General features: G+C 41.4%; 1 protein-coding gene across 3 annotated transcripts; it reads left to right on the top strand.

The window, feature by feature from the left end:
- The first annotated feature begins 52,272 nt into the window (after positions 1 to 52,272).
- On the top strand, positions 52,273 to 271,819 carry LOC122555801 (SH2/SH3 adapter protein NCK1-like). Of its 3 annotated transcripts, XM_043701943.2 has the most exons (5): positions 52,273 to 52,426; positions 139,972 to 140,023; positions 200,745 to 200,988; positions 267,489 to 268,201; positions 269,680 to 271,819. In XM_043701943.2, the coding sequence occupies exons 3-5, from the start codon at positions 200,763 to 200,765 to the stop codon at positions 269,872 to 269,874; spliced, it is 1,134 nt and encodes a 377-aa protein (XP_043557878.1). In that variant the 5' UTR covers positions 52,273 to 52,426; positions 139,972 to 140,023; positions 200,745 to 200,762; the 3' UTR covers positions 269,875 to 271,819. The 3 variants fall into 3 exon arrangements, with proteins under 3 accessions (XP_043557878.1, XP_043557879.1, XP_043557880.1); XM_043701944.2 differs by lacking the exon at positions 139,972 to 140,023 and having other exon boundaries at positions 52,280 to 52,426; XM_043701945.2 differs by lacking the exons at positions 52,273 to 52,426; positions 139,972 to 140,023; positions 200,745 to 200,988 and adding an exon at positions 221,507 to 221,598.
- Positions 271,820 to 288,358: the final 16,539 nt, after the last annotated feature.

Below are 288,358 nucleotides of genomic sequence, written 5' to 3'. Positions count from 1 at the left end.
CCTATAATTACTTCCTCCAGAAATGCAATGCTATCCTCACAGCATTAAAATCACCTCTGTAACTTTCAATTTACTGGTCTCAGAAATATCTGTACATCCTAAAGCCTTGATGACTTTAAGTTTCTTGAGTGCAAGAATAAAGTTCCTATCAGACTTGAATAGCATATCCAGTTCAGCTTGTGTGTGACTGTTGTTTTTAAGTTTGCAATCATTCACAGTAGAGCTGAAAAATGTGTTGTTGGAAAAGCGCAGCAGGTCAGGCAACATCCAAGGAGCAGGAGAATCGCGTTTCAGGCATAAGCCCTTCTTCAGGAATGAGGAGGGTGTGCCAAGCAAGCTAAGATAAAAGGTAGGGTGGAGGGATTTGGGGGAGGGGTATTGGGAATGCGTTAGGTGGAAGGAGGTTAAGGTGAGGGTGATAGGCCGGAGAGGGGGTGGGGGCGGAAAGGTCGGGAAGAAGATTGCAGGTCAAGAAGGCAGTGCTGAGTCCGAGGGTTGGGGGAGGGGAAATGAGGAAGCTGGAGAAATCTGTATTCATCCCTTGTGGTTGGAGGGTTCCTAGGCAGAAGATGAGGCACTCTTCCTCCAGGCGTCGTGTTGCCATGGTCTGGCGATGGAGGAGGCCAAGGACCTGCATGTCCTTGGCGGAGTGGGAGGGGGAGTTAAAGTGTTCAGCATGGGGTGGTTGGGTTAGTTGGTGCAGGTGTCCCAGAGGTGTTCTCTGAAACGTTCTGCAAGTGGGGGCCTGTCTCCCCAATGTAGAGGAGGCCACATCGGGTACAGCGGATGCAGTAAATGATGTGTGTGGAGGTGCAGGTGAATTTGTGATGATATAGAAGGATCCCTTGAGGCCTTAGAGGGAAGTGAGGGGGTGGTGTGGGCGCAAGTTTTGCATTTCTTGTGGTTGTAGGGGAAGGTGCCGGGAATGGAGGTTGGGTTGGTGGGGGGTGTGGACCTGACGAGGGGGTTGCGGAGGGAGTGGTCTTTCCAGAACGCTGATATGGGAGGGGAGGGAAATATATCCTTAGTGGTGGGGTCTGTTTGGAGGTGGCAGAAATGACGAAGGATGATACGATGTATCTGGAGGTTGGTGCGGTGGTAGGTAAGGACCAATGAGGTTCTATCCTGGTGGCGATTGGAGGGGTGGGGTTCAAGGGTGGAGGAGCGGGAAGTGGAGGAGATGTGGTGGAGAGCATCGTCAACCACGTCTGAGGGGAAATTGCGGTCTTTGAAGAAGGAGGTCATCTGGGTTGTTCGGTATTGGAATTGATCCTCCTGGGAGCAGATGCGGCGGAGGCGAATACATCCCATATTCCCAATCCTTCGCCTCTGCCGCATCCCATATTCCCAATTCCTTTGCCTCCGCCGCATCTGCTCCCAGGAGGACCAATTCCAATACCGAACAACCCAGACGGCCTCCTTATTCAAAGACCGCAATTTCCCCTCAGACGTGGTTGACGATGCTCTCCACCGCATCTCCTCCACTTCCCGCTCCTCCGCCCTTGAACCCCGCCCCTCCAATCGCCACCAGGACAGAACCCCACTGGTCCTCACCTTCCACCCCACCAACCTCCGGATACATCGTATCATCCTTCGTCATTTCTGCCACCTCCAAACAGACCCCACCACCAAGGATATATTTCCCTCCTCTCCCCTATCAGCGTTCCAGAAAGACCACTCCCTCTGCGACTCCCTCGTCAGGTCCACACCCCCCACCAACCCAACCTCCACTCCCGGCACCTTCCCCTGCAGCCGCAAGAAATGCAAAATGTGCACCCACAACTCCCCCCTCACTTCCCTCCAAGGCCCCAAGGGATCCTTCATATCATCACAAATTCACCTGCACCTCCACACACATCATTTACTGCATCCGCTGCACCCGATGTGGCCTCCTCTACACTGGGGAGACAGGCCGCCTACTTGCGGAACGTTTCAGAGAACACCTCTGGGACACCTGCACCAACCAACCCAACCCAACCGTGGCTGAACACTTTAACTCCCCCTCCCACTCCGCCAAGGACATGCAGGTCCTTGGCCTCCTCCATCGCCAGACCATGGCAACACGACGCCTGGAGGAAGAGCGCCTCATCTTCCGCCTAGGAACCCTCCAACCACAAGGGATGAATACAGATTTCTCCAGCTTCCTCATTTCCCCTCCCCCCACCTTATCTCAGTCCCAACCCTCGGACTCAGCACTGCCTTCTTGACCTGCAATCTTCTTCCCGACCTCTCCGCCCCCACCCCCTCTCCGGCCTATCACCCTCACCTTAACCTCCTTCCACCTATCGTATTCCCAACACCCCTCCCCCAAGTCCCTCCTCCCTATCTTTTATCTTAGCCTTTTTGGCACACCCTCCTCATTCCTGAAGTAGGGCTTATGCCCGAAACGTCGATTCTCCTGGTCCTTGGATGCTGCCTGACATGCTGCGCTTTTCCAGCAACACATTTTTCAGCTCTGATCTCCAGCATCTGCAGTCCTCACTTTCTCCTAATCATTCACAGTACTATTGGCAGAGCAGAGAGCTCTCCAACAGTTCATTATCGTTGACCATTCCAATTTTTCTTGCTGTTTGTATTGTTTGGAGTTATGGGAAGAAGAGTTACACCCGAAACATTGACATCTTCACCTCCAGATGCTGCCGAGCTTGCTGTGTTCTTCCAGCCTCCTGCCTGTCTACTTTGGAGTTCTGGGAGGTAGTAACCAGTCCTTTAGGGTTGTTTTATCACTTTGTTAAGATCTCCCCTGTGTGTAACTACATTGAAACATGCACACATCAGGAAGTGACAGAGTACAGTAACATTCTTTCACACCCACCTTCTGGGTAGTCAGTTCAGTTGTGTTATCAGCTTATTATGCTATGTTTGTTCAGCTCACAGTTACAACATCTAAACAATTCTTTGCTTTCAAGTTCCGGTCTTTGTTTGGCACTCATTGATCCACAAAATATTTAACACAGTTGCTGTAGATACAGTGTATTAGAGGAAGATGTATTTGAATCACATACGCCTTGGCAAATGGAATAGCAATGAATGCATCAGAGCATGAGTCATGGGTCTGATTGATAAATATTGTATTAAGATGTGGCTTAATAGCAGGTTTGATATCAGGGTATAATTACCAGACCTTAAAATTGTATTGTAAGCGTGTAGCTCTCTCCAACCCAGTTTATTTTTCAGAAGTGAACACTAGTGAGGAGGTGGGATGGACTTTAACTGGGAGGTGCACACATGTTTTGCTGCAGTTTTGTAAAGGTGGGTGGGGTAGTGGTTTCGATCTGCCATCAGGAAGTGTGCTCTAACCCTAACCCCTTGACTTCCACATTGAACTGTATCGGCGCTACCTCGTGCTCCCACGAGGAGGTTGAACAGTTCATCCACTACACTAACACCTTCCACCCCGACCTCAAATTCACCTGGACAGTCTCGGACTCCTCCCTCCCCTTCCTAGACCTTTCTGTTTCTATCTCAGGCGACCGAATCAACACGGACATCTACTACAAACCAACCGACTCCCACAGCTACCTGGACTACACCTCCTCCCATCCTGCCCCCTGTAAAAACGCCATCCCATTCTCCCAATTCCTTCGTCTCCGCCGCATCTGCTCCCAGGAGGACCAGTTCAAAATACGTACAACACAGATGGCCTCCTTCTTCAAGGACCGCAATTTCCCCCCAGACGTGGTCGACGGTGCCCTCCACCGCATCTCTTCCACTTCCCGCTCCTCCGCCCTTGAGCCCCGCCCCTCCAACCGCCACCAGGACAGAACCCCACTGGTCCTCACCTACCACCCCACCAATCTCCATGTACAGCGCATCATCCGCCGTCACTTCCGCCACCTCCAAACAGACCCCAGCACCAAGGATATATTTCCCTCCCCTCCCCTATCAGCTTTCCGTAGAGACCACTCCCTCCGCGACTCCCTTGTCAGATCCACACCCCCCACCGACCCAATCTCCACTCCCGGCACCTTCCCTTGCAACCGCAGGAGGTGCAACACTTGCGCCCACACCTCCCCCCTCACTTCTCTCCAAGGCCCCAAAGGAAACTTCCATATCCGCCACAGATTCACCTGCACCTCCACCCACATCATCTACTGCATCCGCTGCAGCCGGTGTGGCCTCCTCTATATTGGGGAGACAGGCCGCCTACTTGCGGAGCGATTCAGAGAGCACCTCTGGGCCACCCGGACGAACCAACCCAACCACCCTGTAGCACAGCATTTCAACTCCCCCTCCCACTCCACCGAGGATATGCAGGTCATTGGACTCATCCACCGCCAAACCACAACAACGCGACGGTCGGAGGAGGAGCGTCTTATCTTCCGACTGGGAACCCTCCAACCGCAGGGGATGAACTTGGACTTCACCAGTTTCTTCATCCCTCCTCCCCCCACCTTGTCTCAGCCGAATCCCTCCAGCCCGGCACCGCCTTCCTGACCTGCAGTCTTCTTCTTGACCTCTCCGCCTCCATCCTACTCCGACCTATCACCCTCACCTTGACCTCTTTCCACCTATCACATTTCCAACGCCCCTCCTCCAAGTCCCTCCTCCCTACCTTTTATCTTCTCCTGCTGAACACTCTCTGCTCATTCCTGAAGAAGGGCCTGTGCCCGAAACGTCGAATCTCCTGTTCCCTGGATGCTGCCTGACCTGCTGTGCTGTTCCAGCAATAAAGTTTCAACATTGAACTCTAGCACAGGAGGTTGGTTAGGCACAACCAGCTAGGGAGAGTCAGCCTGTCTATTAACATATAGTAATTGTTTAATGGGAATGATATTTCAACAAAGTTTAAAGTTTAATTCCACATCTATGGAGTTCAGAGATTTTAACATAATGCTTCTGAAGGAATCAATGCTCATGTTATATTGAGCTCCACCCAACTGATGTTACACAAACTCTGTGGGTGGAGACAATGAAGTCTACACTAACCTGGCATAGAGACAGTTGGCTGTGCTTATTGGAGGTCAATCATCTCAGCTCCAGAATATCTCAGGGTAGATTAGATTCCCTACAGCATGGAAACAGGCCCTTCGGCCCAACAAGTCCACACCAACCCTCCAAAGAGCAACTCACCCAGACCTCTATATGATGATGACTGATCATCCAACTCAGTACTCTGTTCCCTCTTTCTCCCTGCTCCCTGACTAATGGACCTAACATTATGGGCAATTTAGCATGGCCAATTCACCTGACCTGCACATCTTTGGATTGTGGGAGGAAACCGGAGCACCCGGAGGAAACCCATGCAAACATAGGGAGAATGTGCAAACTCCCCACAGACAGTTGCCCGAGGTAGGCTTTGAACTCAGGTCCCTGGTGCTGTGAGGCAGCGGTGCTAACCACTGAGCCATTGTGCCACCCCAATTTTTTTTGTTTTTTTTAGAATCTACTTCACTTAGATTAGATTAAATTCCCTACAGTTTATAAACAGGCCCAACAAGTCCACACTGACCCTCCGAAGAGTAACCCACCCAGAACCATTTCCCTCTGACTAATGCACCTTACACTATGGGCAATTTAGCATGGCCAGTTCACCTGAGCTGCACATCTTTGGACTGTGGGAGGAAACCGGAGCACCTGGAGGAAACCCACGCAGACACGGGGAGAATGTGCAAACTCCACACAGTCAGTCGCCTAAGGCTGGAATCGAACCTGGGACCCTGGTGCAATGAGGCAGCAGTGCTAACCATTGCACCACCGTGCAGATATTCTTAATCAATCTGTTCAGAGAAATTATTGCACACTTCCAGAGCAAGTAGATTTGAATCAGTCTCATGGTCCAGAGATATGAACACTACCACTGTCAGAAGGCCTTGAATTCTTCAGCATAGTGTCCAACATCTTCAGCTGCTTCATCACCTTCTCTCCATCATAAAACCAGGAATTGGGTTAATGTTGGAAACACAGAAAATAGACCATTCCATCCTCAAGGCTGCTCTGCCATTCAAATGATGATAACTGATCATCCAACTCAGTACTCTGTTCCCTCTTTCTCCCTGCTCCCTTCATTCCCTATATCTAACTCCTTCTAGAAAATACTCAATGTTTTGGCCTCCTCTGCTTTCTGTAACACAGAATTCCATAGGCTCACCATTCTCGGAGTGTAGAAATTTCTCCTCATCTCAACCCCAAATGGGCCTACCCCATATCCGTCAACTGTGACCAGCATTCTCTCTAAAGTCTCTGTGACAGCATAGACCTCTGATGTCCATGCACAGTTGTAACTTCTGGAACTAGAAGCTTAGAGGGACCATTGACTGTGGCCCCTAGACCGAGACTTCTTGATTACCAGGAACTTCCTTCCTGTCTAGTCCTGTTAGGTTTCTATAAATTCACTCCCGTTGTTCTAAACTTCTGTGAATATAATCCTAACCAATCCAGACTCTCTTCATAAATCAATCCTGCCATCCCAGGAATGAGTCTGGTTCATATTTGTTGCAATGCTTCAAAAAGACAGCTCACCACCACCTTCAACTGCAACCCAAATTGGCAATTATACCTATATCCCATGAATGGATAAAAACAAGCTTTCACAGGGAACAGATGTTCTTGAAGAAGGGCTCATGCCCGAAACGTCGATTCTCCTGCTCCTTGGATGCTACCTGACCTGCTGCGCTTTTCCAGCAACACATTTTCAGCTCTGATCTTCAGCATCTGCAGTCGTCACTTTCTCCTAACAGATGTACCCTGTACAGCTCCCAAGAGTCCTATTAATTATAGCTGACTTGCAATGTAGTTGTATTTATTGCTATCATTCAACTATTGGAACATTGCTATCGTGCAATAAACAGTCTTGTTAAATGAGCACAGTTCTGTCAAGATTGTATAGTAGTGTATCATTTACTATTGACCATTAAACAATCTCTTGACAAAGTACAAGCAAAGGAAGATTATAGGCTGTGATCTACTTCAATCAACCCTAACTCTGAACCATGTTCAGGCACACGTAACAGACATCAAGAAGTTCCAGTGGAAGCAATATGGATACTACTACCACAAGATCAATAGTGATTGAAGGGTTTGTTAAAACAATGAAATACATAGTACTCAACTGTCTTCTTTCCTGCTTTTGGGAAAAGAGTATTTCATAGGAATTTTGTTAGAACTTGCTACACTTTAGAGGTTTTCTGAATTACATTAGGCTGGATGGTGTTTGGTTTGTTTAGGTTGGATTTCAGACAAGGAACAAGATGACAGAGGCAGCCTTCTCACCAGAGAGACATGTAGCTGGACAGCAGAAAGAAAGAGAAGCAGCAGAGAGGAGAGTAACATTGAGGATACACTACCCACATCACAGCTTATACAAACAAAGGCTACGTTTCCGGAAAGGTAGGATTTCAGTAATCTCAGGTTGCTGTACAAATGGTGGCAAATATATGCAGCCTCTAAGGTGAAACCATGTTCCTTGCTGGACTGAATGGTCATGTGTTACCAATAGTTGTCAAATTGACAACCTTTTGCCCTTATTCCCTCCAGAGCTTTGATGGGGATATATTCAGGATCTCGCAGTTGACAGGCCTTAAATGTTGAAGGAAGATGGTCAATAGATTCTTTGTCAGTGGCTGCACAAGTCAACATAAGCAGATTTATATCTCTAGTTGGCCATGCAGAGCATCAATGATTGTAAATAGATGTCAATCTGTGTATCCCTGTACTGGCCAGAACTATTCATCAACAACAAAGGATTTCACTCCCTCAGTCTGAAGCTGGGTGTTCAACCATGGAAAAGATATTCAAATATTTGTCTGCAAGATTCTTTGGAGCTGCCAGGCTGCTTTCATCCTGCAGCAGTCCAAGCTGTTTGACATTTTCAGACCTCAAAGTCCATAACTAACAGACTAGTGATACCCACTTCAAACTTGGCTGGTGACACACAATAAAACTCCAATTCATGAAACCAAACTTTACTACAGCGACTGTCATTTGAACACCAGCTACATCTTGGAAGAGGACAGCAACAAGATGAAAGAATGCTTCATGTCCTTGGATGGATCAAGAGATGCCTTTCAATAAAACCAGCTATAGTCTCCAAAATTAACATGTGTTCTGCACACATCAAAGTTTGGACTTGCAAGAGGTGCAAGGCGCAGAGTGCAGTTTGTCTGTGAATAATCCCAAGCATGAGGAAAATAAAAAAGATTTCTGCTCTATTCTTTTGTTCCTATTCTCACTATTGCTTATTGGACTTCAGTCCTTTTTCTTTCTCAGCCATTACTCCCAATAGGGATCATGACCTTTGACTGTTTGCCCTCCCCCTTCAGAATGCCCTGCAGCCAATCTGTGACATCCTTGACCCTAGCACTCAGGAGAAACAAACCATCTATCATACCTCAAACACATTTGTCTACTCCCCTTAATAATGAATCCCCCCCACCCCATCATGATTACCTTTGCACACTTATTCCTCTTCTCCCTCATACTGCTCCCACTCAGCTCCTGTCCCCTGGAACATTGGAGCAAGTCATGGACAGAAACATTAGCATGGGAGCAAGGTGAAGCATTAAAATGACATTAACTGGAACTTTGGGGTCATGCTTATGCTCAGAGCAGAGGTTTTCTGCAATGTGGTCACCAAGTCTGTGTTTGGTCTTCTCGGTGTAGACCAGAGCACATCATGAACAGCAAATACATTTGACTAGATTAAAAGAAGAAATCACAGTTACACCTGTTTGAGGTCTAGGATGGGAAGAATGGAGGAGGTGCTGCATCTTCTACATTTGCATAGAAAGGTGATGTAGGGAAGAGAGGGAGCTGTTTGGAGTGACTTAGAAGTAGACTAGGGAGTTTGAAGAGAACGGACACTATGGAATGCTGAAGAGCAGGGAGGATGTGTTTGAAGGTTGCATCGTACTGAAGCTGGCGGAAATAGCAATGGATGATCCGTTGAATATAGAGGTTGGTGATAAGCTGGGTGAGGTCAAGGGTTCAAGGTGAGGACATGATCATAGGTCTGGTGGAGGGTAAGTGGCAAAAGCAGAGGTGTGTGAAATTAATTGCGTATCTTTATATATGTTTATGATATATTGTACATATGTTAATTGTACATGTACACATCCATACATGTGTTATACAGTTTATATATTATAGGGATGACTTAGCTGGATGGCTGGTTTGTGATGCAGAGTGATGCCAACAGTATGGATTTAATTCCCAATCAGCTGAGATTATCATGAAGGACTCTTCTTCTCAAACTCTCCCTTTACCTGAAGTGTGGTTAAAACATCACCAGTCATTTCCCTCTGATGAGAGAGCAGCCCTATGGTCCAGTAGGACTATGGTGACTCTAGCGTACACAATATTTCTTTAATTTATGTCTTTTTTTCTGAAATATTTACTTCTAATTTTAAAACATGCATGTAACTGCTGTGGTTAAGTTTCTATATCTTCTGTGCACACTTCCTGTAGTATGCTCACTAACTGACATTACCAAATTTACATGTTAATTATAAGGAAGACAAATGCAATATTGAAGTACTAATTTGGTGTCTGTTGAATAATGTTGGTTATAATAAGAACAAAAGTTGATATTTTGGGAATGATCTACCAATCATACGATCGCTCACTTTCATTGCTGGACATTACACTTTGCAATGCACCCAAGAGCGGGCTGGGCTTCTAACTCTGAAACACAATTAGTGGCTTCCAATAGTTTCATAAACACTGAGAACAAAGCTACGGTTAGCAAACATTATCTCCCTGAGCCCTCTATAAGCCAATTAATTTCCTTTGTACATACGATACAGTTTTGCAATGTTAGGCACTAGTATCTCGTGAAAGCAAGTCAACATTCTACCATAGCAATCTAAGAATTTGCATTGAATTAAAGCTAACAGTAAAATGTTAATATCAGTCAAAACTGTCACATGGTTATGAAAAGCCAATTGATTTATTCATATAATTTAGATAAGGAAACATTTTCATTTTCTCCTATCTCGCCCAGCTTCAATGTGACTCCAACCTGACACCGAAGTGGTAGGGAGAGCTCTGTTTTGCATGTTTTTTTCAGTTGTGATGCAGTCTCCTAACGTTCAGAAGTGACATATAATTTGTATGTACCCACTTCCGACAAGAAGAGTTACCAGGGGTGTGAAACTGCAACAGTGCTAAGTGTGTAATGGTGAGATAAATCATGCAAATTTAGAGATGAGTACGGATTGATTGACAGAGATTAGCAGTGGATGGGGATGACGAGAATTGAACATTGGGCGGGGATAGAGGTGCAATTGATATAATGTATCATTTAAAGATGAATTCACTCACATTGACATCACTCGTGAGATTCTGAACCTTTTCCTGCACTTTGTCAATTTGCTTGGAGAACACTCCTGCCATTGACTTACCATGACTGACCCCCTTTGCTTTCAGAGGGTCTCCAGTGCTCTCCGTAGATAAAAGACCTCGCTCTTTCTTTTCACCCCTCTGCCAAGGTATCTAGCTTATTTTCCAAAAGCCTTGGTCTTCACTTTCTCACACATTCAGCCATTATTGAGAAATCAGAACACAAATTGTCTTCTGAGAAAGCTCCAGAGTTTTTTTGTGGCCATAATATTGCTCCCTTTTAATATGTGCAGGCTACATTCAAATAGCACGAGCCATTCACAATATTGAGCCCAATACTGATGAGTGTAGCCAATCAATAGCACAAGTGACACTGAATGCCACATTATTGATGCTTAGTAGTTTCAGATATGCCTTACTAAATATCATGGGCTAGACTTATTCTGTGAGAAGTCAGTTTCTCAAGTGGGTGGTGGCCTATAATAACAATATGTACTTATGTGCTCACATTGTATGTATGAAAATATCCCAAGGTCCTTCACAGGGCATTATAAAACAAGTGGAGATATTAATCTAAAATTTGCTGGGTTAGCCAAAATGAAGTTAAGTGAAATGAGAAATCATATAAAGCTTGGCAATGATTTAGTGATTAGAAAGGTCACTGGTTTTAATGTTTTTCTGCGTTTTGCTGAGGAATAAGGAATGTGTATGTTTTGATTAAATATTGTAACTCATCCGTAATAGATTGAACTGTCACAGTAACTCTGGAAAGGCTGAATTTTGTTTAAAACAAACACAGTGAATCAGATATGATAATGTGGACTATTCATCGGGTAACTTTGTGATTATCATGGAATTGTGCTGCATAAATATTGTACAGTTGATTGACCTCAGCTTTAGCTTGCTTCGCTTTATGTCCAAAGTTCATTTAAAACAAGAGTTAAGCCTCATTCCAAGGCAGGCCAGCCTTAATGATGTAATTCATCAAAAACCAATGTGGAAAACATGAGACGTTTGTGATATTTGCCAGTGGTCAAATCAATCATTTGCTGGAGACTGGACAGTGTAAAAACTTGAATATACAGCTTCTTAAATGGAAGGAATATATTAAAAAAAACTTGCATTGCAACAGTTACCCAGCTCAGGGAATCATCTAATCAAAAGCTAGAGGTTAACTATGGAGCAGGTTGATCTCCTGTTCTGGTCTGATCTTCAGATAAGTCAACATAAATGGGTTCACTTATGATTGTAAGCTTTGTATAGGTAACATTTTTGCATTAGCTTCTGCTCTAATTGGATATATTCTGTTGTGAACTGCCTTACATTATTGGTAGATATCTAGGTAAACCCAACAGACTAAAGGCTCCGCAAGATACAACACCAAATCAGCTAAGGATATTTTATAGCAAATGACCAAAACCATTGGGCTTAACTTGACCAGAAATGTGCAAAGTGTAAAATTTGGTGAGTTTCAGGGAATTTTTCTTTCTATGATGTCGAGTGAGATTTTTTGGGCTATCTTCCCAGCTGCACCTTATTGCCCAGGCAATTTATCCTTAGGGTGCCCCAATTATTGGACCTTTCCACTTGCCGTAAATGGAAATACTCACCACTTCTGGGACATTCTGGATTCCCAACACTAGCTCCAAGTTGAAAATGGAACTGTGCATCACATCCAGTGCTGACAGTTCAGAACTGCCTCAAAATTTGTGTCATTTGCTTCTGGTGTGTGAGCATCTGGTTACGCCCATGAACAGGTTCCTGATGTAGCATGATATGGCCAGGATTTGAACTGAGCACATTAGATCAATGCTTAAGTTCCACAGACAGCAGGTAGTGCTTACAGGTATCTTTCACTTGTACTGGGTGGATGTCTGGTTAATGCTGTTGTCCTTTATGGGCTTTCACTTATCTCAAAATGTGAAGCCCGCTCCCTCATAGAATGAAATCCTTTTCAGCTCCCTCACACACTTGTTACTTGCGTCACAATGGAAAGAAACAGCAGTCACTCCTGAACCAGTCAGTCTCAGGCTCAGCCTCTTGCTCTTGGTGAACGCCCAAATATTCACATTCAATTCTTCGTAGTCATCCCCATCAGTACTGAACTTTCCCAAGTTCCCATCCAACCCATCCATTTGACTATTGATTTTCTCATTTTACTCCCCCCACTACCCCCAGCCCGAGTCACATCAAATCAATATGCTGGATGTATGCATTGTATAAAGCCAGGGTGTTGCTGATTGTCAACAGTCCCCCTACACTCCATAATACTCCTTTTCATCCAGTGCTCTATTGCCTTCCCCATTAGATGTTGAGTTGCCACCCCCCACCCTTCACAATTAGCATCCCCTCTGAAAACCAGGATCCTGCCTGATACCTAAACAATTGAGATCCTCAGGTACCATCCCACACCCTGATAACTCCCTCTTTTTGTTTGGTGAGTGGACACCCAGATCTGACCATGGACCAGCCCAAGATTCATTTGGATGTGTAGCCCTGATTGATGAGTGACTAGATCCCCGACTGCTATCCATGCAGCTCCCTACTGACTTCCAGTGACTCTTCAGACTTTTGGCACTGGACTCACAGGGTTGTGTCGAGTTGTACCTCCACTAAAATGTAGTTCAAGATAAAAGTAGTCTGAGCCTTTAAGCTGTAGCTGGGGATGGAAGAGCAAACTCAAAAAGACAACATAAGAATGCTTTGAGTATCTAAGCTAATGCGAACTGAGTAAACAGTAAAATATAAGTCATTGAGTCATACAGCACGGAAACAGACCTTTCGGTCCAACTCGTCTGTGCCAACCAAACATCCCAGTCTGACCTAGTCCCATTTTCCAGCAGTTGGCCCATATCCCTCTAAACCCTTCCCATTCACATACCCATCCAGGTGCCTTTTAAATGTTGTAATTGTAACTTTTTGCATATGTGCACCAACCTCTGCATGAAAATGTTACCCCTCAGGTACTTTTTAAAATCTTTCCCCTCTCAACTTAAACCTATGTCCTCTAGGTTTGGACTCTCCCACCATAGGAAAAAGACCTTGGCTATTCACCCCATCTGTGCCCCTCATGATTTCATAAACGTCCATAAGGTTATCTCAGAGAAAAAACAACCCAGCCTGTTCATCGTCTTCCTATAACTCAAACCCTCTTGTTCCAGCAACATCCTTGCAAATTTTTTCTGCATCCTCTCAAGTTTAACAACATCCTTCCTATAAAAGGTTAGCCAGAATTGTACCCATCATTCTAAAAGTAGCCTCACCAATGTCACATACAAGTGATTGACAACCTGGTCCAATCTATAAGGTAGGTGCCTGTTGCTACGTGCAAAGTGACCCAGCAACAGCATTCCAATGAAAGGCGCCAATGCACTCCCAAGTGCAACACAGAAGCACAGAACCATATTGTAAGAGTTAACATTTCAGGTCCAATGGCTCCATTATAGACCAATTCTAAAAAAGGATCACTGGACCTGAAACGTTAATCCTGCTTTCTTCCCACAGATGCTGCCAGACTTGCTGGGTTTTTCCAACAATTTCTGGGGTTTTTTCCTGATTTCCAGCATCGAGAGGTCTTTGGGTTTTTCATTTTGTAACAGTATTGGAATATGGGGAGACTGGTAATGTCCATGCTAGTGTCTGTGGAAGGGGTCACAGGCATTCGCTGCCCATGGAGCAAACCCTGTGATGTTAATGGCTGGTGCTCAGAGGCCCAACAAGGTAACCATTCTGACTTCCTTACCAGGAATTGTTACCATGTTGTTTCTATCTGACAGGTGGGAGAATGGGAAACTGCAAATCAATAAGGTGAGACTAACTAATGCTTGAGAATAAATGAAAATAGACCTCTCACAACTCCCTAGTGAGAATCTCATCTCATCATTGAACACATGGTTGTAATATTGGGAAGTTTTGTTTTCAACATTGAGAAGCTCCTCACTGATCATCTGACACAATTTTCCCAACATTCTTGCCAATGCCCATTTATTTAGAGTCTGGGAGATGCCCATCTGTAATCAAAACGTTAGAGTTTAAGGCATTTCTTAAGAGAAGGAAGACAGATAGTGAGAAATAGTGGGGTTTACAGAGGGAATGATGGAGCTCAGCACCCAAGCAGCTGAAAACATGATCACCCATGGTGGAATAATTAAAATAGGATTCTCAAGAGGACAGAACAAGATGAGAGCTTGGAGTTTAGTATGGTTGGTGGAAAGTACAAAGACGCAAAAGGGCCAGGCTACGACATGGTTTGAAAACAAATGTGAGAACTTTAAAATCAAGACATTGCTTGTGAAGGAGTGAATCTTACCTGCCCTCTTAGATGGACATAAAAAAAGTCCTGTAGCACTATTCAAAGTGCGTTCCAACTAGAATTCTGGAAAACGTTAACCCTGAACAAAAAATAATGAAAACTGGTCATCTTGTTATTATCACTTGGTGTTTATAGACCTTGCTGAGCACAAATCGTCTGCTACTTGCCTTTCCATTGAAAGTGACCACACTTCAAAAGTACTTCATTGGCTTTTATTTTATTAATATACGCCCAATAGCCAATTACTGGCCCTTTTATTTCAACTTATACGGGGCAACTGAGGATGAGCAAGAAAGACCAGCCTTGTCAGCAAAGCCCACACTCCATAAGAGACTAAAATAAAGCAATTATAAGAGTCTGGGAACAGAATGTATGTTGTGCAGCAGTGTGCACCGGTAGTCACCATATCTGTTTCGTATTGAGGTAATTAGTGTTCCCTTGGTGTAAAGGGAAAACTGTTGATATCATTAGGTTCATTTTTTATGGGCTTTACATAATCCTTTACCTTAACAAGCTGCATGAACTGTAAAGGTCCCACAGAAATGATGTTGTCACTGTTGGGAAAATGGCCTAAGGTTTTTCTTAGAGTCATACAGTATTCAGAGAAAATCAGATTTTCCAACCAGTTGGTACAGTTGAGAACAGGGACATCAGTACTTTAAGTACACCAAAGTTATGTAGGCCAGAAGGTGGGCATTGCCCGGGGAATATTGTATAGTCAAGTTTGGAGGAGAAAAGGGCATAGATGAGGGATTCAAAAGCAGATGAAGTAAAATCAGGAGTGGGCAATATTACAGAGGTGAAAAGAGGTGGTATTTGTGATACACATAAAAAAAATTAATGTATCATTAAAAAAAAACCTAGGGACTGTAGTGATTATAACAACATCAGCCAGGTGGACCTCATAGAATGTGGGTTCCCTGACTGGGGCTGTTAATCTGGTCCATCAGTGAGCCCTGGCTGACAGATAAGAACAGGAGTGTCACCTTTTCTCCCTCATCCACCGCTTGGACACACCTTAGCATGCCCATTTGCCACCGGGCGGTGGAGATCCCCAGTGAAGGACTCTCTACGCGGGAGTCCTCCCCCTTTCTCTCAGGGAACTGGGGTGGAGGGTGCTGCACGCAGCGGTCCTCTGCAACCGCAGATTGCGGTGGTTCACGGACTCCCAGCCCAACTGCATGTTCAGTGGTGCTGTGGAGTCCGTGGACCATGTGTATATTGGGTGTGGGTGTTTGCACTCCCTTTCTGATTTTCTGAGAAACCTCCTCCTCTGCTTTTGATTGCACTTCAGTCCCATGCTCCTGATCTTCGGGCACCCGGTATGGAGGAGGGAGGGCAGGTCTGAAGACCTCCTCGTGGGTCTGCTCCTGGGCCTGGCCAAACTGGCCATAAACAGGTCCAAGCAGCGGGCCATGGAGGGGGTCGTTAGGGCCGACTGCCTGCCCCTCTTCCGCGGTTACGTTAGGGCCTGGGTGTCTCTGGAAAAGGAGCACGCGGTCTCCACCAACACCCTGGAGTTGTTCAGGGAGAGGTGGGCGCTGCAGGGAATGGAGTGCATTATTTCCCCTCCAACTCTATTTTGATTTGATCCCTGACCTCTCTTTCACTGTTTTGATCACACAGCATTGCCTTTTGATGTGAAGAGCAGTGTTTGTCACTGGCCACTCGGGTGTTTCTTTTCTTCCTGGTGGTGGAAATTGAGTAAAGATTCATGCACCTTGTGTCTTTCACTGTGTCTCACACCTGCACATACACAACATGGGTGCTGGGGAAAAAATATGCACTACCGCAGTTAGGTGGTAGCATGGGGGAAGAGAGAGAAAAAAAGAACAGGAGTGTCAGACATCTTGTTCACTCTGCGAGCTGCCTGTCAGGGAGCTGGATCAGTGTGTGAAGGACTCTCCATTCTGTGTTAAGGAGCGGGACGGACCTCTGAACTGCCTGGACCACACAGTCAGTGTATTCATTACGGCTGTTGGGTTTCCTACTGAGGAGGAGAGTTTTCTTTTTTGTCTCTCCCCCTTGTAAGAAAAGAAAAAATGAAAAAGAAAACAATAAAAACCAGGAATCTGCCAGCTCTGAGAGCTGCCTCTGAGGGAGCTGGATCAGTGTGTGAAGGACTCTCCATTTTGAAGGAGGGGGGACTGACCTCTGAACTGCCTGCACCACACAGTCAGTAAAAAAAAAGTGTCACCGGCACACATGTGACATGGGCTGGGGAAAAATAAGTAGTGTGGGGTAGAAAAAAAAAGGAAAAAGAATAAACAGGAGTAAAAGAATAAAAATGAAAAAGGAAAAAAAAACAGGAGTGTCAGACATCCTGTTCACTCCGAGAGCTGGTTTCTGAGGGAGCTGCATTGGATTAGATTCCCTACAGTCTGGAAACAGGCCCTGCGACCCAACAAGTCCATACCGACCCACTGAAGAGTAACCCACCCAGACCAATTCCCCTACCCCTGACTAATGCACCTTACATTATGGGTAATTGAGCATGGACAATTATCCAACCGCCACCAGGACAGAACCCCACTGGTCCTCACCTACCACCCCACCAATCTCCATGTACAGCGCATCATCCGCCGTCACTTCCGCCACCTCCAAACAGACCCCAGCACCAAGGATATATTTCCCTCCCCTCCCCTATCAGCTTTCCGTAGAGACCACTCCCTCCGCGACTCCCTTGTCAGATCCACACCCCCCACCGACCCAACCTCCACTCCCGGCACCTTCCCTTGCAACCGCAGGAGGTGCAACACTTGAGCCCACACCTCCCCCCTCACTTCTCTCCAAGGCCCCAAAGGAAACTTCCATATCCGCCACAGATTCACCTGCACCTTCACCCACATCATCTACTGCATCCGCTGCAGCCGGTGTGGCCTCCTCTATATTGGGGAGACAGGCCGCCTACTTGCGGAGCGATTCAGAGAGCACCTCTGGGCCACCCGGACGAACCAACCCAACCACCCTGTAGCACAGCATTTCAACTCCCCCTCCCACTCCACCGAGGATATGCAGGTCATTGGACTCATCCACCGCCAAACCACAACAACGCGACGGTCGGAGGAGGAGCGTCTTATCTTCCGACTGGGAACCCTCCAACCGCAGGGGATGAACTTGGACTTCGCCAGTTTCTTCATCCCCCCTCCCCCCACCTTGTCTCAGCCAGATCCCTCCAGCCCGGCACCGCCTTCCTGACCTGCAGTCTTCTTCTTGACCTCTCCGCCTCCATCCTACTCCGACCTATCACCCTCACCTTGACCTCTTTCCACCTATCACATTTCCAACGCCCCTCCTCCAAGTCCCTCCTCCCTACCTTTTATCTTCTCCTGCTGAACACTCTCTGCTCATTCCTGAAGAAGGGCCTGTGCCCGAAACGTCGAATCTCCTGTTCCCTGGATGCTGCCTGACCTGCTGTGCTGTTCCAGCAATAAAGTTTCAACTTTGATCTCCAGCATCTGCAGACCTCACTTTCTCCATGGACAATTCACCTAGCCTGCATATCTTTGGACTGTGGGAGGAAACTGGAGCACCCGGAGTGAATCCACGCAGACACAGGGAGAATGTGCAAACTCCACACAGACAGTCACCTGAGGCAGGAATTGAATCTGGGTCTCCGGTGTTATGAGGCAGCAGTGCTAACCACTGAGCCACCATGCCACCCCATTGTCACAGATTGGTGACAGGATGCTGGCCTCTGTGGAGCTATTTCAGGGATTCTATGGATATGAGAAATGCTCCAAATTCCAAGTTCATTCCATCTTTTATAAAGGGGAAAGTTCAGCTTCAGAAGTGAAATCCTTGTTAGGCAGTGAACTTATGCAACATGCAGAACAAGAGCAAAGTAATTCTGTCCATGGTGTGCTGTATTGGAAAAAGCTTTCAGATCTGTCCAGGCTCTGCTGCTTTGGGACTCCACTGACCGACTTGATAAAAGCTGAAACCGAAGCAAGGATCTGTTTGAATCAACATGTACGCAAATTTCAAAGAAGTATAATAAGGCAGATGTGCAGGAGGAGAAGGCACTTGCCTGTGAGGAACTAGTCCTTGAGTATATTATCCAAGGAATGGAGAGATGAATGCCACAGTTAAATAAAAACATGATGAAAGCTACCAGGCAAATGGGAAGAGGTCTGCGTGATGCACTATGGGTCATTTCTAAGCTTTGAGCATTTATTGAATGGTTCCTAATTCATGAAGGCAGCAATACTGTTTGTAGAGTGGCATTCTGTGGCGATCCTTCCATCTGCATGTGATCCAATTATATTTAGCTCATCCTTTCCCTTTATCCTACCAAAATGGGATGCCCGCAAGAATACACATGAAAATAAAAGCTTTAAATATTAAAACTGACAATTGTGAAAACTTCTTCATGATGTTGGTGCAAAGTCTAAAATAATTTCCAAATTTAGAAATGCAACATCTGAGGGCAAATTCCTAAATCCCATGGAATGCTGTTTGAAATTCCGAGATGAGACTGTGTGTAATCCTTGGTTCGTGGCCAGGAATAGAAGGTGGCATCACTAGGGGAGAAGGTCATCAGAATGCACCCTGCTCATTATTGTACTGTACAGGTCTGATTTAGATGCAGTCATGATGCATCTGTCTGTTTCAGAGTTGCATGTGCCAGAATGCTCCAGTGACCTACCACTATTTGCCACCATCAGTAAGTTGGAAAGGCCCATGTACTAGGGCTTTTTGAATTGGGCCAAATTTCTCAAATTTTCCAATTTCACATGTAATATTTTAGTATGGAGAGCAATATTAAACCCGTTACATGGGAAGCAAAAAAAAATCTACATTAGTTTTCTGAACATTTGGCCAGATTTCACCTCCAACCTTTCAAATTGTTTCAAAAACATATGAATATATACTGTTAAAGCTTTTATTGAATCCTACCGATGCTTCACGATAAGCTCTGTATTCTGCACACCTTCAGGCAGTACCATTTGCAGAATTACAGGTACATAAATAATTAGTAACTCCCTTCAGCTGACAGAGATCATGATGGAAAATACTAAGTCAAACTTTTAAGAAAGGTTGAGGCCTGGAGGTAAAAACATGAAAAAATCTGTTCCAAGACATGAAAGGCTATCCCATAGGTCAGTTTAGTTGTGTCATTCATCATGACATGTGTAATGTTTCAATTGATACAGAAAAGCATGCATTCATTCTTCTCAGAATGTTCTGAAGTGCCTTACAAAAAGCTGAGCACTTTCAGAGGTGTAGATGAGAAGTAGGAAATATGCAGGCAATTTATGCACAGCAAGTTGATGAAATAACAATGTCGTAATGACTGGATAATCAGCCTTCCAATATTAGTTGAAGGACAAAGGTTCATTTTCGGAATCATTCAGGAACATTCCTTCATTGTTTCTGAGAATGACCAGTTGATGAAGGTGAATTGGATCTCCTCTTTTTAACCTTTGCTATTTTTTGCATAGTTCATGGGACATTTACATTCACAAGGCAGGGTAGATGGGTTTCACTGTCATGTATTACATCCAAATTAAAGTATCTTTCACAGTGTAGTACTTCCTAAGTACTGCACTGCGTTGTTGGTCTGGTTTTTGTCTGGATTGAGAGTATAATATCAGCCAGGGTGTTTAAATTGAGCTGTGGTGCTCCTTCGGGGTATTTTTAAAACAGGCAATTTTATGTTACTGTAAACAATTAATATTTAAGGAATTTCAAACTAGTATCCAGCCATTCATGTTTTAACAAAGACGTGACAGAGACGGTAAACAATGAATCCACTCTGCAAGTGGTTTGATGTTGGTGTTGGAGATCTATGCAACCATTTGAACATATTTTAAAAATAATGTTGCCTGGTATCAGGAAATGTGATGTCTGAAAGGAAATGAAAATCGGATTTTGCCAAATAAATATGCTTCTTGCTGCATGCATAGAATTACTGTTACTGTGATATATGAGAGGAGGTTGAATTATTTACAGTACATTTGTACCTACTGTGAAAAGTAAACACTAGTTAGTTTGTTTTTGGAACCAGTCAGGAACACTCCTCCATGGTTAGAGTATGCACATGTAATGACCAGGTGAAGAAGGGTGAATTGGATTTCCTCTTTTCAATCTTTGTTGGCTGCAACCAAGATTTTTTTCAGGTCTTTTTAGCATGTGGCTGTACCTCACTCCAATTAAAATGTAGTTAACTCGATCATCAGAAATACATAGGAGACAATTACAAGTTTCTGTTTCAGTGAAAGAAAGGGGAATTTCAATATTTACTAACTCTGAGGATAACATCAACACACACACAAAAAAATAAGGTCCAAGTTAAAAAGGGGTAGTGTCCAGTGCTAAAGGGAGGATAAAATAATATACAATTACATGTCCTTAGTGTGTGCTGGAAGTGTGAGATATAAACTTGAGCTGTCAACTGGTTATTAGTGTACTGGATCAGCAGCAGTTGAGAATATCACAGACAGCATTAAGTTCTCAGTGTTCAAACCATGTCTGTGTGGGTTTCCTCTGGGTGCTCCGGTTTCCTCCCACAGTCCAAAAATGTGCAAGTTAGGTGAATTGGCCATGCTAAATTGCCTGTAGTGTTAGTTGAAGAGGTAAATGTAGGGGAATGGGTCTGGCTGGGTTGGTCTTCAAAGGGTCGGTGTGGACTTGCTGAGCCGATGGGCCTGTTTCCACACTGTAAGTAATCTAAATAATCTAAGTAAATGCTTTATCAATTTGTACTTCCAAAAGTTGCTTTGTCTGTACTGACTGAAAACAGAGGGATAGCTTCTTTCAGTTCTGCCATTACAAATTCATTTCAAATACTCTGCCAAAGCAGTTGCTTGAAATACAGCTCACCTATGTCCAGGATCATTGGTTCTAAGCGTTGTCACCTTCACGACATACTTTACTAACTACCTAGTATCACAGCAAATTTAGCTTTGATCCTTTGATCCCCTAATCGAAATCATTGATATAAATTGTAGAAAGTTGACAGCTCAGCACATTTCCCTGTGGGACAACCCTCATTACATCCTGCCACTGGAAGAGATTGATTTCAGCATATTGTATGTTTTTTGCCAACTAGCCAATCTTATATTTATGCTAATATGTTACCCCAATTCTATGAACTCCAACTTTGTGGAATAACATTTTCAGTGGAACCTTATAAAATGCCTTCTGGAAATCCAGTACTGTACCCCAACAGGCTCCCCTTTATCCACAGTACATATTATTCCTTCAAAGAATTCCAGTAGATTGGTGAAACATATTTTCCCTTCAACAAAAATATATTGACACTTCACAATTACCTTGAGTTTTTCCAAATGCCCAGTTACGTCCTCCTTAATGATCAATTCTAACATTTTCCTCACCAAGTTAACTCGCCTATAATATCCTGTATTTGGCTTCCTTCCTTCTTGAATAGAATCATAGAATCCCTACAGTGTGCAAACAAACCATTTGGCCCAACAAGTCTACACCGACCCTCCAAAGAGTAACCCACCCATACCTATTCCATCCTCTATTACTCTACATTTACCCTGAGGCAGCAGTGCTAACCACTGAGCCAACGTGCCAACACAACCAGGGAGCCACTGTGCTGCCATTTAAAAGGCATCTGGATAGGTATATGAATAAGAAGGGTTTAGGGTGATATGGGCCAGGTTCTGGCAAATGGGACTAGATTAATTTCAGAAATCTGGTTGGCATGAGTTGGACCGAAGGGTCAGTTTCTGTGCTATATATCTCTAAGACTCTATGTCAATCTTTAATGGATTTCCCCTCAGTTTTACACTGTGTCCCCTAGCTCTAGTCTCCCCCACAAGGGCAAACATCCTTTCAGCATCTAACCCGTCAAGTACCCTTAGAATCTTATATTTTCCATTTGTGATTTAAGTTCAGGGACTTGCAGGGTCCATTAGTTTGGCTGTTGTGTGGATCATTTGGAGGCTGGGGTAGACAGGAGCATAGGGGAAATATAAGAGTGGATTTATTTGTGGAGTAGGGACCTTGATGGGCATAGGGTGCACAAAAAGGAGACACCTCTCCAATGCCTGGCCATCAGTCCACCAGGTGAGCAAAAATGCCAAGACTCTAAATTTATGCCAGAGTGAACTTCTCTCTATTATGAATTGTATTCAGGGCAAGAGAGAAACCATCACAGGTGAATGGAACACTTTCCATTTTCCATTCCAAGTGTCAGCTGTAAGCACTGCTAGACTCTATAGATTCTGAAACAGTTCCAACACATTTGAGCATAGCTAATGTAACCTCACGAATTAAAAAAGGAGGCAGGGAGAAAGAAATGGGGAATTATTGTCTCGTGAGCTTGACACTGGTGGTGGGCAAATGCTAGAGTCCATTATAAAAGGTTTAAGAGCACAACACCTTGAAAACAGTGACAAGACAATGCGAAGTCAGCATGCATATATGAAAGGGATATCATGCCTGACAAATCTGCTAGTATTTTTTGAGGATGCAACTAGTAGAGTTGATAAGGGGGAACCAATGGATATGCTTTACTTGAACTTTTAGAAGGTTTTCAATGAGTTCCCACAGAAGAGGTTAGTATGTAAAGATGGCTTTAAAGGAAACAAGAGTCGAGAGTGTGGTACTGGAAAAGCACAGCAGGTCAGGTAGCATCCGAGGAGCAGGAGAATCAACGTTTCAGGCATAAGCCCTTCATCAGGAATTCTTCCTTTAAAGGAAACAAGCTAGGAAATTCAATTGGCCAATTGTAAAAAAATCAAGGGGTAGAGTTGAGGCAGGACAGCAAATCACTAAGGTGGAAAATGAAGGTCAGAGATGGCAGGAATGAATAGAGAAAACAAAGAAAAAACCTAAGCATAAACCAAAATGCATGATAAAGCACATTGAAGTGAATAAGTGTGATCTGACAGTCATTACAGAGATGTGGTTGCTGGATCAGATGGATTAGATTTTGAACACTGATGATTTTATAACATTCAAGAAAAACAGGATATTTGATAAAGGTGAAGGACAGCGTTCCTAATCAAATACATTATTGGTGTGATTGTTAAAGATCTTGGTTCAGGAGATCAGGATATTGAGATGTAGGTGTGAAGGTGAGGAGTGGTAGGGGAAGGAAATCATGAGTGGGAATGACCTACAGACGCTTAAACAGTAACTATGATGCAGGAAGGGGTATACAAGAAGATATATTGGATGTTGGTGATAAAGGGATGGCAATAATTTGGCTGACTTTTATCCACACACAAACTAGAAGATTAGTATTGGTAATAGTGGCCATGATGAAGAAAGCTTTTAGTTTCTTCGTGTAGCATATTCTGGAACAGACCAGAGAACAGGCTACACTATACTTGAGATAATCTAATGTGACAGAAGTAATTAATGACCTCAGAGAAAAGGCATCTCTTGGCAGTAATGATCATAATATGATTGAACTTTACATCTAGTTTGAAAGGGAGAAGAAACCAATATGTTAAACTTTAAAAAGGGGAACAATGTGAACATCAAGGTTGAACTAGCTGAAATGAACAGGGACATTAGGCTAGGAGATCAATTAGCTGAGAAGCAGTGACATATTCAGAGGGATATTTCAGAATGGACAGAATAATTACATTCCTACAATAAAAATAAATTCCAAGATGAGGACCCACTATCTGTTGTTAACTAAAGAAGTTCAGGAGAGCATCAAACTTAGGGAAAAAGCATACGTTTGTGCAAAGATGAGTGGCAGGTCAGGATACAAAGACAACTGGTCAGATTGCAAAGAACAGCAGAGAATGACTAAAGATTAATCAGCACAAATAAATTACAGCATGAGATGAAGCCAGCTAGAAATTTCAAAACATTAAGCAAGAGTTTAAATAGGCATTTAAAAATAAAAAGAGTAAGCAAAGTAAGTGCAGGTTTCCTAGCAAGTGGGAATGGGGAGTTAATAGTAGATAATAAAGAAACGGCGAATGTAATGAATTAATACTTTGCTTCTGTCTTCATTGTAGAGGGTATAGAAAACATCCCTATAATACCTCATGATCAGAAGGTTGAAAGAAAAGAGGAACTTGGTGAAATTAGAAGTCACTAAGAAAGTGGTACTCAGCAAACTGTTGGAGCTAAGGGTTGATAAATCTCCACATCCCATGTGAGATTCTCAAAACAAGTGGCTAATGAGATAATTGATGTGCTAATGTTAATTTTGCAAAATTTACTGGAATTGGAAAGTTCCAATAGATTGGAAAATGGGGCACAGTGGCTCAGTGGTTAGCACTGCTGCCTTACAGGGCCAGGGACCTGGGTTTGATTCCAGCTTCGGGCAACTGTCTGTGTGGAGTTTGTACATTCTCCCCATGTCTGCGTGGGTTCCCTCCAGGTGCTCCAGTTTTCTCCCACAAACCAAAGATGTGCAGGTTAGGTGAATTGGCCAGGCTAAATTGCCCACAGTGTTCAGCGATGTGTAGGTTAGGTGCATTAGTCAGGAGAAAGGTAGAGTAGCAGGGAAATGGGTCTGGGTGGGTTACTCTTTGGAGGGTTGTTGCGGACTTGTTGGGCCAAGTGGCCTGTTTCACACTCTAGGGATTCTATGAAACGTTGTAATTGTACCAGCCTCTATCACTTCCTCTGGCAGCTCATTCCATACATTCACTACCCTTTGTGGAGATGCAGCCCCTTTAACAAGGTTATTTTGTCCTTGGTTATTTTCTTGAGGGGTTGTGAAGGCAGAGGTTCCAATTTGCCTGGGGTTAGGCCATTTTGATTATGGCTAACAGACAAGGCAACAACCAGGGAAAAAGCTTTTTAGTTTTTTTTTAAAAGCCCTTGTACAATGAAAAGGGAATGGCCAGTTCTCCCAGCTAGATTAGATTTGATTCGATTCCCTACAGTGTGGAAACAAGCCCTTCAGCCCAACAAGTCCACACCAACCCTCTCAAGAGTAACCCACCCAGACGTATTTCCCTCTGACTAATGCACCGCAACTTTGGTGCTGTGCAGGTCAGATGAATTGGCCATGCTAAACTGCCCGTAGTGTTAGGTGCATCAGTCAGAGGGAAATGCATTTGGGTGGGTTACTCTTCAGAGGGTCAGTGTGGACCGAAGGGCCTGTTTCCAGGCTGTAGGGAATCTAATCTAATCTTTGGACTGTGGGAGGAAACCAGAGCACCCAGACACAGTGAGAATGTGCAACCTTCACACAGGCAACTGCCCGAGGCTGGAATTGAACCTGGGACCCTGGTGATGTGAGGCAGTAGTGCTAGCCACTGAGCCACCGTGCCACCCCAAGTTCAGAGGTTTTTTTCTCGTTTGGTTTACTTTTTTCTGGGGTCCTAGAGAAACAGCTGCTGGAGTGAAAAGAGGTTCCATGCTGATTCTCTCTCTGACATCTCCCTTGGAAGAGCCTGTGTTTGAATTTACCTTTTGCCAAGGGGACTGTTTATGGGATCTTGCAGGAAAACAGAACCACCCTTTGTAAAGTTAGATCACGCCAGTTGGGTTTTCAAATCGTTGTTCTTCTTAATTTTGTTTGTGTTTCCCTCAGTGGTGTGTAAATAAATCCTGTTTTACTTGAAGCCAAGTGGATTGACCAGCTGCACCACTCCTGGGATATCCACATTGACAACTGCCTAAAACAAATGAGAAAAGTGAGGGTCTGAGCTATCTTCTTAAAATGTTTTAAGGTGGTCTGGCCTGGTCCATAATACCTCTGCGTTAAAATGTTGCCCTTTAGGTCCCTTTTAAATTTTTCCCTTCCCACCTGAAACCTATGCCCTCCAGTTCTGGACTCCCCCACCCCAGCGAAAAGACCTTGTTTATTTATACTATCCATGCCCCTCGCAATTTTATACACCTCTATAAGGTCATCCCTCAGCCTCTGATGTTCCAGGGAAAGCAGCCCTAGCCTATTTAACCTCTCTCTGTAGTTCAAATCCTCCAACCCTTTGTAAATCTTCTCTGAACCCTTTCACAACATCTTTCTGATAGAAGGGTGATCAGAATTGCACATGATATTCCAAAAGTGGCTCAACCAATGTCCTGTACGGTGGCTACATGACCTCCCGACTCCTATACTCAATGTTCTGACCAATAAAGGAAAGCATACCAAATGCCTTCTTCACTATCCTATCTACCTGCGACTCATTTTCAAGGAACTATGAACCTGCACTCCAAGTTCTCTTTTATCAGCAACAGTTTGCAGGACCTGACCATTAAGTATAAGTCATACCCTGATTTTCTTTACTGAAATGCAGCGCCTCACATTTATCTAAATTAAACTCCATCTGCCACTCCTCGGCACATTGGCCCATCTGATCAAGAACCCATTGCACTCTGAGGTAACCTTCTTCGCTGTCCATTGCACCTCCAATTTTGGTGTCATCTGCAAACTTACTAACTATACCTCCTATGTTCACATCCAAATCATTTACATAAATGACAAAAAGCAGTGGACCCAGCACCAATCCTTGTTGCACACCACTGGCCTCCAGTCTGAAAAACAATCCTCCACTGCCACCCTCTGTCTTCTTCCAGAGGAGGATTATATTTTACTCTCAGAGGGCTGTAGATCATTGGAATACTCTTGTTTTGAGATTGATGACAATGAGGTCATTGAATACTTTTAAGGCAGAGGTAGACAGATTCTTGACTAACAAGGGATTTTGAGGTTATTGGGAGTAGACACAAATGTGGGTTTGAGGACACAAGCATATCAACCATGAGTTTATTGAATTTTTTTTTATTACAAAAATATACTTTATTCATATATATTTAATCTATACAATTGGACATGTCATCATTCTGTAAACATTCCATTTCTTTGCGTATCGAAACAGGGTAATCATTCCTATTCATAGGTTGGTGCGATTACATTGAGCTGAGACGCCAGCGGAGACCAAATGACTGCGTGGGCCCCCCGTTCTTCTTAGGCAGGCAGATGTTAGACGGTGGTCTTTCCCCACCGCGCCTTGGCGGCAGCTGCCCCAAGCTTCAGTGCGTCCCTCAACACGTAGTCCTGGACCTTGGAATGTGCCAGTCTGCAACATTCAGTCGGGGTCAACTCCTTCAGCTGGAAGATCAACAGGTTTCGGACCACCCAGAGAACGTCCTTCACCGAGCTGATGATCCTCCAGGCACAGTTGATGTTTGTCTCAGTGTGCGTCCCGGGGAACAGGCCATAGAGCACGGAGTCCCGCATCACGGCGCTGCTCGGGACAAACCTCGACAAACACCACTGCATTCCTCTCCAGACTTCCTCTGCATAGGCACATTCTAGAAGGAGGTGTGTGACAGTCTCGTCCCCCCCCGCAGCCACTTCGAGGGCAGAGTGCAGTGCGGCAGAGAGTCCGGGCGTGCATAAATGATCTCACAGGCAGAGCCCTTCTCACCACCAGCCAAGCCATGTCCTGGTGCTTGTTGGAAAGTTCTGGCGATGAGGCATTCTGCCAAATGGCTTTGACAGTCTGCTCAGGGAACCGCTCGACAGGATCTGCCCTCTCCTTTTCCCGAAGGGTCTCAAGGACACTATGTGCTGACCACTTCCTAATGGGCTTGTGGTCAAAGGTGTTTTTCTTGATAAATTTCTCCACGAAGGACAGGTGGTACGGAACGGTCCAACTACTCGGAGCGTTCCGCGGCAGCGAGGCCAGGCCCATCCTTCGCAACACCGGGGACAGGTAGAACCTCAGTACGTAGTGACACTTGGTGTTTGCGTACCGGGGATCCACGCACAGCTTGATGCAGCCACACACAAAGGTGGCCATCAGGGTGAGGGTTGCATTGGGTGTGTTTTTTCCCCCATTGCACCGGTCTTTGTACATTACATCTCTTCGGACCCGGTCCATCTTTGATCTCCACACGAAGTGGAAGATGGCTCGGGTGACTGCGGCGGCACAGGTTCTGGGGATAGGCCAGACCTGTGCCACGTATAACAATACTGAGAGTACCTCACACCTGATGACCAGGTTTTTACCCGCGATGGAGAGCAACCGTTGCTCCCATCTGCCCAGTTTCTGTCTCACCTTCCTGATCCGCTCCTCCCAGGTCTTGGCGCACGCCCCAGACCCCCCGAATCCAATACCCAGCACCTTCAGGTGGTCAGTCCTGACGGTGAAGGGGATAGAGGATTGGTCGGCCCAGTTCCCGAAGAGCATGGCTTCGCTCTTGCCTCGGTTTACCTTGGCCCCCGAGGCCCGTTCGAACTGGTCACAGATGCACATGATTCTGTGCACAGACAGCGGATCCGAGCAGAAAACGGCGACGTCATCCATGTACAGGGAGGCCTTAACCTGCAGACCCCCGCTGCCAGGAATAGTCACCCCTCTCAGGCTCGCATCCTTCCTGATGGACTCGGCAAATCACTCTATGCAACACACAAACAAGGCAGGAGAGAGAGGGCAGCCCTGCCTGACTCCAGATCTGACTGGGAAGCTATCTGATTCCCACCCATTGATTGAGACTGCACTGACAATGTTGGTGTAGAGCAGTCTGATCCAATTAGCCATTCCCTCCCCGAAGCCCATTTTGGAGAGGACATCCCTCATATATGTATGCGATATCCTGTCAAAGGCTTTCTCCTGGTCCAGGCTGATGAGGCAGGTGTCCACCCCCCTGTCCTGCATGTAGGCGATCGTATCTCTGAGGAGTGCGAGACTCTCAGCGATCTTCCTGCCCGGTACAGCACAGGTTTGGTCAGGGTGAATCACCGATCCCAGAGCAGACCTGACCCGGTTGGCGATGACCTTTGACAAGATTTTGTAGTCTGTGTTTAACAGTGAGATCGGTCTCCAATTTCTAATTTCTTCCCTCTCCCCCTTCTGCTTGTAGATGAGGGTGATGCAATCTTATTGAATGGTGAAGCAATCTATAGGAATGTCCTCCTTTTGCTCCTAATTCATATGTCCACATATTTGTATAATCCAGCTTCATTGCAGCACACTTCACTCTAAGACTTGCTGCAATTCCCTTTGGTAGCCATTGCTCCCATTGGCACTGTAAGGCCTAGTGAGCTGTTGGTCATTTGCTTTGCTCTGAGGCAGGCTCATCCTTGACTTTCGTGTTGAGTGAGGGACCTGCTTGATTCTGAAGTCCAAGTTCCTCATGTAAATAGTGAACACAATCTGTCCTGTTATTGGCCAATGTTCTCAAAAGTACACTTTCAAGGATATTTTATTGAACTGTGAACAGACGTGAAAACTCAGGCTAATTTACATCCTTATTTTATCCAGAAGAGTTTACCTAGTTGGTTTTAAAAACATCTGTCTGCCCTAACTTTTGTCCAATTAAAATGATGCTGACTAATTATAGGTCATAATTGGACTTGGCATTTCCTGGAATACATACCTTTTCATCACTCAGGAGAACAATATCTGTTCTTTTTAAATTTTGTATTTGTGTGTTGATCAGTATTTCCAACATTATCCCATTTGATGAATTTTGAATATAATAGAGTTGCCAACCATGAACAGTCAACCAAGTACGTTACTATAAATGTAGAAAAAACTTTATGAAGGACAAGCATATATATTCTGAGGAATCATTTCAAAATCTAAATACACCTAGAGCAATTTATCAGTTTACTGTTTCATGTCTATCCACGTGAGGAACATCTGGAGATATGACAGCCACTCATTTGTGGCAAAAACCATCTTGCTTAACATCTTAGGAATCTTTATGCTGCAAGTGTATGTGTTTTTCTTGGAGGCTCATGCGAATACATTTTAAATTGATTACTGAATATTTGGCTCCTCCATGTTGGGAGAGAGTAAAATCTATATTCACGTTCTTGACTCCAGCTTGGGAACAGCTTTAAATGTCTCTTGTTGAATCTGAGAAAACCGACTCATCCAAATGCACAAAATAAATAGATCTGGAAGGTTAGGTGTTAAGATATGCAAATATTTGCAGTTGGTATTTGTTTGCTGCTCTTTCAAGTCAGGCAATTGTCAGGTTTTGCAAAATTGCCAACAAGGCTGATCTGATTAGCCCACCATAGCTGTAATACCAGACACAAGCAACTGTACACAGACAAAACAAAACCATTACTGAGAAAAGTGAACATATACAGACACATCACAGAAGTTTATAGACACAGGACATATAGAAAAATGATAATTTATATACTGAGTTTAAACCAAAGCTTTAAAAAAGGTTAATTTATCCCCTCCCTTACTTCATATGAACAATGATGAAAAATGTTGAAAAATATGGAAAAATTTTAAAAATCAGAATCTCATCAATAAATGCTTTTGTGATATGCCCTTCAACCCTAAAATAATAACTTCAGAATTTCTACATTGAAGACTGACTACCTTATTTCCATGTATTTGCAAATCACGAATGCCTGTGCTCATTTTATTTATTGTACTGCACTTGCAATTCTCCTCTTGGTTTTCCTGCTCCACCCAGGGAACAGAGCTCACTCAGGCTACTATTTGGGTTCAGACTGATGAGGTATGGTGGCCTAGACCCCTGAGGCAGACTGCAGAAAAAAGGGACTAACTCCCCTCCACCACTCTGTCCATCAACAATACTAGGTTCCTACCCAGGAAGCGGGGAGTGAGCTTTCCTTTCCTCTCAGCCGTGTCTTCTGTGATAACAGTCCAGCACTGCAGTGTGAGGGTTGTTCCCTGGCTTTCAACATCTGAAATGGTGCCAAGCACATGAACACTGGAAAATTCAGCAGTACTGAATACTTCTGCTCTCCAGCTGCGCTATTTCCCAAAAAAGGCATAATTGCAATTGCATAATTAATGAAGTATAAAGCAGATGATTGTGTGAGAAACAACATTCCAAACCATGACAGACTATTCACCACTCCACCTTACTCAATAAAATTCTCAGTGAAAATGGGAGAATTCCACAATATTTTCATGCAAATAATCTGTCTTTACATTAAGAGGTACCATTTCTAAATTCCACTCTGGCTTATGGAATCAGTCTGACCTGTATAATAAAAATTAATTACATATTATGTTTTGCACAAATTATGTTCCTTCATTTATTTTTACAAGTCAAAAAATGGTATACTAAATAGCAAAGCCACGCCCTATGGATGAATTAAATACCATTAGGATTTTCCACAAATATATTTGGTTTGTACAGTTATAAACATGTTTTAAAAACTGAATGTAACTTTTAACTTAAAAAGAGACCGACTACTGTAGACCAATATAACTGGCAAATGGTTTTGCATGTTTGTAAAAGTAATTTGTGGTCATTTTAGATCAGTTTGCTCTTGTGTGGCCATTTGTGTCTCTATCAGCACTTCCACTGAAATTCAACCCCTCAATCTAAATTAGCTCCATTCATACTTCAAATATATATGGTGTGCAATCAAATCACAATTTTTTTGACAAATATCATATGTGTATACATAAAAACGATATTAACTTATTTGATCACTTTAATCATAACCTCTTCCTTTCATAAAACTGAAAGTGGGGAATGTCTACATCAATTCCATTTTCTGGTCCAAAGTTCTCCAGTACTAAGTATAGCTAAAAACATATCTGTTCTGTGAAATTCCATATTCCCAAGTGAAAAGCACATTGATGTAACTTAACCAATATGCACCCAATGTAGAATCTGCCTTGGAGATATTCCTGTTATTCACTTGCACCATTGGGTTCCCATTGAAGCCACAGCTCATCTTGACTTGCTCCTTCGCTGTCACTGGACTAAAGTCCTGTAACTCCCTTTCTAACAGCACTGTGATGATTTAAGAACCTGGCTCATCACCAACTTCTCAAGGGCAATTAGGGATAGGCAACAAATGCTAGCCTTGACATCCCCCAAGATAATAATGCCCACTTAAAGCCTTATCCTAATGTCACTGGTTGAATACCAGTAATTAGGAGAGTCATCATGCAGGAATCCTTGAAAGCAACCCTCCTGAGTTTGTTTGCTAGTTCCGAGGAGGGGTCTCTTGTTCTTAGGCAGCCTGCTTTATAGAGGAACCCAGAATCGGGAAGAGGGAACCTACAAAGAGCGACCTCCCTGCCTTTTATTCTGACACCTCTGCTCTGTATTGCCAGTTATACCATCCCTGCAACCCTTAGTCACTATATCCCATGTCACCTAATGATGGTGAGTCTCTGGTGAGTGCATTTCCAGCAGCTGTCACAACTCCCTATTGGCAGTAAAGAGAAATTGCTGAGGTCTGAATTTCCAGTGGCTCTTGGAGATGTGATTTCTGCATTCATGGCTCTTAATCTTGGGCAAGGCCTAACATTGGGTGGCTCTTCCTCAAAGGAAGAAACATGTATCTCTTGCCAGCTTGCCAGCTGAAATACCCGTTTACTGGGTTAAATTTTACCCTCAGCCTGGAAATGATGAAAAGCTCCTGTGAAGTGATCTACTTTACAAGCTGATGAGCACAGAAGCTGATAACTTTAGTCTTGCACATTGTGCATTAACAAGGAATATCACTTTGCCCATATCCAATTTTCACATTGTAAAGTAATTGAAAGATTTCTCTGAAAAGACTCACAGGTTAATGACTTGTGTGATTATTGTAGTCTTAAGAAGATATTTTAAACCATCTGAACTGATCCACCCATATTGATTCCCCAGTATTCTTATCATCAGAAATGATAGAGTTTTAGACAGGTCTTGATATTTCTACAGCAAGAATGTCAATATGACCTGCAATGCTTGTGTCCCGCTACTTCCATTCTAGCACTGGGAATATTTACAGTGCAAATTGGTTTGCTTTCTGAAGACTGGTTCTACTGGAATATAATCTCTGGTTACTCTTTTGGTGATATACTTAATCTTCCTGTAATGCGAATTAGTTATTTTGTAGCATAATCACATTGCCAGCACAGCTGATAAATAATAGTGTGTTCCATTCCTATTCGAGAGACTTGAACACATTAATTAGGCTGATACCTCAGTGCATACTGGAGGAATATTGTCAGAAGTATTGTCTTTTGCACCTAAAATAGATGTCAAAGATCTCAGGGCACTAGTTGAGGAAGATCAGGTTATTTTTCCATTTGTATTAGCAAATAATTGTCCTTCAAATAACATCATGAAAATAGGTTATCTGGTCATTGCTGTTTTTGGGACCCTGTTGTGAACAAAATTGGCTGCTTTTTTTCTTACACTACAAAGGTGCATGTGTTTCAAAAGCAACCCCTTGGTTATAAAGTGTCTTTGGGAATTCAGAAATGCTGTAGAAATGCAAATATTCCTCGTTTGTTTTATTTTATGCAGTAATAGCACAAAACTTAATGCTCAATAATGATAATCAAGTTGCTCTGGGAACCATTACCTGGGAAGGAGCAAACACTGTAACTGTGCCACCAGGTCTGATGCTATTAGTACTTCATAGGCCTTGGATCTTTTGAGAGATCAGGGAGGATATGCTAATGCGCAGAAGCACTTTGGGGTACCAACATGTAAGGGTAATCAGTGTGTTAGGTTTAAGCCTAGAGGTACTCAGCTAAAAGAGGGCATAACACTGGAATAGCAATCTGTGATAAATTGGGCCATGGGCATCTGCATATGCTCAACAAGAAAAAGAGAAAAGAATCAAAAAGTGTGGTACTGGAAAAGCACAGCATGTCAGGCAGCATCCGAGGAGCAGGAGAATTGACATTTTGGGCATGAACCCTTCATCAGGAATATGTATGTGTGTGTAAATATGTGTGTGTGTGTGCTGCTGGGAGTGGGGGTGGAGTGGGGGAGGAAGGGGGCTGAGAGATAAATAGGAAGGTGGGGGTGGGGCTGGGAAGATGATAGATAGATGAAGGTGGGGGTTGATTGGATAGGTCAGTGAGGAGGGTGGAGTGGATAGGTCGGAAGGAAGATGGACAGGTAGAACAGGTCAAGAGGGCAGTGCCGAGTTGGAGGGTTGTATCTGGGATGAGGTATGGGGAGGGGATATGAGGAAACTAGTGAAGTAGATGTTGATGCCATGTGGTTGGAGGGTCCCAAGGGCAGAAGATGAGGCATTCTTCCTCCAGTTGTCGGGTAACTTGGATTTGCCAGTGGAGGAGGCCCAGGACTTACATGTCCTTGACAGAATGGGAGGGGGAGTTGAAGTGGTCGGCCACAGGGTGGTGGGATTGTTTGGTGCATGTGTCCCAGAGATGTTCCCTGAAACATTCCATGAGTTGGCGTCCTGTCTCGTCAATGTAGAGGACACCACATCAAGAGCAACAGACACAATAGATGAGGTGAGTGGATGTGCGGGAAAGTTTCTGCTAGATGTGAAAAGATCCTTTGGGGCCTTGGATAGAGGTGAGGGGAGGAGGTATTGGCGCAGGTTTTACACCATTGCGATGGCAAGGGAAGGTGCTGGGTGTGGAGGGTGGGCTGGTGGGGGATGTGGACCTAACGAGAGAGTCATGGAGGGAATGGTCTCTGCGGAATGCAAATAGGTGTGGGTAGGGAAATATGTCTCTGGTGGTGGGGTCAGATTGTAGGTGGTGGAAATGGTGGAAGATGGTGCACTGTATCTGGAGATTAATGGGATGGAAGGGGAGACCAAGGGGTTTATATCCTTGTTGTGGTTGGAGGGTGGGTTTCAAGGGTGGAGGTGCGGGGAATGGAGGAGATGCACTGGAAGGCATTGTTGATCACATGGGAGGGGATATTGCGGTCCTCGAAATAGGAGGCCAATTGGGATGTCCTGGAGTGGAATTGCTCCTCCTGGGAGCAGATACAGCAGAGATGGAGGAAAGATAAAGAAAAATCCTATTGAGACGGGATGAGACCAGGAGAGAGAGAAAGAGCACATGAGAGAATTTGTTCACTAGAGATTGCAGATGGTGTGCCACATGTGAGTATTTGGCATGTTGAGGGTTCTTTCAGTAATTGGGGTTAGACTGAAATCTTGGAGAATTTAATAGAAAAGATTGAAGCCAAGACAAATCTAAGGGAGGATATGGACTTGATATAGTCATGTATCTGTGCTCTTGCTCCCAGTGAATTGTAGCATGTCTATGCACGTAATGTTTTAAAATGTGCATTGCCTAGGGTTGAACAGAACTTCACTGTCACTGTAATTTGCACAGTGAAATGACAAATCTATTTATGCCCTCCTCATGCAATAATAAACATACATAGAGATAACAACAATGAGAATGTGAAACTTGCTGCCCTGTGGGCTAGTTGAGATGAAAAACAGAGATGCATTTAAGGAATGTTACATAAAAACTCATGGAAGAAAGAAATAGATGAAGGAAAACTTCAGTGCTATGTTATATTTTCAAAGGTTCTATGTCTCAAGTGAGCTGAAAAATCAATGCCCTATATTTGGGGTGGCACAGTGGCTCAGTGGTTAGCAATGCTGCCTCACAGCACCAGGGATGCAGGTTCAATTCCAATATTGGGTGATAGGCTGTGTGGAGTTTGCATGTTCTCCCTGTGTCTGCATGAGAATGCTCTGGTTTCCTCTCACAGTCCAAAGATGCGCAGATTAGGTGAATAGACTATGCTAAATTGCCCATAGTGTCCACAGCTGTATAGGCTAGGTGGGTTAGCTGTGGTAAATGTGGAGTCTGGATGGGATGCTCTTCAGAGAGTTGTTATGGACTAAATGGCCTCTTTCCACACTGTAGGGATTCTACCTTGTCTTTTTGCTGAAGTAAGGTGGATGCTGGTTCATGTAAAACATAAATACCAGCATGAACCTGTTGGGCTGAATGGCTTATTTCTCTATTGTAAATTCTATACTTCTACTCTATGTAGCTCATCCTAATATCCATAAATCAGCTTTGCGTTATGTATGGTTTGAGCAGTAGCAAGAAAACCTTCACGACAAACTTAATTAAATTTCAACACTTAGTTTACTATTGCCTGATACACAAATTATTAAAGATTCATTCCTTCATGAGCCACTTGAACATTAAATGTATAATTATAAGTCCATGAGGCAAATCTTCAAGCATTCATTTTCATATCAGTAGAGCAGGAAGAACAGCTGAACTGATCAAAAGCTGCCATGTTCTCATTCTCCAAGAAGCTGTCAATCAGCATTATCAAAAGATTTGACTGACAGATCTACTATAACAACACAACTCTCTCCTTTCCCCAGCAGTTTGTCAATTAGCTCCTTTTCCCTTAAAGTGTCAATAACCAGCTTCCCAAATAATTATATTTTATGGCCCAAGAGAATATTTCGAACACATCAATATCATTTGATGATCCTTATATATTTCAACACCTAATCTTCCAATATCATCTGTTTCTGTGGATGTGTTCCCTTAACAGACAACAAAGCCAACTGAAGCTGGCTTTAACTTAAAAAACTTTTCATGCAGAGAAGTCTTCACACTAAAGTCTATCCCACGTACTTCTCGTGGAGGCGACTTCTACTGCCTTCCAAAGGTACATAAAGCCAACACACCGGCACGTCCTATCGTGTCGGGAAATGGGACCCTATGTGAGAATCTCTCTGGCTATGTGGAAGGCATCTTGAAACCTATTGTACAGGGGATCTCCAGCTTCTGTCGTGACACTCCGGATTTCTTACAGAAACTCAGCACCCACGGACCAGTCGAACCGGGAACATTCCTTGTCACAATGGACGTTTCCACTCTCTACACCAGCATCCCCCACAAGGATGGCATCGCAGCAACAGCCTCAGTACTCAACACCAACAACTGCCAGTCTCCAAACACCATCCTACAACTCATCCGCTTTATCCTCGAACATAACGTCTTCACCTTTGACAACCAGTTCTTCATCCAGACACATGGAACAGCCATGGGGACCAAATTTGCATCCCAATATGCCAATATTTTTATGCACAGGTTCGAACAAGATTTCTTCTCTATGCAGGATCTCCAACCGACATTGTACACCAGGTACATTGACGACATTTTCTTCCTCTGGACCCATGGCATGGCGAGCAGTCACTGATAAAACTACACAGTGACATAAACAGGTTTCATCCCACCATCAAACTCACCATGGACTACTCTCGACTGTCTGTCTCATTCTTGGACACGTGCGTCTCCATCAAGGACGGGCACCTCAGCACCACACTCTACCGCAAACCCACAGACAACCTCACAATGCTACACTTCTCCAGCTTCCACCCAAAACATATTAAAACAGCCATTCCCTATGTACAAGCCTTACGCATACACTGGATCTGCTCAGATGAGGAGGAACGTGACGGACACCTGGAAGTACTCAAGGATGCCCTCACAAGAACGGGGTACGATGCTCAACTCATCGACCGCCAGTTCCGACGTGCCATAGCAAGGAACCGTAATGACCTCCTCAGGAGACAGACACGGGCTGCAACTGACAGGGTACCCTTCGTTGTTCAGTACTTCCCAGGGGCTGAAAGCTTACGCCATGTTCTTCGTGACCTGCAACACATTATCAATGAGGATGAGCACCTCACCAAGACCTTCCCCACACCTCCACTACTTGCCTTTCAACAACCGCCAAATCTCAAACAGATCATTGTTCGTAGCAAACTGCCCGGCTCTCAGGACAACTCCATACAACCCTGTCACGGTGGACGCTGCAAGACGCGTCAGATTGTGGACATAGATACCACTATTACGCGTGGGAACACCTCCCACCTTGTACATGGCAGGTACCCATGTGACTCGGCCAACGTTGTCTATCTTATACGTTGCAAGCAAGGATGCCCGGAGGCATGGTACATTGGGAAACTGAGCAAAGGCTACGACAACGGATGAATGGGCACCACACAACAATCAACAGACAGGAGGGTTCCCTCCCAGTTGGGGAACATTTCAGTGGTCCAGGACATTCAGCCTCGGACCTTCGGGTGACCATCCTCCAAGGTGGACTTCGGGACAGGCAGCAGAGGAAAGTGGCCGAGCAGAGGCTGATAGCTAAGTTCGGTACCCATAGGGAGGGCCTCAACCGGGACCTTGGGTTCATGTCACATTACAGATGATCACCATTACACTACACACACACACATACAGATATTCCTACACACACGCACTCTCACATACACACGGACACAGGTACACACAGACGCGCACACAGACACCCATACACACCCTTATAGATACACACACTCCCACACATTCACCCCCTCACAGAATTAAGACACTCTGCACTCACTACACACACACACACACACACTTTCTCACACTCACAACCCCCACCCCAGACAGACACACACACAGACAGACAAAGACCCACATGCACACATATATTTTCTGTGGTGAATTTTTTTGGTACTTTCAGAGTTACATTGCACTTTGCTCAAAAACTGCATACATTCATGTAGACCTCTGAGCTCAAAAACTGCATGAATTTATGTAAAACTCTGTTATCTCACTTTTTAGATTAGAATCAATCTAAACATCAGGTCATAGACAGAGAACACAGGGGGCTAACACCTTCAACATATTGTGTAGCTATCACCATTGTTAACAGCTTACCCGAGAATGCAACTTAAAAAAAGGGTTTTGTGATTTACACATGAAAGAAGTGAAACTATCACTGTATTCTAACAGATGAAAGGCTTAACAGACAATCAATTCTTCAGTGTATAATTTCAGTTACATCACACTGCAAATTTTTGATATAAATTCTGTGTAATGATCGAGCCCTCCACAATCACCTGATGGAGCGTCGCTCCGAAAGCTAGTGTGCTTCTAATTAAACCTGTTGGACTATAACCTGGTGTTGTGTGATTTTTAACTTTGTACACCCCAGTCCAACACGTGCATCTCCGAATCATCTAAGAATGAATAAGAAACTATACATTAGCAAGATTCCTCTAACATTATAAGCACAGGTTTTGGACATATTAGGACCACAATTGAAGAATGCAAAGGTATAGCATTTGGTTAACTATTTTTATAACTCAGACTGTCAACTCAACCTTGATTCAACTCTGCAGCAGCTCCTGTTGTGCTGGGTTCCACTCTTTCAACAGCAAGAGTACTGACATGTGCTTTCATAATGAAGGAGGACATCAGAATTCAGACTGGTAGGAATTAAGAAATGGACGTAAGATCTAGCAAGGTCAAGGATATGGGACTGCAATTTTTGATTTCGAGTGCCGGTGTTGGAGTAGGGTGTACAAAGTTAAAAATCACACAACACCAGGTTATAGTCCAACAGGTTTATTTGGAAGCACTAGCTTTTGGGAGCACTGCTCCTTCATCAGGTGGTTGTGGAGTATAAAATCGTAAGACACAGAATTTACAGCAAAAGGTTACAGTGTGATGCAACTAAAATTATATATTGAAAAAAGACCTAGATTGTTTGTTAAGTGTTTCTTTTAGAATGACCATGTTGGTTTCAGTTCTTTCATATGTAAATCCCAGAACTTTGTTTTAAAGTTACATTCTCAAGTGAACTTTAACAATAGGTGCCATGTCAGCCCAGATAATGCATGGAAGGTGTGAGGTGCCATGTGTGTGAGGCTGTCTGTGCCCCAATGTTCAGACTGATTTTATTTCTAAAAAAGGGATTTACAGAACTTTACATGGAATCATGCAGTTTTTGAGCAAAATAAAATGCAATTCTGTAAGCACAAATTCACCCCATAAACTTATGTGTGTGTTCATGTGGGTGTGTGTGTGTGGGGTGCAGTATGAGTGTTTATGAGACAGTGTGTGTATGTGTACATGTGTGAGTGTAAAGGGGTATAAGTCTGTGAGAGGGTGTGTGTGTGGATTATGTGTGAGAGAGGGTCTGTGTAAGTGTATGGGTCTATTGGAGTGTGTGTGTGTGTATGCGTGTGTATGTGAGAGAGAGAGAGAGAGAGTGTAGTGCATTGGTTCACCCCTGCAGTGTGACATAAACCCAAGTTACCGATTGAGGCCATCCCCATGGGTACCGAACTTGGTACCAATCGGGACCTTGGGTTCATGTCACACTTCAGGTGACCCCACTGCACTACACACACACACAGACTCCTATCTGAACAGCTGCAATTCTGGCCTTTCATGTCTCCTCAGTTTTAATTGCACCACTTCTGTGTCTTCAGCTACCTAAAGTAAAAGCCCTGGAGCTCTCTCTTTAATTTTCACTGACATTCCATATCTCAATCCTCTGTTAAATGCTCCTTACATTCTACTTGCTTTGCAAGCTTTGATCATCTATCTGGTTTTTCTTTCTGCACTTTAGTCTCAATTCTAATTTGAGAATATTTCACGATATTAAAAGTACTCTATAAATACAAGATGTTGTTGTTGCAATCTAATTGTTTGAGACAGTCTTCATGACCGCTGATGGTTTTTTAAAAATGTTATTTGCATGGCAAGAAGGTTTAACCTGATGTAACAAGTCATTGGCCAAGGTTGGAATGAGGAGAAAGTGAGGTCTGCAGATGCTGGAGATCAAAGTTGAAACTTTATTGCTGGAACAGCACAGCAGGTCAGGCAGCATCCAGGGAACAGGAGATTCGACGTTTCGGGCACAGGCCCTTCTTCAGGAATGAGCAGAGAGTGTTCAGCAGGAGAAGATAAAAGGTAGGGAGGAGGGACTTGGAGGAGGGGCGTTGGAAATGTGATAGGTGGAAAGAGGTCAAGGTGAGGGTGATAGGTCGGAGTAGGATGGAGGCGGAGAGGTCAAGAAGAAGACTGCAGGTCAGGAAGGCGGTGCCGGGCTGGAGGGATTCGGCTGAGACAAGGTGGGGGGAGGGGGGATGAAGAAACTGGTGAAGTCCAAGTTCATCCCCTGTGGTTGGAGGGTTCCCAGTCGGAAGATAAGACGCTCCTCCTCCGACCGTCGCGTTGTTGTGGTTTGGCGGTGGATGAGTCCAATGACCTGCATATCCTCGGTGGAGTGGGAGGGGGAGTTGAAATGCTGTGCTACAGGGTGGTTGGGTTGGTTCGTCCGGGTGGCCCAGAGGTGCTCTCTGAATCGCCCCGCAAGTAGGCGGCCTGTCTCCCCAATATAGAGGAGGCCACACCGGCTGCAGCGGATGCAGTAGATGATGTGGGTGGAGGTGCAGGTGAATCTGTGGCGGATATGGAAGTTTCCTTTGGGGCCTTGGAGAGAAGTGAGGGGGAGGTGTGGGCACAAGTGTTGCACCTCCTGCGGTTGCAAGGGAAGGTGCCGGGAGTGGAGGTTGGGTCGGTGGGGGGTGTGGATCTGACAAGGGAGTCGCGGAGGGAGTGGTCTCTACGGAAAGCTGATAGGGGAGGGGAGGGAAATATATCCTTGGTGCTGGGGTCTGTTTGGAGGTGGCGGAAGTGACGGCGGATGATGCGCTGTACATGGAGATTGGTGGGGTGGTAGGTGAGGACCAGTGGGGTTCTGTCCTGGTGGCGGTTGGAGGGGCGGGGCTCAAGGGCGGAGGAGCGGGAAGTGGAGGAGATGCGGTGGAGGGCACCGTCGACCACGTCGGGGGGGAAATTGCGGTCCTTGAAGAAGGAGGCCATCTGTGTTGTACGTATTTTGAACTGGTCCTCCTGGGAGCAGATGCGGCGGAGACGAAGGAATTGGGAGAATGGGATGGCGTTTTTACAGGGTGCAGGATGGGAGGAGGTGTAGTCCAGGTAGCTGTGGGAGTCGGTTGGTTTGTAGTAGATGTCCGTGTTGATTCGGTCGCCTGAGATAGAAACAGAAAGGTCGAGGAAGGGGAGGGAGGAGTCCGAGACTGTCCAGGTGAATTTGAGGTCGGGGTGGAAGGTGTTAGTGTAGTGGATGAACTGTTCAACCTCCTCGTGGGAGCACGAGGTAGCGCCGATACAGTCATCAATGTAGCGAAGGAAAAGATGGGGGGTAGGGCCAGTGTAGTTGCGGAAGATGGATTGTTCCACATACCCTACGAAGAGGCAGGCATAGCTGGGGCCCATGCGGGTGCCCATGGCTACTCCTTTTGTTTGGAGAAAGTGGGAGGATTGGAAAGAAAAGTTGTTCAGGGTGAGGACCAGTTCGGTCAGTCGAAGGAGGGTGTCGGTGGAAGGGTACTGGGTGGTACGGCGGGAAAGGAAGAAGCGGAGTGCTTTGAGTCCTTCGTGATGGGGGATGGAGGTGTACAGGGACTGGATGTCCATGGTGAAGATGAGGCGTTGGGGACCGGGGAAGCGGAAATCCTGGAGGAGGTAGAGGGCGTGGGTGGTGTCACGAACGTAGGTGGGGAGTTCTTGGACTAATGGGGACAGGACCGTGTCGAGGTATGCCGAGATGAGTTCGGTTGGGCAGGAGCAGGCTGAGACGATGGGTCGTCCGGGGCAGTCAGGTTTGTGGATTTTGGGCAGGAGGTAGAAACGGGCGGTGCGGGGTTGTGGGACTATGAGGTTGGAGGCGGTGGATGGGAGGTCCCCTGAGGTGATGAGGTTTCACAGTAAACATCCAATCACCTGTAGTTGGAGTGATTGAAAAATTAAATCATAAACTAATGAGTTATTCCATAATTTGTAAAATTGTGCATTTTTAGCTTTTCATTTGTAGCATACTTTAGAGGACTTGATTATATGGTGAAACAAAATACAATCAGAAATGTGATTGGGTACTTGTTATTTTTTTGGTTTTACTAAATAAAATAATTTAACACAGATTCACAAAGTGTTTTTCACGACCAGTCATATTTGATTTGTAAAAATGTTCAATTTACTAAAAGAACTGACAGCAGAGAGGTTGATGAGTTTTTTTTGTGAATGGGATATTTAAGTTTATCAGCATGCATCATTGTTACATTTACCACTGCATTAAGAGGCAAGCAAGGAATACATGACACAACACAGAAAAAGGCATTTCAACTCATTGTGCTCAGATTGTCTTCGTAGAACTATCCAGTTAATCCCATTTACCAGTTAATCCCACTTTCCTGTCAATAATTTACGGAGGTCTCCTTTGAATGTTACTATTGAACCTGAATCTGCCTGTCTCAAAGCTGGTCCTTTTTTTTCTAAAAGCTGTTCCTTTTCTCAAGGATACTGTCCCCTTGGTTTTTGTCAGATGGGTCATAAAACAGTCTGGGCTCTGAATCGGCTGGATTGGTACAGAGATGAAAAGGGTATTGGGAGGCCTTTTTGTTTATACGTAAACAGATGAGACTTTAGGTCACAGCTTTCATGTTTTAGAAGTAACTTGTATCATGAAAGGGGAGTGGTCAGTCCTGAAAGCTGAATTCTTGTTGTTGAATCAGTGCAGCAGGAGCTGTGTGTGAAACATGCTACTGAACTCTCTCTCCTTCTGCCCTTCTAACTTCAACCTGTAAGCCTTTGTTTCAGTTTTATTCCATGTTTAGGGTGTTTGTTTATTGGGACTGTTGTGTATTTTCGGAACAGCATAATTAAATCTAGTTTGGATAGACTGAGTTCTGTGGGTACTCTATATGTTGTTCTTTGTGTTTCATTCCTTAATTTTGTGAATAAATTTTTGTCTGTTTTAAAACTTGGTACTCAACCTAGCTAACTTACTCTGGGTAATTTTCATTATACACTTACCGAAACAAATAGTACGATTACGGTCTGGGCTGCCTGCTTAAGAATGTTTTGAGTGGTCTGGTCTAGTCCATATCACACTGCTCAATCAGGCAGTGGGTTGCACAACATCCGTGCATCATAAAAAAAGGTTTCCTCATGTCACTTCTGGCGTTTTGTCAATTGTTATTTTCTGGTGAATTAATTCTTCTGCTAACTGGAAGCAGTTTTTCCTTATTTATTCTATCAAAACTGTTCCTGACTTTTAACACCTCTAATAATTCTCTTAAGCTTTCTATTCTAAGGAGAACAACCTCAGCTTCACAAAATTAACTGATGTCTTTCATCACTGGCATTGTGATAAATCCCATTCATATACTCTCAGAAGGTGTTGACAGTTTTCCTGAGTGTGCTTACCAGAATTGAAAACAATATTCCAGCTGAGACTTATTCAGTGTTTTTCGAAAGATTTAAGAATAACTGGCCTGCTTTTGCACATAATTCCTCAGTGAAAAATCAACCATGTATTTCATCCAATCTCCAGAAATGAGGCAAGAGTGACTGCCCTTCACATCAAAGCAGCATTCTACCGAATATCGCATGAAGGTATGCTAGCAAAACTGGAGTGAATGCGAATTGGTGAAAACATTCCACTGGTCAGAGTCACACTGTGCACAAAGGAAGATACTTGTGGTCATTGGTGCTCAATCATCTCAATCTCATGACATCACTGCAGGAGTTCCTCAGCAAAATGTCCAAGGCTCAACCCTCTAGCTGCTTCATCAATGACCTTCTCTCCATCAACAGGTCAGATGTGGGGATGCTTGCCAGTGAGTGCATAATGTTTGGTGCCATTCTCAACTCCACAGATCCTGAAAAAGTGAGTATCTTATGCAATAAGACCTGACAATATTGACCTTATAGCAGGCAAGTAATATTTACACTACACAAATGTCATTCCGTGATCACTTACAGGAAGGGAGATTCAAACCATTGGCCATCCATAGCATTACAATCACTGAACCCCCTCTATCAACATCCTGGGGCTTACCATTGACCAGAAACTGAATTGGACCAACTATATGCATATTATAAGTTGAACCTTACCAGAAAATGGCTATTTTACTTTTGGTAAGTTTCATGGAGGCTTTCTGTCCATAAGAACTGTTATGGACAGTTCTCAAGCTGTGGTCTCAAACTTGCCTCAATAACAATGTACCACTCCCCTGTGGAGCCCTGCTCATCCTATTTTCCCATTTGCTGTTGGCTGATGTTCTCATCAATGTTGGGATGTCCTAGGATTGCTGGTACCAAAGCAATATTTGATACCCAGATGTACACCTCATCAATTGTTGGCAGTCTGGAGTTGCCCTTCACATGTACATAGTGGATCAACACCCACAAACCAGTACTGTCAGGGGCATGTAGATGGCACGGCTGACATTTTATTGCACATGCAAGTAAACATTCTTACATCTACCACTGTTTAAACCTGAATCCACAGTTGTCTATCCATAACCATATTCTATATTACAATCCTGTCTAAGTTAGTTCTACTCTTTTCGCAATGCCCAGTGTAGCTCAGCATCTTATTATTATTTAATGTGTGACCACCACATACAGGAAAGCTTGAAATGCTTCAAACCATTCACTCATTTTCAATGACAGCAAAAGTGAATAAAAGCAAGCTGCATTTGCCTCTCAGAAGACAAATGGACTGCTGGCCTTTCGAGCACTGACAAATTTACAATCAATGAGTTATTGCTACACCCAGCTCTCATCTCCTGGAACGGGATATCAATTTAGTCTTTTGTGGCTTGTTGTAGCTGCAGCTACTGTACTCCATCATGCTGAAGGAGCTACTCACTCCCCTCACTCAATGTTCTCATCTTCTTCCTCTGAGGACTGCACCTAATCTGCAAGCTCAACAGCTTCCATCAGGTCCCCTCTTTGCCTGCTAGAGTTGTGGGCAACTAAGAATGTTAGGATGAGGTGCACTTTGTCTGGATTGCACAGCAAGGCCCCCCTTTAGCAGACTGATCGAAGCAGTGAAAACTCATTTTACAAAAGCATATAATCTGCTTGATGATGGCCCTGGCCCCTCTCCTCCATTGTCAGCATTCCACAGCAAATGTTCCCTCCATGACACCCTGGTTCACTCTTCCATCACTCCTGCATGTCCTCACTGCACCTCAGCTCCATGGCACCCTTCCATGGGATCACAGAAGATTTAAAATTTGCTCATTTGCCTCCTCCGTTTTTATTGTTCAAAGTGCAAAACAGACTTTTCATGTGAAGCAGTGTTTTACTTGTACTTCCTTCAACCTAGTCTGGTGTATTGATCATTACTGCCCATGAAGCTTGCCCTGAAATGTTGGTGACTGGTTTCCAAGATGGAGGGCTGTAGGTGCAAGTGATGAGACAGAGTCATCAGGTAAGTGCACTGGCTTTCATGTCAAGGATTGTCAATATCTAGTTTCAATTTGTCAGGTGGGAGAATGGGAATCTATATATCAACAACGTGAGATTAACAAATAATGAGATGATAATGCATGCAATTAAGATTTCCACCATTCACTAATGAGAATCTCATCTCACCATTAAACACTTAGTTGGAAAATAGGACTTTTACCTCTCAACATTGAGAATCTCTTCACTGCTCATCTCATGCAAATTGCTCAACTTTGTCTCCATGGCCCACATTATTCAGAGACTGGGAAGATTCTGTCCCATGGCTAAAAGAACAGCAACAAGCAACTCATTTCCTGTCTCCCCAGTGCCTGCATACCATCTAAAACACTCAGGTTAGGAGTATAATGGAATGTTCCTGCCTGGATAATGGAGCTTCAACAACACTCAAGAAACATAACATTATTCAGGATGAAACAGCTTACTTGATTGACACGCTATTCAGTGGCCTCAACATTCAGTCTCTTCACCATCGATACACAACGTGTACCCCATCTGCAAGATGCACTGCAGTAACTCATGAAAACTCCACCAACAATACCTTACAAACCCATTACCTCTACTAGCCAGAAGTGCAAGGCCAGAAGATGCATGGGAACACCATCATTTGCAGATTTCACTCAAACCACACACCATCCTGACCTGGAACTATATTGACCTTGTTTCATAATGGTTTAGTCAAAAATCCGAGAACTTCCTTCCTAACGGCACTAAGTGTCTTTCTGCCCCAAAGACTGCAATAGTTCAAGCAGGAAGCTCACCACAATCTTCAGAGCAATTCGGGATCAGCAAAAATGCTGGCCTGGCCAGCAGCTGTCAACAATTGTTGTTTATAGCTGAAGAAAGGCTGATAGATTTTCTTCCATCAAGGACGTTATTAAGCCATTTGAGAGGAGTTGTATGGGTATTTAATAGCAGGCAGTTTTCACTGTCATTTTTCAGTTCCAGATATATTAAAAAAAAACTCGTCATTTTACTTTCTCTTGTCAAGGTGGCATTTGAATTGAAAGGATATTGTCGTTAGAACGGTTCTGTAACCACAACATAACTGAGAGAGTGCACTAATAGACCTTGGATGTGGCAGAGCATGGGCTTTCGAAAAAAAAAGCAGATTTTTCTTCATACCTGTTGGTATTTCATGGGTTAAAATCTGCTCCACTCTATAACTGCTGCTTTTCATTCCTTGAGAGGTAATAGTTTTTGTCAGCTGTTGAGAAGGCTACATCAACAGCTTGTCATTATCTTGTGTGTCCACCGAATCTCGGAACCACGTGGGAGTTCACTGAGATGTTTATTGACTCGAGGGAAGTGTCACTTTTAGATACAATCCAGGCATTGCGCCTGGTGACACGGTATAGCTCCCAGTCGCCTAGACATGGAGATATTTTGCCTGGATTTCTATTCAACCATGTCCCACCTTCCGCGCTTCCACCACCCCCTCTCCCCAACCCCACCTCCTCCATGGTACTGGGTCTGAATGAGGGGCAGCACGACGGCTACTTAATACAGATGGTACCCCAAGCGGCTGAGCAAATTACAGGCAGTATGTTGCATATTCCCCACCTTCATTTTTAACTTTCGGGTCATAACATTCCCTACTTTATCCTTTTCTCCGGGATCAGATTCGAATCCTTAAAGTACGAGGATGTGGTGCTGTCATTGTGTTTTCAAAGCACGTTCAGTATACAGTATTTCTATACCCCGCGGGGGGCACCAGCTCAGCGCACGCTGTCGCAAGTATTGGCAACAGCAAACACATTGGCAGCTCAGGCGTGTGTGTTACAAATCCATACAACTGCAATGTACAAATACTGGGTCTGATCAATTTGACCCCAGCATGCAGAAAATGTTCTTGTTTTTACAGTGGATTGCAATCAAATGATGCTGTATTAATCCAATCCTTGTTGTATCTGCTTCCACACAAAGCAAAGTATCTTCCACTGGACGAGAACTCCTTGCCAGTGCCCTCCACATGATAAGGTATCATTTTGTATCATTGTTTGTGGTCAAAAGGTGTTTATGGTATCGCTTTCCATAGGTTTTCATACAGAAATACGTGTTATAAGATGGGGATTGTTGTTTCCTGAGTCAGGAGGAAGCTTGCTGAATTTAATTAATTGTCAGCTTTATCCTCCACTGCTTCACGCCTTTAAAACAAGGGTATCCTGTCGCAGCTTCCTCCCAGCGAGAAACTGGTCAAAGACTGGTTACGGGCAGGATCAGCAATTCCGCCTGTCAGAACTAATTCACCAGACGATTTTGAACATGATCCACAAGGGAATAAATGATAGGCGTTTCTTAATTATTTGTTGAATTCGTAATCACCTACATATCCTCATTATGCGTGGCATCTACCTTCCTTTCTGATCGTCCTGGCGAGTTCAAGGCTTCGGTCACTTATAGGGAAGGAATGAAAGTGGGCTCTTCTGGAGTACACGGGAAGGGGCATTCCTAACATCAGATTAATAATACAATAGGGAGAAACGTAATATTGATCAGCCTAGAATCGACATCAGCATTTGTCATTGATGTTGGGATGTAAAAAACGTCAATTATCACTTGGAAAGCATCTTTTTCGCGTTGTGACGCACATATTGTTATTCATATTGAGCCTGAATATGTTTACTATAACTATACCAAGGGTATGAGGAGTTAACTCGGTTTTGTGAGTAGGGGAGCCTGGAGGTGATCTGATCGAGATGCTTAAAATGATTAAGGATTACACAGAGTAGAAGCAATTTCCTTTCAGAGAGAATCAAGAACAAGCGGTCATAACCTTCGCATTAAAGCTGGGCCATGCGAGAGTGATTTGGAAAGAGGTTTTCTTTAAACACAAAGTGTAGTTGAAAGATTGAAGTCACTCCAAGAGGCTATGGGTGCTGTGACGATTGGGATTTTGAAGACAGGCATTGACCTTTTGTTTATAAGGTGATGGTGATAAATGGATGAAAGAGCTGAAGCACAGATTCGTTGTAATCTGACGGGCCTGCTCCTGTACTGATCTTCCTCAGTCTCTTATCAGGGCAAACAACACATCGAGTTAACATTAGGCGCCACAGAGAGACTAGAGGTAAAGTGAGCCATTCTCACAAAGGGACTTCTCAAGTTCACTTTCAGTAGATTTAAAGTGACACATGAAACAGTGGTTCAGAGGTGATCTGGGCCAACTGACTAGTTTGTGAGTGGGTGGGTGGGGGTGCAGGAGAGCTGGGTGGGTAATAGATGGTAATAAGAAATACTACACTTGTAATTTGTATTCAGAAAAAAACAGATCACGATTGAAACCAAGAGACTTGGATTTAAAAAAGAAACTGCAATTTTACATTTGATGTTTGGCTGAGCAGTAATTTTCTATGGACTGATTCTCTGCAGCGATTGGAACTGTAAATGTGATTGATGTCTGGGTGCCAATGGCACTGTGCTACTGTGAAATACTGCTCTCGTGGTTATGCTAAGGATTTTAACACTGTAAATTACAGGTCAACCGTAATGTTGCCTACGACACATCATGCAATAAATAGTTGCAATATTTCTTGAAATATTTTCCGTGACCTAAAGATTTTTTTGGAACTGTCTGAACCGGTTCTGGATCGCCGTGTTTCCAACAATATACGCTTTTGTTTTGGTTTCATTTCCTTAGCTGGGCATGCGATGGAGAGGAAATGAATACACAAAAGTGTTGATACACCTTTCTGCATCGTCTTCAGATTTTTGTACATCTGACCAGACAGTAACTCAGCAAACGTGACCCACAATTTGCCAACCCTACCTCATTTCGCCATTCCGATTCGTCTCTGTTGATGAGAATATTCCACCCTCACCAATACAGAGACAATTTGGATTCGGTCCTTCCGATGACCCAATGGCACTGGTACGAATCCCCCCTTAAGATGAGGCACCATTAATACTTCTGACCGGCAGATGGGGATGGGAGGGGAGGAGGAGGGAATGGGTTTTCGAGGTTTTATTTTTGGGGCGATGGAGAAATAATGGGGTTGGGACGCGGGAGATTTGCACACAACCCATCTCAAATGGCGCTCCATTGAACTTTATTCGATATGGGGTCGGTGTTTTTAAAGATAGAATTTACAAAATATCAATTAGACTTCATCAATTCCTGATCAGTAAGTTGTTTAAGCAATGCACTTAATCTTCCTGATTACAATCCTTTTCGAATATATCCTGTTACCATGTTCAACTGGACAAAACAATACATTTCAGAGCTTACAATGCCTTAATTGTTAATGATTCACAAAATCGGGAATGTGGAACATGATGATTAAATGTGCTGCCTACATGTGTTATCAAATCCCATTGAAATTTCTTCAACCGTACACAAAACATAGTCAATAAAAGATGCCTTGACGATGAAATTGGCTGAATTAGCGGAGAGTCGTTATTTTTAAGTCCAAAACAAAGACATATTTAGCAAACAACGCTTTTGAAGGTCGTTGCCATACATGTGATATAGGACATACAACCCCCTATCAATCCGAAATGAAATCTGAGCTGGAAACAGTGAGCGGTCGGGAAATTTTGGTTTGCAGGATAGAAATTCGTAAACCCAAAAGTCTTTAGCTATCACCTCAGGTAAGCATTTTTTTTATATAGGTGTTGCAGGATTGGAGAGAATGCGCCTGTCTCCAGTGTCTGAATAAAACGAGCAGTCTCTGTGCCATTTGCAAGGATCCCCTGGAGGCTGGCTAAAAATTGCCTTACACACGTGTGTGCAGCAGGACAGGAAACAGACAAGATACCGCAAGCGGTTACATTGATGGACTGATAACATAGAGAGATAAAAAAAACAACCGTGCCTTCTGCAATCCTCATTGATGTATTATATACATCGATTTCCAACTCAATGATTATTGTTTTCCACATTAATTCTTCAAGGAGTCCCGCGTTACTTTTGTTGTTACCCATAGCAACGATTTCGTTAATTGTTGACTTCAACATAACGTAAATCGTGTCAAACGTCAAACTTTACATTGCGGCAGCTGCATGATTAATGTCTTTTCCAGATCAAGTGATTATTTTGGTATTGTGAGCTTACATTGCTTAAAGAAGGAAAAAGACTACGAGTGTCTGTTAAAATGGGAAACGACTTCATATTGGGGGCGTGGGTAAACATCATGATAAAATTTTACCCAAACAATTAATTGCTACGCAGCCAATTCAGTCGTAAACTTGTAGACTCGTATTCTAGATTTTCTCGTTGCTTATTCATTGTCAGAGGGACCCATTCTCGAAACCAGCAGCTCTATCATTTTGCTAATGCGCTGAAGACCAGTTTCAAGGCAAAATCAACCGTGTTGAACTGTGTAGGAGACAGTTTAATTAGTGCATAAATTGTTTTGATAATTTGGGTGAAATGATTTTGCAATTAAAAGTAAATATATTTATTATCTCTAGTAAACTTACTTTCTAAACATTTAAGATAACTATTGTGTCAAAATGGGAAACAAAGGAAATGCTTATGTCCCCTTAATCGGGAAACGGAGCAGCAAGTGTACGGAACGTCTTAACAATCCATAGTGCGAAGATAGAGAATGATTTTCCTCTTTTTGTAACAATGTTACGGACCAATGTCACGCAATGCATTTTCTCCCTCCTTTTTGCCTTCCGCGATTGCGGATGACTATCACAATGACGTCACTGCAAAGTTACAACTTTGTCCGTCCAACCAAGAGGAAAAGGGAGAATCAACAAGAGGAGGGAGGATTTGCAAACCAGGGTGCTTTCGATCAGGAGCCGGGGAGAGGAACTGAGCGGAGCCAGCAGCTGATCCATTGTTGCAGGCGCTTTGTTACAAAGTGTAGCGAGCGAAACTGACGATTGACACCCCCGTCAGCCAATAGGGAAAGGGAATGGTGATGAAGTCAGCCAATCATAACGACTTAAGGGCGGGATTTCCTTCAGTCAAACACGGTGCCTGAGAAGCCCTCATGCGCAGTGGGACTTTTCACACGGTTCAAGACTGGCGAGCGCAGACTTCAACTGGACACAGAGAGGAAAAGCTGGCTTGAGAGTCTGTGGATGTAGTTGTGTTGGGGTTAGCACCAACTTCTTGGGATCGTAGTTTGTTGTTCAGGTAAGTCCTCGTTTTCTAGTCGAGCGTGTGTATGTGTGTGTGCGCGCTATACCATGAGTGGAGACCGATTGCTGTAGCTAGTCACCGCTATCAGCTTGTGGTCGCCTGTTAGAGGGAGGCAGAGGGACTGCAGCGAAAGCTTCTGATTAGCGGCAGCAGACAGGCGCTGGCGGGGGGGGGGGGGGGGGGGGGGGCGGGGGGGGGAGAGAAGGGACAGCGTCCCACTTTGTACATTCACCTATCCCTGGATTTTTTTTTAACCGTTTGGAGAGCGAGCAAGTTGACAGATGTAAGGACGATTAATGCTGGCAGCAGCAAACAACGAACAAAAAAAAACTTTCTCGATGGCTCATCGGAACAAAAGTGCGTCTCTCTGGGTTGCCTTTCTCGGCGTTCAAAGCAAGTTCAGTTGCGACCTCTCCCCTGGATTTTCTGTTGCATTCAACCAGAATCTTTTGTTCTCCCGACCTTAAAACTACCATTGTTTTCGAAAGCTTGATCATTTCCAAGAGAAATATAGATTTCCTTCTAAGAATCTAAATATTTTTGCTGAACTTGAGTCTTGTCTTTAGGGTGGAGTGATGAAATTGCAGTTAAAGCATTTAAAACATGAAACAAAAAAAGTTATGGAAGGAAATTTGATCTTGTCCAAAAGGGGATCAGGCAGCTTTACTGAACTTAATGCCCATCTCAATCGATCAGTCGAATATTTAAAGTTTGCCGAACTGTAGACTTTTTTTTCTTAGCTGGGCCTTTTGCTATATATTGCGTGAACTTACTATTTTTCGTTCTCTTGCCTTCAAAAGAAATTGATATTATTGGCCACTTTATTTTAAAGAATATTTAATTATACAGATATATTACATGTAAGACGTTTACTTTCCTAAATACCCTTTGGTGGCCTTCACCTCATTTCCAACAAAAAAAACACTACTAAGCTAATGGTAAGACACCTAAGGAGGTCAAACGACGTGTAAAGCGCTATAATAATAGTTTATTTTGCTTTTTTTTTCTTTCCCCTCACTTATACGTTGGAGAACTGTGAAATGACATTCTTCCTGTTGATTCTTGTGAGCTGCCCTAGTCTCTTCTAGGTTTCTCATCTATTAATAGCTCTGGAACTTAATGGAATCTTCATTCAAATCCATATGTTCACGCTGCTGCCAAATTTAGAAAGTTGAGCACAGCTTGGAATCAGGCCATCTGGCTGATGCAGGCATTTATCATTCCCATGAGCAAATAAGTCTAATTTTGATCCATTTGGTCTTTGGATGTGAACTTTGGTAAGGCCAGTGTTTCTTGTTTGTCACTCGTTGCCCTTGAGAAGGCGGTGGTGAGCTGCCTTCTTGAAACACTAAAGTCCATTTGGAATGGGTGCACTCGTAATGTTGTGATGAAGACACGTGATTTTTACACAGTAATGGAGAAAGAAACACAATTTATAGTTCAGGGTGAGGATGCTATGTGGCTTGTAGGCAGATTTGATGGTGATGTTTCCAAGTGCCTGCTACCCCAGTTCTTGTAGATGTTAGATTGTGGATTTGGAGGCCTTGTTGTAGGACCCTTCGCGAATTGCTGTAGTGCATCTTGATGATGATACATGCAGGTGCCATTCTACATTGGTGGTGTGGTGCCAGTTAAGTGGGCTGTTTGGTCGTGAATGATGTTGAGCTTTTTGAGTGTTTTTGAAGCTGCACTCATCCAGATAAGTGGAGAGTAATCCCATCAGACTCTGTATCACTCCAAAGCCTTTTGTTTCATTCACTTATCCAATTTAACCATGTTTACTCAGTTCTTGCCATAACTACTCACTCAAAGTCAATTCCACAGTCTTATAACTGGAGAAATGTGTCCCACTCTGTCCTTCATCTCTCATCTACTCTTGTAAGATAAGACCTATAATTCTTATCTCTACATCAATTAGATGAGAAGCTATTTCTTTTAATATATCATGAGCCTGTATCCCCACTTCTGCCCATCCACAGAACTGAACACACTGGATTCAGAGCATAAGTCTTCCTTTCATTTCTAACCAAACTGCACAATTTCGCTGACCTATTACATCTGATAAGTTTTTGCCCAACTCCCATCCCTTTCCATGTTTCTTCTGGTCTTCTGAGAAATTTACTGAAAATCTGCAGATAATACCAAAATGAGATATTGACATCTTCTCTCACTGGGTCCTTATCCAAATCAATGATGTAGGGCAGTTGACGTGGTATACATGAACTTCAGTAAAGACTTTGATAAGGTTCCACATGGTGGGCTGTTGGAGAAAATGCAGAAGCATGGAATTGAGGGCAATTTAGCAGTTTGGATTAGAGACTGGCTTTCTGAAAGAAGGCAGTGAGTGGTGGTTGATGGAAAATATTCAGCCTGGAGTCTGGTTACTAGTGGTGTGCCACAAGGATCTGTTTTGGGACTACTGCTGTTTGTCATTTTTATAAATGACTTAGACGCAGGCATAGGTGGATGGATTAGTAAATTTGCAGACAATACTAAAGTTGGTGGAGTAGTGGCCAGTGTGGAAAAATGTTACAGATTGCAGGGGGACTTGGATAAACTGCAGAATTGGGCTGAGGGGTGGCAAATGGAGTTCAATGCAGCTAAATATGAGGTGATGCACTTTGGGAAGAATAACAGGAAGGCAGAGTACTGGGTCGATGGAAAGATTCTTGGTAGTGTGGATGTGCAGAGGGATCTTGGAGTCCATGTACATAGATCCCTGAAAGTTGCCACCCAGGTGGATAGTGCTATTAAGAAGGCATACGGTGTGTTAGGTTTCATTCGTAGAGGGATTGAGTTCCGGATCTGCAATATCATGCTGCAACTATACAAAACACTAGTGTGGCCACACTTGGAGTATTGTGTACAGTTCTGGTCCCCATATTTCAGGAAGGATGTGGAAGCATTGAAAAAGGTGTAGAGGAGATTTACCAGGATGTTGCCTGGTTTAGAGCGAAGGTCTTATAAGGAAAGGCTGAGAGACTTGAACCTGTTATCATTGGCAAGAAGGCAGCGAAGAGGGGATTTGATAGAGACATACAAGATGATCAGAGGATTAGATCGGGTAGACAGTGAAAGTCTTTTTCCTAGGATGATGACGTCAGCTTGTACGAGAGAACATAACTACAAATTGAGGGTGATAGATTTAAGACAGATGTCAGAGGCAGGTTCTTTACGCAGAGAGTGGTAAGGGCGTGGAATGCCCGACCTGCTAATGTCAACTCAGCCACATTAGGGAGATTTAAACAATCCTTAGATAAGCACATGGATGATTTTGGGATAGTGTAGGGGGACGAGCTGAGAATAGTTTACAGGTTGGTGCAACCTCGAAGGCCGAAGGGCCTGTTTTGCACTGTATTGTTCTAAGTGGCCTGAGAACTAAGCTCTCCAGGGACATTTCCACCCACATCTAACCACTGAAGCAAAAACACACCTTACGTCTTTTTCACTTCTTTTTCTCCACGGCAATTTAAAATCCGATTTACTATCCTCCCAATAATTTCACATCCTTACAATGCTTTAGTAATCTCCCATGTGGTATCTTTTCAATGACTTTCCTATTGGGTCTTCTGTCATTTTCTTAACAAGCATCTTCCTTCCTTAATTAATTGTGAAGTTTGTTCATCTGTCATTGCCTCCCGAGATGTCTTTACATGATTTGTGCTCTTCTGGGATGTGGGCATTGCTGGCAAGGTTAACATTTGTCATAGAGTCATAGGGATGTGCAGCACGGAAACAGACCATTTGGTCCAACTCATCCAAGCAGACCAGATATCCCAAGCTAATCTCGTCCCACCTGCCAGCACTCAGCCCATATCCCTCCAAACCCTTCCTATTCAGATGCCTTTTAAATGTTGCAATTGTACCAGCCTCCATCACTTCCTCTGGCAGCTCATTCCATACACGTACCACCTTCTGCATGAAAAAGTTGCACCTTAGGTCTCTTTTACATTTTTCCCTCTTGCCCTAAATCTATGCCCTCTAGTTCTGGTCTCCCCCACCCCAGGGAAAAGACTGTCGATTTATCCTCTCCTCGCTCCTCATGATTTTAAAAACCTATCCTAGCTTAGAACTACACTACCATTCATTCCTGACGCTGAATCAAAATCTTTGAATTCTCCTCCCTGGCACCACTTTGAGTGTACCTACACTGGAGAGACAACAGGGGTTCAAGACAACAGCTCACTGGCATCTTCAGAAGGGCATAAATTGCTGTCTCTCCAGTGAAGGTACACTCAAAGTGGTGCCAGGGAGGAGAATTCAAAGACTTTGATTCGGTGACAGTAATGAATAGCAGTGTAATTCGAAGTTAGGATATCATGTTCCTTGGAAGGGAGCTTGCAGTTGGTTGTTCTCCTTTCGTTTTTTTCTTTGTCCTTCATGATGGTAGAAATCACAGATTTAAAAGGTGCTGGTGAAGGAGCCTTGGTTATTTGCTGCAGTGTGTCATATGTTTACATTGTTGTAGTTCTGTTCGCCGAGCTGGGAATTTGTGTTGCAGACGTTTCGTCCCCTGTCCAGGTGACATCCTCACTCCTTGGGAGCTTCCTGGGAAGCGCTTCTGTGATGTTTCCTCCGGCATTTATAGTGAGGCATTTATAAATGCCGGAGGAAACATCACAGAAGCGCTTCACAGGAGGCTCCCAAGCACTGAGGATGTCACCTAGACAGGGGACGAAACGTCTGCAACACAAATTCCCAGCTCGGCGAACAGAACCACAACAACGAGCACCCGAGCTACAAATCTTCTCACAAACTTTGAATATGTTTACATTGCTGCCATGTTGCATAATAAAGAAATGGGATGTTTAAGATTGTGAATAGGGTACTGGTCAAGCAGGCACTTTGTGTCTGGATAGTCTCAAGCATTTTGAGTGTTATTGGGACTGAACTCATTTGGGCAAGTGGAAAGTACTCAATCACATTTTTGACCTGTGCTATGTAGATGGTGCACAGGTATTGGTGAGACAGGAGGTTCAAGTATTCACAGAAATAATCCTGTAAAAATTCCCAGCTCCTGGCCTGTTCCTGCAGCTATTGTATATGGCTAGCTGATATAATTTCATTTCAGGTCAGTGGTGGCTCCCAGGATGTTGATAGTGGAGATTCAGAGATGGTAGTGCAATTGAATGTCAGGATAATGGTTGGATTCCCTCTTATCGGTCATTTTCTCACATTTACACTTGCTAGTTCTCAGCCTGGATATTGTTTGTGTCTTATGACATGATGATAGGGCTGCTTAAGTATATGAGGAGTTATAACTGGCTCTGAATACTGTGATCGCATTCATGAACATCACCTCAACTCTTACGATGGAGGGAAGGAAGCAACTGAAGATAATTGGAACAGCACATGACACTGAGAAACTCCTGTTGTGATGTCCTGGGACTGAGATAATTGACCTTCATCAACCACAGCCATCTTCCTTATTGCATGATTCCAACTGGTAGGGGGGGGGGGGGGGGGTGGTTTCTCCCTGATTCCCATTGAAAATAATTTTGTTAGAGCTTTTTGATGCCACACTTGGTCAAATGCTGCCTTTATATCAAGGGCCATTAGTTTTGCCTCCCTTAAGAGTTCAGTTTTCTCCAGGTTTAGAGCAAGGGTGTAATGAGGTCAGGAGATGGATAGCTCTAGCGGAATCCCAACGGAACCATCAGTGAGGCAGTTCCTGCTGTGTAATTTCTACTTGACTGCAATGCCACTAACCTCTTCCATCATGTTTCAGGTTGGCTGAATTGAAGTTATACTGCTTTTTGTGGCTGTACCTGAGAAATGTTTCCATATTGTTGATTAGATGCCAGAACTGTAGCTTCTTATTTGAAAACTTGACTATATTTTCCTTAATTGAAGACACTCAATTTATCCCTACTGGGTTACCAAATTAACTGGCCTATTGTTACCTGAGTTAACTGTCTCCCTTTTGCAAAAATGGGTGCTGCATTGGCCACTTTCCAATCCATTGGCACATATCCACACTGTATGAAGATCTGAAATATAATTTCCACATCTACTGCAAATTCCCTTTAGGGTCCGATGACATGTCCAGTCATTGTCTTTTCCTGGTGTGGCCTACCTAATTAATCTTATTGTATCCATCAAATGTTTGCTCAACTTGTACTCAGTTGGTCCAAATTCACCTGTCCAATATTCTGCTTAGTGGAAACTGGTGGAATGTATTTAGTAAATGTACCTGTAATATTTTGATTATCATAGAGATATACAGCATGAAAACAGACCATTCAATCCAATTTGTACATGCCCACCCTCTGAAAATTGACCCTCTTTCCTCTAAGTTCTAATTTTACTTTTAATCATTCTAATTTCTAAAAAATACATTGTTCTATTTGAGATTTTTTTGATTTTATCCCCTCTCACCTAAACAGTCGTCTTTGTTATTAAGGGAAAAACATAATCTGTACCTTGTGTGGTCTTTCTCTGAAAACAAAATATTTTGCTTCACAGTCCAATGTGCTAAATTTTGCTTCCACCTTACTTCAGCCAACTTGTTCGTTATCTTGCAAAACTCAGCCACAATTCAGTGTGGTTCCTTTAATAGTTTGTACTGATTTTGCATTTCTAAGCAGATCTTGTATTATACTGCATTCTGAATTCTACTCCCAAGATTTACCTGATATCTTTTGTTAACACTGTAATTGACTTTGTGAGATAGCAGGAAGAACTCTCTCCCCATTATTAATTTTCACCCCCTTCCAGTCGTTGTGAGATGTGGTGGATGACAACTGAAAGCAAAATGCTGTTTCTTCTTTCCTTATTGCACGCATGTAGATCATTTGCATAGTATTTTTCTTCCAAGGGCTTAGTTCAGCTGTATCCCGTAAAGCTACTAGCCAAAATGAATTAACTAATGACAGCATGGGGGCATTACCTGTTGCCTATTAATGTGATCAGTTTTTGAGTGAATAAGCACAGTTGCAAATCATAAAATTTGGAGGATGATTCAGGACAGAAAGAAGCCATTTTCCCCACCGTCCTGTTGTTGGTCTTTGTTTGCTTAGAATCATTAACCTTACTCTTCTGTTTTACATAGCCCTGTAATTGTTTCTCCTTCAATAATTTATCCAGTTCTCTTTTGAGTTCTTCTATTAGATCTGCTTCCACCATCCTTTCAACAATCACAAGCACTCTGTGTTTCTTCTTTCAAAGTTCCTCATGAAACCTTGGGTTGTTGTGAATGTTACTGATTACTGACCCCTCTGCTACTAGAAGGAACTGCTTCTTTTCATTAATACCATCACAGCCAATTATAATTTTGAAAGCCTCAATCAATGTTCACTTGCACATGCTCTGTGCTAAGGCAAACAATCGCATCTTCTTCCTTCACCTCAACTAAATTCTCTTGTTCCTGTTACCATTCTAGTAAACTTCATTTGCATCCTCCCCAAGGCTTTGACAGCGTCCCAAAATTTGGTGCTGAGATTCGAACACTCCAGTGCAAGCTCAAAAGATTTTTCATAAAAGATTCTGTATAACTTGCTTGCTTTTGTGTTCTATTGATAAACCCAAGGATTCTTGATGCCTTTTTAAACAACTGTCTCAACCTGTGTTACCACCTTCAAAATTGTGTCGATCTGCCTCAGTTGTCTCTGTTCTCGCACCACATCTCACATTGGACTTTTTAATTTGTGTTGGCTTTTACATTTTGTTAGGAAGATTATCACTTTACACTTCTCTGCATTGAATTTTGTCTGACATTTCATTTATTACACCAATTTACTAATCTGTGTGTCCTTTTCACGTCTGTTACTATCCTCTTCACAGTTGGTTAAATTTGAATGTTGTAACTTTAAAATTATGCCATGTGTGCTGAAGTCCATGCATATATAAAAAAAATCACAATACTGGCCAGAGGAGAATACCAGTTCCCTCAAGCCTAAAAACAGTGTTCTCCACAAGTGTCTGCTTGCTGTCTCAGTTGGTAGCATTCTCGCCACTGAGTCAGAAGGTTGTGGTTTCCAGTCCCACACTACGTTGGGGAAGACTAAAACTTGTAGTGCAGCTCAAGGAGTGTTCCATTCCTGAAAGCTCTTCCTTTTGGATAAGGCATTACATGAGGCTCCATCTGACCCACAAGAGGCCACAAAGTTATTTGAAAGAAGAGCAGGGGGAATTATTGAATGACTTGAACAATATTTATCCCACAATTATCATCAGTTGAATGCAGATTATCTGGTTAGTGTCGCAATATTTTTAGCTTGTGGGACTTTGCTGTGTTCAAATTAGCTGCTGTGGTTCCTGTCTCATAACAATGATAGCACTTCTAAAGTACTTAATTGTTATAAAGAAGTTTGGTATGTCCTTAGGTCATGAAAGGCTCTTTCAAAATACAAGGCTTTCTTTAACCAATGTTTATAGCTATGCTGCTAGTTCTAGACATTATTCATCAACCTGTTCAGATACGTTACAACGCACTGCAGAAACAGATGGGTTTTGAGCCCAGGGTCCTGTGGGTTATTACTAGTTCTCAGTATTTTTTAATCAGTTTGTTTAGGAATGTGGGGCAAGTGGGACATGAAGCTGGGCCTTCTGCCCCAGTGATAGGACAACCACCACTGCTGCACAAGAGCCCTGTGTTGCTAGCTCTATGCCATTCAGTTCTGTTGACAGATCTATTAAAAATTACTCTGTGAATTCACTTTCAAAGGTCCATATGCACAACATCCTCTGCATTGCCCTCCATCATTTCCTCTCCATTTCCTTGTCAAATGGTTTAGTCATGTTAGTCAAGCAGTGTTGTCAACAAATCCATTCTGTATTTTATCAATTAGCCCATAATGTCCTAGATTATAGTTTCAGAGCTTTCCCCATCCCTGATGTCCCACTATGTTATGGAATTGATCCCTGTCCCTTTTTTTTTTGAAGATCTATCATCACCAATCCTCTAGTCCTCTGGCGCTACTCCCTTAACCAAGGTGGGGCAGAACCTTGGAGCCTGAAGCTCTTTAATCTTCATCTTTTCTTCCCTCAACATAAGATGTGACTTGCCTGTACTGGGTGAAATGAAGTCAATTACACAAAATGGAACAAAGAAACTTTTTTGGCAAATATTAACGAATATTCATTATACCGATTGCTTACTATTGCAAGTTGAACTACCATTATGCTGTAAGTACTGCTCTCAGGCCAACAATGGAAATATCTTTCATTTGTGTGAGGTATTATGAAATGTTTTGCAGCCAATTGAAGCGTGGCCCAATGTTGTGACACATTTTAAAAAAATTAAACTTGTGCCTCTCATGACCTCAAAATCTTGTGGTTCTTTTTAAAATGAAGTAGTTTTAAAGTAAAGTCACTGTTGTAATGTAAGAAAGCAAGAGAAAATTCTTTTCACAGCCAGCTCCAATGGAGTAGCAAAAGCCATAAAAGCTGAAAATATAATGTGGGTCATGCAGCATCTGAAGAAACAGATGTTTCATGTCAAATTTTAGGAGTTGTTGGCTTAGGGAGGTCTGTTGACCTTGCCACTGTTAGAGCTTAAATACTTTTCTATGCCTATGGGCTGGTAGATGTTGACTCCGTTTACAGTCCTTGTTAATGCAGTACTCTGTGTTGTAGTGTTTTTTTCAGAATTGTTTTTTTTCTTATATCGTACTTTGGTTTTTGGTAGTTTATAGAGTAGACTAGTAGTTTGTTTCCTTTATTTATTGATGTTGCTATTATATTGTAACGTTACACTATTGTTACACTATTTTCTATTAGTTTTGTAATTTTGTTTAAAAAAACAATCTTTTATCTTTTCAATAAAAATATTTATAAGTGTAAAAAAGAAATTAATGCAGTGCTACCTCGGTAATGCGCTGAGTTTAGTTCAGATCATCTGCTTAATCCACAATCATCTTTTTTTGCTGGTAGTGCAATGAACTGAGTCAAACTGATGCTATAGGCAGTATTTAACGCAGCTAGTAGGATTTTGCCTGCTGGCTGCAAAACCAGTGAGAGCCTTCTTTGGGAATGGCCAACCAGAAATGGCCGCCTGTGGGTGTTTTCCAGGGTCTGGAAATCCTGGCCCTGAGGACTGCGACTTAACTTGGTCACAGCTATGCTGTTACTGGAAATGTCACCAGGGAGATGGCCGTTTTTGGTACTGAACAAAAGGTAACCATAAGATTTCCATTGATCTGGGCCACAGTTGAATGTGGACGGGGTGTGGGGCTGTTTGTTTCAAAAGAAAGGGGCAGGTGGGATGTGCAGCTGCCAGTCTGTGCAAACCTCCCCTCCACACCACCCCCCACCCCCCATCCCCCAACTGTAGCTTAATAATGCTGCACCACTTGTTGTCAACACTCAGTGCCAGATCAAGGAACTGACCCACACCTTACTAGGAGCACTGGGGGATTTGCTATTTGGATGTCTCTTCTAACCAGTGACTGCTGCCTGGCCACTGCCAATGCTGGTGGGATGAGGTTCACAAGTTTCACAGTTGGGGATCTCACTTTGTGGGAATGCCATCCATGAGCCTTTTCACCCCAGACCTGATATGGGCAGAGGTGTGTAGGCAGTGGATGTCTCCACTAGAACCCTCCTGTCTAAGTTAGCCCATCTCCTTCACCCTCCAAGTTGGCCTCATCAGAAAAACATTAATTCCCACTGTGAGTAGCTGTTGAATGCACTGTGATTCTGATGCATGTGGATTTTTTTTTAACATTAACATGGATTGAAGTTCTCACCTCTACTCTTCTATGCAATCCGAAACATAAATCTTTATGTCAACTTGCACAAATTGATTGCACCCTGTAGAGCCACCAATTGAAACTTTTACATGTACAATTATTCAGACTTTTCTGATTGATTTTGTGATCAGTATCCTGTCTATGATAAAATTGTGTGGCTGGCCTATATCAATGAGTTGACATGACAGCCTATGCATGGGACTGATGAAAAATGGGTTGCCCAATATTTTAGTTAAGATCCTTACTCACCGTTGGCTAGAGCAATTGTCCTCTCATCTAAAAGTGTTAACTGTCTCCATTGACAAGCATCTCTTTATGTTGCTGCTTGAGACATTCGAATAGCAAATTAGTTTCTGGGGACAACTTCAATCATAAGGAATTAAGGTTGATGGAGGAGGTGTGTCTGTTTGCATTTTAGTTTTGTAGCATTTTAAGATAAGACCTTTGTGGTTGTCACATGGTAGAAATTGCCAGTATGGATCTCTGGGTCTCGGCTTTGTCTTAGCCAGATTCTGTTCTCAGTGGGATTATGAATATTCAACTTTATGAATAACATGGAAGATTCAGCGAAACATTGTAAATTGTGTCCTCAATTGGAATCATAAAAGGAGCTTGAATGTCCATGCGTTTATCACAGAAGGTCAATGTGACATTTTGTTAAATGAGCATTAAGTGATTGACTCTAATTACGTATAACTTATTAACATATAAATTAATAGATGGTAAATGTAACCTGTTCTGACTGGTTTAAAAGCAAGAAAGAGAACCTCAGGTTGGGATTTCATGGCATCAGGAACATTCTTTGAATCTTTTAAAAATGCTAGGCAAGTTTTGGTCCACCTCCCATTTCCATCAATCTCATTTCTGCCAACGGGAGAGGGGGGGGGGGTGACAGGAGGGAAATGTATTCTGATGGGCCCGCTGTGCTTACTGCTGAGTTCAGATATCTCACTTTGGCTATTACAAAGGTTCTTATCCTGCAGAATGGAAATCACAAATTTATTGAGTAATTGTAAACACTGTTGAAAGATGGTTAGGGTCTGTTTGAGTAATACTCACAAATTTAGGGAGAACGTTTTAAGGGGTAAAGACCCTAGGCCTAAACAGCTTCTACAATAACCAGATGATGTCCCAGATGAACTGAGATCAGCCTTCTAACCAGTCTGTCTTGGCTCACATGTGCTCCAGTGGCCACCTCTGCTTTGCTTCTCTTGTTGGTGGGTTTAAATCTTATTTCACCGCCACACTCTTTAAATTTTCCATTACTCCATCCTTCATGGAAGGAATATATGTAATTCATTAATGGCTCTAATATTCGATCAAATACATCTTGTGTTGCTTGTTACGAGAAAGACAAAAAACTGCAGTTAAGGCATGTGATCAGCCATGATCTTATTGAATGACCGATTAGGCTTAAGTGATCTCATGCTCTTATTTCTTCTTCTATTGTATTCTGTCTTGCAATATAACTGCTCCGAGAAACACTCGAGTATATCTTTGAGCAAATAGATGTTATCACCTTGTCTTTGTGCACATATACACTGTGGTCAAATTTGAGGAAAGCAGCCGGATGCAGTCATGTAGATAATGTAAAAGCTGCTATTGTAATGCCATTAGGCCTGACTGTGCCACACGTCCTGTTAACAATTTGCATCTCTGCATACGACAACAGTCTTTGAAGGAGGTCTCAGACTCATTAAATAGTGCTGCAGCTTAATGGCTGCTTTAAATTTATTTTGCACTTATTAACATAAATGTCAACTGTGGGTTTTTGCTGTTTTTCAAGCCTAGTTTTCTCCCTCATCTGGTGTTGCTTGATTATGCTGGCAGCCTTCTGGTAGCTTGACTACTGGGTTTTCTTTGTGTGAATCTAGATGGTGTCTGAATTAAATGCTTGGTGGGATGTTGTTACGTAATGAAGGCCTAAAAGACATCACTGTTGACATACTATTCTCATCGAGCACAGTAACCGTGTTGCGTTTCCAGAGGAGCTAATCAAATAAAAGATGAATCCTAGCTGATTTATCTTGTTGCCCTATGACAAAGAATTGAGGTCATAGGAGCTCATCCACTTTAACAAGCGCTACATTTAGCATTTGGTATTGGCTAGCTGACCTCAGATGACCAAGAATTCAGTTATTTCTGTCTGCAACAGGGGAGGCTTTACATATAGCTGGCACTGATCTGCTCAGTCAACTTTCAGTTTTCTGTGTAGGTGGGGGGGAAATTGAAGTGACTCAAACCTGATTTCATTTTTATTCCCATAGGGATGTTTTGGCTTCACTTACTGCCAACTGAAACAGTAACTTCAACAATAGAAATGCTGAATAGATAGTTGCTACTTTGGCCCTCAATAGAGAAATCAGCAACATTCATAACTTCACCTTAAACAGAAAGGGAAGAATGTGAGATGAAGGGGATTTTAGTTTCCAACCACTGAAGCTATTAAGGGTGGTTAAGATGATGCATGTTCTTTACATTGACATTACATATTTCATAGTTAAAGCAAAGACTGAGCACATCCATTGACTATCTGGGGCTGTATCCACTGTAGGTGACTAACAATGAGTTTGTCATCCATTTGGCCAGCAATAATGTGCAGATTAATAAAACCACATGTCCTAACGTGATGTGTTTGCAGTCTGACCATGTAAGGAAGAAAATCTAACCAATTTGATTCCTCATTCAATATTATTTGGGAGAGATTGAAAGAGTTGTTTTCCTGTGGTACCCCACATAAATACTTTACCATGGCAATTACAAAATAAGCTAATACAGAGGAACCTTGATTATCTGAAGGACATGAGCAGGGAGTAATTTGTTCGGTTAATTGAATTCTGGATAATCGAATGCCAGATAACATTGTTTAGCCAAGCATCGGGACCTTGTGATCTTGCCGGATAACCTGATATTTGCATATTTGAATACCGGATAATCTAGGTTCCTCTGCACATCTTGTGGTAGTGATTAATATAAAACAAAGAACAATAGATGCTGGAGATATGAAACAAAAATGCCAAGTGCTGGAGAAATTCAACAGGTCTGACAGCTTCCGTAAACATGATGTAGAGGTGCCGATGTTGGAATGGATGGACAAAGTCAAAGATCACACGACACCAGGTTATAGTCCAACAGGTTTATTTCAAATCGCAAGCTCCTTCCTCAGGCCAGCTAGTCAGGTAGCTGCCTGAAGAAGGATTGGGGGCTCTGAAAGCTTGCGGTTTCAAATAAACCTGTTGAACTACAACCTGATGTCATGTGATTTTTGATTTTGACAGCATCTGTAGAGAGAGAGAGAAACAGAGTAAATGTTGCAATGCCAGTGATCCATTATCAGAACTAAAAGCTGGGAAATGGTGGTATTCATGCTGATAGCAGAGGTTGGAGGAAAGGAGTGAGGTCAGGTAGATGGAAATGATGCTCAGAGGGAGGGAGGGCAGGAGGGAAAAGAAGAGGAGACAGAGGAAGTGCTGATGAGAAGCAAATAGTTGAAAATGGGTTGGCAGTGCTAGCAGCACCCCATAATGGACAAAACCTTGTGTGTGGTCAAGGTAATGAACATGGAAGAGGGTATTCACGTTCTGAAATTGTTAAACTCAATGAAGGCTCTAAGGTACCTGGATAGAAAATGAGATGCTTTTCCTCTCGCTTGCATTGAGCTTCACTGGAGCACTGCAGCTGGCCTGAGACAGAAACATAGTGGCTGCTGCGTTGGTGGTATCATGTGGGTTGTTTTAATTTAGATTTTTCTCGAAAGGCTCTGTCAGACTTTGGCTTGTCCTATCCTAAGCGTTAATACACTGTCATCAGACAACAATGGAAAGTAAATTAGTTCGTAATCAAGCTCCAATCAGTTGTGAAGAAGGGTCACAGGCCATGAAGTGTTAATTGTGATTTCTTTGCACAGATGTTGACAAATCTGCTGGTTTTTTCCAGCAATTTCCATTTACGTTGTACATTATTCAAATTCTTCCAGCCCTGCCTTATCCCTGATATGAAAAACCTTGGACTGCTTAAAGGATTATGTGAAAATAATTGTTCTCTTTATATTGGATACTATGTATTTTTGTCTAGTCTCCTTGTCAATCTTATGAAAATTTTGGTATTTAAGTGTACTGTAAAGAGGATAACCACCAATCAGTAAAATGTGCTGAATAGTTAAAAGACTGTGGTCTACTTATTGTTTTGGGAAATTTTGCTAGTAATGAAAGTATTCTTTCATGAAGAGTTTGCTGCATTTTAAAGAAAACCCTTTTGTTACTTATGGGGAATCCTATAAATCTTGTTGTAAGGTAGGACCTTCCAAATGATTCAGAATCTGCTTTCTGAATCATAGAATCCCAGCAGTGTGACAACAGGCCATTTGGCCCAACAACTCCACACTGACCCTCCGAACAGAAACCCACCCAGACCCATTCCCCAACTCTATTACTCTGCATTTACCCCTGACTAATGACCTAACCTACATATCCCTGAAGACTATGGGCAATTTAGGATGGCCAGTTCACCTTACCTGCACATCTTTGGAGTGTGGGAGGAAAAGGAGTACTCAGAGGAAACCGACACAGACACTAGGAGAATGTGCAACCTACACACAAGCAGTCACCCAAGGCTAGACTCGAACCTGGGTTCCTGGCGCTGTGAGGCACCAGTGCTAACCACTGAGTTGCCATGCTAATGAACTTTAATTTGTGTCTGTTATATGATCCACTATCATGGTCACCATGAGTTACAGCTCTCAACCTGACTTGGGAGCACACTTGAGGATGAATTATAAGATCTTTGGGCAGCAACACATGTATGATAATTTAAAAATTATCTAATCTGCACGAACCAATACGACCATGTAGCATTTCACAGGATAGCTTAAAATAAATCTTGGTTGGGAATGGATGTCAGGTTAAAGAAAGTTTGAGTGGGGTTGCAGTAACAGTGAAAGAAAATGGTATGTCATTGAAGACTAAATGCATTGCAAGGACAGAATGCAAGCTAAACTAACTCAATTCTAATTGGATGAACAAAATTGTATAAAAGTGAAGTAAATAAATACACACTGTAAGAAACCTTTTGAAGGCAAAATGAGGAAGGATACTGGAGCTCTTAATTTTCTTTTGATGCTGTTGGAAGCTGGAACTAAAAATGAACCCCTGGTTTTCATTATTGTGAATTGTCTGTTATTAAATAAACATTGACACCCCTCAAAGTTGACAATTTGTTTAAACTGAAGAGAAACTGAAATGATTACCTCCTGGAAATATATATCAAAGAACACGTGAGTAACCTCTTACCCAATTTAGGATGTGTTATAAATACATTTCATGAATGAAACATTACTGAAATGGATGGGCTAGACATGGTAAAGCGGTAAATGACTAATAAAGCCCCAAGGATGGATAGTCTATCTTTCACTAATTAAGGGTGGAGATGAAATTATTAAAATTCTGATCATGATGAAGAAGTTTATTGCCATAGCTCATTTCCAATTCCTTCAAAATTCTTGTTGTGATTATACAACAAAAACATAAATCTGTTAGTAATTACTGGGAAAACAACGGGATTGCTCATGGACCAAGCTCGATTACTTGTACAATATACAATGATACAGCTAACATGGCCTCAGAAAACAGAATTCTCAGTTTACCAATTGTTTCAAGGTAGTGACATCTCAATTTGGCAGTGTTAACTACACTGTACTGTAGAAATTAGAATTCCAGAGAAAGTTTTGTGAAATGTTTTGCATGGACACCTGCTCAATATATTTAAGACAGTGAGTAGGTGTAATCTGAATGCAGTTGGTTGAATGAAATGAGACAGTAGGTACATTTTTAATGGACTGATTATCTAACTGGAGTGATGATTTATTGATGGGCACACATAGGAAATGGTACGTGGTAATCAGTAAGCAGAAAAGCTGTCTATTTCAGGGAATTTTGTATCTCTGTTCTGAAATTTGATTTTAACTTGACAGTTCACTGTAAAGCAGATAGAACTGATATTTATCTGGAATTTTAACACAGTAACACATCACAAGGTGACTTTTGCAGGTGTTAACAGACAAAATTTGATACCGAGCCACAGAAGGAGATATTAACTTGAATAGATCTTTATAGCATAGAAAGAGGCCAATTGGCCCATCACATTCACACAAAGATCTGACTACATTAATCCAATTTTCCACCTTTTAGCCTATAGCCCTGTTACCTGTGATAGACAATAGACAATAGGTGCAGGGGTAGGCCATTCAGCCCTTCGAGCCTGCACCGCCATTCAATATAATCATGGCTGATCATTCCTAATCAGTATCCTGTTCCTGCCTTATCTCCATAACCCTTGATTCCACTATCTTTGAGAGCTCTATCCAACTCTTTCTTAAATGAATCCAGAGAGTGGGCCTCCACTGCCCTCTGGGGCAGAGCATTCCACACAGCCACCACTCTCTGGGTGAAGAAGTTTCTCCTCATCTCTGTCCTAAATGGTCTACCCCGTATTTTTAAGCTGTGTCCTCTATTTCGGCACTCACCCATCAGTGGAAATATGTTTCCTACTGCCAGAGTGTCCAATCCTTTCATAATCTTATACGTCTCAATCAGATCCCCTCTCAGTCTTCGAAACTCAAGGGTATACAAGCCCAGCCGCTTCAGTCTTTCAGTGTAAGGTAATCCTGTCATTTCAGGAATTGACCTCGTGAATCTACGCTGCACTCCCTCAATAGCCAGAATGTCTTTTCTCAAATTTGGAGACCAGAACTGCACACAGTACTCCAGGTGTGGTCTCACCAGGGCCCTGTACAGCTGCAGAAGCACCTCTTTGCTTCTATACTCAATTCCTCTTGTTATGAAGGCCAGCATGCTATTAGCCTTCTTCACTACCTGCTGTACCTGCATGCTTGCCTTCATTGACTGATGTACAAGAACACCCAGATCTCTCTCTCTACTGCCCCTTTACATAAATTGATTCCATTTAGATAGTAGTCTGCCTTCCTGTTCTTGCCACCAAAGTGGATAACCATACATTTATCCGCATTAAACTGCATCTGCCATGCATCTGCCCACTCACTTAACTTGTCCAGGTCACCCTGTAATCTCCTAACATCCTCATCACATTTCACCCTGCCACCCAGCTTTGTATCATCAGCAAATTTGCTAACGTTATTGCTGATACCATCTTCTATATCATTAACATATATTGTAAAAAGCTGCGGTCCCAGCACGGATCCCTGCGGTACCCCACTGGTCACTGCCTGCCATTCTGAAATGGAGCCGTTTATCACTACTCTTTGTTTCCTATTAGCCAACCAATTTTCAATCCAATCTAGTACTTTGCCCCCAATACCATGCACCCTAATTTTACTCACTAACCTCCTGTGTGGAACTTTATCAAAAGCTTTCTGAAAGTCCAGGTACACTACATCTACTGGATCTCCCTCGTCTAACTTCAGAGTTACATCCTCATAAAATTCCAGAAGATTAGTCAAGCATGATTTCCCCTTCATAAATCCATGCTGACTCTGTCCTATCCTGTTACTACTATCCAGATGTGCAGTAATTTCATCCTTTATAATAGACTCCAGCATCTTTCCCACCACTGAGGTCAGACTAACTGGTCTACAATTTCCTGCTTTCTCTCGCCCACCTTTCTTAAAAAGTGGTATAACATTAGCTACCCTCCAATCCTCAGGAACTGACCCCGAATCTATTGAACTCTGGAAAATAATCACCAACCCATCCACGATTTCCCGAGCCACCTCCTTCAGTACCCTGGGATGCAGATCATCAGGCCCCGGAGACTTATCAACCTTCAGACCTAACAGTCTCTCCAACACCAATTCCTGGCAAATATAAATTCCCTTCAGTTCAGGTCCTTCAGCCACTGTAACCTCAGGGAGATTGCTTGTGTCTTCCCCAGTGAACACAGATCTGAAGTACCCATTTAATTCTTCTGCTATTTCTTTGTTCCCCATAATATATTCCCCTGTTTCTGTCTTCAAGGGCCCAATTTTTGTCCTAACCATTTTTTTTGCCTTGCACATACCTAAAAAAGCTTTTACTATCCTCCTTAATATTCTTGGCCAGTTTACCTTCGTACCTCATTTTTCCTCTGCGTATTTTCTTCTTCGTCATCCTCTGTTGCTCTTCAAAAGCTTCCCAGTCCTCAGTTTTCCCACTTAATTTAGCTATGTTATTCTTTTTCTCTTTTAACTTTATATGTTTCTTTACTTCCCTCGTCAGCCACGGCCACCCATGCCTCCTCCTGGGATCTTTCTTCCTTTTAGGAATGAACTGATCCTGCAACTTCTGCATTATACACAGAAATATCCGCCATTGTTCCTCCACGGTCATCCCTGCTAAGGTATTGCACCATTGAACTTTGGCTAGCTCCTCCCTCATAGCTCCATAGTTCCCTTTATTCAACAGAAGTACTGTCACTTCCGACTGTACCCTCTTCCTCTCAAATTGCAGATTGAAGCTTATTGTATTATGGTCACTACTTCGCAATGGCTCCTTCACTTCGAGGTCTCTGACCAATTCTGGTTCGTTACACAATACCAGATCCAGAATTGCCTTCTCCCTGGTCGGCTCCAGCACCAGCTGCTCTAAGAATCCATCTCTGAGGCACTCCACAGAGTCTCTTTCTTGAGGCCCAATACCATCCTGATTCTCCCAGTCTACCTGTATGTTAAAATCCCCCATAACAACTGTAGTGACATCTTTGCGACAGGCCAATTTCAGCTCCTGATTTAACTTACATCCGACATCCAGACTATTGTTTGGGGGCCTGTAGATGACTCCCAAGAGGGTCTTTTTACCCTTAGTATTTCGAAGCTCTATCCACACTGACTCTACATCCCCTGACTCTGGGTCCTCCTGCGCAAGGGACTGAATATCGTCCCTTACCAACAATGCCACCCCACCCCCTCTGCCCGTCAGTCTGTCCTTACGATAGCACATGTAGCCTTGAATATTCATTTCCCAGGCCCTGTCCACTTGAAACCACGTCTGTTATCCCCACAATATCGTATCTGCCAATTTCCAAAAGAGCCTCAAGCTCATCCATCTTGTGTCTAATGCTTCGTGCATTCATGTATAGTATTTTTAATTCGTTACTGCTCTCACCCTTCCCATCAACCCTTATTTCACTCAACCTTACAGCATGATGCCTTTCGAGTTTTCTGCCTCATTGATACAGTTGTCTTTCTTGACTTCTCTTGTTCTAACTTTCCCTTCAATTTCCTTTTTAAATGTCCAGCTTGTCCCCTCCCCCCTGCTACTTAGTTTAAATGTAGCGGTGTTGGAGTAGAAAACCTGCCTGCCAGAATGCTGGTCCCTAACCTATTAAGGTGCAAGCCGTCTCTCTTGTAGAATTTATGCTTACCACAAAATATACCCCAGTGATCCAAGAACTTAAATCCTTGCTTCCTGCACCAGTTCCCCAACCACACATTCAAGTCCATTATCTCCCTGTTTCTGGCCACACTAGCCCGAGGAATTGGAAGCAAACCGGAGATAACCACCTTGGACGTCCTGCTTTCCAGCCTTCTTCCTAGTTCTCCGAAGTCTCGCTGTAGTATGTTCCTCCTCTTCTTCCCGACATCATTTGTGCCGACATGTACCACCACCTCTGGCTCTTCACCCTCATCCTTGAGGATTTCCTGCACTCTGTCCGCGATGTCTTTCACTCTCGCACCAGGAAGGCAACACACCATCCTTAAATCCCGTCTGCTGCCACAAAAACCCCGGTCAGTTCCTCTCACGATGGAGTCCCCTATTACCACGGCTCTGTGCGATGTCCCGCTCTGCCTCTGCGGCAACTTTTGATTGACAAACTTGGCCGCCTTGCGAACTGACAGTGTCATCAGTCTCTGTTTCCAAAAGCTTCAAGTTGTTCGTGACAGGTACTTCTCCCAGGGTCTCTTGCACCTGTCTCCTCTCCGCCTTCCTCATCGTCTGCTCTCTTCTGGCATGATTGGTGTAATAACCTCGCTGAAGGTCTTGTCCAGAAAGATCTCGTTCTCTCGGATGAGCCTAAGGTCCTCGAGTTCTTTCTTCAGCGCTGCAATATGCTCGGTCAATTGCTGAATGTGCACACATTTTCCACACATATACGAGCCAGACATACCAGAGTCGTTGACCTCCCACATCAAGCACGTAGCACACTGAACCAGCTGGGCAGTCATGTCTTCACCCTCTTCAGCTGTGGTGTAATCACTTCACTCAACCTCCTTGTCAAAGATTCCTGAGCTGAAGCCTCACTCTTCGATCTAAACTTCCTTAGACCCTCTTTTTGTGGCACGTCTGTGGACTCTTAATTAAGGTTAGAGGAGGAGGGAGGGAGGTGATGATGCAAGTGTTTACTGTAAATATGGCTTAAGTGTTCTGAAAGTTTCTGACTCAGCCACCCTTTCAGACAGTGAGTTCTAGACTTCCACTGCCTTCTGGGTGAAAAGCCTTCTATCTCTTATTTTTAAATCTATGCTTCCTGGTTATTGACCCCTCTGATAATGGAAAAAGTGTTTTCATCCACATGCCCCTCAATCTTTTATATACATCGACTGGGTCCCCTCTCATCATTCAGTGCTCCAAGGAAAACAGTCTCAATCTATCCCATCTTTCCTCATAGTGTAGACCTTACAGCCCAGGCAATGATCTGGAAAATATTGTCCACATCCTCTGTAGTGCAGTCATATTCTTCCTATAATGTGGTGACCAGAACTGCATCCAGTTGTGGTCCAACTAGTGTTATTTACAGTTCCAGCAGAACCCCCTTGCTCTTGTATTCCAAGCTTTGGCTAACAAAGATAAGTCTTCCATATTCGGCCTTAACCACCTGATCTACCTACCCTGTTACCTTCATTGATCTGTGAATACGCACACCGTTTCTCTGATCTTCAGTACTTTCCAGGGTCAGACCACTTATACTGTAATCTCTTGTCTTGTTGGCCCTCCCTATGTGTTGTCTCACACTTTTTCAAGTACAATTCCATTTGAACTTCTTGATCGTACCCAGTGGAGGGGACTGAAAACCTTAACATAGTGGTGAGTTTTGAAGAGCATTGAAAGAGTTCAAAATTGAGAGAGAACTCTAGAGGTTCAGGCCTGAACTGCAGAAGATTGATGATAGGCGGTGTGATTAAAATTAGGGACCCATGTAAGTCTAAAGTTGGAAGACTGCAGAAAAGTACAGAAGTAGGAAAGATTTTGTGATTATTTGGGAGGTTTGAAACTAAGGATGAAATTTGTAAGTGGGCTGGTTGCTGAGCCAAAAGCCAATGTAGGTTAGCGGGCATAGGGGCATCAGGTAAATGAGAACTTTGTCTTTCCTTTCCACCTGGATGCTTTGTGTGGTCAGTTTTCCTGCCAAACCTTGCTGTTTTGAGAAGAAAAGACAATTGGACAAGCAGTTGAGCCCCTAATCCATGGCAGTGGAATACTATAACTGTCTCTGCTGCTGTCAGGAACACTATATCATTTCATATGTTGTCTTTAAAATCATCATGAAAATGTATAATTTTTTAAAGCTTTCTTCTTGAAAGAAAATCACCTGTGGAAGTCCATTCTCTTTTAAGCTTATGAAGTCGAACATTATGGTGACATTGATCAAGCAGTATTAATCTGACCAGTCCATCTATCAAATAATTGGTTCTTGGTTTAATCAACTTGAGAAAATTTGATACCAGTGCAACCTTTTTCATTATGTTTTATCAGGCAAGTTGCCTGATACAGAGCAGCTGCTGTTGTACATGGGCATTATCTTTCAATCAATAAAGTTTCACAAAGTTCAACTTTGAATTATATATCATTTAACCTTCAGCTTCATCTCCACTTAAAATATGTTGAGACCAGAGGTCAGTCCTGCCTCTTACCTTTCTTCTAATTTTCAATCCTTAATTATTGAAGATTTTTTTCCCATATTATGCCACTGACTTAAGAGACTCAATGATCCACAAAGATGGATGTTGCTGCAATAAGTTATAAATAAGATGTCAGCTTTATCTTCTACTTGTGTTGACATTTTCATGCTTTGGTTTTGAAATGGCTTTGAATTGCTTCATGAATCTCCTGTAATTTATTGGCCACTTTTATCTGCAGTCATGCAGTTACAAGACAATCTAAGGATGTGCAGTGAGGAACACCAGACTGTCTGTCTTAACTTTTTCTCTTGCCAATTCTCCCTCAAGTCACCACAGTTTTACCAGACCATAGGGCCGCTCTCATTAAAGAGAGGTGATCTGGTGGTGATTGAACCTGAGGGCCACCATATCTCAAGTCAGGTGAGAGGCTGAGAAGGAGAGTCCTTCATGCTAACCTCAGCTGGTGATGGGAATTGAACCCAGACTGTTGATGTCACACTACTTTGCAAACTAACTGTGCATCCAAATGAACTAACCTAACCCCCTGCTTCCAATTTGAGCACCTTTTCAAACAAAATAAAATATGCTGGATATGTGAAATGTAGATACAAAACTAAATGGACATGTGGATTCAGTAATGGTTTTTACCTGTGGTACATGTTTTCATATTTATTTCCTAAAAATGTTTTAAAAATATGATTTGATTGAAATGGAACAAAGTGACTTTTTCATCCTTTACATTATAGTCAACTTATCCAATACTTGTTAATCTAATAAATAATAATGAAATATTTGTTTGATGTATTCTTATTTAATGATGGAAATTGATGTTCAATCTATCCTTTAGTTTCAATTTAATAAAATCACAGCTATGATTGGCTTGTTTGGAATCTTTTCACTTCCAACATCCACATTTTTAAAATGTTCTCTATTCAGTGACTGGCAAAGCTAATTTGAAAATTTGATGTACTCAGGTATTAGCTTCTTGAACTTAATAATAGCAAATTGGTTCTCTTCAATTCAACTTCAGTGAAATTATAGAAAAATTTGATCTTACTAAAATGAATCCCAATGATGCAATTTAAACCTGGTTGTCAATGCTTAAATAATCAGAACATCAACCAATTTAAGGAGAGAAAGTGAGGCTGCAGATGCTGGAGATCAGAGTCGAGAATGTGGCACTGGAAAAGCGCAGCAGGTCAGGCAGCATCCCAGGAGCAGGAGAATCGATGTTTTGGGCATAAGCCCTACAATTCATGATGAAGGCCCGTTGCCTGAAATGTCGATTCTCCTGCTCCTGGGACGCTGCCTGACCTGCTGTGCTTTTCCAGCACCCCACTCTTGACAGCAATCAATTTAAGGCCAAGGGATTATGTTACTGAACTAATGTTCCAGAAGCCTGGTCTGTTTGACCTTGCAACACCAACTGGGGAAATTACATTTTGGGTTATTCCCCTCGAAGAAGAGAAGGCTAGAGGTAAATTGAGAGAAGTGCTCAAGATCATACAGAGGAGGTAAAAAGAGTGATTGACTAAAGAATCGGCAGTGGTATGAGGAGAAACCTCTTAGTACATTTTCTTTGAAAGGGTATTTTTTTCCTAAAATAAGTTCATAAAGCCATGCTATGGCCACCTCATTTACCAAATTTAAGGTGACTACTCTGCCATTTATTAGTGAGGAGTATCTCCCCAACTGACTATGTGGGTTGGAGAGAATGACTTAGGGAGATTCAATTGTAGTTTTCAACAGAGAATTGGATAAGCACCCGAAGAGAGAATGTGCAGGACCCCAAGGAGGGGGCAAGGACTTGATTGGCTGATTAGCTTACTTAAGTGCTATAGCCATCCCATAATCTGTGTTACATCACATCTGTGAAATTGGCTTTGCTGCCTTCATTATTTCTGTTGTCTTTTAAACCTAACAAACCTTATTTTTTCAGTTTGTTTGATTCCTTTGCAAAACCTCTTGGTTTATGCAGCTCAGTTCTCATGGTTCAATTTCTGAGAGACCATGATTTCATCTCTTTACAAAATCTGGATTTCTTTTCCTGTTAGCAGATGGGAGCACGTTTTTTGGCAATATGGATGATTAAATTTTTTTCAAGTAGTCTGTTAATACTTGCATCTGTGTCTTTTGGGCTAAGGATGTAAAATAGCATGCTTGCTGCTCATCTCTATCCTCTCTTACTGGAAGAAGTACTTTATTATTATATTGTAATTATAAAAATTAAAAACCTCATAAGATGGTTCCACTACACAACGGAATAGCCAGTGATGGTCTCCTCATGAACTGGTATTTCCTGTCTTTTAAATAGTAACAGTTAACCTTTGATTTCGATTCATTTCCTGAATAGGTTGTTTGTTACAGCTCTCACCTCAAAATCGGTCTATTTCTCGTGAAGAAGATAGTCTACGTATGTGAGCCTGATTTTATATATTTTTTGTTAACCTTCCTCCTTTTTAAATTTTCAAAAATAGTCTCAAATAACCAAATTTCCACAACTTTATGTATTAAATTTTATATAGATTCTTTATCCTCCTGTGTCATTCTATTGGCCTGAGATCTAGTGACATCAGAATCGGGAATCAATCTGGAATGTTCCTCCAGTAGCATCTCCAGTTTCTTCCATTTCCACAGGCCGCTCCAACACCCTGTGGAAGCTAATATTTTTCAGCCAGCCAGGCAGTTGTCCAGGATAAGATCCGAATGAAAGAACTGATTTTATTGCCCTCCCTCAATTACAATTTCTCTACTTAGAAAGTCACTCTTTTAAATTCGACACCATATAATGGAACCAGTTTATATTTTCCGTGTATACCTTCAAAAATAATTTTGTTTTTCCTTCATTAGCCTGCCTGGAAGACTAATAGTGTCAATAGCCGGCTTCAGTTACTGACTTGCTCCAATGCGTCTTGATATTTTTATTAGTCTCCTTTTATGAGAAGGGTAGAGGCCTGCATCTCCTCCCATAAACAAAATCTGGAAACTTTTGTGTAAGAAGTTTATTTAATGTTTTGGAAAAATAGGAGAATACTTATTTCTTAGAGAGAAAATGTCCAGAACCCCCACTCTTTGGCAATAGTCAAGGAAGAATGCTCTTGACTACTTTCAGTTCACTACCCCTTCCTAGTAGCTTCTGAAGAAACATGCTTTATCATATCCTTTGTTCCCATTTTAGTACACGTTTTCCTTTCTGGTACCTTTTTTCTCTGAGGGTATGTAGGCTTTTTTTCTACTGCAATAGATTTCCCCTTTAATTTCGAGCACTTAGTTTTGGTATGTCCAGTCTTATTACAATGAATGCACAGTATTTTTTTCACAGGTTTATAAATAATAAGGCCTTTCTCCTTCATTATTTTGGTTTTTTTTTCTATCCTGAAAAATATATTATTCTCTTTTCCTCTTAACTTTTTTCTTTGTTGATCGTAATATGGCATTTATATATGCAAGATATCGTAGGTATTTCTTGGATCTTCGATACTTGATACTTCTCATATAAATAAATCTTAAAGGCTTACTGGAAATTCTTCCATATCATGATTTCCCTCATGTTCTCAAATTTCAGCGATCATAACCACTGGCCCTACAGTACCTTGTTTTCTTTAGTAAATTCTGCAAGAATCTGATTTAGGTTTCTTTCTTATAGCCCAAAACTTTAATTGATAACCTAGAATGGAGAAACTCATAAGCATTGAGTAATGCCCTTTTTAACCACTTCATAGTCTGCAGATTTCTGTTCTGATGGTATGGAGCATACATTCATCATTGTACTTATTAAGGTACACCGTTATATTAAGGTCCAACCACATTTTGGTCACTTCAGCTATCTTCTGCTACTTACAACTGATTTTTCAAATATGTCCTCTGGAAAGTTTTAGTGCTAAACACAAATAATTTAATCATATTCCTCAGGATCTTTACTGACTCTTGTTTATTCCTTTACACTAAATTTCCCTTTAGTCAAGCTGTATTGTCTGTACTTTTTCTGTCTCACTGCAATTCAAGTTTTTGTATTTGCCTTTATTTTTCTTACTCTTGTCTTGCTAATTCAAGCTTTTTATTTCAATTTATCTTTCCTTTTGCTTCCAGTTCAAGCTTAAGAGGTACAGTTAGTAAGTTTGCAGATGACACCAAAATTGGAAGTGTAGTGGACAGCGAAGAAAGTTACCTCGGATTACAACAGAATCTTGACCAGATGGGCCAATGGGCTGAGAAGTAGCAGATGGAGTTTAATTCAGATAAATACAAGGTGCTGCATTTTGGAAAGCAAATCTTAGCAGGACTTATACAGTTAATGGTAAGGTCCGAGAGAGTGTTGCTGAACAAAGAGACCTTGGAGTGCAGGCTCATAGCTCCTTGAAAGTGGTAGATAGGATAGTGAAGAAGGCATTTGGTATGCTTTCTTTTATTGGTCAGAGTATTTAGTACAGGAGTTGGGAGGTCATGTTGCGGCTGTACAGGACATTAGTTAGGCCACTGTTGGACTATTGCGTGCAGTTCTGGTCTCCTTCCTATTGGAAAGATGTTGTGAAACTTGAAAGGGTTCAGAAAAGATTTACAAGGATGTTGCCAGAGTTGGAGGATTTGAGCTACAGGGAGAGGCTGAACAGGCTGGGGCTGTTTTTCCTGGAGCGTCAGAGCTGAGGGGTGACCTTATAGAGGTTTACAAAATTATGAGGGGCATGGATAGGGTAAATAGGCAAAGTCTTTTCCCTGGGGTGGGAGAGTCCAGAACTAGAGGCCATAGGTTTAGGGTGAGAGGGGAAAGATATAAAAGAGACCAAAGGGGCAACTTTTCACATAGAGGGTGGTACGTGTATGGAATGAGCTGCCAGACGAAGTGGTGGAGGCTGGTACAATTGCAACATTTAAGAGGCATTTGGATGGGTATATAAATAGGAAGGGTTTGGAGGGATATGGGACGGGTGCTGGCAGGTGGGACTAGATTGAGTTGGGATATCTGGTCGGCATGGACAGGTTGGACCGAAGAGTCTGTTTCCATGCTGTACATCTCTATGACTCTATCTGCAGCTGAGTCTTCGCTAATTCTCACTGTGTTACATCAATTTTTCTTTTACTTCTAGATAATCACTTGATTTTTGAAAGATCCTGCTGTCATCGTTACCTTCAGTTTATCCACTGCCTCTCCCTTTTTAGCCTTACTCAAAAGAATTTTGACTGCATGGTAGCCCTGTTTAGCACTGCTGCCTCACAGTGCCAGGGACCTGGGTTCAATCGGGCAACTGTCAGTGTGGAGTTTACGTGTTCTCCCCATGTCTGTGTGGGCTTCCTCCGGATGCTCCAGTTTCCTCCCACAATCCAAAGATGTGCATGGTAGGTGAATTGGCCATGCTAAATTGCCCATAGTGTTCAGGGATATGTAGGTTAGCTGCATTAGTCAGGGGTAAATGCAGAGTATTCGGGGAATGGGTCTGGGTGGGTTATCTTTGACTTGTTGCCAAAGGACCTGTTTCCACACTGTAGGGATTCTAATTTTAAATATTACATCTCCTACTCCCAGAGAAGTTTTAACAGTCCAAGCCATTTAAAATTCCATCCCATGTAATATAATTGAACACAATCCTGTTGCTCAAACCAGTACCTCCTCCCTTCTGTTAAGAATTCCAATATCCCCCTTAAATTCAAGGGCTTTCAATCCTGGATGGCGTCCCATTTTATTATGATACCAATTGCTGTTAACATGGGACACATCAGGGCCCAGAATGAAACTTGACTTGATAAAGCTACCTTTGATTTCAGGGTTGAAAATTTTAAAATATGAACACTTTCACAAGTGCACTTTCAGTGCAGAATAAAATGTTTGTTAGGAAATAAAGATCTAGATAATTTGGAAAGGTTTCAGTACATACACCAGCAAAAGGGTTCTAACTCAAATAATTGCTTTTATCTCGGCAGTGTCTCTCAAACACCAAACCTCAGTGAAGATTCACCACAATCTTTACACTAAGATGTCTTGCTTAGGCTGGCACAGCTGCAACCAGCTTGCTTGAGGCAAATGTCTTCCTTTTCTTCAGCTGATACTCCTATCAAACTGCAAAGTGAACTCAATATTACTTTAACTTAACAGCAAACACATGAATTCCAGAATTCTGTTTTCAATAGTATTGTAGGATTTCTTTCTCGAGAGATCTTTCTATTTCCACTCTTTGACATACCCACATACTCACTGACTTCTGGATTTTCCTGTCTCCGTGTCCCTAAACACCTGTTACAATGGAACAGCACAGTTTTATTTCTACTTTGTTTTAATGCACTAAACCAACAACCCTCCCATTCATTTTGTTGCACTTCAAGGATTATAAAACCTTGTTAAAGATGTATGTACAAAAACTGACTTCGAGACCTCTTGGCACCAAGATCACAAAGATAACTCTTTTATTTAAAAAAATGTGAAACTAAAACCAAGTCTCCCTCTTTAACATAAAAGAGCTCTACATTTTTCTTATCTTATTGTAGTGATTGTAATGAGGTCAGCCACGTGGGCCTCATAGAATATGGGTTACCTGATTGGGGCTGTTAATCTGGTCCAGTCAGGAAGCCCTGGCTGACATAAAAGGTTAGATGTCAGGGATATTGAAGCCCTGGAATGTCGGACTCGATGAGACTACATATTTGTAAATAAAATGTAATTGGCGATGCAATGCTGGCCACTGAAGAGTTATTTCACTTCCCAATGTGAAATCTGATTTAATTTGGCCTTCGTCTTTCCCTTGTGAATTAAGATGTATCTTTGGGAGCTGCACATAGGCAGAATTGACCCTTTCCACTTTTTTTTTTGTTTCTCTTACTGCTCCCTGACATCCCCTTTTCAAAAAAAACATGATGGGATATATTGAAGCATCCACTAATTGTCCTGTCATTGGTATTCAAAGGTACTTCTTGCCATTCCACAATTGTTTCATTTAATTGCCAGTTTTTGTATTATTTGTGTACACCTATTTCTGCGCTGTGGATTATTCCATCTATCTTTGCCTCTTGTGTAGGTGATCTCTCTCCTGTTATCTGAGAATAAGGTAGCTCAGATTTACCATCTATTTACCTGTTTGATAAATTAAACTAGACGTCTTGCACAAAAAGAGTTGATGGTAAAGATTATTGGAACGTAAGCAGAAAGGCATTCATGCAAAAAAAAAAGCACATGCAAATGACATGGTGCCATAACAGTCAATTCTGTTCATTACAAAGAACTTCCAAGAATACGATAGGAAGAACTGAAATCAGGATTTAACCCACACAATTTGAGATTGATCCAAGCCTTAATGAAGTAATGCATGCTTGAATGTGTGTTTTCTTTCCTGCCAAAAGTGCTCTTTAGCAGTGTGTCTGCTCCAGAACAGTAAATTCTATGTCAAAAACAGATGGTGTTTTATTAAGAGCAGTAAAGATTAATGGACTTCAACTTTTCCATTAATTTCTAACTTGTCTGGGTTTGCATGTTTATTAAAGTGATAAATGCAACTAAAATGACCTGAGTTCCAACTAGCGGGCAAGTGTTTCAAGATTTGCCATTAAATCAGAAGTATATTCATTGTGTTGATGTATTTTAATAAATACTGTAATAGTTTTATAAATGTACCCCTTCCCTGGCTTTTGGCAGTATTTTATTCTGCAGTTTGGCTTTTTTTTCTGTGAACTCATTGTAACTAAAGCTGCATCAAGATCGTTTGATGAATACTGGAGAAAGCTTTTGTTGCCTGTCTGTTTGAACATTAAATCTCAAAACTAATGGATGGGATTTCAATCAAAGTTGGTATACAAGGTATGGCCCAAGAAAGAGCTGATTTGGTTTTGGCAAAAAAGAGGAAGTGAATCCTGGAATTTTTAAAAGCGTTTATTAAATTTGCTTACTTTTTCTTATGAAAGTTGTGGGAGCTTTTCTTCGGTACGTTGTGAACTGTCTCAGCTGCTGTCATGCAATTTGCACAGTTCTCAACTGGGACCAGTTTTTAGATCAGGTTGAAATGCATGAAGACTCGTCAGTTAGATCGTAGCTCTTTTTGAAAATATGTATTTATTTCAGCTTTGAAATTACGGAGCATTCGTCAGATGGGAGGAAGCATCCAGGAAGAGCTGCCTGATTGTAATAACGTTCAGTTAATATAGTATGGCAGAGATATGCGCTCTATTTAACGGCCCCTCACTTCACTTGTTTCTACTTGTGTCCCATGGATATGTAGGTTGACCTGTTAAATAATACAATTACAAAAACAAAGTGTGGAATCTTCCCCAGAATGACCCAGATAATGGAGAGAATGTTGGGAGAACATTACTGGCCATTTCATTCTCCCAAAGAACCTCCTAATGTTGAGAGTGAAACATCCCGTTTTGCAACCAAGATTCTCGCTAGTGAGTGGCAAGAGTTATTTTTGTATATCTGAGCATCGTCATTGTGCTGTCATCTCAGCTCATCAATGCGGCTTTCCCATTCCCTCACCCATTGCTAGAAACTAGACAATAATTAGGCAAGTTTGTGACGATAGCATGAGAAACTCACAAGGCTCACTGAGAAACACTTTGCCAGATTTGATGCTTGGCAGATTGTTGGTAAAATTCAGTCCAGAATCTTTGTTTGCTTGTCTGAGTGCTGCCTCCAAGAGGAATGAAGTTGGAAATTTACTCCTTGATTATATTAGTTGGTTTTTCACAAATGTCAGAATTTACTGAAGTTGTCAGACCCATGAGTCACGTTGCTTTCGAAAGTGTCCAAAATTCTTTCCAGGTGTTTTAGAAGACCTTAAAAGCTCTGCTTTCTCAAATGTCTCATAAAAACTTATAATTCCTCATAGAACGTTCACGAAGATAATGCTGCAATGCATTTTTATGTCGCTTTTGTACCTTTTCTGCAATAGATGTCCAAAATTGTGCCAGAATCTTTCAGAAGGAAGAACAAAAGGAAAAGCCTGTTCTTTGGGTGAAGGGGCAAGAACACTTTGGTAACAAGAATTCATGGGTGCAAAAGATAACAGGAGTAATAATGGGTATTTATAGAGACCAAGTGTTGTGTCTAAGTGAAGCATGAATGGCTATTTTGCAGCTGTCTGAACACAAGATGAAGAGATAACGAAAGAAACCAGATAATTTTTAAAAAATCACACCAACAGGATGAAGGCAGACATTGTGATCTAACTTTGAACACATTATTGAGTCTAGACGGCTGTAGAGTTGAAAACTCCTTGACCTTGCTTTGAACTTCATTGGAATAACTTGGAAGGTCAAGGACAGAATAGTCAGAAGTGGATGCAAAGTGGAAAATTAATGTTGAACTACAGGAGTCTCCGGGTTGAACTTTCAGATTGAATGGAGAGATTCCATAAAAAGCATCACCCAATCTACACTTGTTGCCCCCAGTGTACAGGAAAGAGCATTGTGCACTGCAAATATAGTGTACTAAGCACTTGGGGCTTTGTACAGAGAGTTGGGAGAAGATGAAGGGACAGACTTTGCTGAGTTTGAGAGTTAGGAGGTTTGTACAGGATGTTTGAGGCCTCTTCTGCAATACTGTGTGCAGTTCTTGTCGCCTGTTATAGGAAGGATATTACTAATCTGGAGAGTTCAGAAAAGAGTTACCAGATGTTGATAGGAATGGAGGGCTTGACATATAAAAATAGACTGGAAAAGCTGGAACCTTTTTTCACGGGAGCATAGGAATTTGAGGGGTGACGTCATTGAGGTTTACAAAATCATGAGGGGTATAGATAAGGTGAATGACAAAAAGCCTTTTCCCTAAGGTGGGTGAGTTCAAAACTAGGGGGCATTTTTTAAGGTGAGAGGAAAATGATTTTAAAAAGGAAATGAAGGGCCACGTTTTTACATAGAGAATGATTAGTGTGTGGAATGTACTGCCAGAGAAAGTGTGGGATGCGGATACGGCTACAATGTTTAAAAGACATTTGGATGAAGTTCATGAATGAGAAAGGTTTAGATATATAATGGGCCAAGTGCAGGCAGGTGGGATTTGTTTAGTTTGGGAACATGGTCAGCGTGGACTGGTGGATTGAAGCTTCTGTTTCCACGCTCTCTGACCCTATGTATCTCCTGAACATGCACAGAAAGGCCTCATTAGGGATTGCTGGGGGCAACTGAGGTATGGACCAGGATGTCACAGAGAACAATCCATGTAGAAAGTGGAAAGGAGAAGGTAGGAGAAGGCATGTGGGGTCATGGCACTATCCTGGTGGAACTGATGGAAGTGGTAAAGAGTGATCCATTTAAATATAGAGGCTGGTGGGGAACAAGGTGAGGATAAGGCCTATCGGGGGTTTTGGAAGGGAGGTGGAGGGGTGAGAGTAGACATGTCTGAAATAGCTGTGAAGTGCTGGCCTGCCTGCCTTGACCAAGAAGGAAAAAGGAAGATGGATCACAAGCTGGTATGGAAGGCTGCCTTATCAGAACAGATAAAACATTGAGTTGGAAAGCCTGGAAAAAATGAATGGGATCATGACAGAAAGCAGAATGTGGGCAAGTGTATGGGGCGGTGGTGGTGGTGGTGGTTCAGTGGGCTTGTCGTAAATGTTAGTTTATAGCCTAACACCAGAAATGGAGACTAAGAAAGGAAAAGTCTGAATTGGGCCAGGAGATGATCAAGAAAGGATGAAATTCGGAAACAGTGCTCATGAAATTTCTAAATTGATGGTGAAAGCAGTCAGATCATTGAGAAGATCATGAATACACTGAAGAAAGAAAAGAGAGAGGAGTCTGTGAGTGGGTCTGGAATAATAAGTATTCTACACCTCTCACATGAAGGAAGACAAAAGTAAGATCCACCTTGGTTCCCAAATACACACCATTTCCACTTGGAAGAAATGAGTGGAGTTGAATGAGTTGTTGTTTAGAATGACAACAGGCTCCACCAATCAGAGAAGGGTTATGTTGAATGGACTGTTTGGGCCTTTGGCTCAAGTGAGGACTGCAGATGCTGGAGATTAGAATCGAGAGTGTGGTTTTGGAAAAGCGCAGCAGGTCAGGCAGCATCCGTGGAGCAGGAAAATCGACGTTTCATGTTTGGGCCTTTGTTCATTCAGAATTGGAAAGCTCGAGACTATCCTGATGTGGAATGAAAGTGCGAAACAAAGGCCTAATTTGAAAGTTCACAAGCAAGTACAATAGGGAGACTTTATCATTTTGGGTTGCTAGCCTCAATGACTTTGCTTTTGTTCCCTTCTTGCTTGTAAAATCTTTCCCTTTCTTAAAACTACATTTCCTTTGCCTGTTTTTACTCAAATTATATTCCACAATTTTTTCTGCATTGAACAGTATCTGCCACTTAGCATTCCGAAGTTCTTATAGCATTGTACATTGCAAACCAATTTTGGAATTGTTTAGCAATTGCTAAATTTGTATCATGTTCAGGATATGTAAACAACTGTAAATAGTAAATCAGTGGTCTAGCAATCTGTCGAATTGCCACCTTTTGACATGCTCCCTCCACTTCCGGTCATTTTGTTCACATGATTACATTCTTCTTGGTTTGGTGTGTCACCTTTGCCACAAGTCATAGTCTTTGAGTCAAATGCTTTTTTGAAAATCACACTTGCAGCATTTCTTACTTTATAAAGTTTGACAAATGCCTTTTCAAAATTGGTTCTGACTGATTAACTTGTGTTTCTTGAGTGCTTCCTAATTTCATTTATATATTAAAGACTCCAGTAGTTTATCAACAGCTGAGTTGAGATTAATTGACTGCCGTTTCTTAGGCTAATTATTTCTCTTTCTTCAAAGTGCATAGTCCCATTTATCACACTCCATTAAGTACAATTTTCTTTTTGAGTTTTGAAAAAGGATGGTCTCCTTGTGCTACTTTTTCCAAACCTCCCTTAAGAATTGTAAATATAAGCCATTAAATACAGGTGATTTGTTCACATTAAAATTGAGTAACTACTTTGGTACCATTCCTTTGAATTAATTTATTTTATTTTAATCATTCAGCAATTCCAATATTCACCTACATTCTTTTTTTCAAAGTTGACTTCACCTGTATACAGGTTTTTTTATTTCAAAAATATACTTTATTGATACAAAAAACACATACAAAGTTACTAAAGCAGTTTGGTTCTGGACAGTAAACCTTTCTCCAAACCCCTTACAATGTTAGGTTAAATGCTCCAGTCCTTGAATTTCCTTTTCCTAGAGAAAACCTATTTATATTATTTTCAATGCATCCCAAATATTCCTTGACATTTAGATCACCTACTTGCTCACCTTATCACCCAAAACTATTTAAAAAAGGGCTTCCTTCCTTGCTGGAAGTGAGTGAGATGGATAACCAATCCCCACACACATGTTTTTTGGGTAATTCAAAGTTCCTGTAAACAGCACTCTGTTAATGTACACCTCAACAATTTGTCAAACGTTTTTGAATATTCATGTTTGACAATTTGGAATGAAACACAGAAATGTGACTAATTCTTAATCAGACTGTATTCTTAATCTCTGGACCCGAAACATTAACCATGTTTTCTGTCCACAGAGGTTGCCAGACCTGCTGAGTTTTTCCTGCAATTTCTATTTCTGCTTCTGATTTCCAGCATCTTTGGTACTTTAGATTTTTTTTCTCCCCTTTCATTCTACTTTTTTCATTTCTTCATTGCCATGTTAACTTCAGACCTTCCTTGGAGTTCTCATTTAATCTTCCTGTGAAATTTGTAAAATGTAAATGATCTGTGTAGAGAGTGTTCTCTTCTGTTTTTCTTGGTATTTTATTTTAACTCTATATTTTACTGTGCCCCCATAAATCAAGTGTTTTTGAGGAAGGAAAGTATTTTTTTAATATGCATTTGTCTGTTTCAAAGCTGCCCTTCCCTTCAGAAAGCACCCAAGGTTTCTGTTCAGTGTATATCAGCATGTGAGTGTGAGCTTGTGATCAGTAATTAAGCATCGTGGGAATTGAATTTGTCCTACCACTTCCTAATGTATGCAAGTGCTGTTGACTGAAGCATGACTGTTTCGTTAGCGTATGTCTAATCCAATTAACTTGGACTAATAAAAGCAAGATACTGGGATCTTATGGCACAGTGGTGCTATCCCTACCTTTTTGACCCAGGAGGCCTGATTTCATGCTCCACTTACTTCTGAATTGTGTGATAAAATCACTGAAGTTGTCTGTAAAACTTCTAGAAGCATACAGTGTAGTACGGTCTTCAGCCCATGAAGTTGTACTGCCAAACACACACTGAAAGCAAAATACTAGGACTCTTCTGGCATGGTGGAAGGGTGTCACTACTTCTGAGCCAGAGACCTGAGTTCAAGTCCTCCCTGCTCCAGAGGTTTGTCATAAAGCAAAATACCTCAGATATTGGAAATCTGAAACAAACACACAAAAAGACTTGAGGAACTTGGCATCCGTGGTGAGAAAAGCAGAGTTAATTTTAAGTTTGATATGACTGTTCTTCAGACTGCTTTGACCGAAACCACTTCTTGAAGGATGCTGAATTCTGTTTCCAGCTAAATTCTGCTTAATTCCTTTCTTTCAAAAGTAAGACCGAGGAAGGAATTTTGAAGTGCTAGTTGCCAGGGAGATGGTGTCTATTCGTAAATGGTGATACTTAATGCTGACCAGACCCAGTTCAGTGTCTCGACCTGGGCTTGATATACCTCAATCTGGCAATTAAACAACCAGACAAAAACAAAGAAGCTACAACACATTTGGTGCATTAATACTGAAATGCTCAAGGAGAGGTGAGCAGTGAAAGTTACTGAGGTCTTTGTTACAGGGCAAAACTTTAAGATCTCAGAGGAGAGGTGAAAAAAGCTTACAGGCCCAAATTGCAGAAAGAGAGCATAGATTAAGGAAAGTGTTTGAATGGTAGCATCAAAAACTATTAAGAGACTTAAAAATATGGGTTAATATGGAATTAGAGGAGTTGCATGTTGACTGACGAGGCAATAAAGTGAGGATTGAGATTTAACTTCTGTGTTGGGGGTTGGGAAATAAGTGGAAGATGATGGCATTGAAGTGATCAGTGACCTGATAAAGATGAAGGGCAAGGAGAAGGCAGTTGCTCTGCTTGGTTGTTCATGGAGCACTTGAGCAGCTAAGAATAAAAAAAAACTCTTTCAATCCAAAGAATGTTGCAAGGTGCATTAGAACCAATGATTAGCAATAACGTGAAGGAAACGAACCTGAAAGTAACAACCTGGATATGGATTTTATTGATAGTGCAGTTGATGCAAACTGGTGGTAGATTATATAAATAGTCTTGCTGATGGATGGGGTGTGGCATCTCCACTCAGCTCAGCATGGAGCACTATCAAATTTAACTTGCCTGAGCAACTGGAGAGGAGGATTATGTCAGAGGCAAGGGTACGGTGATGTGTTTTAGTGGATAAATGTGCTAAATCTCATTGTTCAGTTATAACATGGGATGGCTTGCTGAAATAACTGTGGCAGAAGCAAGTCATGGAACTATTGTTACAAATGCTCATGGATATCATAAATCAAACAGGGGAATATGTAAATTAAGTTGTGTCAAAACATTTTATTTCTGAGATTCAAGGCTATGGTTAGAATATTCAGTCAATATGGTATAGGCAGTCCATAATCATTTTGGTATGAATACAGGAATCTTTTTTCCCTGTGTAATTGACAGCTGTAACTGGAGGTTATTGTCTAAAAGTAGAAATAGATGCCCATCTGTGATCAAGAAGTAATGGTGTAAATTATTTTTAATGTGAAGTAGGGAGCAGTGGTTTTGCCTAAAATCTTGTAATGTGACCTGGCTGCTGTATGTGCAAGTTCTTCTGAATTGAGCAAGTTCTTCAAAATTGAGCATGTAAACTAGCTGTGTCCGAATTTTCACTGACCACGTCTGTCTAGAATGTGAGAAAGAAAATACTTGTATTACCATCGCACCACATCACAACCCCAAGAACTTCCAAACTGCTTTCAAAACAACAGGTTACCTCCTGATTAATGCAGTATACTAAGTTAGACGTGAATCCAGAAAGTCCCATTACTAGTAATTGAACAAATTGACAGATTGTTTTGGTATTGAGGGGAACTATCAAGAGTACCTTCTGATCTTTTGCTTCCCCTTTAAATAACGCTACCTGGGTAGTGTTCGCCCAAGCAAGTGGAAGTTTATTATCGCTTTTGTGTGAGGGCATTTCCAACAATTTAACTGTTATTCAAAGGTAAAGTTTGAAGGAATTGAGGCAAAGTGTTTGAAATATTAGAGAATTATTACAAATTGTCTCTTTCAGTCTTGTGAGATGATCTCTTGTGGAAGCTGATCAGATGTGTCTATTTTCAATCATATGATTTGGATTAAGCAATGTCATTGGTTAAATTGCTGAGAGGGAAAACTATAAGTAGTATCACTTATTCTTTAGGAATTTTTTCAAACAAAATTTCATCAAATCTGCATATGGAGAGGTTGGACAAGCAAATCTGAGAAAGAAAGAAGTTTCTGGAAAGGTCAGAAAGGCATACTTGTGTGTCACTTAATTATACAATAATTCAGTTGGTTTTGAGCCAAATGATTTAATTTAAATAAGTGAATAGTAATTCCCATGATTTCAAAAACCATCTTTTGATGTCTGTTACAAATATGTTCTTGCCAAAAATCTAAATCTTAAATGTCTTATTCTTCCCGGACAAGCAAAGCAAATGTCATCACTTGTAAGAAATGGCTGCTGAGAGACATTAATTCTTTCACTTCTCTTATATATAGTGACTTCTTTTGGGGTCATTGAGGACACATTTTTTCTCTCTCTCTTTAATCTTCAAATGTCATGCAGTTTACATATAGCAATCTTTATTTAAAAATATCCAGACACCAATTACATATGACTGAAGAAGGTTCTCTGTAATGGAAATGGGGTTTAGGATTTAATTGCAGATGTCCTTACTTTACATGACTGTATGATCAAAAAACTTGGAAAAAATGTATCTTTTATAGTTTGTGGAGAAACCATCTGTTTTCATTCCTGAAGTTTCAGAAAGTTCAAGCGGGAAGTTTTTTAGAATTACCACGTTCTAGTTTGACATATTGAGATTCTTGTGCAAGAAGGTGAGTAACTCTATTCTTTTAACTGGTGCAAAACTTGCCTTCAAAAGATTGCAACTGTACAATTGAAAATCTACTTAAATGACTTGCAGCATGCACCTAAGTTGGTCAGTAGGCTTTGGGTCTGATGGTTTGTGGTAAGGTACTCTGCAGAAAGGTCAGCCAGTGACTGATGGGTGGTCACATATTGATTTGGATGTTAAGCTTGACGGTTCATTTTAAAATGCATAACCCAGCATCATTGCAATGTATTGAACAAGCATTTTGCTGTCAGAGGCCAAAGTATCCCTGGTTATTGAATTAAAAGGAAATTAAAAGCCATTAACGCATATTCATAGTTAAATACTTTTTTCATGGACGCCAACACAGCTTTTATTTGAAAAGTGACATTAACTATGATTAAAGTACATGTGTTTGGTCAAAAATAGACACGTTCTTGTCATCCAGAAGATAACTGGTTTAGTCAGCAGAACAACAAATTGGAATATATGAATTGAGATTGTCTTCACAATATGTTGTGTTAAGTGAATTTGATGAGCACTATTAACTTTTAACTTCAGTGACTCCTTCATGAAAAATATGTGGTTGATCAGTATAGACAGTAAATAAAGTACCCGGTGCAAAATAGAGATGTGTGTGACTCTGTGTGTGTCTGTGTCTGTGTGTGACCCTCATTTTGGAATTCTCATCTTTTGAAGGATAATCATTGGCTGTAACCCTAAACTCATAAGGCTGACATGTGGACATGTGCAGTCTCATCAAAGTATTTTTTTTGGAAACAAGAGATTTGTATTTTGGATATGATAAATCGGAGATTAAACTCCATTAAGCATGTACAGTGAAGAATGATGTGTACAGACAGATGGGCAAAGCTATTTGCACTCTGTCAAACAAGAAACCTTTTGCTAAAATAAAATCAGGTGAACTTATTGAAGAGTTCCAACTTGTAATTTGACCTTATTCTTTTTAAGCTGCCTAGCAATCTTCCCATCCCAACTCCTATGCTAATTGGCAGAGGAAGGGTTCTGTGGATGGGTCACTGGACCCAAAACATTAACTCTGATTTCTCTTCATAGATGCTGCCAGACCTGCTGAGCTTTTTCAGCAACTTCTGTTTTTGCCCCTTTCCACAGCAACTGTTTGGTAACTACTCAGAAAATAAATCACCTTATCCTCTTACAAAATTGCGACTTGGTCTTTAACTGCCATTGCCACTCTTGTACTTGATTTTCTTTTGTCTCCCAAATTGCTGTCCATGCTTCACATACCTGTTTTGACTATCTCCATTCTAGTTTCCAGCCCTGCTACGGCACGGAAACCGATCTAATCAAATTTAAAACAACACACCTTGTGAGCATGAGTGCATTTTCTCTCCTTAACTGTTGTGCTATCTTTGACATCAGCTTCACCATTCTGCTCCAGTATCTTTCTTCTGTTGTCCATCTTGGTGGAACGTCCTTGCCGGTTACCTTGAGTTCATCTGTAGAATCTACATTATCTTTGTTTTGAATCCCCTGAGGTTCTGTCATTAGACCCTACCTGTCATTCATGTCTATTGCCATTTAAATGCAATCATTTACACATTAAGGGACAGCATCCAGATGTCGATTTAAGAGACAGCTCTACTGCATAGATTGCTTTAGTGTTGTTGTTTGCTTATCTGACATGCTGCTTTGAATGAGAGAGAATCTCCACTAACTGAAGACCAGAATCATCATCAGCCTTTGCCCCAAATTCCATGCTTGTGTCATTGTTCCCATCCCCCTCCCAAACCACAATCTCTGGCTGAACCAGTCTTTTCAGAGCCTAGCATTTGATTCATCCTCAGTTTGAAACTCTGATTCCAAATTCCATCCAGCATTTGCAAAAGGTATTGGTGTGGTGGTAACATTAAGGGACTAGTAATCTGGAGACCCAGACTAATGCTCCATGGGCATGGGTTCAAATCCTGCTGCAGCAGCAATTGAAATTTTAACTCCATTATTGAAGCTGAAATCAAAAGCTACTATCAGTCCGGGGACATGAAAATATCATTGATTTGATGTAAATAAAAAACACCTGGTTCACAAATGTCCTTTTAGGAGTGGAATTTGCCATTCTCATTTGGCTTGACCTGCATGCAATTTCACACTCGCATCAATGTGGTTGACTCTCAACTGCACTCTGAAATGGCAAACCATTCAATTGAAAGACATTTAGGGTGGGACCAGAAATACTGGTCTTGACAGTGTCACCCAACTCCCATGAAAGGAAAATTAATAGCTACTTGCTTCCATCCATAAGGCTGCTTATCTCTGCATTTACCTCAACCTACCTGGCCATCGAATACACTTTCCCATTTCCACACTCAACTAATTCCAACTTTATCCTAAGAATTCTCTGTCATCCACCTTCTGTTAACAACTCAACTTCCCTTGCATGTTCAATACCATTGTCCTTGCTGAGTCCTTGCCCAGGGCCATGGATGTTTAAAATTAACAGAGGATACCAGATTGTTGAGTTGCTTGAGCACTTTGTGTTTTTATTTTAGATTTATGCTAATTTGCAAGTCTCTTATTTTAATAAAGAATGATGAAAATTGATAATTTCTGGAGAAATATATCTGTGCTTCATTTGACCAACTTTTGCATCCAGTGTAACTTGGGATTGTGTTACAGTACCTGGATAATGTATGTTATGATTTGAAGTAATACTTTTGTTTAAACTTATTTTTTTCAATGCTGAGGAGTTGAGAATTGTACAATCTTAATCAGCTATGTTTCTGCTGGTATGTTTATCGAAGTGTAACTTGCTATTTCCTTCAGCAGTGCAGTTAAATAATAGTAGGCAACAGAAGTGACATTGTCAAGTTGACTTTGAGGTTGGTTGCAATCTAGAACAAAGGCGTAAAGCTTCAGTTGACACCATATTCAAAAGAGTATTTTTTTCAATGAGACTTGATTTCACGCAATGCCAAAATGCAAATTCCCTGTGTATTTCCTCGTCCCCTCCCGCCTCCACATTTCCATTTTTATTTGATGCGTTAGCATACAATTTTCCAACTGAAGTTATCGAATTCAGTTGCATGTGAAGAATTGTAATTTTGTTGCTGCATTGAACAGAATCTCTGTAGCCACAGCACATAGATTTCACAGTTTAAAAGAATTGTTCCATGATCCATTTCCTGTTCTAAAGCGTAATTTTAAACCCATGGATTACCATTAAGTAGTGAGTTAGAATCAGCTTTATAATTTTACATTTCATAAGGATTGCCAGTTTCTATCTGCATTTTGAATGGGTGCAATTATAATGGAAAAGGTTTGCAGTTTTTGGGTAGCCGACAGGCTGAGACTAATTATGACGGGCAAAGGAAGACAAAAGCAGTTTTAATAAAGTTGATCTGGCTACAGTCTACTCTTAATTCAAGGTCGTTATTTAAAATTATTTTAATTAGCAGGCATAAACATGGCTGCTGTCATATCCTTTCTCCAGTGCAAGTCGTCAAATTTATTGGATGAATTTTACCCAAAGTTTCATGGAAGGATTCTAGCTGTCATGAGTTTTCTGATGCATTTCTCCACTGCTCACATCATTATGTGCACACCACACTTCTACAGCAGCGACCTCGCACTCTCTTGGGCATACCGCTGTCAGGGCGTTCTGAGATTTTTGCAGCCAGCACAATATTTAAAGCACAGCTGTGCAACTAGGATTAAACCCTGCCTGCCTGGAAGAGCCCTTCACAGTACATATAGTGGGAGGGAAACAAGGAAGGACCGCTTCAGAGGGCACATAGAGTGCACCCATGACACTTAACTACAAATACAAACTACAAATAAATGTACTGCTATTTTGCATCACCACATGTTTGATCAGCTGTTGCAGTAGCTGAAGCTACACTTCCAAATTACCCATCCACGTTCAAAACCTGAGGGAGTTCTACTATTTCCCTAACACCCACCCCAGTATAACAACTTGTGATGCTTCCACATTGAACAATGACAAGTTGGAAAACCTTCAAATGGTTGAAAAGCATCGATTTTCCTTCTGTTCAGTAAAAATTAAAAACAGCAAGTGAAAAGATCCACATATCCTTTTGGGGATAAACAAGGCCTGCTTACCTTTTGAGCAACAACAGATGTATAGTCACTTTACCAAACTTTGATCTGTTGGAATTAGGTGTCAAATAAGCCCTGTCTGGCTTGTTGCTCCAGTCTTGCATTGCTCTATCCTGGTGAAGGTGATATTTCTCCTAGAGAATGTTCTCATCCTCCTGCACTAAAGGCCGTGGCTACTCTCCCAGCTCTTCAGCCTCCTAACAGATTGCCTGTATCAGTTATGCAGAACACAGCATTCGAGGGTTATACCTCACATTCTGTTCAGATTGTACTGTAGTGCCCCCCCCCCCAGTCCAATCCAAATACTGAAACTTCATCTGCAGGCTTACCACCTGCTCCATGATGGCCCTCATTGAAGAATAGGCCACATCGTACCTGCACTCTGGCTCAGTCAGGGGTTGTGTCATACAGTCATCAGCCAAGGTTGCAGAGGGTAGCCCTTGTCTCACATGACCATCTATGTAAGGCATCTAGCCCTTTAGGTGATGCAGGAACATAGGAGTTCTCAAGGAGGTAGACATCATGCCTGCTCCCAGGGTACCTTGCACAGCCTTCTATGATGTGTTACCAAAGATCACAGATGATTGGATATTAATGAACTGGACTTCTTTCCTGTTGGTGCTTTGATAATGTGAGAATCACTATTATTCCTTTGGGCAATGCACTTAAAGCAGTATCCTTTTCCCATTTTTAAGCAAGGGACTTTGAAATAATATCTTGCAATTTTGAAAAGAAACAATTGTCCAGACTCATTGTGTGGTCTGTCGACAAAATTGCCTTATTTCAGCAGGGGGAGAGGATGCTAGACACCTCTGCTTGATGGGTGTGTATTTGGAGTAGTTTTGCCCATTGACAGAATTTGTTTCATTCAGCCATGACCATTTGTAGGTGTTCAGTTTTACTCGGCATACTAACAACTTGGTGATTGGTTCCTATATAAGTGGCTGCAGCTATTTATTTGGACAATGTAGCAGAAACGTCCTGCCAAAATAGCAGAAAACTCCCGTCCCTCTCACTCTGTAATGAGCAATTAGCTAGTCTGTGTCTCTCTCACTATCTCTCTCCTATGAACACACTCTCATGTGCATGCCCTGCTTGCACTGTCTCTGTCCGGAACAGCAAATCTTCAACCCGGTGGATAAAAGATGGAGAATTAGTACGTCCACACTTTGTGCCCTCATCAGAGTCAAAAGGATTGTGGAGTGTTGCTGAACAAAGAGAGACCTTGGAGTGCAGGTTCATTGTTCCTTGAAAGTAGAGTCCCAGGTGGACAGGATAGTGAAGAAGGCGTTTAGTATGCTTGCCTTTATTGGTCAGAACATTGAATATAGGAGTTGCGAGGTCATGTTGCGGCTGTACAGGGTATTGGTTAGGCCACTCTGGAACACTGTGTGTAATTCTACTACAGGAAGGATGTTGTGAAACTTAATAAGGTTCAGAAAAGATTTTACAAGGATGTTGCCAGGGTTGGAGGGTTTGAGCTATAGGGAGAGGCTGAATAGGCTGGGGCTGTTTTTCCTGGAGTGTCACAGTCATGAGGGGCATGGATAGGAAAATAGATAAGGTCTTTTCCCTGGGTTGGGGGAGTCCAGAACTAGAGGGCATAGGCTTAAGGTGAGAGGGAAAAGATATAAAAGGCTCATGAGGGGCAGCGTTTTCGCACAGAGAGTGGTGCGTGAAATGGAATGAGCTGCCAGAGGAAGTGGTGGATTCTGGTACATTTGCAGCATTTAAAAGGCATCTGGATGAGCATATGAATAGGAAGGGTTTAGAGGGATATGGGCCAAATGTTAGCAAATGGGACTAGATTAATTTAGGATATTTTGGTTGGCATGGATGAGTTGAACAACTGTACATCTCTCTGACTGATGCTAGAATTATGCTTCACTGACATATTTTGTTTCTTCCCCATCGGTAATATTAGTGCTTTGTCTTGTCTCTTTTTCCTGTTTGCATGTGTGTGGGAATTTTTAAGATGGTGTAGAGTTCATGGTATGCTGCCCTTGACAGATTGAGGCAGGTCCTGCTGAATTATGCCTGCCTCTCACAACTTGTTAGAATTTGAGACATGGCCATTTGGTTGAACCAGATTCTGTATGTTTGCAGTGTAAGCTGCTGGCATTTCATGTGATAGAATAGCGTGTCCAGCCCTGTGATGAATCACTACTGGCCACCACAAGAAGCTACTTGGCTTTGATTCTGTAGTAAAAGTCAAAGCATAGCAGAGATGTTGCGGGCATCCAGCTGGGCACAAAGTGAGTGAGCATTGGGAAAGCAAGTGAAGATCCTGAAGGTGCCGCCTGCTCTGGGCGCCCGTCGCTGTGTGGAAAGCATTGTGGCAGCAGCATTATAATGGAAGGTGTCAGTACAGTTAAAGTGCAGCATTGAATTGAATAACTGCATTCTAAGTGAGTCACAGATTTTTGTTTTTTTATATAATGAGGTGAAGAGACTCATGCAAGTCTTTTGTCGATGGGAGGGGAGGGTCAGGCAGATACTTGCCTTGGAGTGTGCCGTGAGGAATTGAGAACTATTGGCCAAGATACAATAGCACCAAGTGTCCACTCTGACTTTCATTTTGGGAGTTGTTGCATCTGGTTTTACTCTGCTGCTTGGGAGAATGGGCAAAGTGTACATAGAAGCAGTGAGATGGGTAACAATGAGATATTAATACATGCAAACAGGCCTCACCTCCGAGATTCTGGTTTCACTGCTAAACCCTTTAACGGGAAGTCAGACTTTCTTGTTACTGTTATGTCAGGGATTTATTTTTCCGACCTTTCCATATTTTCCCAACTGATGCATAATTGCCCATGTCATTTACAGGGCTGGGAAAATTAACCCCGTAATTTCCTTCCTTTGGCTGTCTTTTCCATTTTGTGTCTTTTACAATGTGGCTGCGCTGCTTGTGCATGAGCAAAAGTTCCATAGACTTAGAACATGGAAACCAATCCCTACAGTATGGAAACAGGCCATTTGGCCCAACAAGTCAACACCGACCCTCCGAAGAGTATCCCACCTAGACCCATTCCCCTATCCTATTACTCTATATTTCTCCTCACTAATACACTTAACCTACACATCCCTGAACACTACGGGCAAGTTAGCATGGCCAATTCACCTAACCTGCACATCTTTTGGACTGTGGGAGGAAACTGGAGCGCCTGGAGGAAACCCACGCAGACACAGGGAGATTGTACAAACTCCACACAGTCACCCGAGGCTGGAATTGAAACCATGTCCCTGGTGCGGTGAGGCAACAGTGCTAACCACTGAGCCACTGTGCCGCCCAGTTAGTGGTTGCTTCCAAATCTGGCTATGCTCTCCTTAGACAGGGATAAGGAAGATGATGAGTTTCAGTTCACACAGATTTGATTCTGAAAGATTCCATCTAATGATTAACAAAAGCGAGTGCTGGTAGTGGGGATAAATGATCACAGCTCCCTTTTGTTCCATTGAGTCTCATGTGGCAGAAGGGAAGGAGCAGAGTAAAGGGAATGAGCAATGAGGCCGATATGAATAGGGGAGCTTCTGGAGCACAACTCCGAATGAGAAAAAAACAAGAGTTGAAATCGCTGAGAAACTCAGCAGGTCTGGCAGCATCTGTTAAAGGTTTGGGTCCAGTGACCCTTGTTTGGAATGCTGAGTTCTGATGAAAGGTCACTAGGCCCCAAAACATTAACTCGCCTTTCTCTCCACAGATACTGCTTTATCTGCTGAATTTCAGCAGCCATTTCTATTTTTGTTCAGATTTTCAGCATCTGCGGATTTGTTTAATTTAATTAATAAAATTTGTTAGTTCACACACGGCTCTTCATTTCACTGTTTCCCACTCCTTTTGTATTGCACTGATGAATAGGGCCGAACAGTGTTCAAGACCAGTAAATAAAGCTTCACAGTGAAGAAACAGAGTCCTCCTGCCTGTACTAACCCATCCTTTGTTTCTTTTTGCAATGCACATGCAAAACCATTTGCCCTAAAGTATTATTGCCAATCCCTGTGATAAAGAATGGGGAAGGTGAGATTGGAAGTTATTGAAGCCAATGTTCTGATAATTGCAGTGTAGAGTGCCCAAGGAACAGGTTTCTGGTAGTGTTGTGCTTAATTTGAATCATGCTGAAGGTAAAGGCAAAAGACTGATCTGGGTGGGTTGGGGAATTCAAGTGATGGGGGCTTGGTGCTGTCGATTCACTGACTAAGCGGAGGCATTGACAGTGGTCTTCCTAGATTAGGAGTTGCAACATAGTGAGCACAAGAGCGAGTGCACATCATTCGCAATAATTGAAACAAATTAGTTTTATCTACACTTCCCTTTCATTCTTTTGCTCACCTTCTTTCTCTACTTTAAACCTCAATCCCTCATTAGTCCCCAAATCTCAAACCCCTCTTCCCATCCTATTATTGTACAGTCTATTCTTTATTACCTCTCATATTTTTAGGCCTATCAGAGGGTTGCAGACAAAATATTGATGTGCATTTTGTCTGCATGTGCTCATTTACCTGTTGTTTTTGAATTTTCTTCTTTTTGTTGGATTTTTAACATTTGCGGTTATACGCAGCCATTAGCATCCAGCGAGAAAGCTGGGTCCCTTGCAACTCTACAGCACTTTCTATTCACGCATCTAGAGTATTTAGGTAGTTGGTGTGATCAAGCACAGGAAATAGAAGCTATGTTTCTTCACATCTTCTTGTTACACCCATGCAAATCTGTACACTTGCATAGTTGGCACTTACATTGTGTCACAATCTCACAAGCCAATAATAAAAAGATTTTTTTAAAAAATGACCCTACATCAACCTGCTTTTCTTCGGTCATTCTAACTGTGTGCAATTACACTCCAGGGAGGTAACTTGTAATTTTCCAGTGGTTGTTCCATTTCCATCTCCGGCGATAGTCTCCAGACGGATGTCTACTACAGACCCACAGACTCCCATACATACCTGGACTACACCTCCTCCCACCCAGTATTCTGCAAGAATTCCATTCCATTCTCCCAATTCCGCTGCATCTGCTCAGACCAGGGAACGCATCCACTCGCAAGCATCTTGGAGGGTCACCTATTTCAAACAACATGCTTTTCCTCCTTCTGTCATCCAGACAGCCCTTCACCACACCATCTCCATTCCCTAGTCCACTACTTTAAATCCCGCCCCCATAAATGCAATAAAGGCAGGGTCCCCCTTGTCCTCACCTACAACCCCACCAATCTCCGCATCCAATGCATCACCCTTAAACACTTCCGCCAACTTCAATTAGACCCCACCACCAAAAAGATCTTCCCTTCCCCCTCCCCTCTCTGCCTTCTCAAGGACTGTTCCATCCGACAGTCCTTGGTTTGCTCCACTCTCCCCACTTACCCCTCCCCAAGTCCCCAGGTACTTTCCCCCTCCCCAAGTCCCGAGGTACCTTCCCCTGAAACCAGAAAAGATGCACCCTTTATCTGCAGCTCCCCTTACACCCACCACCAGTCCTGAAGAAGGATTACACCCAAAACGTCAACTTCACCTCCTGATGCTGCCTGGCCTGCTGTCTTCTCCCAGCCTCCCCCCTATCTACTTTGGATTCCAGCATCTACAGTTTTTTTGTCTGTTATAAATTCTGCGCATGTCTAAGTGTAGTTTCGTTCAGATTTAAGAATAGGATGTACTGTATAAAATTCCTAGGAAATACAATTGAAGCAGTATTTCAAATGTGGCTGGCTTTTTGCACTTCCAGAATCCTACTGATTTGTACGTTTTACGCAACTATTTCCTCCACATATCTTTATGACATCTCTCCACCCTTCAGGCTGTCTGCCTGTATTCCTGATGAAGGGCTTTTGCCCGAGACGTCGATTTTACTGCTCCTTGGATGCTGCCTGAACTGCTGTGCTTTTCCAGCACCACTCTAATCTGGACTCTGGTTTCCAGCATCTGCAGTCATTGTTTTTACCCAACTGATCAAGATCCCATTGTACTCTGAGGTAACCTTCTTCGCTGTCCACTGCACCTCCAATTTTGGAGTATTCTGCAAACTTACTAATTATACCTCCTATGTTCACATCCAGACCATTATGTGAACATAGGAGGTATAATTAGTAAGTTTGCAGAATACTCCAAAATTGGATGTATAGTGGACAGCAAAGAAGGTTACCTCAGATTACAATGGGATTTTCATCAGATGGGCTAAAGGGCTGAAGACAGGCAGATGGAGTTTAATTTAGATAAATGTGAAGTGCTGCATTTTAGAAAGGCAAATCATGGCAGGACTTATACACTTAATGGGAAGGTCCTGGGAAGTATTGCTGAACAATGAGTCCTTGAAACGCAAGTTCATAGTTCCTTGAAAGTGGAGTTGCAGGTCGATCGAATGGTGTAGAAGGTGTTTGGTATGCTTTCCTTTACCCTACGAGATAGATGTAGCAAATGGCCATGATTTCTTTAATCACTATGTTTCCTGGAATAGTTTGCCCCAGGCACACCGGTTGAGGGCATCACTTCATACCATGCAGGGCTCACCAAGAGGCACTTTTGCTCTTACTGCATACCACAGTTGTATTGGAAAGAGTCACACGTTGATAAATCAACCTGTGACCATCATGTCCTACATGGGACTCAAACCTGGAGCGTTCTGTCTTTGGAGGTAGAGGTGCAACAAACGGTGTCACCAGGCGGCACGGTGGCACAGTGGTTAGCACTGCTGCCTCACAGCGCCAGAGACCCGTGTTCAATTCCCGCCTCAGGCGACTGACTGTGTGGAGTTTGCACGTTCTCCCCGTGTCTGCGTGGGTTTCCTCCGGGTGCTCCGGTTTCCTCCCACAGTCCAAAGATGTGCAGGTAAGGTGAATTGGCCATGCTAAATTGCTCTTAGTGTTAGGTAAGGGGTAAATGTGGGGGTATGGGTGGGTTGCGCTTCGGCGGGTCGGTATGGACTTGTTGGGCCGAAGGGCCTGTTTCCACACTGTAATGTAATCTAATCTTAAAAAAGGCCTCCCATTATTCTTAGATTGTCTTTTAAAAATCTGATCTGTTTATTGATCTAGCATCTACTGCTTGTTGACACTTGGAGCCCAATTTATTGAGAAGTTTCAGAATGTTTCTCCTGAAAAGCCTGGCTCTGATTTCAAAATCGTGCTCCCTTTCCCTAGGCTGTTCCAACAGCAGGAAAAGTTTCTGTCTACCCTATTGATTCTTTTCAAAGCGATTAAATTAACTCACTAAAATTATCACTTCACTTTCTAGATTCAAGAGAATACAATGGAGTATATTTAATCTGTTTTCGTAATCTAAGCTTGGTGAGATTTCTAGTGAATCTGTGCACCACTCCTTCCAAGACCAATATATCCTTTTCTGAGGCAAGGCATCCAGGATTATAGACACCCGGCTTTGTGCAGCTGTTCAAGAGCTTCCCTTTTTATATTCTAGAGCTCCAGTTATAAAGGTTAGCACTTCTTAGTGTTCTTGATTATCTTTGGTACTTGACTGCTAGGGTCTCCAAATGTCTCTGGTCCTCTATTGCTCCTTGTTTTTGCTATTTTAATAAAAAAAATGATCTTGGATCTGTCCTTCTAATCTAAAATGGATGGCCTTGCATTTGCACTTCCTGTTGACAGTTGTCAGACATTAAATTCTGTGGCCATGCATGATAATTGAGTCACTATCTTACCAAGCATGCCCAGTAGCAACTGGGAACCTTGGCAACTTCACTCATTTCCTTCTGCCAGAGGACTTGACACAATATGTAAGGCCTCTGCAGAGATCCAGTATTGACACATATTGAGACTTCCTGTCTAATCTGTTCACTGACTTTACAAATTTAACTTTTGACAGAGCACGCTGCCTATGCTAATGAAAGAGCTTTTCAGATAATTAATGGCTATGCTATTTAATCTCAATGTTAAAGCATTAATAATTTCAACTATTTTTCAGTGTATATGCACTGCATCTGCTTTCCCCCAGCCTGTGTGCTCACTTATAGCTGACTGCATGTCTCTCTCAATGCTACGCTAAATCAGAGTCAGAAACGCATTGTCTCGCATGGTGCGAAAATCTGTTTTCCTGTTCCTCCCTCTCGAAACAATATAAAGAAGATCAAACCAGAGATCAGAGCACCAGTGTGCATCCCTTAAATGCTGCTTTCAGTTTGTAATCTGCAAACAACAATATGAAGTCTGTTTTTCCTCAGGCTGTCATTTTAAAATTGGCAGTTCTACATTCTTTGACAGAAAATAACTTGACTTTAACCAATGTTGACGCCATCATTTCCCAAGCAGGAATTAATGTTTTTTAAAGGCAGAATAAAGCAAATGGAGAGTGGGGATGAGAGCAGGAATGTTTTGATTCTGGATTGTGATTGATTACATTAGTTTGACATTGACAATGAGAAGTTGAAAGAAACAAAGTTGAGACAAAATATTTTATAAGATATCAAACTCTTGCATTGCTTCTCCTCAAGAACGTCTTTTTTTTTTTGCAACTTATCTCCAGGTTCCCTTTTGAATAATCACAGCACATAGAGAGGCATATTGTTTTAGTTGTTTTCAATGTTTACCTTTGCAGGTGTTTGTTTCTAGCCTGTGTAGATTGAAGAAAAGTAATTGGTTTCTGTCTTGTGTGGTCTGGAAAGATGAAGATATCTTTAATGTCTCCATGCCTGTGTGATTATGAAAATTTATATTTGTCCTTAAACCTGGTATAAATATATAAAGTAATTCCCTGCCAGATGCCAGTAACTGGATATTTTAATTCAGATTGGCAAAACAATTTTGATCATGGGATTTATAATTATTACCTATTAACATAGTCAATAATTTAAGCTGCCTCATATTATTCAGTCAAATCACAATGGAAATGTTTGTCGTTGTACTGTCAAGGACATGTGTTGCTTGTTAGTTATACAGGCCCTTCTATCTTATTGGTTATACTTGAAATGAGGGGAAAAATTGCAAAGCTTGGGAAAGCAGTAGGGGGGTGGACTTTTGATTGTTTCTCTTGGATATTTACAGCACAGAAGGAAGCCATTAGCTCATTATATCTGTACCAATCAACAAATTTCTGACTACAATAATCTTAATTTTCAGCTCTTGGTGCATTGTCCTGGAAATGATGGCAATGCAAGTGAATTTCTAAACATGGATTAAATGTTACAAGAGTTTCTGACTCAACTACCCCTTTGGAAAGTGAGTTTCAGATTCCACTCTCTCTCTTAAGCTCTCCTTTTAGCCTTCCACCTCTTACCTTAACTCTATGATCCCAGGTTATTGACCTCTCTAAAACTGTGAAAAATGCCTTTCTATCCACCTCACCTGTGCCTCTCATAATGTTGCACACCTCTTGTCTGGTCTCCTCTCAACCTTTGCTGTTCCAACGAAAACCACTCCAGTCCGTCCACTCTTTCCTCCAACCTAGGCAGACTACTAGAATGTCTCCTCTGCATCTTCTGTAGTGCTATCACATCCTTCTTAGTGTGGTGACCAGAACAGCATGCAGTTGTGGTCGAACCAGCGTTTTATAGTTCTACAATAACTGCCTTGTATTCTATGCTTTGGCTCATAAAGGCAATAATCTCCTATACCTTCTTAACCACATGCCCTGTTACCTTCAGAGATCTGATCTTTAGTACTTTCCATTTATAGTGTGAGACCTTGCCTTGATAGCCCTCTGCAAATGCATTACCAAGTGTAAGCTGGGAAAGTGATTTCTGGGCCCCTTGCAGAGATATTTGTATCATTGACACCCATACATAAGGTGCAGGAAGACTGGAGATTGGCTAAGGTGAAGCCATTGTTTAAGAAAAGCTGTAAGAAAAAGCCAGGGAACTATAGACCGATTAAAGCCTTACATCAGCAGTTTGTAAGTTGTTGGAGAGTACACTGAGGATTGGGATTTAAATGCATTTGGAAAGCCAAGGTCTGATTATGGATAGTCAGCATGACTTTGTGTGTGGGCTATCATGTCTCACTAGCTTGATTGAGATTTTTGAAAATGTGACAAAGAAGATAGATGAAGGTAGAGAGATAGACATTGTATATATGGACTTGAAAGCGTTTGACAAGGTTCCACATGGTAGACACGTTAGCGAGGTTTGATCACATGAGCTAGCCAATTGGATACGAAATTGGCTTGAAAGTAGGACACAGAGGGTGACGGTAGAGGGTTGCTTTTCGGGCTGGAAGCCTGTGACTAACGGTGTACTGGATTCACTGCTTTTCATAATTTATGTAAATTATTTGGATGTGAATATAGGAGACATGGTTAGTCAGTTTGCAGATGATACCGGAATTGGTGATGTCATGGACAGTGAAGAAGGTTATCTAAGAGTGCGGCGGGATCTTGATCAGATGGGCCAGTGGGCCGAGGACTGGCAGTTGGAGTTTAATTTAGATAAATGTGAGATGCTGCATTTTGGTAAGGCAAACCAGAGTAGGACTTATATACTTAATGGTACAGCCTTGAGGAGTGTTGTCGAACAAAGAGACCTAGGGGTTGCAGGTTCATAGTTCCTTGGAAGTGGATTCGCAGAAGACAAGATGGTGAAGAAACCATTTGGTACATCTGCCTTTATTGGTCAGAACATTGAATATTGGAGTTGTCATTTTGCAGCCGTGCAGGATGTTGGTTAGGTCACTTTTGGAATACTTTGTACAATTCTGGTTAACCTTCAATAGGAAGGATGTTGTTAAACTTTGAGGGTGCAGAAAAGATTAACAAGGATATTGCCAGGACTGGAGGGTTTGAGTTATAAAGAGAGGCTAAATAGGCTGGGGCTTTTTCCCTGGAACATTGGAGGCTGAGGGGTGACCGTATAGAGATTTATAAAATCATGCGGGGCATGGATAGGGTGAATAGCCAAAGACTTTATCCTAAGATGGGGGAGTCTAAAACTAGAGATTTAAGTTGAGTGGGGAAAGATGTAAAAGGACCTGAGGGGTAACTTTTTCACCCGGAGGGTAGTGTGTGTGTGGGATGAACTGCCAGAGGAAGAGATGGAGAGTGGTACATTACAGCACTTAAATTGTATCTTGATGGGATCATGAATAGGAAGTGTTTAGAGAGTATGAGCCAAATGCTGGCAAATGGGCCGAGGTCAGATTGGGTTTTCTGGTCAACGCAGGTGGGTTGGACTGAAGGGTCTGTTTCCATGCTGTATGACTCTATGATCCCTCTTTCCTAGATTGAATTCCATTCTGCATTGTTCTGTCCAACTGACTAATCCAATGATATCCTTCATTGATAGTCTACTGCTATTGTTTACCATCTCACCAATTTTTGTCATTACAACAAACTGTCATATGCAAGATGGGTGAACTGGGCCAGACATAGATTAGATCAGGCACCTAGATAACCATGAGTGTTATAACTTTCAAGTTACTAAAGTGCCCTAAGGTTGTTTCATCATTTCTTTCCCAGGTTGGCAATCACTTCTGTATTACACCTGTATTATGTGAGATATTCTTGGTGAGGTGAGTTCCTCATGTTGGTGCTTACAAAATGGCTACCAGATGACACTGATGTTATCTGGACAATCCTGGTGGACCACCTCACTGAAACTGCATCTCCTGTAGTGTCTTTCCTGGCTTTGCAGCAAGTATCTTGTTCCAGGATGAGAATGGTTTTCTATGGGGAGAACATTTCACGTAATTCATCACACACTAGGAGAAGATAATGATGTATTTGCTGAAATCGACAAAAATTAAGAGTTGCCAAGCTGCAATTTCTGCAATAGAATTTGAAAAATGTTCAATATATTTGTATACTCGGGTTGGGGTGTTTAACCATCTGGAGACCCTTGCTAAATAAGTCAATGAACACATTCACAGTATGTTCCTAAACCGGTGAGCTTTGAGCTCAGCCTGAAGGATTCTTTTGCTTGCATTCCCTAAATTTGATTAAAACTGGACTAGCTCGACAGATATGTGCACAATCCTTTCTCTTACCTGATCTTTTCTCAAGCATTTTATTTTCTTTCTGCAGTCAATAGCCTTGGTTTAATATCTGGCAGTCTGCGTGCGTCAGCATGTGTCTGACATTAATCTTGGGTTGTTGCCAAAAGAAACCAGAGAACAGCTGGTCCCAGTTGGATTACAACTGTTATATCTTATGTGATCTGTGATGTGGAACACACTGATCTTGGCTAGGTAACATACAATCTTGTTTCTGAGCAGTACTTCTTTGCACATAGAAATCAACTCTACTCTTAAAGTTCTCAATGACCTGTACCATTCAGCAAACAAAATGGATGATGGACTGAACTGTTTGTGTATGTTTGTTATTTAAATCCTGCACCATAGATGGTCTTTTTCCAGAATTAACTAGCACATTGCCCCAATCTTGTCCAAGACTGCCTTCTCTCCTTGATCTTTTTCATTGATCTATGAAATCATTGTTATCTTTAGAGACACTAACATTCTTGTACAATTCTGAATTTTATTCACCCTTTTTATATTGCTTGAGCTTGCTTTGTTATTTAATATACTGTGTATTCCCCCAAATGCTTTCACATTCTGACCCCATTTGAAACTTGAAAATTCTTGTGACTCCTCTGAGAGCTGGGGCTGGGAAGACATATGAGAGCAGGGAATAGAAGACCTGTTAAGGTGGGAGTGGGCTGTGTGTGTGTGGATACATGATAGCTGTTGTTGCCTCTGAACTCGCTAATTATATCAAGTCAGCAAGCATTCGGGCTTCATTGAGCTCATCATACTTGCCTGAAGCTTCATAGTTTTGTTGTTTCAGTTCAGTCAAACTCAAAGGGGACTAAGTACTTTTAAATTTAGCCCCTTTGTACTAGAAGGGATATTGAAACTGTGCCACATTTATAGATGTGCAAAATATGAGTAGAGTTATTACAGTAATCAGTTAAGCACAGCGCAATGAAATTTAATTTGTGAAATTACATTATGTCTGAATCAATTATCAGTTCTGAAATAAACATATTTCCCTTATTCCTTTCTTCATGCCTATTACTTTGTATATTTGGAATGCAAATGACAATGATTTGAATGCTTGGATATCATAGAACATTGGTGATCAGTAGTTTGCTGTTACAGCTCTATGAATGTGTTGAATTAAATATTAATGTTGGCAGCATGAAGCTATCATTGGTGAGCTGTATGTTCTGCCTCTGAGAACTATAGACAAACCGGTTTGGCTAAGAAGGCAAGGTCATTTTTAAATGGGACATTATGAATGTTGCATTGCCTTTGGCAACTTTGTTCAGCACCGATACATCCGCTTCGATGCTTCCAAGTCTGGGATGTACCTGGACAGATGGGAATTGGAGGAGTGGTAGACAGTGAGGTTGATTTTACGAAGCATTTGACAAATAGATACAAGGAGGAAACAACTGGTTAACAGTACTTGATGCTATAAATAATGATTTTAGTGGCAGAGAGAATTCATAGAAAAGCTGAATTGAAAGGACAAATCTCAAAACTGGAAGATGCTGCAACTGTGGAGAGTTTTTCGGGTCTTATTTAATATTTGATGTTCTGAAGGTAGGGTGTGCCAATGGGGATTAAGCTGGCAAATAAGGAAAATCCCTTGATGATCAAATGTGAGTATCTGTATTCTATATTAGCTGAAATTTGCGTAAGTTGGAACTTGAGCTGGTCAGTAGACAAGTTTTAAGTTTTGTGATGAAATGTGTGTGGTGGACAGTGCAGCAATAATTTCAAAATAGATAACTGCAAATGAAGATAAACTTGGGTTTCTTGGTGCATGTCAATCGGAGTAAACATAAATCAAAGTCGCAAGATGAAACCTAGGATTCAATATGGAATGACTGAAAAATGGGAGGAGATGTTTTGGCTAGATTTTGGAAGTAAATTTAAAACTGAGAATTATGCTAAGGTGTCCTAGTTGACTGCTGATGGCAAGTAGGGCAGCACGCTGGCTCATAGGACAGCACGGTGGCTCAGTGGTTAGCACTGCTGCCTCACAGTACCAGGGTCCCAGGTTCGATTCCAGCCTCGGATGACTGTCTGCGTGAGTTTCCTCCACAATCCAAAGATGAGCAGCTCGGGTGAATTGGTCATACTAAATTGCCCGTAGTGTTAGGTGCATTAGTCAGAGGGAAATAGGTCTGGGTGGGTTGCTCTTCGGAGGGTCGGTGTGGACTGGTTGGGCAGAAGGGTCTGTTTCAACACTGTAGGGAATCTAATCTAATCTAATGCAGATAAGTCCAGCAATGATAATGTGTTATATTCAGTCCTGCAAAATGACGCTCACTTTTAACAGTCTTGGTGCTGTAGATAGGATTGAAGCAAAATGAAAGAATCTGATACATTTGTGGGCTGTAATGTTCCAATAACTTAGTGTAAAGTTGCAATTGCAGGTACAACAATAATCCAGTAATGTACTTGTGGCCAGTTATGTAATAGAGTTTAAAGTAATGCAGTCTATGTCCTTTTGAATCTGTGTTTTCCACCTGTTTTAGATGTTTCCCAAGTTTGCTTCTAAAATGCATATACATTACAAACTTGTGGAGGGTGTGAAACCAATGCCATTTTGCACTGTTTAAACGTTTTTGCATAACAACTTCCAATAACTGTTGGAGTCAGACTCCCACTCTCGAACAAAGGGGAATTGCCCGTCGATTTTCCTGCTCCTCTGATGCTGCTGACCTGCTGTGCTTTTCCAGCACCACTCTAATCTAAACTCTGGTTTCCAGCATCTGCAGTCCTCACTTTCTTGCCTAGTTGATTTTAACCTTACTGTGAATCTCTTGCAAGGATGCCTACCTTGAAGAAGTTCTCCTCCTCTCTCCACAAGACCTTCTCCCCAGCTCTTCCCCCACACCCCCCACCTCCCCATTTATCTCTCTATTCTGGAGGCTCCCTGCCTCTATTCCTGATGAAGGGCTTTTGCCTGAAACGTCGATTTCCTGCTCCTTGGGTGTTGCCTGAACTGCTGTGCTTTTCCAGCACCACTCTAATCTATAACCCGGAGAAAGAAATCTGTGGTGGTTTGGTTTGCCACTTTGGTTTCTGACATGCATAGATCACTTTGCAAAACTCCCTGACTTTGATTTAAATGCTCACAAGCAGAGATGTTCCTCATATCAGTAAAAATTTCCAAATACTGTTTATCTTTTCTAAACATAAACTTAGCCATTGAAGAGTTTGTGTTGTGAAAACTTTTAAGTTCCAGCCAGACAGGAAGCGACTGTCATTAACTCAAGCTGCAGTTTATGGTCAAAGAATGATAGCTCCAGTGTTATATATCCATACATCCAAAAGTAGGTCTGCTCTGCCATTCAATGAGATTATGGCTGATTATCCTGCAAGCTCTCTCCAAAGGCAGGCCCCATTCCTTATTTTATGTAAGTTAGCTCACTGAGCTGGAAGTTTCGCCACCATGACTAGGTAACATCGTCAGAGAGTGTCTCCGATGAAGCGCTGGTGCTATGTCCCGCCTTCACCCAAGAACTACAACAGCAGCAGAAAAATATCTATACAACGTTTTCAAGATGAACAGGTACCCAATAAACACAATCCGCCATTTCCTCAAAAACAAACCCAAACAAGCAGATACAATGCAACCAAAAACTATTGCCACATTACCTTTCATCAAAGACTTATCAGAAATAACTTCTAGACTACTCTGACCTCTTGGCATCATTGTAGCCCACCAACCTACCAACACACTTAAACAACGACTAATGAACCTGAAGAATCCATTAGATATTACCAGCAAAGCTAATGTCATTTACAAAATACTATGCAAGAACAGTAAAAAAAATTACATTGGACAAACGAGCAGGAAACTTGCCACCAGGATACGTGAACACTAACTAGCCACCAAAAGACATGACCCTCTATCACTAGTTTCTATACACAGACAAACAAGGAGAGCACTTTGACTGGGACAACACACACAGCCTAGGACAGACGAAACAAAGACACGCACAAGAATTCTTAGAGGCATAGCATTCTAACCAGATCTCCATCAATAAACACATAGACGTTGATCCCATCTACCTTCCCTTGGGGGAAAAAAAGAACTGGAAATGACATCACCCACCTTAAGAAACCAAGACCTATAGATAGAGAGGTGGGGCATACCACCCACGCTTCACTCGAGACTCTCACGAATGATATTACCTAGTCATGGTGACAAACGTCTGAAAACAAACCTTCCAGCTCAGCGAGCTAACTTACATACTTATCATCAACCTGAGCTATAAACCTTCTCAAAATTGCTATTCCTTATTGTCTCATGCTTCCTTCTAGGTCAAGTTATTTTGTTCATTTGTTTTGACCATGGTGACTTGTCATTGCCTTTCATTCTCAGGGAGAGCAAAGAGGCAGTTCCTCACCTTACTTCAGCCAGAAAAGAACCGAGCCCCTGCTATTGGTCACCATTCACAACCACAAGGTCCCTACTTAGTCACTTGAGCTGCACTGCAACGGTAATGAAACAAGCTGATATGCACAGTGAAGCATTTGTTGCATTTTTGTTTCATACTGTATCAATTTAGCTGAGTTTTACATTTATATAAAGCATACAACATGGAAGGAATCCCGTTAGTTAACAGGCTAAGTAATGAACCAGTTTATTGTTCAGAGTGCTCCCATGGTCATCTTTAACCCTACCAGCACACCTATGTATTTCTTTGACTCTCATGTGTTTATTTAGCTTCCCTGTAAATGCATGATGCTGTCTACCTATTTACTGTAACTCAGTATTGACAGGTTTTCCCCAAATGTGGTAATATATCACACTGATGGTAAACATTTTTTTAACCTCCAACAGTTTTACAGTCAAGACCCAAGAGTACAAACACTTCTGTTATATAATCACAGTGTGCTGGTCTACCTATTTAAGTGTTTACCACAGATGTCTTGGTTCAATTATGTGAAATCTCGGTTTGTTCTAGAACAAGGGGACACTGTCTCTGGATAAGGTCAATCCATCGAGGACAGTGATGTGGAGAAATTTATTCATGCAGAGGGTAGTGAGTCTTTGGAATTCTGTCCTCCAGAGGACTGTGTGAGTTCAACCACTGAATATGTTCATTACAGAGATTGATTGATAGATTTTTTATTACTAATGCCATCAGCAACATGGCCATATTGTAAGAAGGTGGTTGGGAGAAAGTGAGGACTGCAAATGATAGAAATCAGAGTCCAAGAGTGTGGTGCTGGAAAAGCACAGCAGGTCAGGCAGCATCCGATGAACAGGTGAATCGACATTTCGAGCATAAGCTCCTCATCAGGAATGGGGGGTGGGGAGGTCAAGGGGGCTGAGAGATTAATGGGAGGAGTGTGGGGCATGGAGAAGATAGCTGAGAATGTGATATGTAGATGACGTTGGGGGTGAAGATGATAAGTCTGAGAGGAGGGTGGAGCGGATAGGTGGGAAGGAAGATGGGTAGGTTAAAAGAGCGGTGCAGAGTTGGAAGGTTGGATCTAGGATAAGGTGGGGGGGGTGGGCTGGAAGGGAAATGAGCAAACTGGTGAAATACACATTGATCCCTTGTGGTTGGAGCGGAAGATGATGTGTTCTTCCTCCAGGCATTGGGTGGTAAGGGTTTGGCAATGGAGGAAGCCCAGGACCTGCATGTCCATAATGGAGTGGGAGGGGAGTTAGTGTTCGGCCATGGAACAGTGGGGTTGTTTCATGCATATGTCCCAGCGATGTTCTCTGAAGCATTCCGCAAGTAGGCGTCCTATCTCCTCATTGTAGAGGAGACTACACAGGGAACAACGGATACGGTAGATGATATGTCTGGAAGTGCAGGTGCAGCCATGATCTAATGGAATGGTGGAGCCGGCTTATGGGTTAATGGCATATTTGAGTTCTATGTTCCTGTAGTTATTGACATACAGAGTGAACTAAACATAGTGTGTGTCTGGTTTTGCACCATGCCCTGGAATTGTAATGGTTGTCTTGTGATATGTGATGGGAGCCTATAACTCCCATTTGAGTTGATAGACCAAGTGTTCATTGATTTTTACAGAGCATTAAAGAGTTTTTTTAAGATAAATCAACTGTCCTGCTTTCTAGGTATTTGTTATTTCTGACAATGAACTGAAAAAGATTATTTTTCTTTTTGTGGCTGTGATCCTGGCCTTGCTCCCTTAACACAGTGCTACGTTTCTACAAAATTTCACGACACTCTAAATTAGTTACACATGGGACGATAAATATCCTGGCCAAATCCAATCAATTACTGGAAACTGCACCCTTCTGTTGTGAAGAAAGACCAAAACAAAGATGTGTTCCTCTTTTTTTTTTACAGTTTATCTTTGCTTGTCATTTTTAATTGAAAAAGGAAACAGAAGTATTAGGAACTTGAATATTGAAAACAACCAGTGCAAAACTACAGATTTATTCTGAGTTGCCAATGTTTTAACGGAAAGCAAAACTTGGAAACCTTTAAGTTCCAATGATTTTTCTTCTGTTCCATCCATCCACCTTTTCCAAATGTCACTTCAGAATTTCACTGGTGGAACAAAATTCAACTCCTGGGTGCTTGGTTTTTAGGACAGTAGGGACATAATCAGTTTACTGGGAGTTTCCAATCTTCATTAAAAAAAAAGTTCATCCTTCTTTTAGCCCTTTTGACAAATATTGGGCAGATTCTTATGCTATATTTATATTTAGTGGATTATATCAGGAATGTCAACCAGTGGCAGATGTGTTGTCATTCAAATTGACTTTAGGCAAATATCCTCTGGATTATACAGTAGTTAATTATTAGATGCTTTGATGATATGTTCAAGAATAGATTATCAAATTGATGTTAGTGTTTAGATTGAACATTTAGAGAGTGCTTAGTGTCCATTGTAAACTCTGCTTTATGCCACTAATCTCTTCGTTCTCACATTGGTCACATTTGGATTAAGTAGGCAAAAGTGAGGACTGCAGATGCTGGAAACCAGAGTTTAGATCAGAGTGGTGCTGGAAAGGCACAGCAGGTCAGGCAGTATCGGAGGAGCAGGAAAATTGACGTTTCGAGCAAAAGCCCTTCATCAGGAATAGAGGCAGGAAGCCTCCAGGGTGGAAAGATAAATTGGTGGGTGTGGGGGGGTGTGGGTGGTAGGGAGAAGGTAGCAAAGAGTACAATAGGTGAATGTGGGGTGGGGATGGAGGTGATAGGTCAGAGGGGAGGGTTGAATGGATAGGTGGGAAGAGAGATTGGCAGGTTGGACAGGTCATGAGAATAGTGCTGAGCTGGATAGTTGGAACTGAGGTAAGGTGGGGGGAGGGGAAATGAGGAAACGGTGAGGTCCACATTGATGCCCTGTGGTTGAAGTGTTCCGAGGAGAAAGATGAGGCGTTCTTCCTCCAGGCGTCGGGTGGTGAGGGAGCGGTGGTGGAGGAGGCCCAGGACCTGCATGTCCTCGGCAGAGTGGGAGGGGGAGTTGAAATATTGGACCATGGGGTAGTGGAGTTGATTGGTGCGGGTGTCCCGAAGATCTTCCCTGAAGCGCTCTGCGAGGAGGCTTTCAGTCTCCCCAAAGTAGAGGAGACCGCATAGGGAGCAACGGATACAATAAATGACATTGGTGGATGTGCAGGTGAAACTTTGATGGATGTGGGGCCTTGGATGGAGGTGAGGGAGGAGGTATGGGCACAGGTTTTGCAATTCCTGCGGTGGCAGGGGAGGGTGCCAGGAGGGGAGGGTGGCTTGTTGGGGGGCGTGGACCTGACCAGGTAGTCGCAGAGGGAACGGTCTTTGCAGAAAGTGGAAAGGGGCTTCCTGCCTCTATTCCTGATGAAGGGCTTTTGCCCGAAACATCGATTTTCCTGCTCGGATGCTGCCTGACCTGCTGTGCTTTTCCAGCACCACTCTGATCTAAACCCCACATTTGGATGAAGTCCAGTATTTTAATCTTAGTTTAGCAAAAGCAGAAATGGCTGGAGAAACTCAGCAGGTTTAGCAGCGTCTGTGGAGAGAAAACAGAGAAAGCATTTTGAGTCCACTGACCTTAAAGGTTTCAGATTTCCAGTATCCACAGTTATATTTTATTTTATTCTTAGTAGTTTGTTCAGGTTGGTGGCATTAAAATTTTGCATTTTTAAAATTCAACCTACTTTTCTAATCAACCTCTTCAGAGATGTTATTAAAAACATCTGAAGCAGGTGGGACTTGTACCTGGGCCTCCTGGAAATTACCATGATGCCACAAGATGGCCCAAAACTAATTGGGCCTGGTAGTCCCAGGCTGTGTCCCATCTAAGTACTAAACAGGCTGAGTCTGCATAGCTTCTGAGAACGGATGCTTTCAGACTAATACGTCTGGAGGCCACATTTTATCCATCACCAAAGCTGTTGGCTCCACTTCTGCACCGTTGCCTGACTGTTCCTATCTTCCCATACTGTTTTTGAAGTCCTTATGTAATCTTTTGTTATATAAGGCAAAGACCCTCTCCAAAGTGAGAGAGTCTAACCAATACCTCTTGACTACCACAAGCATTCCTATTGCTGATTTCCACATGATCAACACACTTGGGGGGGGAGCCATTGGCCAAACATTGAACTGGACAAGTTATATAACTAATGTGGTTATGAGAGGCTTGCCTCAACCCTGTGCACACATCCTGCATTTGTCCTTCCTCCACGTCACCCACCCACACTCTCTTTCTCACCTGATTCTACATTTTCGCTCTGTGTATGGCCATCTGACCATTTTTAAGCTCAACATGTGACATTTATTTGAAGTTATGTGAGAATATGAATTCAATGTTAAATTGTTCTGACCTCCATTTCTGGCTCTTCTTTTATTTTACCATGAGAAAATTGTTCAAGCATGTCACGTTCTGTTAAGATGACCTAATTAAACACCGGATAGTGGGCCTTTGCTAACAACTGGAGTTTATTCAAACAATTAACATTTCATTTTAGACACTTCTAATATACTGATGGTCAGGTCACTCTAAGTTATGCTTGGCTTTTTAAGAGCTACGTCATATTTGTTCATTCACATGTTGCGTGGTTACAGCAAGGTTGTGAGGTCAGTTTGAGGAAGTGAACCACTATAAGTTATTTTGGCTTCTCTATGCAGCCAGATGTTGATATTCCTCCATGCCACAGTCTCCCATGCTCTTAAGTTACAGGTCAAAGTAATAAAATTGTCCTGTCGTTATCTGTAATAAACGTGTTGATTTATCCCATTTTTTAATCTAGAAGTTGTATTCGATGTAAAGTTTGTGAAGATATTTAGGGTGTTAAGTAATCATCGGTGTCTTCAATATTTACTCTAATTCCTTATCAGGAATAACCATGATCCAACAAAATATCTAGCATTCATCAGAAAACATCCCACCTCTTGGAGATGTTGCAGACGTTTTAAACATTGCTAATGAGTAATTGCATACAATCTGACTTATATTACCTGATACTAGCTCATCTGGGCCTTTCAAGAGTCTTGAATTTTCTCTGGCTCTTTCTCCATTGATTGTTGTTTGTTTTAAAAGTCTATACAATTCAAATCTCATTTTCCAAATCTGTACACTTGCAAACCAGTCATTTAAGTTATCCTCTCTAAATATCTTTCATTATTAAACCATGCAGCACAGCAGGTATCCATTCAGCACACTTGCGAGTTTTGAAGGAGCCATCCAATTAATCCCAGCCTCCTGCTTTTGCCTCACAATTGTGCAAATTTTACCTTTTCTAAGTAGATGTCCAATTCCCTTTAACTTTGAAATTCTATATTGAATCTATATCGCCCTTCAAACAGTCCCTTCCAGACTATATCTCATTCCACGTTGCTGTAGATATGCATCTGTTATGTGATTCTGGTTTTCTTTCCATGCTGTGTATTCAGCAGTGACATGACGATGAGAGATTCTATTTTTTGACTTGCGAATGACGGGGTGTTATTTCCTCTTTCTGCTTTACAAATAGGGATTTAGCTGACTATTGGAGCGAGGAATCTTCAATTCTGCCTCTGCCATCTGAGAAGTGAGGCATCATCGTTTGTCAGATGACCAACAAAAATAAAATGAAGTTGGGACATTTAACACGAAAAGGGTCCTGATTTTCAATCCTCGACTAAAAATTGATTTCTGCAGTTAGATACCAAGAACGAGCAGCCTGAGCTCTGTCGCTTTGCCTTGATGAAGCTCACGTATTAATATTTGAAGCCTTTGGATCCAAATAGATTGGCAGAAAAGTGAGCTAAGGATATTTTTCATTTTTGTTTTTAAGTTTTAACCAGAAAACCTTCGCTGAATGCATGATTATTTTAGAAAAGCTGAGACATAGCAATATTGTGGATACACTTTAGTTGTTACCATGCATCAGAAGATTAAATTTGAATGCACAACAGTCAATTATACCTTGTATTGAATCCCAGGAGGCTGTAAGAGAAAGAAAACCCTGTTAGCCTCCTATAGTTCTTAATTGGAAAACCGGTCTGTCAATCTACTGCTAACCAGCCTCGTTTTTTTTTTGTGCTTTCAAAAGGATCCCTGCAAATGATGGAAAAAAATTTAAATGGGTTGGAGGGTTGGGGGTGAAACAAAGGAAGAAAGCAGCTTGTTTCTGTAATAGTAGTGGGTAATTATTGCATAATTTGGACAAATGGATGCATGCCTGTTCTTTTTTCAAAGGTCTTACCAACTTTCAGGAGATGAATGCACTCTCCATGATTATTGGAGATTTTATTTGATTTCTGCAAAAAGCATTAAAAAGCACCATGTGCTAGTTTTAAGTTGCAATTAACCTCTTAAATGTTTGCAAATTACGTTTTCAGAATTGTATTTAGCATCTTCCCTACCCTGTTGTCACCTCTCCACATACACCTCCCTTCGTCAGAAAGGCAAATTTTTAACATCTTGCTGTAAAATGATTTTTGTTGTTTGAACCGGGGTTGGGGGGAAGGAGAGATGTACTTTTGCATGTTATGAAGATATTTTACATTCATGTCTCCTTTTGAATAGTCATATATTATAGAATTGTTTAATGTGTCTGCAACTTGTGAACAAATTCTTTAAAAATAATATTTATTATTAAAATCTCTAAAACATTTTATCAAACTATTGTTCAATTAAAGAGGCATTCACACATGTATTTTCTGAAATCATTGTCAAAATGTAAGTGCCTTTTCAATGTGTGTGGTCACAATGACAATAAAGGAAAATGCGTGTTGCCAAGTTTGACAGCATGACCATCAATGGTGAATTGATTTAAACCAGGCAACTCAAAACAAAACATAATTAGATGAGAATTGATATCCTGGATGGCTGTCGGCTTGAAGATACAGGGAAGAACAGGATCTTGAAGGGATTTGAAAATGAGGATGAGAATATTAAAATCAAGGTGCTGCTTGATCGGAAACCAGTGTGCTTACTGACCTATATGGGGTGATAGGTGCATGAGACTTTAGTTAAGACGTAAGCAATAAAGTTTTAGTTTAGGGGAAAGTTGAGAGTGGGAGATAAATCAGTTGTGTGTTGGACAAGTCGAGTCTAGGGAAATAAAGGAATGAGAATATCAGCAGTAAATGAGCTGAGGCTGTGGTAAAATTGGGCAATGTTATTGAGCTGTATTTAAGTGGTATTAATGATTGTATGATAGTGTGTGTGTGTGTGTTTGGAAGCTTCCCTTGCATCAAACATAAACCCAGGAGAAAGTGAGGTCTGCAGATGCTGGAGATCAAAGTTGAAACTTTATTGCTGGAACAGCACAGCAGGTCAGGCAGCATCCAGGGAACAGGAGATTCGACGTTTCGGGCACAGGCCCTTCCTCAAACATAAACCCAGGCTAGTGCACAGTGTGATTCCGATGGTTGCCAGGGAAAGTGGTAGAATTGGTAGGTAGGGACTAGAAAATGAAAACCATGCCTTCCCAGTCTTTCCATCTACTACTAAATGATGGATTAGATGTCTGATAACAAAGCGAGTGGTGAAGTGATGAGAAATGGTTGTGAGGTGGAAGTGGCTGTTCTAAATGTAAAAATTAATGCTATGTCTAGAGTTTTGATAATGTTGCCAAGGGGACAATGTGTAAGTGAAAAATGATTCGGAGATGCCGGTGTTGGACTGGGGTGTACAAAGTTAAAAATCACACAACACCAGGTTATAGTCCAACAGGTTTAATTGGAAGCACACTAGCTTTCGGAGCGACGCTCCTTCATCAGGTGATTGTGGAGGGCTCGATCGTAACACAGAATTTATAGCAAAAATTTGCAGGGTGATGTAACTGAAATTATACATTGAAGAATTGATTGTCTGTTAAGCCTTTCATCTGTTAGAATACAGTGATAGTTTCACTTCTTTCATGTGTAAATCACAAAACCCTTTTTTTTAAAGTTGCAATCTTGGGTTAGCTGTTCACAATGGTGATAGCTAGACAATATGTTGAAGGTGTTAGCCCCCTGTGTTCTCTGTCCATGACCTGATGTTTAGAATGATTCTAATCTAAAAAGTGAGATAACACAGTTTTACATAAATTTATGTAGTTTTTGAGCTCAGAGTTCTACATGAATGTATGCAGTTTTTGAGCAAAGTACAATGTAACTCTGCAAGTACAAAAAAATTCACCCCACAAAATATATGTGCATGTGGGTCTTTGTGTGTGTGTGTGTGTGTGTGTGTGTGTGTGTGTGTGTGTGTGTGTGTGTGTGTGTGTGTGTGTGTGTGTGTGTGTGTGTGTGTGGTGAGTGCAGAGAGTCTTAAGTCTGTGAGGGGGTGCATGTGTGGGAGTGTGTGTGTCTATAAGGGTGTGTGTGGGTGTCTGTGTGCGCGTCTGTGTGTACCTATGTCCACGTGTATGTGAGAGTGTGTGTATGTAGGAATATGTGTGTGTGTGTGTGTGTGTGTAGTGCAATGGTGATCACCTGTATTGTGACATGAACCCAAGGTCCCGGTTGAGGCCCTCCCTATGGGTACCGAACTTAGCTATCAGCCTCTGCTTGGCCACTTTCCTCTGCTGCCTGTCCTGAAGTCCACCTTGGAGGATGGTCACCCGAAGGTCCGAGGGTGAATGTCCTGGACCACTGAAGTTGGCTGAGGCAACTTTGAGTTGTTTAATATCAGTTGGGTTCAGAGATGTAGAGATTGGTATAAGTATTGGCCATGCTGGTTGGGGATGATGCACCTCATGGCCAGTTTGTTGGCTATTGCGTAGGAAAATTGATTGTGCTGAGTGAGTCTCCATGAATTGACCTTGGACTTCCTGGTATTTCCCAAGTTCCAGATGAAGGTGAACAGTATTCACTTTATTTGGCATTTATCACAGATTTGCCTTGGCCATGTGTTTGTGGGAGGGCTTTACTTTGTCACAGAGTAGGGACATACGTTGCTACTCGGGTCAGGAAGCTGTATTGTTTCAGTGCTCAGCCCTAGCATGCATTGAGTTAGTCTCTTTTGGGATTTGAGATGAGATGTATTTATGGTGATCTCCTGACTGGCTGGTTATGTGGACATACCCAGATGTAAGGAGGGCAGAAGCAGTAGAGGCCTGGTGTGGATGGGTGAGATTTATGGAGTGATTTCAGAATTTATAAACATTCTTTTTCAGTGGTTTAATGATTTTTCTTTAAACTAAACTGTTGCTTCACACATCTCAAATGTGTACCTGTTTCTTTAAGCTGAAGGTCAACTCTCACTCTCCATGCAGCAATCGGCTTGCTGGATTTAACACTGTGCTAAACTTTCATGAAAATGGTGGAGATTGCTAATTGTCTCTGAGGCTAACAGATTAAAGCTGTTACTAATTCAACTTCTATTTTCATTAATTCTGATTTGGGTTTCATTTTTTCGAGCTGAAGTCACAAAATGGGCCGCAGTGCAATAGTTGGAAAATGCCCAAAATGCCATTCTCACATCTTTATGAACATCTTCCCCAAATCATGCTGCATGTTTATTTACAAGCTTTATATTTAAAAACTATGCAATTTTTCATCATATCTTCCACTGGAACCTGGGCTAGTTTCTTTACAGTATTTCCATTCATTGTTCATTGTTTTTGTTGCAATATTTGTATTTCAGTGTCCTTTTTGCTGCCTAACTTCAAATTCATTTCTGTCCATGTGTTTCATGTAAAAACTTGTAATGGTTCCAGATTGACAAAGGTTTTAAACACATGAGCTATGATTACAAAGCAGCTCTCACGTGGAAGGCAAGGGAAGAAATGTAATGTGGATTTGTGTGAGCATATTGTAACTTGTTGTCCTGGCGTATTTCTGAATAAAATGGCATGCTGTCCAAGCTGTTCATTTTGCACTCCAAGCAGATGTAAGAAGATTGGATTTTAAAGGGAATAATAACATATACTACATGAGAACGGGGTTCTAATTATTGGTTGAGGTGTTGCCATAAAGAATGCACTGGGGAGCGAGTATTGCCCAGGCTTTTGTTTAAGTTTTTTTTTCAAAACAGCTGGAAGCTACTTTTCTGGAAGAGGACAGTTCCCGAGAGACATTGCAAGCTGAATGATGATCTTCAACCTTTATAATATAATTCTTAACGAATTTGGGATTGTTCACCAAGTCCTGTCCAAACTCAGAATCACATATACAGTTATCCCGAAAGATATTTTATCTCCCTGTCTCCTGCATGAGTGAGTAATGTGTCAGTAATTTCAAGGCCAGCCACATAACCATTTGTTCTAACAGGGGATTGTTTCAAGCTGTTGTTCCCTTCCTCTTGTTCACAAAGGCAGAGTAAGTATAGCACTCAAACCAACCTGTACTTGCAAAACTCAGTGCATATATTCATGTTCAGGGCCATGAATTCTTTTTGCCAAAGGAGGGGAGGCAATAGCTCCCTATTCCTTTCATTTTCAGCAAAACTCACATTCAGTACTACCAACCGTGTGACTATTTGCATACTTGGTATTATTTATAAAAAAAAAGAAATTCTTCAAAGCTGGTATGCTAATAGTAGTTAAATTATCTGGAAAAGCTGACACAAAAGCATCTCTCTTGGCCAAGTTTTTCTCGACTATAATTGAGCTGACAGTTACACAAGTCTGAATTTTTCTATTAAGTTGTACAGTGAAGGTTGCAAGACTCTGTTGCCTTTTCTGGGATGTAACTTACTGCTGCTTGACTTGACATGGTGTTCCGCCATTGGTGACAAGGTGATAAAAAGCCATACAGCTTTTCTGTCTTAAGACACAAACTTGCACAGAAGAATTGATATCTTTGTGACCAAGCAAAGTGGTAATGCACACTTAACTTTGTCAATGGGGACACTTTGATAAGACTCTGAAAACATTCTGCCTATGTCAGATTTAGTGAGGGACATGCACAGTGAATGTAAAATTCACATTGAACTTTAGCTCATTGTTGTATGGGTTGTGGAAACTGAATGAGCTAATAATGTGTAACTGTGTCCTTGCTGCGAATTCTGCTGATGATCCTATTTAATAGATTTGTGTGTGCCATTCACATACTTCAGGTTATTGCTTTGATGATCCATTAGTCAATACTTGTTACTTTGACTTGTGAACTTGGTTGTTACAATAAAATTGCAGACCTCCGTTTGCTTTAACTGAATTCCTTTCAACTTGGATGCTTTATATTTGAAAAAAAAGATGTACTTGTTGATGTTGGAGGCCAACAGACTGGCAATTTTATTTTTGAAAACAATACAAGCAAACTTGAATTTCGAGCATTGAGGCTGTTATACGGATTGTGTTCAACTTTGAGTTTTTTTGTGAAATATAGGAAATGTTGTAAGCTAACATTGATCTGTATGTAGTTCTTGTGATTATGTTTAGATGGATGCATGGTATACAAACAGATATCATGCTTTCGGACTGAATGCTTCCACTTCCTGGACACAACGGAGATAGCAACTTTTACACAAGCCTTATTCTTGGGTTTTTATTCGTTAATATAGAAGCTACCAGAATAGTTTGTGTATCAAGCTGTTGTATCCTGTTACTGTAAATGTAAACACCAGGAAGAATGTATTTATAGAACATTCATTCCCATAAAATGAAAATCACATTAGCTGCTGAGAAGTTAACTTCGGTAAGATATGACATTTTCTGTCAAATCTTATTGTAGTGTTCCAATTGCTTTCTTTCTATTAAAAATAAAACATCCTTAGTGTCTAGTTTATCTTGATTTGGAATATACAAGGAAGGCTGGATCACTGATGCTGAGACTGAATCCAAAATAACAGAAGATCCAAATTTTTATTGTCATGTGTAGTTAAGGGTTCAGAAAAGATTCACAAGGATGTTGCCAGGGTTGGAGGATTTGAGCTACAGGGAGAGGTTGAATAGGCCAGGGTTTTTTTCCCTGGAGTGTCGGAGGCTGAGGGGTGACCTTATAGAGGTTTATAAAATTATGAGGGGCGTGGATAGGATAAATAGACAAGGTCTCTTCCCTGGGGTGGAGGAGTCCAGAACTAGAGCGTATAGGTTTAGAGTGAGAGGGAAAGATATAAAAGAGACCTAAGGGGCAACCTTTTCACAGAGGGTAGTACGTTTATGAAATGAGCTGCCAGAGAAAGTGATGGAGGCTGGTACAATTGCAACATTTAAAAAGCATCTGGATGGATATATCAATAGGAAGGGTTTGGTTGGATGTGGGCCGGGTGCTGGCAAGTGGGAGTAGATTGGGTTGGGATATCTGGTCCGCATGGATGAGTTGGACTGAAGGGTCTGTTTCCGTGCTGTACATCTCTGTGACAAAAGTACAGGAGTACAATGAAAAGTATATCATGTCACTACATGCTAAGTGATAAATTAAGATACAAGGGAAAATCTAAACTTTTTGAAATTGGCTGAGGGTATTTATGTTCACTGATCTCCACAGCAGATTGCCTGGTGTTTCTATTCTTAAGTTTTTCTTTTCTTATTAATTTTGATTTGATGCTACTTCTCAGTTGAAGTGCATTTCTTTTAAATATTATACTGAAATATAAGGAAGAAATACTGACCGTTCTAAGTGCCTCGTCCAATGATTTGAATACCAAATATGAATCCTTCAAGTAAAACACTATTATTATAACCAACTGGTACAGTCCTCTGAGAATTTCTCCATTGAAACACGCTACTTTAATTGCTTTCCGGTGTGTCATGTCATTTACATGGCCACTTGGGAATTATAAGGGTGAATCTTAATAACATTAAAGCTATTTTTAAGTTTCTTAATGAATGACTTCAGTTCTCTTTTGAAAACAGAAGATTTGTTAACATTGATGAGGTGAGGCCGGGGTGAAGGTTATATTCTTGGTGAATGAATTATTGATCGGTATCCTCTCCTAGCACTGCATATCATTGCATTTATCTAGTTCTTTTATAAATGTACAAAAACAAACCTAGGTACAGTATACAAAGTCTGAAAATGCTAATTAATAGTCAAAATAAAAATGATTTTAGCAACTTTTTAAAAGAAATCTAGTCAGAAGTTGACAGGAAGTTTATTATGGATTAATAGAATAGAATAATTCTATATCTTTTGATCCTCAAATTGTCTGTCATTGAAGCAAATATACTTTGATGTATTTGAATTGTAAATATTGATGGAGAATTTAAATATTCTTTATCGGTTAATATGAAATAATTTTAGTTGTTTTCACCTGTCCTGTTACTATATAGTGTTAGTTTTCTTATGCTAATGGAGCACTGAAGATTTTACAAAGTGAAAGCCTTGCAGAGTAAGCAGATCATTTACTTCTCTACAAACTTTCTTCTGCTCATCCCAGTGAACAACAAGGGGAGGAGTTAGTGTTTGGTGGGGAACGTAAATTAGTGCACATCAATTTTGGAGTTACCGGTCTATCCAATTCATCTAGTATCCTTGTGCAGTACTCAAATTGTGTCCCATCATATCCTGGATTAAAATATTTTGCAATCTGGCCTCTTCCTCCCTCATGAATATAAATGTATTAACGTTACCAATGCAACTCCTGATGTGTTGACCTTGAGCTTTGATTGTTACAATCTTCTTTCTTGACTTGATAATTGGTTTTCCACTGAGATTGCGGTATATGTGTTGAATCTTATGCACAGGATTGAGACAGTCATGCACTTCCAGAAACATTTTCTGGACCAGTGCCTCAGGTTTTATACAGTATGGCAGATGCTGATTGTTGAACATGATGGAATTTGAATTTGTGTCTGGATTATTGTTTGTTGTTGCAATCATTTGATAAGGTTATGGAGATTATGACCCCTAGCCATTGTCATATTTGCCAGTGATTTAATTCCCCATGTGGTCTTTGCTAAACCAGGCTGTTGGCACCTCAATTTATAACCCTTGAGTCTCCTAAGCTGTCCATCATTAAGAACCACCTCCTGCTACTGCTGTAACTTCATCGTTATTGCACAAACATGTCTCTTACATTGAGTATTTTTTTTCAGTATTTCTAATCTTTTCTGCTTCACCTTGTCTGCTTTTGCAATGATCTCTGTGAAACTCCTTGGTGTTTTTCTGTGTTAAATGCACTTTATAAAAAACAGTTTTTGTCTTTAAGGAAATGTTTAAAGTAAATGAGGTATTAACAGTGTGTTGTTGTAAATGAGTTTATGGATAAACAGAATACCATGTTCTCAGACCTGTTAATACAACATTGCCTGCAGCTGGAACAAAAGGCTGACTTTCCATGATATTCACATGAAGTTAGCTTTACATTCTGAAACCAGTTAACATCAGCCACAGACCCTTAGCACAGGGATCTCTAGATCTGCCTCAAAGTAAGCAATCTTAATGAGTAGGCAAAAGTATTGTTGTCTTCATCTGTTTCTTCTGTCCATGGCAGTATTGAGCAATGTTGACGTAGCACCCCCTTCCCACGGGCATATGATTGGGAGAGATGTGGTTACCATCTCTGTCCCAAAACAAAACAGGTGGATTGCTGGACCCAGTATTCTGAGGGTGACCCCTCAATCGGCTTGTCAGGCCGGTGCCTGTTGTCATGGGACAGCCCTTAGTGTACTTGGCAGTTGAGTCACACTGCATACAGCTGAAGCAGATACTGAATGTCAATATTGGACTCTCTTTGTGCACTGTTCTCTCAAACTATTGTGCCACTTGATTAATTTTCTTCCTACCAACCATACAGCAGTTAGGAATGGTGCATTGTACTATGAAGAAACAGTTGAATCAAAGTTAATGTTTTAGCATTGCATTTGGGAGATGGGAACCGGAAACAGCCTTTTCACTGGTTGTCAGAAGCTCTCCTTGAAGTAATGATAACTCCAAGCTGTAAAACATTTTCTAAAGTGTTGGAATAATTCTCATTGAGCCTTGCTATCTGGAGTTCAACTGAATTGATTTTTTCAAAAACATTGTTTGCAAATTCCTGGTAAAGTGAATTTTTACAAATTTAGGAAAGATAATGGAGTCTGATCTGAAAGCTTATCACTGAAAAGCTCCTGAAGACCCAAAAATGCATGCAGACTCCAGGTATTTATGAAAGACGTTCTTCATAGGAAACTGAATGTTTCACCAATCCCTGCCCTGTTGGCCATAGACATTTGTTACCTAGGGGACTCGTGCTCCCATCTTACATGCTGCATTTATGATGTCGAGGTGTCGGTGTTGGACTGGGGTGGACAAAATTAAAAATCAGACAACAACAGGTTGTAGTCCCAACAGCTTTATTTGGAAGTACAAGCTTTTGGTGTGCTGCTTCTTTGTCAAATAGTCAGCCCTAACTACTTGATGAAGGAGCAGCGCTCTGAAAGCTTGTACTTCCAAATACACCTGTTGGACTATGACCTGGTGTTATCTGATTTTTAACCATGTTGCATTTAGATAGTTAAATACTTTAACTTTTTGAATTAGTGTTCTTGCATTAAGGAAAAATGGGAATGCAAAAGCTTTCCACAGTTTCCCTGATAGTTCACTGAACAATATAAAGTAAATTTTTGGTCACGTGAAATGCGTTATTTGACAATTCAACTTTTTTAAAAAAAATCTTCTTCAGATATTCTGAGGAAATGGCTGCCAAACTGATCAGCTGCATATGCTGATGCGAATGAAAGCATTGTTTTCTTCATTTTGGGGAGGGGAGATAGTGTTCCTGAATTAGTATTCAAGAGGGCCAGGGGTCCAAAGGCATGGCAAATGGTGTAATGTGAATTAAGTAAAATCTGGAATTAAAAACTGGAACAATGACCATCATATCACCATCAAATCCATTTGGTTCATGAATACAATACATGAATTTAGTGGGGGAAATCTCTTTTTTTTTTAACTGGTCTGACCTACATGTGACTCCAGATGAACAGCAGTGTGGTTGCCGTTTAACTTCTCCATCTGGAACAATTTAACAATCCACTCACTTGAAGGAAAAACTAGGATTGGGTAACAAATGCTGGCATTGCCAGCAACATCCACATTTCAAGAAAGAGTGGGGAAAAAAAACATTTCATTTCTTTCCTCAGATTGAGATTGTTGTTTGCAGTATGAATGTGTTGCAGATTGATGGGGAAAAGCAATTGCAGGCAATACAGAATTCCTTTTCGAGAAAAGAATGAGTGAATGAACTGTGACTTGCTTTTCAATACTAGAAGCAATTTTCAAACAGTGACCACCTATCCTTGCAGATGTCCCTTCACAATGTGAGATAATAGTAGAATTTCATTGTTATTTTGTGATATTATGCTCAATTTGTGTGATTGCTGTGCAATAATAGTCAACCTGCATGTTGAAAGATGCTGGCATCGATAAATTATTAATACTCCATTTTGCATTGCATCTGATCCAAACAGCCATCATAAAATTTGGTGTTGGCAAATACATTTCCTTATCAGTCTGCGCTAGTCTTAGCTACATTATGCTACATGGCCATTTTCCCAGCATCATTTATAGTAGCTAGTTCTGTGTTAGTGTATGCATTTCAAGTTGTTTATAAGTTGTACATTTTTACAATCAGTTTGGGGGAAGGTTCTATACATGGCATTTTTTTAGTAGTCGTGGGAAGAGCAGAAAAGCATTTCTGGCCTTAACCTATGGACTAACTACACGTGTCAGCTATCATGACCAGAGCGAGAGCTGTTGGAGTAGGCGGTTTACAAGTGGCTGTAGTACAGAGATTTCTGGAAGAACCGTGAAAAAAATCTGCACCTTTTTTGGTTTGTGATGTGAAATAAATGTTCTCAGTAACACAAGAGTACAGTCTATGATCTGTTCAATTAAATTTGCTGAGCAAGTATAATTAATCCAAAATAGCGTCCATTTGATTTGGTTGTTATAAGTCTGTAAGACTTGAGGCACGTTAAAGGGGCTGTAGCCACAGTTCCATATTGAGGAAACAGTGCCTTATCAGGTGAACCTGAAATGATAGTTGTAAGCTTAATGGTACAAGATGACATAAAAAGCTGCCATGATGCTCTGAAGAGCAGGGGGTTATACTGTTTTTATTTATTCATGGGATATTTTGGAAACAATGGCTGCTGTATTTGGCAAAATAAGTTCACTGCCATTAAAACAATGCAATTCTTTCTGTACAATACTTGGAACATTAGCACTGAATGCCAGTATTATTGTTTTGCACACATTTTAAAGAATTATTTCTTGGATAAGTATAATGTTTACTTCATTCCCAGTGAAATCAATTCATATGTGACTTGAATCTGAGACTATCCTGTCTCTTTTATTTAGTTTTGTAGTAAATGCCATTTTTTGTAAAGCTACATTCTGGTTGTGAAGGATTTAAAAATGTTAAATAGCTTTCTAGCACCTTCACTGAATTTCTGTGTGTGCAAGTTATGCTCATTTCTTGAAATGTTTCCTTCAACATTTCCGTGAGATAAATGGGGGGAAAGCAGTTAGAGTCATAGAGATGTACAGCATTGAAACAGACCCTTCTGTCCAATTCGTCCATGCCACCCAAATATCACAACCTAATCTAGTCCCACCTGCCAGCACCCAGCCCATATCCCTTCAAACCCTTCCTATTCATATACCCATCCAGATGCCTTTTAAATGTTGCAATTATAGTAGCCTCTACTACTTCCTCTGGCAGCTCATTCCATACACGTGCCACCCTCTGCATGAAAATCTTGCCACTTAGGTCTCTTTTATATCTTTCCCCTCTCACCCTAAACATGAATGACATAGCGTTGGATGATGTGGAGTCTGTGTGGGTGGAATTGAGGAACCACAAAGGCAAAAAAACCATAGTGGGAGTTATATACAGACCTCCTAACAGTGGTCAGGACCAGGGGCGCAACATGTACCGGGAAATAGAGAAGGCATGTCAGAAAGGCAAGGTCACGGCGATCATGGGAGACTTCAATATGCAGGTGGACTGGGTAAATAATGTTGCCAGTGGATCCAAAGAAAGGGAATTCATGGAATGCTTACAGGATGGCTTTTTGGAACAGCTTGTCATGGAGCCCACAAGGGAGCAGGCTATTCTGGACCTAGTGCTATGTAATGAACCAGACTTTATAAAAAATCTTAAAGTAAGGGAACACTTAGGAAGCAGCGATCATAATATGGTAGAATTCAGTCCGCAGTTTGAAAGAGAGAAGGCAAAATCAGATGTAATGGTGTTACAGTTAAATAAAGGTAATTGTGAGGGCATGAGAGAGGAACTGATGAAAATAGGCTGGAAGCAGAGCCTAGCAGGGAAGACAGTAGAGCAAAAATGGCAGGAGTTTGTGGGTAAAATTGAGGACACTGTATAGAGGTTCATCCCCAAGAAGAGAAAGATTATCCGGGGAGGGATTAGACAGCCGTGGCTGACAAAGGAAGTCAGGAAATGTATTAAAGAAAAAGAGAGATCCTATAAAGTAGCCAAGAGCACTGGGAAATCAGAAGATTGGGAAGGCTACAAAAACAAACAGAGGATAACAAAGAGAGAAATAAGGAAGGAAACGATGAAATATGAAGGTAGGCTAGCCAGTAATATTAGAAATGATAGTAAAAGTTTCTTTCAATACATAAGAAACAAACGACAGGCAAGAGTAGACATTGGGCCACTTCAAACTGATGCTGGAAGCCTAGTGATGGCTTCTGCAGGAAATAGCAGGAGAACTTAATAATTATTTTGCATCAGTCTTCACAGTAGAAGACATGACTAATATCCCAACAATTAAAGGGAGTCAGAGGGCTGAGTTGAGTATGGTTGCCATTACAAAAGAGAAAGTGCTAGAAAAGCTAAAAGGTCTTAAAATTGATAAATATCCTGGCCCCGATGGGCTACATCCTAGAGTTCTGAGGGAGGTGGCTGAGGAAATAGCGGAGGCGTTGGCTGAGATCTTTCAAAAGTCACTGGAGTCAGGGAAAGTCCCGGATGATTGGAAGATCGCTGTTGTAACCCCCTTGTTCAAGAAAGGATCAAGGCAAAAAATGGAAAATTATAGGCCAATTAGCTTAACCTCGATTGTTGGTAAAATTCTAGAATCCATCATTAAGGATGAGGTTTCTAAATTCTTGGAAGAGCAAGGTCGGATTAGAACAAGCCAACATGGATTTAGTAAGGGGAGGTCGTGCCTGACAAACCTGTTGGAATTTTTTGAAGACGTAACAAGTAGGTTAGACCAGGGAAACCCAGTGGATGTTATCTACCTAGACTTCCAAAAGGCCTTTGATAAGGTGCCACACGGGAGGCTGCTGAGCCATGGTGTTCGAGGTGAGCTACTGGTATGGATTGAGGATTGGCTGTCTGACAGAAGGCAGAGAGTTGGGATAAAAGGTTCTTTTTCGGAATGGCAGCCGGTGACAAGCGGTGTCCCGCAGGGTTCAGTGTTGGGGCCGCAGCTGTTCGCATTATATATTAATGATCTGGATGAAGGGACTGGGGGCATTCTAGCGAAGTTTGCTGATGATACAAAGTTAGGTGGACAGGCAGGTAGTACTGAGGAAGTGGGGAGGCTGCAGAAGGATCGAGACAGTTTGGAAGAGTGGTCCAGGAAATGGCTGATGGAATTCAATGTGAGCAAATGCGACGTCTTGCACTTTGGAAAAAAGAATACAAGCATGGACTACTTTCTAAACGGCGAGAAAATTCGTAAAGCCAAAGTACAGAGGGATCTGGGAGTGCTAGTTGAGGATTCTCTAAAGGTAAACATGTAGGTTGAGTCTGTGATTAAGAAAGCGAATGCAATGTTGTCAATTATCTCAAGAGGGTTGGAATATAAAAGCACTGTTGTGCTACTGAGACTTTATAAAGCTCTGGTTAGGCCCCATTTGGAGTACTGTGTCCAGTTTTGGTCCCCACACCTCAGGAAGGACATAGTGGCACTGGAGCGTGTCCAGCGGAGATTCACACGGATGATCCCTGGAATGGTAGGTCTAACATATGAGGAACGGCTGAGGATCCTGGGATTGTATTCATTGGAGTTTAGAAGATTAAGGGGAGATCTAATAGAAACTTACAAGATAATACATGGCTTGGAGAGGGTGGACGCTAGGAAATTGTTTCTGTTAGACGAGGAGACTAGGACCCGTGGACACAGCCTTAGAACTAGAGGGGGTAAATTCAGAACAGAAATGTGGAGAAATTTCTTCAGCCAGAGAGTGGTGGGCCTGTGGAATTCATTGCCACAGAGTGCAGTGGAGGCTGGGACGCTAAATGTCTTCAAGGCAGAAATTGATAAATTCTTGATGTCACAAGGAATTAAGGGCTACGGGGAGAATGCGGGTAAGTGGAGTTGAAATGCCCATCAGCCATGATTGAATGGCGGACTGGATTAGATGGGCTGAATGGCCTTACTTCCGCTCCTATGTCTTATGGTCTTATGGTCTTAAACCTATGCCCTCTAGTTCTGGACTCCCCCAACCAGGGAAAAGACTTGGTCTATTTATCCTATCCATGCCCCTCATGATTTTATAAACCTCTATAAGGTCACCCCTCAGTGTTTGATGCTCCAGGGAAAACAGCCCCAGCCTATTCAACGTCTCCCTATAGCTCAAATCCTCCAACCCTAGCAACATCCTTGTAAACCTTTTCAAGTTTCAGAACCTCTTTCAAATAAGGAGACCAGAATTGCACGCGATGTTCCAAAAGTGGCCTAACCAATGTCCTGTACAGCCGCAACATGACCTCCCATCTCCTGTACTCAATATTCTGACCAATAAAGGAAAACATACCAAACACCACCTTCATTATCCTCTCTACCTGCGACTCTGTGTTCAAGGAGCTATGCACTCCAAGGCTCTTTGTTCAGCAACACTCCCCAGGAACTTACCATTAAGTGTATAAGTCCTGCTAAGATTTGCTTTCCCACAATGCAACTCCTCGCATTTATCTGAATTAAACTCCATTTGCCACTTCTCAGCCCACTGGCCCATCTGATCAAGATCCCGTTGTGATCTGAGATAGCCTTCTTCACTGTCCACTACGCCTCCAATTTTGATGTCATCTGCAAACTTACTAACTATACCTCCAATGTTCACATCCAAATCATTATGTAAATGACAAAAAAAAGAGGACCCAGCACCAATCCTTGTGGCACTCCACTGATCACAGGCCTCCAGTCTGAAAAGCAACCCTCCCCCAACATCCTCTGTCTTCTACCTGTGAGTCAGTTCTGTATCCAAGTGACTAGTTCTCCCCGTATTCAATGAGATCTAACCTTGCTAACCAGTCTCCCATGGGGAAACTTGTCAAACATCTTACTGAAGTCCATATAGATCATGCCCAATGCTCTGCCCTCATCAATCCTCTTTATTACTTCAAAAAAATTCAGGTTTGTGAGACATGATTTCCCACGCACAAAGCCGTGTTGATTATTCCTAAGTAGTTCTTGCCTCTACCAATATGTGTAAATCCTGTCCCTCAGGATTCCCTCCAACAACTTGCTTACCACTGACGTCAAGCTCACCGGTCTCTGGTTCCCTGGCTTGTCCTTACTGTGGACACCTCCTGACAAAATTCAGTGTTTTTGTGAAATAGTGATATTGAGGAACTGTGGAATATTACAGATGTGACAATGCAGGAGAGTGTTTTATATTCAGTCAGCTATAATATGATAAGCAGTGTGGGCAAGGTAGCCAGAAAAATGAGTGTTAGATTAGATTAGATTAGATTAGATTAGATTCCCTACAGTATGGAAACGGGCCCTTCGGCCCAACCAGTCCACACCGACCCTCCGAAGAGTAACCCGCCCAGACCCATTTCCCTCTGACTAATGTACCTAACACTACAGGCAATTTAACATGGCCAATTCACCTAACCTGCACATCTTTGGACTGTGGGAGGATACCAGAGCACCCGGAGGAAACCCACGCAGACACGGGGAGAATGTGCAGACTCCACACAGACAGTCACCCGAGGCTGGAATCGAACCTGGGACCCTGAGCCACCATGCTGCCCCAGAGTGTTCTTCTCACATCTTCTTTTCTTCTCACACACTGCCACTTGATGGCTGCCTAGCAGAAAGTTATCCAGTTAGTAATGTGAGTCGGTGCTCTGTAACCCCTAGTCTGGAGTCCAGGCTGAAATTTCATGCAATCTCGGTGTTCTGACATGATACGGTAGCAGCTGCAAATCTGAAGACTTCCTGCTCTCTTCCGTCATTTCATATGGAAGGCTGAAGAATTAAGTTTGATATCATTCGATGGTGTCACCCTCAGCAGAATCAGCTGCTACATGCAGTCATGATCTTGGTGGCAGGGCCTGACCTCTGCCCTCGTGTCACCTCCTTGTACCTGCTTCTCAGGCAGTTATTTCTCGATAGCGGGTGGGCTTCTGAATCTGGTTTCCACTTGCATTCTGTAATTTCTGAGACCGGAGTGGTGATAGTATTTTGCCAACCCCCATAGATGTTGGGTTGAATGAAATGTCTCTCACCTCTCAAAGAAGTCTGTGAGATCTTAGGCCTTGACAGAGGTAAAGGTGGAGTGAGCAGTGAGGGGTGGGGAGATGTAAAGAGGGAATAGTAATTTAGAAAAAAAGTCAGTGTACCAATGTTCTACAACATTGTGACTTGAAACTTGTGAGCATTCTTGGACAAGGAGAATGAGGCATATCAGAATTTGATGTAGGAGGCAGTTGAGAGTTTCAAGATGCACTTGGAAATGAACTTTGGAGTTCTTTTAGAACAGGGTTGGAAGCAGATAACTGAGGGGTCGTGGGTGATACACAAGACTTTGAAAGAGCCTTCATTCTGGAGTTCATAATGTGCTTGGTATTTGCTGTGGCTGAGAATCTTGATATTTGTGAATTAAAGTGCAGAGAAATGGAAATCTGTTTCACTGCTTTGTTAGAGGTCTGACATTGACCAATAAAGTAAAAAGGTGCTTTTGGCAAGGAACTCTAATGAGATGGTAAACAAACATAATGTGTTGGACAAACACTGCAGGCCTGTGGAGAGAGAAACAGAGCTAACCTTTGAATTGAGCATGACTCTTCCTTTATTTTGTATTTGTTTAAGATTTTCGGCAGCCACAGTATTTTGCTTTTATACTGATGAGATCGTGGCCTGTTTTGTAGATTTGAGTTGAACTGCAACCAGCGTGGCTCGGTGGTTAGTACTGCTGCTTCACCGTACCAACGACCCAGGTTCGATTCTAGTCTCGAGTGACTGTGTGGAGTTTGCATATTCTACCCATGTCTGCGCGGGTTTCCTCCGGGTGCTGTAGTTTCCTCCCATGTTCCTAAGATGTGCAGGTTAGGTGAATTGTCCGTGCTGAATTGTCGATAGTGTTCAGGGATGTCTAGGTTAGGTGCATTAGTCAGGGGAAATCTAGGGGATTCGGTCTGCTGGGTTACTCTCCGAAGAGAGAGAGTAACCCAACAGCAAATGGCCTGTTTCCACACTGTCTGAATTCTATGATTCAATCTGTGTCGTTACTTTAGGTTTGTTAGAGTTACATCAATCTACAGTTTTGCGAATAGTGTTTTAGAACTTCATCCCCTCTTGCAAATTGTTGAGTTAATGTCTGTTAAATTAGTGATGAAATACATTGCTCACAGCAACCCCTGTTAGTTGCGCAATGGCAGGGAAAGGGTAAAGAAGCTATATCAAGACAAGCCCCTGAATTGCACAACGCTACTGTTACAAGTCTTACTTTTGTCCTTGAGCACGGAAATCAAAGCTGTCTCTTCAGTGCGGTATTGAAGGTACATGCAAGGTAATATTGGAGGTGCAAATTTTGAAATGACCTGCTAAACCAAAGCCTGAACAGGCTGCTCAGTTGAATGTAAATTAAGAGCCTGTGGCACTATTTCAAAGAGGATCTGTGTCCAATCTGCTGACCAATATTTATCCCTCAATCAGTATCTCAAAAAACAAATTGACTGGTCATTCTCCCATTGTTGCTTTGTGGACCTTTGCTGAGTGCAAATTAGATTAAGTGTTTCTTATGTTACAGTAGTGACTAAACTTAAACAAAAACTTTATTGGCTGCAGAGCACTTGACATCATCAGTCTTGAAAAGCAAAGTATAAATGCCAGGATTTATTTTCATTAAAAACGTTGCAATTAGTTATTAAAACGTGAATCATATTTTTCAGAATTTTGAAACAAATGAAATAGCACTAGTTCTAGAAAATTTGAACATGGGAAAAGTAAATGGAAGAAAAATTGACTGTTAATTGGCAGGAATATTACTGAAACTTGGTTCTGGCATTGTGTGCGTGGTAGATAGTTTGATCTTGCCTGACAAGTGAATAATGATATCACCTTTATTCTATTTAGTGCTTCATACTATTGGAGACTGACCTACATTGCCTAGTATTAATTTTGATTTTATAACTTTTAGTGAATCCACATTTAAGGTATTCCAGTTTCATATCCCATCATCAAAAGGACATTATTAGTCATAGATTCATAGAGATTTACAGCACGTAAACAGACCCTTCGGTCCATCCCGTCTGTGCTGACCAGATATCCTAACCTAAACTAGTCCCGTTTGCCAGCACTTGGCCCATGTCCTAGTAAACCCTTTCTATTCATATACCCATCCAGATACCTAAATGCTACAATTGTACCAGCCTCCACCAGTTCCTCTGGCAGCTCATTCCATACACTCACCACCCTCTGTGAAAACGTTGCCCCTTAAGAGTCTTTTATATCTTTTCCCTCTCACTCTAAACCTATACCCTCTAGTTCCACACACCAGGGAAAAGACTTTGCTATTTATCCTATCCATGCCGTTCATGATTTTATAAACCTCTATAAGGTCACCTCTAGCCTCCGACACTCCAGGGAAAACAAACAGACCCAATTTAGCCTCTTCCTATAGCTTAAGCCTGCCAACCCTGGCAACATCCTTGTAAATCTTTTAATAACTCTTTCAAGTTTCACAACATCCTTCCGATAGGAAGGAGAGCAGAATTGTACATAATATTCCAAAAGTGGCCGAACCAATGTCCTGTACAGCTGCAACATGACCTTCCAACTCCCATAATCAGTACTCTGACCAATCTTATCTACCTGTGACTCTACTTTCAAGGAGCTATGAACCTGCACTCCAAGGTCTCTTGGTTCTATAATACTCCCTAGGGCCTTACTATTAAGTGTAAAGGTCCAGTTATGATTTGTTTTTCCAAAATGCAGCATCTTGCATTTATCTAAATTAAACTCCAACTGCCACTCCTCAACCCATTTGAACCTTGTCAAAAGTCTTACTGAAGTCCATACAGATCATGTCCACCGCTCTGCCCTTATCAATCCTCTTTTTTACTTCTTCAGAAAATCAATCAAGTTCGTGAGACATGATTTCCCAGGCACAAAACCATGTTGACTATCCCTAATCAGTTCTTGCCTTTCCAAATACGTGTAAATTCTGTCCCTCAGGATTCTCTCCAACAACTTGCCCACCACCAATGTCAGGCTCACCAGTCTGTAGTTTCCTGGCTTTTCCTTACCACCTTTCATAAATAGAGGTACCACATTTGCAACCTCCAGTCTTCTGGTAACTCACCTTGCATGAAAGATAAGCAAGGATGGTTTAGGATTGAAGGCGACAAATGAAGAGAGTTAAAAAGCAGAAACTACTTTCATTGAACTAAAGATAGATGCCACACATGCTGCACATTTTCTCAGAAGTTTTTTCAAAAAGTAATTACAAACTGCCCTTTTAACTTTGAAATGAGAGCATCAAAAGAGGAGAGAATATTGTTCAGCCTTGAGCAAACTTTAAGGTTAAAAGGATCTTCTTTTCCCTTATCTCATTTCTCTTTTCCTTCATGCACACAGTAAAGAAGAAATAAGATAACTCCCACCTTAAGAAGTTATTTATTTCATTCCTTTACATGTACTCTGTCCAAAGACAGGTGCTTGGCTGCAGATGCTTAATCCTGAGCGTTCTTTTTGGTGGCTGCTGTCACTGGCGGTTTGCTATTGCCTGGCACATTGAGGCAGGACAAGGAGATATCTCCCAATTCTATCTCAGCCAGAATGGGAATTGAACAGACACCATTGTCCTTATTCTGAACCACAAGTCGCCATGCCAACTGAGGTAACCAGTTCCCAAGAAGTGTCGCATGCAAAGCTCTTAAAACAAAAGTGCGAGAGGAAGGTCTTAAAATATCAGCTCCAACTTTAATATTTTTATTGCATTCCGGATCTAAAATAGTGTTTGTTTAGAAGGTGGATGCTGAGCTGCAGTAAGCCACGTAAGAGGTCAGGCTGAAGAGGATTGTCTTCTTTATAAGGAGCTAGTAGAATAGATTATTGAGTACAAATGATTGCAAAATGGTTCTGGAATGGCAGAAACCATTGAACTGGAAACAGTTTCTCTCCGATCCACATGCGTGCTGACTTGGAAATACACATTCGTTGTCACTGGGTCAAAAGTTGTTGTGGTTCTGTTCGCCGAGCTGGGAATTTGTGTTCAGACGTTTCGTCCCCTGTCTAGGTGACATCCTCAGTGCTTGGGAGCCTCCTGTGAACCGCTTCTGTGGTGTTTCCTCTGGCATTTGTAGTGTTTTGAATCTGCCGCTTCCGGTTGTCAGTTCCAGCTGTCCGCTGCAGTGGCCGGCATATTGGGTCCAGGTCTTATTGATTGAATCTGTGGATGAGTGCCATGCCTCTAGGAATTCCCTGGCAGTTCTCTGTTTGGCTTGTCCTATAATAGTAGTGTTGTCCCAGTCGAAATTACTATTAAATACACTACTATTATAGGACAAGCCAAACCGAGAACAGCCAGGGAATTGCTAGAGGCATGGCATTCATCCACAGATTCAATCAATAAGCACATCGACCTGGACCCAATATACCGGCCACTGCAGCGGACAGCTGGAACTGACAACCGGAAGCGGCAGATTCAAACCACTATAAATGCCGGAGGAAACATCACAGAAGCGCTTCACAGGAGGCTCCCAAGCACTGAGGATGTCACCTAGACAGGGGACGAAACGTCTGCAACACAAATTCCCAGCTCAGCAAACAGAACCACAACAACGAGCACACAAGCTACAAATCTTCTCACTGACTTTGAACTGGGTCAAAAGTCCTGGAAATCCTGACTTAAAGGCACTGGAGTGGCACTGGCTCCCCATCCTATTAATCACTCGGGTGATAAGGATCCTTGCTATGTAAAATAATCTACACTATGATCCTACTTAAGGAGACTTCTACAGTGGAGAGAACTGTTGTGCTGCAGCTTTCCCATGTAAAGTTCTCCCTCGATTGGGAGATTCCTATTCTTAATGCGTACCACAGACACATTTGTGGTTTTGTATTCCTCCAGTCTTGCCTCATTACCAACATATCCTTCATGGCCATGAGAGTCTGGAGTGACACTCGAACCCAGAGCTTCTGGCTCAGAAGTGAGGTTGCTTCCCACTGCACCACAAGGCCTCCCATCTGACATGACCTGAACAGCAATTGGGGAGAGAGGGCAGAAGTGTGCCTTGCAGGATATGCTCCCACCACATTAAGGAATGCAGTTGTTTCTGATATAATGTGATAGTTTTGTTCTTGTGCAATTTCGTGTTCTAAGAAATCACGTTATAGCCAATAGAAGTAAGGAAAGTTCACGCTCTACAGATAACGGTTCAAATTCTTCAATCACGTTAAAGCTGAAGAAACTTGAGCAGAACCGACCATTAAAAAATGCTAGGAAATTGATCTAGATGAATGATTTGAATATTTTGGACATTTTTTGCGTGATTCTTACCCAGATGGGAAGAGATATCAAGCAATGTATCATGAAGAAATTAGTGGTTGCTATAGAGATTGTGAGAAAACAAATGGTGCATTGTGAATTGGTTGTATTCATCCTAGGTATGTTCTTGGCAGAGTGTAAACTTTTTTTTAAAAAATTCATTCTTGCGGTGAGGATATTGCTGACTAAGCCAGCACTTTCTGGTCATCTTTAATTCCCCATAGGATAGCTATGCATCAAGAATGTTCTTGTGGGTCTGGGGTCACAAGTAGGCCAGACTAATTAAGCCAGGCAAATTTCCTTTACTAAAAGTCAAGTTTTGAAGACAATCAAAAACAGTGATATCTAATTCCTTAGTGAATTCAGAGTTCACCACCTGCCATAGTGGCATTCATGCCGATGTCCCTAGAACATTAGCATGGTGCTCTGGATTATCAGTCCACTGACATTACCACTACACCACCAGCTCCTCCATCTTACCTATCATTTTTGACAGTCAAAATTCAAGCATGTACATTTCATGCTAAAGATCTGAAGCAGAGATGCCGAATTTGAAACTTTAACTCTGTTTCTCTCTCCACAAATGCTGTCAGACCTAATGGGTTTTTCCAACGTTCTCTGTGTTTGTTTCAGATTTACCTTTGTGCAGTTGACCTGCTTTTCAGGAACTTCATCTTTTGCAATGCACCTCTCAAAATTCTGTTTAAAATTATTTTGTGAATGTTTCTTATGACTGATCTTTTCCCAGGACCTGTAGTCTTCAGCTGACCCTGTAATTATCGAATGCGGAAATGCTTATTATGAATGAGTAAATGGAAATAAAACACAGAAATCCACAGAAAATGCCAGTTTTGGAAAACTCAAGATTGTATTAGATTAGAAAACACATTTTCTGTTGTTCACTATTGTTTTTCAAGAAGTAATGTTGAAATGAAGAATAAACAGGTAATACATTTTTTTTAATTTCAGCTCACCAGTGGAGAGGATATTCTTTGAGGCTGGCAGTTTTGATGTGGCACAGGTAGAATTTTAATTTCTGCTTACTGAATGAAATAAGCAAACGTTTCACTTCACTGATGAACCATAATTGTTAGTTAATGTTGTTATATATTCTTATAGTGTGATAAAGGATTAAATATTCACACATAATTTGTTTAACTTCAATAACCATCATTCTTTTCTTTAATTTCAATGGCTAATTATCTTGATATCATGTATAACTGAACCTTTAATCCTCATGCTGAACTGCGAAAATGCAAAGTGAGATATAAAGGGATCTGATGTAAATTAATTGTTGAGCAATGTTAGTAACCACAGTGGCAGACCAACAGTGAGCAATTCAATTGCAAGTTAAATTCTTTTAGTAGTTATAACAAGGTCAGCCAGGTGGACCTCATAGAATGTGAGTTCCCTGATTGGGGCTGTTAATCTGGTCTAATCAGGGAGCCCTGGCTGACAGATACAAACATGAGTGTCAGAGAATCTGTTCGTTCTGAGCGTTGGCTCTAGGGGAGCTGGATCAGTGTAAAGGACTTTCCACATATAAATGAAGGGTGAATTGATAATGCTATGCCAGCCTCTCTGGAGTTATTTCAAATATCTAAACAGTACTCCTTCCCATTGTAACGTACTGGTATACTTTTGAAGCTCTGAACAAGTACATAGTAGTTGGGATATGTTTTAAATCAGGGTTTTGTATCAATGTGAAAAATATCCCTCTTTATATTTCCAGTCCTCTGAACTTGAGGGTGAACATTCACTGAACCTTTTTTGATTCTGTCTTTTGTCTCCAAGCTCCATAGTTTGGTGACATGTGAACATGGGTTGCAGCTCCTGTTTTGAACTTGCCAATGTACCTTGCTTTTCAATACTTGGCGAATGGATCTGTCCTACTCTTTCCCTTCGGACTGAACTGTTTGACCTCCCACTTGCTTCTATTGAAATTCGCCTGTCATAATTTTACCCATTCATTTCAACAATCAGTTTCTGTTTGTAATGATATGCTTTCATCTATTTACATCCTCTCAAGGATTTAGTTCTACAGTATGAAGATATGGTGATGATTTAAAATGGATTTTGCCTTTACAAATAACGGTGCAAGTAACAGTATAGATATATTAAAAGAAGAAGCAGAGTCATTGCTCGGAATACATGTTAATAAAGTTCTGGTTCTCAAAATATAGACCAGGTTGGCTAAGACATGAGGTCGTTCTGCAATTGCATACAAGCTAGTGAAGCATATCAGTGAGGATATAGAAAAGGTGCTGATGTATGATGGGAAATCATGAGGTGGCAGTCTGAAACCTCTGTTTGGACAAGAGAAAGAAAACCTTTGCTCAGCCTGACATCGGTTGCATGTATAAATACAAAATGTTGGAAGTATTGAGTAGATCTGGTAGCATCGGAGATCGGAGTTCTTCAGCTCCGAAGGAAATCTTATGGACTTTATGCTGAAGCAAAGGGGAGGAAGGACAAGAGGGAAGCTCTGGGATGGGATAGAAGTAGGAGACATTAAAAACAAAGATGTCATGGATCAAAGGGAGTGGTAATTAGACAAATTTTTACTTGAGTGAATTGTACATGGCAGAAGATTGAGCTGCTTGGTCTGAAAGCAAAGCAAGATTGAGGCAGGCGTATGGTAAAACAAAAAATTGAAACAGGAAAGAGGTCATTATCTGAAAGTATTGAACTCCTTGGCTTTCTAGACTTAACATAAAGTGTCTAACAGAAAGATGAGGTGTTGTTCCTTGAGCTTATATGGAATGTGACTGGAGCGCTGTGGCAAGCTGAGGATGGAAATGTACGTGACAACAATTACATTAACATGGGAAGCAACTAAAAGCTCAAAATTAAAAATCACACAACACCAGGTTATAGTCCAACAGTTTTGTTTGGAAGCACTAGCTTTTGAAGCGCTGCTTCTTCATCAGGTAGTTATTAAGCATTTAGAAAACTAATGCTTCCAAATAAACCTGTTGGTCTATAGCCTGGTGCTTTGTGATTTTTAACTTTGTCCTCCCCAATATACACCAGCATCTCCACATCAAAACTAGAAGCTCAGTGTCATACTTCTCGACTATCTGAAGCAGTTCCGTAAAGCATTCCCTCAATTCATGTTTGATCTCCCCAATGTAAAAGAATTGATTATTGCAAGAAGTAAGTATGTTAGTTCAAAGGAAGTACAATTAAATTGCCGCTTTGGATGGTCAGGAGAGGCGATTTTATTTTAATGGATGCAAATTGGTTCTAATGGATGAAGTAAAATTTAGTTTCTATAATCCCATAAGTCTCAGGGTCACATGTTCACTGTGACTTTTTCAGGCACTAGATGGACATGCTGTTAATATCCACTATTCTTTTCAGATGATAGGCCCTCAGACATGGGATAAAGTGGGTCAATAAGTTTGTGAAGGACAATCAGAAATGGATTTAGTAGCATAAATGCAGGAAGCGAGGTCATGGAAGAATGATTGAAAGTGTTGTGTTAAATCTTTACAAGTGCTGTGTTCACAGACAATATAAGATCATTCAACTGGTAAAGTAATGACTTAACTTTCTCTTTAAGTATATCTATACTGTTATTTCCACCGTTATTTGTGAAAGCAAAATCTATTTTATATCACCACCATGACTTCATACTCTAGAACTAAATCCTTGTGGATGCAAAGCTGGGCTTTGCATTGAAGTTTTCATTTTGGTAACGGCAATATGATAGCAATAGATTGGGAAAGGGGAAGGTACATTGAGACCTCTGTCCCTGTACACCAGCCGCTGAAAATAAGCATGCAGGTGCAGCAGGCAATGAAGAAGGCAATTGGTATGTTGGCCTTCATATTGACAGGATATGAATATTGGAGCAAGGGTGTCTTGCTATCATTGTACAGGACCTTGGTGAGGCCATGCCTGAAACGTTGTGTGCAGTTTTTGTCTCTGTATCTAAGGAAAGATGTTCTGAGATGTTCTGACTATTGCGGGAGTGCAATGAATGTTAAGCAGTCTGATTCCTGGGATGGCAAGACTAATGAAGAAAGAATGGACCAAGTAGGACCACATTCATTAGAGTCTAGAAGAATTGGTGGGGAGGGGGTGTGAGGTTTGCAAGTCTCATAGAAACCTATACATTTCTAACAGGACTGAAAAAGGTAAACACAGGAAGGGTGTTCCTGATGAACACAGGTCACAGTCAAAGGACACAGGGTCGGCCATTTAAGACTGAGATGAGGAGAAATTTCTTCACTCAGAGAGTGGTGAGCCTGTGGAATTATCTGCCACCAAAACCGTTGGGTTTCTGAGCTGTGAATGGGAAGGTTTTGAGAGGATATGTTATCAATGACAGTCCTTTGTTTGGAGATGACAACATGAATAGGTGAGATAAGAAACTTTATAATGATTGAGATGTATAAAATTATGAGAGGCTAGACAGTACTGACAGGAAGGAACTTTTCCCCTTGTTAGAGGGTTCAGTGACCCGGGAGCATAATTTTAAGAGGCAGAATGTTTAGTGGAAATGGGTGGAAATGTTTTTTCACCCAGAGTGCTATGGGAATCTGGTAGTGACTGCCTGTAAGGATGGGAGAAGTTTGATAGGTGTAAGACCCTTGTAATGGGCTCTAGACCTTGATTCCTCTGTTAGATTCTCATGCTTTGGCAAAACCATTTTATTTAGTCTGGAGGCCATGAGGATTTAAATTTTTGAGTAGAATCTCTCTTTCTGTGACATGAGATCTTTCATACCAATTGTATGCTGGACGAGTGCAAAGTGACCTACTTACATTCTGTGAGCTGCTCGTTTGTCCTGGGAATCTACTATGATTAAAATATCTATCTCCCATCATGAGTTTCCTACAGGGAACAAGAATACATATGCTCGGGTAGTTTGAACTCCATTCCTCTTTATTTGCAATGAATCTACTCCCTTTAATGGACATCATCTGTGCAAGTGAATCAAGGTCTCAATGTCACAGCAAGACTGACTCTTAAAACAAAATAACATTCATGGGAACCTTTTGGAGAACGTTTTTTCCACAAGCATTCCTCATGGATTTCTATCCCTGTTTTGTTGAATAAATTTGAGTAAACTGCATTATTGGACAATATTAATCCATTTAACTGAAATAATTAATCAAGTGATTTTTGCTTGCATGGTCTATTGCTGCATCTGTGGAAAAGGGCATCTCTGTGAAAATTGTATAGCAAAGATCATTGATTCTACTACAGTATTTTCCTCTCATAATCTCAGTTCACATATTTTAAGAAACCATTCATACTATACTCTACTTCAAACAAAGTTTTGGGCGGCGGGGGGGGAATACAATGTTGTGAGATTTCAGCTATCCTTTCCACTAATTCCTCAATTTATGCTGTGTTCTGGAACGTGCCAGTGGAAACAAAATGAGAAGACAGTGACATTTGAGAGGGCTGAAGACGTGACAAGAAAATGTTGGAATTCTAGCATCTCAGGAGGCTCAGTCTTATATTGCGTATTATCAAACATTCACAGCAGGCTGGGCCGAGGCTGAAGGGCTATACTATATCAAAGACAAAGTCACCACCACCCTCAAATTGTTTGTGTCTTGGTTCTTCCAGGGCTTTGCTGGAGACATGCACAGGTTCTTCCAACAAATGCATAAATAAATGACTGATAACCTCTTTGTCTCACCAGGAAATGATGTCAGTTTTGCAACTGGTGATGACTGGGTTTTCAATAGTGGCTTCCTATATATATTTGAGACTGTATGTGGCAATTTGAACATCCTAAGATTGCCTGGGAGTTTTTGTCTACTACAGAAATATCCACTCGTTAAAGGACACACGACATTTTATGCAGTTACATGATATATTCCCAGATAGCTACCCTGATACTTGTTAATCCAACTTCTCTCTTTTTTTAACCAAGAAATTGGTTTTGATCAGATTATTGCTATGCTGAAAATGAACTTCAGGTATTTGGACAAATTTAGATCACCCTTCAGAATGCATTGGCCAGTGTCACTAGAATGGTTTCCAGTTGTTTTGTGTTCTTTACAAGCAGCAAGATTTTGACCTGCAGGTCAATCAAAACACAGGGCACAGAGTCTCTTGAAACTATTCCATGAAAGAGGAAGTGGAAAGCAATACGGTTAGAATCTGCAATGGATGCGCACTGTTGCCTGGGATGACTTCTTGGTTATGTAATTCCCTTGATTTCAGTCAGGCCTGCCCACCTGACAACCATTGAACAGGCGCTTTCACACGTGGGTTGCTTGGCATACAGCAACCAAAAATGGGCCACAGGAATGTTGTGGAAATAAATATTTGTATGTCATAATTAATTTACTGCTCTGACCTTATTTCAAATGTGCAGTTGTAAATTTTTACACATCTGATATCTTTAAATGGTATAATCCCTGCTCCTGGCCAGTGTTATCTGGGGTTTACAGTTGGAGGGCCTTGCCAGTGATGACTCCACTTGCACCAGACTTGACTATCCTGGCAAGAGGCAGCATATAGGCCACTTTACATTTTACAAAAGCCTTAGAGGAAACTTGATGAGAGGCCTTTCAAAATAAGGATAGATTTGACATGGTAAATCTGGAGAGAATGTTTCCTTTTGTGGACCAGTACAAAACTGGAGCCCTTAAACACCAAATTGTTTTAAACCCAAAGGAAAATCCAGAATTTTGTTCACTCAGAGTCGATATAATGTGGGACAGTCCACTGCAGGAAGTTGATGAAATGAAGCTGTTGAAGTTTGCATGTTTTCAGAAGGAAATAAGGTGAATACGAGAGTAAAAGGAGCATAAAGATAAGTTGCTTTGAAATCGAAATGTACTTCTATCGAATGTAAATGCCGACACTTACTAATTGGGCCAATGGTGTATTTCATTGCTGTAAATTCTGTGTAATACTTTGATGTTGTGGTATGATTGTTTTATTTTCTTGTAGTGGAATTTCCAAACCAAATAAAAGTGCTGATTTAAACGGAAGTAATTCTAGTTGCTGAGATACTTTGACTTGAGCAGATAAATGTGAAAGTGCAACTTTAATTTTTTTATGTAATCCCAACTTTACTAATAAAAGAAGTCTACCTTATACAAGATTGCACAGAGAGTCTCCAAAAAAACGTGATGAGGTTTTGAAGATTCCGAGTTGTGAAAATCTTTTCTGTTTTCCCAGCAATAATTTATTGCTGGCTAAGTGTGTTTTATAGCATTGCATCAAGCTGTATGGAGCAAATATGTGTTGTAAAACCTGCGCAAAGAGAGTGGAAATATTTCAGGTATGATTATAATCACAGTAAAGGATTTAAGATTGATATTGCACGTGTTACAGGACTAGTAATTGGTAAGAATAGCATGCATTTAGAGTATATTTGTGTTATTTCTGCTAGAGTAACTTGCCTAGGTTTGTACCTTTGTAAGTAGGGCTACAGAAACCCAAGCATGTGGAGATTACAATGCTTGTGGTTATTCTGTCAGGTTAGTCATTTTCCTGTAAATATCTTTTGTTGACTCTGAAGAATTAGTGTAGAACAGAAATGTACAGCACAAAGCAAGGCTGACTTTGGCCTTGTTGAAGATTGATGTTTAATATATATTCCAAATGTTCTTGCAAATGAATTTTGAAATTAAATACCTTACTCTTGTGTGTATAAATTCTAAATATTCTTTTGATCAGAACTTTTATTTCACAGTGAATGCCACATGCCATCATTTTTCAACACTTCAGTGATTTTCTGTCAATATAGGTCATTTACTTGATAAGTGGGTACATGGATGTAATACAGTTTACTTTAAAAAGATCTTTTTAAACAGTAGGAAATAGAAACCTTGCTGCGTGGTGACCCAAGTCACTGGATTGTAGCCTTTTATACCGTACGTGGGGTTCACAGTTGTGGTTTATGCAATGCTTATGCATCCTGTGAGGCACTGCTGTTTCTGCTTTACAAGTATTTTGTAAGCACCTGGACAGCTTGTCCCATGACCATTTTTTTCTAACCCCCCCTCTCTCTCTCTCTCTCTGTCTCTGTCTCTGTCTCTGTCTCTGTCTCTGTCTCTGACTCTCTCTCTCTCTCTGTCTCGCTCGCTCGCTCACACACACACACACACACACACACACACACACACACACACACACACACACACATACTTTCTCTGACTTAAGGTGATTCTTCAAGTTTTCTACGTTGTTTGATCTGAATAAGGTGGTTGTTAGAAGCTTGGGATCAAGCTTGCAAACCAAGTTCTACACAAACTAATCACCTAATCTGCGTTTGACCTCTCCACTGCAGAGGTCACATTGTGAGCAGCGGCTACAGTAACACTTGCTCTCTTACCTGAGTATCGCTGGGTGGGTCTGCATTTATTGCAGCTCCCTTTCACTTCTTGAAAGGCTGCTGTATAAATATTATAGGTAGACCCATGATGGTGTTCAGAAGGGAGGATCCAATGACACTGAAGGGATGGCAAAATATTTCTGATTCAGAGTGGTGAGTGGCTTGAAGGGGAAATTGCAAGTGCTGGTGTTCCCATGATTCTGTTGTCCTTATAGATGGTAGTAATCAAGGGTTTGAAAGGTGTTATCCAAGGTGTTTTGGTGAATTTCTGCAGTGCGTTTTGTGGATGGTACATACTGCTGCTGCTACAGAGTCAGTGGTAAAGGGACTGAATGGCACCACATCCACAAAAGGTAAACAGGCTGCTTTGACTAGATGTTGTCAAACATCATGAGTATTGTTTGATGTGCACTGAATCGGGCAAGGGGAGAAAATGTTCCATACACTCCTGAACTGTGACTTGCAGATGGTGAGCAAGCTGTGAGGACTGAGGAGGTGAGTTATTCACCGCAATATTCCTAGCTTCTGACTTGCTCTTGTAGCCAGAGTATTTATTTGGCTGGTTCAGTTCATTGTCTGGCCAGTGGTACCCCCTTCAGGATGGTGACTTGGGAATGACTGAAGGCGGGTTCATCAAATTGTTGCTTGACACCACTTGTACACATCTCATCGCCTCATGAACCATTTTGATTTCTCAATTGTAGACTGTCACCTGTCACTTCTCCCTGTGCTAGATCCTCCACGATTCTGGGAGTTCTATTCTAGCATCAGTCTTGGCCTCTTGTGTGGCATTTCTGGTGTAAGAGCTGCCACCCTCTGGCCAGCACTCTTCACTGGGCCCATCTTCCACACTGGGGTTCTTTAATGCTGGAGAAGATCTCATCACAGCCTGATTGGCCTGTGGTTCAGGGGACCTCCCATGAGAGGCAGTGGAAGTCCCTCGCTGGTTCTCCATTTAGCAAGCGACATCCCAATGAAGAGATTCCTCCCTATATAGCAAACTTCGATTTAAACTACAAAGACTTTTATGCAATAAATAGTCAGAGTTTGTGTAAATCAGAATGAATTACACACAAATTGGATAATTATTGGCCTTTGTGCAAAACTTGACATGGAATGAGACCAAATTCTGAAACTCAGTATAAGTAATAATGGTATTTAATGCCTTTAACATGTTCGCGTATATTTACTTGAGTTTTTAATTAGTATAAGTCTTTTCATTTCAGAGTAGAATCTGAGGAATCCTCTACCATAATTATTAACATGTGAATTTAAATGAACCAGTTTGTGCTGGGTGGTATATTTTAATGTTGCTTTTCTTTTCTCTTTCACTATAGAGTACTGTTCTTTCACATCAAAATGTTCTGTTGCAAGAATTGTTAACAGACTTGTTAGCTATTACTATTGAATGTCAAACCTCATCAAATATGAACAAAAAACTGAAAGACCAGCTGGAAATCAGAAATAAAAATAGAAATTGCTGGAAAACCTCAGCAGATTGGACGGCATCCATGGAGAGAAAACAGAGTTAACGTTTCAGGACCAGAGACTCTTCTTCAGAAGTCCAATCTATCAAATAATAGACCTTTTGTGTTTGAAGGGGCTTTGTATCATATCTGGACCAAAATTGCTACCTGACTGGGTGCTTTAACCAGTATACTTAAGGAAGAAGAGGTATTGCTTATTACTGAGTAATGCACATAATTTCTGGCAGTAATTTGAGTGGACAGTGATGTTAGAATAGGATCTGCACGGTTACATGTTTCCCTATGATGATAGACAGGAGAGATTGAGTGAATCCTTACAGTATAAAGGCAGTAGGAGTACACTTAAGAGGGAAATGAGGAGGACAAAAAGTGGACATGAGAGAGCTTTGGCAAATATGGTTAAGGAGGATCCAAAGGGTTTTTTATAAATACATTTAAGGTCAATAAGTTACCCAGGGAGAGAATAGGGCCTCTCAAAGATCAGTAAGGCAGCCTATTTGTGAAGCTGCAGGAGAGGGAGGGAGATACTAAATGAGTATTTTGCATCAGTGTTAACTATGGAGTAGCAGATGGAAAATATAGAATTTGGGGAAATAGATGGTGACATCCTGAAAAATGTCCATATTACAGAAGAGGAGGTGCTGGATGTCTTGAAACACATAAAAGTGGATAAGTCCCCAGGACCTGATCAGAAATACCCTACAACTCTATGGGAAGCTAGGGATGTGATTGCTGGCCGTTGCTGAGATTTGTATCATCAATAGTCACAGGTGAGGTACCGGAAGAATGGAGGTTGGCAAACGTGGTGCCATTATTTAAGATAGGTGGTAAGGAAAAGCCAGGGAACTATAGACTGATGAGTCTGACATCTGTGGTGAGCAAGTTATTGGAGGGAATCCTGAGGGACAGGATTTCCATGTATTTGGAAAGGCAAGGACTGATTCGAGATACTCACTCAACATGGCTTTGTGCATGGGAAATCATGTCACACAAACTTGATTGAGTTTTTTGAAGAAGCAACAAAGAGGACTGATGAGGGCAGAGCAGTGGACATGATCTATATGGACTTCAGTAAGGCGTTCGACAAGGTTCCCCATGGGAGACTGATTAGCAAGGTTAGATCTCATGGAATACAGGGAGAACTAACCATTTGGATACAGAACTGGCTCAAAGATCGAAGACAGAGGGTGGTGGTAAAGGGTTGTTTTTCAGATTGGAGGCCTGTAACTAGTGGAGTGCCACAATGATCGGTGCTGGGTCCTCTACTTTATATAAATGATTTGGATGTGACATAGGAGGTATAGTTAGTAAGTTTGCAGATGACACCAAAATTGGAGGTGTAGTGGACAGTGAAGAAGGTTACCTCGGAGTACATTGGGATCTTGATCAGATGGCCCAATGGGCTGAGGAGTGGCCGATGGCATTTAATTTAGATAAATGTAAGGTGCTGCATTTTGGAAAGGCATATCAGAGCAGGACTACATACCTAATGGTAAGATCCTGAGGAGTGTTGCTGAACAAAGAGACCTTGGTGTGCAGGTTCATAGCTCCTTGAAAGTAGAGTTGCAGGTAGATAGGATAGTGAAGGCGGTGTTTGGTATGCATTCCTTTATTGGTCAGAGTATTGAGTACAGGAGTTGGGAGGTCATGCTGTGCTGTACAGGACATTGGTTAGGCTACTTTTGGAATATTGCATGCAATTCTGGTCTCCTTCCGATAGGAAGGATGTTGTGAAACTTGAAAGGGTTCAGAAAAGATTTACAAGGATGTTGCCAGGGATGGAGGATCTGAGCTACAGGGAAAGGCTGAATAGGCTGGGGCTGTTTTCCCTGGAGTATCAGAGGCTGAGGGGTGACCTTATAGAAGTTTACAAAATTATGAAGGGCATGGATAGGATAAACAGACACAGTCTTTTCCCTGGGCTGGGGAGTCCAGCATAGGTTTAGGGTGAGAGGGGAAAGATTTAAAAGGGACCTAAGGGGCAACGTTTTCATGCAGAGGGTGGTGGAATGAGCTGTCAGGGGAAGTGGCGGAGGCTGGTAGAAGTTCAGCATTTAAAAGGCATCTGGATGGGTAAATGAATAGGAAGTGTTTGGAGGGAAATGGGCCAAGTTCTGGCAAATGGGACTAGATTAGGTTAAGATATCTGGTCGGCATGGACAAGTTGGACCGAAGAGTCTGTTTCTATGTGGTACATCTCTGACTCTTTAAACCCACATAACAAACCAATGCACGTTAAAACTGCAATGGGAAAGGTTGCTGTGCAACACAGTGGTGCAAAATGAGAGTTTGATCTGGGTTTTAGAATTGCGCATGTATCATTCAGTTAAATTGTAGCATTTGTTTTCTCCAAAAACAAAAGCCAGAAGTATAAAGATTAGATCTGTGAGAAATAGATTTAGGTAAATGCAAATTCTAACCTGAAAATCTCCCTCCTGGGGCTGAGCAAAATATATAACAAAATCATTTTGTATCGATTCAGCTGGTTAATACTTGGACTATACTCCTTACACGATTTCATCTGAATATTCATGGGAGGCTTTTCCACATACTCTGATAAAATGAGTAAAGTGAGCATGCCCTGTCAAATTTGGCAAAACATTGTTGTGCAATACTCTTCAGATAAGATTTTCCCGATATTACAAATCTTTTTAATGAATTAATGAATAGGGTGCCTGAGAAGTTCAACCACAGTTCATTTTCAAAGAAAACTAATATTGAATTTATGCTGTATGCATACTACTTGATTCAACACAAAGCACTCTCTTGTGGGTTTTGATCAGCTGCCTATAAATAAGGGGATTTTGGGCTTAGAAGTTTCTTCTCCCTCAACCCAGAGGTCTCACATCTAACCTCAAAATTTTCCATCATTTAAAACTAATTCTGCAGTTCAACTTTAATGATGTATGCTCGGTTCTGAAATTTAAGTCACTGATTACTTCATTTTGCACATGTTAGTTAATCAGGTTCTTGAAGATCATCTTTGTGGTGGAGGAGGGGATTTCCACAAGCTTGTTAAATGCCCTCCTGTTATCAAACTCATGAATACTCTGTAAATGAATAATTGCTTCCTGGAGTAGTGAACCTGGTTTTACATTTACACTGCTAGCTGAAAGTGATATCCTATTTTTATTCAATCACAGCTCACTGTAAATTATTATATCTGTGTGGGTATCGACAAACATTTTAACAGCACTTAGAAAAGTAATTCTCTTCTTGGCAAATTTGAAGCATTTCTCTTCTGTACCATCTACAGAAAACAGTAAGGATGTTTAAGAGTGATTTTTCAGGATATCTCAAAACACTTAACAGCCATGGAAGTTCTATTGAAGTGTCAGTGCTTTTGCAGATGTATTTCCTTTTCAACCTGTTCAGAGACGGTGCTACACACCTCAGGAGCAGATGGAATTAGAATCCACGCTTCCTGCCTGAGATGCTGAGCCACTATGACTACAGCAAAAGGACACTCTTTAATTTTGGAAACAGAGCAATCTATTGTTATTGCTGAATTGATTTGTTTGCAAAGCATTAATTATGCACTCTGCATCTAATTTCACAAATCAAATATCAGGAAGAATTAGGAGTAGGTTTAGTACATAAAGTGCTTATGTGTAGGACATCACTGTACCCAAGTTGCCGATTGTGTGTCACTTACAGAACAGTGAAAAGTACCTTGTGAACAATGAAGCACTTTATGACTGATGCATAGCCACTGAGAGCTTCCGCGTATGCTGATCTGTAGGCAGATGCATTAGTTTCACTTGCAGACACCATGGATTCTGGGAATTTGTGCAGTGAACATCGTTTGGGACATTGTAATGAAGGTTCATAATATTATTGGGGAACATTTGGATTCTAACTTGGAGGAGGTATAGACACATAGAAACTAGAAGCAGGTTATTTGGCCCTACTATTCACACTCCATTCAGTATGATCATGGTTGATCTTCTGTCTCAATGCCATGTTCCCACTTTCTCTCCATATTTCTTGATGCAGCTACTGTCTAAAGATTTATTATTGTACTGACTAACCTGACCTCCACAGCCTTTGTAGTAGTGAATTCCACAGGTTTACCAAATATTAAGTGAAGAAATATTTCTTCATTGCAGTCCTAAATGGCCAATGCAATATCCTGAGTCTGTGACCCCTGATTCAAGAATCCCCAATCAGAGGAAGCATCCTGTCCCCACCTCATGTTACAACACTGGGTAAATCCGTCTGCTAATGTAAACCAAACACACAGAAAAGCTCACCTCGCCTCGTAATCTGTTAAAGTACTGTTAGAGAACCACCCAAATTCCACTATTTTAAGAAAAAAATTAACAATTTATTCTTTAACTCCAAAAGAAACCATTAAACAACAATTATCTACACTGTAAGCCTCCTTTGTCTTAACGATTAAGCTACGTCCCACTCTATATCAATATACTGATCTGATAAAATTTACAGAAAGTCAATTTCAAAACCAGCCAGTGCTGTCAATCCTCCTCTGTATCTTCCTGGGTCGTCTTCGGTCTTCTGCTGCACAGACTTTTCGTATGGAAGAGGTATCTTTTAGAGGGATGGTTAGCAGGTGGTTTGAATGGCAGTAAGTGCTCTTAGTCTCTCTGACTAACTGAACAAAATGCATGTTTTTTACATCCCAAAACATCGGATCGATCATTGGTTTGATGTTGTCAAAACAATAAAATTCAAATTTGATTGGGTTTTAGTAACTTGAGGCATAATGTAAACTGGTTGAACTCGAATTGTTGTCTAAACAATTCAGTACCTGATCTACATCTCAAATGGCACATCTTCAAATTATCCAGCATGCACTGTGCCTGCAGTCAGTCACATGACAGGCTTAGATCAGAGTGGTGCTGGAAAAGCACAGCAGGTCAGGCAGCATCCGCGGAGCAGGAAAATCGACGTTTCAGGCAAAAGCCCTTCATCAGGAATAATTCTGACCTGCTGTGCTTTTACAGCACCACTCTGATCTAAACTCTGGTTTCCAGAATCTGCAGTCCTCACTTTTGCCCACATGACAGGCTTGCCAGCTTTTCAACTTTCACTCCCTTAAAGCTACAGTGCACATTCAACTCCTAGTCTCGCTAGCTCAGTTAGAATTTCAAATGTTTCAATCAAATTCCCCTCTAATTCTTCCAAACTCCAGTGAATACAGGCCTAATTGAACTTATCTCTTCTCTGGCATCCCCAGTATCAACCTAGTGGGCCTTAACTGCTGTCCCTCAATGGCAACTATATCTTGTTATGGTAAGGAGAATAAAACTGCACACAATATCCTCTATGGTCTTATCAATGCCTAGTAGAACTGAAGTAGGGCATCTTTACTCCTGATCTCAAATCTTTTTACAATGAAGGCCAACATGCCACTTGCCTTCCTAATTGCTTGCTTCACCTGCCTATGTTCTTGCATTGACTGGTGTGCATGCATACCAAGTTGCTTTGTGCATCACACTTCTTGGTATATCACCATGTAAATAATACTGTCTCTCTCGGTTTTTTTCACACTGGAGTGTTTAACCTCACATTCATCCATGTTACATTGTATCTGCCGGGTGTTTGCTCGCACACTCAACTTGTCTACATTGCGCTGAAGTCGTCTTGCATCTTTCTCGCAGTTCTGAATCCCACCTAGATTTATCATCAGCAAATTTGAAAATTTGCATTTCGTTCCTTCACTCAATACATTATATATGCTGTGAATAGCTGGGGCCCAAGCACTGTGGTATACTACAAGTCTCTAGCCTGTTTTGTGAGCCTGATGAAGCCTTCTTAAAATCCAAATACACCCCATCTACTTGTTCTCCCTTTTCTGCTCTACTTGCTACATCCTCAGAAGACTTCAGAAGATTGGTTAGGCATGACTTTCCCTTCATCAATCCATGCTGACGTTGTCCAATTCTGTTAATGCTTTCAAAGTGTTCTATTATCTATCTTTTATGACAGACCGTACCATTTTCTAGACTACTGGTATCAGGCTAACTGGTCTGTAATTCTGTTTTTTTCCCACTCTACCTATTTTTAATAGTGGGCTTATATTTGCCAACATCCGATCCAGCCTTTTCCATAGCTTAAGTTTGAATTGTAATTCAGAATTGTTAAGAATGGTAAAATCTGTTTTTTAGATTCATTTTGCAAGTGGTTTTGGGAGGACTAAAGGACATCCCAGAGAGTTCAAAGACTGAATCAATTTAGCTAGAACTAAAAAACAAAAAGGATGCAAATACAGTGTGATCTATAAACCAACTAATGGGAAGGATACAGGGGAAGAGATCTGCAGAGAAATTACAGAGAGTCCACATTATAAGGTAGTTATAATTGGACTTCAATTACCCGAAGACAGGCTAGAATTCTGGTAGTACACAGGGCAGCAAGGGTTAAGCACTGCGATTGTCTTCAAGGATTTTCTGATAGCAGCATGTGTTCAGTTTAACCAGGATGGATGCACTGTTGCACCTAGTTCCTGGAAATGAAATAAGGTGGACTAAATAGATGGTGTCAATGCAAGAACATTTGAGGAGAAAGTGATGGTAAGTAGGATGAAAGTAGAGAATGGTGATGTCAATCCAGAGTGAGAAAAGTCAGGGTATACAGCTGACCTCAACAGGGCAAGGACAGAGCTGGGCTGTAAGGGCTGCAATTGCAGTTTGATGGGGGAAACTGTAACTGAGTCATAGGTTACTTTTAAACTGGAGATGGTTCAGGTACAATCAAGGTATAATCGCTCAAAAATGATAGGTAGACAAATCAATGCAAACATCTCTTTTTGATTCCCTTTTGCCTTTCATTCTGGAGAGAGGCACTTCCAACTACTTGTACAATTTATGAAGGAGCAGATTGAGTACAGGCTTCCTTTCTGCTTTCACTCCTCCGTGGTAGTTTCCATTTATTTTGTTCACCAAAACAGAGAGAGAGCCACTGGGTTATGGTTTCATCGGTGTAGTGGTGCCCTCCTTGTATCTTGCTCATTTCATCAATATGGCGACCTTTGGGGGTTACACATAATTGGATGAAGCCCAGCTTGATGTGGCAAGTGAATGCCATTCATACTACCACATTTCGAATAAATCTGAGTGACTTAGTGGTAAGAATTCCAGTGGATGCTTTTTCTCTTGCTAAAGAAGAACTGTGCCCAATGTTTAGCCCACTATCACCACTTCTCTGTTCCTAGTTGAAAGGAATTAGAGTTTGTTGCTTTGAATTTTCTGGGGTATATCTGCTTTCATCCAGTGGCTTGCATAATATACCTGTTACTTGACATACACTTACCTTGGTCACTCATTATGCGGCTTACCTAGTGAAATGTTCTCCAGCTCAATGCCAGCCATGAAGTATGGATGCACTGTGAGTAGGATGATTGTGCAAGCGGGCATGACATTGGGTGTTTGGCCGACAGTATGAGGAACATGTCCTGGGATTGAAAACCTGTCAACAGGATTAGGTGAATCTCAGCAGTGATTTCCTGCCAAAGCACTGATAGAAAGTGGGGAAAAAAAAGATGCAGAAAGATGCATGTGAAGTATGCATGTATTTGTCATGGAATGTTAGATTGCTAGATTTCTTTTATTTTTGAGCTGGGCAAACATTCTTTTTACCCCTCTTCTTTTCCATGTGCATCCTTTTCATTTAAGATGAATGGTAAGGTGAGTTGATGTCAAGCAATGTGTGGCTGTGAAAGGGAAGCTTCACTGCATTAAACACAAAGCAGTACTTTTAAGCAATGTATGGGGTTGGTGTGGAAGTGGATTTTGTGTGCGTTTGATGGCCATTAGTGGAACATGAATGAATCTGGCAGTAATGAGACCATCGCAGGTGGACTGCAGCTGGTGCATGGGTTGTTGTGCCCTATCTAGAGCCAGTCCTTGGTACTGAGCACATCATGGTCATTCTGGAAACCCTGGCTCTGTGCTGGGTTGTGCTGGATCACTCCAGGCGCCTGAGATACCCCCTGATCATGTCATTGACTCACTCGATGATATAGCTGGTTGTTGTATTATGACTTTACTCTTAGGCATCATTAGTTGAATTCCCCATGGTCTTCCATGTTTGTAAGTGGATACCCCTTATCACTAAGGAGCCAACTGGTACATGTGCTTTGAGGTGGGATGTGATTACAGAGGGTGGACTGCCATAGGCTGAAAGCAATTTCCTTGTGAATCTTGCAGCATCATCTTTTGTTTGGTTGGTTACCAGCTGTACATTGATGGTAGCCCTGATGGTTGAAATAGATCAACTTGTTTGGGGATGTTGTGCCACACCTTCTGGAGCAGGAGCAACTTGACCCCTGAGCCTTGTGGCCCAGAGGTAGGGGCTCTACCATGGAATCATACAGCACAGAAACAGACCCTTCGGTCCAACCAGCCCATGCCAACCATAATCCCAGACTAAACTAGTTCCACCTACCTGCTCCTGGCTCATATCCCTCCAAACCTTTCCTATTCATGTACTTATCCAAATGCCTTTTAAAGAATGTAATTTGTGTCCACATCTACCACACCTTCAGGAAGCTCATTCCACACACGAACCACCCCTGTACAAAATATTTGCCCCATGTCTTTTTTTTGTCTCCCTCACTCCTCTCATCTTAAAAATGTAACCCATAATCTTAAAATCCCCCACCGAGGGAAAAGACACCCACCATTAATCCTATCTATACCCCTCATGATTTTATAAATTTATAAACCTCCTGGGCTCCAGTGAAAAAGTTTCCAGCTTATCCAGCCTTTCTTTATAACTCAAGCCTTCTATACCCAGCAATATCCTGGTAAATGTCTTCCGAACACTCTCCAACTTGATAATGTCCTTCCTATAACTGGATGACCAGAACTGGGGACACAGCTCTCAGAAGAGGCCTCACCAATGCCCTGTGCAACTTCAACATGACTTCTTAACTCCTATACTCGCAGGTCTGAGCAATAAAAGCAACCGTGCCAAGGGTCTTTTTAACTATCCTGTCAAAATAGGACACAAATTTGATCCAGATGTGTTTTACCTGGCTGTTGATGTATGCTCTTTGGTGATTTGGAAGTGCACTAATAGCCATGTGTGCATGATGCTTTACAGCTGTGGGAAGCCAGACGGATCTGCAAGGCCACACGCTCACTAAATTATTATTGGAGGCAAATTGACGTCAACCAGCTGACGTGAGATATTTGTGCACTGTTAGTCTGGTGTACAGACCATGAAGGTGTGCAGTTCATCTCATTGCTCAAATGCTGTGAATATAGCGATTCATAGAATCATGCAAAAAAGCACTGGTGATATTTCAGTCTCTATTGGCAATTTCAGTCTCATGTATTCAATCCCCTTCAGTGTTTGCAAGAAAGCGCTGGTGATATTTCCATATCTATTGGCAGTTTAAGTCTCATCTGTTCAATTCCCTTCAGTGTTTGCAGTGTTCTCACCTTCATTTCGCGACCTGTTTTTGGTCAGCCGTGCATCTTCTGTTAAACTAACAATCACATTAATGTCACTGCAATGCAGCATTCAAATTGACAACCTGCCACTCTCAAGATGTTTGCTCACATGCAGCCAGTTGAATGCAGAAGTTAGCAGGTTGCAGCCCCCCTCCCTTTTCCAATGTCAATTCCATCATCTTGCTCCATCCTACCCCTGCACACTAAGGTTACATGCAAGTAAGATAGGGCCACCTGGCCCATCGAGTCTGGGAGAAAGTGAGGGCTGCAGATGCTGGAAATCAGTCAAAAAATGTGCCGCTGGAAAAGCACAGCTGGTCAGGCAGCATCTGAGGAGCAGGAGGATCGACATTTCCCAACGAAGAGCTTATGCTCGAAACGTCAACACTTCTGCTCCTCGGATGCTGCCTGACTGGCTGTGCTTTTCCAGCACCATACCTTTTGGCCCTTTGAGTCTGCTGTGGCGTTCAAAAAGATCATAAAACTGATTTTACCTCAACTCTACATTCCCATATATCCCTGACGATCTTTCATTCATTTGGTAATCAAGAATCAATCCACCACTGCTTTAAAAATATTTAAAGACTCTGCATCCACTGCTCTTTGTCGGAGAGAATTTCAAAGACACTCAACCCTCTAAAAGAAAAAAAGGTTTCCTCATTCCTATTTTAAATGGGCAATCCCAAGTTCTAAATTTTGCCACAAGAGGACAACTCCTTTCCGGATCTATCCGGTCAAGTCCCTTAGATTCTTATATGTTTCAATTAAGTGACTCTTCTAAACTCCAGAAGAGACAGGCTTAGCTGGTCCAGCCTTTTCTTATAAGGCAATCTGTTCTTTCAAGGTATCAGTCCAGTAAATCTTCTCTGAACTGCATTCAACGTGATAATATCCTTATGTAAGCATGGTGACCAGTACATTACAAAGTGCTTCATATACAGTCTAACCAGTGTCCTCTATAACTGTAACATAACCACATGACTTTTCCATTCGGTTCCACTTGCAACAAAGTATACATTCCATTAGTTTTCCTGGTTACTTGCTGTATCAGCATAGTGACATCTGCAATCCATGCACTGAAATGCTCAGCTACTTCTGCATCTCAAAATTCTGAACCTCTCACCATTTAAGTAATATGCTGCTTTTTTATTCTTTTGGTCAAAGTGGACAATTTCACACTTGTTCACATTGTGCCGCATTTGTGAGATCTTTGCACACACGCTTAACCTATTTGCCTTTGTAACCTCTTCATGTACTCCCTACCTTTGTATCATTCAGCCCAAGCTCTCCGAAAATGAACAAACAGATCTTAAACAATCTTTGTCAAACAAAGCTAGGCTGTTCCACCCATGAAAGTAAGCGATCAGATAGATTCTGATAACTAGTTTAAACGTTGCAGTAGTTTTATGCAGTTTATGTTCAGAGAGCTACATAGGACAAGAGTAAGTTGATTACTTTTAAAGCAGAGTTTTGAGTTGCAATAGTGGTAGTTTACACAATTAGAATTATAGAGATGTACAGCCGGAAACAGACCCTTCGGTCCAACCCGTCCATGCCGACCAGATATCTCAACCCAATCTAGTCCCATCTGCCAGCACCCGGCCCATATCCCTCCAAACCCTTCCTATTCATATACCCATCCAAATGCCTCTTTAATGTTGCAATTGTACCAGCCTCCACCACTTCCTCTGGCAGCTCATTCCATACACATAGCACCCTCTGCTTGAAAAAATTGCCCCTTAGGTCTCTTTTATATCTTTCCCCTCTCACCCTAAACCTATGCCATGTAGTTCTGGACTCCCCCACCCCAGGGAAAAGACTTTGTCTATTTATCCTATCCATGCCCTTCATGATTTTGTAAACCTCTATAAGGTCACCCTTCAGCCTCCGACGCTCCAGGGAAAACAGCCCTAGCCTATTCAACCTCTCCCTATAGCTCAAATCCTTCAACCCTGGCAACATCCTTGTAAATATTTTTGAACACTTTCAAGTTTCACAACATCCTTCCAATAGGAAGGAAAACAGATTAGCACACAATACTGCAAAAGTGGCCTAAACAAAGTCCTGTACAGCTGCAAAATGACCTCCCAACTCCTGTACTAAATACTCTGACCAATAAAGGAAAGCATACCAAACACCTTCTTCACTATCCGACCTACATGCAACACCACTTTCAAGGAGCTATGAACCTGCACTCCAAGGTCTCTTTGTTCAGCAACATTCCCTAGGACCGTACCATTAAGTCTATAAGTCCTACTAAGATTTGCTTTCCCAAAAAGGAACACCTCGCATTTATCTGAATTAAACTCTATCTGCCACTTCTCAGCCCATTGGCCCATCTGGTCAAGATCCTGTTGTAATCTGAGGTAACCCTCTTCGCTGTCCACTACACCTCCAATTTTGGTGTCATCTGCAAACTTACCTCTAATGCTCACATCCAAATCATTTATGTAAATGACAAAAAGTAGTGGACCCAGCGCCAATCCTTGTGGTACTCCACTGGTCCCAGGCCTCCAGTCTGAAAAACAACCCTCCTCCACCACCTGTCTTCTACCTTTTGAGCCAGTTCTGTATCCAAATTTCTAGTTCTCCCTGTATTCCATGAGATCTAACCTTGCTAACCAGTGTCCCATGGGAAGCCTTGTCAAATGCCTTACTGAAGTCCATATAGATCACGTCCACCGTTCTGCCCTCATCAATCCTCTTTTGTTACTTCTTCAGAAAAACTCAATCAAGTTAGACATGATTTCCCGTTCACAAAGCCATGTTGACTATCCTTAATCAGTCCTTGCCTTTCCAAATACATGTACATCCTGTCCCTCAGGATTCCCTCCAACAACTTGCTCACCACTGACATCAGGCTCACTAGTCTATACAGTAGTTCCCTGGCTTATCTTTACCACTCTTCTTAAACAGTGGCACCAACCTCCAGTCTTCCGGCACCTCACCTGTGACTGTCGATGATACAAATATCTCAGCAAGGGGCCAGACAATCACTTCTCTAGCTTCCCACAGAGTTCTAGGGTATACCTGATCAGGTCCTGGGGATTTATCCACTTTTATGCATTTCAAGACATCCAGCACTTCCTCCTCTGTAATATGAACATTTTCAAGATATCACCATCTATTTCCCTACATTCTACATCTTCCATGTTATTCTCCACTGTAAACACTGATGCAAAATACTCGTTTAGTATCTCCCCCATCTCCTGCGGTTCAACACAAAGGCCGCCTTGCTGATCTTTGAGGGGCCCTATTCTGTCCCGAGTTACGCTTTTATCCTTAATGTATTTGTAAAAACCGTTTGGATTCTCCTTAACCATATTTGCCAAAGCTATCTCGTGTCCCCTTTTTGTCCTCCTGATTTCTCTCTTAATTATACTCCTCCTGTCTTTAAGGATTCCCTCGATCTATCCTGTCTATACCTGACATAGGCTTCCTTCTGTTTCTTAACCAATCCTCAGTAACACGTAAAGTCTCCCTAAACTCCCACATCCGCCACGAAGACCATGTCTCTCTACTAAAGGCCATTTTTGCTTCTTCTAATCTACAGACCCAGAAAATAGCACTGTCTTATTCCTCTTACAAAACACTGCTCCAGGCTAACTGAATACTCATGACTTATATTTTTAAGGTTAATCAAGAGATATATCTCCATAAAACATGTAATCAAGGAAAAGCCCACTGTACTCACTACTGCAGACTTTCTGTAAGGCCATACTTGAAACTATTCACTTAACTGTCTCTATGCTGTGACTTCTCTCAAACAGGTTCCTCCAAGATCAGTTGTGAATTTCACTGTTTGTTAATTTTCCCAGATGCACTCCGATGTCCAGCGATACATGAATTCAAACAGCAAAGGCAGTAACTGTGCAGGTTCACTGCTATGTCAAGTTAGCAGTGTGGGCTTCTCTGTCTGTCTGCCTGTCTCTCTCTCTCTTTCTGTGTCTCTCTCTCTCTCTGTCTCTGTCTGTCTCTCTCTCTCTCTCTCTCTCTCTCTCTCTCTCTCTCTCTCTCTCTCTCTCTCTCTCTCTCTCTCTCTCTCTCTCTCTCTCTGTCTCTCTCTGTCTCTCTTCTCCAACACCTAAAATACCTCAAAAAAGAAGCAGCTTGTTACAACCAGAACTGTTTGCCCAGATCTCCTAGTTTCTGGAAAGAAACACAGAAGATTTAATCTTTTGAAATGCTATCAGCCTACGCCTGATTTAGAGTCAGAGATTTTGGAAGGTTCCGACTTGCCGACCGTAATAGTTAACAAAGAAGAGTTTTTTGATGAAGTAACAAAGAAGATTGATGAGGGCAGAGCAGTAGATGTGATCTATGTGGACTTCAGTAAAGCTTTCGACAAGGTTCCCCATGGGACACTGATTAGCAAGGTTAGGTCTCATGGAATACAGGGAGAACTAGCCATTTGGATACAGAACTGGCTTAAAGGTAGAAGACAGAGGGTGGTGGTGGAGAGTTGTTTTTCAGACTGGAGGCCTGTGACCAGTGGAGTGCCACAAGGATTGGTGCTGAGTCCTCTACTTTTTGTCATTTACATAAATGATTTGGATGAGAGCATAAGAGGTATAGTTAGTAAGTTTGCAGATGAAACCAAAATTGGAGGTATAGTGGACAGCAAAGAGGGTTAGCTCAGATTACAACAGGATCTGGACCAGATGGGCCAATGGGCTGAGGAGTGGCAGATAGAGTTTAATTCAGATAAATGCGAGGTGCTGCATTTTGGGAAAACAAATCTTAGCAGGACTTATACACTTAATGGTAAGGTCCGAGGGAGTGTTGCTGAACAAAGAGACCTTGGTGTGCAGGTTCATTGCTCCTTGAAAGTGGAGTCGCAGGTAGATAGGATAGTGAAGAAGGCGTTTGGTATGCTTTCCTTTATTGGTCAGAGTATTGAGTACAGGGGTTGGGAGGTCACGTTGCAGCTGTACAGGACATTGATTGGGCGACTGTTGGAATATGTGTGCAATTCTGGTCTCCTTCCTATCGGAAAGATGTTGTGAAACTTGAAAGTGTTCAGAAAAGATTTACAAGAGTGTTGCTAGGGTTGGAGGATCTGAGCTACAGGGAGAGGCTGAACAGGCTGGGGCTGTTTTCCCAGGAGCATCAGAGGCTGAGGGGTGACCTTATAGAGGTTTACAAAATCATGAGGGGCATGGATAGGATAAATAGGCAAAGTCTTTTCCTTGAGGTTGGGGAGTCCAGAACTAGAGGGCATAGGTTTAGGGTGAGAGGGGAAAGATATAAAAGAGACCTCAGCGGCAACTTTTTCACGCAGACGATGGTACGAGTATGGAATGAGCTGCCAGAGGATGTGGTGGAGGCTGGTACAATTGCAACATTTAAGAGGCATTTGGATGGGTATATGAATAGGAAGGGTTTGGAGGGATAAGGGCCGGGTGCCGGCAGGTGGGACTAGATTGGGTTGGGATATCTGGTCGGCATGGACGGGTTGGACTGAAGGGTCTGTTTCCATGCTGTACATCTCTATGACTCTATGACCCGAAAGGGTTAGGGGAGTTAAACTCCAAACACCCCTCCCTATGTCCTTTGGGATCCAACCCTGACCATACACCTAACTTGAATCGTCCCTAACACCCACTTCTCCAACCGAAGCCACCCTGCATTTTTCATTAAGTAGTGGTTCTGAAAGTGTTATGTTGGAGAGTGCATTAAGCTCCACCCAGTCTGATGATGTCATAAACACTCAGATGAGGAAGTCAGAGAATGGCTCTGGATCTCAAAGGGGACAGGTGTCATCTATATCTCACAATAGTCTTTCTCACCATATTTAACCAGCTAATGTAACTTGTAACTAATTACTGTCATGTACTGAACTACATACTGGAGTAGCGTTCAGTGTTTCAATATTTTGTAAAACGAATTAGCTTTTTTTCAAACAAATAATCCACATCATGTTAAGACATACACCATTTTGTTATGATTCATTCATGGTTGCCCCTCTAACACAGTCCAGGAAAGATGATTACTGGCAGCATCATTATAACCACCAACCGACCCATTTTGCCCCTTTACCACATACCTGTCTCACTCATTCATGAAAAAGTTGCGTAATTGTTTGAGAATAATCATTCGCAGGATGAGTGGTAAACTGTCCAGGCCAGCAGTTATTACAATTTCCTCCCCTCAGGAACACAATGAATCATATGGGTTTTTCCAACAATTGACAATGGATTTGTGGTCATCATCAGATTCTTAATTTCAGACTTTTAAAAATTGAATTCATCATCCACCATCTGCTGTGGTAGGATTCAAAACCAAATTCTCGAGAACATTACCTGGACCTCTGGATTAAGCATCCAGTGATAACACCACGAGGTACGTCTGATAGTTGTTCTCTGTGTTATACATTAACTTGCCAGGATACAGCAGTTAATACTGTTTTAAGAAAGGGTGGCAGGCCTAATCTCCCTGACTGTCCTAGACTGAGAGTTCAACTGGACTAAATTTACACTGCACATTTAAGAGGTCTCTGCCATTGGGAGTTGGGTCCAGAAATGTGGGAATGGATATAGGGGAAAAAGAAGTTGAGAGCAGCAGTCCAACTCTAGCATTAAATTCCACTCATTATAAAATACAACATTCTAATAGCTTTCCTGATTACTTGCTAGACCCACATACTAACCTGAGGATTTGGGCCACTGTTGTTGATATCACATAGAAAAATACACTTTTCCTATATTGGAACTGTGGTTTCCAAGACCAGGAGTATTTGTAGTTAGTCTTCAATTTTAGAAATGAAAGTACAGCTGTAAAGATGAAAGGAAAAGGTAGTGTGGAGACAAGCATTTGTAGCTAGTGGAACTCTATTGATTGAATAAAATACCCCACCTTCTTTTTGTCTGGATGAGAGACAGCTTATGTCCTTCCATGTGCATCACCACAATTCAATGGGGGTGTTGATGACTGACTGAGGAAAAGGCAAAAATTTCACTGTTTTTTCTCTTGAGTTCTCAAGTTCCAAGATGTCGGAGGATTACCAGTTTTAGATATTTTTCTTAATCAACTTGTTCAGGGGTTTTATGAAAAAACCATTGGACCAGGTGGTTCATGAACCTTTGTCTCCTGTCGCAGAGGTATGGATATTACCAGTAGGCCACAAGAGCCCAAATTATCTGATAGAGAAGATCACCACAGGACTTGAACCTCTGAAGCTCTGGATAGCACAGTAATTAACATCAAAGACAGTTTTAGGCTAAGAGAGACAGTTTAATTTTGGGGAATGTCACTTGAGAGTTGGCATGATTGGCAGGATTGAAGTTTGCCAGTACACCCCTGAGATGTGGTGCCTCTTTGTATTGGCAGCCCACTGAGCCATTTAGTTGGATGGCTAATGCATATTGAAGTTAGATATAGTAACTGTTAATTGTGAGAGAGCTAATTTTGTCCGTTATGGAAGCGACAGCTTAATATTACCCTTTCTGAAAATTAACTGTGTGATATAATTTCTATTACAGTGCAGAGTATGAAATATAATCAGAATCAGATAAGAAAAATGCAAAAGGGAACCAGAGCGAACCTGTTATCAGGTCCAAAGAAACATTTAAAATGAATTTCATTTATTCAGGCAATATACAAATCCACACATGATTTGAATTTCTTTTCATTTCATTTTATTTTTTGTTTGAATTTGAGAGTCTGAATCAGTGATTGAATATGATCGGGAAAGATTGCATTTCTTTAAAGTGCATACATTTTGAATAATAAGTCTTAAATTTGGGGAAATGAAAACACAGCCATAAAGATGAAAGGAAAAGGTGGTGTGGAGGCAAGTATTTCTGTTGGGGAGGGAACTCACCAAAAGTACGAAGATTTCAACAGCAGGATTTATTTAAAATGGATTTTGGGAATAGAGCAAACTATTTCCTTTAGAAATACTGAAATTGCATTGTAAATCAGGACTTTACCTGTGTGAAATAACATTCTGGTGAACACTGAGCAGTGAAATTACCAGTCATGACATGGAACAAATGGAGAATAATGGCTGCCTGGGAATGATTACGAGGCAATAATCTGATAATGGGCAACAGTAAACTGGCCAAGAATCTATTATGGATTGTAATGATTCTCCGAATTCAGAAGTGTAGTTACAGCATTGAAATTCCTCATGAGCAGAGGTTTGTTATTTTAGGTATAATGTCAACTATGCCATACATTTTTATTGATATCTTTTAATTATTCTTGTGTGAATAGATTTTTCCCAATTACTTCAATGGCACCGCAAGTGACAAGTATCATGTATCGTATTGGTATTGCAGTGGTTGTTGAATCTTGGAACATCCAAAATTGAAACAGCATGTTTGATGGCCTGTCACTAAATTGTATTATTAGATTTATAATGGAAAATCAAAATGTATTGTATAAATGTGTGATTATTGGTAGTACCGTTTAGATTTTTAAAAAAAATGTTTGCAGACTGAACTGTGGTTGGAAAGGTAATATATTTCTTTTTAAATCAATCCCATAGCTCTTGCCAAGGTCATTTACATTCTGAATCATAAACCACGATCCCAACATCCCATCCTGTCCAGTTGCTTTTGGCTTTGTTGGAATTTAATCATATGGAGGGTTGCATTAGCAATGGGATAAATGTAAGGTTTATTTTCCCCTCTCTTGAGTCAGCAATCTTAATTTAAATATTTTGGATTCCACTGCAATCTTCTCCCAGGTGCTGAAAAAAATTAAATGGTTCATGGTCAATGATCTTTTTTGAATTTTACATAAGTATGACATTTCATGTGGAAATATTGTTTTCCAACAAAACTGCAATGTGGTTTCTTATCTGATTTGTTTCTTTGACAAATTTCCATATTGCTGCAGAAAATATCTTGTTTTACTGTGGAATAAGATTCACAGGCAGTTTTGAGCCTGGGAAAATGCAGTGCCAGTACATTGACCCAAACAGATGACTCAAGTCATTATTGCCAGTCACTAGTCAATTGTACCTATGTGCAACATTTCAAATATCTGTTACTTTCTTCATCATGATGTGTAAAATGTTTTCTTTTCAGAAAAAGCCTGACTACTAGTTTTCTATGATAGTTGAAACAATGAGACTAGATGGTAAAGTTGGAGTCACAGTAGCAAGATAACAAAAATGAACTACATTTTTTTGACTAAAAACTGACGAGTCAGTATATTACTGAAGAACACTCAACATTGTAATAAAGGGTGTGTAATTTTTAATATTTTTGGAATTTGGATATCAAAATAAATACATCTAGGCGCTGGTTATTTCTGTGATGGAGTTTCTTTTTTTAAAAAAAAACAAGGTTAGAGGGTCCTTGAACAGTGGCTTTGTCAGACAGCAAGTGACTGTGTACCTCATTTGTGCAAATGGAAAGATATTTATGTTTTGCAAACACCGGTTAACATGCAAGGCTGTTATCTTTGTATTTAGTTTGGAAGGCACCAGTGTTAAGTTTAGCAGCATGCTTACTTTCTTTCAGAGCAGTTCAGGGAAGAAGACACATCAGAAGGGTTTAGTTTGTCAAACTTCCAAACCGGGACAGTTTGGTTAGCAAATCTGCAGGTTTTGCAACTGAAAATGTTTCAGCTCTCTGATTTGTGAAAAGTTCACAGCACATTTAGAAAGGCCTCATTGAATTGTCTGCCAGACCATGGCAGCTTTTGCCCGAAACGTCAATTTTCCTGCTCCTCGGATGCTGCCTGACCTGCTGTGCTTTTCCAGCACCACACTCTTGACTCTAATCTCCAGCATCTGCGGTACTCACTTTCACCATGGCAAAGAAACTGTCAGGAGTCAGTTAAATGGAACCCTAAGTACTTGAGATAGGAGAATAATTTCTCTGGACTTAAGTCTGTAATATATTTTGTGTAGCTTGATTTTTAAATTTTTTTTTTGTGTTAACAAACTTCAGTTTTCTGTTGTTGAAAAAATGTACAGCCTAGTGTGAACATGTCCGGGTGACTAATCACTATAACTAACTAAACAAACGAAAAGCCCTGTCAAGTCAAATTTCATTCTCGGACCTGATTTGTTCAGTAGTATCGTTAAATGGGAACATAATAACATGATCAGTAAATATAAGCTCAGCAAAGATCTAGGCTGAAGTACTGACAAGGAAAGATGAAAATCACTTTGTGGCAGCTTTTTAACGAGGACCAGAACTGGCTGGATTGGATTGAGTGCTATGTTTTGGTGAGGTGAGTGCTGAATCCATATGGTTAGTAATGTCAGAATATAAATAATTTATTTTACTCTCGAGATATATTCAACTGCATAGTGAAAAGTTAGCAATCAGTGAAAATAAGCACACTGAAAATTCTATTTAAAACGCCCAAATCATGTAAATAGAGAAAAAAAACCTCACTGACTTCATAAATTTTTGAGGACATCCTTAAAAAGCACTGCAGGCAGTTACTGCAGATATTTATGATGTGAAAATATTAGTTATTATACAAATGAAACCGTGAAATACTGTTTTCAGTTTTGCCAGCTTTTTAGTGAGTAATTGGGCTGAAACTGTGCTGGAAGATTCTAGTATTACCATTGAACCTATCTGTAAAGTCATAGAAGAAATGTAACATTTTCTCCCATCATTGGTGAATATTCTTTTTCAGATTTTCTATCCAGTTGTTGGTTGTTAATGTAGCACAAAACATGATAGCCATACTTATTTTTGAATGAAAACTATATGGCAGTATTGAGCATTTAATTACCACTGATACTGAATGAAGATTGCTGGAAAGTCCCTGTTGTCTTCCATGTTTGACTGCCTTTAGATTGTCCTTTCTGAACAGCGTTTTTATGTCGAACCAAGGATTTCTTAGCAGCATTTTAGTGCTTTGTTTGTAAAACCAAGCTGTGGATTTGAATATTTGTCAAATTAAAATTTCAACTCCGAATGATAGATCTTTGTTAGGCAAGGCCATTAAGGGTCCTGCAACTAGTGTGGGTAGATGGGGTGTGTTAGGTCAGATCTAAGTAGCAGAACAGGCCTTAACAAGATGAATAGTCTACTGCTGTTGCTATGTATAAAGTGATTGTAACAATGTGCTTACAATGTTTAAACTTGGTATTTGGTGAGTTGCACATATCAGCCACTGCACTCAACTTTATATTTGGTGATTGATTCGGGTGAAATTTGCTGATGTCATATTGAAACAATCATTTGTTGGTTACTTAATTTGCTTCCTAACCTAATTTAATGTTCGATAAAGCGATTGAACTGTATTCAGACTGTAGTCTTAATATTGAAATAAAAAATAACTTTTTACAGTATCTCATCCGTCCCTCCTGTTGCTTCGCTTCTCACCAACATGTTTCTGCAAGAATTCTGCAATGTTGGGAGATCTTGAATTGTGAGGATTTATGGCTTACCAATCGACCTCCATTTGGGTAAATAGCCTACTTTATGGTTTAAGAAAAATTAGATTAATGAGTAAATGGAGAACAACTGGGTTTCGGTCAGACATGAGCAACTTGTACAAATGAGGGTCAAATTTTTTTTTGAAGACTTTCTAAGATTTTCAAGGCCTGTGTTTTCATCTTCACTAGTGCCTTCATTAGGTGAGATGCAGTCACAAGGTAAAATTCCCTTCTGTCATTAAATTAATATTTGGGATATTTGGACTCTCAGAAGCAGAATTAAAATAATTCAATATCCTTACTCATTATCAATACTGCCTCCTTTAAATGAAGTTAGTGGTCACAAGGAAGGCTTAAATTTGTTAGAACACTGTTTTTAAATTTGTACAAGATTATAAATTGGCAATAAAAGATTTGTTTCTTCGGTGCTCACTTCATAACAATTCACATTAATTTGCATTTAATTCATTAGCAGTGATTTCAGATTTTCTTGGCTCCCTGGTAGTGAGGTATATTCTTTTGGTGACAGGTTTTCCCCTTGACAACCTCCCTTCCTGTCCCGTTTGTAGTCACTCGCAACACTCCATCCCTCTTTGCAACCACCCTTCTCTTACCCGTTTCCCCTTGCAGTCTCTTGCTTCTTTCCCTGCTCTCCCTTTTTTGGAGTTAGCTTGGAGACCTCATTCACACCCCACATCTACCAAAGCCTTGCTAGCCCTTTTCCTCACTGTGACTCACCCTCTGAATTTGAACAGAAGGGAGAAATGACCAGCTCCCATCCAAATTTCTCAGTACGCGGGGTAACCAATCAGGAAAAAATGATTTAGTTCTTTACAGGTGATTTGGCCACTTTTGGCAGCAAATCTGCCTGCTGCCCCAGTGTACTTTGATTATTGGTGAAGAACCAACTCATTGTCTTGCTCAGAGATCGAACTTACAGCCGTCACGCAAGCAAATTGCAGAGATTCTTCCTTGAATTGTTTTGGCGTCGTCCAACTTCAACACCACAGTAAAATAAATAATCTAAGGTGCACATTTTACTTCATAATTTGTTCGTAAAATTGAAACGAAAATCCTGAACTGCTCTAAACCTAATCTGCAACATCCAATTGCTTATAAACTTACCAGGCGACTATCTCAAAGCTGTTCTACCCTCTAAGGCAATGTAACTTTAAAGTAATCTTGCCAGCATGGCCCCAGTGTATGCCTTGTTTCCCTTAAATGTTTTCTTCTGGACAACAGCGAGCTATAGTAGATGTCATAACTGTTTTGCGTACCTAAGCAGGATCCAGAATTGGAACTGTTTGGAAAATCTGCTCCAAGTGTCTGCATTTATTGCACATCACAGCAGCGTTTGTATTACAACGCAGGGAAGTCAGAAGGTGTAGAATGTGGTTTTAAACTTGAGAAGCCCTTTCTATTTTCAAACGCTAACACGCTTATGAGCGCTCTAAGACCAAAAGATCCTGGGCTGATGTATAGAATTATTATTTTTTTAAATCTGGCTCATCGCCACTTTGACATTCCTTTGCAATTTGTGAACAACTGGGAAAACTTGCATCTTTTAAAAAAAAAACTTAAGAGAAAGATTAGATCTGCTCAGTGACTTAGTTAAAATGAACAGCTGGCTAAATCCATTTTTGACATCACTTATCTCAACTTCCCACCATGAGTCAAGGTAGCTGAGGTTTCTTAACTGTTGTAGCTTTCATTTTACTCCCCCAGTGTTATCTCTCTCACTGCCAGTCACTGACTCCTTCAACTGAAATCATGCTTCCATGAAGACATGGAAGTGCGTGCGTCTTATGAATAATTGTGTAAAGCAAAGTAATTAAGTTAATGGCAACATTTGAATTTCTCAATGCTGGCCTTCTGTGTGCTTGAAATTGTCAAACTGGCTAATTTCCTGTTAGTAAATGCTGCTAAACTAAAAGTTCGCAGACTCTGAATTAAGGACACCAGAAATGGCACACAGAAGTGTTGCACATGCATGCCTGGTGTTCTGGAGATGGGTTAACTGAAATTGTATTTTGAGTTGTCGCACAGGTATTTCAGAGCTTCATGTTAAATTTGGGTTGCCCATTTGATTCAATTTATTTATTGTCACTTGTATTTTGTTTCAAAACACAGTTAAAAGCATTGTAAAGTGTCGCCACTCTCTGGCACCAGCTAAAAACACAGAAAAATAAACGTAGAATATAAAGGCAGAAGAATAAAGAAATAAAGAAAAAGCATTTATTCCTCTTTTCTAATGTCAAATGTAACAGTGGCTTCCTCGATTATATTGCTTTACTATTTGTATATTGTTTGAGCTGCTATTTCAGAATTTACTGACTTCATGTTGATCTTGCAGAATCTGTAATTTGTGAGAGCTCCCAGCTGTGTGAACTTTGTCCTGTTTCCACTGTGCATTTTTATATATTAGTATAAATAAATTGAAACAGTGCTGTGTAAAGCAGGCACCTTGGGCCGAAAATAGCAGGTGTCCAGTATGTGTGTGTTCTGTGCCAGAGGCTTATGGCCTGTGGTATTGGATTGTTGCAGAGTCATTGAGGCGCAGAAGGAAATTATTTGAATCATTTTGACTTTTTGTAGCTTTCTATAGAACAATCCAAACCATTCCATTGTCCCATTCTATCCCTGTGATATGTTTATTGCGGTCTGTGTCTATTCAATTTCCTGTTAAAAATCATTATCTCCACTTCCACCAATCTCTTGAACAGTGTGATGCAGGTCTTTACCACCTGAAGTATTTTCAAAATAAAAGTTTAATCTTATATGCCATGCATGTTTTTTACCAAAACCCTCTGTCTGTGGGTCTCATTTTTTGGTGTTCAGCTGGTGGAAGGAGCTGTTGAATGTCCTGTTGAATGTCCATCCATCTGTATTTGTCACAATCTTATACAACTCTATCACATGTACCCTCAACTTCCTCTGCTTTAATTCCTAAAGTTTTGGCGATTAGGCTGGATGCAGTACTCTAGGTGAGGCCTAACTAGATCTTCTATATGAGCATAGCGCCCTTGCTTTTGCAGTCCATACTTCAGATAATGGAACACAAGATCCCAGATGGTTGGCCAACTACTCTCTCAGTATGTTCTGTTACATTCAGCAAAGGATATACTGGAACCCCTGGTCCCTATGTTCCTGCAAGTAAATAAGTCAATATTATCACTGCCAATCCTTTCTAGTACGTACGTTACCTCATACTTGTTAGTTTTACATTCCACATGCTGGTCTATCCACGATTGCATTTGATTGGTATCCCCTTGCTGTTTTCGACATTACATATTTTGATATTTATTTGAATATCAGACTTAGTTCATATATCAAAAAAACAGAAGTACTATCACAACCCCTTGAGAAACAATACTGAGTCTACCATTCTCCTGTGTTATATTTCCTGGCAGTCATGATTCACCCATTTATCTTTTTAGCAAATAAACAATCAACACAGGCTATTTATTGGGTTACTACTTCAGACATGACTAATGGCTCCTCTCAGAAACCTCAGCATTGCCACAGAGCTGGGTTACAAGGAGAAGACATAAAATCTGAGAAAGCCCCAGGACCTGATGACGCATATCCTGGAGTTCGAAATAGTTAGCCAGCACATCCACTAGTTCTGTGGTTATGATATTCGAAAATCCTCCAGGTTCCCAGAACATTGGATATCAGCCAATGTAACAGTGCTTTTTTCATTAAAGTGGGAAGAGAGGAAACGGGATGGCACGGAGGGAGGTGGCTACAGGTCAGTAAGCCTGACATCAGGGAAGTGCTGGAATTGTATAATTTTTAAAAAAGCCTCAATAATGCATTTAAAGATGCAAACCATACTCAGAACAAATCAACATTGTTCTACGAAAAACACTCCTGTTTGACTGACTTATTAGTGATTTGTTGAAGAAAAGGATGACTAAAAGGGGAACCAACAGATGCTGTATTCTAGGATTTCCAAAAGCTATTTAATAAAGTGCCATGAAAATGTTATTATCCAAAATGAGAACTCATAGATTTTAGAATGGTACATTAGCATAAATAGAAAATTGGTTATTGGACAGGAGTCAGAAAGTATGAGAAGTGGACTATTTTCGATTTAGCAGACGGTGACTAGTAGAATGTCACAAGTATCAGTGCTGGGACCGCACATATTTGCAATCTATATTAATTACTTAGCTGAAGAGACAGAAATGTCCAAATGTGATGTTGATAAAAAGTTACTTGGCAATGTAAGATGTGAAGAAGACACAGAGACTTCAAATGATACAGAAAGGTTAAGTGAATGGCTAACAATGCAGCAAATTGAGTAAATATGAAGAACTGACCATTTGTAATAGAAGAGCAAAATGCTGATTTATAGAGAAACCGGACTACTCGTACAGTTAATGAAAAGACGTACAGCAAGCAATTAGGAAAGCAAATGTGTTGGCACTTTATTACAAGGGATTTGGAGTAAAGGAATAATGAAATCTTCACACAATTTTACAGGGCTTTGTAGAGTCACACCTGTAACACTGCACAATTTTAGTTTTTATATTTAAAGAAAGATGCCTTTGTATTGAAGGCAGTGCAGTGAATATTCATTGGATTGGTCATTGGGTTGAGCGTATTTCTCTATGGTGAGAAGCTGTGTCATTTGGCTGTATATTTCTGATGTTTAGGAAAAATTGAGGGGTTATCTGATTGAAACATTCAATGGACTTGACATGACATGGTGGATACTTAGACATTGTTCCACTTGATTGGGGCATCTCGAACAATTGGGAAAAATCTCAGGATAAGGGTCAATTGTTTAGGACTGAGATGAGGAGAACTTTCCTCAAAGTGTTTTGAATCTACTGAATGCGTTATCCCAGAAGATTCTGTATGTTCATTTATAGAACATAGATCCTGTATAGATCTGAGATAGATAGATTTTTTGTATCTCAGGGAATCAAGACATATAGGGAGCAGGCAGGAAAGTGGAGTTGAATCCCAAGATAACTCGTGATTGTATTGAATGGCATGGCAACCACAATGGGTTTCCTCATACTCCTATTTCTTATGTACTTAAAGTGTCATTTGAGCAGGGCTTTTTAAATGAATTATTGTAAAGTCTTATTCTTTCAGTTACCACATATTGGTACAAAGCAAAGTTAAAATATAATGAAAAATATACCTCAAGGGCCTGGAAAATTCCAAAGACTTTTTGTTTCTTTTCCTTTATTAAGTACTATTTTCCTTAACTAATAAGATGCATGGTGGCTCAGTGGTTAGCACTGCTGCCTCACAGCGCCAGGGATCCAGGTTCGATTCCAGCCTTGGGCAACTGTCTGTGTGGAGTTGCACATTCTCCCCATGTCTGCGTGGGTTTCCTCCCACAGTCCAAAGATGTGCAGGTAAAGTGAATTGGCCATTCTAAATTGCCTGGAGTGTTAGGTGCATTAGTCAGGGATAAATGTAGGGGAATGGGCTTGGGTGAGTTGCTCTTCAGAGGGTCAATGTGGACTTGTTGGGCCTAAGGGCCTGTTTCCACACTAGGGAAATCTAATTTGAAATAATTTCACAGCTACTCACTCAATACCACACCCTCCCCAAACCAAGGGACAATGATGTCTGCATATCTTCATGGATAAGATTGAATTCAGTTTGAGTGACACACCAATGCTTCTTTGAATAGTACAACTAAATAATACAAGTTTGTGCTGTTGGTCAAATTTGCATATTGGTGTACGTATCCACACATAATGTGGCGACTTGGCTCTCGAGCATCAAGCAATATGTGTCATGAAACATAACCTGCCAGTAAGAAATATGTCCACTATGAGCATCTTAGTAAAAAGAACTTCTCTAACGACAAAATAGTAAGATCTCAAAAAAGTCTTTTCAATTCAGTGAGTTTCTTGTTCTTGTTATACCAATTATACAGTGGTTTGTGCTTGCATTTATTAAGGAAGTCTGTCAGCTCCATTTAAAGAACTTGTGCATTATGTATTTAGAATCATTAGAGTCATAGAGATGTACAGCATGGAAACAGACCCTTCCATCCAACTTGTCCATGCCGACCAGATATCCCAAGCCAGTCTAGTCCCCCCTGCCAGCATCCAGCCCATATCCCTCCAAACCCTTCCTATTCATATACCCATCCAGATGCCTTTTAAATGTTGCAATTGCACTAGCCTCCACCACTTTCTCCGGCAGCCCTTTCCACACATGCACCACCCTAAGCATAAAAACATTGCCCCTTAGGTCTCCTTTTATATCTTTCCCTTCTCACCCTAAACCTATGACCTCTACTTCTGGACTTCCTGACCCAAAGGGAAAAGACTTTGTCTATCTACCGTATCCATGCACCTCATGATTTTATAAACCTCTATAAGGTCACCCCTCAGCGTTCGACGCTCCAGGGAAAACAGCTTCAGCCTGTTCAGCCTCTCCCTGTAGCTCAAATCCTCCAATGCTGGCAACACCCTTGTAAGTCTTTTCTGAACCCTTTCAAGTTTTACAACATCCTTCCAATAGGAAGGAAAACAGATTAGCACACAGTACTGCAAAAGTGGCCTAAACAAAGTCCTGTACAGCTGCAAAGTGACCTCCCAACTCCTGTACTCACTACTCTGACCAATAAAGGAAAGCATACCAAACACCTTCTTCACTATCTTATCTACGTGCAACTCCAATTTCAAGGAGCTATGGACCTGCACTCCAAGGTCTCCTTGTTCAGCAACACTACCGAGGACTTTACCATTTAGTGTATAAGTCCTGCTAAGATTTGCTTTTTCAAAATGCACCTCGCATTTACCTAAATTAAACTCCACCTGCCACACCTCAGCCCATTGATCCATTGATCAAGATCTCGTTGTAATCTGAGGTAACCTTCTTTGCTGTCCACTACACCTCCCAATTTTGGTGTCATCTGCAAACTTACTAACTATACCCCTCTGCTCACATCCAAATCATTTATATAAATGATGAAATGTAGTGGACCCAGCACGATCCTTGTGGCACTCCACTGGTCACAGGTCTCCAGTCTGAAAACCAACTCTCCACCACCACCCTTTGTCTTCTACCTTTGAGCCAGTTCAGTATCCAAATGGCTAGTTCTCCCTGTATTCTATGAGATCTAATCTTGCCAACCAGTGTCCCGGGGAAGCCTTGTCGAACACCTTACTGAAGTCCATATAGATCACATCTTCCGCTCTGCCTTTTGTTACTTCTTCAAAAAACTCAATCAAGTTTGTGAGACATGATTTCCCACACACAAAGTCATGTTGACTATCCTTAATCGGTCCTTGCCTTTCCAAATACATGTACATCCTGTCCCTCAGGATTCCTCCCAGCAACTTGCTCACCACCAACGTCAGGCTCACTGGTCTTGTCCCTGGCTTGTCATTACCACCCTTCTTAAACAGTTGCACCACGTTAGCCAACCTCCAGTTTTGTGGCACCTTACCTGTGACTATCGATGACACCAATATCTCAGCAAGAGGCCCAACAATCACTTCTCTAGCTTCCCACAGAGTTGTGGGGTACACCTAATCAGGTCTTGGAGATTTATCCACTTTTATACATTTCAAGACATCCAGCACTTTCTCCTCTGTATTATGGACTTTTTCAAGATGCCACCATCTATTTCCCTTCATTCTATAGCTTCCATATTTTCCTCAGTAAATACTGATGCAAAATATTCATTTAGTATCTCCTCCATTTCCTGCAGCTCCACACAAAGGCCGCCTTGCTGATCTTTGAGGGGCCCTATTCTCTCCCTAGTTATCCCTTTGTCCTTAATGTATTTGTAAAAACCCTTTGGATTCTCCTTAATTCTATTTGCCAAAGCTATCTCTTGCCCCCTTTTTGCCCTCCTGATTTCTCTCTTAAGTATACTCCTACTGCCTTTATACACTTCAAAGATTCCCCTCTTATACCTGACATATGCTTCCTTCTTTTCCTTAACCAAACCCTCAATTTCTTTAGTCATCCAGTATTCCTTATACCTACCAGTCTTTCCTTTCACGCTGACAGGAAGATACTTTCTCTGGATTCTCATGATCTCATTTCTGAAGGCTTCCCATTTTCCAGCTGTCCCTTTACCTGTGAACATCTGCCTCCAATCAGCTTTCGAAAGTTCTTGCCTAATACCTTCAAAATTGTCCTTTCTCCAATTTAGAACTTCAACTTTTAGATCTGGTCTATCCTTTTTCATCACTATTTTAAAACGAATAGAATTATGGTTTCTGGCCCCAAAGTGCTCCCCCACTGACACCTCAGTCACCTGCCCTGCCTTATTTCCCAGGAGTCGGTCAAGTTTTGCACCTTCTCTCATAGGTACATCCACATACAGAATCAGAATTTTTTTTTATACACACTTAACAAATTCCTGTCTGTCTAAAGCCATAACACTATAGCAGTCCCAGTCACTGTTTGGAAAGTTAAAATCTCTGACCATAACCATCCTATTATTCTTAGAGATAATTGCAATCTCCACACAAATTTGTTTCTCAATTTCCCGCTAATACAATACATTCCCAACAAGGTGATCATCCCTTTTATATTTCTCAGTACTCTGCTTTGTCCCTGCCTGCCGTGACTTTTTGACTCACTTCTGTTCTCAACTGTACCAGTCTCAGATTGATCTCTTTCCTCACTATCTCCCTGGGCCCCATCCCCCCCACCTTGCTAGTTTAAATCCACCTGAGCAGCTCTAACAAATCTCCCTGCCAGTATATTCGTCCCCTTCCAATTCAGGTGCAATCTGTCCTCCTTGTACAGGTCACTTCTACCCAGAATTGATTCCGATGATCCAAAAATGTGAATCCTTATGCCATACACCAGCTCCTCAGCCATGCATTCATCTGTTCCTGCCCTCACTAGCTCGTAGCACTGGGAGTAATCCAGATATTATTAGTCTCGAGGATTTCCTTTTTGAATTTCTGCCTAACTCTCTATATTCTCCCCTAATCAAGAGACACACCTCAATAAAACACATAAGAAAGAACCCACTTTACTCACTACTGCAGACTTTCTGTAAGGCCACTCTGAAAACTATTCACTTATCTGCCTCTGTGCTGTGACCGCTCCCAAACAGGTTCTTCCAAAATCAGTTGTGAATTTCACTGTTTGTTAATTTTCCCAGACACACTCCGATGTCCAGCGATACATGTATTCAAACAGCAAAGGCAGTAACTGTGCAGGTTCACTGTTGATTGAAAGTGAAGCAAATAGTTGTGTTTGCTACTGCAATTAGTACACATTTGTGCAAGACTTCAATGTACCTGATGAAGAGATTGCTTTCATTGTTAAGCTATTAATGTCTCAGAGGTTTGTGTGTTCCATTACCAGGTTGCACTTCATAGATTTTGTTTGTTTACATTTCTTCTGTCATTTGAGCGAAGATGAAAGGCAGGGACAACAGTCTGAAACCTGATGGTTAAAAATAAGTTTGTGCAATGGTCTTGCATTTTTAAGTTTTTTTTTAAAAATGTACCCATTTCATCAACCAAGTCTATTGAAACAGATCTGAAGCTTATTGAAGAAATCAGTGATGCATTACCTGTTTACACAATAGTTGATCTACACCTTTTTCATGGATGTGTATATGTGCTTGCGGTCCTTTTCAAATGTCTTTAGAGACCTATTAATGTCAGAGGATTGGTGTTGTCTTATGGGTTTATTGTTAATTAATCTCTTATGGGAACAAATGTAAGCTGTTCAGCCCATCACGTCTGCTCTGCCATTCAATATGACCATGGCTGATTACTGACCCTTTTTCCCATGCTATCCCCATATCTCTGTTTGTCATTGGTATTTGGTAATCTGTCACCATCTACTTTAAATGTTATCAAAGACTGAGCTTCCATAGCACCCTGGGAAGAGAATTTCAAAGATTCATATCTCTCAGCTCAGTCCTAAGTGACTTCCCCTTCCATTTATCCCTCGTTCTGGACTCCTCAACCAGGAAAAATGGTTTTGCATGCACCTATCCTGCCTTTCCCTTGAAATATTTTATAGGTTACCATGAGATGAACTCTTGTGCTTTGAAACTGTAGAGAACACAGGTCCAGTTTCTGTAATCTCTTTTCATGGGACAGTGCACCATCTTTGTTGCACTCCCTCTGTGACAAAGTTACGCTCCTTAAGATAAGGGAACTAGAACTGCACACAGTACACCAGGCATAGTTTAAGCAAAGTTCTATCGGATTAACGCAAGATGTTGCAACTCCAGTCCTCTTGCGACAAAGACTAGCATACAGTTCTGAGGAAGGGCAACCGGTCTCGAAATGTTAACTTTGATTTCTCTTCACAGATGTTGCCAGAGCTGCTAAGCATTTCCAGCAGCCTCAGTTTTTGTTTCTAACATACTACTAGATTTCCCAGTTACTTAATGTGCCTACATTCTGCCTTCACTGACTTATTGATGAGGATTTTCAGGGTCCTTTACATCTACAATTCCTAATTTCTTACCATTTTAGGAATACTCTGCACATCTATTCCTTTTCCCAAAATGCATATCCTCACATTTTGCTGCATTATATTCCATCAACTACATTCTACCCACTTGCTAAATCTGTCCAAATCCTCTTGCAGCAATCTTGCATCTTCATCACAGCATGCATTCTCATCCAGCTTGAAGGTATTACATTTGGTCCTCACATTCAAATCATTGATACGTACAGTGAACAACTGGAGTCAAGTGCTGATCTTACGGTATCCCACTACTCTCTGTCTGCCAGGCTGATCTATTGATTCCTCCTATTTTCCACCTATTAGCCCAACCATAATCCACATTCGTATATGACCTCTCCCATGTAATAGAGAGTCAGAAAGATATATAGCACGGAAACAGATCCTTCAGTCCCACTCATCCATGCTGACCAGATATCCTAAATTAGTCCAATTTGCCAGTATTTACCCCCTATCCTTCTAAACTCTTTCCATTTATATACCCATCCAGATGTTTTTCAAATGTTGTAATTGTACCAGCCTCCACCACTTCCTTTGGCAGCTCATTCCATACAAAACACTAGCCCCTTAGGTCCCTTTTAAATATTTCCCCTCTCACCCTAAACCTATGCCCTCTAGTTCTGGACATGTGCTTCGTTGATATTGGGACTTTGTGAAAAATCTTCTAAAAATCGAAGTATATTATGTCCATCAACTCCACTGTATCAGTTCTGTTAGCATCAAAAAAATTCAATAGATTCATCAAATGCTTTCTCCCATTTGCAAATCCAAGCTGTGACTGGTCAGATCATGTTATCCAAATGTCCATTTATCGCACCTTTTATAATATATTCTAGCATTTTCCATACTACAGATAGAGATCTAACAAATTACCTGTTTTCTCCCTTCCTACCCCTTTAAATAAGGATTCACACGTCTTACGGCTAATCTGCAGGAACTCTTCCAGATTTTTAAAAGATGATCCCTATTACATCTGTTATCTCCAGAGCTATCCAACAATCTGGGCTGTCGAATATCAGGTTCAAGAGACCTGTCAACACTTCACTTGAACCTTTAATTCAGGGAGGTTTCTTGAATATTTCTCAATGAAGGTACAGTGATTTAGCTGGTAAAGGTGGCTCAGTGGTTAGCACTGCTGCCTCATAGTACCGGGTACCAGGGTTCAATTCAATCCTTGGGTGACTGTCTGTGTGGAGTTTGCATATTCTCCCCATGTCTGTGTGGGTTTGCTCCCACAGTCCAAAGTGTGCAGGATGGGTGGATTGGCTGTGCTGAATTGCCCATAGTGTCCAAAGATGTTCAGGCTAGGTGGGTAGCCATGGGAAACGCAGGGTTACAGGAATAGGGGGTGGATCTGGGTGGGTTGCACTTCAGAAAGTTGGTGTGGACCCAATGGCCTGCTTCCACACTGTAGGGACTCTGATTAGCTTCTCTCATTTCTGTATTGTTTTCAATTCTCCTGCATCTGCCTACAATGTACCTATATTTGTCTAATCCGAATGTTTGCTTTATACATATCTATTGAAACCTTTATAATCTGATTTAACTTTGCTTGTTTACTTTCATATTTGTTTCTTCCTTTCTTTGTCTTTTTTTTTGGTCCTGCCTTGCAGTGTTCTAAAATCATCCCAATCCTCAGGTTTACCTGTTTCTGTCAACTTTATAGGCCATTTCTTTTAATCTTATTCAATCGTTGATTCACACTGTTAGCCATGGTTGCCTGTTCTTTTTTGGGCTTTAGTGCCTTGAATGAATGGATGGTTGCTGTAAACTGTCACAATTTTTTTTAGACTATGTACCCTCATACTTTTTAATGTACAGTCAGTTCTGCTATAATGCGGTGGTTACTGTGTTTAGGAAAATCGGGTAATAGCAGTACCATTTAAACTAATGGGGCCAGAGTTGCGTTATAACCAATACATGCTTTAAAACTTCACACTTTAGAAACAGTATCCCCAGTTTGTCAACGATGTTATATCGAACTTCTGTAAATGGAATGAATGTTATCGCTGAATGACCTGTATTTACTCATCCATTACAGCTAAATTGCCCCTCATATCTTCATAATTTCCTTTTCTTTCAAATTTAACATGCTGGCTTCAGATTGAATTACTTCATTTTGAATATACTGTAAAAGCTGATCATTATAGTCAGTTAACGTTGTTTTACAACAGGTTTATCAATTAGTCCTTTTATAGCACAACGCAAAGATCTAAAATAGTGTGCTCGAGTTGGTTCCTCAACATGGTGCTTGAGAAAACCACCTAATCACATTCCAGAAACTCCTCTCCACACCATTCATGGTTATCAGGTTTACTCAGTCCATACACAGATTATAATCACCTTTTGATTTTTGTACGGCACATGCTACACATACTTTCATCTCCTGATTAATATTTTTTCCTCATGTCCTTTAAATAATTCTTCACCATGTTTGCTGCCCCTTGTTGTTTCTTAGCTGCACTTAGATTCCACATTTTGTTTTTTCGATCAGAGCTCCTCCCTTATTCACGTACTGATCTCATCCATTATCAGCACATCACCTCCTTTTCCTTTTTGCCAGTTCTCTGTAAATGTTGAAAGACCCTAAACATTCAATTTCCTGTGCTGGTTACCATGCAGCCGTGATTCCATAATGGCAATTAGATTGTGTCTGCTCACCTTTTATTTTGCCATTAAAACATATGCCGTTGCAAATTCTGAGTGCATTCAGATGGAGTGCTTTTTTTGACTTCTTTCACATTCTAAGCTTAGTTGATGTTTACGTGTTGAAATAACCACAAAGAGGCAGCTATCCTGTCATCAAGTCATCCTTTATGTACATGGTCACAGTACATGGGCTCTGACCAGTTAACTCCGAGCCAGTCCCTAGACTGAGGAGACCTTCTGAATCTCTTGCTTATATCTGTCAGCCAGGGCTCTCTGACCCAGGCTAACAACTCCAATCAAGTCAACAAAATCCACCTGACCCTGGTTCTAATCACTCCACCTTTCTTTTGCCTGCCTTCCAATTTCACCTTTCTAGTTCCTTTCAGTTTCAGCTACAAATTGGGGATTGTGATAATAAACAGAAAGGTGGTAAGTGGGGAGACGGAGACAGAGACAGAGACAACACTGTTGATAGTATGCAAGGGGAGAAGAGAAGCTTAGTTGGTAATAATGGGGACTATGAGTATGTAAAAATGGGTAGGTTATGCTGAAAGTAGCCCATTTTGTGACAGGGACTGGGGTGGGGGTGTGGGGGAGGGGGGAATAGATAAGAAAGCATATGTTCATGCTCTCAAATTATTAAACTCTATGAGGCTAGAAGGCTATGAGATTCCCCCAGTGGAAGATGAAGGTGTTGTTTGTCCATCTTGCACTGAGCCTCTCTGGAGCACTGCAGCAGGCCTGTGACAGAAATGTTAGGTTGGAACTGTAATGTGTCTGAAATGTCAGGCACGTGGAAGATTGGGGTTAGTTTTACAGACAGACCAAAAGGTATTCCTCAGTACCTCAGAAATCCCCTCCAATGTGCTGTCAGTTTCATCTATACCAAAATGGACGATGACCTCTGGCTGTTTGTCCCCCACTAGAAACATGTCCTGTAGCCACCCTGTGACTTGCTTAACTGTGGCACTGGAAGGTAATACACAGCCATAGAATGCTATTTGCTGCCACAGAAATGCCTCTTTCATCCATGACAATGGAATGCCCTTTTCCATTATTGCTATTCCACTCTTCTTCCTCCCCTGTGGTGAAACAGACTCGCTCTGATCACACTCTCCTGAGGAATCATCATCTTCAAAATATCCAAAATGGGAAAGAAACTTACGGGCAAGCAAGATAAACTCAGGAGACTCCTGCACCACACGACAGTGGCTGGTTCTGAGACTGCCTGGCAGTTTCCCATTTCTTCGCTGCCTGCATGTTTCATATCTGTGGTGTGACCGCCTCCTAAATAACCCATTCATGTCGTTCTCTGTCTCATGGATGTGTGGCAGTGACTCCACCTGACGCTCAAGTTATGAAACCCAGAACTCCAGCTTCTGCTGATGGTAATACTTCATCCAGATGTGTTTATTAAGACCATGTGATATCTCCCACATATTACAGGATGTATATCCCACTTGGATGAACTGACCTGCCAGACTGTAACTTCAATAAAAACCTTTATTACAATTAGAAAATATAGCACATGGATCGCAGCAATTCAAGAAGGAAGCTCACCACCATCTTCACGAGCAAGTAGGGACAGACCATAATCGCTGGGCAACCAGCAATACTCCTGTCCCATGAGAGAAATTTAAAAAAGTAAAATAACATCGACTGTCCTGCTCCTCAGATGCTGCCTGACCTGCTGTGCTTTTCCAGCACCACACTTTTCTGATTCTTCGGCATCCGAAGTCCTCACTTTCTCCGAGTAAAATAACTGGCCAATTATTCACCAGAAAGCTTCTTCATCTGCACCAAAGGCAGCACAGTGGCTAGCAGGGGTGTACTTCTGAGGGTGTATAAGGCTGAGTCAGACCACATTTGAAGTAGGGCATGCGGTTTTGGGCCCCTTATCTCAGGAACGATGAACTGGCCCTGGACCGTGTTCACGGGAAGTTTACAAGATTGGTCCTGGGAATAAAAAGCTTAGCATATGAGGAATGTTTGAGATAGAGTTTAGAATGATGAGGGGAGATTCTAATTGAAGCATACAGAATACTGAATGGCCTGGACAGAGTGGATGTTGGGAAGATGTTTCCATTGGTGGGAGAGATTAGGACATGAGGGTGTAGCCTTAGAGTAAAGGGAAGTCCTTTTAGAACTGAGGTAAGGAGAAACTTCTTCAGCCAGAGAGTGGAGAATCTATGGAATTCATTGCCACAGAGAGCTTGGGAGGCCAGGTTATTGAGTATATTTAAGAGTGAGATAGCTTCTGGAGGATCAAGAGAATTAAGAGTTATGGGGAGAAAGTGGCAGAAGGGGGTTTGAGAAACTTAGCAGCCATGATTGAATGGCATAACAGACTTGATAGGCTGAATGGCTGAATTTCTGCCCATATGTTTTATGGTTTTACGGTCTCACAGTGCCAGAGACACGGATTCAATTCCAGCCTCTGGCAACTGTCTGTGTGGAGTTTGCACATACTCCCAGCGTCTGTGTGAGTTTCCTTTGGGTGCTCTGATTTCCTACCACACTTCAAAGATGTACAGGTTAGGTGGACTGGCTGTGCTAATTTGCCTATAATGTTCAACAGGCTAAGTGGATTAGCCATGAGAAATGCAGGCTTATAGACTTAAGGGTGTGGGGCTGGGTAGGATGGTCTTCGGAGGCTGAATATGGACTTGATGGGCTGAATGGCCTGCTTCTACGGTGCTGTGATTCCATGAGGCAATTACTGGAGGCCTGAAAAGGTAGAAAAGGAAAGCAAGGTCACTTCCCCCTCACCAGTCACCCACCCTCTCTGCCTCCCTCCCTCCCTCCCTCCCATGTTGATCAGAAACGCATACAAGCACTTACTTTATAATGAATGGAGCACATATTTTGAAAGCAGTGAGGGCAGGTTGCATCTATCTTTTCAGTGAGTAAAGCACCCTAAAGAGGCCTGAATGATATGGTCAATTATGCAGCTTAGAAAGGTGAGGATGCTATCGTTCCACAGTTATGATAAATGCTGTTATTTTGGTTAGAATTCTTTGAGTGTTGTTTAGGATGGAAATTAGTTTGGAGAAGTTTAAACTGTAGTGCTGAGGATGGTATACATTGAAATGGGAGGCAACATCTCCTCAAAGAATTTGAATTCCACTCCAATTAAATCCGCGATAATGCGCGTTTCGTTGACGTGAATTCTGTATAATACAATTGTCAAATTGGGCAGACTGTTTCTAAAGCATGAACTTCTAAAACGTTCGTTGGCAGTAACGCTAATACATTTCAAGCGCTGTTTATATGGAGCAATTTTTCTATAACGCGGGGTTGCACAAGGATGCAACCATCATGTTATAGAAGAACTATCAGTACTCAAAGTAAATAGACTATTTAATCTTGTTCAGTTTCCTTCTATCCATGGAGGTATTGTTTGCAAGGATGGAGAGATGGAGTATTTTGGGGAGGAGAATGATGATGACCCCCTCATCAAAAATGAGAGGGGCAACACCACAGGAGACGGAAGCATTCAGCATGTCTTTGAGCATTGGAATTGAAAGGAAAATTGGATGGCCAGCAGTTTGAAGATTCTGGATCAGTGGTGCTGGAAGAGCACAGCAATTCAGGCAGCATCCGAGGACAGGCAAAATCGACGTTCTCTTCTAGCACCACTGATCCAGAATCTGGTTTCCAGCATCTGCAGTCATTGTTTTTACCTAGCAGTTTGAAGAGACCACTTTGAAGCAAAATCGCACAGAAGGCTAGAAATATGAAAGGAAATTACTGCAGTGAATCAGTCAACAGTGGTGCAAGAACAAACTGGTTTGTTTCAAGCATAGCTCCTGGACCAAAACTGTAGATATTTTCCAAATCAACTGGTTCAGAGTTGTTATGATATTTATCTTCAGAGTAGGTGTGAGTTGAACTCTGGCCTCTTGGGCAACACTAACACTGTGTCAAAAGGGTCCTTAAAAAACCCTTTCTTCATACAGTGCTGTCCTCAGATGCTGACTTTCTTCCTCACTGTTTTCAGTAGATTCCGTTGACTTTGAATTTAATTTTATTCTGTTTAAATAAATTGGAAGCCACAATGAATGGTGCTGTAAACTTTTTGAGGTGATTTCACCAAAAGATTTGCTGCTTTAACTTCATTTCACAGACTTTATTGACATTAATTCCTGTATCAACCAATGAGTGGCTGAAGCGACAGGTTTAGAACTCACTAGTTGCTAACTAGTTTGCAACAAAGTCCATTTCCTCAGCGCAATCCATTTTGTACAGAAATTGATGGCAAACAGAGTCACGGAGATGTACAGAATCTGATCCTTTGATCCAACTCATCCATGCCGACCAGATATCCTATATACGTCTATCATTTGGCCCATATCCCTCTATTCCTATTCATATGCCCATCCAGATGCCTTTTAAACGTTGCAATGGCACTCGCCTTCACCACTTCCTTTGGCAGCTCATTCCATACGCGCATCATCCCCTGTGTGACAAAGTTGCCCTTAGCTACCATTTAAATCTTTCCCCCCTCACCCTAAACCTATGCCCTCCAGTTTTGGATTCCCCCACCAAGGAGAAAAGATCTTTGTCGATTTACCCCATCCGTATCCCTCATGATTTTATAACCCTCTATAAAGTCACCTCTCAGCCTCCGAAGCTCCAGGGAAAACAGCTTCAGCCTTTTCAGCCTCTTCCTATAGCTCGAGCCCTCCAACCCTGGTAACATCCTTGTAAATCATTTCTGAACCTTTTCAAGTTTCACAAGATTCTTTCAAAGGAGGAAGACCAGAATTGAAAACAGTATTCCAATAGGGGTCTAACAAATGTCCTGGACTGCCCTTACATGACCTCCCAACTCCTATACTCAACGCACTGACCAATAAAGGCAAGCATACCGAACACCTTCACTATCGTATCTACCTACGACTCCACTATCAAGGAACTATGAACCTGCAGTCCAAAGTCTCTTTGTTCAGCAACACTCTCCAGGTCCTTACTATTAAATGTATAAGTTCTGCCCTGATTTGCCTTTCCAAAATGCAGCACCTCCCATTTATCTAAATTAAACTCCATCTGCCACTTCTCAGCCCATTGGTTCATCTGATCAAGATCCTGTTGTAATCTGAGGTAACCTTCTTCGCTGTCCACTACACCTCCAGTTTTGGTGTCATCTGCAACTTACTAACCATACCTCCTGTGTTCACATACAAATTATTTATATAAATGATAAAATGCAGAGGATCCAGCACCAATCCTTGTGGCATACTGCTGGTCACAGGCCTCCAGTCTGAAAAACAATTGCTCACCACCACCCTCTGTCTTCTACCTTCGAGCTAGTTCTGAATCCATATGACTAGTTCTCCCTATATTCCATGAGATCTAACCTTGTGAATCAGTCTATCATGCGGAACCTTATTGAATGATTTATTGAAGTCCATATGGATCATGTCCACTACTGTGCCCTCAAACCTCTTTGTTACTTCTTCAAAAATCTCAATTAAGATAACAAGGCATGATTTCCCATGCACAAAACCATGTTGACTATCCCTATCAGTCCTTGCCTTTCCAAATACTAATAAATACTGTCCCTCAGCACCCTTTACAACAACATGCCCACCACCAATGTCAGGCTCACCGGTCTTTAATTCGCTGGCTTTTCCTTACTACCTTTCTTCCTTAATTGCACCACATTAGCCAACTCCAGTTTTCCAGCACCTCACCTGTGGATATCAATGATACAAATATCCCAGCAAAGGAGCCAGCAATCACTTCCCTCGCTTCCCACGGAGTTCTAGGAAACACCTGATCTGGTCGCGGGAATTTATCCACCTTTGTATGTTTTAAGTTGTCCAGCACTTCATCTGCTGTAATATGGACATTTTTCAAGATGTCACTATTTATTTCCCCAAATTCTATATCTTGCATAGCCTTCTCCATGGTAAACACTAATGCAAAATCTCGTATCTTGCCCATCTCCTGCGGTTCCACGCCAAGGCAGCCTAGAATGGACTGTATATTTAAAAGTGACTCTGCAAACGACTGAGGCAGAACTCATGATCAGTATTACACCTCATCATGATAAGTGAAGAGTTATTTAGCAATAAGAATGGAGGGGAAATTTAGATACAAATGATCTTTTAAAAATTAATTCCAAGTATTTACAGATGTGGTCGATGGGGCTGTTGCCTCAATGATTTCCATTCTTTTCAGGTTGAGATGTGCTACAAAATGGAGCCACCTTTGTTTCAGATCTTGGGTAAATATTGTTTGTTTTCTGTCTGTCTGTCTTTCTGAAGTTCGAGCACCGCTGCTGTGGTCAGGTTTCAGTTAGAGCTGAAAGTAGGCTCCACCTGTATTTGTAAGTGCGTTTAAGTTTAACAAAAATATATAGCTAGTTCACACAACATGTACACAACCACCATCAACTCCCCAAAATGTTGCAACAGTCATAAATTAGTTTGAACATTATTTTGTCCCTCTATTTTGTCCCTTGTTCCTCATTATGTAAGAATGTACAAATTGAAAATGTAAGTTGGATTTTTTTTGCCCTGTTTGAATTTGCAGTTACTTGTGACGAAAGTCATAAAATTTTATATTACATCAACGTAACCATTTACCTTAACTACTTCTGTTCTAATAGCTCGCATAGATTCTGATTACAGTGCTGCTTGTGGAGGCCCTATCTTTTCCATTACCTAGACTTTGCATAAAAGCAAGTGCATAATCTTTCCTCTATTCTTTTGGCAGCCATAAGCTTTCACCAGATCATGGATAACTTATTGGCCAATGAAGATAATTTGTCCAAAATATAATGTTCCACAACTATCACGTCTTGTCTTTTGTGATTTAACATATTTTAAGGAGCCATATCTCAGACATTATTCAAAACAATTTCTACTTAGATTTGAACAAAACTACGCACTTATCAAGTCACTTGATATTTTTGAAGAACTGAGAGAATTTATACTACTTAATGATCCCTGTGTTAAAATGTTGTGCAATGGGGAGGTCAAGAATTTTGAAGCCTCTTGCAAAAAAATTAGCATTTCCCAATGGAAATCAATTGAAGAAATTATTCGATTGTTACTTTTGCAGAGTCCAGTGTTTTTTTTGTGTGCTATAAAGCCTGCACTGTGCTCAAAAGACAGCATTGGTAAAATTAGATGCTACTGTAAGTTGGGTTCTAATTCTGTTTTATAATTCAGTTTTATGCCTTAGTATATTTGCTGAAATAGGTGTAAAATAAAGATACAGCATCACTGGCAGAAAGAGAAATATTTTTTACGATAATTCTTTTTTTACTTCGAAGCAAATTGTTGATGATTGGCATGGAAAAATGTTATGGCAGGTACTCAGTAGTGAGAATCCATCTCTTTGCGCTGCTGACTGTTCCTGACTGGATTAGTGGTGCTGGAAGAGCACAGCAGTTCAGGCAGCATCAGAGGAGCAGTAAAATCGACGTTTCGGGCAAAAGCCCTTCATCAGGAATACAGGCAAAGTGCCTGAAGGGTGGAGAGATAAATGAGAGGAGGGTGGGGGTGGGGAGAAAGTAGCATAAGAGTACAATAGGTGAGTGGGGGAGGGGATGAAAGTGACAGGTCAGGGAGGAGGGTGGAGTGGATAGGTGGAAAGGAAGATAGGCAGGTAGGACAAGTCATGGGGACAGTGCTGAGCTGGAAGTTTGGAACTGGGGTGAGGTGGGGGAAGGGGAAATGAGGAAACTGTTGAAGTCCACATTGAAGTGTTCCGAGGCAGAAGATGAGGCGTTCTTTCTCCAGGCATCTGGTGGTGAGGGAGCAGTGGTGAAGGAGGCCCAGAACCTCCATGTCCTCAGCAGAGTGGGAAGGGGAGTTGAAATGTTGGGCCACAAGGCGGTGTGGTTGATTGGTGCGGGTGTCCCAGAGATGTTCCCTAAAGCGCTCTGCTTAAGGTGTCCAGTCTCCCCAATATAGAGGAGACCATGTCGGGAGCCACGGATACGATAAATGATATTGGTGGATGTGCAGGTAAAAGTTTGGATGTGGAAGGCTCCTTTAGGGCCTTGGATGGAGGTGAGGGAGGAGGTGTGGGCACAGGCTTTGCAATTCCTGCGGTGGCAGGGGAAGGTGCCAGGATGGGAGGGTGGGTTGTAGGGGGGTGTAGACCTGACCAGGTAGTCACGGAGGGAACGGTCTTTGCGGAAGGCAGAAAGGGGTGGGGAGGGAAATTTATCCCTGGTGGTGGGGTCTGTTTGGAGGTGGTGGAAATGTCGGCGGATGATTTGGTTTTTGCGAAGGTGGCGTGGAAGGTGGCGTGGAAGGTGAGCACCAGGGGCATTCTGTCCTTGTTACGGTTGGAGGTGTGGGGTCTGAGGGTGGAGGTGCTGGATGTGGATGAGATGCGTTGGAGGGCATCTTTAACCATGTGGGAAGGGAAATTGCAGTCTCTAAAGAAGGAGGCCATCTGGTGTGTTCTGTGGTGGAACTGGTCCTCCTGGGAGCAGATATGGCAGAGGCAGAGGAATTGGAAATACGGGCTGGCATTTTTTCAGGAGGTAGGGTGGGAAGAGGTTTAATCCAGATAGTTGTGGGAGTTGGCGAGTTTTTAAAAAAATGTCGGTGTCAAGTCAGTCGTCATTAATGGAGATGGAGAGGTCCAGGAAGGGGAGGGAGGTGTCAGAGATGGTCCAGATAAATTTAAAGTCAGGGTGGAATGTGTTGGTGAAGTTGATGAATTGCTGGACCTCCTCGCGGGAGCATGAGGTAGCGCCAGTGCAATCATCAATGTAGCGGAGGAAGAGGTGGGGAGTGGTGCTGGTGCAATTATGGAAGATGGACTGTTCTACTTAAGCCGACAAAGAGACAGACATAGCTGGGGTCCATATCGGTGCCCATGGCTACCCCTTTGGTCTGGAGGAAGTGGGAGGATTCGAAGGAGAAATTGTTAAGGGTGAGGACCAGTTCGGCCAAATGAATGAGAGTGTCAGTGGAAGTGTACTGTTCGGGATGTCGGGAGAGGAAGAAATGGAGGGCTTGGAGGCCCTGGTCATGGCGGATGGAGGTGTAGAGGGATTGGATATCCATGATGAAGGTGGGGTGTTGGGGGCACGGGAAATGGAAGTCTTGGAGGAGGTGGAGGGTGTGGGTGGTGTCTCGAACGTATGTGGGGAGTTCCTGGACTAGGGGGGATAGGACAGTGTCGAGGTGGGTAGAAATGAGTTCAGTGGGGCAGGAGCAGGCTGAGACAATGGGTCGGCCAGGGTGGTCAGGCTTGTGGATCTTGGGAAGGAGGTAGAACTGGACAATGCGGGGTTCCCAGACTATGAGGTTGGAAGCTGTCGGTGGGAGATCTCCTGAGGTGATGAGGTTCTGTATGGTCTGGGAGATGATGGTTTGGTGATGGGGCGGTGGGGTCATGGTCGAGAGGGCGGTAGGAAGAGGTGTCCTCGAGTTGGCGTCTGGCTTCAGTGGTGTAAAGATCAGTGTGCCAGACTACCACTGCACCCCCTTTATCTACTGGCTTGATGGTGAGGTCGGGATTGGAGGGCTGCGCGTTGTGAGGGTGAGAGGTTGGAGTGGGGGAGGGGGGTCGACAGGTTGAGGTGGTTAATGTCCCGGCGGCAGTTGGAAATGAAGAGGTCGAAGGCAGGTAATAGGCCAGCACGGGGTGTCCAGGTGGATGCAGTGTGTTGGAGGCGGGCGAAGGGGTCCTCTGAAGGTGGGTGGGAGTCCTATTTGTGAAAGTAAGCTCGGAGGCAGAGGCAGCGGAAGAAGTGTTTGACGGCACGGCATGTATTAAATTCATTGATGCGTGGGCGGAGGGGGATGAAGGTGAGTCCTTTGCTGAGGACTGATTTTTCGTCCTCAGTAAAGGGGAGGTCTGGAGGGATGGTTCCTGACTGCTCATACCAAACAAAAGAGAAAGACTTGCATTTATGTGACACTTTCAAAAATCTCAGTGTGTCCCAAAGTGCTTTTCAACCAATGAAGCACTTTGGAAGTGATACGTATACAGAATCGGCACACTGTGAGCCAATGACTTATAAATGGGACAGGACTATCAGCAGGGTTTGAGGGAAACAAAAATCAGTTTACAGAGGCTATTTATGCAGCAGGTAGAATTTGAGCATGATAAACTGTAGCATCGTCTCCCAGTTGAAGCATGTTGATTTCTTTAGCAAACTGTAGTGAATAGAGGATTGTTATGTTCCAATTTTTTGTGTAAATTCAATTCTGGTCACTTACAGCATGTTGCTCTCTAGGCATGATTGTTAATGATATCATTCATTCTGGCAAGGGTCATACTGCTATCATCATACTGCTCTGGCCCTACTTCGAAATAGTATAATGGGCTCTTTTATTTCCACTTGAGAGAAAAGATCAGACCTTGGTTTAACATCTCCTGTGAAAGCCCTGCCATCAGTGCGGTACTCATTTAGTATCACACTAGCGACATCAGCTTCGCATCTGTCCACATTTCTGGACTGCTATGCATTCACATCTCTAGAATGGGATATGAACCCATAACGTTCTAACACCGTGCTTTGCACCGAGCAGTGGCTAACATGTCGGAGCTTGTTACAAATAACTTGACATACTGGTAAGGTGACATCATGGTATATGGACACATTTCAAATGAATATGTATTACGCAGCGATGCCAAAAGTGCTAACTGGTTACTCTGCACTCTCCGTAGTGATGTGTAATTTGATCATTTAAAATGGGAATGTTTAGTGAAAAGAAAATCTTTTTGCTGTCAATTCAACTGTAAAATGAAATAATTTGAAATGAGACAAATTTGAAGCAATACGGAATAAAAATACTGTGGAATTTGAGTATTTTGAGGATGTCTCACTGCAATTATACAGGGCATTGGTGAGGACTCACCTGGAATAGTATATGCAGTTTTGGTTTCCTTATCTGTGGATGGACGTTCTTGCGACTGAGGGAATGCAGTGCAGGTTTATCAAATTGATTCTTGGATTGGCAGCACTGATGTGTATGAAAATAGGTTTGTCTGTGAATAGTAATTGAATGACATCTGATCTACTGACTGTAGAAAAGAGAATCCTTTCGCTAAGTAGTTGGTATTGTATGAAATAGTAATTAGAGAGATATACAGCATGGAAACAGACCCTTCAGTCCAACCCGTCCATGCCGACCAGATATCCCAACCCAATCTAGTCCCATCTGCCAGCACCCGGCCCATATCTCTCCAAACCCATCCTATTCATATACCCATTGAACTGCCTCTTAAATGTTGCAATTGTACCAGCCTCCACCACATCCTCTGGCAGTTCATTCCATACACGTACCTCCCTCTGCGTGAAAAAGTTGTCTCTTAGATCTCTTTTATATCTTTCCCCTCTCACCCTAAACCTATGCCCTCTAGTTCTGGACTCCCCATCCCAGGGAAAAGACTTTGCCTATTTATCCTATCCATGCCCGTCATAATTTTGTAAACCTCTATAAGGTCACCCCTCAACCTCCGTGCTTTAGGGAAAAAAGCCCCAGCCTGTTCAGCCTCTCCCTATAGCTCAAATCCTCCAACCCTGGCAACATCTTCGTAAATCTTTACTGAACCCTTTCAAGTTTCACAACATCTTTTCTGATAGGAAGGAGACCAGAATTGCACGCGATATTCCAACAGTGGCCTAACCAATGTCCTGTACAGCCGCAACATGACCTCCCAACTTCTGATGAAGGGCTTTTACCCGAAATGTCAATTTTACTGCTCTTCGGATGCTGCCTGAACTGCTGTGCTTTTCCAGCACCATTCTAATCTAGATTCCGGTACTCAGTACTCTGACGAATAAAGGAAAGCATACTTCTTCACTATCCTATCTACCTGCAACTTTATTTCAAGGAGCTATGAACCTGCACTCCAAGGTCTCTTTGTTCAGCAATACTCCTGAGGACCTTACCATTAAGTGTGTAAGTCCTGCTAAGATTTGCTTTCCCAAAATGCAGCACCTCGCATTTATCTGAATTAAACTCCACCTGCCAATTCTCAGCCCATTGGCCCATCTGGTCCAGATCCTGTTGTAATCTGAGGTAACCCTCTTCGCTGTCCACTACACCTCCAATTTTGGTGTCATCTGCAAACTTACTAACTGTACCTCTTCTGCTCGCATCCAAATCATTTATATAAATGACAAAAAGTAGAGGACCCAGCACCGATCCTTGTGGCACTCCACTGGTCACAGGCCTCCAGTTTGAAAAACAACCCTCCACCACCACCCTCTGTCTTCTACCTTTGAGCCAGTTCTGTATCCAAGTGGCTAGTTCTCCCTGTATTCCATGAGATCTAACCTTGCTAACCAGTCTCCCATGGGGAACCTTTCAAACGCCTTACAGAAGTCCATATAGATCACATCTACTGCTCTGCCCTCAACAATCCTCTTTGTTACTTCCTCAAAAAAACTCAATCAAGTTTGTGAGACATGATTTACCACGCACTAAGCCATGTTGACTATCCCTAATTAGTCCTTGCCTTTCCAAATATATGGAAATCCTGCCCCTCAGGATTCTCTCCAACAACATGCCCACCACCGAGGTCAGGCTCACCGGTTTATAGTTCCCTGGCTTGTCTTTACCATCCTTCTTAAACAGTAGCACCATGTTAGCTAACCTCCAGTCTTTTGGCACCTCACCTGTGACTATCAATGATACAAGTATCTCAGCAAAAGGTCCAGCAATCACTTCTCTAGCTTCCCACAGAGTTCTCGGGTACACTTGATCAGGTCCTGGGCATTTATCCACTTTTATGCGTTTCAAGACATCCAACACTTCCTCCTCTGTAATATGGACATTTTGCAAGATGTCACCATCTATTTCCCTACAGTCTATATCTTCCATATCCTTTTCCACAGTAAATACTGATGCAAAATACTCATTTCGTATCTCCCCCATTTTCTGCGGCTCTGCACAAAAGCCGCCTTGCTGATCTTTGAGGGGCCCTATTGTCTCCCTAGTTACCCTTTTGTCTTTTGTATGTGTAAAACTCTTTGGATTTTCCTTAATTCTATTTGCCAAAGCTATCTCATGTCCCCTTTTTGCCCTTCTGATTTCCCTCTTAAGTATATTCCTACTTCCTTTATACTCTTCTAATGATTTACCCGATCTATCCTGTCTGTACCTGACATATGCTTCGTTCTTTTCCTTAACCAAACCCTCAATTTCTTTAGTTATCCAGCATTCCCTATACCTACCAACCTTTCATTTCACCCTAACAGGAATATCCTTTCTCTGGATTCTCGTTATCTTATTTCTGAAGGCTTTCCATTTTCCAACCGTTCCTTTACCTGCAAACATCTGCCTCCAATCAGCTTTCAAAAGTTCTTGCCTAATACCATCAAAATTGGCCTTTCTCCAATTTAGAACTTCAACTTTTAGATCTGATCTATCCTTTTCCATCATTATTTTAAAACGAATAGAATTATGGTCGCTGGCCCCAAAGTGCTCCCCCACTGATACCTCAGTCACCTGCCCTGCCTTATTTCCCAAGAGTAAGTCAGGTTTTGCACCTTCTCTAGTCGGTACATCCACATACTGAATCAGAAAATTGTCTTGTACACACTTAACAAATTCCTCTCCATCTAAACCCTTAACACTATGGCAGTCCCTGTCTATGTTCGGAAATTTAAAATCCCTGTGCATAACCTACCTATTTTTCTTACAGGTAGCTGAGATCGCCTTTCAAGTTTGTTTCTCAATTTCCCTCTGACTGTTGGGGGGGATCTATAATATAATCCCAGTAAGGTTTTCATCCCTTTCTTATTTCTCAGTCACACCCAAATAACTTCCCTGGATGTATTTCTGGGAATATCCTCCCTCAGCACAGCTGTATTGCTAACCCTTATCAAAAATGCCACCCCCCTCCTCTCTTGCCTCTCTTTCTATCCTTCCTGCAGCATTTGTATCCTGGACAATTGTCATTCTGTTTTTAGCCATTAAAGTGAGATTTGATATTTTTATGTATTCAGAAATGAATTGACAGCATGCAGAACTCATAATGTGAACTACTGTAATCTGTTTCTAAAGTGTCTGAACAGAGTACCAACTTGAATTATGTTGATTCCTGAGCCACCTAGTTTCAACGTTAGTTGTCACTCAAAATCAACTTAAATCGAGTATCAATTTTGAACATGTTTCTTTGACTTCCAGATCTTGATGTAACTCAAACATTCAGCTAAACATTAGTGTTTGCTTCTGTATCAAGCATCAGTAAAAAATGTATTAGGCGTGGATCTAAATTAATTTGATTTGAGGCACTAAATTGATTTTAAATACAGTAATTTTGTTTATCCTGTGAAGCATGGAGGTCATTGGGTAGAAAAATTCAAGGACAATCTTGTTTTGTTTCTTGTAGACTGTGTTAGATTCAGTTTGAGAGTTATAAGGTAACATTTAATGATGTTCTTGTGAACTGAATAGTGCCTCGTGTTGTTGGAGAGCAGAGCGACCATTTAATTCAGCATTAATCATTAAATTTGGGGCACATTTAATGGAATAAAAAAAACTTTCATTGCTTTGCAAGGTCACATGGTTATTTACTTATAAGTTTTATAAGGTTTTCTAACCAGATTTATTTAGTTGTAACAACCCTAAACAAGTGAAGAGGACATTAAATAGAGCTCCTTAACGTAGCTCTTTCTTAAGACTTCCACCTGAACCAATGATGGTCTGTAAATACAGATCTGAAAAAAATCTTAATAACAATTTCTGTCTCTCTTGAGTGGATTCCAGGTAATCTATTTTCAACAGTCTGCTCTGTAAAATCTGCTTATATTTAGACAAATGTAACAGTTGCAGCATGGATGTTGAGGCAATCCATAATATTCTAAAACAATAACATTCCCAATCAAACAACCCACAACATTGTAAGAGAGAAAGTTTAAATTTCCCAATCTCCTGATGTTAATAGATGGATCCCTGCTTTTAAAAAAAGACCTAATCTGCACCTTTACCAAAAGAAAAATGGTTCTTCTTTCTCCATTTCCTGCGTACCAAGTTTTGCTGAAACCCGTCCACCAGTTTTGGAAGTAGACGATTTGACTGTAAGTTGTAGAATGGGGGAAGGGTGGAAGTAATTAGAATTTATAATTTTAAATCCACTCCATGCGTATACTTGTTCTTCGCAGATAGAAAACCTTTGAAATTTAATGTCCATAAATCTGATATTAATATTAATGTAATATTTAATCTTGTAAATATGCCAGGATTTGGACTGGTCACCATTTCGTCTTTGGATAGAAGCAGTGTCAAAAGTAGACCTTCAGTTTGTAAGTGAAACTGGCACAGTTTGAAAGAATAAAGGCTGTTTTTAGGCTGTTTCATCATTATGTTGCAACATTGTGTAATTCTGAACCAGAATTCCCCATACTTAACACAGTGACTTCAACTTTTTTTCTCAAATTCCCCTTTTTTCTGCTGCCCTTGAAAGAGAGGAAGAACTGGCTTTTAAATAGTCCCTTAGGAGTCAATATGGCAGAATCTTAAGCAGACTGAACAGCATTGGTTAAGGAGTAGGTATGAAAGCATCACATTGGAATTTCAGTGAGGCCAATCTCAATATTGGGAAAAAAAACTTGCTTCATTTTCATAAGTTTCTGATGTCAAGGTGGGGAATGGCGACTTGCCTATTAAAGGGGATTATTGCTTATTAATAATCTTTGTTGATTGCATGTCCTGATTCATTAATTTATAGCTCCTCACCTCCCACCTGCCGTTAGCAAACATCATGCCATTCTTAATGTGGAAATCGAGTGGCAACATGGTGACTTCAGCTCATTGCTTGTTCTAAATGATCTCTGTGTTTGACACTGGGAGCCAACATCAGGGGGCACATCCAATGTGTACTGGCTATTGTGATGATGCTGCTCCTTTAACAAGGTTATGCTGTCCTTAGCTTTTTTTCCAGGCAGGTTGTAAAAGCAGCGATTCTGAAAGGTCTGGCTTTCAATGGGTTTTAAGGCCAATGTGATTGTAGCTAACAGATACTGCCTCGGGAAAAAGGATTTCCGGTTTTAAACAAAACACTGGTACAATGAAAGGGGAATGGCCGATTCTTCCAGCTCAGCTTGTCTCTGGTTTGATTTGGTTTTCGCAGTCGGGTGACTACTCGCTGAAAACAGTCAGGCAGTTTGAGGCTGCTGATCCAAGAAACAGCTACATGGAAGAGGGTGTTCCATGCTGCCATCTGACTGTCTGACTTCTCTCCTGTAAAACCCTGTGTTTGATTTTTACCTTTTGTGTCTAGGGCTTGTTGCAAGTATTTGGAACAGCATCATTAGGTTGGGATAATCTGTTGGGTTTTTGGATAGGTTGTTATTTGGTATTTAGTTCTCTTTTGTTTGTGTTTCATTCGGTAATCTTGTAAATAAATTATGTTATGTTTAAAACTAAGTGGTTTGACCAGCTGCATTCCTCCTTAAATATCCATGTTACACCTGCTTGAAAAAACTAGCAAAGTTAGGGTGTAAGCCACTTTCTTCAAATGTTTTGAGGTGGTCTGGCCTGGCCCACAACATTGTACACACTCTACGTCCACAGACATTGGCATCCCACATGTCCAGCCTCGAAGAATTCTCCAGGCCTATCTCCGATCCACCTACAATATGTTTAAGCACTCAATGCTTGCAGCAAGGCCACATTTTGATCGGGGCATGTCCCGAGATCATGGAATGGCTCAGGCTGCATCTCTGAGCTGTTTGTTTGCTCTAAAAGTGCTCACTCTCTCTCAGCCTGCCTGGATCCTCACAGCAGCCTTAACTTCACTTGCCTTTCACTGCCTTTTTGCATTTAACCACTTTCCCCCCAACCCCGCCCCCCCACGCCACCAAGCCAGAGATACCAGGCTCTCAGTACTGCTGTATGGCCATGCCATTTAGCACAGACATAAAGCCAAGAAACTTGTCATGGTTCTTTGTGGTTATCATGGGCCTTGGCGGGAAATTAGTGCAGTCGCAGAAATCAAACGAGTGTGAGCTATTAGAGAGAAGATAGTGGCATACGTTCTGGCAGAGTGAAGAATATAATTCCTACACTGTGCATTTCTCCAAATGGCCGAGACTCCATTGACCGTGGGCAGCACGGTAGCTTAGTGGTTAGCACTGCTGCCTCACAGTACCAGGGACCTGGGTTCAATTCCAGCCTCAGGCAACTGTCTGGAGTTTTGCACATTTTCCCTGTGATTGTGTGGGTTTGCTCCGGTTTCCTCCCCCAGACCAAAGATGTGCAGGTTAGGTGGATTGCCTGTACTATATTGCCCATAGGGTCCAGGTTATGTGCAGGCTAGGTGGATTATCCATGGGAAATGCAGGGTTACAGGCATAGGGTAGGGCTATGGGACTGGGTGGCATGGTCTTCAGAGGGTCAGTATGGACTTGATTGGCTGAATAGCCTGCTTCCATGCTGTAGAGATTCAATGACTCTAAGTGTTCTTGGAATGCGGAGTGATAATGCCAGTTTGTACCCTATAGTTTAATGATCAAAGAATATTTTTTGCTATTGGTTCAGTCCCTCCTATAACTTGCTTCCTTTTCTACAGATGGTGTTGTGAAATCTTTCACATCTGCCTTAAAAAGCAGCCAGGGCCTATGTTTAAAGCCTTGGTGGCTCCAACAGTGCAGAGCATTCTTGATACTTTATGAAGTGTTCTTCTTGATTATGTGCTCAAGTTTCTAAAGTGGGAATTGAACTCTCAACCCACTGGTTCAGTGAGGCTGACGAGATTGGAAACTTTCACTGGTCAAAGAAATGCTGTCGCAATGTTGGATTAACTACATAGGTAAATGGAAAATACTATTTGAATTATTATCGGTCGGACTTTTTTCAAACATTTTTAACGTTTGAAATAAATTTTCCTCTTAAAAGTCATAAAGTTTTGTTTCGGTGAGATGAGGATCTCAGTTCGTAAACTGCCTTCATAAACTTGCTTTCCTTAAAGCAGCCCGAATGAAGCACTTTCACAATTCAAATCTTGCTCCTCTTTTCAGATTTTAAAGTGTATGTATAAGTTAGCCTTTTCCCTTTCAGAACTGTGTCAAGCGTGGTATTCTGCAGTCTATTTATCTGCGTTATGTTACAATACCAATCCCTTTCTCTTTGAACATGCAGTGCGGAACCCACGGGAAGATGACGGAAGAGGTGATAGTGATCGCCAAGTTTGACTATGTGGCCCAGCAGGAGCAGGAGCTTGACATAAAGAAGAATGAGCGACTGTGGCTGCTCGATGACTCCAAGTCATGGTGGCGCGTTCGAAATTCAACCAACAAAACTGGCTTTGTACCATCAAATTACGTGGAGAGAAAGAACAGTGCGAGGAAAGCTTCTATTGTGAAAAACCTAAAGGATACCTTGGGTAAGTTTGTCATTAATAGTACATGATAGATTATTGTAGCAGTCAATTAATTTTAGTTTATCTTTTGAGGAAATGTTTCTGGAAAAGATTCAAAATACAGCATATGTATTTATTGAAAACACTCATTGTCATAAAGTCTGCCACCAAATTATGAATGTCAGCAACAGTAATCATGAGAGAATAATTGCAGTACTGAAATCTGGAAACACTAGTGGGTATTTAAGTGAATGAAATTGAGGCAGATGGGTAGGCAGTAATAGAGGAAATATATACAGTACAAATGTTATGCTGCTGAAGTGATGCTTTTGCAACCATCTGTTTCTTCTTTTTTTGGTGTTCTCATAAGCGAACGTGTAAAACTAAGCAGACCAGAGTGGAGATGAGCTTCAAATCCAAACTTGCATTCAGAAGCATAATCTCTGAGTATTTTTTTTCAAGGAAGATTTATGGAGACCTGTCATTGCTGCCTTAATTATGTGTGTTATTTAAAAAGGAGATTTAAGATAAGCATTTACTAACTACGTGCCCAACAGCTGCAAAATGACTTTTACTTCGGCGGCTACTTTTCATAACAAAGACTTTGCATGTGCTTTTGGCAATTAGTAATCTAATTTGCTCAAATACACACAAAACAAATAATCTCAGTTTCTCCATTACCTCCGTGGTATAGAGAGTTTGGGAAACTTTGTCAGCCTGGATGAGTTGGACTGAAGGTCTGTTTCCGCGCTGTATGATTCTAAGACCCTATGTATTGAATCAGTGATTTTTTTTTAACAATTTTAAAAACATTAATTTATGCCACTTATAATAATGATTGTGGAAAAGTGATAATATGATTTGAATGCTTTATTACGAGCTATTGCATTCCTCAAACATTTTTCTTTCAGGCTCGTAAATTGTGAAAAACATGAACCATCTATAATCCATGTGAAATTAATCCTTAAACTGTTGCTGTTCCTGTCTGTGTATGTTGCAAGTCCTTGTCAATCTTTACTAGCAAACAGCATAGGAAAATGTAATGAATGTTATAAGAATCTATGGAGAAGTGTTTTTAATAGGGGATATCCACACAGATTCAACTCTGCTGCTGTTCCATGCAAAGATGACTGAAGTATACTGGAAATAGATTGTCATGATCTTGCTGTAAATATTGGCAAAAGAAAATAATGTAAATCAGAAATGACTCTTCAAATATGACCCTGCACCTCCTGAGAACACTGACTGCGGGTTGTATGCCTTTTAACTTCAGGCCCACAGTCATTTGTGGAATTGATTCCAGATGTGTTCATAATCCATGCTTATTAAACCACACTTTTCTCTCCACCACTGAATATAAAATCCTAAAATCTGATGTCAGGTTGTTTAGGACTTCGGCAGTTTAGGATTTTCAATCTTCTCAATGTTGTGACATGGACATCATGGCGAGACTACAGTATATTGCATATGCTGGTTTGGGAAGCTGCTGGTGGACCATCTTATTGAATTGCTCTCATCAGTCTTTTGTGCCTGTTACTAGGCAGATCAAATAGTGGTGGCAGTGTCTGTCACTAAACGGAAATCTGTTGGGTACGTAATAAGTCCAACCTGCTCCAGACGTGTGCTCCAACATCTCTGAACAAGTTGATTAGAAAATATCTATACCAACAGCCCAGAACTTCATGGCAAGTTCTATTGCCAACTTTATAGTTTGATTTTCTAAAACCTACACTCAAATTCTTGAATTGTCTGAGTGAGATTTGTAATGCTTCTCTAAATTATTAGTTCAGACCTGGGAAATATTAGTTCAGTAATAGTACCAATGCATTACCAAATCTTTGCTACTAACAGGAGAAAGTGGGGATTGCAGATACTGGAGATCAGAGTCAAGAGTGCAGTGCTGGAAAAGCATAGCAGGTCAGGCAGCATCCGAGGAGCAGTAGAATTAATGTTTCAGGCATAAGCCTTTCAACAGGAATGAAGGGCTTATGCTCAGAACGTTGACTTTCCTGCTCCTTGGATGCTGCCTGACTTGCTGTGCTTTTCCAGCACCACACTCTCGACTTTTGCGACTAATATACTATTAAAAGCCGATGTGCTGGCCTGTACTATATGTTTATTTTGCTTTCCTTCTGGCGGTATTTAGTTTTGATTCAGTTTATGATTTCATATGCTATGGGATTTTCCCTTTTATAAAAACTGTTGCATTCATTTTTCATTATGCCCGTAGGAAATATCTATATATAGTATATACATAAACATCAATATAGAAAGTCTTCACAGAGGTATTGGGAAAGGTGATCAGAACTTTGTTCAAAAGAAGTTTGCTTTTTTTTTGGAGGGTTCAGAAAGGAAAGTTGTGAGTTGATGATGCACCCATGGAGTGAGTTGCAAAGTGTGGGACCTTGAAGACTGAAAAATATACTGGTCAGTGTGGCAAGTGGAAGAGACAATGCAGGAGTGACCAATGTTAGAAAAATGACAAATTTTTGCAAGAGCTGTAGATTTGGGGAAGTAAGTGGAGACAATTTGGAGAAACCTTGAAAGTGTTTGGACATGACTATTTTCTTTTAACTTGGAAACTGTGTGTAGTTCCATAATGTTTGTGGCATAGGCAGCAGAGGTTATTATAGGCTGAAGTGCACAGTGTGTGCAGAATGGTAAATAACTAGAAAAGTGTGGAAATTGTTGAGTCAGCAGGTGACAGAGACAGAGATAGAGGCTGGGATAAAAGACTGAAACTTAATGGTGGATATGGGTGGCTGTTGTGAAACAGAATATCTCAAATCACACAAGATGCAGAGATTGAGAACAGTCTCATTCATCCCAAGATAGTGGCCAGTGATGAAGATGGAATTGGTGGCAACATGCAGTTTCAGGAAGGGATTGAAAATAATTGCTTCTGTTTCCCCATTGTATACCTGATGGAAGTAGTAGTACATTTAAGACTGGGTTGTAGAAAAAGACCACAGTACTGCAGAGACACCTGAGAATGAGGTCCTACTGTGTGCTTAGCATAATTTCTGGCAATGGATGACCAGTTTAGATCTGGTCATGGCATACTGAAATCAGCATCTCTTGGATTTAAATTGATTTCCAAATCCAAGATGAATAATTTATGTTGGAAAAAAATGTTGTTGAACACTGAACCACAATAGTTGATATTAAGTTTTTGTCAACTTATTGTGATTCCTCTCTGTCAGAGCGAATAAAAATGTCTTAAACAATTTTGAACATTTCAGGAAAAGTGTATGGCTTCATAAAAATTACATTGCATTCTTATTAAAAGTTTACGTCTGGATTTGATGACAGATGAAAGAAATGAATTTTGTACTACACAGAGGTGATTGTTCTTCCTCCAACTCCTTCATCTTTGATATAGACATTAATTGGAGTGGAACAACAGTCAGTGTGTTCCCCACTAATTGTATAATTAAACAGAAATTTTCCGTCTTGATTGACTGAACCTTCAAGAAACAGAGTCAAATATTTTTGTTTAAACAATTAGAAACCTGACTCATTATAAGCAGAACCATTAATTGAACCAGTCTGATTTTTGGGTACAAATTTTGAGACATTTAGCCTACACCTAACCAGTGGCTCAGTGGGACCCGGGTTCAATTCCAGCCTCAGACGACTGTCTATGTGGAGTTTCCACATTCTCCCCGTGTCTGCGTGGGTTTCCTCCGAGTGCTCCAGTTTCCTCCCACAATCGCAAAGATGTGCAGATCAGGTGAATTGGTCATGTTAAATTGCCAGTCGTGTTAGGTGCATTAGTCAGAGGTAAATATAGGGTAGGGGAGTGGGCCTGGGTGGGTTACTGTTCGGAGGGTCGGTGTGGACTTGCTGGGCCAAAAGGCCTGTTTCCATACTGTAGAGAATCTAATCTAACCCCTGAATTAAAATTTTGTGATCTTCCACATATACTGAGGTATGTGGCTGATTGGTAGATGGATTCTGAAGTCTCCTTTCATTTGGAGTATATCTTATTTATGCTTTTGTGAAGTGTAGCCTTATTAAAATGTGTTTTTTTAAACTAAGTTCAGTTTCATTTATTTAACCAGGATTAGAATGAAATCTTGATAAACTACCAGCTCTTTTAAGATTTGTGAGTATTGTGCACAATCACAGTTTTCCACATAATAATCTAATTATGTAGGTATTCTTCTGTCTAACTACAGCCAGTTGGACTGACACTCTAATCAATTCCAGTCTATATATCTCCTCCTCCCTCCATCCCCTCCTCCCTCCATCCCCACGCAAGGCAATGGACCATTGTATTTTTAAATACTTTTCCTTTAGTCCTGCAGAGAGGGAACAGAGTTCCATTCATGTCAGTCTTCTGCACACAGATGGATTTAATTTGTGTTGACCAACTGAGTGGCAGATTCAGAATCACAGAACTCCTCATGATGTGAATCTGCATGATCAAACATATTAACCACCTTGTTCTTTGTGATGAATGTATACAGTGAATATCACTTCATTATACCAGTTCTCAGATTTTCAACATTAGGTTAGATGAAATATCCTAATGTTGCAGAAGTTTTGACTGCATTTCAGTATACATGAGTTTCAGAGAGAGAGCTAAACTTAACATGACTGCAATTTTACCTTGCATTCTGAGTCAATTGGTTTTAATAAATTTGAGTAAAGACGTTAAACAAGGTCAAAGTTAAGTAGGACTAACAGCAGTATGGGTATACCAACTCTGTGGCAGCAATTCACAAGAATCCCTTGCCACCACCTTGAGGGCAATCAGGGATGGCTGATTAAATGTTGACCTTGCAGGCAATGTTTATGTCTCGCGAGTGATTCAAAAGGAAACTTCCTTCACCAGTGGCATGTGATAACTGCACTGAAATTGGTCTCACCTTGTTGGAAAGCACTTCAGAGTGCCTTAAGCAATATTCTCAAATATTTTGCGTGTTAGCTATGATGTCAGATGCTTTCATATCAACAAAGGTTGGGGAGTGTATCAGAAAACTGTATGGCTGGGCTTTGATGAGTGAGACTTTGAATATTTTCCATGCTGATATAATCAAGGGACTCTTCCTGATGTAGAAAAGCCACATGAAAATAGGTTTTTTTATTTCCTCCTGCCTTCTACTTGAACAAGGGGAGAGTTGACTATGGCATTGACAGTAACTATCTGGGTGTTGATATTTTAGTCATAATTCTATAGAAGATCTGGTTGGAAAAAAGTTGATGCTTCCAGACTGTCTTTAACTCAAAATCTTAGATTTTTAAATGGCTGTGCAAAGCTTCAATTAAACATGACACAGAATCAATTTAAGTTTAATTATGCACACTGGCATTCAGGATATGATCTTCTGTGGGTCTAGACAGCAGCAATTGAAGGCAGTGAAATATATTTGCCTCAAGTAGTAGATTAGATTCCCTACAGTGTGGAAACAGGCCCTTCGGCCCAACTAGTCCACACCAACCCTCTGAAGAGTAACCCACCCAGACCCATTCCCCCATACTTATGCACCTACCTCTACAGGCAATTTTAGCATGACCAATTCACCTAACCTGCACATCTTTGGACTTTGGGAGGTAACCGGAGCACCCACAGTAGTGCTATCCATAGTAGTGCTATCCACCCCAAACAACATCAGGACCTGTGTAGTTCTGTCATACACAACTGCCTGCAGTAGTTCACTCACAAAGTTGGCAGTGGTGGGATTCGAACCCAGGACTCAACAGAGACTGGTGCTTAAATCCAGCACCTTAGACCACTCGGCCACGCGAGTAGTCATTTGGTTGTACAAAGTTTGAGTATTGCTGAAAAAAGACGTATTTCTTCAAAGCGTTTCATCTTGCACTCATCAGAACATTGTGCAAGAGAACAAATTCAAGAGGAAAATCATTGTTTATAATGCATAGAATGAATTTAATTGATGAGCAAGTGGAGTGATTAGTAGAGGTGCTGGCATGGAGAATGTACCCATTAATGATGATTGACAGTTAACAGCCAAACGTTGTTAAATTTTAAACCAGATAGATTAACTGTGATCAATCAGAGTATTTCTCTGAGTAATAAGCCAGCGAATGGATGACACATAGTTTGTTGAGTTGAAATAGGCATAGTTCATGCTTATGTTCTTTTTATTTGTAAAGAATAATGTCTTGTGTATGAACGAATGTAATTTCCAGTACATGGTGAGTGCACCACATTGCTAAGCCTGGCTGACAATCTTAATTGATAATCTGGATAATTCCTTGCTTATTGAGTTCACTTTCATCCAATTAACACTCCTCTTATACAGTAAATGTTGTTTTGTTGCCTTGAGTTGGTATTCTTGTGAAATATCCTGATGAGTGCAAGACAGTTTTGATGAAATTTGTCTTTTTCAGCAATATATAGGCCTCCTAGCTCTTGATCTCCTGAAGATCAGTAACACATTGGGAAGGAAGGAGCATCCGATTCATCTGAATGAAGTTGTTTTATTTATTAATGGGATATCAAATGTTTATTGGTCACTGTCTACTATGATAGTATTCAAACTGAGTGATAAAAGAGGACACATATTATGACTGATAAAAGAATGAAAAAAGTCAGAAAAGCGCAGTTCAGGCACCAGTCCAGATTATGCGTGTCAATGAGATGTTTTCCTTCAGTTCCCTTGTGGTATCTTTCAACTTTTTGAGGAAGTCAAGAGATTGTAGATATCAATTCTCAACCTGCCATTCACTGGTTGGGGATTTGCCCTTGCAGTGAAGGTGGTTTTCCTTTTTTCCTTTCAAGAAGGGAACTTGCAGAGAGACAGGGAATGAGAGAGAAAGAGAGACTAGCTAGTTGGAATTTTCTTTTACAGCTTTACTCACGGAAGAGAGAGACCAGCAGAGAAGTTTTTGGTGACTTTCTTTTTAAAACTGCAACATCTTTTTTTCCCTCAGTCCCTTCGTTTAAGCAGTATACTTTTCAATTTTTAAGTACAAAATATAAGTGAGAAAGAAACGTTTGTCACTTCAGATTGTTTCCAACAGCCATTCACAAGAGAAAAGAAAATTCCAAATGACTGGTGTTTTGAATCTGGTGAGGAGTGAGAGTGTAAAATACACTTAAACCTGTTAACTTTCTGACTTCTAATGGAAGTGACGTGATAGGGAAGGCCAGTACCACACTCTCACGAGATAGCTTTTTCTGTTTGAAGGAAAAGATGGTCTAGCAAACTAACATGCTACCTCGCCAACCCTAGGAGGATGCCACCCCCCCCCCCCCCATTCACTACCACCCCAATCATCCATAACTCTTACTCGATGCTCCTTCCCTTTTAATCCTGAGCCCCAGACATCACTGACCTTGCCATTCTCCATTAGAAGCTGCAGGAACCTTGACTGCTGCTGTGCATCGACTTCTTCAGTCATGTCAGCATTTCCAACCTGGTGGGAGGTTAGCATGTATCAGATGAGCCAGAACCTGGTTGGAGGAACAGTTTAAACAAACGTTGCATGTGTGCCCTGGAGTGGGAGTTCACTGTATCCAACCAAAGTTCCTCCTCACTAATAGCATGGAAATCTTTCCCCAGTACATCGCTGTGCACAAGATCAGATGGATGACTTGATCCTCCTTTTTTGCTAATCTCCTGGGCTATGTGTTGCATGATGACACGTTATCCTATCCGTACATTAAAATATGGCTAGGTGCTTTTGTACCCAAGTCACGGCCTGGAAAACTGAGCACCTAATCTAGGCGGACACTCCTGGGCCTTACTGAGAGAGTGCTTTACACTTGCAGTTTGTTTTGATTTGGCAGACAGAGCCTCCGTTTAGTGCCCTACCCTGAGATTAGTAAATATTTCCCATTCATATTACATTGAAGAGGAGGAGAAAAGTTCTCCCTTGTGCCTTGGTCAGTATGGAAATCCCTCAATTATCCTTGCATTATTCCATAGGCGGGGTTTTGCTGTGTAAATTGAATGCAGTCATCCCCATACTGTCACAATATCTACACTTTAGAAGTACCTCATTGACTGTGAAGCTTTTTTCTGATGTCCTGAGATTATGAACCATGCAATGTAACTGCAGGTCTCGCGTTTCTTTTTGGGGTGAGATGATTCATACTCATGAAGCTTTGTTAAAATAGGGTGAAAGCAAAATATTGTATGTGCCCACAAAGCTGTGATTCCAGACTAAACTTGTGTTACTGCGTATGATTAGTTGATTTAGTTCTGTTATCTATTACCATATGTGACTTATCCACAAGTAAGTCTGGTCCTTTTTGAAGCTTCATTTAGTTCCAGCCAATAAAAGGTCTAACTGGAATTTTCTCCTGTTTCTGACAAAGAATTACTGGGTAGATTTGCTTAAGCTAAGACAAAATCATGTTATACAGTAGGATAAGATCATGACACCTTTCACATTCTTAAGACCCTGTACCATACTGTGATCTCCTTCATATTGGATGACCTTTCGAAAAGGAGGATCAATAAACTCTAGCATTTCATGTATGGCTGACTTCTCAATAACTGTCTTCCTGTTTCACTGGGTAGCATGAAACATATTTCAATAAATGCTCAATGACTAAAACTAACCCCATTATTTTTTTTCAGTATTGACTTTATAGCATTTCCAAACTAAATTAAAATAAAATTGGTATGATCAACTGCGGAAAATTAATGTGGCCTTTAATTTAATCTGTCTGTCTCATCTAGAAAAGGGCAGATTTTCTTCATCTTGTTTAAAGTTCGCTGTATTTTTGTCAGGAAGCTGAATGAAAATGTAGTATTTGAAACATCACGAACATTGTGGATTTTTATGAATGACTAATTGTTACTTCAAGGACCAGCAACCCAATTTTCCAATTTTAGAAACTATCATTGTCATGATGTCAATGGAATAATCTCTACTGTTGGCCATCTAATCATCTCCAATATCTCTAGCATCCACCACCTTACTTATACCCTCCCACCCTTTTGAGCATTTCATCCTCCAGCATGTGTCCTTGAATTTAAATCCATGTTGTCCAAGTGTCTTTCTTCCACAACCATAGGAAATTGCATGTTAACCATATTCTCAAACTGTCCTTATTTTCACTTCCTCCACCATCAGTGGTTTTAATCCTCACATCAACTTTTGTTCTAATTAATTATTCCACATTTAATTAATGTGTCTGACCATAATACAACAAACTTTTACATTGAAATGATTTAAGTAGGAAGTAGCCTATTTATGAAGGAACGATTCTTGAATATTAGTTTAAGGAAAGGGAGGTATAGGAACATTATACCTTTATATGATTACAGGCTCGTGTGGGAATCATCTTGCTTACTAGATTTAAACACATCAAAATAATAGAAAATTAGCTTGAGCCCTGTGTATTATATTGGGATTGTGTCAATAAATGGTTTACAATTATAATTGCTTTGGATTGAGCTTGAAGGAGGAGATTGTGTAAATAGTGTTGTTCTACAGTTGTGCAACATTATTAGTTGCATTAAAATTAATTCCCAGTTTTCTTTCTGCAAAGCCAATTGTAGACTCAATGATACTATAGGTAATGCATCCATTTATTACTGCTACCCACAATCATTTTTCTTTAATCCTCAAATTTTGTTTGAGTTTTTTTACATTGATGAAAAATTGTGTAAGGAAGCCAACCATAATGAACGGTTCAAAGATTCACAGTGTATCACCAAGATATTTGTAGACGAGGAGTAAGGAGGAAGTATTCTGCTGTATTTCTTTATTTTTCTACTTTATACTAAGAAGACCTGTAATGTTCAACTTTAACTTCTATCTTTATTTTTCTATTTTGTACCTAGGTAGCTTTGTATCTAAGATGGCATTGGGAATGGTGACTTTGTTCTCTTCTCACTGTACTCCTGTACTTGAGTACGCAAGACAATCAACCTAATTCTAATTCTGTTTAAGCTTGTCTCATGAAGTGTTTCTGTGATTTTGGTCTATTTTGAAAGGGATGGGGTTTAAAAAGCTGTAATTAATGTCACGGTGTTGCTTGCTGTAATCACATCCATGGGAAGATGGTTCATCTACAACTAAAGACTTGGATTTAGAATCGCGATTTAGGAACTGGCTAGTTCTGGTCTTTGGATTTTTGAGCTTGAATGGAAATATCTGATATGAGTCTTGCAATTCCTGCAGTCGCAGGAGAAGGAGCTGGGAGGGGTTGGTGGTGGGGGTTGGGGGGGGTGCATGGACCTGACGAGGGAGTCACGGAGGAAACGGGCTTTGCGGAAAGCGGATAGGGGTGGGGAGGGAAATATATCTCTGATAGTGGGGTCTGTTTGTAGGTGGTGAAAATGTCAGCGGATGATGCAGTTTATGCGGAGGTTGGTGGAGTGGAAGGTGAAGACCAGGAGGGTTCTGTCCTTGTTATGGTTGGAGGGGTGGAGTTTGAGGGCGGAGGTGCGGGAAGTGAATGAGATGCACTACCAACCACATGGGAGGAAAAATTGCAGTTTTTTTTATAATATCTTTTTATTAAGAAAAAATAGATTTTTAAATATTACAACAAATACAAAACAATGCAATTCAAAACAGTACAAAAACAGTACAAAACTATACCTGATTAAGGATGATCAACCATGATCATATTGAATGGTGGTGCAGGCTCGAAGGGCAGAATGGCCTACTCCTGCACCTATTGTCTATTGTCTAAACCCAAATAATAAAAAAAATTCCCCAACCCACCCTCCTATACGAATGTATAAACATATACAGAGAAGTATAAAATTTTTTAAAAACCTAAACTAGCTATTTAACTAACTAAATAAATACCTAACAACAAACAAATAAATAGTAATAACTCGGCCCAGCCAAACAAAACACTCATACATTCACAGTTCCTCCTCCCTGGTATTGAACTCATGAAACACAATCGTTACGGCTATATAAAAGCCCTTGATAGTGTGGCAGATAAATCTGTGTCCAGGTATTTCAAAAAAGGTTGCCATGTCTTGTAAAAAGTCTCAGTTTTGTGGTGTACCATATTTGTGAGAAAATCCAGGGGAATATGCTGCATAACAATCTTCCGCCAACCCGACAGGCCTGGGGGCTTTTCTGATATCCAACCTAGCAAGATATTCTTCTTGCACAGAATGTAAGAATATTGAAAAGTTTTGCCTTATGCGAGTCTGCAGGAAATACAATGGGTAGGCCCAAAAGGAGCGAAATAGGATCCTTCTCCACCCCTACACCGAAACTCCTCTCCATTGCACCCACCCACCAGCACTCCAATATGTTTGAAGCCTGCCACAAGACCAAAGACGATGGGTAAGAGTACCTTGCACTTGGGGCATGCTGAAGATACCCCGGTTTAAATTTTGACAAACGGTCTGGGGCTAAGTGGACCCTGTGGAGAACCTTCAACTGTAAAGATTAGATTTAGATTTAGATTAGATTACAGTGTGGAAACAGGCCCTTCGGCCCAACAAGTCCACACCGACCCGCCGAAGCGAAACCCACCCATACCCCTACATTTACCCCTTACCTAACACTACGGGCAATTTTAGTATGGCCAATTCACCTAACCCTGCACATCTTTGGATGGTGGGAGGAAACCGGAACACCCGGAGGAAACCCACGCAGACACGGGGAGAACGTGCAAACTCCAGACAGTCAGTCGCCTGAGGCGGGAATTGAACCCGGGTCTCTGGCGCTGTGAGGCAGCAGTGCTAACCACTGTGCCACCGTAAAGCATGGGTCCTATTGCAAATTGATATCTTCCTTGCATTCTCCCAAATATCCTCCCATGCCTCTGAAGAAACTTCAACACCCAGCTCTCTTTCTCACATCTTGCAGAGTCGATCAGGCTTATCTGAGGTGGCACCCCCCAATTGGTGATATAGAGTACTGACAGAGAGTGTGCTCTTAGCCCTTAGTACCCCTCTTTCTATGTCAGATTTGTAGGGATCAGTCAAAAGTGTGGTTTTTTTTAAATAAAATCTCTAATTTGAAAAAAACGAAAGAGGTCTCTATTATGTAACTCATACTTCCGTACTAACTGATCGAAGGACATAGTTACATCTCTCTCAAATAAATCACCCATGCAAGATATACCCCTAGCTGCCCAACGTTTAAATCCTGAATCTATCATACCTGGTTGAAAACTCGGCATTCCCACTAAAGGTGTAAACAAAGGTGTTTTGCCAATATTACCTTCCCTCTGCCGAATTGCCCTCCATGTTTTAACAGTATTGATGACTATTGGGTTATGGCAATATTCCCTAACTGTCCTCACCTTGTCCAAAAACAGCAAACTGGTAAGGGGGCACCTTGCCTGGGAGACTTCGATATCTAGCCAAATTGAAAGAGGGTCCCCACAAACCCAATCACTTACGTAGGTCAAAAGCGAGCTTAATTGGTAATTTTTAATGTCCGGAAGGTCGTCTCCCCCCAGTCTGTGAGGCAACTGCAGTTTGGCTAATTTAATGAGGAGCCGTTTATGGTGCCAGATAAAGGAGCTGAACCAACTGTTCAGTCTCCTGAGTGTTTGTTTATTGAAAATCAGGGAGAGCATCTGCATAGGGTATAGCAAACGAGGGAGAATATTCATCATAATAAGCGCTATCCGACCCAACCATGAGACTGGAAGTGCCTCCCATCTTTGGAGATCTTGTTTAATTTTTTCAAATAATTGAGTAAAATTGGCTTTGAACAGTCAATCCAGAACTGGAGTAATGAATATGCCCAAATACACACAACCCCCCTGTGACCACCTAAATGGGAATCTATAGTCACTCTCAAGAGCCAACTCTTTCGTAAGACATAGCCTCTGATTTAGCAAAATTAATCGTATACCCTGAAAAAGCGCCAAACGTGTGAATGCATTGTATCAGGCAAAGCACTGAGACTGCTGGATTTGTCAAGAAAATTAGAACATCATCTGCATACAGCGAGATCTTATGTAATTTTGACCCCACTTCTGGAGCTGATATATTGAGATCCCCACGAATGGCCTCTGTCAACGGTTCAATCACCAACGTAAAAAGTAATGGTGAAAGGGGACAGCCCTGCCGGCTGCCCCTAGAAATATTAAAATTGCTTGATCGTACCCCGTTGGTAATGACTGCAGCGAGAGGTACACTGTAGAGAACCTTTACCCATCTTATGAAAACTTCGCCCAGAGTATAGAAAAGGTACGGCCACTCAACTCTGTCAAATGCCTTCTCTGCATCTGAAGAAATCACCAATCCCTGTATTGACTGCTGTTGGCATGCTTGAATTACGTTAAGCAACCTCCTAACGTTATTAGAGGATCTGCGACCCTTTATGAAGCCCGTCTGATCCTCTTTAATAATAGAAGGTAACACAGTCTCCAGCCTTAACGCAAAAGCCTTAGAAAGGCTCTTAAAGTCCACATTTAAGAGCGAGATGGGCCTGTATGAAGCACAGTCTTCCGGATCCTTCCCTTTTTTAAGGATAAGTGAAATATTGGCCTCTCTCAGAGATGATGGGAGACAAACATGACTGTATGAATCATTAAACATATTCAGCATCGGGCCTGACAGTATACTTATAAATTCCTTATAGAATTCACTGGGAAGCCCATCAGGACCGGGCGCCTTTCCACTCTGAAGCTGCCTCACAGCTTCCTGCACTTCTTGCTCTGATAATGGGGCATTGAGAAAGGACTGTTGTTCGAGAGTCACACCCAGGAGCTTCAGATCTCTAAAAAACTATTCCATTTTGGCCTGTCCCTCCTCACAATTCTCAGACTGATATAATTTAGAGTAGAATCGCTGGAACGCCACATTAATCTTTTCAGAATCACAAGTTAGGTTCCCAGACCCTTCCCTAATCGCTGTAATGGTTTGTGGGGCACTTTTCTTTCTGGCAAGGTATGCTAAGTATTTGCCAGGCTTGTCACCATGCTCGTATAACCTTTGCTTTGCAAAAACCAGCTCCTTCTTTGCCGTCTGTGTGAGCATGGAATTTAGTGCAGACCGCAGTGCCGTAATCCTCTGTAGTTTGACCAACGAGGGTCTGTCAAAATAGGCCTTCTTGGCTGTCTTCAACCGTGCTTCAAGGAGACTTTGCTGCTCACCCTTCTGCCGCTCCCTACTTATGGAATATGAAATAACTAACCCTCTGGCATAAGCTTTGGCAGTTTCCCAGAGAACAGATGAGCTATCAACCGAGCCTACGTTGATGTCTAGGAATGCCCGAAATTCCCTAGAGAAATACTCCACAACCTTGCTGTCCATGAGAATAAGGGGTCCATTCGCCAGTACCTTGAATCCACTGTAACATCCTTAATTTTAACTATGAAGTACACTGGAGCATGATCAGAGATGGCAATATTACCAATTGCACAGGATGCCACTAGATCCAGGGTTACCGCAGGGGTCAGAAAAAATATCAATCCTTGTGTGACATCTGTGCGGATTGGAGAAAAACGTGAAATCCCTCCCTGTAGGGTGAAGACACCTCCAGACGTCCACCAATCCTAATTCCCCACACAAACCCAATAACTGTTTAGTTTGTGCCGAGGGTATCAAGAGACCTTTAGACAACCTGTCTACTGTGGGGTCCGTGAGGCAGTTAAAATCTCCCCCTATAATGATGTGCCGAGACTTGAGACTTATCAGTTTAGAAAAAACATCTACCAAGAATTTAAGAGGATGAGCTGGGGGATAATAAACATTTAAAATGCCATATTCTTCCCCGTTTATCAAGGCTTTAAGAATTACAAACCTCCCGTATTTGTCTTTAACACATTCCAACAATTTAAATGAGAGATTTTTCCTAACCAATATAGCCACTCCCCTACTTCTGGTTTTAAATGATGAAAAAAAACTCGGTCAAAGCCATTCTGCTGTAATTTCAGATGCTCCTTGTCATCCAAATGTGTCTCCTGTAACAAAGCAATATCCACCTTCTCCTTTCTAAGACTCCAGAGTACCTTCTTCCTCCTAATTGGTGAGTGACTTCCCTTGATTTTCCAGGTACACCATTTAATCAAATCATTAGCCATAATCTTCTGCAATTACATTTAAATTCCAGAGAGGAGGAACCCGAACCACAAATTGCTGAGCTTTAGTGTCACATGATCCACCAAATATAAAAACTACATAAATTAAAACTACTACATTTAACAAACATACAAAATTATTAAAAATAAAAAACAACAAAAACCAGAAAACAAACCAACATATAAAGCGCCAATAGCGCTGAGTAGGGGAACTCACCCCCTGCCCGGAGGGGGCAACTACCCGTTCCGAACTGCCCATAAATAGACATCTAACCATCTCGACCACCTTCACTTCTCCCAGCTAGACCCGCATCGCAAGCACAAGCTAAAAAGAATAAACACCCCATAGAATATCAATATGAATAAAAAAAACATTCTTTTATAAAAAAAAGGAATAAATACCCCAGCCATCCTTTGGTATGTCCTAACTTAGAAATTTAAAATGTATGTCTTAACCATCGCCAGACATAGTTTGAACCAAATTATTATCAATAGAGGTAAAAAAAAGGGGCAAAACAAAGCTCCAACCGGATTTCCTCCATTTCTTTTACAGAATGATAAACGCATACCCAAGCAACAATATTTGTACATACTACAATTATTTAAATTAGGTTAGTTTGTCCACAAAGTCTCTTGCCTTCTCCGATGTGTCAGAGAGATGCATGGATCCATCTAAGGTGATCCGAAGCATTGCCAGATATCTCAGGGAGTACTGAATCCCAAGCTCCTTCAATCTTCTCTTGACACCATCATACGATTTTCATTTCTGGATCACCGCCGCTGAAAAGTCCTGAGAAAGCATGATCTTAAATTAGGGCCCTCGTAAATTAGGGCCTTTGGATCTTCCACTGGAGTCTGGAAGCCTCCATGACTCTCTCCTTATCCCTGTAATGATGGAACCGCACCAGGAAAGGACGAGGGCGTTGACCCAGACCCGACCTCCGTGCTGCGACCCGGTGAGCCCTCTCTATCTTCAATCCTCTCATGACAGTCTCCAAGTCAAGGAATTTCGGAAGCCAATCTTCAACAAATTCCGCAGACCACTCACCTTCCTTACCCTCAGGCAGACCGATGATCCGAATGTTTTTCTTCTGCCCCTGTTTTCAAGATCATCCACTTGGTCACGCAAATTACGAACCTGCGTCTTCAGGGCTTGGATCTCTTCCTTTGAATGAACTGGCATCAGCTTCCACCATTGTGACCCTGTGCTCCACCTCATTCATCCTCTTCTCCAGGTCTCCCAGCTGCTGCCCATGCTTCTGCAGCATGAGAGAGCCTGGAGCCAGGTTATCTTCAATCTGTTTCCCCAACATCTCGCGAGATTTTGAGAGCTGGTTCACCAGGTCCTGGAGAGTAATCTGCTCTGAGGCTGCTGCCGGCTCCTCCTCCCTTTTTAGGCATTTCTGGACAGCTGAAAATACAGGTAAGTCAACTTTTAAATGTTTCTTGGGGCTCCACAATCTTTCCAACACCCCAAGAAATCCTGACGACCTGGGTTGGGTGGGTTAAAGGACTGTCCTGCTCCTGCTGCGATGCGAAGCTCTGCAGTGTGATCTTCTCAGATCGCCGCCATCTTCGATCCCCCCGAAATTGCAGTCTTTAAAGAAGGAGGCCATCTGGTGTGTTCTGTGGTGGAACTGGTCCTCCTGGGAGCAGATGCAGCAGAAATGGAGTAATTGGGAATAAGGGATAACGTTTTTACAGGAGGCAGAGTGGAAGCAGGAGTAGTCCAGGTAGCAGTGGGAGTCAGTGGGTTTGTAGTAGATGTCAGTGTTGAGTTGGTCAACAATGATCGAGATGGAGAGGTCCAGGAAGGGGAGGGAGGTGTCTGAGATAATCCAGGTGAATTTAAGGTTGGGATGGAATGTGTTGGTGAAGTTGATGAACTGTTCAACCTCCCTTGTGGGAGCACAAGTTGGCAGTGATGCAGTCATCAATGTAGCGGATGAAAAGGTGGGGAATGGTGCTGGTGTAACAACGGAAGATAGACTATTCCACATAAGCAACAAAGGGACAGGCATAGCTGGGGCCCATGCAGGTGCCCATGGCTACCCCTTTTGTATGGAGGAAGTGGAAGGATTCAAAGGAGAAATTATTGAGGATGCACCAATCCATTCTCCTCCTGGCACCTTCCCCTGCCACTGCAGGAATTGCAAAACCGATGTCCACACCTCACCCTTATCTCTGTCCTCGGTTCCAAAGAAGCGTTCCACATGCATCAAAGTTTCACCTGCACTTCCACATGTCATTTACTGTATCCTTTGCTACCGATACGGTCTCCTCTACATTGGGGAGACAGGACGCCTACTCGCAGAGCGCTTCAGAGAATATCTCTGGGACACCCACACCATCCAACCCCACCACCCCGTGGCTGAACACTTCAACTCCCCCTCCCACTCCACCAAGGCATGCAGGTCCTGGACCACCTCCATTACCACTCCCTCACCACCCGTCGCCTGGAGGAAGAATGCCTCATCTTCTGCCTTGGGACCCTCCAACCCCGTGGCATCAAAGTAGATTTCACCAGTTTCCTCATTTCCCCCTCTCCCCCACCTTATTCCAGATTCAACCTTCCAACTGGGTGGCACGGTGGCTCAGTGGTTAGCACTGCTGCCTCACAGCGCCAGGGACCTGAGTTCGATTCCAGCCTTAGGCAACTGTCTGTGTGGAGTTTGCACATTGTCCCCTAAACTGCATGGGTTTCCTCTGGGTGATCTAGTTTCCTCTCATAATGCAAAGATGTGCAGTTAGGTGAATTGGCCATGCTAAATGGCACATAGTGTTCAGGGATGTGTAGGCTAGGTGCATTAGTCAGGGGTAAATATAGGGTAGGGGAATCGGTCTGGCTGGGTTACTCTTTGGAGGGTTGGTATGGACTTGTTAGGCCAAAGGGCCTGTTTCCACGCTGTAGGAATTCTAATTCTAACTCTGCACCGCCCTCGTGACCTGTCCTACCTGTCCATCTTCCTTCTCATCTATCCACTCCACCCTCCTCTCCGACCTATCACCATTATCATCGCCAACTCACCTCTATCTACCTATCACACTCTCAGCTACTTCCCCCCCACCCCCCTCCCATTTATCTCACCACCTCCTCGGCTCACAGCCTCATTCCTGATGCAGGGCTTTTGCCCGAAACATCGACTCTCCTGCTCCTTGGATGCTTGCCTGACCTGCTGTGCTTTTCCAGCACCACAGTCTCGACTCTAATGTCCAGCATCTGCAGTCCTCACTTCTGCCAGGTTGAACAAATAGTTAGGGTCAGTTTATGAGGTTGCTGATCAGATCCAATTCCATAGTGAATGGAGCTACACCGTTCCCAACATTTGTTTGATCAGTGAAGGTAACATTTGAGAAACACATTAAGCAAATGAGGGAGCTATGAAGTGGCCAACCAACTGGTATTTTACAGTAACAGAATGCTGTAGGCAGTACAAAAAGACATTCTGCCTGCCACACAATTAAATAGTGCAGAGTATGAATTTCAGTGTTGGTGCAACGCCAAGTATATAGGCCACATGAAAAAGCAATTGGTTGGTTAAATTAGACAGCATGTTCCTTCAATTCTTTATCACAGCAAAGCACACACTGTTATTTAACCAGGCTGCGCTTGCAGAGCCAGAAACAAAATGTCTGTGTTGATATGTAATTCAGTTGTTTGGGCTGCACTTGTTGCACGATCCTGATTGCACCAATAGCTGCACTAACAATCAATGAAGGCAAGATTGTAATGTGGCTCATTTGTGCTTGCGGGAGGGGCTGTACGTTCGAAGGCAGAGAATCATTGTCTGCAAACAGAAGCCTGATGAATTATTCAAAATGATGGATTATTTTGGAGTTTTGAGTGCCTTTACCTAACTGTTGCTTTCTTTAAGCGAGCAGCTTGGCCAATCCCTGTCAACTTGTCAACCAGTTTACTTCCGCTTCTGCAGTATAAATTATTGAGAATGTTTGACATATGGCTGCCTTGTGCTGGTCATTATCAGGGGTACCACCTTTTATTGGAAGTCGTGATTTGGAGGTGCTGGTGTTGGACTGGTGTATACAAAGTTAAAAATCACAAAACACCAGGTTATAGTCCAACAGGTTTATTTGGAAGCACTAACTTTCGGAACACTGCTCCTTCATCAGGGCTTGTGGAGTATAAGATGGTAAGATACGGAATATGTAGCAAAAGTTTACAATGTGATGTAACATCACTGCTTCCAAATAAACCTGTTGGACTATAACCTGGTGTTGTATGATTTTTAACTTTGTACCTTTTATTGGAGACACTCAAGTGGGGTTATTAAATTGTAAAGAAAATTAACTACTTTGCTGTCCTAACTAAAAATGTTTTCTAAATTTTTTTTCAGGCTTTGCCGTGGGTAAATCGGCTGCTATTCATTCATAAGTATAACTTGACTTTAGAAGGAATTCATTCATTGTGTAGCACTAACCCAAGGAAGCAATATGGTGCCATTAAAACTACAGGTCATTTTCATAATACCCTTGTGCTGACAGGGTTATCAACACCAGAGAAATATTTAACTTTTGAAGCTGGTGATGCAAATTCCAAATCCTCATACAGATTAAGAGCCATGCTTATCTTATTAATAATGATGTGTATCAACGTAAATGATATATTTCAATACATTAAATGATTGCGGTATTTACCGCAGTAATGTTTTTAGCAGTAAAACACCGTTTCGTTTTTGTGTTTCTGAAGAGATCTATAAATGGAGATGTTGCAAAATGATTTTAACACCTAAATATTCCGCTCTCTTGTGTTTTTGCAAGTGTTGATGGAGTGTGATTCTGTGAATACTACAGGAGTTCTTGCCAATACCTGTCTGAACTCTGTTAACTCAACATTGACCAGAGATCAAATCTATATCCGCTATATGGTTCAATTGTTCACAGATCAACTTGTCAAAGCTTGTGTCTGAGTTTAGTCAGTTACAGTTGCAATGAAGTTCATGTATACTACAGAAATGCTGACACTTCAAGTACAATGGCATATTAATTTTGAGAAATAGTGCAGTAATTTTGGTCTAATATGCAAACACCTTTGGAACATTATTGCTCTTGGCACTTGACAGTTGGTTTAAACTGAACAGGAGTAGATATGTCATGCAATTCAGAAAAATAGATCTGTTCATATGTGAATCTGGTGAAACTGAACTAGGGTAGAATGATCAAACTGCTTGGCCACACTAAAAGAAGCAAAGGAGAACCAGTTTGATGGGAAACTGTTACTGAGTTTGAAATAAAAATCAACTAAGCACTGGAGCCATTTGTTTCTGAGGAGGAGGCACTGGAGGATAAAGGGGAGGGGAAACTGAAGACTGGAAGTTGAAATGTGAATGCAGTGTTTACCCTAGTCACTAATTCTGATTGATAGCCACTCTTGTAACTTCTAAAGTAATCCAAAGTAATGTAACCACTGTTACCGTGACAACATGATTCAGTAGTCAGACTGGTTTTATAAAGCTTCAAACTAAACGATTCCAATGATTGGTTAGAGTTAACTGGATTCCTTTGGCTTGATATGCAGTCAAGTCACATGGTCCTTGGGGTGGGGAGTTTCTAGTCTGATAATTACTGCATGATGATTAGAGGTTTCTGTCAGACTTGCATATCTGAGCTGAACACAGAGAGGTAAAGGAAAGCAGACAAAATGGAACCAGTTAATATTATCAAGCAGTTCTTTGGTGAGTTACTAGTTTCCAATCAATTGGTAACCTGTGGTCGAATCAGTTTCACGCTTTCATTTTGCTGAGACAATTGAGGTGCACATACTCAATTTAATTTTCTGTTTAGTTTTTAATGTTGACAGTGTTTTATTTCCTCTGTTTTACATTTACCAAGTTGTTTGGTGTTCTTTTGTAGGAAATGAAATCTTAGCAGGACTTACACATTTAATGGTAAGGTCCTGTGGAGTGTTGCTAAACGAAAAGACTTTAGAGTGCAGGTTCATACCTCCTTGAAAGTAGAGCCGCACGTAGATAGGATAGTGAAGAAGGTGTTTGGTATGCTTTCCTTTATTGGTCAGAGCATTGAGAAAAGGGGTTGGGTGGTCATATTGCGGCTATATGAATGTTGTTTTGGCCACTTTTGGAATATTGCACGCAATTCTGGCCTCCTTCCTATAGGAAGGATGTTGTGAATCTTGAAAGGGTTCAAAAAAGATTTACAAAGATGTTGACGGGGTTGGAGGATTTGAGCTACAGTGAGAGGCTGAATAGGCTCGGGCTGTTTTCCCTGGACCGTCAAAGGCTGAGGAGTGACCTTATAGAGGTTTATAAAATTATGAGGGGCATGGATAGGATGAATAGACAAAATATTTTCCTTGGTGTGGGGGAGTCCAGAACTAGAAGACATTGGTTTAGGGTGAGGGGGGGAAGATAGAAAAGGGACCAAAGGGGCAACCTTTTCATGCAGAGGGTGGTACGTGTATGGAATGAGCTGCCAGGGGAACTGGTGGAGGCTGGTACAATTGCAACATTTAAAAGGCATCAGATGGTATATGAATAGGAAGGGTTTTGAGGGATATGGGCCAAGTGCTGGCAAATGGGACTAGATTAGGTTGGGATATCTGGTTGGCATGGATGAGTTGGAGCAAAGGGTCTGTTTCCATGTTGTACAGCTCTGACTCTAATAGGTGCACTATGAATAGGTATGTTTTGAGCTTATTTTTCCATTCTGAAGTAATGAATTAAGCTGCCATAACATACCGTCATTCCAATGCTCAAATTAGTTTCAGACCTGAATTAAGATTACTGTCGTGACTCCAACAACTTGTTCAATCTTGATTTCAAGTGAAACCTTTTCCTTCCCCATTTCAAGCCGCACACTGGCTTTTGGGAATTATTTTTGTAAAACTGGGAAAGTTTTGGACTATTTGTGATGAACATGTAAGTGCAAGATTTTAAGTGTTTGCTTCCTTACATTTTGCACTGCAATTGATGGCAAAAAAAGTTGCAGAGCTATACTATTTAAGTTAGTTTAATAAGTTGAGGAAGTAGTTCATAGTGGCAGTGACATAACCCGAGTAATACAGGGGAAGGTTAAATGGATATCGGGCTCAATTCCCATCATGGCAGCTGCTGGAATTTACTCTATCTTAATAAACTGGAATTAAAAGTAGGAAACCATTGTCGGCTGTCAGTACAAGTATCTGGTTTACATCCTTCCTTGAGGAAAGGAAGCTTGCCTTTCTTACCCAGTGTGACTCTCGTAGCACACCATTGTGATTAACTCTTAATGGGCTAGCAAGCCACTCCGTCATATCAAATTGCTGCAATGTCTAAAGAAAGGAATTAAACTGAACGGACCATCCAGCAGTGATATAGTTACTGAAAACAGCAATGGCAAATCCAACCCAGTCTACCCTGCAAAGTCGAACATCTGGGAGAAGCCCCAAAATTGGGAGAGCTGTCCCACCGATTGGTCGACCAATAGCCTGACATAGTCATACATAGAAGTTCATATGTGACACTGAATGTCCAGAAACAAGCAAAGTCACTGCAGGCTCTGTTCTGTCGTGTCAGCAGGATGACCACATCTGAGGAGGCAGTACAGTCAAGAGGGAGTTGTCCTGAGTGTCTCTGCCTTGACTCCATGATATTTCATGTGGTCAAGTCCAACATTGGCAAGGAAACTTGCTGCTGATTACCACCTACCGCTTCTTCTTGACTGGATAGGGTAAATAGGTCTTTGCCCTCGATTGGGGGAGTCCAAAACTAGAGGGCATAGGATTAGGGTGAGAGGGGAAAGGTTAAAAAGGGACCTGAGGGGCAACTTTTTCACGTAAAGGGCGGTGCACGTATAGAATGAGTTGCCAGAGGAAGGCATTTGGATGGCTGTATGAATAGGAAGGGTTTAGAGGGATATGGGCCAAATGTTAGCAACTGGGACTAGATTAATTTAGGATATCTGATTGGCATTGACGAGTTGGACCGAAGGGTCTGTTTCCATGCTGAACATCTCTCTAACTCGATGACTGATTAACCCCTAGTCTTACGATTGGAAGAAGTTTTGAAGGTGGCAAGGGCACAGAATATCCTCAATGCCCATAACTCTCAGTAGATCAGTAACACCGCCACTACTGACCAGGTTCTAATGGACATTTCTATTAGACTGGTCTGCAGCAGGTGATGTGCGACATATGTACTTGGCCTTATCCTCAGCATCCTATCTGCCACAGATTAATTTTTCCATGAGAGCAGTACCAGGAGTTATTGCTACACAGTCCTTGTGGAAACAGAATTGTTTGGTACTATCAACGTGCTGAATAGGATAGATTTCAAACAGGTTAAGCATCTCAAGACTAGCTATCCATGAGGTGTTATGAGGGCCTGGCCACTGTACAACTGGCATCAAGTGGAGGGACCAACCCTCATACAATGAAGAATGCAGAAGGGCATTCCTCCTGGTGTATACTGAAGACTTTCCTCTTGAATTAGCCATGCCCCTAACCAAGATTGTTTCAGAATAGCTATATCATTGCCACCAACCCAACAATGTGGAAAATAACTAAGGGTATGTCCTGCCCTCAAAAGCAGAACAAATATCTGAGCCAATTAACCAGTCTACTCATGATCATCTATTAATTGATAGAAGACGTTTTTGACAGTGCAGTCAAACAACACTTGCTGTAAATCAGAAAATTGTTTTGATTAGCATGGGAGACATTGGCTTTCTTGCACATATTTGTATGTGAGTAGGCCTTGTTACCATATCCTCAATGGTGAATGCCCTGATTACATTTGCTATTAAGTCAACATGGATGCTGTTGGAAATGTATCAAGGAGAGGGAGCAGCCTCAAAGGTTATGTTGCTTGGCTGCAGATAGCCAGAATGGAATTCTGATTGCTGAATGAAGCAGGCTTTTGGCAACAGCGTGTAATGAAGGAGCAGTGAGGGGAAATATGGATGGGGTGGTCATCCTAAAAGAGATTAAGGGGGTGCAATGGATTGGAGCCTGACCTATTGGGTGCAGGGATAATTTAAAAATGGACAGAGTCAAAGTGGACTTGCTTTCTGTTGGTGATAATTAGCACTTCTACATTCTATACAACTCAAACCCATCATTTTTGTTGGAGGGTGGGGGTGGCAGGAGGAGAAGTTAACATTCTTCCTGTTATTTCAGTGAACATTTTTGACTTCAGGCTTTGGTGAGTGAGTCAGAAAACAGAAAAAGAGAAAAATATTGGATTCACAAATATATTGGAGGGCCCTTCTGATAATAAATGTGAAAGTAAACTGTTGGAATCAGAAAAGCGTGGAGTTTAATCCTCAGTCGATGTTGATTTCCTAATTTATCAATGACTACCCATGCATCAGGATGAACTAAAAACAGCCAGTACCCCTTTATATCCCCCACCTTCATTTCTGACAATAGTGCATTTATTCATATTAGTTGAGCACAGGAGTAGTTGCAGTTGTGCTGCCCTATGGTTGAAAAGCCTGGGGAAAAAGTGTGGGATAGAACATGATGATATATGTAAATCTGAAGCATCTGAAAGGGTTAATACTTGATTGAGTTCAATTAACATCATCCACGGAGGTGAAGGCATAACAACTCTCTCTAGGGAGAGAGTAAGTGAGGGTGGTGGTGTTAATAAGCTGGAGATTGGTGGGAGAGTGACGACTTGGGTGTTTTGTGGGAAGCAAACCTAAGGCTGGATCCTCCCAACCATATTTCTTGTAGTTTACCATGTGGAGCCTATTTCATAACTAGTAAGTAGTTGCTGAGAAGCAATAAACTACATCTTGTTTTCTCGACAGCATTTGTATTGTTGGAACAGCAAATAATTACTCCCTCACACACACAACTGTATAAACCACCAAAAGCAGCACCACATGCTTTTTGTTATTCATTCGTGGGATATAAATAGTGCTGAATGGACCCGCATTAATTGCCCATCCCTAGCCATCTTTGAGATGGTGATGGTGAGCTGGTGCCTTGAAATACTGTAGTCCATTTGGTGTAGATAGGCCCACAGTGCTGTTGGGGATGAAGGACACTCTGAAGATATGGATGGTAGCACACACAACAGTAGAACAGTGTTAAAAACTCTATGCTAGAAATACAAAGGTAAAGTCAAATTCCTAGTTTAGCTTGCATTTTAAATTTGGCAGAACAGTGGCGGGTACTTCAAGTTTCAATAATTTAATTTTTATTGTAGGGTTCCTTCCTGACTTTGCTGAAAATGTATTAAAAATTAAATGAATACTGTATGATATTCCCAAGTTACATTGCTGAGAATAAATTCTGAATGAGGAAATGAAATACATTTATGATGTGTCTTAAAATCTGTTTGTTTAATGTGCACCCAATTCATGAATCACTCAAAAACTCATTTCCCATTCATTATCTTGAAGCAGTGTATAAAGAATGATGTTATGTAAGCTTATCCTGTGCTGACTTGCTCTATATGACAGGTCTGGCAGTTTCAGAGTATAGAACTGATCAATTTTTATTCAACTTGACATGAAAATTGAGACAATGAAGAGAAATGGATACTTGCTAAAATCAAAAGGAATTGGTGAAAGAGAAATTTCTTTACAATCAACTGAAATGAACACGAGATGCACCTATTTTAATTAAAATGCCACCAATGGCCGGGTATAATGAGGGTGCAATGAATCTCAAAATGTAATCCGTTCTAATGTGAGGATATTGCCCAAGGCACCATCTGTCACTGGCACCAACAATTAATGTGTTGGAATGGCTGAAATGTTTACTGTGCAAAACATCTTGCCATCCAATTTCCTTTCAGTGCATCAATCTGGATTCCACTAACATTTCCTCTCAGATGGCTTGTCACACTGCAGAACAGTTTTTGGTTTTGTTCTTCTTGGTCATTGTGGTTTTATGACTGGGGGTAACTTTAACATTTCCAAATTCAGTGGAGATGAGCATACTTTGTTCTTATAGTTAAGTCAAAACTTAAAATTGATGCACATTGGCCTAACTAACCTTGACTCTTTTGAAGTGCAACCTATCCACCAGTTAAGGTTTAACTCGCCCTATTGTTTGATCAGACAGGTACCTGTTGTCAGTTTTCTGTCGAGGTGGGAAGAGAGGAGGGCCAACCCCACCGGATGTAGTTCTTGCTGAAAAAGTTGATAGCGTGAAGTACTGTAACTTGTTTGCCAGTATGGAGCACTAGTCCTTTTTAAGATTTAATCACCCAATCATGATTTACTATTAGTGCATGGCCACACAGCGCCAGGGACTCTGGTTTGATTCCAGCCTTGGGTGACTGTCTCCATGGAGTGTGCACATTCTCCCCGTGTCTGTGTGGGTTTCCTCCTGGTGCTCCGGTTTCCTCCAATGCTCCAGTTTCCTCCCACAGTCCAAAGATTTGCAGATTATGTAAATTGCCCACAGTGTTTAGGGATGTGTAGATTTGGTGCATTAGTCAGGGGAAATATAGAGTAATAAGGGTAGGGGAAAGGGTCTGGGTGAGATCTTCTTCAGAAGGTCCATGTGTACTTGTTGGGCCAAATGGCCTGTTTCCACAATGTAGGGATTTTATGATTCTATAAGAATTAAAAATATTTAATACTAAGTTCCATTAAAGGCTATTGTATAATTTTCACACCTGTATAAAATCATATTTGTTGCTGATCATTGATTGATGGATTACCGATACATAAACTGGTTGGATGATTTAAATCATTTTCGGACTAAAGTAGCATGGTGCTAAGAAAGTAATTTAACCATTGGGTTTAAAATAATATGAACTTAAAAGAAATGAAGAAGTATTGGAATGTGAAATTGGCATAAATAATGTGCTAGTTCCAGACTGCAAATAAACCAACTTTTTTATCATGATGATTTAAAGTATAATAATAACTAAACATCGGCATAAATTTAGCAAATCAACTTCAATTGTCAAGAAATTAAGAATCTTGAATAGATTCCAGGTGTGACGAAAGGAAACCTATTGGTGGGTTGAAGGGGGTTCTAATGAAAAGCAATTGGAAAGGTTGGACCCTTTTCCATTGGAGTTGAGAAGAATAAAAGCTGATCTTATTGAAATATATACGTAAGAACCTGAAGGGAACTAACAGAATGGATGCTAAAGGAAAGTTTGCACTTAGGAGAGACTAGAACTTGAGATCACTTTTTTTTCAAACAGCTGTTTCCCGTTTAAGATAAGATTTATTTTTTCTGAGTGTGGAATTTGCTTGTATATGCTGTCATCTGTATTTTCTAAGTGGGTGCATTCTATAGAGGGCTTACATGGTCTAGTGTGTGTAATGCTGGTCATCTAGTCTAACACAAAAAGTCTTAATACATGAATATGAAATAACTCCACACAGCATGGTATCTCATCACCAAGTTACCCTATATTTACATGGAGAGAGTCTTTGACACTGATCCAGCTCTCAGAGTGAGCAGAACCACTGACATTCCTGTTTATATGTCAGCTGGGGCTCCCTGATTGGGGCTGTTAAGCTGGTCCAATCAGAGAACCCATATCTAATTAGCTCCACCAGGCTGACCTTGTAACAATCACTACAGAATAAGATGCAGTTTATTGTGTATCTGCTACTGGTCACAGCTCACATGAATAAGCTCTGTATTAGCATGGGGTACACCTAGTCTTGGGTCTGTCTTTCCCAAGATCCTACTTCATCTTTGCACAAAATGCTTATGAGAACATCAAAGTGGGTGGTGCTAATTGCACTCAATCAGTCATTAACTCTTTTGGACCCATTTTAAACAGTTATAATCAGATACTTAGAAAATCATGATGTAATCAGGCAGGCATGGCTTTGTGAAAGACAGATTAGTGTACTAGAGCTTTTTGAGGAAGCAACATTCACATGGATGGAAGGGCGCTGGTTGATGACTTGCATAGATTTCCAAAAGACATTTTGTAAGGTAGCAAAGCAAAGATTGCTACAAAGGATAAGGTATATCAGCATGGTTACAGAATTATTTAACTAACTGAAAGCGGACATTCGGAATCAATTGGTCATTTTTGTAGTGGACTATAACAGGAATCAGTACAGAGTCCTCACCTGTTTACCATTTATATCAGTGATTTGGATGAACAGACTGAATTGGAAGTTTTTGTTGCAAACGTTTCGTCCCCTGTCTTGGTGACATCCTCAGTGCTTGGGAGCCTCCTGTGAAGCGCTTCTGTGGTGTTTCCTCCGGCATTTATAGTGGCCTGTCCCTGCCGCTTTCGGTTGTCAGTTTCAGCTGTCCGCTGTAGTGGCCGGTATATTGGGTCCAGGTCGATGTGTTTGTTGATGGAGTTTGTGGATGAGTGCCATGCTTCTAGGAATTCCCTGGCTGTTCTTTGTTTCGCTTGCCCTATAATGGTAGTGTTGTCCCAGTCAAATTCATGTTGCTTGTCGTCTGCGTGTGTGGCTACTAGGGATAGCTGGTCGTGTCGTTTCGTGGCTAGTTGATGTTCGTGGTTGCGGATCGTTAGCTGTCTTCCTGTTTGTCCCATATAGTGTTTTGTGCAGTCCTTGCATGGGATTTTGTACACTACATTAGTTTTGCTCATGCTGGGTATCGGGTCCTTCGTTTTGGTGAGTTGTTGTCCGAGTGTGGCTGTTGGTTTGTGTGCTGTTATAAGTCCTAGTGGTCGCAGTAGTCTGGCTGTCATACATACATCAAGAACATCTCTGAAATGACAGCCAGACTACTGCGACCACTAGGACTTATAACAGCACACAAACCAACAGCCACACTCGGACAACAACTCACCAAAACGAAGGACCCGATAGTTTTGCTCATGCTGGGTAATGTAGTGTACAAAATCCCATGCAAGGACTGCACAAAACACTATATGGGACAAACAGGAAGACAGCTAACGATCCGCATCCACGAACATCAACTAGCCATGAAACGACACGACCAGCTATCCCTAGTAGCCACACACGCAGACGACAAGCAACATGAATTTGACTGGGACAACACTACCATTATAGGGCAAGCGAAACAAAGAACAGCCAGGGAATTCCTAGAAGCATGGCACTCATCCACAAACTCCATCAACAAACACATCGACCTGGACCCAATATACCAGCCACTACAGCGGACAGCTGAAACTGACAACCGGAAGCGGCAGGGACAGGCCACTATAAATGCCGGAGGAAACACCACAAAAGCGCTTCACAGGAGGGTCCCAAGCACTGAGGATGTCACCTAGACAGGGGACGAAACGTTTGCAACAAAAACTTCCAGCTCGGCAAACAGAACCACAGCAACGAGCACCCGAGCTACAAATCTCCTCTCAAACTTTGAAGAGACTGAATGTATGAAAGCAAAATTTGTCAATAGTACCAAGATAGATAGGTAAGTACGTTATCAAGAGGAGATAGAGCCTTTACAAAGAGATGGGCTGTGAGGAGAAAACAGACAGGAAATTGGAGGTGACACAACCAGATCAGCCATGATATTATGGTTGAACAGGCTCATGGGCCCAAATAGCCTATTACTGTTTTTTATGTACCTTGGGTTTTTTTTTCAATCGAAATTGAGGTGTCCAGATATGCAGCCTAAGATCAAGCCACATGCTCTATCCCTATCCATAGTCATTCAAAAATACAGAGGGTGGCATGGTTACATCTTGATTGAGGCATCCAAACTATTGATTACATAACGTATCAAGAATTAAGTTTGGGCCTGAAATTATGCCTGCAGGAGTTACAGTTTGATGGTTGAGCCATTTGTATTTTTTTTGCCTTTCCTCGATCCATTAATCATTTGAAAAAAAAATGTAAATGCTTAGATATTTGTGTGTCAGTCGATCAGAATGTTGGCATGCTCACATATGTACCTCTGTGGAAGAGCACAGATTGATGTCTGTTGATTACACAATGGTGTGTACATAGTCATGGCCCAGTCATTACACGCTTAGATGGAGAGACAATCCAAGGTGAAGTCTTATCTGTTTTAGTAACAAAAATTGCACTGATCTAAATATGCTAAGTACTTGATTGGAATTGATATATATTTTCTGGAACGTGATTTGTAAATTTGTCCTAAACTCCTGTGCTGCAACACTTAATGAAACATACATAACAGGATTCAGTTGGAATTTTAATAGTCTGGTATGGTACATTTCAGAAGTTAATATGTTGCTAAAGTGATAGCAAGTACATCTGTTCGGCTAATCATGTGGAATTGCAAATTTCTCATGCATGATACTATTACAGGATTGAAGTTCTTCGTCAGTTATGTGCTGCGTGATTAAATTCTGCATTAGTGTGTTGATAAGCAGGGCTGTTGGTCTAATGAGAAATTGGAAATATAGTACAGTGCAGGCTTGGAATTACCCATTTCCCTATTTTGGATATGAGAAGGAAAGGTAAGAGAGGTAGGCAGGTAATGCAGGAACCTTCTATGTGTATATCCCCATTTCAAGCAAGTATGCTGTTTAGGAAAATGTAGGGACTGATAGATTCTCAGGGGAATGTAGTACAAACAGCCAAGTTTCTGGTATCGAGACTGGCTCTAATCCAATGAGTCGTATGGTGGATTCCAAGAGATCGATTGCGTTAGGGGGCTCTCTAGTCCAAGGCACAGACAAACGTTTCTGGGGCTAGCAGTGAAAAATCAGAATGGTGTGTTGCCTCCCTGCTGCCAGGATCAAGGATGTCTCAGAATGGGTGCAGAATGTTCTCAAGGGGGAGAGGGCCCAGCTGGAGGTCATTGTACACATTGGAACCAACGAAATAAGAAGGGGAAAGAATGAGATTCTGAAGGGAGAATATTGAGAGTTAGGCAGGAACTTAAAAAGATGTCCTCGAGAGTCATAATATCTGGATTACTCCCAGTGTCATGTGCTAGTGAGGGTAGGAATAGGAGGATAGAGCATGGCTGAGGAGCTGGTGTATGGGAGAATGATTCACATTTTTAGATCATTGGAATCTCTTCTAGTAGAAGTAACCTGTACAAGAAGGACAGATTGCACCTGAATTGGGAGGACTAATATATTGGCAGGGAGATTTGCTCGAGCTGCTCGGGAGGATTTAAACTAGTAAGATGGACAGGGGGCGGGGTGGGGAGGGAGGTAAGACCCAGGGAGATAGTGAGGAAAGAGATCAATCTGAGACTGGTACAGTTGAGAAAAGACGTGAATCAAACAGTCAGGGCAGGCTGGGATACAGTAGAGAACAAGGTAGGACTAATAAATTAAACTGCATTTATTTCAATGCAAAAGGCCGAACCGGGAAGGCAGATGAATTCAGAGCATGATTAGGAACTTGAGATTGGAATATCATAGCAATTACAGAAACATGGCTCAGGGATGGACAGGACTGGCAGCTTAATGTTCCAAGAAGGAACAAATGCTACAGGAAGAATAGAAAGGGAGGCAAGAGAGGAGGGGGAGTGGTATTTTTGATAAGAGATAGCATTACAGCTGTGCTAAGGGAGGATATTCCTGGAAATATATCCAGACAACTTATTTGGGTGGAACTGAGAAATAAGAAAGGGGTGATCACCTTGGGCGGCACGGTGGCACAGTGGTTAGCACTGCTGCCTCACAGCGCCAGAGACCTGGGTTCAATTCCCGTCTCAGGCGACTGACTGTGTGGAGTTTGGACATTCTCCCTGTGTCTGCGTGGGTTTCCTCCAGGTGCTCCGGTTTCCTCCCACAGTCCAAAAATGTGCAGGTTAGGTGAATTGGCCATGCTAAATTGCCCGTAGTGTTAGTTGAAGGGGTGAAATGTAGGGGAATGGGTCTGGGTGGGTTGCGCTTCGGTGTGGACTTGTTGGGCTGAAGAGCCTGTTTCCACACTGTAAGTAATCTAATCTAATCTTATTGGGATTGGGCGGCACAGTGGCTCAGTGGATGGCACTGCTGCCTCACAGCACCAGGGTCCCAGGTTCGATTGTCAGCCTTGGGTGACTGTCTGTGTGGAGTTTGCACATTCTCCCCATGTCTGCGTGAGTTTCATCCAGGTGCTCCGGTTTCCTCCCACAGTCCAAAGATGTGCAGGTCAGGTGAATTGGCCATGTTAAATTGCCCATAGTGTTAGGTGCATTAGTTAGAGAGAAATGGATCTGGGTGGGTTACTCTTCGGAGGGTCGGTGTGGACTTGTTGGGCAGAAGGACCTGTTTCTGCACTGCAGGGAATCTAATCTAATCTAACTATAGACTCCCTTATAGTCATCTGAAAATTGAGAAACAAATTTATAAGGAGATCTCAGTTATCTGTAGGAATTATGGTAGGGGATTTTAACTTTCCAAACATAGACTGGGACTGCCGTAAGTGTTAAGGGTTTAGACCGAGAGGAATTGATGAGGGCAGATAAGTGTGTACAAGAGAATTTTCTGATTCAGTATGTGGATGTACCTACTAGAGAAGGTGCAAAATCTGACCTACTCTTGGGAAATAAGGCAGGGCAGGTGACTGAGGTGTCAGTGGGGGAGCACTTTGGGGCCAGCAACCTTAATTCTATTAGTTTTAAAATAGTGATGGAATCAGAGAACAGATCTAAAAGTAGAAGTTCTATATTGGGAGGCAGGTTAATTTTGATGGTATTAGGCAAGAACTTCCAAAAGCTGATTGGAGGCAGATGTTCACAGGTAAAGAGATGGCTGGAAAATGGGAAGCCTTCAGAAATGAGATAACGAGAATCCAGAGAAAGTATATTTTTATTAGGGTGAAAGGGAAGGCTGGCAGGTATAGGGAATGCTAGATGACTAAAGAAATTGAGAGTTTAGTTAAGAAAAAGAAGGAAGCATATGTCAGGGATCGACATGAGAAATCGAGTATAAGAGTATGAAGGAAGTAGGAGTATACTTAAGAGGGAAATCAGGCGGGGAAAAAGGGGACATGAGAGAGCTTTGGCAAATGGAGTTAAGGAGAAACCAAATGGGTTTTATAAATATATTACGGACAAAAGGATAATGGGAGGGAAGAGGGCCCCTCAAAGATCAGCAAGGCGGCCTTTGTGTGGAACTGGAGGAGATGGGGAGATACTAAATAAATATTTTGCATGAGTGTTTACTGTGGCGAAGGACATAGAGGATATAGAATGTAGGGAAATAGATGGCAACATCTTGAAAAATGTCCATATTACAGAGGAGGAAGTGCTGGATGCCTTGAAACGCTTAAAAGTGGATAAATCCCCAGGACCTGATCAGGTGTACCCGAGAACTCTGTGGGAAGCTAGGGAAGTGATTGCTGGGCCTCTTGCTGAGATATTTGTATCATCAATAGTCAAGGTGAGGTGCCAGAAGACTGGAGGTTGGCTAATGTGGTGCTACTGTTTAAGAAGAGTGGTAAGGACAAGCCAGGGAACTATAGACCGGTGAGCCTGATGTCGGTGGTGGGCAAGTTGTTGGAGGGAATCCTGAGGGACAGGGTGTACATATATTTGGAAAGGCAAGGACTGATTAGGGATAGTCAACATGGCTTTGTGTGTGGGAAATCCTGTCTCACAAACTTGATTGAGTTTTTTGAAGAAGAAAGAAAGAGGATTGATGAGGGCAGACCAGTAGATGTGATCTATATGAATTTCAGTAAAGTGTTCGACAAGGTTCCCCATGGGAGACTGGTTAGCAAGGTTAGATCTCATGGAATACAGGGAGAACTAACCATTTGGATACAAAACTGGCTCAAAGGTAGAAGACAGACGGTGGTGGTGGTGGAGGGTTGTTTTTCAGACTGGAGGCCTGTGACCAGTGGAGTGCCACAAGGATCGGTACTGGACCCTATACTTTTTGTCATTTATATAAATGATTTGGATGCGAGCATAAGAGGTACAGTTAGTAAGTTTGCAGATGACACCAAAATTGGAGGTGTAGTGGACAGTAAAGAGGGTTACCTCCGATTACAACAGAATCTGGACCAGATGGGCCAATGGGCTGAGAAGTGGCAGATGGAGTTTAATTCCGATACATGCGAGGTGCTGCATTTTGGGAAAGCAAATCTTAGCAGGACTTATACACTTAATGGTAAGGTCCTAGGGAGTGTTGCTGAACAAAGAGACCTTGGAGTGCAGGTGCATAGCTCCTTGAAAGTGGAGTCGCAGGTAGATAGGATAGTGAAGAAGGCATTTGGCTTTCCTTTATTGGTCAGAGTATTGAGTACAGAAGTTGGGAGGTCATGTTGCAGCTGTACAGGACATTGGTTACGCCAGTTTGGAATATTGTGTGCAATTCTAGTCTCCTTCCTACCGGGAGGATGTCGTGAAACTTGAAAGGAGTCAGAAAAGATTTACAAGGATGTTGCCAGGATTGGAGGATTTGAGCTGTAGGGAGAGGTTGAATCTGCTGGGGCTGTTTTCCCTGGAGCATCGGAGGCTGAAGAGTGACCTTATAGAGCTTTATAAAATCATGACGGGCATGGATAGGATAAATAGACAAAGTATTTTCCCTGGGTGGGAGAGTCAAGAACTAGAGGGCATAGGTTTAAGGTGAGAGAGGAAAGAATAAAAGGGCAATTCTTTCACACAGAGGGTGGTAAGTGTATGGAATGAGCTGCCAGAGGAAGTGGTGGAGGCTGGTACAATTGCAACATTTAAGAGGCATTTGGATGGTTATATGAATAGGAAGGGTTTGGATGGATATGGGTCAGGTGCTGGCAAGTGGGACTAGATTAGGTTCGGATATCTGGATTAGTGGTGCTGGAAGAGCACAGCAGTTCAGGCAGCATCTGAGGAGCAGTCGGATGCTGCCTGAACTGCTGTGTTCTTCCAGCCCACTAATCCAAAATCTGGTTACCAGCATCTGCAGTCATTGTTTTTACCTAGGTTAGGCTATCTGGCATGGACAAGTTGGACGAAAAGGTCTGTTTCCGTGCTGTGCATCTCTATGACTCTGAGACAGGGTGCCCTGAGATGCAGCATGCAATTCTTTATTGTGTAAAGACTCCTGTGTTTTTGCCCTTACATTTCTTCAAGCCTGCTGATTGAAAAGGCTAAGGTACAGGGTCACATCAGCATGGACTTTTTCATTTGTGTTGCTCAGAAAGCCAGGATGCTCTGCAAACATCGTGAATAGTTGAGAGGCAAAGCTAGTACTTTATCCACTTTTAGTAACCATGTCGTATTAGAGGAGTTTCCTGGAGCTTATGGCACCTTTGACCGTTGGCTAAATTTTTACCTATTTTAGTCAGCTTGAATGTTCCATGTTGGCTCTGTAAACCGGAGAGTATCTGTTGTAGTCTGATTAACTTTTATTAAATGAGTCTGGTGTAGATTTCTGCCTGAAATGTGCTGCACTTTTAGCTTTTGTTTATGGAAGGGAGCGCTTGTCTGAAATTTTAATGTCGAAAGACTTTTGTAAATGAATGTATGGCTGACTTCAGTGAAAATGATCGGTTCGTTGTGAGAAAGATGCATCTTTATGTATATTGTGATTCATTTTTAAAAATATTTATCTGACCTAGTTGTGTTGATATGCCTCCTGTTGTCACCAGTTATTGATTAAAAACCCCTAAATTATCTTAACACGCCAGTCCACGAGCATTTCTGCTGTATTTCAGAGACTGTTCCTGGGATGTATTATGTCTGTTTCGCAGCTGGGCTGTGAATTGTATCTGCTGCTACACTGTAACTTAATCCATCAATTTGACATCAGTTTCCATGTTTAACCTGTTCTTCCTCACCAAACGTTTTTGCTCCGTCTAACCGTTCTTATTGCCATGATGCTGCAATCAAATATAACCCATAATTTGATCCAATTAATTATCAGGAAGGCTCGCACACAAAATGTGTTCACACACAGACTCCATCCGTTCTCCTGTTACAACAATATTTCAGTCCAATACAGACTGTTACAACCTCAAAATTGAATTTGACCTGGAGGTCTGTTTTTAACCACATCATCTCCTGCATCAACATGGCCTGTTTATCCTTTTTTTTTGTTGTGTCAACTCTGCCCCTGTCATTGTCCATCTGCTGCTGAAACCCACAGTATGGGATTTGTTATTTCCGAACTTGATCATGCCGATGCTGTCTCATCTTTGGACTGTGGGAGGAAACCAGAGCACCCGGAGGAAACCCACACAGACATGGAGAACATGGAAATTCCACACAGATGTTTGCACAAGGCTGGATTGGAAACTGGGTCCCTGGTGCTGTGAGGCAGTAGTGCTAACTACTGAGCCTCTGGGCCACTCAAAACCACGCAGTTTAGAACTTTTGCAAACCAAGGCATCATCTTTGAAGTGACTGGAAGATTTTAAAAAAAATGCAACAATGCATTGATCAAACCTGATTGAAATGCATGTTCAACACACTAATTTTATTTTCACACACGAAACATTTGATTACTGCCAGCACTTCCTGTGTAATTATCCTTCTGTACTTGTGATAGTTAAATGACCTAACATTCTGAAGAGACTAATGTTGCTAACACATTGCTAACTTTAGTTTAGATGCATAGATACAGTTTACTGCATAATTTTAAGAGCATTTTGGGATTCAGCTCTAACTATGTGGAAGTTATTTCATTAAAAGTACCTTGCTTGTTTGTAGATAGAGTATACAAATATAGCTTTATATAAAATTTCCTATTTTTAAATCTGGGAATCATGTTGTGGCTTAATGCAGCAAGTTCTTATTTAACATTAGGTTACTTTATAATCAGTAAATCAATAGGGCTTGTCATTTCATTGAATGCCATCTGCTCTCTAGCTTTTCAACTTGCTGCCTTTTGACTCTCTAATTTGCAGCCTCCTCCCTGTTACCAACCCTCCAACTTGGAGTCTCATCTCCAACCCAATCTTGAACATGTGTTTCTACTGAAGATTGAAATGAGCTGGATTTCTTGCATTATAAAAGTGCAGGTCCTGGTGGTGTAGGAGAGCTGAGTTGGAAACCCATGTTTTCTCAAACATTTGTGCTTGTTGTTTCAGTCTCCTGAGCCCTTGCTTCGAAGTGAGGGCTCTGGAGATGAGCAGCACCGGTGAGAGGCAGGATTAGTTTCAACAGATCTATAAGAACTGATTACAAACGCTCAAGTTCGTGACTTTTGCATCATTGGAACACTTTCATCAAACCTGAAAACTCCAGCTAGGTAAGATCTTGAATGGAAATGCAGGAGAGAGAAGTGGTGATTGGGTGAGTCAGCAAGTGGGAGCTTCAACCAAAAGGCAGGTCAAGGAGAGGGAAAAGATGCAAATTAGAGAATTGGGAGTGGAAGAATCTGCTCCAGACAGGGTATTGGTGACCAGCTGGACCCATCATAAGTAGAAACTTATGTTTCTCTTCTATATTTTTTAATTTTATTTTAGGTAATTTTATTTCTCACTGTAGGAACTTGGTAGTTTGAAGTATTTCAACATACAGGGTATGATGTTTTAATCAATTTTCAGGTAAAGAAGGTCCTGCAAAACCTAACTTCACTTTCAACAGTAGTCCCTACAGGGACCCCAAGTTTCATTTAAAGTTGTCTTACTTTTCAGGAATGCATCCTAAGTGAGGGCTTGTTATTACCAAAACGGCGAAGCTGTTCCAATCGTTTGGAAAAATGTTCAGCCTTGCAGTTAAATGTTCAGACTTGCAAATTAATTTTTGCAATTAAATTTTTGATAGTGGAATGAAACTTTGAGTAGTTTTAAAAATTCAACTGAAGTTCAGTATAAACTGACAAGCTCATGTATTTTTTGGCAATATATGAATGAACCAAAGCGCTATCTCGGAGCAGAACGTATTTCACGTTGTTGATTCTTTGAACCCTAATGATAATCCCATAAGAGTGCTTATTTTTGGTCCATTCATGTAAAGATTATTTACTGTTGATAATGATGCTTGAATTTTGTTAGCATTCCATTTGTATTTACCCATAAACAGAGGAACTGCTTGAACTAAATTCCAAAGTGATTTAGTTCTTACAAGATTAGTGAATCTTGTCTACATATGGATTTTTCAAGTTTTGTTTTGGGGGAAGGGATTGAAAATGCTGTAATGTATTCATTTTTTTTAAAAGAGCTGAGGACTTTTTTTTTTTGAAAACTCCAATGCATGGATGAAGGATTGTGTAATGAAGCAGAAATAATAAACCATCTGCTAACGTAGATAAATTTACTTTCTTGTGATAGATAGCATAGAAGTTTCAGTTCTGTAATAAGCAGTGTACTGACCATAGAGATCCTTCTTTTCCTCTTTTTTTGAAAGATTTTGTATAGACAGGACCTATTTGATTGAAATGAGAAACTGCTGACAAGAATTATTGTGAACAAAATAGTTGATGTGGCAGAATATATAATTGGAAAAGCTGGTTATGGACATTTTGTTAGGTTTGACTGTAAACACATGTTATGGCGTCTGTGAATTATTTTTAGAAAACATTATGACTATTAAATGCATTTTCAAAATGGATATGGATCAAAAGATGTATTTGGCTATTCTTGGCTCATTTCCCCATGAGGATTCTACATTATATTCAGGAGGCATATGGAATGCCTCCTAAATACAGTTTGCTACTGTTTTGAATTTTTGCCTCCACTGTCCTAGATGGAATATTATTCTACCGTTGTCATTCTGTGGAGAAGAGTCTTCTGTTCTAAATGTTCTAGTGTTACACTTTGTATTTGAATTTTCTTGCCCTTGCTTTTTAAATCCACCCATAGTCTCATCCCTTCTTATCTCCATTATTTCCTCCCGACTCTCAACCCTTTAAGATATTTGTGTGCACCTAACTCAGGCTGCTGAACGTTGACTGATTTTTAATTGCGCCTTAAATTGTCAAGGCTGTAAGATCCAAAATGACCTGGATACCTTTGATTTGCCTGTATAATATTCATTGTACCACTCTATACCAGTGACCTTGATTGAATCATAGATAGCATATAGTTAATGGCACAACTATTAAGAAATGGTTTTGCAGTTTCATGCAATGTGTTTTTTGTCTGTCATATAAACAAAGCAGATCAAACAGTAGTACTGAGATATAATAAAAGTAGAATGCATGATCAGTCTTCTGTCTGTGTGCAGCTTGTAGAGCTGATCACAAGGTCACCATTGTTTGCCACCACTAGATGAGCCATTGTTGGTCTCTCTATGCTTTAAGAGTATCAGGTTTTATCCACAAGAGGATCGCCCCTGTATTATGCGAGCTGTAATTGATTACAATAGTTCTCCACTTCATGTTGTAGTTGTGTTTCTGGAATATGCAATTTTAAAGGGAAGAGTTTTAATTTAGTTGAGCAAGGGCTTGGGAAACGAACACCAAGAGCAGGAAATAAGCCCTCACATTGGAACAGTTTTAATTTGTAAATTCTTGGGGATGAGCTGTTGGCTGGAATGGTGGCATCAAAAAGTGTTAGTGAGCAATAGAGGCAGCTCCATAGTGACACTGTGCCACATACAGAGCAAATATTGAAACAAAACTCCTGGTGCTAAAAGCAAATACCACCTCCTCCATTAATTGGTCAATGTTAAATTGAAATTACTTAAAGAACAATTTAAAGCAAGGCATTGCTGTACTTTTATTGCTATTAATACAATGTATTTAATAAATTTCTGTTCACTTTATTCCTCAGGAAGAAATGATATTTCCTTATGTGTTGGGTAAAGTAAGCAAGATTATGATGTTTCAAACCCACTTCTTCCTGAAAGCAGTGTATTTTTTTGAAGTCCTCAATTTGCCAGGACTTACTAATATAGTCACATCCCTTTGCAAAATGTTAGTTTTAACTTATTGTTCCTCAATTTTACTCCTCAACCAGATTTCCAGTCACTTGTGACTTCTGCCTGGCAGATGGGTCTTTCACAAATTGGTTAAGCACAAATTCCGATGTGTGCAATGATGAAAGATTAGAGAATATTGTGGTCATTATGAGTATGTTCTAATAACCCAGTTCATTGCAAAGACTGTATGCCTTATGTATAGATTGGCTTGAAACTCAGAAACTTTGGATCTCAGAAGACTAACATTAGGAAAGTTAGCACTGTTTCTTCTCCTCTGAGACCTCTTCAAAGGAATTTAAATGTCTGGGGATACGTGGGTGGTTTTGTAAAATTAGCTTTCACAAAGCAGTTTGCATGAACTTGTGTTCACATCTCTTAACACATATCTAATTTTAATTGGCACATATTGCTTAAATACATCATAAAAACAGATGTTGATGAAAATGGTGCAGTGGGGATAAAAAAAGTGCTAATTTTTCATTGTCTTTTCACACTCTTCGCCTGTTTCTATGGTGTGTCTTTAGGATGTTGCCTGTTATACAGCAATAATAAGACTTTAAATCCTGCTTCACTTTTACAATATCATAAGCAATCTATCTGCCATGTGGAAGTTTTTGTAAAACTTTATTTTTCAATTACAAGAAAGCAAGCCACTCAGTCATGCAGTGTCTTATTCTCTGAATTACATTATTGCTTGTTAAGTTTGTGTTTTCTTTTTGTTAGATCAAAATCTAGGATTAATATGTGCCTTTTAATATCAAACTACACCTCAATGGGACCTAGTAGCAAATGCTGTAGGATGTTATTGTTTTTCCCCCAGCACTTACCATCTTCTAATGGCTATTGGTAATAATTCTGCAGTTATAACTCATTCACAATCAGTTGAAGGAGACACAATAACCCTCAAACTTAAAAATCGCACAACACCAGGTTATAGTCCAACAGGTTTATTTGGAAACACTAGCTTTCGAGCGCTGCTGCTTCATCAGGTGTATGTGAAGCAGGCGATCTCCACATGCAGTAGGTGGTAAGCCTGAATACCAACAATCCATTATACTTGTGGCCTGTTAATGAGCAATACTGTGCTGTAGACTAACACGCTGAAACAGTAGAGTTGCTGCACTCTCTGGAAGATGGAAATGATCCCAAAGCTCTATTCTGAAACACAGCAGTTCTGCCAATAAACCGAGCTCATATTGACACTTCAGCTATGTTAACTTGGTCATGAATGCATTATTATTGTGAGATTTTGCTGTGTAAACATTGACAATTGTGCCACAAGAAACATATAGGCACAATATTAAGTGTTTAGGGATATTCTCAGATCATGAATGATGTTACATAATTACAAGCTTCATTTGTCCTGAAACAATTAATTCCAGTTTTATTTGTGTTGCTAATCCACAAGGTTTGTTTCCTTGATTGTATAAATGTTGCAATTCTATCTCTTATTTTGACAAGTTGTATTAAAAGTTTCTTTGTACACCAGAATCTTGGTTTTGTGGTTCAAGATTTGTATTTTGTCACGTGCAAGTTTGATGCCATGACAGCACTTTATTCCTGGACTTACAACATTTGAACGCATGAAGTTACAAGACGTCAGCTGATAGTTTTGGCTCTGAGGTTTTTCAGAGTAATACTGGGTGATTGCTACATGACTGGGGAGGCTTCCAGATGAGGCATTTAACGTATGGGTGGACATACAAATTCTGAGGAATTGTTTGTGGACGGGCAGTCATATTATCCTGTAATTCTGAATGATTTTTATATTAAATAAGTTAACTTGGCATTTATCTCATTTTTAGCAACTTGGTATGCACAAGTTGACTCCCAATTTTCCAATCTTCTAGATTCTGGTGCTGCTGGTGGACTGAAGAATTATTGATAAATGAGCATAAAGATAAACCCAGCAAAAATGTGAGCCTAAATGACAAGGCTTATGTGAGGCTTAAGCTGCTTAGAATGCTGCTGGCTCCATGCATTTGGAGCTCAGTAGCTCCAAGAATCCCAGGATTTCTCACTGCATTGGAGAGTTGGTACTTGAACTAGCAGAAGCAGGAATTGCTTGATCCGACTGAGAGCCGGGTCAAAGAAAAGAATTGTCAATTTGGGGAAGTTGAAATGGTTTTTCTGTGCAATCCTAGATAGCTAGGATCATGCAGATAACTAAATGCTGAAATATAGACTTATAGAGTCATAGAGATGTACAGCATGGAAACAGACCCTTCGGTCCAACCCGTCCATGCCGACCAGATATCCCAACCCAATCTAGTCCCACCTGCAAGCACCCGGCCCATCTCCCTCCAAACCCTTCCTATTCATATACCCATCCAAATGCCTCTTAAATGTTGCAATTGTACCAGCCTCCACCACATCCTCTGGCAGCTCATTCCATACACGTATCACCCTCTGCGTGAAAAAGTTAGCCCTTAGGTCTCTTTTATATCTTTCCCTTCTCACCCTAAACCTATGCCCTCCCCGACTCCAGGGAAAAGACTTTGCCTATTTATCCTATCCATGCCCCTCATGATTTTGTAAACCTCTAGAGGGTCACCCCTCAGCCTCTGACCCTCCAGGGAAAACAGCCCCAGCCTGTTCAGCCTCTCCCTGTAGCTCAGATCCTCCAACCCTGGCAACATCCTTGTAAGTCTTTTCTGAACCCTTTCAAGTTTCACAGCATCTTTTCTGATAGGAAGGAGACCAGAATTGCACGCAATATTCCAACAGTGGCCTAACCAATGTCCTGTACAACCGCAACATGACCTCCCAACTCCTGTACTCAGTACTCTGACGAATAAAGGAAAGCATACCAAATGCCTTCTTCACTATCTTATCTACCTGTGACTCCACTTTCAAGGAGCTATGAACCAGCACTCCAAGGTCTCTTTGTTCAGCAACACTCCCTAGGACCTTACCATTAAGTGTATAAGTCCTGCTAAGATTTGCTTTCCCAAAATGCAGCACCTCGCATTTATCTGAATTAAACTCCATCTGCCACTTCTCAGCCCATTGGCCCATCTGGTCCAGATCCTGTTGTAATCTGAGGTAACCCTCTTCGCTGTCCACTACACCTCCAATTTTGGTGTCCTCTGCAAACTTACTAACTGTACCTCTTATGGTCTCCGAATCTAATTTTGGGAAGGGCTTGAGCAATTCTGAGGTGAGCAGCCATTGGGCCGATCTCGGTTCAAACAGTGTTGAGGAATCAGAAGCTGCCTCCTTAACGGAGGAGAATTGAAATCCCTGTTGGTAAAAACAGAGTTTTATTGGGTTTTTTTTGTACTCATTTCTTGTATTTTCTTTTCTTCTGCCGACCCATTAACATGCAGATTATGGTGTGTTGCACTCTGTGTGTTAATTCATGTTTACCTCGTGCCAGTTTGGATGTATAACAGTGACTTTGACTGTTTCCTTTGTTGATTAGTAAAATTCTTCTGCTTTTTTTTTTACAACTGTGAAAGTCTTGTGGCATTATTCTCTTAATAAATATTTTAAAACATTGTATATTGTACAGGAGCAGTTATTAGGTCCTAACAAGTTTCTAAAAACATTTGTAGATCTTGGCGCAGATCATAACATTCTGTGCTAAACTAAAAATGTAAACATTGCACCAAAATGACTAGATTTTAACGGGCAGAATACAACAGTTTGGTGCTTGAAGAATCCTCAATCACGTCATACTGTCATTATGACGTATGGGAGGTCATTTGCCACAATGAGTTCAAATCAGCTGACTCTAGAACAATACAGTCAGATTGCTCCCTGCTCTGTCCTCAGCGTCATGCAACTTTATTTTGCCCTTGTGTCCATCTAATTTCCTTTTGAAGTTATTGTTTATCTTTACTTCCTCAATCCTCAAAGGCAGCAGGTTGCAGTTTGTTACTACTCATTGTGCAAAATGGTTTGTCTCCTTCCATGTTTAATAAGACATTGTGAACAGTTTTGTTAATCTCCTCTAAGCCTATCATAAACCTGTACACCTCTATTAAATCTTTGCCCAATTTCCTTTGATAGTGGGAGAACAATGCCAGCTGCTCCAGTTTAACCTTGCAGTTGATATCCTTCATTACTGGAACATTCTTCTCTACTCTCTCAAGGACCCTCTCATCCTTCCTAAAATCTGGTGATTGGAACAGGATGTGATTTTCTAATTGTGGCCTAACTAGAGCTTCATAAGAACTCCAGTATGTGTACTGCTCTATATTCCATTCTTTCACCCAATTAATCTGTTTTTTAATTCTTGATGGAGTCACCACTTCAATCACTAACTCTGTTCATTCCATAAGCTCCCAATATTTTGTCCATAATGGTTGTCCAGTGCTCTGTCCTAACTTTCTTGGGATATAAGTGCAAGATTTAAACCTCTCTTTAGACCCCTCAAGCATTGTAATTAATTAATTTCTAATAGCCATGTACCATCCCACCATAAATTATAAAACCACAATCGATTCTGACGTGTTGTGCTCTGTTTTTAAAAAAAAAACACATTTTAGTTTTAAGTCTTGATACTTTTCTCATATCAGGTAGAAACCTGGTGAATCAACAATATTCCCTTTGTCATGACAAATATTGTAATTCATTGAAACTGCACCAACTCCCATTTAGCCTCAGACAATTGCCCAGAATAAAAGCAAACTGCATCACGTTTCTTCAGTAACAATTTAAAATTTAATTTTAATAAAAACAGTAACAAAGAGAATTTCAACTTGATGTAAGTTAAACTTGCCCCTGTCATGTGTGCGCATGTATAGAGCCACATGCAGACACATCAGTGAGGCAGACATTAAGGGAGAGGAAGAGCTGATGAGCAGAAGGTATGTTGGAAGATTTAACATTTTTCTTTTATATTTTGCATTTATTTTATTTTGAAGGTCTTTTCACTTTGAAAACTTTAGTGATGTAAGGTATTTAAATTACATTATATAAGATAGCAAGCATTTCTATAAATATATAAAAGTGGCTAAAGTAAACATTGATCCTTTAAAGGAGGAGAAGGGGGATTTAGTAATGGGATATGAGGAAATGGCTAAGACATTGAATAGGTATTTTGTGTCAGTCTTCACAGTGGAGGTCACAAATAACATGCCAGTTATTGTCAAAGAGCCAAAGGAAGGTGAGGACCTGGAAACAATCATTATTACGGAAGAGGTAGTGTTGGGCAAGTTAATGGAGCCAAGGGTAGACAAGTCTCCTGGCCCTGATGGAATGCCTCCCAGGATGCGAAAAGAGATGGCAGAAGGAATAGGGGGAACAGATTTTGGACTGAATTGAGAAGGAACTTCTTCACCCAGAGGGTGGTGAATCGATGGAAATCCTTGCGCAGTGATGTGGTTGAATGTTTTTAAAGCTAAGATAATTTTTTGAGTCCTAAAGGAATTAACAATTATGCTGAGAGGGCGGGTAAGTGGAGCTGAGGCCACTAAAAGATCAGCTGTGATCTTACTGAATGGTGGAGCAGGCTCAAAGGGCCAGATGGCCTACTCCTGCTCCTAGTTCTTATGTTCTTATGCTGGGAATTGTACAACAGAACTTTACTGAAGCTTTTGTGTTGGTTGTAATGGGAAAAAAATCTGTATTCCTTAACATTGTTTTACTTGAGATTGTGCTTTTCAGGGACATAACTAAGTATTAAGTGAGAAAATAGTGTAGTGTGGAATTATAAACTTCTAACAATACATTAACTGTGGTCTTACTAAGCTTTTGTGGTTTTTATTTCTTTATACACAAACCTTTTTCTATTTGTAGAAACAACTTCCTCCCATTTACTAACACAACCTTTGCCATCTCACCTGCCCAGGTAGATGTACATCAATTGGGTGTCATTCAAGGGCACATCCTTGATGTTAACCTTGTCAAGGGGTTTCGAACCATCGAGCAAATGTATCACAGGCGTTAGAGGTCAATCTGTGATCTGGGAATTGTTGTAGCCGTTTTATCAATTTACTGGTTGGAAGAGAATTAATCATCAGAAACCAAAGCACGATAAGACAAAAGATGTAGTGTAAATAATTGACTTATTGTAACCAACTGCAGCCAAAAGCAATTGTAAATTCTCAATGGGCAAGAAGGCAGATTCCTGCTACATCTATCACCACAATTGATTCTTTACAGTTACTCTTGATGATGCAATCAAAATTGTTTAATAGTGTCGACCTAACTATCCAGTAGTGACTTTCAGTGTGGTGGAAATATTTGCTTGAACTATTTTCGATGCCAAGACAGGAGTGAAATTTAATTACTGCTGTGCATTGCCTCACAAGAAGTCAAACGCTTCAACTCTTATCTTAAGGTGGTGAGATTCACGGGAGATGAAATACAATGGAAACATTCTCTGCATGGACGTCCATCACTTCCGCAATATTCCACATCAATTGCTGCAGTGTTCTGAAAAGGAACATGGAAATGAGCATGCAAGGGTGGGAAAGATTCCTGGTCAGTTATGTAATGGCAGGAGATTGGAGAGTCTACCATTGGTAGCTGAAGCTCCAGGCTACAGTATTGCATGTAAGGTGTGTGTTGCCACAGCAATTTGATTTTCTCAGAGGCCCTGTTGAGTCATTGGTTGGATGGCCAATATGGATTAAATTGGTGCAAGTGACATTGGATTTGATTTCAGTCATTTTCTCCATCAGCCCAGTGGATTTTTATTTTTGGGAGGATGAAGAAGGAGAGTGTATGCCCAGCACTGTCTCACTCACTGTCAGACAGATAGACAGAAGGAGAAGACTGAGAGCTGAGTCTTAGATATGAGCTGTACATGTCCCCCCCCCATGGTGTTGTGAATATTACTTGTTCCCTCACCAGCAACTTCAAACCCTTGTGAACCAGAGCGAAATCATTGACCATGTCCCTCCCTAAAGGCACCAATTTAGTTCATTTGAATAGAATTCTACAGTTAAACTCCAGAAAGTTTCTTAAATGCTGCGTAAGCATTACGCAGAGGAAAATAGAAAACTGCAGTAGGGGCCATGGCCAAGTTCCCCTCCTCAACAAGGGACATATCCTTATCCAAGTGGCCTTTTGACACCTCTACCCACAATCCCAGCCTGATGTCAAATCCTCACATTCCAAACTGACACGACCACTTCTACAACATCTACCTGGAGAAAGGAGCCGATAGAGATGAGCCGTAATTGGAGACCGGGTGGGAGCTGAGCACGCAGGCCGTGTTCAGGAGCAAAGGCGGTATCACAAGCATGGGATGGGCAGTCCAAAACACGAAGGGAATTCCGAGTTCCTGAATGGCATGAAGTGAAGCACATCCCAGTACAGGTGTGACTTACTACATTGTTGCTGAGTGCCAGTGAGGAGCGGACTGGAGGCTGAAGTGATGCAGGACAGTTGTTGGACTTCCTTCTGGCGCCATTTGCTGAGCTGCTGCTGTTTGGAATTTTTTTTACCAGACTCTAATATAAATCCTTTTCACAATGTTATAGCTACCTCATTACTAACTCATTCTCAGACACTGTAAGTAATGCTACTACTTTCCTTTTAATCCTCTTTTGTATAACAACACTTTTTTTTCCCCTATGTAAGATTTGTACCTGGGAACTTGTACCTAAAGATGGTGCCATTAAAAGGCAGCCATTGTAAAATCTTTTCACAGTACTTCTGTACTGGAGTACAAGTGACAATAAAGGATTTCCCTGTGATACTCATTAGCAAATCTAACACTACTAATCCAGAAAGGCGGCTTGAGAGAGAACAGGGAACTATAATCACTCAAGACTAACATCAGTCATTGGGAAATTTCTATTATTGTTGTAGTTAAAACTTGACAGATTAAATCTCATCGGATCCAAGGGAGCTCATCAATTGGATACAAAATTCGCTTAAAGGTAGGAGAGAGAAGATAGTGGCAGAGGATTGCTTTTCAAACTGGGGCCTATGTCCAACAGTGTGTTGCAATGATTGGTGCTGAGTCTACTGCTTTATATTTATATAAATGATGTGGATGTGAGTATAGGAGGAATAGTTAGTAAGTTTGCAGATGACACCAAAATAGGTGGTGTAGTGGACAGTGAAGATGATTATCTCAGAGTACAGCGGGACTTTGATCAGATGGGCCAGTGTGCCAAGATGTGGCAGATGGACTTTAATTTAGATAAATGTGAAGTCCTGCACTTTGGTAAGGAAAGCCAGGGCAGGACTTGTACATTTGATATACGGACCCTGCGGAGTGTTGCCAAACAAAGAGACTTAGGGGTGCAGGTGCACAGTTCTGAGAAAATGGAGTCACAGGTAGACAGAGTGGTGAAGAAGGTGTTTGACACACTTGCCTTCATTGATCAGAACATTGAGTATAAGAGTTGTGACATAAGGTTGTGGCTGTACAGGACATTGGTGAGGTCACTTTGAGAATAATGTGTACAATTCTGGTCACCTTTCTAAAGGAAGAATATTGTTAAACTGGAGAGGGGTGCAGAAAAAACTAACAATGATGTTCCTGGGATTGGAGGGTTTGAGTTAAAGGGAGAGACTGAATAGGCTGGGGTATTTTTTTTCCATGGAACCATCAGATGCTGTAGGGTGACTTTATAGAGGTTTATAAAATCACGAGAGGCATTCTTAAGATGAATAGCCAAGGTATCTTTCCTAAGGTGGTGATTGGGGAGGGGGGGGCGGTCAAAAACTAGAAGGCAAAGGTTTAAGATGTGAAGAGAGAGACTTACAAAGGACCTGAGGGGTAAGTGTTTCACGCAAGTGTGGTAGGTGCATGGAATGAGCTGCCAGAGGAAGTGGTGGAAGCTGGTTCAATTACAACATTTAAATGGCATCTGGGTGTGTACATGAATAGGAAGGGTTTAGAGGGATATGTGCCAAATGGGACCAGGTCAGATTGGGATGTCTCGTTGGCCGAAGGGTCTGTTTCTATGCTCGATGATTCTGTTGCTGCACTTACTAAGAAAATGGCCAGTAGTCAAGTGAGGATTCTGTGTGTGAAGTTTCACTAGTGAACAAATTTTAAAAGGCTTTTTTTTTGAGCCATGCTGCAAGTTTTTACAAGCTTTGAGTCTTGTTGTGTATGAAGCATCACATAAACAGGATTAACAGTATACTTACATCTGCAAGTACACTGGGAGTTGTGGTGAATTTTGGAGGGGTGGGGTGGGTGGAGCACATAATTTTGGGCACAGAGTCACCCAGTGCTGAACTCTTCCGATTTCTTCTTTGTTGGCGATTGTGGATATGATTTTACTTTGCTTCGGATGAAAGCTTTAATTTCAGGTTTGTCTGAGAATCTACAGGCATCAGGTTCTTCCGAGTCCTTACCCAAGTGAGCCATTATATGTGGGAATTCTGATGATGGGTGTTGGCAAGCTGTATGACTGCAGGGGCATTGTGGCATGCATTATACTCCTCTGCTATCCCAAAACAGGTCTTTCCAGCATGGGTCTCTGGACAATGATTAAAATCAGCAGTCTAGTTTGACTTGTCCTTCTCCTATTCTCCTAACCTGTTGAGGGCAACTGTAGTCTATTTCTGCTGCTTTGAGTTAGAGCTGAGTGTACAATGCAAGAAACAAACCTATTTTCTGTTTTTCATGGCTCAGCTATTCACTACTAAAATGATACATTCAGGAGAGTAGTATGACAATTATATAAATCATATGTCCTTTTTCTTTATAGTACAGATATGTTTGCACTATCCTTGAACTATGTTAATGAATGGGAATGAATGAACCACTTTTTGTTTGGATTGTGATAGTTCAATTGTTCAAAATGATAAAAGTACTTTTTATTTTAAAGATGCTGTTGAAATATATGGACTGTAAAATTGTCAAATAGGCCGAGTGTGCAGAAAAAAAATGTAGTTTTGAACTGTATTGCCTTTTTTTAAAGCAAAATACACATTATACACAAGAGTGCACACAGTAACATTTTTTTGGCCAGTTTTGACAAAAGATTGCGTTGAGATATCTGACTTGGTTTCGAGCAGATCACTAATTAAAGGCCAGCATTCCAAGATGAACATCTGTTTGCTTAAAAAAAAATACAACCAGAACGTTGTACTTGAAACTATCATTTCAGAAAGCTGAACACTTGATGTGGAACTTTCAACTCATGCATGCCCCAAGCAGTTAAGTCATTCACTCCTATATGTTTCAGGGTGTATCCACAATTGCTCTAACACTTTTTTGCAATCCTTCCAAATCTCACATTTTCCATTATAGATGCAGTAGAAAAATTCACTGTCGAGTGGTTTGAAAGGCTTTTACTTTTCCAACTATGCAGAATAAGAGTTTTGAATATAACTCTTACTGGAGAATTCGATGAGGTTTAAATTGGAAACATAGTTCCAAGGTAATTTCTGAATCGACAGTCTTGAGCAAATGATGGAATTACAGAAAAAATTGGCCATAAATCAGGAAAAATAATTAATGCAAATAATTTTTTTTTTTAAAATGCTGTTGAAGTTTATAAACAGCTACAGCACGTAAACTCTGTTAGTACGGACATGCAGATGATCAAGGTGCGACTTCAGCAACAAGTGAGAGAGATAAAATCAGGCATTTCAAATTCTGTTTTGTTGTGGTTACTGGCCGCTTCTTTATGGTGAGTAAGAAGGAAGGTTGATGTCATCATCAGTAATCTAACTAATCGGAACAATGCAAAAGATCAAACAGCTTTCCTGAAATTACTTTTGTTTTGTTACCATAGCAGCAAACTTGTGAGCAAGTTAATTATTAGATCTGCTGTTCTCATGGGAAGCTTTTGTATAATTGATGGATTTGTTAGCCTCCAAACAAATTTTGCACCTAATCATAGTTCAATAATGTATCAAAATCCTATTTGCTGTAATAAGGATCCAGAAGATCTATTGTACCGTTGGCTGCTGCATTGTGCCAACAGGAAATGGTAATACAATATGAGCTGTTTAATAAAATCACATTGAGGCAGCATGGTTGATTTTGCTGGATATTGGAATCCTATTCAGAGGTCGGAGTTTTAATAGCAGTTTCTACAATCTGGGTTCATGGACTTACCTGAACAGTGTGTTTTGATAGTCCCAACTAGGAGAAAGTGAGGTCTGCAGATGCTGGAGATCAAAGTTGAAACTTTATTGCTGGAACAGCACAGCAGGTCAGGCAGCATCCAGGGAACAGGAGATTCGACGTTTCGGGCACAGGCCCTCCTGAAGAAGGGCCTGTGCCCGAAACGTCGAATCTCCTGTTCCCTGGATGCTGCCTGACCTGCTGTGCTGTTCCAGCAATAAAGTTTCAACATAGTCCCAACTAGGTTGAGGAAAGTGATTGTACAAAAAACTAAGTTTGTACAATTGGTTAGTCAGCAATATTTTCTAATAAAATGCTTTCTGGTTTTCCCCTTCAAAGTATTGACATTTCCCTGAAATGCTATTTGCTCTCTGTAATTTGTAAAAATAACTGCTACCTGGGATAGGGGAGTCCAGAACTAGAGGGCATAGGTTTAGGGTGAGAGGGGAAAGATATAGAAGAGACCTAAGGGGCAACCTTTTCGTAGAGAGGGTGGTACGTGTATGGAATGAGCTGCCAGAGGAAGTAGTGGTGGCGAGTACAACTGCAACATTTAACAGGCATCAGGATGGGTATATGAATAGGAAGGGTTTGGAGGGATATGGGATGGTGCTGGCAGGTGGGACTAGATTGGGTTGGGATATCTGGTCGGCATGGACGAGTTGGACTGAAGGGTCTGTTTCCATGCTGTATGTCACTGACTCTATGACTTTAAGTCTCATTGAACCTAATCTCATTCTTAACTATGAGATACCTGCTGCACTGGTGCAGAAGAGGCCCATATATATACTTGGAAGAGGGAACTTTGACTTTTAGTTTATGTTTCTTTTGTCCAAGGCATGTGTGTCATTTTTACAGCACCTTCTCTGATTGACTGACCAAGGACACTGTTAATCTGTAAGGGTAAAGCAGTTGCTGGATGGACTTATTGAACTTGGCTTCTGAAAGCTTGCAATCCGCCTTCTTGAAGGGCATGTTGCAAATGTAGGAAGTAACTTAAAATGTGTCTGTATCAATCAATGTTTAAAATAATTTGACAAAAGATAGGATAAATAAGATAAATTGACAGAGTCTTTTTTCCTGGGTTGGGGGAGTCCAGAACTAGGGGGAGTAGGTTTAGGGTGAGAAGGGAAAGATATAAAAGAGACGTAAGGGGTAACTTTTTCACACCAGAAGGTGTGGTGTGTATGGAATGAGCTGCCAGAGGAAGTAGTAGAGGCTGGTACAATTAAAACATTTTAAAAGGCATCTGGATGGGTACATGAATAGGAAGCGTTTGGGGGGATATGGGCCAAGTGCTGGCAAATGGGACTAGATAAGGTTGGGCTATCTGGTGGCCATGGACGAGTTTGACCGAACGATCTGTTTCCATACTGTACATCTTTATGGCTCTATGAATCTAAACGATAAGTTAAAAAACTTATTTGAAAGCTTTTGAAATTAAAGGAATTGAAGGAGTGCTGGGCAAATTGTTCTTGAGTGGGAGGCTATGCAGAGAGGGTTGACTGAAACATTGTGGATGTGAAGAATTGACAGAAAACTGGTTTCACCCCTTCAAGGCTTGATGAACAATGAGCTATAAATTCCTGAGCTTTTGTAAACCTCAAAATGATAGCGATTGGATATTTTTGGACTTGTAATGAAGCTGTCCATGTCTATGTGCAGCAGGATCAGGGCAACATCCAGGTTTAGGCTGACAAGTGGCAAATAACACTCACGTCACACAAACACCAAACAATTACCATCTCGAACAAGCTAGAATCAAACCATTACACCTAGATAATCAATGGCAATCCATTACTGCATTCCTGACTGTCAACATCCTGGGTGTTATCATTAACTAGAAACTGAACTGGACTATTTTAATAAATATAGTGGCTATGAGAGGTCAGAAGCTAGGAATCTTGTGATGAGTAACTCACTTCCTGATTGCCCAAAGCCTGTCCACTATAAGGCAGAAGTTAGACGTATGATAGAATGTTCCACACTTGCTTGAAAGAGGACCGCTCCAACAAATGTCAAGAAGGTTGACACCATCCAGGGCAAAGCCGCTTGATGGTTGGTACCACGTCCGCACTCTCCTTCCACTATCAATACTCAGCAGCAGCGGTTTGTACCATCCACAAGATGCACTACAGAAATTCGCCAAGGTTCCCTAGAAGGCACCCTCCAAACCAATGACCACTTTGTTGTTGGAAGGGCAACAGCAGCGGATAATGGGAACACCACCATCTGCAAGTTCCTTTCCAAGCCACTCACTTTACTTGGAAGTATATTGCTGGTCCTTCAATATCATTGGAACAAAGTCCTTGAACTCGCCCTCATGGCATTGTGGGTACATCTACGCAAAATAGACTGCAAGGGTTCAAGAAGGCAGCTCATTATCACCTTCTCAAGGGCAGCTAGGAGTGTACATTAAAATGATAGTGAACCTGTAATGCCCTCCCCCCGTGAGTGAATTTTAAAAGTTTTTGAAAATGAAGTGATTGCAGTATTGACTCCCTTTCTGCATTTTAGAAGTGGAAAATGCTGAGAAGGTCTACTGAACAGTTATTAATCTGGAAGAGCTATTATATAAATACCACTTTGTAAGAATTAGTTCCTTTATTATATAACGTGTCAATTAGGAATGAAATTTAATCATAAGGTTTTCAATTAAAGTTATAAATGTCATAGGTATCAATAGGTGGCCAAGCAGTATAAGGTGCATTGCTGGGAATAATTATCTATGTGAAAGCTGTGTGCTGGTAAATGTTTTTGTTTGTTCGTGAATTTGTGACCATTTTCTTGATGTATTAGGTGTGTTTTTTTAAACTAATTGTGCCTGACTCAACCCAAGTTGAAATGAGGGCAAATTTAAATTATGACTGGTTTTTCCCTCTTTTAACAATTTGATTTATTCCTTTTTCTTTTTTACTCTCGTCTCTTACTGAGGTTGCTGAAGGATGGTCCCCAAGCCTTAGTTTTGATTGCAATTATTAAAAAATAAACCTATGGCAAAAACCTTTCAAAGTGAATTAATTGCTGGATTTATTAACAAAATAGTAAAAACATGAAGAAAATGCTACACTCTTCCATGCACACACAAGATATTAAGGGTAACTGAACAGAAGAAGGGAGAGATTGCGTATTACAAGTTTTAGGTAAAGATCAGTTCACATGAGTTACAGCTTCCTGGACATCTGTATCCAGCATAATTTCCTCATTGAGCTAAGGACAATTATTTTCCTTCTTGCAGGGAAAATGTTGACTTCTTTCCAGCCAGGAATTTTAAAAGCAGGGATGGGAGAGTGTGAGACAGCTGCTAACTCAGCCAGAGATCCAGAAATTCAGGCAATGCTCTGAGCACATGGGTTCAGTTCCCACAGCTGTGCATGGCAGAATTTTAAGGCAATTAATAAATCTGGAAGTAAAAAAGTTGATTTGACAGTAATTCTGAAAGAATTGTCAGCTATCATTCAGGAAAAAAAAACCCCATCTCGTTCACTGATGTCTTTCAAAGAAGGAAAATCTGCCGGACTGACCTGGTCTGGCCTACAGGTAACTCCAGACCCATAGCAATGGGTTGAGTCTTAAATGCCTCCGAAAAAGCTGTGGTAGGCCTCTCACTTCAGGGGCAATTAGGGCTGTCCAACAAAGGTTGACCATGCCAGAGACAACTTCACTAAAACCTTTCACCCTGACTTTAATTCATCTGGACCATCTTTGACACCTCCCCTTCCTGGACTTCTCCGTCTCCACCTCCGGCAACCGACTCAACACGGACATCTATTTCAAAGACACTGACTCCCACAGCTACCTGAACTACACCTTCTCCCAACTCCCCTCCTGTAAAAACACTATCCCTTACTCTCAATTCTTCCATCCCTGCCATATCGGCTCCCAGGAGGAGCCATTCCACTTCAGGACATCCCAGATGGCCTCCTGTTTCAGGAGCCGCAATTTTCACTCCCACGTGATCAACAGTGCCCTCCAGCACATCTCTTCCACTTCCCATGCCTCCACCCTTGAACCCCACTCGTCCAACCACAACAAGGATAGAAGGGCAGCATGGTGGCTCAGTGATTAGCACTGCTGCCTCACATTGCCAGGAACCTGGGTTCGATTCCACCCTCGGGCGACTGTCTGTGTGGAGTTCACACATTCTCCCCATGTCTGCTTGGGTTTCCTCCGGGTGCTCCAATTTCCTCCCACAATCCAAAGGTGTGCAGGTTTGGTGAATTTGCTATACGAGGGTAGGGGGACTGTGTCTGGATGGGTTACTGTTCGGAGAGTCAGTGTGAACTTGTTGGGCCGAAGGGCCTGTTTCCATACTGTAGGGATTCTTAAAACAAAATCTTTCCTAGTCCTCACCTTCCATCCCACCAAACTCCCAGATGCAACGCATCGTCCTCCGCCATTTCCGCCACCTTACAATCAGATCCCACTATCGGAAATTTATTTCCCTCCCCACCCCATCTGCATTCTGCAGAGGCCATTCACTTCTTGATTCCCTCATTAGGTCTACGCACCTGACCAACCCACCCTCCTACCTGACACCTTTCCTTGCTGCCGCAAGAGTTGTAACACCTGCAACAAACCTCCCCCCTCAGCTCCGTCCAAGGCCCTAAAGGATCTTTTCATATCCGGCAGAGATTTTACTGTATATCCACCCACCTAATTTACTGTGTCCGTTGCTCTCGATGTGGTCTTCTCTACGCTGGGGAGACAGGGCGCCAATCCGTGGAGCATTTAAAGGAATATTTCTGGGATACACGCACCCAACACTTCCAACTCCCCCCTCCCACTCTATCAAAGCCTCCACCACCAAATCTAAGCCAACCGACACCTGGAGGAAGGACACCTCATCTTTTGCCTTGAGACCCTTCAAGCACACAGCCTCAACATCGACTTCACTAGTTTACAAATTTCCCCTCCCCCCCCCCCCCCCCCCCACACCTCATCCCAGATCCAATCCAATTCAGCACCACCCTCTTGATCTGTCCGACCTGTTCATCTTCCTTCCAGCTATCCATTCCACCCTCCTCACCGTCCTATCGTAATCATCCCCTACCTTCATCCACCTTCCCAGGTCCCTACCCCTCTACAAACCCCCACCCAGCCCCATCCCCTATTTATTTCTTTCACTCACTCACTCCTGATGAAGGCTTATACTGGAAGTGTTGATTCTCCTGCTTCTCGAATGCTGCATGACCTGCTGTGGCTTTTCCAGCGCCACCCTTTTCAACTCTCTGACTCTGCAGTCCTCGTTTTCCCTCGTGCCAGAGACACGTACATTCCTTGGAATACTAAAGCTTTCCCTCTGGAAACAGCAACTGACTTAGACATTTGAAAAAGAAAGGTCATCAGCATGCCTACCTCTGTGGGCTAATCGAGTGATCGTTAAATTGACAAGATTGGAGCTTGACCTTCCCCATTTGAGTTTCCATTATGAGATGACCAGGTCACTGAAAGTGTTAACACTGATAATGAGTCACGGTCAAAAACAGAAATGGCTGGATAAACTCCGATCTGGCAACAGAAAGCAGAATCAATGTTTCAAGTCCAGTGACCCTCCTTCAGAAATGATTGTCATTAGGAGAAGGTGGTATACATGCTGAAGATAGGGTTTGGCAAGGTGTGTGTATGTGTGGGGGTGTGGTGGCAGGATAAAAGAGTAAGCAATAGGTGGAAAGGGAATTCAGAGACCGAAAACAGTAATTGGATGGACAAAGGGATGGATATTAGTGAGCTGGGAAGAAAGAAAAGCTGATAATAGGGACCATGCATTGGTGAAAATAAGTTGGTTGGCTGTGATGAAAGCAGCTCATGTGATGGCAGGGTCAGGGCTGTGGCGGTGGGGAAACAACGTGGAAGAAGATGCTCATGCTCAAAACCTCATTAACTCTCTCCCTGTTCCGACTTCCTGGCTTCAGCTTTACGACCTAGCCACAACCTGATGAAGGGTCACTGGACTGGAAACATTAACTCTGCTTTCTCTCCACAGATGCTGCCAGACCTGCTGAGTTTTTCTGACCATTTCTGTTTTTGTTTCAGATTTCCAGTATCCAGAGGCTTTTTTCCAATGAGTTTTCCTTTGTTGAGAGCTAGCTGAAAGCAGATGGATCATCTCCAAGTACTTTGTGTCAGCTTTGGCTGGTATGCCTGGACAATACAGGGAGTTCAGGAGCTATTGGAAGTACAACCATGTGATCATCAGCCATTTTGAATCCAGCAAGGTTGTCCTTTTATTTCAAAAATGAATTTAAGTCCAAAACCATACAAGAAAATGGTTTTCTTTGGGATTTCTCTTGCTGTCTGGCATGACAACAATTCATGAGCATTTTGTTATAGTATGTTAGGTGTAATGCATAAGGCACAATTACCTGACAGTGAAACATATAATAAACTAAGGGAAAAGGATCAGTTCAGTGAATATATTTGGAGAAAGGGCACAAAATAATTATTGGGTTAGGACAGAATTTTAATCTTTTGTCTAGTCTCTTCAGTTTTGTTTCAACCAAGTTTTACTGGCAGTTGTAGCAGCTTTTGGTTTTTGCTTCTAAAATATTAAATTATTCCTGGACCACACCAGTATTGAGAACAGTTAGAATCTGGCACATCCTCTTACTTTAGCAACTGCCATTGCACCATCTTGCACATAATTAGTTTTCTCGCATGCAGACGTCAATCTCATAGTACAGCAATACATATGTGAGAAATACCTGCTGAATCCTGAACAGCCCAATTAGTGCAGTTATTTTAGATTTTTTTCTACTTTTGAATGAAATAGGTAATTTTCAAAGCGTAATCTTGCTTGTGCTATGGTTATGTTGCTGTATGTCTTATGGCCAGTCAGTGTTCCACTGCTTTCTTCAGTTTACTTGTTTGAACTTGTGCATCTCTGGAGAGGTAGCTGTTTTTTTGAAAAATAAAATCGGGATCAAAATTCTGGAATTAGTACATTTTGTTTTGAGCAGGTCACTGATCTCTCCTCAATGAGAAGGTAAAGAGGTTCATCACCATAATTCTATTCGTTTTAAAATAGTGATGAAAAAGGATAGACCAGATCTAAAAGTTGACGTTCTAAATTGGAGAAAGGCCAATTTTGACGGTATCAGGCAAGAACTTTTGAAAGCTGATTGGAGGCAGATGTTCGCAGGTAAAGGGATGGCTGGAAAATGGGAAGCCTTCAGAAATGAGATAACAAGAATCCAGAGAAAGTATATCCCTGTCAGGGTGAAAGGGAAAGCTGGATGACTAAAGAAATTGAGGGTTTGGTTAAGAAAAAGAAGGAAGCATATGTCAGGTATAGACAGGACAGATCGAGTGAATCCTTAGAGTATAAAGAAAGTAGGAGTATATTTAAGAGGGAAATCAGGAGGGCAAAACGGGGACATAAGATAGCTTTGGCAAATAGAATTAAGGAGAATCCAAAGGTTTTTACAAATATATTCAGGACAAAAGGGTAACTAGGGAGAGAATAGGGCCCCTCAAAGATCAGCAAGGCGGCCTTTGTGTGGATCCACAGAAAATGGGGGAGGTACTAAATGAATATTTTGCATCAGTATTTACTGTGGAAAAGGATATGGAAGATATAGACTGTAGGGAAATATGTGGTGACATCTTGCAAAATGTCCAGATTACAGAGGAGGAAGTGTTGGATATCTTGAAATGGTTAAAAGTGGATAAATCCCCAGGACCTGATCAGGTGTACCCAAGAACTCTGTGGAAAGCTAGGGATTTCTGGGCCTCTTGCTGAGATATTTGTATCATCAATAGTTGCAGGTGAGGTGCTGGAAGACTGGAGGTTGGCAAACGTGGTTCCACTGTTTAAGAAGGGCGGTAAAGACAAGCCAGGGAACTATAGGCTGGTGGGCCTGACCTCAGTGGTGGGCGAGTTGTTGGAGGGAATCCTGAGGGGCAGGATGTATATGTATTTGGAAATGCAAGGACTGATTTGGGATAGTCAACATGGCTTTGTGCGAGGGAAATCATGTCTCACAAACTTGATTGAGTTTTGTGAAGAAGTAACAGAAGATTGATGAGGGCAGAGCAGTAGATGTGATCTATATGGATTTCAGTAAGGCGTTTGACAAGGTTCCCCATGGGAGACTGATTAGCAAGATTAGATCTCATGGAATACAGGGAGAACTAGCCATTTGGATTCAGAACTGGCTCAAAATTGGAGGTGTAGTGGACAGCGAAGAGGGTTACCTCAGATTACAACAGGATCTGGTCCAGATCAGCCAATGGGCTGAGAAGCGGCAGATGGAGTTTAATTCAGATAAATGCGAGGTTCTGCATTTTGGGAAAGCAAATCTTAGCAGGACTTATACACTTAATGGTAAGGTCCTAGGGAGTGTTGCTGAACAAAGAGACCTTGGAGTGCAGGTTCATAGCTTCTTGAAAGTGGAGTCGCAGACAGATAGGATAGTGAAGGCGGCGTTCGGTATGCTTTCCTTTATTAGTCAGAGTATTGAGTACAGGAGTTGTGAGGTCATGTTGCGGCTGTACAGGACATTGGTTAGGCCACTGTTGGAATATTGCGTGCAATTCTGGTCTCCTTCCTATCGGAAAGATGTTGTGAAACTTGAAAGGGTTCAGAAAAGATTTACAAGGATGTTGCCAGGGTTGGAGGATCTGAGCTACAGGGAGAGGCTGAACAGGCTGGGGCTGTTTTCCCTGGAGCGTCAGAGGCTGAGGGGTGACTTTATAGAGGTTTACAAAATTGTGAGGGGCATGGATAGGATAAATAGGCAAAGTCTTTTCCCTGGGGCCATGGAATCCAGAACGAGAGAGCATAGGTTTAGGGTGAGAGGGGAAAGATATAAAAGAGGTGTATGGAGCAATTCTTTCACGCAGAGTGTGATACGTGTATGGAATGAGCTGCCAGAGAAAGTGGTGGAGGCTGGTACAATTGGAACATTTAAGAGGCATTTGGATGGGTATATGAATAGGAAGAGTTTGGAGGGATATGGGCTGGGTGCTGGCAGGTGGGACTAGATTGGGTTGGGATATCTGGTCGGCATGAACGGGTTGGACCGAAGGGTCTGTTTCCATGCTGTACACCTCTATGACTCTGTCTTCCAAGCAGATGTAGCTATTTGATGGTCAGACTAATTGATGTGATCCAGTTTCTCATTGGCAGTCTGCTTGTTTACAATGAGACAGCTCGCACAATGGGAAGCTAATAGGCATAAGAAAGATAAATGGCTGAAGGCAGAGAGACTTGTATTTGTGAGCAAGGACAGACTGGGTAAGCGCTGCTATGGATGTGCAGTTCTGACTCTGTTTAAGTCTTAATTCAGAATGGTTCACGTAATAGTGGGGAATAACTTACATTAAGGGTGTGACATAAATATAAGTTGCTTCACAGGAACATTATAAAACAAGATGCTAAGCCTCACGAAGAAATACTGAGGCAAATGATCAAGTTTTGGTCAAATCATTTTGAAGATATCTTGTTGGGATGGAAAGGGTGGTACAGAGTTGGGGGAGAGGTGTAGAGAGAGAATTCCAGTGTTCAGAGCCTAGATATGACTGCCAATAATGGGGCAATTTAAATTGTGAACGCTCAGGATGCTAGAATTAGAGGTACACAGGTATCTTGGATGGTTGTTGAGCTGGAGGAGATTACAATGGTAAAAACGGTGAGAGCACTGGGATTTTCAGTCGATATTACCTGAACCCATCTAGGTCAGCTACCAGGAATGGAGATGGCTGTGAGTTAAGACACTGGCAGCAAATGTTTGGATTACTACCAATATTATGAAGGGCAGTAAATGGGAGAGCATTGGAATTGTTGAGTCTGGAGTTTACAAGTGAGGGTTTCTGCAGCAGATGAGCTGAGTTGGGTGAAGTCGCACAATGTTGCGGCGGTGAAAGTGAACAGTTTTCATGTTCGGAGGCATCAGTCAACTGTGGCACTGAGAGTGTGAACAGAATGGTATGATTTCAGCATATTACCAGGGTGTCGGGTGGAGTTGATCGTTATGGAACAGAGGGGAGTAGGGACTGAAAACAAATATCCTCCCTGTCTGCCCAACTCGCTTTGAATCTTTAAGAAGTTCTGCCAAATCTTTAACTAAATGTTTGGCCATTTGACCTGTTCTCCTCCTATGGTTTGGTCCTACTTTGTCTTATATCACTGTTGTGAAGAGGTTTGGAACTTCTATTATGTAAGTGGTGCTATATAAATGTAAGTTGATGAAAATCAAAATATTGGTACTTATTGTATGAAGTGTAGCTTGATTCCTTATCTATGTCCTTCACCTCCCTTTCACGCTCACCTAGTTGGTAATTTCACTGTGACTTTGTGCTGGTCACCGTCTCCCAGATGGGAAGGAGGGAGCCACACTAGCCGAAGACCAGTGCCTGATCATGCCGTTGTCACATACTTGTGAAACGAAAGATAGCTTTGCTAACTTAGTCTGGAATAAAGAATGTTATGTAAAGGGATCTCATGAAAGGAAAAGAAGAATGAGAAAGCAGTAACCGAGTGAAAGAAAAATTGCATGGTAACAGTAAATTAATTTATTCCCCTAGCCCCAGTAATTTTGTTCCTCTTGATTACATTCTTGTGTTGTACTGTTACTATTCCTGAATGGGCACTTTAGTTGATTGCAGAGTTTGCAATCCAAAACTTCAGATACTTTTAAAGCCAATGATGGGGAAGTGTGTGCATGTGAGCCAAGTCATGAATGCAAAAGCCAATCACAGTCCACTGAACTCATTCTATCTGGTTAATTCCTTGCTTTCAGGCCCCATTTATAAGCCCTCTGGATCAAATATCTTTCGCCCTTGTTTTCCATGATCTTATTAATGTTTTTTTTTTATCTTGACGAGAGCTTTCCTCTTTTTGATTACACCTCTTTCTGAGCTGTTTGGTGGCTTCTTTAATTAACTGCCCAAATGTTTGGAAATGTGGAATCATTTTCTGACCTTTGGAATTGAAATCTGTTCCGCCTGAAGAGTGCAGTCATTTTACAGAAGGAAAATGGGAACCAAGTTCCCTGTATGTCGTCCAAGGATGAAGGATTATTTTAGGAGCAAGCCAGGAGGCCTGTAGCTGGTTTCTGGGAGATGGAGTGCACAGCAGCTAACACTTCAACTCACTCACACATCAGCGTATTGGTAAACAGTAGTGTTAAAATCCAAAATTAAATTTGCATAAACTTTATGAAACTATATCCAACAAAGATATTGTGATGGAATTTTGATTTAGAACCACTCTTGCTGTTAGTTTGTTGCTACAACACCTTCAGTCTTTGCATATCCAAGGCATCATTCTGGAGCAGCTAACAGAACTGAGCACTATCACAAAGAATGTAGCTATTTAAAAATGAAGAAAAGAGCTATCAAAGATTCTTTGGCACTGTGATTATTAAGACACAAAAGTAGATTTCCCTTTTTCCAACTCAGTGATGCACTTAGAAGGAATGGATGGAAAAATTTGTGCAGTTTGTGTCTAATTTTGTGATTTTAAAGCTTTTACCCCAGTCAGTCACCCATGATTTCAAATCAAACTCTACTTTATCAAAGTGAACTGTGTTTTCAATTTTGGGGAATCTGATTTTTGCGGAGTTAGAATTTTGAAGCTTTGTAAAAGGGGTTTTTGAGCTTTTTAATTCCATAATTGGTATTGAGAAACAAAAACAAAGGCCCTCCACAACAGGAATCCAGCAACTGACCTCCATCTGATTGGCACTAGTCCAGTATTTCTGGTAATGTCCCTTTATATAGCTCCTAAAGAAAGAAGTTAAATGTGTATAATATCTGTCATGACTGCCCAAGACTGTTATGCCAATTAATTACTTTCGAGGAGTAGTCACTACTCTTTTTCCCAGTCATGTATAGAATACAAGTGTCACAAACAGTAAAGAGATAAGTGACCAGCTCATCTGTTTTGGTCATGATGATGATGGTGGTTGAGAAAAAAATTAGCCGGGACGCCAACAGAACTACCAATATTTTGTTCGTATCTTTCACCTGTATTTAACGCCCCAACTAAAAGTTGGTCTCTCTGACAGTGTAACACATTCTCAGTGGTGCACTGTAAGTATCAGCTTAGATTAGGTGCTCAAGTCTTGAATCCAATCTAGAATCAATCACCTTCTGTCTTTGGGTTGAGGCTTCTGTGAGAAATGATAATTTGTACTTTTCGAATTAGACTTGCGTTAGTTAGATTCTGTGGTAATGAATGAACTGTTTTGTCAGCTTTGTGTCTTGAAAGACTATTCATTGACTACAATTATTGTTTAACAGCATAATCTGGTCCAAGTTGCTGAGATTCAATATATCCTAGTTTATTAAATACAAATTGCGTGGCATGACATTGCTATCCTTAAGTGATAGGCACCCACTAAATGTGACTGAAAAGTTGGGGCTTGTCCAGTTTAGTACAACCATATCTTTAACAGTGTGATACATCTTAATTACTGCTAAACAACCACTCCAAGAATGAAAATGAACTTTTATAAGTATAGTCCTTTATCCCATTAGACTTTGATTATTGTCGGAGATAATAAGTAAAAGCTATTTTATCCTCAGTGCCAATTGTGCTCTTTTTTAAAAGCTTTATTTTGCTATCTGTGCATGATTTGTCATTCAATTAAATTATCCATCTTCCACTCACTCTGTTAGTCATTAATGAGTCATCAATCCGGTCAAGGAAAAACACAATTGCTTGCTCTTTTCATATAAGTGCCAGAACCACTTTGAAGGGTGCTATGTTATATACTTTGTAATACAGTAAGTTGCAGAATCCCACAGATAATCTCTGGCCAGGTTCAAGTGCAGTAAACATCTGTCATTCATTGAAAGCAAGGTTCCAGCCCATTTCTTCCTATTGAGGGCACGGAACGTCAATGAAGTCATGAAAAGAGTATTAAAGTTGCTTTGGATCATCTCAAAACTGGTTACTTTTCTTTTGAGCTTTGACCATCACAAATCTCATGCATGGACTTTTCAGAAAACTTGCAGAATTATTTGAAAAAACTTTGAATTGTTTGAAAAAAAACTCTTTCTGCATGTCAGAGGGAAATTGAGAAACCAATTTCTAAGGCGATCTCAGCTATCTGTAAGAATAATAGGATGGTTATGGTAGGGGATTTTAACTTTCCAAACATAGACTGGGACTGCCATAAGGGTTAAGGGTTTAGATGGAGAGGAATTTGTTAAGTTTGTGCAAGAAAATTTTCTGATTCAGTATATGGATGTACGTACTAGAGAATGTGCAAAACTTGACCTACTCTGGGGAAATAAGGCAGAGCAGGTGACTGAGGTGTCAGTGGGGGAGCACTTTGGGGCTGGTGACCATAATTCCATTAGATTCAAAATAATGATGGAAAAGGATAGACCAGATCTAAAAGTTGTAGTTCTAAATTGGAGAAAGGCCAATTTTGACGGTATTAGGCAAGAGCTTTCTATGCTGATTAGGGGCAGATGTTCGCAGGTAAAGGGACAGCTGGAAAATGGGAAGCCTTCAGAAATGAGATATTGTGAATCCAGAGAAAGTATATTCCTGTCAGGGTGAAAGGGAAGGCTGCTACGTATAGGGAATGCTGGATGACTAAAGAAATTGAGGGTTTGGTTAAGAAAAAGAAGGAAGCATATGTCAGGTATAGACAGGATAGATCGAGTGAATCCTTAGAAGAATATAAAGGCAGTAGGAGTATACTTAAGAGGGAAATCAGGAGGGCAAAAAGGGGACATGAAATAGCATTGGCAAATAGAATTAAGAAGAATCCAAAGGGTTTTTACAAATACCTAAAGGACAAAAGCGTAACTAAGGACAGAATAGGGCCCTTCAAAGATCAGCAAGGCGACCTTTATGTGGAGCCGCAGGAGATGGGGGAGATACTAAATGAGTGTTTTGCATCAGTATTTACTGTGGAAAAAGATATGGAAGATATAGACTGTAGGGAAATAGATGGTTACACCTTGAAAAATGTCCATATTACACAGGAGGAAATGCTGGATGTCTTGAAATGCATAAAGGTGAATAGATCCCCAGGATCTGATCAGGTGTACCCTAGAATTCTGTGGAAAGCTAGAGAAGTGATTACTGGGCCTCTTGCTAAGATATTTGTATCATCGATAGTCACAGGTGAGGTGCCGGAAGACTGGAGGTTGGCTACCGTGGTGCCACTGTTTTAAGAAGGGCGGTAAAGACAAGCTAGGGAACCATAGACCAGTGAGCCTGACCTCAGTGGTGGGCAAGTTGTTGGAGGGAATCCTGAGGGATAGGATGTACATGTATTTGGAAAGGCAAGGACTGATTAGAGATAGTCAACATGGCTTTGTGCGTGGGAAATCATGTCTCTCAAACTTGATTGAGTTTTTTGAAGAAGTAAGAAAGAGGATTGATGAGGACAGTGTGGTAGATGTGATCTATTTGGACTTCATTAAGGCATTCGACAAGGTTCCCCATGGGAGACTGGTTAGCAAGGTTAGATCTCACGGAATTCAGGGAGAACTAGCCATTTGAATACAGAATTGGCTCAAAGGTAGAAGACAGAGGGTGATGGTGGAGGGTTGTTTTTCAGACTGGAGGCCTGTGACCAGTGGAGTGTCACAAGGATCGGTGCTGGGTCCTCTACTTTTTGTCATTTATATAAATAATTTGGATGCGAGCATAAGAGGTACAGTTAGTAAGTTTGCAGATGACACCTAAATTGGAGGTGTAGTGGACAGCAAAGAGGGTTACATCAGATTACAACAGGATCTTGATCAGATGGGCCAGTCGGCTGAGAAGTGGCAGATGGAGTTTAATTCAGATAAATGCGAGGTGCTGCCTTTTTGGAAAGCAAATCTTAGCAGGACTTATACACTTAATGGTAAGGTCCTAGGGAGTGTTGCTGAACAAAGAGACATTGGAGTGCAGGTTCATAGCTCCTTGAAAGTGGAGTCGCAGGTAGATAGGATAGTGAAGGCGGCGTTTGGTATGCTTTCCTTTATTGGTCAGAGTATTGAGTACAGGAGTTGTGAGGTCATGTTGCGGCTGTACAGGACATTGGTTAGGCCACTGTCGGAATATTGCGTACAATTCTGGTCTCCATCCTATCGGAAAGATGTTGTGAAACTTGAAAGGGTTCAGAAAAGATTTACGAAGATGTTGCCAGGGTTGAAGGATTTGCGCTATAGGGAGAGACTGAACAGGTTGGGCTGTTTTCCCTGGAGCGTTGGAGGCTGAGGGGTGATCTTATAGAGGTTTACAAAATCATGAGGGTCGTGGATAGGATAAATAGACAAAGTCTTTTCCCTGGGGTCGGGGAGTCCAGAACTAGAGGGCACAGGTTTAAGGTGAGGGAAAAGATGTAAAAGAGACCCAAGGGGAAATTTTTCACGCAGAGGGTGGTACGTGTATGGAATAAGCTGCCAGAGGAAATGCTGGAGACTGGTACAATTGCAACATTTAAAGGACTTTTGGATGGGTATATGAAAAGGAAGGGTTTGGAGGGATATGGGCCAGGTGCTGTCAGGTGGGACTAGATTGGGTTGGAATATTGGTCAGCATGGACAGGTTGGACTTGAAGGGTCTGTTTCCATGCTGTACTATGACTCTATGTCACAATTCAGGATCATAGAAATCAATTGTGGTGACCAGCTGCTTCCAACTAAGATGAAAAGGCTCATGCTAACCTGCAGCACTCTAGGCAACAATCTATTTATTACAGTCGATTTGGTGAAATTATTTCTTATTTTGAAATGATTATGTTATACAAAATTGCATTGCACAATAACTTCTTTCAGTGCTAAGCAAATACAAATTAACTAAACAATCTTGTATGTGAACACTTCCACTTTTCCTGTGAATATTTTTAAAGCATTCAGCTCTATTTGCTCACAACTACGTAGGTATTTATAACCACAGTTTAGTGCAGCTAATTTATCTCTGTGAAGTGCTGTTTGGTATTTTTATTCCTAAGTGCATGAAGTGCCTTTGCATTCACGATCAACACGCATTGCAGTAATACTTTGTTATTCCTTTTCAGGAATTGGGAAAGTGAAACGGAAGCCAAGTATTCGTGACACTGCATCCAATGCAGATGTGGATGGTTACCCGGATAATGGAGAACGTCTGTATGATTTGAATGCTCCCGCTTATGTCAAATTCAACTACACAGCAGAGAGAGATGATGAGCTTTCTTTGGTTAAAGGAACAAAAGTTACCGTCATGGAAAAGTGCAGCGATGGCTGGTGGAGGGGTAGTTATAATGGACAAACTGGTTGGTTTCCATCAAATTATGTCATGGAGGATCCTGAGGGCACCACAGTCGAACCTGTGGGATCATTGACAGAAAGACTAGCAGTTGTGATCAATGCACACAATGCCAAAGTACTTCATGTTGTGCAGGCTCTATATCCATTTAGTTCTTCGAATGAAGAGGAGCTTAATTTTGAGAAGGGTGAAGTGATGGATGTTGTTGAGAAACCAGAAAATGATCCAGAATGGTGGAAATGTAGGAAGGCTGATGGGCAAGTGGGTCTGGTACCTAAGAACTACGTGAATATTGTGCAAACATCACCACCGGTCATTAGCCTTGGTCCAACACCACCCCGATGTGACTACATAGGAGCAGCAACCACTGGCAGGTTTGCTGGTAGCCCATGGTATTATGGAAAGATTACAAGGCATCAAGGAGAAGTGGCTCTGAATGAAAGAGGAGTTGATGGTGATTTCATAATTCGAGACAGCGAGTCCTCAGTAAGTCGTGGATTAACTATCTTAAAATTATGAGTTTGAGTTTTCAATTAACATCTTTACAGTATTCCAGTATTCTGAATGGAAAGTATGCTAATACATTACACCGTGCATTACTCTTAACTCTTTTAAATGCATGTAATGGAGAGGATAATGAGGCATTACTGTATTGTTGCACAAGCTCTTTAGATCCTCTTGAATAGATTGCTTCTAATGAGTTTAATGTGGAATAGCATCATTTTTGGTACACCCTGTGCTTCAATATCTGATTTTTATTTTGGCATTTCACCAGAAGTCTCCAGAACATGAGCAGAAACCTGATTTGGACATTTGCAACTAAAGGGTTCCTCCCTTTTCTACTCTGAGCATAGATTTTACGAACGATAAACCACTGATTCTTTGAGTCTTAGAGTCATAGAGATGTACAGGACAGAAACAGACCCTTTCGTCTAACGCCCAAACCAACCAGATATCCCAACCTAAATCAGTCCCATTTGTCAGCACTTGGCCCATATCCATCTTAAACCCTTCCTATTCATATGCCCATCCAGATATAATTTAAATGTTGTAATTATACTAGCCCCCAGCAGTTCCTCTGGCAGCTCATTCCGTTCACACACCAAACTCTTGCATGAAAACGTTGCCCATCAGATCTCTTTTAAGTCTTTCCCCTCTCACCCTCTGCCCTCTAGTTGTGGACTCCCCCACCCCAGAGAAAAGACCTTGTCTATTTATCCTATCCATGCCACTCCTAATTTTATAAACCTCTATCAGGTCACCCCTCAGCTTCTGATGCTCCAGGGAAAACAGCCCCAGCCTATTCAGCCATTCCCTATAGCTCAAATCCTCCAATCCTGGCAATGTCCTTGTTAATCTTTTCTGAACTCTCTCATGTTTCACAGCATCCTTCTGATAGGAGGGAGACCAGAATTGCACGCAATATTCCAAAAGTGGCCTAACCAATGTCCTGTACAGCCACATAATGACCTTCCAACTCCTATTCTCGATGCTGTGACCAATAAGGGAAAGCATACCAAACACCACCTTCAGTATCCAATACTACCTGCGACTCTACTTTGAAGGAACTATGAGCCTGCACGCCAAGGTCTCTTTGTTCAGCAACACTGCCCAGGACCATACCATTAAGTGTATAAGTCCTGCTCTGATTGTCCTTCCAAAGTGCAGCACCTCACATTTATCTCAATTAAACTTGAGTTTTTTCTTTTCTCTATGAATTGAACTATAGCATCAAAAATGTTTGCCAATCAAAATGTTAGCAATGTGGGGAGAGAAGCACAGCTTCTTTCTAATCTGGTATGTGAGTGACTGTGGGGTTAGAAATACCGAAATTTGCCCTAATTCGTTCTATCATTGTCTACAGATACTCAATGGTGTGCATGTATTATGTGACAGAGTTGGCACTTGGAGTGTATATATTTAAAAAGAAACCTAATCAGCTCTTATTTTCACTTCTTTCACAGCCCAATGACTTCTCTGTGTCTTTGAAAGCCCAAAACAAAAACAAACACTTCAAGGTACAGTTGAAGCAAGGTCTCTACTGCATTGGACAGCGCAAATTTGACAGTATGGAAGATTTAGTGGAACATTACAAAAAGGCTCCCATTTTCACAAGCGAACAGGGAGAGAAATTATTTTTAGTTAAACCTTTATCTTAATGCAACAAGTAAAGATCCACTGAAATGGATTCTTCTTGCAGGGAAAAAGAAACAATGGAAGCAAGGAAAATCATGGTTTTTATCAGACTTACTGGCAATAATGACCTAAAACAACAGATCTACTTAAGTTTTCAATTTTAACTACAGTTTGTGTCCCATTTGCATCGTAATGCTGTTTAATTTTGGATAACTCTTTCTTGTATGTAAAGATTTTGTGCCTTGCTTCTGTTGAGCTGCTCATTGTGAACACACTGCCTACAGTTACCTTTTTATCACCAATTTGGTCCATTTTGCCCAATAATCTTGAATCTTTTTATATTTCACTTACTATATACTCTATATATACATATATATATATATCACTTACTAAGTCTTACTACAGATCTTTGATTATCTCTGTGTTTTAGAACCTTGTTGACTAGCTCGTGATATGTGAGATGTGAAATTTTATGTATTGTGTGTTGGAATGTTCATTTGCTTTTTCTGACTTTCTTCTGTTATTCACCAGAGATATCGATCAACTATGATTTAATTTTGTTTGAACTTTTTTTTGGTAGAGGGTGAAAATTGCATCAGGATAAATGCTCTAGTGTGACAAAAGATGAGGACATACCAGATTTTGCCTTAAAGTCTTTCAAACCAAAGGCTATGTACAACTACTGTAATGTTTTATATATAAAGTTACAGTTTAATCACACTTTGGTAGGTCCTGCATTGGAATGTGACTTTAGTAATATCCTTTAACTTTTTTTTTTGTCTGTATTAACTTCAAGGTTGAAACATAACTGCTTTTAATTGATCTGTCCTGTTTGATCATCGTCTCCACTTATTGCTTGCTTTGTTATTGGTTCATATTAGGGATGCATCATTTATTGTGTCGATTAGCTTGTAATACAATTTTAAAGAATATCACCATTTAACAGATAATCTATAATCACTGATTTATATCAGAAGTACTCACGTCTTCTGCTTCATTTTATTTTATTTTGAAGCTCCAGTTCTGTGCCCAGAATGTTGGGCTCCATAATTGTTGACCTGGCATCCATAATGCATTTCGAACCTGGAATGCTGTGTAGGCCACTGACTCAGTATGATGTACATGCTGAATAATGTAGAGGAACTTCTGTTTTATTGTCAGGAGAGAGGGGCAAGAGAAACAAATTCAAAGGTAGCCAATTACTCAGACGTGAATGTGACAACACATAGTTTGTGTACTACAGAGATCAGTTTATAGTATCAATAGAAAAGCTGTGTCTGAGTTACCAGAATTTTAAATGATATTATTTATCTTTTAATTTATACTTAAAGTCCATGCCATGGTTTCAGATTCATTCAAAAAGATGGTGTGTATTTTACTGTTATTAAGATATCAATTGTACCAGGAATTATACAAGAGAATCGAGTTGCAAAATGTCGTACTTTGTCTTGTGTAACTTAAAGACCAGAGATCAGAACCTTGTTGGAAATACAGATGCAAAGAACCTATAAAACAGCAATGTGCTGACACTAATGTCCTATCCTGCTCTCCAGTGATCTGGTACCAAGAAGGTTATAAGAGACCTGTAATGAATGATGCTTAAAGATAGCATATTTTTATATATTGAAGTTTAGATAATGTAACAGTTTCTGAACCCTGGTCTTTTGATGTTCAATATAGTTGTAAACCTATCGAAAAAGTTGTTGAGTATATAGTGGCGCTTGGAAAGCTATACTCAGTCATTCTCATGTTATTTCTAATCCACTATTTTGTTACTGAAATTACTTAATCATATGTGTATATCGTTTTATTTTTCAAGGGTAACTGTTAAACTATAAAATACTGTGAAGTCAAATTATGTTTTGCTGTCCTTAGTGCAGCAGATGTCCTACTTGCTTTTAGAAACTTATAATTTCCAAGTACAGTTGTGTTTAATTATTGCAAAACTCAATAAAGTTTCTAAGTCATCTTCTCCTAATGTTTATTTTGTTGCTCCTGAACAGTTTTTTCCTGAATCATAAATAAAATGTTTTAATTCTACCATTTTATTAATGCCATCTTTTTTGTTACAGGGCAAAAAGACATTTCACTAATCATACAAAGATAGATCACTGCTGAATGCTGAACAAAAGCTTGATTTAGTTGACTCAAAATAGTCCAAAATTCCAGAGTTGATGAAATATGAAATGAGTGGTGAGGTTTCAGTGTAATGCTAACTGTCATTTTGCTTCCAAGAAGCCAGAGAAAGCGCTTTTTTTTTTCAGTAACCTTTGATTTGATTTATTACTGTTACATGCACAGAAATACAGCAAAAAGTATTGTTTTGTGTGCTCTTCAGGCTTGAGTTCTATGCATTAGTACATCAGAGTAGTTGAACAATATAGTGTTACAGCTACAGAGAAGGCGCAGAGAAAGATCAACTCTAACATACGAGAGGTCCTTTCAAAAGTTTGATGACAGCTGGGACAAAACTATTCTTGAATTTGTTGGTGCATGTTTTCAAATATGTGTATCTTCGGTCCAGTGGAAGAGAATATAACTGGGATGGGAGAGGTCTTTGGCTGCTTTCCTGAGGCAGCAGAAGTACAGATGGAGATTATGGAAGGAAGGCTGGTTTTCATGGTGGATTGGACTGTTCACAACTCTGTAATTTTCTTGCAGTCTCGGGCAGAGCAGTTGCTATACCAAGCTAAGATGCATTTGGATAGGATGCTTTCCATGGTATATCGATAAAAATTAATAAGAGTCCTCGTGGACATGCCAAACTTTAGCCTTCTGAGGAAGTGGAGGCTGTGGTGATTGTAAAAAGGTCAACAAAATGGACCTCATAGAATATGCGTTCCCTGATTGGGACTGTTAATCTGGTCCAATCAAGGAGCCCTGGCTGACAGATATAAATAGAAGTGTCAGAGGTTCTGTTCAATCAGAGAGCTGGCTTTGAAGAAGCTGGATCAGTGTCAAGGACTTTCCACATGCAAATAAAGGGTGACTTGGTGTTGGGATATTGGCCTCTGTGGAGTTACTTCAGAGGTGTTGGTGTACTATCTTGACCGTAGCTTGGATGGGTCAGGACAAATTGATGATATTTACACCTAGGAATTTGAAGTTCTAGGACATCTCCACCTCAGCACCATTCATACAGACAGGGACATACCTTCCACTCCACTTCCTGAAATCTATGACAATTCCTTTGTTTTGTTGACATTAAGGGAGTGATTGTTGTCTTTACACCATGCAACTAAGCTCCCTATCTCTATCCTATTTTCTGTCTCGTCATTACTTAAGATCCACAATGGTGTCATCAGCAAATGTAAATGGAGTTAGAGCTGAATTTGGCCATACGGTTGTCAGCATATAAGGACTAGAATAAGGGACAGAATACACAGCCTTGTGAGGCACCGTGTGTTGAGGAGTATCCTGGAGGAGATTGTGTCACCTATCCTTATTGATCACGGTCTGCGGGTCAGGAAGTCAAAGATCTAGTTGCTTAGTTGGGAGTAGAGTCCTAGGAGAAAGATTTGGTTGGAATTATGGTATTGAAGACAGAGCAATAGTCAATAAGTAGGAGTCTGATGGAGTAGTCCTGTTATCCAGATGTTCCAGGCATGAGTATAGGGCTTGGGTATCTGCTGTGGACCTATTGCCAATTGCAGTGGATCAAGACAATCTGTGTCATTAGTGACCTCTCGAAGGACTTCATAATGATGGATTTCAGAGCCACCCAGTCTCTCAATTTAGGATTTTGTGTCCATTCGCACAAGTAAGACGTAGACATGTTTGGCCTTAAAATGAGTTTTGAGCAGAAGTTTACTTAACAAATGTTTGCTATTGCCTGCTGAGTTAGTTTTTGAGAGATAGTTGTGTGGTGATTCAAATCTGGGTTGGGCGGTGGTTTAGATAGATACCAAGCATTAATGGAAAAAACGGCAGAGGAGATGTGATAAGAGAACTAGAGGGACAAAGAGACAATAAAATAGATTGATAGATAACATCAGATGGAATCCAAAGGCTTTCTATAGGTATGCTTACAGTAAAGGGGTTATCAAAGGAGCAGTAGCATCAATTCAGGGGAGAAAAGTGGTAGAACAACCTGGTTGAGGAACAAAATGAGCACTTTGCATCAATGTTTACCAAAATAGAGGACATTGTCAATGCCATGAAAAACCAGGAGGTTGCCAGGATACTGGATGTAATAAAAACAGTTGATGAGGAGATACTAGACAAGCAGGCTCCATATACAGTGGATATATTTCCTGGCCAAAATGGAATGAATGTGAGGTTATGGGGGAATGTAAAGATGGAAATTTAGAAGCTGCTGATCTAATCTCTTTTATAGATGTAGGTTTGCTCGCTGAGCTGGAAGGCTCATTTCCAGATGTTGCGTCACCCTACTATTAACATCTTCAGTGGACCTTAGGTGAAGCACTGCTGATAGTTCCTGCTTTCTATTTATATGTTTGGGTTTCTATAAATAGAAAGCCGGAACTATCAGCAGTGCTTCGCCTGAGCCCCACTGAAGGTGTTACCTAGTAGGGTGATGAAATTTCTGGAAATGAGCCTGGAAAATCAAAAGCAATAACCAGATAAGCATTTGGCATGTTCTGCCTGGAAGACTGAAGAATATAAATGAAATAGTATCCTTCAGAAGGGAATTATATAAATACATTGTTTTTCCATACCTCTATAATTTAGATAACGCAGTCGGTGAGTGGAGCTTATTGAATTCCTCTTCAGAGGTGTTTCTTCAGCTTGATGCGTCAAGTGGCCACTTTCTGTTCTGTCCTGTTCGATGTTTGGCCAACCTAATTGTATATGCCTATTCTGAATAGCAGTCACTCTGTTCCTATTCATTCATTAGAATAAACGGGTACGACGTCATTAAGGATGAAAAGAAACGAGTGGCTGAAAGGAGGAATTAATCTTTGTAGTGTCAGTACGACCGGTAGTAGATTGAATCCAGGAATATCAGGTTAGGTGCCTCCAAGTAGGCTCTTGTGTATTTATTTTTCTAATAGAGCACAAACAGAAGTTGAACTATTTGTACCAAGTGGCCATCATGAGACTCTATGTTCTGTACATTTTGTTTATGATGAAATTAAACAACTTATGAACAGACTCAAGAGAGAGATTAAACAAACATCCATCATTACTTGAAGATCAGGTCCAGATTTCACTTGCAGGTTAGACTTGCACATCAGATAATAAAAAGGCAATGGACCAATTCCTGTATTGAAAAGATACCAGCAGTGCCTGGTTATGTTGTACTTTCATATTTTTGTTACCCCCAGCCCCCTTGGAGAACAGTGTGGAATATTGGAGGATTTGCAGGCTGATTATCAATTGTGTTTGGTTGTGTTGAATGTTCTTCCTTGGCTGGTCAGGTTCTGGAGTGGGATTTAACCCGATGTCTCTTGGCTCAGAGGTAAGGGTACTACACACTGAGCCACATGATCTTCTATGGGCAATGATTAATATCAATTAACCTGTGCATACATCTGTGACAAATCTGAAGTCTTTATGCCTCTTGATATAACCTGAAAAAGCACAGTGTTTAAAAATAACTTTAAACCCTTACTTCTGCTCCTTGTGCAGACTTCAGTGAGATTACCTCACCTATTTAATTTCCTGAGGAAGTTTAACTATATACATCCCAATTCTCATCCCACATAGACACTATTCACCCCAGCCACAGGAACCATAGTGGTCTATGAAAGTATTTGGTATTTCATTTTGGACCTGGCCCAATTTCCATAATATAATTGAATTTTTGATTGATTTGTAAATTCTTCCCTCAAGCCACTTGCCTTATAGGTGTTCCTGAGACTAAAATCAAGATGGTGGGTTTGATTCCAAGGTCCAGGAATGATATAGCAGTAATTCCAGATGTCAAATATATTTTAAAGGAGTCATGATTTGGAGATGCCGGTGTTGGACTGGGGTGTACAAAGTTAAAAATTACACAACACCAGGTTATAGTCCAACAGGTTTAATTGGGAGCACACTCGCTTTCGGAGCGACACTCCTTCATCAGGTGAACCTGTTGGACTATAACCTGGTGTTGTGTGATTTATAATATTTTAAAGGATGAGCATAGCATTTTTCATTGTCAATCATTAAAAAAAGAACAGACATATTACTGAGTAAGTGAAAAAACATCACCACTGGAGTCTCCTAAGGATCTATCTTTGGCCCACTCCCTTTCCTTCCTGTGCATGCCATTCCTTAATATCATAATCTGCAGACATTGGATTAGTTTAGATATGTATACTTAGGATGCTCTGCTGCCACTTTGCCTTTAGTCTGTTTGTCCGATATGGTCTTGGCAAAGCACTCATATTTTTCCTAAACTGCACTAAAATCACTGATCATTGCCATCTCTGTCAACCATAAGACAAAGGAGCAGATTTTTCAGCCCATCGAGTCTGCTCTGCCATTCAATCTTGGCTGATAAGTTTTTTTTCAACCCTTTTCTCTCCATATTCCTTGATTCCCTTGACAGTCAAGAACCTATCTATCTCTCTCTCAAATTTACTCAATGACCTGGCCTCCACAGCCTTCTTTGTCAATCAATTCCATAGATTCACCACTCTCTGGCTGAAGAAGTCTTTCCTTATCTCCATTCCAACGGGTCTTCCCTTTACTCTAAGGCTGTGCCCTCGAGTCCTTGTCTCTCCTGCTAATGGAATCATCTTCTCAACATCCATTCTGTCCAGGCTGTTCAGTATTCTGTAAGCTCTACTAAGATTCCCCCTCCTCTTTCTAAGCTCCATCGAGTGTAGACCCAGAGTCCTCAAACGTTCCTCCTATGTTCAGCCTTTCATTCCTGGGATCATTCTCGTGAGCCTCCTCTGGACCCGCTCCAGGGACAGAACATCCTCCCTGAGGTACGGGACCCAAAATTGCTTACAATACTCTAAATATGGACTGACCAGAGCTTTATGAAGCCTCAGAAGTACACTCCTGCTTTTCTATTCTAGTCCTTTTGAGATAAATGCCAACAATGTATGTGCCTTCCTAACTACTCACTCAACCTGCAAGTTTACCTGAAGAGAATCCTGGACAAGAACTCCCAAGTCCTTTCACATTTCAGATTTCTGAATTTTCTCCGCATTTAGAAAATAGTCCATGCCTCTGCTCTTCCTACTAAAATGCATGACCTCACATTTTCCCACATTATATTCCATCTCCCCTCAATGCATGGTAGTCTTGTTGGTCAGTGGTCTGAAACTGGTCAGTGTTGTGATTAGATTGTGCTCCTTTTTTGAGACAGTTATACTTGAATAATATATTATGGATTTTCTTTATTTGAAATTACGGATTGAACAATTAGTATTCTGGACACAAATATCGTTCTTGAAATATATGTTCATATTGTACTTTGCGTTCAAACATATTTACCTGAAAATGATAAATTTCTTTTCAAATATGAAGCAATCAATTTGTCTTAAATTTAGAATATGCCACTAAGGATTGGGTGTGTATGTGGAATTCAGTAATAGTAGCCTACATCAAATTGGATTATAAATTTATGCAATTGTTTCATTTCAATGGATGTCTATCACTGCATCTTAACTTAGTCAACAAAATTGCAGTTTATCAGTACTGTCCTAATTCAGTTTTGCACATAAACAGTTCTGTTCTGGTCCTTTTGAAGGAGAAGGAAATGTGTTTCTAAAATGCCATTGTAAGCAGAGGGCAGTATTGTTCTGTACACTTGTATACATTTTGTGCAAATAGTTTATTCCTTAGGCCATTTGTTCAGCTTGTCTACGCCAGTATTTATATGTTCAGGTTCTTCACTTCCTTCTTTGTCTAACACTGTCAGCATTATTCTAATTCCCTTTTCCTTCATGCTGATCTAATCTCTGCTTAATTGAATCGCTACTATTCACCTCTCCTCCTACCTATGGTAACAGAGTTCACTTCTCCCCATGCTCTGAGTGAAGTGGTTCATTTTCAATTTCTTATTTTATTTTCATAATGACGGCCTTTGGGTTTCCTGTACCCCACAAATTGAAACACTCTGTCCTCTAACAAAACAAAACAAATTGGACACCTTTAAGGCATCCTGGTTCGTGGTTCAAAATACCATTGTTGCATCATGTTTGAAGTCAGGAAAGCATTGCATTTGTAATAGCATCCCAGTACGGTGGGAACTCAATGTGTACATTAAATTATACCATCTTAAAATTAAAAATAATACAGATATCATTACCTCATTAAACAAAAGAAAAGGACTATGGATGCTGAAAATCTGAAACAAAAATAGAAAAAGCCAGAGAAATTCTGCAGGTATGGCAGCATCTGTGGAGAGAAAGTACAGTCAATGTTTCAGGTCCAGTGACCTTTCTTCAGACCTAGTTTCTGTAAATATTATATATGTGTGCTGCTTTCGTGTCAGACTAAATCAGACTGTTCAATTTCCTCCGAATGCAGAGATTCATCTTAGTACTGTAGCGTATGATTATCAGGATATCCTGGATTATTGTTAACATCTTCCCACAAGAGAAAAGCAATTTGCCAACTTAAATTGTAGACTTCCTCCTATTGAAACACTGTTTTGCAAATCCCACTTGTCTTGCAATCCACTTACAAAGTCATTTGGAGCATTTTATTAACCCTTCATAGGTTTAAATTCATCCTGATATAGATAGATAACCTTTATGCAATGTCCTTCTTACTTTACCGTCTGCATTGGAAATCGGTTCAAAGATCCTCCAACCCTTGATCAAAAATAACTCCATCAACTCTGCAGCAGTTCTCTTGCTATAACAAGAGCTTTAATCTGACTAAATATTTACCATCTCATATTTTAGCAAGTCTGTGATGTCACTGGTCAGCTATAAATCAGCAAGTTCCCATTGAGAAATGAAACAAGAGGCCAATGTTCTCCAATGTAAAAGCATCCCATGTTGAGAAATCCCTTTCTGTCTGTATGCACAAGTTGCAGCCATGGTGCAAACCCTCTAATGTGAGAGTGCAACTTTTGCAAACTTCAGTATTTTTGACTTTTGCACACAATTTTCAATGACTTCTATCCATTTTTTAGTTATTGTCCCCTATATGTTTTATTAATCTATTGGTCCAGACTTTGTAGTCTGAGGCAAAAGAATGAGCTTGCCATTCTTTACATTTGCGCTTGCTCTCAGAAATTTACAGATTTTGACACCTCAGTCTCCAGTTTTTAGTGAAAATAGTCTGTCTGTGGGTTGCGTGTACAGAACAGATAACAATTATCTCTTCAACCAATCAGAAGAATCTTTTCTGAAGCACATGCAGTCTGAACAAGCGAGTGTATTTTACAGTATTTAATGTAAAATCATGTACAGAAAACGAATTGAAGAGGATGAAAGATGCGATTGAAAGAATGGTGGAAAAAAGAATCTCATAGTAATTCACATCTGAAAATAACGTTAGTAGGCAGTAATTTAACACTTGGACCTTAAAAACTTTGTTTATATTTAAATGGGTGAACTACAACTCATTTTAGTGGGGACATGCTACAGCTTCCCACCATCTCTGTTTTTAAATGCCAAATCTCAATTGAGCTATGTTTTACCAAAGCTTCTGGAGCAGTAGAGCTCTGATTGATTTTCATGTTTAACTGCTCTTGCAGATACAATATATTGTCTGATTTTATTCTGATAACAATGAGAGCTGCAAACACCACCAAGATTATTGCAAATTCTGGTCCACTGAACTTTCTGATTGCATGGTCTTTGTTTAGATGTAGGTTTGATATCAGATTACTGGCTAGAGGAGACTGCTGCAGAACATTTCTTGGTTTGATTGTGCCTGTGGTTTACATAATGCAGGGTTTTGAGGTGATTCTTGGACTCTGTTGTAGTCTTGTCAAGGACCACCATGTCCTGCATGATTACTACGTTATTGGGTGGAGTATCCATTGGTTGGCTGGAGTTTGTAACATTTAAAGCATTGGATGTTCCCAGGCTTGATGCATTTGACTCAGCATAGGAAGAGAGGCAAGATCCAGCTAGGGGGTTTTAAAAGTCACTCAAATCAGTGACCGTCATTGGAGTGTTAGCCAGGAGCTGTGGATGGCTAGAACCAATATGTTGTTAGCTCTGAGCAGGGCAGAGGTGAGGAATGCTCAGTGAAACCCTAAAAGCTGTTTGGTAGCTCCTTAAGGTCAGGGCTTGAAGAAGCCTGCATATGGTCAAGAGTAGCACTGTTCAGTTCAGTTTAGTTCGATGGGAGCAGAATGCCAGAGAGCAGGCAGTTGAACAAAGTAAAGCCAGGAATCTGCAGTTGTGCATAATGAAGCTGGTAGTCAGGGCAGTGGAATTTCTGTTGAGCGGTGAGATTTTCTCAGAAAAGTGGGAGAGCTGACAGGATTATGGAATGCAGCCTTGTGAATATATTAGAATCCCTACAGTGTGGAAACAGGCCTTTCTGCCAACAAGTCCATACCAACCCTCCAAAGAGTAACCCACCCAGACCCATTCCCCTATGCTATATTTACCCCTGACTAATGCATCTAACCTACACATTCCTGAACAATGTAGGGCAATTTAGCATAACCAATTCACCTAACCTGCACATCTTTGGATTGTGGGAGGAAACTGGAGCACCTGGAGGAAACCCATGCAGACACAGGGAGAATGTCCAAACTCCACACAGACAGTTGCCCGAGGCTAGAATTGAACCCAGGTCCCTGGCACTGTGAGGCAGCAGTAATAACCACTGAGCTACTGTGCCGCACTTAATGGAATGTAGTGGGAGTCAATCCGAGGAGATGAGATTGTTCACCTCCCAGTCATTCAAGCTGTTCATGCTAGAGCAGCTTTTGAGAAAACTAAGTCTTTGAAGTCTGTCATGAGGAAGACAGATTTAAAGAATATGGTTGTTGGTGTTCACTGACATCAGGGAGGTTTTTCTGGAACTCTGTAAAACATTAGTCAATGGATTACAGGAAGAACATAATCACACTAAAAACAATATAGAAAACATTTACAAGGATAAATGTTTTCTGGGGGAAAGGTGGCATTGACTGAGTTTGTTTCTTTTGGAACTGAAAAGCTTAAAAGAAAATTTAATTAAGGTATATGAAATTGTGAGGCTCTAATTGAGTGGATAGGAAGGATCTGTTTCTGACAGCAGAATGGTCAGTAACCAGTGGTACCAGATTGAATGTATTTGGAAGGATTAGATGAGAGCTCGGATTTCTTTCACCCAGAGTGAAGTGGGCCATATTCAGTTCCGCAGTAAACAAGTCAGGGAAACTGCACAGAGACGAGTTGGGGGTCTCCATGTAAATCAGTTAGGGGTGAGTCTCAGTCCTGGAGGTTTGCAAAATGAAAGGCAAATAGGGTTATCAGGGGACATTGCTGTGATGGAGAAGTGTAAAAACCTGGGGTTGGGGATTGGCAGCAATCTTGAGTGCTTGCGTGGTAAAGGGGTTAGTGGATGTTGATGTATGACTGTTTGGAAGAGGGGGCTGGTGCTTGGGAGAATACGGGATGCTGTGGGGTGTGAATATTGACTGTCAGCACCACTGTGTCTTTGGGGTGGGGTGGGGTGGGGGTGGGCCACTGTAGAACATGGTGGACATGACTAAACTATAGAGCCAAAGATCAGGTAGCATGTTGGAATATGTCAGGGTTCAGCATTGCTGAGCTCTCTGTATGTGTCAGGAAGAAAGGAATGTGGAGTTTCCGGGAAGTTCTTCGACCATACAGAGCCTTAGACTCACTGTGCCAAGTGTCACCTTTCTTGCTTTCCACGTTCAATTGATTCCTGTATGCAAACTGTGAATGGGAAATGGCTATGACCACACTGCTTCTGGGCAAAGCCAGCGTTTTGTTTCCTGTCCCAATACAAAGGCTCCACTTCTGAGTAAAGTGAGGTCCTTCAAGGAGCAATTCCATTAACCAGACCCTTTCACAGTACAGTTTGAAGTCGCCTGGAATCATAGCATCATGCGTGCGAGACACAGGTAGTGACCCAACTCTGTGGGGTGCAAATGCTATGCAAGCAATCTTGACCATGTCATTGCGCACTGAATGTAGCCACTGCTGTAATGCAGGAGTAACCATGGCAACCTTACAAGCGGCACTTGTAAGCTACAAAACACAAAGATAATGAAAAGTCTTGTCGGCTGCAAAAGGACACAGAATTGATTCCCTCCCCTTGAACTGTGAATATTCTGTGACATGCTCTTGTATGCAATGCTGCCTTTTCTTGGCTGATATGGGGTTGGGAGCATTGTTCTCAGTACTCAGGCAGCACTGACAATCTCCTTTCTTCTTGTAATGTGACTCAAGGTCCAATATCCAACTTCCTTATCAAGGCATCCCACGACCCTCCTGGTCAGAGAGCTCCATGTCTCACGTTTTGGAGGAGTATTCCAAACTGAGCTTAGTGAATGATGTAAATGCTGACTGCTCACATTGTGAAGGAGATGTTCTGTTTCCTACATTCCACATTTTCATTGCAAGCATGACTAATAGATCTAGCTGCAACAGGAGTTATCATTGCCGTGGCTGCAGTGCAATGAAATGAAATGAAATGGAAGAGGAACAGATGCGCCAGTAAGTCTAGGAACAGCAGTCACCTCCAGCAGCTGTCAAACATCTCCACATGAAGAGGTTTCAGCTGAAGGTCCTGTCAGGGTGGCACAGGACAAGGTCGATCATCTTCAATACCATTTCCTCCAGATGAGTGAAGCCCAGTGTCATTGCAGACTGAGATGTTCCAGGACACTGTCATAGAACTATGTAACCTCTTAGAGCAGGACATGGAGTATCTGGTCATCCTCTCCCATTGATAGTTGAAGTGACATCTTCATTGAGCTTTTATGCAACTGGCTCCTTCCAAAAAGGATCCCGTGTGGGATCTCTCAAAACTTGACCCACAAATGTATCAAGGCAGTTCCTGATGCTGTTTGTGCCAGGTCTCACTGCTTGATCGGATTTCTGCATGATAAGTCAGTGATGCGGTTCAAGCAGTCAGCTTTGTCAACATCACTGGCTACCCCCAGGCCCAGGGTGTGATGGACTGTACATACGTTGCATGAGACAGCCATATCATAACACAGCTGAGTTCACCAACAGAAAAGGGGTCCATGCCATCAAAGTGCATGTCATCTGTGATCCTTGGTACCACGTCTTTGAACTCTGCACCAGGTACCCTGGGAGCTGCCATCGTGCCTATCCTTGAGAACCCTCTTATTCCTATGGTGATTCAAGGGCCAGAGACTAGTTATTGGGGTATAATGTGACAAAGGCTGTTGACCTGAATCCTCTTGACTGAGGTGGAGTGTTGATACACTACAGCCCATTCTTCAACCACTGTGTATACAGTGAAGGACAACTCCAGGCTGTCAGATGTTTTACTGAGTCCATAGCTAGGCTTCAAGGCTGGTACTGGTGCCAGAAATCCTGGCAGTGGTGAGATCATCCAGCTGTGGGCAATGGAATAATAGGACAAGCGAGCTGCCATAAGTTAGAGTCATAGAGATGTACAGCATGGAAACAGACCCTTCGGTCCAACCCGTCCATGCCGACCAGCTATCCCAACCCAAACTAGTCCTACCTGCCAGCATCCAGCCCATATCCCTCCAAACCCTTCCTATTCATATATACATCCAAATGCCTCTTAAATGTTGCAATTGTACCAGCCTCCACCACATCCTCTGGCAGCTCATTCCATACACATACCACCCTCTGCGTGAAAATGTTGCCCCTTAGGTCTCTTTTATATCTTTCCCCTCTCACCCTAAACCTATGCCCTCTAGTTCTGGACTCCCCGACGCCAGGGAAAAGACTTTGTCTGTTTATCCTATCCATGCCCCTCATAATTTTGTAAACCTCTATAAGGTCACCCCTCAGCCTCCAACCCTCCAGGGAAAACAGCCCCAGCCTGTTCAGCCTCTCTCTCTAGCTCAGCTCCTCCAACCCTGGCAACATCCTTGTAAGTCTTTTCTGAACCCTTTCAGGTTTCACAACATCTTCCCGATAGGAAGGAGACCAGAATTACACGCAATTATTCCAACAGTGGCCTAACCAATGTCCTGTACAGCCGCAACATGACCTCCCAACTCCTGGACTCAATACACTGAGCAATAAAGGAAAGCATACCAAACGCCACCTTCACTATCCTATCTACCTGCGACTCCACTTTCAAGAAGCTATGAACGTGCACTCCAATGTCTCTTTGTTCAGCAACACTCTCTAGGACCTTACCATTAAGTGTATAAGTCCTGCTAAGATTTGCTTTCCCAAAATGCAACATCTCGCATGTATCAGAATTAAACTCCATCTGCCACTTCTCAGCCCATTGGCCCATCTGGTCCAGATCCTGTTGTAACCTGAGGTAACCCTCTTTGCTGTCCACTACACCTCCAATTTTGGTGTCATCTGCAAACTTACTAACTGTACCTCTTATGCTCGCATCCAAATCATTTATGTAAATGACAAAAAGTAGAGGGCCAAGTACCGATCCTTGTGGCACTCCACTGGTCCCAGGCCACCAGTCTGAAAAACAACCCTCCACCAGCACCCTCTGTCTTCTACCTTTGAGTCAGTTCTGTATCCAAATAGCTAGTTTTCCCTGTATTCCATAAGATCTAACCTTACTAATCAGTCTCCCATGGGGAACCTTGTCGAACTCCTTACTGAAGTCCATGTAGATCACATCTGCTGCTCAGTCCTCATCAATCTTCTTTGTTACTTCTTCAAAAAACTCAATCAAGTTTGAGAGACATGATTTCCCACGCACAAAGCCATGTTGGCCATCCCTAATTAGTCCTTGCCTTTCCAAATACATGTACATCCTCTCCCTCAGGGTTCCCTCCAACAATTGCCCACCACTGAGGTCAGGCTCACCAGCCTATAGTTCCCTGGCTTGTCTTTACCATCCTTCTTAAACAGTGGCACCACGTTTGCCAACCTCCAGTCTTCCGGCACCTCACCTGTGACTATTAATGATACAAATATCTCAGCAAGAGGCCCAGCAATCACTTCTCTAGCTTTCCACAGAGTTCTTGGGTACACCTGATCAGGTCCTGGGGATTTATCCACTTTTAACCATTTCAAGATATCCAACACTTCCTCCTCTGTAATCTGGACATTTTGCAAGATGTCACCATCTATTTCCCTACAGTCTATATCTTCCATATTCTTTTCCACAGTAAATACTGATGCAAAATATTCATTTAGTATCTCCCCCATTTTCTGTGGCTCCACACAAAGGCCACCTTGCTGATCTTTCAGGGGCCCTATTCTCTCCCTAGTTACCCTTTTGTCCTTCATTTCTTTGTAAAAACCCTTTGGATTCTCCTTAATTCTATCCGCCAAAGCTATCTCATGTCCCCGTTTTGCCCTCCTGATTTCCCTCTAAAGTGTACTCCTACTTCCTTTATATTCTTCTAAGGATTCACTCGATCTATCCTGTCTGTACCTGACATATGCTTCCTTCTTTTTCTTAACCAAACCCTCAATTTCTTCAGTCATCCAGCATTCCCTATACCTACCAGCCTTCCTTTTCACCCTGACAGGAATATACTTTCTCTGGATTCTTGTTATCTCATTTCTGAAGGTTTCCCATTTTCCAGCTGTCCCTTTACCTGCGAACATTTGCCTCCAATCAGCTTTCGAAAGTTCTTGCCCAATACTGTCAAAATTGGCCTTTCTCCAATTTAGAACTTCAACTTTTAGATCTGGTCTATCCTTTTCCATCATTATTTTAAAACGAATAGAATTATGGTCGCTGGCCCCAAAGTGCTCCCCACTGACACCTCAGTCACCTGCCCTGCCTTATTTCCCAAGAGTAGGTCAAGTTTTGCACCTTCTCTAGTAGGTACATCCACATACAGAATCAGAAAATTGTCTTGTACACACTTAACAAATTCCTCTCCATCTAAACCTTTAACACTATGGCAGTCCCAGTCAATGTTTGGAAAGTTAAAATCCCCTACCATAACTACCCTATTATTCTTACAGATAGCTGAGATCTCCTTACAAGTTTGTTTGTCAATTTCCCTCTAACTAACTATTGGGAGGTCTATAATACAATCCCAATTAGGTGATCATCCCTTTCTTATTTCTCAGTTCCACCCAAATAACTTCCCTGGATGTATTTCCGGGAATATCCTCCCTCAGCACAACTGTAATGCTATCCCTTGTCAAAAATGCCACTCACCCTCCTCTCTTGCCTCCCTTTGTATCCTTCCTGTAGCATTTGTATCCTGGAACATTAAGCTGCCAGTCCTGCCCATCCCTGAGCCATGTTTCCATAATTGCTATGATATCCCAGTCCCATGCTCCTTACCATGCCCTGAGTTTATCTGCCTTCCCTGTTAGGCCCCTTGCATTGAAATAAATGCAGTTGAATTTATTAGTCCTTCACAAAACCATGTTGACTATCCCTAATCGACGTATTCCTTTCTAGATGACTATAAGTCCTATCTCTTATAACCCTTTCCAACACTTTACCCAAAACTGAAGTAAGACTCACAGGTCTTTAATTTTCAGGGTTGTCTCTACTCCACTTCTTAAACAAGGGAACATTTCCTATCCTCTTGTCTTGTGGCACTATTCCCATGCACAATGACAACATAAAGATCAACGCCAGAGTCTCGGCAATCTCCTCCCTTGCTTCCCAGAGAACTTGAGGATAAATCCCATCTGGTCCATTTCACACTTTCCAGAATTGCTAACACCTCCTCGATAAATCCCATCAAGTCTGGTGGCCTGTATCTCAGTATTCTCGACAACATTGTCTTTTTCTAATGTGAATACTGACAAAAAGTATTCATTTAGCGCTTCCCCTATCTCCTCTGACTCCACGCACAGCTTCCCACTACTATCTATGATTGGCCCGAATCTTACTCTTGTCATTCTTTTATTCCTGATATACCTATAGAAATCCTTCAGGTTTTCCATGATCCTATCGACCAACGACTTCTTATGTCCCCTCCTGGCTCTTCTTAGCTCTCTCCTTAGGTCTTTCCTGGCTAACTTGTAACTCTCAAGTGCCCTAAATGGACCATCACATCTCATCCTAACATAAGCCGCCTTCTTCCTCTTGACAAGAGATTCAATTTCTTTGGTAAACCATGGCTCCTGTGCTCGACAACTTCCTGCCTGCCTGACCGGTACCTACTTATAAAGGACCCTCAGTAGCTGGTCCTTGAATAAGCTCCACATTTCAATTGTGCGATAGTTCTGCAATAGTACAATCAATCCTTGTTGAAGCTGGGGAAAAGGCAACAGAGAGAAAATATTGTATTCATTGTCAGGATCTTCTTCAGATCTGAGAATAACAGTTTATTGGGATGTTTCCCTCTTACAATTTGGGAAAGGCACTCAGCCAAATTCAGAATGGAAAACTAATGTTTTACTGATGGAGTTCTATAATAAACTCTGGCAAGCTTCAATGGATGTAACGATCTTGGGTGAAGTCACTGACTCTGTGGGAATTCAACCCTATCGATGCTTCAGACTGGCTTGCTACCAGGAACATAATAACTGCAATGCTGCAATTTTAAAAGCACATATCATAAATCTTTCATAAACAAGCAATGATGGGTACTGTAAAAGACAAAAAGGGTGTAATCGAATTTCCTCTCCTGGTTATTTGAGAAAGCTTTGACTGAGTGGGGACAAAAGGATTCAATAGTGATTTCATTTATTGGATGGTTCACTTCCGCAGCCATGTACAGTATATTGTTGATAATGTGACTTAGTTACTCAGGAATTCATAGTGGGAGAGGTGCACAGCAATTTTGATCTGTGTTGCTTTTAGCTTTTCTATTGCAAATCCATCTGTTATCTTCAACAAGCCATGCATAATCGGTTATCTGGTTTAGTAGGCTTCAAAAGTGTCACCATAAGGTTATATTATGTACAAAAATATTCTATTGTGCTAAATAATCCAAAGGTCTTAATACCAAGATTCTTGTCTATGAGCTACACTTTACAAATCACTTCAAATGACATCAGTGCTAAGTACCCAAGTAGCATAAATGTGTTTTTCCAAATTTTGTCTTAATCTTGATAGTTGGCAATTAAGGCAGAAACTTACTGTCATGAGAATGCTGTGGGGCAAGCCACCTCAAACTGTGTGTCTGTCTGATTAGATTCCCTATAGTGTGGAAACAGGCCATTTGGCCCAACAAGTCTATGCCATCCCTCCGAAGAGTAACCCACCCAGACCCATATTCCTCTGACTAATGCACTTAACACCATGGGCAATTTAGCATAGCCAATTCACCTGACCTGCGCATCTTTTGACTGTGGGAATAAACCAGAGCACCTGGAGGAAATCCACACAGACAGTCACCCGAGGCTGCAATTGAACCCAAGTCCCTGGTGCTGTGAGGCAGCAGTGCTAACCACGAAACCACCATGCTGCCCTTATAAGGCAATCCTGCAATATTGTTAGAGAATGAGTTCCCAGATTTTGACTTCAGCCATCTTGAAGATAATGGTGATTTGTGTCAAATCCATAATGGTGCATGACTTGTAAATAATGATGTACCCATGC

The sequence above is a fragment of the Chiloscyllium plagiosum genome, unplaced genomic scaffold (genome assembly GCF_037043375.1).
Source record: "Chiloscyllium plagiosum isolate Xiang-an unplaced genomic scaffold, Cpla_swu_hap1 HiC_scaffold_13, whole genome shotgun sequence".
NCBI classification, from domain to species: Eukaryota; Metazoa; Chordata; class Chondrichthyes; order Orectolobiformes; family Hemiscylliidae; genus Chiloscyllium; species Chiloscyllium plagiosum.
The sequence above is the reverse complement of the archived record's forward strand: the minus strand, read 5'-3'. Positions and strand labels throughout refer to the sequence as shown.

Coding starts and splice junctions, on each gene's coding strand:
- LOC122555801 (XM_043701943.2), top strand. CDS start 200,763: ATGACGGAAGAGGTGATAGTGATCGCCAAGTTTGACTATGTGGCCCAG. Junction 200,989..267,488: donor AAACCTAAAGGATACCTTGG/GTAAGTTTGTCA, acceptor ATTCCTTTTCAG/GAATTGGGAAAGTGAAACGG. Junction 268,202..269,679: donor TTCGAGACAGCGAGTCCTCA/GTAAGTCGTGGA, acceptor CTTCTTTCACAG/CCCAATGACTTCTCTGTGTC.